At 43.5% G+C, this 249772-nt stretch overlaps 2 protein-coding genes, 2 long non-coding RNA genes and 1 other non-coding gene across 8 annotated transcripts; 3 read left to right on the forward strand and 2 right to left on the reverse strand.

The window, feature by feature from the left end:
• Nucleotides 1-27973: 27973 nt before the first annotated feature.
• On the reverse strand, nt 27974-187215 carry LOC122441835. Of its 4 annotated transcripts, none has more exons than XR_006269454.1 (3): nt 187135-187215; nt 50003-50208; nt 27974-29096 (listed from the first exon to the last, which is right to left on the reverse strand). It is a non-coding gene; the product is annotated as an uncharacterized LOC122441835 (long non-coding RNA). The 4 variants fall into 4 exon arrangements; XR_006269451.1 differs by lacking the exon at nt 187135-187215 and adding an exon at nt 186678-186772; XR_006269450.1 differs by lacking the exon at nt 187135-187215 and adding an exon at nt 53133-53313.
• LOC122441834 (60S acidic ribosomal protein P1-like) lies at nt 37421-37972 on the forward strand. Its single transcript, XM_043468890.1, has one exon. The coding sequence runs from the start codon at nt 37575-37577 to the stop codon at nt 37917-37919; it is 345 nt and encodes a 114-aa protein (XP_043324825.1). The 5' UTR covers nt 37421-37574; the 3' UTR covers nt 37920-37972.
• On the forward strand, nt 182227-182333 carry LOC122442830. The gene has a single exon (XR_006269804.1). It is a non-coding gene; the product is annotated as a U6 spliceosomal RNA (small nuclear RNA).
• LGALSL (galectin like) lies at nt 186090-194471 on the forward strand. The gene is made up of 5 exons (XM_043468889.1): nt 186090-186567; nt 187310-187381; nt 187527-187615; nt 188840-189017; nt 191352-194471. The coding sequence occupies exons 1-5, from the start codon at nt 186532-186534 to the stop codon at nt 191493-191495; spliced, it is 519 nt and encodes a 172-aa protein (XP_043324824.1). The 5' UTR covers nt 186090-186531; the 3' UTR covers nt 191496-194471.
• A 16605-nt stretch (nt 194472-211076) lies between these two features.
• LOC122441837 lies at nt 211077-216190 on the reverse strand. The gene is made up of 3 exons (XR_006269455.1): nt 216060-216190; nt 213977-214102; nt 211077-213824 (listed from the first exon to the last, which is right to left on the reverse strand). It is a non-coding gene; the product is annotated as an uncharacterized LOC122441837 (long non-coding RNA).
• Between the last annotated feature and the right edge of the window lie 33582 nt (nt 216191-249772).

Consider the following 249772-nt stretch of genomic DNA (forward strand, 5'->3'; position numbering starts at 1 on the left):
GTTAATGATCAGGACAGTAGAATCACAGACTTAGTGTCTGTTGCACATTCCTGAGTTGCTTTTGTTGTTGTTCAGTCCCTCCGTCGTGTTCGACTCTGCAACCCCATGGGCTACAGCACGCCAGGCTTCCCTGTCCTACACCACTTCCTGGAGTTTACTTAAACTCATGTCCATTGAGTCAGTGATGCCATCCAACCATCTCATCCTCTGTCGTCCCCTTCTCCTCCTGCCTTCAATCTTTCCCAGCATCAGGGTCTTTTCAAATGAGCTGCCTTACAGATACTATAAACTGCCACCAGAAAACAAAAAAGAAGGAAAAAAAACCTAACTGCATGATGACCAGACTGAAGCCATGATGTAAGCTGTTCCAACTTAAGCAGTATTGAACCCATGGCTAGTACAAATCCAACAACTGACCTTAAGAGAATGGGGCTAACATTATTGCTCATAATAATATGTATCTCTATGGGCAACAAAAATAACTGCAACTTGCTCTGCTTCTCTATGTAAATGGGCAACTAAAATTGTCAGCAGAGAGATGCTACAGATCCATGTTGACATCTTCCACTCTGAGAGTATGGCACCCTGTATAAGCATGAAGAAGTTACAGAAGATGGACCTTAGCCCCTAACCTCATACAAATGACATTTGCCAGTCAGGAACTGAAAGCTGCTCTTCTGCCCCTTTCCTGTTTGCCCATTTCTGTTCCCCTCTATCTTTAAAAGAACCTGATTATAGCAATGGGACCACTAGGCAATTTAATCTAACTCCTGATATAGTCTCTCCTGTATGCACACCATGTCTTGCCTAATCTGTTGATTCTTTCCCCAGATTAAAAAGAAGCAAGCATGAAGAATTAAACAGTTTAAAAAAAAATGACTAGCTTTCTACTCCCAACAGCTCTCCCTAAGCAATCTTGCAGGTAGTCATGCAGGAAAGATAACATCTAAAGAGAGAGCTGGCCAATCTGCATGAAATCCAGGAAGGTACAGAACCAAACCTCCTGCCTCAATGATTCACAGAGATTCTTCACCACTCCCTCCCCCACCACCCCATCTTTCCCTTTAAAAATGGTCATGGCTGAGCAGAATCTTTGGAGCTGGCCTCTGGACAGTATGCCACCATCTCCCTAGATTGCCAGCTTTTCTAATTAAAGCATCTTTCTTTTCTATTGCCTCTTGCCTCTTGAATTAGTGGCTTATGAGCAGTGAGCAGCCGAACTTGAGTTCAGTGGTAACAAGTGTGGTTAATTTCCTATGCCCCAACTAGACCTAAGAATGAATATATTTTACAAGTTTACTGAAAAGTTACTAGCCTATGACATAGCCTGACACCCATACAACTGTCAATAGGTCATTGTTGTTTTAGTTGCTAAGCCTAGTTGGACTCTTTTCCTCCCTATGGACTGTACTGCGCCAGGCTCTTCTTTCTATGGTATTCCCCAGGCAAGGATACTGGAGTGGGTTGCAATTTCCTTCTCCAGGACATCTTCCTGACACAGGGATTGAAGCCACATCTGCTTGGCAGGCAGATTCTTTACCCCTGAGCTACTTGGGAAGCCCAACAGATCATTAGCCCTGCAAACTGACAGACCTGCCAGGACCCTATGTGAGAGGGGTCTGTGGTTAACACAGAGGTTTTACCTGGATAAAAGTTAGGCAGCAAAGCACTGAATACACAGTTAAAAGCTTACCTTTGGTTGCCTCCAAGCTTCCCAGTGTTACAAAAGAGCGCTTGTGTGTGAAACACTAGTAGCTGCACGTTGCTGGTGTGAAGGGACATTGAAAGACTTGATAAACTACAAGGGTCAGCGAGCTCCCTTTATGCATTTCACCTCACCTAGTTTAGCAACTTTCCATGTGCTCTCTCTTCTTTGTAGTCTCCAAAGCAAGCCCTGACCAAGCCCAGCTCCCTCCTTTCTTCTAACCTCCCTATTTGGTGCCCCTACGGTCTTTCTAATCCCCTTAGAGGCTTTGAAATCCGGGTCTCTGAGCACAGCCAGTCATGAATATTCATTTAGGGGCGTGGCCCGCCGGGTGCGCGACTCTCGGCAGCTGGGACCGGCTGAAAGGGTGCACCAGCTGCGTGCAAAGAAAACAGTTCTTATTTTGTGTGCTGGGTTGACAAGATGTCCAGCCCCAAGCCGGCTCCAGGCCGCACATTGTGCGTGCGTGGGAGGGGCTTTGCCAAGACGAATGGACTTTTCTGAGGCAGGGCCTGGGACCTGTCATTTGAGGGACTCAAATCTCCCTGCCACCCACCTGCCAGGGTCTGTGAAATTCCATTGATAAAAATTCAAGCATTATTCTCTCCAGGAGTTTGCCCGCTTTTAAGAAAATAAATACCTCTTGTGTTAATAATTGGAGACTTTTTTTATCCTCTGGTGGCCCCTCCTCCTTTGTAGTTCTCTCTCATGGAGAGACTCTTCTGCCTTTACAGGGCTGGTCACTGCTCCTCACATTTTTCTTTCTTTCTTTTTTTTTTTTTTTTAAGATTATCAAGCCATCTTGTCTCTGTCTCACATCCTCTCCATTCATCTTTTATTTAGCAGTAGTATGAGAGTAACGGTTAAAAAACAGATATCCTAAATTAAAGTTCCAGTTTGACCACTTTGAATCTGTATGAACGTGGCAAGTTAACTGCTTTTGCTTCAGTTTCTTCATCTGTATAATAATAGGAGGTAATAATACCACCTACCTCATGGAGGTCTGAGAATGAAATTTTATTTATTTATACACACACATAAAATATGATATTGTAATATAATTGAATATTAATCATGTATACTATATACTAATATTTTTTACTAATACTAATACTAATAATTTTTTTACTAATACTAATAATTAATTAATGTGTGGTGGTTGCATATATTATCCACTGTATCTGATCCTAAGCATAATATGCTTATACAATGAAAAGCATGTATTAAACACTCAATATTTATTGTTACTGTTATTTTGTCTTATGACTGGACAAGATTGGCAGAAGACAGCTGAGTGTAAAACAGAGTGGCAGTCAGCTGAAATACATGCTTCTGGAGGTAGAGTTCCATCAGAAGTGAAGGAGGCAAGAAACCACATTCATCTAAGGCAAGAAGAAAGTCGGACTGAGGCCAGATAGAACGGGGAGGTCAGCCTGCAGTAGGAGCTGGGATGCAGCACAGAAGGGAGGTGTTAGTGGGGAAGTCTGGGAATCAAACCTAGGCCCCTTCTATCAGGAGCTCAGAGTGTTAACCACTGGACCATCAGGAAAGTTCTTCCACTGACTCTTAAAGCAATTGGAACCTCAGGCAGGCCCTGTGAGCAGCAGCTGGCCCTTTCCTTGGGGTGTCTCAAGTTGAGAAATTTTAGCTCTAGGATTTTCCATTGATCCCCATCTCTGTGTCTTTGCATGAGTCCCACCTTTAAAATCCCATTATCCACAGCATAGAACTCAGGCTCTGAACCCCACCCAGTCCTTCTAGTTATGTTGACTCTGACTTTACCTACTTTCCTATCTCTTCTGGCATTGTCTACCTACCCTTTCCCCACAAGACTTATTACCAACACCATTGATTTCCACATATGACAGTCTTCCTATGGTTTGGTAAGCACGTGGTTTTGGAAACAATGCTGTGTTCACTACCTTATTTCATTTTCCTGGGCAGCTGAGAAGCTATTTCTCAGTTAGGTTGGGACAATGACCAAATTCTTGACCACAGACAAGTGAGCATAAGGGATATGGTACTTCTGGTTCAAGGAAGCTAAGACAAAGTCATTCTCTCTTGTCTATCATTCAGAAGTGCTGAATAGTGGTTTGCAAGATGGCAACAGACTGCATCCTGAGTTTCTGTTTCAGAAAACCTAACCAACTGGAATTGTACCTTTTCTTTTTTTTTTTTTTCTTTCTTTTTTTTTTTTATTTTTTATTTTTTTGTTAGTTGGAGGCTAATTACTTCACAACATTTCAGTGGGTTTTGTCATACATTGATATGAATCAGCCATAGATTTACACGTATTCCCCATCCCGATCCCCCCTCCCACCTCCCTCTCCACCCGACTCCTCTGGGTCTTCCCAGTGCACCAGGCCCGAGCACTTGTCTCATGCATCCCACCTGGGCTGGTGATCTGTTTCACCATAGATAGTATACATGCTGTTCTTTTGTACCTTTTCTTTTAATGAGAAGACAAGCCATTGAGATTATGGGGTTTATTTATTATCTCAGCAAGAGCCCATCCTATCCTGACTAATAATACACATGAGATGCTCTTTCTCATTTTGGTGACTCTATAATAACATTATGCCACTTGGAATGCCTCTTGGATTTCCTACCCTGCAATAAAGTGCTACTGTCTTTGGAGTAGCCTCTGAATTTTTTTTACCCCCTTCCTTTCTTTTTGTATTCTTATATTATGCTCAGATTTCTGGGCTGAGTGATTGGATAAATCTTGAGACCAATAAAAGAAAATGAAAAGGAGTATATTTGGTAGAGAATAAAAGCTCACTAATGTGCATGATGACTTTGAGAACAGGATATCCATGCAGAGATGTCTGGTAGGTATTTGGATATATGAGAAGTAAGGTAAGAAGAGGGTAGAAGATGGGAAGATGGAGCTGAGTGAAACACCAACGTTTTGGGGAAGGAAGAGAAGACAGAGCCCTTACAAACTTCCCTAACTTCACAGTATCCTCCCAGGCCTTTCAGGATCCAGCATGAATCTGGGAAACTAGCACTAGTTTGTTGATCAAAATTAATAAATGTGAAATTTAATCCTGAAGAAAACAGGGTACTGTGCATTCAAAACTGTTGAACAGACATGAAAATGTCTTTGAAGGTGGAATGGCTTGCCTTTATTACTGAGAAAACTTCCCTGTGAAAGTTTAGCTTTGATCATGTTAAAGGAAACCATAAATTGGTAAATTTAATTTAAAGCCTACCCTGGCTTTTATATTCCTGGCTTTTCTCAATCCAAAGTCTTCTGGCTTAGATCAACCCAAAAGACTGAGAACGTTGCAAAGATTTTAAACTTGCTATAGAAGTGGATTGTTTTCACTGTCTTTGGTTTTGTTTTGCTTTTCTTCATGTGATTACTCTCTGCAGGTAATTCTTAAACTATTCTAAGTGGTCACTCTATAACTGCAGGCCTTTAAATGGCACCTGGACTACCTTCAAGGGTATGAGAGAGATGTCACTGGTGCATATTTCAAGGCTATCAGCAGACCTCTGAGGTTCTTTCAACCCAGATACTATTCAACATCTGCAGTTTCGAAGGTTCCCAGGTCCAGATTACTGGAGTATATCTCCCTCAATAGTGTAACTCCCTTTGAAATCAGTTCCATGTGAAAAGGGGATGCTTTCTCTTTGACACAGAGCTATAAATAATATCAACCATTATACTGTCAGATAAAATTGCAATTGCCATCTCACCATGCTGGTTCAATGGAATTTGGGTTTGGAAGGTGAGAACCCCCAAATGCATTTTCAGTTGCCAGTTCTGTCACAAATCCTAACATTATTAGATGCAACAGTAAGTAATTTAACACCAACCCCCCCACCTTTTTTAAAGTCTTTGGGCAAATTTAGGCACCTATTACCTCTGCCCTTAATCTTGGGAATCTGTAGTAAAAGTGCAGTCTGTATGGTTTGTGAATACACCACCATGCAGTATGTGGTGTGTTTAATGCACATCATATATAGAAAGCCATAACAGAGAGAGTGAGAGGGAGGGGAACAGACAATGAAAGGCAGCCTGCCCTGTGTCAAGGGAAGCACTCCAGGATGACATCTGCTCTTAAGCTGCTGGACAGCATTTCTCTCACACTGAAAAAATTATCCTTGTGATCTGCAGATTGAATGCCCTGCCCATGTGTTTACTAGTGATTTTATACTTCCTTTCAACAAGTCGGTGGAAACCTTTCCAGGTCCTCTAAATGTATGAACCTCTGCTGTTCTTTGTGGAAGCATGGCTGTAACCATTTTGTTCGCTGGTTTGTCCCTGAGTGCCTATTATGGACTAGTCTCCACGTTCATGCTTGGTCTCTTCAGTCGTGTTCAATTCTTTGTGACCCCATGGACTGTAGCCTGCCAGGCTCCTCTGTCCATGGGATTCTCCAGGCAAGAATACTGGAGTGGGTTGCCATGCCTTCCTCCAGGGGATCTTCCCAACCCAGGAGTCAAACCTGAGTCTCTTACATCTCTTGCATTGCAGGTGGAGTCTTTACCACTGAGCCACCGGGAGAGCCTGGATTAGTCTCCATATTAGGGGCTTATATAAAATCTTTAGTATCCGTATCAACTCTGCAAGATGGCCATTACAGTTTTCCTTGTCCAAATGAGGACACTGTGTCTTGGAGAGGTTAGTACATTGCTTTTTGTTCCAGCTTGTGTGTGGTCCTATTGGATTCAGAGCCTCCAGAGCTCATGCCCTTCCTGTGGGACCTGGCCACTCCTCAGTCAGTCTTCCTTGTGCCATCTTAGTGCTTTTCCTCCATAACTTATCACTTGACCTTGGAAGTTCCAGTTTCCTGAGCCAGCCCCTTGGAGTGTCTGATGAGTTGATCTCAAGTTTCTTCATCTGTTGAGGGAACTGGAAATTCTCTGAGTCTCCACCTCAAATTCCATTTATCTTGAATTCCTGCCTCCTCAGCAAGTGGCCTCCTCAGTGGCTGACCAGTTGAGTGGTGGCTAGTGGGTGTTTGTGCATCTGGTTCTCGTCTCGGCTCTGTCTCGGCTCTGTCTCTAACTCGCAGGGTGACCTGAGGATGTCATTTAACCTTTTCGTGTCTCTGGTTCCCCAAATATAAAATGAAGGTGTTACGAATGATCTTCTTTCTGAGGGCTTGCATGGACTAGCTGATTAGGCCCTGGACTACATTGTAGAACTAAGAAGCATATTAATTCAAGTCAATAAACATTTACTGAGTTGCAGAACAGGTGGAGGCATGATGTACCTGGCCTATGGATGCCCTATTGTAAACATTTCCTTCATCTGCACCCCTCTGAGATTCTACCCCACATCTAGGAATGCCTTTATCTTCACCTACCTGTTTCTTTAATTTCTCTGTGTGCCAAGACTCACTCTTGAATGCTTTTTCATCCTTCCTCAGTCTACTTTATTTGCAGGGAAACAGAGCATATTTCCTTATTGTCCTTTAGGAAATTCTGTTAGAATTCAACCAGTTTGGAAAATGAGCTCTTCCTACTCTGCTAAACCGGTCATAGTTCTCTGGGTTGGGGCATAGCATGGTCCAAAGAAGTCTACACAGCTAGCTTAGAGGAACATACTTTTTATTTTTTATTTCGAACATAGCACCTGGCCTAACATTGAGTCTTCCCATAGTGAGATCATGATAGTAACAATAGAACCTTCATGAATTTTGGGCTCTCTGCCGAATGCATCCATGAGTCTGAGATATAGCATTCCTGAGATTCCCAGGTCAGATCTTCCTTGGCCTTTGTGCCAACCCATGAGATAACAGCATGCTCTGAACAATTCCAGTATTGTGTTCACCTCTCTGGAGCTGGCTCTCCAACGGTTGAAACTTTACCCTATTTTTTTTTTTTTTGAACCTGTTTTCTTATATTTTCCACTTGGGATCTTTTAGTAACAAGACAGCCCCCTGGGACTCTGTTGTGAGCCATTCTGGAACTGATGGGTATTTTTACATGTGTGTACATTTGCTCCTATTCTTTTTTGTGTGTGTGTGACCTAGCAGAGGGAAAAGTCTCTCTTTGGCTGGAAGTCTGGGATGATTCAGTCTCTACTGTTTTGGTTGCATTAATTAATGGAGCAAATGTCTCAGAAACTTAGTTATCATAGGGATACCAGGGGAGGGTCTTCAAAGAATCTCTACCATAGTCAATGATGCATAAAGAGAGTATTCTAAGAGTGAATAGCCCTGTGGACCAGGAGCAAAACTGCTGAAAAGCACTGGTGGAGGGTCATTTGCTCCCTAGTGTCTCTATGCTCCATTTCATCAAGTTTGTGAAAGTTGCTCAGCTGTGTCTGACTCTTTGCGACCCCATGGACTATACAGTCCATGGAATTCTCCAGGCCAGAATACTGGAGTGGGTAGCCCATCCCTTCTCTAGCAGATCTTCCCAACCCAGGAATCAAACCAGGGTTTCATGCATTGCAGGTGAACTCTTTACCATCTGAGCAGACAGAGAATGCTCCATTTCATCAAGTTTGAGCTATGTCCATTTCTTAAAGCTTTTGGTCTGTGATAGGTGTTGTTCAAAACATGATGTCCAGTGACTTGAAGCAGAAAATTAGAGGAAAAACTACTATTTTGGAAGAATAACAACAATTAAGCATCTGAACTTGCAGAACAAAACAGAACAAAACAAAACACCCCAAACTTGAAGCAATACCAACAAACAAACAGACTCCAAACCCACAAGAATACTGTTAAACCCTCCTCTCTACTTCTGGTATCATCTCTGGAAACAAAATTTTATTAGAAATACGAAAATGGGATAAAATTTTTGAGACCATTTCTTGTCTGTTGGGCTTCCCCCCCACCGCCCAGGTCCCTTAATTATCAGGTATCTATTGTAAGGGATCCAAATACATCTTGAAGACTTTGTCTTATCCACTGAGTTTATTCATCTGACAGCATGTAGGTTTGCAAGATGAAAGATGTCAGGGAGGGTTTTACAGATTGAGGATCTGTTAGGGTTTTCTGAGATTGGGATCCACTTTTTTAAAAAAGCTTTCCAAGGTAATGACTGATGTGTCAGAAGGCCTGATGTCACAAATAGCTATCTGAGACAAAGTTGTTCAATGAGGTTCAATAGCTGTACTGTTTTTTGCTGTGTCCTGTAGCATTTCAGTATCTAGATGTGTTGTCCTTTAAGGACCACCACTGCTGAAACGCATCCTCTGCAACAGAGGCCCCCAGTCCCAGCAATGTGACCTTTTAGGAACCGGACCACAAAACAGGAGGTGAGCGGCGGGTGAGTGAGGGAAACTTCATCTGTATTTACAGCCATTCCCCATCGCTGACATCCTCTTGGTTCATGGAAAAACTGTCTTCCATGAAACTGGTCCCCATACCAAAAAGGGGATCACTGCTATACACTAAGGTTTCTTCTAGGTGGGAACATCGTGGTCCCTTAAATTTTATTTCTACCATTAATTTTGGAGAAACTTTCATTCTTGTAGGAATGTCAGCAAAGCTGACTTTCCCACAGACCCTGAGTCCTATTATTTATGAAATCAGTGATTCTATTCATTGTTACGCACAGTAGGACTGGCTTCATACTAATTTTAGAAACTCTTTTCTCTTGGAACCACACAAACCATGAAATGACCTGGTTTGCCTTTTAGGAGATAAGAAATCAAAAGCATTCAGTCTTGACCTTTTAAAATTCCTACTAGTCTAGTTAAAATTCTTACTAGTCTTACTAGAAAATTAGAGATTTTTCATGGAAACATAGTGGAGTGGTTCATGATTGCTTTGTAAATTTATCAGTTGCATACATTTAAAAACTGTCCAGAATTAGAAGAAATATCATGACAAGTATTTTAAATATTCACTGTCAGAAATGTACCACAGACCAAGGTCCTACCATTCCCAGATGGCACGTTTAGAATTTCTTTTAACTTTGCTAACATTCTGCTGCTTTGATTGAGGCAAGATGAAGAAATAATAAAACAACTCAATGAAAGTAAATTAAAATGCTAAATGTTTTTAATGCTGTTAAATGTTTTGAATTTGTTAGCCCTGTTCTCTGTGAATTAAAGGAAGGATATGATCTTTGGCTTGGGTAAAATACATCTGAATCCATGTTCTTCTCAAATACAATTGGAAATATTGGTTCCTATAATCTGATCCCATCGATATAGTGAATTTACTCCAAGCAAATAATTAAGAAGTGCCCAAAGGTTTAACTACATGTTGATAATAGCAAAAAATTGGAGGTAACCTAACATTTAGGTTGCCCAATCTTAGAGGAAGAGTTAAACAATGGCACACACATGCAGTGGACTTCTTGTAGCCACTTGTAAAGATGTTGCAGAGGAACATTTGATGATGTAATAAGATGATCAATGTACACTGAGTGAAAAATGCAGTTCACAAAATAGTATACAGCATTTGTTTTTAACCCTTTGGGGTTCCACATACATATTTGAAAATCTGAGTGAAATGTACATTATCCTGGACAGTCTGTTCCAAGCTTTGCTTTTGGCAGTTTACCCATAAAACTCAAGTTTCTTCTTGGCTTGTAAGTTAGGTAAATCATGTAGTACTGACTTTGAGACTTTCCCCTAAATTTTAAGCTTCATACATAACTTAAGAGGAGATCTACTATTCATGAAGATGATTTTAATGTTCTTGGTGCTCATTTTTGAAGGTCTCTCATTCCTTCCATCTAATGTGAAATATTCAGCAGAGAGCTTGACATGTAGTAACAAATATAGAAATGATACTGCTATTTTCACTCACATGCGTTGATTTATCCATTCAAAACTTTATTGAACAATTACCTTGAAATGGCTAGCCAGTGGTGAAAAAGACTGGTATCATTCTGTTCCCCTATAGCTTCTTACTGTTTATGGGGGCATGCAGACATCAATCAACCACTGAAGGAAAAGGGGGAGAGCACTACAAGGTGGAGATAGAGAGTACCATGTGACCATAGATGGGGCCTCAGCCTCTTCTGAGATGTCAGGGAAGCTAAGATCCTAAGGGGGAAGTGAGATTAGATTGGAAGTTGGGGTACAGTGGATGGGAAGGAAACAGCATTCCAAGAAGAGGAAACAGCATGGGCAAAGGGCTCTGAGTTGACACCTGACCTAGATTCCAGTAGATTTCATAATTTAGAAAAGGGGTACTCTTAGTCATTGGCAGTCAAGAGAAATGTAATTACTACTCTTTCCTTTAAAATGGACTTCTTTCTGTTTTTAAAGTTTGTCTTCCGTAACTCTATTTAGATTGGACGTCCATTGCAATTATGGTGATCTTCCCAATAGCTCCAAGTATATGTAGAATGTATCATGGAAAGTAAGCCTGCAAGACTGTTCAACAACAAAGATTGACCAAAGAGAGCATTTGATCACCATTATTTTTATGGGGGGAGAAAAAGGTTCTACTTGCCCCATAATGTGTACAGATGGATCTGACTTTCTTCCTTTGAAGTCTGTTTGAATATATAAATAGATGCAAGGTCACTAGAAATTAAAAATATGGTAGATCATTTTGCAGGCATATCTGACTAGACTGGACCCATTTATCGAGTTGCAGTCATATCAAATTTTGCAGCAGGCTTGAGTCCATGAAACCAGATTTTGTGGAAGAGAAAGTTCAGTGTAAGTTCACAAACAAAGGATGTGACAGAACCACTTTGCGAATATCAAAGACTGAAAAAAATGTTACTTCCCTATATTTAAGCATTACTAGCCTCCCTCTTCCTACATAACATCATGTAAGACAATATTGCAAACAAATGCCCAGACAGATGCTGAATTATTTATAAGAAACAGACTACTGCCATGGATTAGAGAGAAGAAATAACAAAGCAAGAAATAATACTGTTATAGAGACTGACAGAGTAAAAGCAGGCTTCCCTGATGGCTCAGTTGGTAAAGAATCCACCTTCAATGCAGGAGACCCCAGTTCAATTCCTGGGTCAGGAAGATCCGCTGGAGAAGGGATAGGCTACCCACTCCAGTATTCTAGGGCTTCACTTGTGGCTCAGAGAAGATGCCCTGGAGAACAGAAAAGCTACCCACTCCAGTATTCTGGCCTGGAGAATGCCATGGACCATGTAGTCCATGGGGTCACGAAGAGTCAGACATGACCAGGCGACTTTCACTTTCAGAGTAAAAGCACTTCTATCCTTGGGTTGGGAAGATCCCCTGGAGGAAGACATGGCAACCAACTCCAGTATCCTTGCCTGGAGAATCCCTTGGACAGAGGAGCTTGGTGGTCTATAGTCCATAGGGTTGCAAAGGGTCAGACAGGACTGAAGAGATTTAGCATGGGCAGAGTAAAAGCAACAGAGTAAAATCACATAAGCAAATGTGTGTGTGTGAACAGTATCTGGAGATTTACACCCACAGGAAAGCTGTATGCTGTCACTTGCTTCATGTAGATCCTTACTTGAGAAGAGAAACAACACCTGGGAAATTAACTGTACTGTATTACTTAACATTTATTTATAACTTTTCAACAATTTCCATAACCAGCATTATTTAGTCACAGATGTCTTGGTAATCAGGATCACAAGCTCTGACAGCCATATTTTTAAAAAGAGATGATTTGTCGTATCTCAAGGACGTTTGACAACTTTGAACTTTCCGGTCCTTGCCTATTCACTATTGTGTTTTTACAACAGACTACGTCAGTGATGGCAATTAGAAGATTTTGAAGCTCTATTCTAGTGCTTTTTTCAAAAGAAATATCTAAAGACTGTCTGTTTCTAAGGGTTTTATTGTTCTGTTTTTTTTTTCAGACATAAGTGGCCAAGATAGAATTTATATTTTGGCCAAGAGAAAAATCTCAATGGTTATCACTGGAGTAGGGATACAGAAGAGCTAAGAATCTTGAGGGCCCTTTCTCTTCAGAAAGTTATTCTAGGGTGAAGGTGTGCTCCCAAAGCTTCCTGATGTGCCACATCTACTAAATCCTCCTAATTTTAAATTTAAGTCTGAATCAGATTTCCTTATAACAAAATCATATTTAAATTAAATCATAGCTTTAAAAATTAAAATATCGATAATCCTTTCTACTCCTGATTAGGATTTAGAAAGTACGTAATGTACATTGAAATATATTTTTCCCTCTTGTGGGTAGGGACTTTTTCATGAAGTCAGATTTGCCTCTTCTTTTAACTCTTTCATCCCTAATGCTTAGAACAGTGCCTGGCCCAGAGTTGGTGCTCCATAAACATGAACAAATGAAATAAGGTATTTAAGTGATTAAAGTAAACCAGAACAGAAACACTCATATAACCTATATGTATAGACCTTAAGTCATCTTGAACCACAAAACTAGTCACATTTGATACCCACTTTATGATGCCTTTGAACCTCTGCCTGGCTGTATGGGAAGCTAACTCCCATCAAATAGCCCCAGGTATTTCTTAGAGGTCCTGAATGTGAGGGATCCCATGTGTTTAGAAATGGAACCAATAGGTTCTTTTCCAGCCATGTGGCTGAGCCACTATACCCAGCCAGACTCCATCTATAGCACTGGGAGAGAGGTTACTGTTTTCCTCTTTGCTACTCTGTCCCAAGCCTGACACAGACTCTTTCCTTAGTTGCTCATAGCACAGCTGAAATGGGGCTGCAATTTGGGGTAAAACTTGTATAGGGTGTTAGAGTTAAGAGTTTTGTATAGGGTGTTAAAAACAAAATTCAATTGGGTAAATTTTAAGATCTAGTTACTCAACAATTCATGGATCAGGCGGTGTCCCACTGAGCAGTCAGAAAGGTGCTCCAAGGGGTCACACGAAATAGGAGAGTTTTATAGGTAGAAGTGGGCAGAGACAAGGAAAGAGCAGCTTACCTCATCTTTTTTTGGAGAACAGAAGGAGTTTATCAGGTGGATTACCTCACTAGTGCTGACCTGGAAATTCCAGATTGACCAGTTTAAGATTATGTTCCTGGGAGGAGTTGAGACAGCAATTAGGTTAGGTATTAAATCTTGATTTGCTGATGTGGATCTTAGCACAAGTGACTCCATTTTGGACCTGTTGTTTCTTTTTAACCTGGTGAACATCTCAGTGATTACTGCTGTATTAGGTGGTGCATAGAACCCATGAGTTCCAAATCTAGACACATGAGTTTGGAGGCACTCAACCTGTCTCAGTGTGGCAAGGGTCAGTTCCTTCCCACTGGTGGGAGTTCCTTCTCTTAGATCACAATGTCTTTAAAAACATTTGCAAGTACATGAGGTCTTAATGCTTGGTCCAAACAACAAATGCTAAGGCCATCCAGGTATAGGTGGTCAAGGGTACTTTCACCACAAAGGTGAGAGCTGCTGCTGCTTGAAAAATATAGACAGGAACTAAAAGGTGATCCTGGTAGTAGGTAATGAAGCTACAACTACCTTTGAACAGAGGAACATCTACTTCTCAGGCTAGATAGCCAGAAAGTTTAATCCAGGTAGAAACTGCCCTGGGCTGTGTCAGAATGCCAGATCTTACAGTATGTTGACTTCACATTCAGCCATAAAGTTAGGCTAGATTTTAAAAAATAGGAATCCAAGGCAAGTTTTTATTTTTGTCTCTTAAGGTTTAGATTTGCTTTTGAGGCAAAAATACCAGGAAGGATGTGATGCAGAAGTAGTGGTCAATTTAACACAAGTCCACTCCTTGCTCCCCATCAGTTTCACATTCCATTTACTTTTGGGGCCCATCCTTGGTTCCCCCAATATGTGGAGAGGGCTGACCACACTGGGCACTCAATGTAATGAAATGTTTTATTTGTGAGTTTTATATCAACTCACAAGTAATTGCAGAACAACCTGTGTTCTACAACTTTCATCAATCTAAACTTTTGTGAGCAAGGCATTGGAGCTTCCTTGTCTATCCTTATTGAGCTAACTTCATGGCATTAAATGGAGGAGATGATGGCGTTGCCATTAAGATGTGAAGTAGGACTATGGGCATGACTCTTCCAAAGCTTCCATGTACTTGCCAAACTCTCCCTATATGGGTGATTTAAATGAACCAGTAATTTTGCTGAGGTTTTTTTTTTTTTTTTAATATTTCCTTATGTCACTCCGAGTTTTACATTCCTTCCTTGTTTATTTATATCACATGAATTCCTCTTACTGAAGAGAGGAGATGTGATGTAAGCTAAGAAAGAACAAAGACTCTGGAGGGAAGTGGGTCAGCTCTGAAATGTTCTAGTCACATGACCTTGGACAAGTCATTTCCTTTCCTTTGAGCTGCTTTGCAAAATAGGGAGATAATTCCTTCCATCAGGGCTGCTGAGAGGCTTAAAACTGTATGAAGGTAACTTTGCAAAATGCCTGTCACATTGTCAATGCTCAAAATGGGTAGCTACTATTATTCTTGATTTTGTCTTTAATGTTTCTAGTTTCTTGGTGGAAGAGTCATAACTATTTTTTTTTTCAACAGGTACACAACAGGATCGTTGATGGTGTTTGTGTCTGTATCAGCATTAATTGCTCATCAGCCTAAGCCATGGAAGCAAATGTTCTTGCGTCTTCTCCATGCCCTACTTGTGGGAGGTCTCTGCCCTCTACCCACTTTTCTCATTCTCCACCTCTTTATCACCCACTGTCACCCCTTTATCAAGGTAGAAAATGTGGGCACACCACTACGTTTTCAGCATAGTTTTAATAAAAAAACATCCCATATAATCCCATAACACTAGGTGGTTTCTGTTTAAAAATCAAACCCCAAGACTATTATGTAGACCAAAAAACATATTTGGCGACTGGCTTTTTAAATTTTTTTCTACCATTTTTCATACAGTGTACACTTAATACAACTCTGAGACTCTTTGAGAACAAGCTAGCAGGAATTGGTGAAACATTTTTATAGATTAAAAATTCCACTTACATCCTTGGTTTTGACCCTAGGGAATAAAGGAATAAGAATGCTGAATGGTCTCCTCCCAAGAAGGGGGCCTGGAGTGGGGGAGATCACCACCACTGTGGTGTCATTAGCAATTGACCTGCCTCAGCCATGCTTCTTGACTCACCTGCCAGCGTCTCTCAGACATCACTCAGGCTCTGGGCCAGTTCACCTCCACCCCACACTCCTGCCCTGGCCATGCCCTCAGCCCAGAAATACTCCTACTCTTCTGGGGGAATTAATGCATTCATGGTACTTATTGGAAGAGATAGTAGATCTGGAAAAGAAAACCAAAATATGGTAGAGTGGACAGAACGCATCTTGGGAAGTCATTGGCAGATGTAGCTTCAAGTCTGGACTCTGTGAACCTCTGAGTAAATCATTTAGCTTCTTGAGCTCATTTACTTTATCTGTAAAACAGTGTTTCCTTTATTCACAATTGGATATTTATTGAGTTCTTAGTAATTGCCAGGCATTGCTCTAGGTAGCCCCTATGCCAGAGAAGAGGGTTAGAGGAAATAGGTAAAGGGTGTATGAGTCCAGTTTTAAAATAGGTCAGACAAGGCTTCACTGAGGTGACATATAAGTGAGCATTTGAAGGAAGTAAGGGAGTAAGTGTTGAGGGTATCTGGGGAGAGAATGTTCCAAACAGGAAGTAGCTTGTGCAAAGGCCCTGAGGTAGGAGGGAGCCTGACATGCTGGAAGAATAGTGGGCAGACCAGTGCAGCTGCAGCCCATGAGGAAAGCAGACAGTAGTGCAGATGGGGTCAGAGGGAAACAAGAGGGAGCTAAGTTGTGTGCAGTCTTGTAAGCTATGGTGAGGTCTTGGGTTTTCACTGTAAGAGAAGATGGGAAGTCCTTGGAGTGTCATGAGCCAAGGACTTAAGTTTTGGAAGGGTCACTCTGGCTGCTGTGTGGAGAATAGACTGTAGGTGGGCAGGGGTGTGAAGTGGGGCACAGATTAGGAGGCTGTTACTCTTAAGGCAAGAGGATGGTGGTTTGGACCAAGGAGTAGCTGTGGAGGTGGTTGGATTCTGAATGTATCTTGAAACAGAACAGTTTGCTGATGGATTGGACTGAGCGTGAGAGAAAAAAATAGTTAAGGCGCTCTCAAGGGTTTGGGTCTGAACAATTGGAAGAATTGTGTTGACATTAATGAAGATGGAAAAGCTGGGGGAAGAACAGATTTGGAGTTGGAGGGAGATGTGGAATTTAGTGATGATAATCATATCTGCCCTGCCTCCCTCATGGGATTAAATGTGATGATTCATGTGTAATTTACCCTCCCAATATTCCTTACAGTTCCTAGTATTCAGAGACTCTATCCCTTTCCATTCAGATGCCGTCTGTACTGTGGAGAGTTGCCTCTCGTTTGCTCTCAGCTGATTGCAGGTGGTAGTGGGTGAAGGGTTCCTAGCACATGGACTCTTGGATCTGACAGGTATTATCTGAGCTATATTTAGGTGGATATTTTAGGATGGGTTTTCACAATCATGACTCAAGTATGACTTAACAGTTGATACCTTCATTTCTCCCCAGCAGAATATTGTTTCTAATTTTTCTTTTATATAGCAACTGATGTTGCCATGCAGATCCTTTGGTTGCTATGAGATGATAACATTACTCTGCCCCACGATTGGCCGGGTCCTCCTAAGCGGTGTAGTTTTCACTTGGGTGACTGGCACTGAGCTGTTACTATGGTGAACTTTACAATTTCCTTTGATTGTTGGATTTCAGAAATAGGTCATCAGTGGAACTCATTATATTTCATAAGTAGAACTGAAAAATAAGTATCATAACTTTTCCCCATCACCAACATGAAGGAAATGTGACACTTAATGACATAATGAATCACTGTTTGATGACTTAGGAACATGTTGAGAACTGAAAAGTAATGATAATCTTGTACTAAATTTTGGTGGGGATATTTTCCTTCTTTCTTTGAGTTGACTATTCAGAGTTAGGGACATCAGGCTGACCAGAGCTGGGGTGTGGCTGGGGAGATGTACTTAGATTGAAAGGTAAACTCTCTTCTCTCTGTAGGATTCAAGGTGATGCTGGGGGCCTGGGTGTGGAGGTTAGGAGGGATGTGGGCTCCAGGCAGTGCTGATTCATGCTGCTTCTCAGGGAAGTGCTCTCATGGTCTCAGAAGGGGCTAAACCTTTGGTCATCAGGTTTGCCTCTAGAGTGGAAAGCTATTGAATGTTCCTGGCTGGACATGGCTTGATGCAGGGGTTCAAGAGTCCAAGCAGGGCTTGTACTAGCTGAATCCTTCTGTCTCCCACCCCTTCCCCAGTTTTACTCTGGTGGGTAGGCAGATCTTGAACAGTCAGGCTTCTACTGACCTTTGCTCTCAACAAATGGGAAAAGAGGGTAGAGGAATGCATTTTAACCTCTCTGATTTTATAACATGCTTCTCTATAAGAAAAAGTAAGAGAAAGCTGGAAGAACCTCAGAAGGATGAATTATTTTAAGTACATCTGGTCTACCTTTGTCCAACACTTGACTAACAGGTCTTGTTTGGAGTGATAGGTTGGGGGATAGGGGCAGGGATGGCAATGAAACTGTGTGGGAGAGCCAGGGAGCCCCCAAGTGGAATAGGTAACAGATTAGGGTGCTAGGGCTAATATTTGACACCTAGAGGGGATCATTGCTAATGCCTCTTTCCTATATGACAAACTTATCTTTGGTAGTAATCACACAATGAAATCAAAAATAAGAAAAAAGAAATTTTCTTTTATGAAACTTTGTATCATATTAATTTAAAAAATTAAAAATATATATATCACAATCTAAAAAAGGAAAAGAGTTACAAGGTAATATTTTTAATTTCACCAATGTATTTTTGAAGAAAGAGATGAAAACATAGACCGACCTATTGGTTTTATACAGTAATGAATAGCAACTTTATAGTTTCTGTTTTTGCAATTACCTTCTGCAAATTTGTCAGTGAATTTGTCAAACTTGTTTTTCTTCCCATAATCATGATTTTGATCCACCTTTGATCAAAGAACACTTTTCATTCATTTTAATTTTAGAAGGTTTCTCTCATATGAAGCAACAGTTTAAATAAATAGAAAGTCTTCAACTTAAGGATACTTTTGGCAGAGATGCATAAAAATCCCATTACACAATAAATCCCAGAAACTTTAAACACAATAAAAACTCCAAGTGATCACATAGCATGACAGAATTGAAGTAACTCTTCTATTTGTCCTTACAATCACTGTGCAGTCATTTATTTTGAATCAATTGTTTGAACACAGGAATTTGAAGGACCAAAGAGATTGGACACATGTGCCCAAAGCAAGCTTCCTTATGCACTTACTCTTAAAATAAAGGCACAGAGTTAATTCTCTGAGTCAGCTTCCACATAGAATATATTTACTAAAGGAGAAGCAATAAAAATATGCTAAATTGAAGCTTACATTTATGTTGTTAAACCTCAATATCAATTGTAGTAATTGTTTGGAACCTAGACCAACGAAAGATATTTTTTTGGTGAGGGCAGAGCAGTTTATCATTGACATTGTTTAGAACTGCTTGCCATCCTGGTAATAGAAAGCAAACTTGCTTTTTAGCTGATTTTATCACTGTTTTTTTTCTTTTTTTTTGTTATTTTATCACTGTTTTTAAGTCTCCTTCAGGCCATGTACCCCTGGATGGCCCGCCTCTGGGAGGGACCACTCCTCTTGCCCCCAGCGCTGCACCGGAGTAGAATCACTGACTATATCTTGTTGGAGACACAGCATAGCAAAACGTGATGACGCAGGGGACTGACGGAATGACAGGCGCTGAGAGGCTGTTAGTCAGCAAATATCTGGTAAGTTCTCTGACCCTGATACAACCAAGTGGATTTTTTTTCCCTCAAACATTATTAGCTTAAGCATCCTTCTTTCTCGTAAAAACACTGGTGATTCCTGCAGCTTTGCATGCTTTCTATATAGCTCTTCTGTGGCCTGACATTTTCTCCTAAACTTCTTGTTATTTTATTTTCTGTTCAGGGGCATTGTTTTTAAGCCCTAATTTAATTCTGCACTAAAATCAACCCCAAGCTTATCTTTACTAGTAAAACATGTGACATGCTTTGCTGAGTCTTCAGAACTGGTTGAGTCATGGAGCAAAGGCATTGGATGTCTGAAGCGGCAGGGACCATTATGAGGGCTAGAACGATTTGTAAGGGAAGGAGGAAAAAATAAATAGCAGAAGTCACGACTTACCCTTCAAGGTTTGCTGTATATGACACTCCTTTTTTTTTCCTTTCACCGCATCAGACAGATAAATTTAGATCCACCCTTGTATTAATAGATAGTTTCCTGAGTAGGGTGATTAAAAAGCACTGGTGCCTGAACTTCTTCCATTAGCTCTCTATATTCCTTTAGCTTAAATATTTGCTCTCCACAGGCCTCTGGAAAGCAGCTACCTCTGGAGTATAGGTACCCCTGGGAAAATTAACATGTTGCTGCTGCTGCCAAGTCGCTTCAGTCATGTCCGACTTTGTGCAACCCCATAGACGGCAGCCCCCAGGCTCCCCCGTCCCTGGGATTCTCCAGGCAAGAGCACTGGAGTGGGTTGCCATTTCCTTCTCAGTGCATGAAAGGGAAAAGTGAAAGCGAAGTCGCTCAGTTGTGTCCAACTCTCAGCGACCCCATGGACTGCAGCCTACCAGGCTCTTCTGTCCGCGGGATTTTCCAGGCAAGAGTACTGGAGTGGGTTGCCATTTCCTTCTTCAGAGAAGTAACATATCCAGTCTCTAACACTTTAGTATAAATGAATGTATTTGATTGCTTCTTCTGTCACCTGATCAGCAGGATGTGGGCCCTGGGTAATTAGAAAGCCATGGAGACACTTCTCAACTCAGCCCAGCTCAGCCTTGAATGTGTACATTTGCTTTAAGGTCTTCCAATTCCCTCTCTGAGGATAAGCAATAGAAAAAGGCCCACCCTGTTGATAAGTCTGAAAAAATTTCATGTGTAAGGAATAATATGTTTTAATTCTATTTCTCTCCCAAGAGCCAGAACGTCCTCCTATCCCACAGCACAGCCCCCGACTTTGTCCCAAGAGCTGTGGAGGCCTCGTGCCATCACTTGTGTCTCATTTTTATTCTACTTTGCATATGTCTGGGGAGAGGGCCCTTTGAGATTTCCTCTTGGCTGTGCTTTAGGCTCCATAATAGCAATGGATCCACGCTTCTTAATCCAGTGAGGGCAGGTGGCAGCCAGCCAAAGTGGCCTCCGTGGAGTGAGTTGGTAGGAGTGGCACTTTCAGAATGCATTAAAATATCAGGAGCCAGCCAGGACAAAAGCCCAGACTGACAGCACGCCTCTAATAAGGGTGCCTGCACCAAGGTTTAAAAAAATAATAATAATAATAAAGGAAGGAAAGTATTTCTATTGAACCAAATTATTGTTCTGTGCCAGCTTTTGTTCCTAGAAGTATTGTGTGTGTGTGTGTGTGTGTGTGTGTGTGTGCACACGCATCTGTGAACATGCAGATGACCGGTTATTCATAGAGGCACCTACCTGAAAACTCACACAGGCAAGTTGTAGAGAGGATGTCAGAAAGTGTTAAGAAGGCAGCTGAGAGGATGCCCACCAAGGTTATCAACAGCAAGTGAAGTGACCTTGATTTTGTTAATACTTTGTCTTCCTCTCAGGGTTTAAAAATGTGTGTGTGTGTGTGTGTGTGTGTGTGTGTGTGTTTTAGTCACTCAGTCGTGCCTGACTCTATACAACCCCATGGACTGTAGACCGACAGACTCCTCTGTCCATGGGTTTCTCCAGGCAAGAATCCTGTAATGGGTAGCCGTTCGTTCTCCAGGGGATCTTCCCAACCCAGGGATCGAAAACAGGTCTCCAGCATTGCAGGCGAATTTTTTATTTTTTTAATTGTCTGAGCCACCAGGGAAGCCCTTAAAAATATATTCATGTCAATATATAATCCAAGAATGTTCATTAACTGCCTACTTGGGTGGTTGTGTTCATAATATGTATCTATTCCAAACACAAGTTGTTAGTAGGAAGTATGAAAACTGCTCTGGCTGTGGAATAGTGTCTGCTGTCCTAAGGTTTAGAACAGCGTGTATAAACGTGGTACCACACAAATTCACCCTCCCTTCCATGAGCCATTGTTCTTCACTATACACAGGTATTTTCCCATGAATATGTGTACAAGATAAATATTTTCAAATAAAATCATATTTTGATTGCTCTACAAAAAAGAAAGTGCATGTGGCAAAACTTTCCTTTCTGAAAAGTATGAGTAAGGAATGAGAAGCTCTTGGGCCTGGTCATTTTCCCTCTGTGGGCTTGGTTTTCTCATCGACAGAATCAGAGAGTGCAATGAACAGTTTCTAATACTTCGTCCCAGTTTTATCCTTCTGAGTTCCAAAGCTGTTTTAACAAAATCACCTCATAATTTGTCCATCATCTTTTTAAATCCAGAATTTTGACTCTGGGCTGTCTTACTTAAGAAGGGTTCACCTGAACTGGTACTAACAGGTTGTCTTTTTTTTTTTTTTTTTAACAGGTTGTCTTAATGTGTTATTCCTTTCCACTGTTCTTAAGGGATGAAGTAGAATGAGTCATAAGTGAGGAGGTTATAGAGGCACAAACGCATCAACAGGAAGACAGAGACAGGAAGAGGGGTAGCGAGACATCAGCATTTTCCCCCAGACAGCTTGAAAGCAAAAGCAGAGGCCCCTTGTTTTTGCTCACTGCTTCTGTAACACTGACCTGTCAGCCTGGGACACCTGGCCACAGAGCACCGTCAGGAGCATTTCCTGGAAGCCCGCAGGCCTCGAATGCAAACAGCTGCCCTGCAGGTGTCTACAGGAGAGAAAAGTCTGGGAACTGCATGAATTACAGGAAGTGAGTCTTAGGCAGGACTTCTCCAACCTTTGCCCTGTTTGACAATTTCTTGAAATTCTCCCCATACCAAAAGTACCTTGAAAGAGGGTTTTTTTCTTAGTGTTTCCACTGTGGGAAATTAAAAGGCTCTTACTTGGTGATGGTAAAAATTTAGTACTTTTGCACCCTTGGTGCCTTTTTCATGATTTATATTCTTTCTGCTGGAAATAGCCTACTGACCAAGAATATTTATTAACATACTTTGAAGGAAAGTGACAGCAAAATATGATCTGCCTCTTGTTGTTGTGTCTGTCTCTTTGCGACCCCATGGACTACAGCATGCCAGGCTTCCCTGTCCTTCACTATCTTCAGCAGTTTGCTCAAACTCATGTCCATTGAGTCAGTGATGCCATCCAACCATCTCATCCTCTGTCATCCCCTTCTCTTCCTGCCTTCAATCTTTCCCAGCATCAGGGTCTTTTCCAATGAGTCAGTTTTTCACATCAGGTGGCCAAAGGATTGGAGTTTCAGCTTTAGCATCAATCCTTCCAGTGAATATTCAGGGTTGATTTCCTTTAGGACTGACTGGTTTGAACTTCTTGCTGTCCAAGGGACTCTCAAGAGTCTTCTCTAGTATCACAATTCAAAAGCATCAGTTCTTCGGCACTCAGCCTTTTTATGGTCTCTCACATCCGTACATGCTGCTGGAAACACCATAGCTTTGACTAGATGGATCTTTGTCGGCAAAGTAATGTCTCTGCATTTTAATATGCTGTCTAGGTTTGTCATAGTTTTTCTTCAAAGGAGCAAGCACCTTTTAATTTCATGACTGCAGTTACTCTCCTCAGAGTGATTTTGGAGCTCAAGAAATAAAATCTGCCACTGTTTCTACTTTTCCCCCATCTATTTGTGGTGAAGTGATCGGACCAGATGCCATGATCATAGGTTTTGAATGTTGAGTTCTAAGTCAGCTTTCACTCTCCTCTTTCACTCTCATCAAGAGGTTCTTTATTTCCTCTTCACTTTCTGCCATTGGAGTGGTATTATCTACACATCTGAAACTGAAACTGAAATCTGCATATCTGAGGTTATTGATTTTTCTCCTGGCAATCTTGATTCCAGCTTGTGATTCATCCTCTAAGTCACACAAATTACTCAATTTGTAGATGAGTAACCACACCATTTACAGAAAAGAGTAACTTGGTTTACCTTAACAGCCATTCTCTGAGCATCTATTCTTTGTCCAGTAGTGTGTTAGGGATGAAGTGATCAGGCCTTTCTTGCTGTATTTTAATATTCCTGAATCCTCTCCACCTATGGACTGAGTGTTTATATCCCCATTGTTCTGATGTTGAAACCCTACCCCCACAATATGATAGTATTAGAAGGTGAGGCTTTGGGGGAATAATTAGGATTAAATGAGGTCATATGGATGGAGCCCTCATGAATGGGATTAGTATCTTTATATAAGTCATGAAAGAACTTGCCTCCCCTCTCTACTCAAGACCATGTGAAGTTACAGGGAAAAGCCGAGAGTCTGCAACCCAGAAGAGGACCCTCACCAGGATCCGACCATGCTAGCACCCTGATCTCAGACTTTCAGGCTTCAGAACTGAGAGAAATAAATTTCTACTGCTTATAAGCACTTCAGTCTATGTACTTTATTATAGAAGTCTGACACTAATACACCCTCTGTTAGTATTTTCCAGAACCACATATTTATCTATTGTCCTACCTAAGATTTTGTGACGTGCAACAGTACACATCAACAAATTCTAGTTTAACTTTGGTTGGTTATAAAGCAGCAACCTTGCCAAAATTCTCTGTTCTGCATTTTGACTTCATGCCAGTTAGCAGCTTTCTAGTAATGCTTGTTTTCTAATACTGTCTTCAATTTAGTGTGTGCTGCTAGATTAGTTGAACACTACTAGCTCATCTATCTTATAGTTTTAGCACAATTATTGTGGCAGCTTCTATTACCACAGGAAGGGGATTAGACTTTAGTCTCCCATTGGTGACTGTACTCTGTTTATGTGTGTGAGTGCTAAGTTGCTTCGGTCATGTCTGACTCTTTGTGAGACTATGGACTGTAGCCTGCCAGGATCCTCTGTTCATGGGATTCTCCAGGCAAGAATACCGGAGTAGGTTTCGTGCCCTCCGCCAGGGGATCTTTCCATCCCAGTAATCAAATCTGTATCTCATGAGGCTCCTGAATTGCAGGCAGATTCTTTACCCCTGAGCCACCAGGGAAGCCCCACTCTGTTTATACATGATATTAAGAGGGTTATTTTTTTGTAAAATCATTTTCAAAAACCATAACCCTCTTATTAATTGTTTAAGAAAACTTCTATATAATCTTGACTGAATTGATGCAGGTAAATATCGCAAAGATAATCCAACCTGGAGTGGGATATACTCTTGTTATACTGTAAAAGTAGAATGTCAAAATTCTCTAGATATCTCAGTGCTTGTCAAAAGTGGATGCTAAGGGATCCAGGGCCACTGTTTGCACCATACAATATTAAGTTATAAAAATGGTAACTATACTTCAAACCCTATAACAAAATCTGAATATGAAATAAAATAGAGCTTTAAAGGAAGGGGTGTAGAAAGGTAATAGAAAGTTGCTGAAACATATTCACTTGCTCAACCATTTTTTGCGGACCGTAGTGGTAGTATTAATAGTTATCAGAACTAGACTGGAAATGATTTCAGTGTCCCTTTTGGCACACAGTATAAATGCAAGCCTGAGCACCTTTAAATGGAATGTGCTCATGTGGTACATATATATGATGGAATATTAATCAGCCATAAAATAGGAATGAAATAGCACCATTTGCAGAGATGTGGATGAACCTACTGACTGTCAAACAGAGTGAAATCAGAAAGAGAAAAACAAATATCGCTTACATGTGGAATCTAGAAAAGTGGTAAAGATGAAGCTACTTGCAAAAAAGAAATAGAGTCATAGATGTAGAGAATGGTTACCACGGAGGTAAGTGGGGGTGTGATGAATTGGGAGATTGGGACTAATATATGTATAAAACAGCACAGGGAACTGTACTCAGCACTCAGTGATGACCTACATGGGAAGGAAATCGAGAAACGAGTGGATGTATGCAAAAATATGCCTGATTCACTTTGCTGTACAGAAGAAACCAATACAACATTGCAAAGCAACTATACTCCAATAAAAATTAACTAAAAAAATTGAATACACTCAGTGTAAATTGAACTTTTTAGTCTGAGGATCCATTTCTTTGTGAAGAGGAGCAACTCCCACTTCACTCTCCTCCTGTTTTCTTGGTAACTGCACCCTGAGCTGGCCTTACTGGTCCTTCCCAGGGTTAGCTGGGGTTGCCTTTTGGCTCTTGGATCCATTCTCCTTTCAAATCCTATGAAAACACAATTCAAAAGAGGATTGTGAGCTCTTGCTGCCTTTGATCCCTGAGTAGGAAAGGTGACTGTAATATGATTAATGAGCTCAACTGGACTTTGCCCAGGGGCCTAGAGGATGATATGGGCTCCCAAGAACACTTAGAGGAAGAACAGGAAGAGACCCAGCATGTTCTGAGGGCAGTTGGTCTCTTGGAAATGTGTAGTCTTGGAAGAGATGTCTCAGTCCAGCAGGGTTGCCTGTCATGGAGTGACAGAGACAAGCTGAAGCGGGTGGTCACCCATCCACTCACAAAGAATAAACCCACCCTTCTGCTAGCTATGTGTTCCCTCCAGTTCAAGGAAGTTTCCACTCAGTGTGGTAGCACTTGAATTAATGGGAGAAATGGATTTGAATGGGATACAGAGAGGGGCTTAGCTAAGAGGGAGGGCCAGGTAAAAGGGAGACAAGCTGGACTGTGACCAGCTTTAGTTCTCCAGCTAAGAAAGACTGTGATCACTACCCAAAGCATACTAAGTCTATACTGTACCTGTCACCTTCTTGGTAAGTTGTGCTGTGTTTATGGTCCTGTATGGATTCAGTTCTTCTCAGTAAGCTTATCTTTCTTTTGAGAAACATCCCCTCTTCCCGAAGGGAGCTCCCTGAACAGGATGGTTCAGTTGTACAAGCTGACAATGGTGTCTTTTCTGGGTGAGGGATGCGAGGAGGGGCTGGATCTAGCCACTCAACTTGCTGAGCTTCTGGCCCATGGTGGAGTCAGCTGAGGGAAGGAACACCTTTGTATAATTGGCCTGCATTTTTCTAGTTTGCACAAGCCCCCCTAAAATGCTAGTACTATATGGGCACCATCCCAGGAGGGTCCAGGCGCCATGTGTGATGACATCCTGGTACTCACCCTGGGTAGCTCATAGACACACCTGCATGAAGCCTATACCTCTTCAGGTTGCCACTTACCACTCTTGTACCTGAACAGTGACAAAACCTTGATCTTCAAGACTTCCACAAATGGCTGCATTGGTCTAACTGCTCTTATGAAGCCCCAAGTTCCTTCTAACATGAGGATAAACCCCTATCCTGAGAGGACTCTGAAGACATGAACTTTTCATCTGAATCTACCTCCAACAGCTGTTTGATCTAAAAGGAGTCATTTAACTCTTCAGATCCTCTGTTTCCTTGCCTGTAAAAAAGGAAATGACAATTTTCACATCAAAGGATTCTTCTGAGGATTAAACAAGATAATGTTTTGGAGAACATTTTGGGATGTAATATCCTGAACAAAGGAAAGTCAGGAGTGACCATCATTCTCCTGTATCATCTTGAGATGGAAACCAGATGTTCTGTTTCCAGTCTGTACAGCATCCACTTCAAACTCTTGTGTAGTCTGCTGCATGATGCTGGTGAGAACCGAGCCCCTGTGCCCTGGAAGCAAGGCTGCAGAGCTTTCTGTCACTGCTTACTTGGAGAAGACTTCTCTAGAGATAAATAACACTGCTCAAGGGAATTTCAGAGAGAAAATCTTCCATGAGCCATAAAAAAGATTTGTCTCTGGGAACTTAGCTATCTGTGAAAAGTAAAAAGGCAAAGGATTAGGGGACAACCAAAGTCAGGAATCTGACTCTCTTTAATGGACTTCCGAATGTTTTTGTTAGTTTATAAGTGATAAGAATAAATACTTGAGTCAGACGGAGACAAATTACAGTCTCCAGGTTGTGTGTTTTCCGCTCCAAAATGCCAACTGTGGCAGTCTCAAGCTGCTTTCAGACTGACCTCTCTTTCAAGTCTTTCACCAAACCATTGTATCTATCAAAACCCTCCATTTTTGGCCCCACAACTGGGTTGATGGACAGGTGTAATAGGTATTCATTGAACTTAAGATATTCCTCCACCTCAAAATACCTCCTGAGTATCTCATTGCCAGTAACTGAAATCCTGCTCTTAGCCATCACTCACTCTAAATGAAAGATGTTGCCTCTTATTAAAATCTAAGTAATGGATTTTTTTTTTTCTCCTGGAGAAGTGACATATTGAAACTGTAATGCCTTAGTGTGAAGGACTTGATTCAAGGGCCAGTAGACAACTTTTTCTGTAAAGGATCAGACAGTAAATATTTTAAGCTTTGTGAGTCATCAGATCTCTGTTGGAGCTGCTCAGCTCTGACATAGTAGGATGGAAGCAGCCATCGAATAAGCATGGCCGAGTTTCTGTAAAATTTCATTTACAAAAACAGGAGGTGGGCTCTAATTGGCCTGTGAGCTGATGTTTCCAACCCCTAACTTAACTGAATCCTTTCGAAAGGAGCAACCAGCTGAGAGCAGGGGAAGGAGCACCTGACACCTGGTTTAGGGGAAGGGAGGTGACCAGCAGAGTATGAAAATGTGGAACAAAGAGCCACAGAGAGAGATGGGACCCACAGGCCAAACTTTGTAAGAGTTAGTACTGTTTAGCCTTTCAGACTTTTTTTTCTAGTTGAAATAATTTGACTCAATCAGTTTGCTTACTACATGAATTTCTACAATGTTTTATTTGGTGGAAGGGTGACACTCATTTTAATTGTGTTTAGTATATCATTCTTATTTGAAAGTGATAGTGAAAGTTGCTCGGACTTGTCTGACTGTTTGCGACCCCATGGACTTTAACCTGCCAGGCTCCTCTGTTCATAGAATTCTCTAGGCCAGAATACTGGAGTGGGTAGCCATTCCCTTCTTCAAGGGATCTTCCCAACGCAGGGATCGAACCCAGGCCTCCCACATTCCAGGCAGATTCTTTATCATCTGAGCAGTCACAGGAAAAGGCAGCTCCCATTCTACCACTGAACAGCTCATGATACTATTCACATCATGAAAATTGATAAACATTAAAAGGGAAACATTTTTGCATACAAAAAAAATTCAGATTGTATTATGCTCTCTCTCCCCTTCCTCTGTTTGCATTGAACATTTTTTGATGCTTGAATTATGTTATAGATGGTCTGATTCAAGAAAATCAAACTGGCGTTCTGATTTTCTTGAAGCTGTGCATAAAAGAAGTTTTTTCCAAACAGGGTTTTATTTCAGGATCAATGAAAGCTGATGCATGGCTCTTAGTCTTAGCTATGACATATTCTTGAAGGAAAAAGAGAATTATCTGTAAGCTTTTTCAAGCCTCATTCAGGTGTTCATGGGCACGTGGGGGAAAGTGCATGATATCCACAGAACTGGCATGGCTGACCCGCACCATGGAGGGTGTGAGCTTGAGTGGTCTTGAGTGGCTTCAGTGGTCTTCCAGGAGCGGGGTGTGGTATGACTAAGATGTGACTCCTTGTTGCCAGTTCCTCCTGAGTCAGACAGTGCAAACATGGAAGAAGACAAATTTAAAATTAGCAATGGAGCCTGCAGCTATGAACCAGGCAAGCTAGAATCATCATCTCAGCCTCTTAAGAAGACTACTGCTGACCACTGGACTGGGGAAAGGAAGGACAGTGGGTTGTTAAATTGGTGCCTTCATGTCATTTTGAGACATGCTGGCTTCTCTCCACTTGGGAGTAGGCCCGATGCCTTGGATACAGTCTAATTATCTTTTTATACATTCATAAAGAAGTTTATTTTTGGTAAAGTCACTAAAACTGGAATAGACTTGATTGGTTTATATTGGAAAAGTAATTTGGGGCTCATCATCCAAATTACATTAAAAATGCTGAAATGCATTCCAGTTATTACCTAATCTAGCCTACTTCTTTTTTATCAGGGAGATGGAATAACATTCAAATTATAGGGCTTGTGTATATTTTGTGTCCCTACATATGAGCTATTAAGAGAAAAACTGTTTTTAAAAGGGGACTGTTAATATTCACTGGAGGGTTTATAGATGGACCCCCTTCTTCCTTCTGCAGGATATTGTTGGAGATCTGAATGCAGAAAGGACAAAAGATCCTCATCATCTGTGCTATACACAGCCAGCCCTGGAGGAAAGGGTGGTACCTGCATGAGTCAGGGTGCCTCCAGAGAAACAGAACCAGCAAGGCACACGCACATGCATGCCAACACACACACACAGAGTCAGTTCTCACTATTCATGGTAGTTATGTTTCATAAAGTCTACAAACATTGAATTAGGAAGTACAGAGTCATCGTTCCTAGGGGAAATACAGTGTGGTTCCTATGAGCCTCTGGTCACATTCCCATCAACTGATCAAAATATAATCTTGTTTTATCTGTATTTCTGTTTAAAGACACCTTACTTAATAAACACTCTTGATTCATTAATATTGAACTCATGGCCAGCAGCTCTGTAACCGATGCCTAAAGGAAGTCTGTTTCCTCACGGGGCACAGTCACAGCCTTCTGGCATTAGGAACACTAGACAAACACTTCAGCATGATGCTTAGGAGCCTTTGCAAACAGTAAAATCACCAACAAAAAGGTAAAAATATGAAAATCATGGTGCTACATACACCGTGTAAAGAACACTTGTTTACAGTCTGAGAGCTGAACAAGAAGGCAGAGGGTTGTCTCGTTCAACCTCAGATAGAAACGAATGGACTAGGTGACAAATTCTTTACCACTCTACACGTATCCAGGAATGACTGTGGAAGCACCACAAATGTTAATTTTGGGGTAGTAATAAATTTTAGCAAGTAGGCAAATCCAGAAATACAAAATCTGTGAATAATGAGGATCAAATGTATACCGAACAAGATTTATTTAAAGCAATCAGCCTTCACGATTGTGGGGACTTGCAAGGCTGGAAACTCTCTGGCAAGAGCTGAAGCTGCCCATTTTAACAGGTGGAATTTCTACATCAAGGAAACCTCAGTTTTGCTCTTAAGGCCTTTCAAGTGAGTGGATGAAGCCCTCAGACTATGAAGATCTTTACTTAATACTAGCTGATTGTATATGTCAACAGCATCTACAAAATAACTTCACAGCAACATCTTAACTAGTGTTTAATCGAACAATTGGGTGCTATCATCTAGCCAAGTTCACACATTAAATTAACCATCACAGCACGCAATTTAGAGTCCAGGATAGTGGCCCTGGAGATCTTCCCTTTGCATTTTCCTAGCAGGCTCGTATGAGGAAGCAACAACCCATAAACCCCACCCTCTTCCTGGGTCAGGGTTTGTTCCATGTACTTTGACAACTTCCAGTCTGCAAAGGAACCTCACTCTGTCAGAGCACTGAGCACAGTAGGTGGAAGTGATGAGGATCTTTTATCTGAAGTGTTAAAAAGGGACAGAGGTATAAACAGCCAGTGGGGATTTGTTGTGTGACTCAGGGAACTCAAACTGGGGCTCTGTAACAACATAGAGGGGTGGGCTGGAGAAGGAAATGGCAACCCACTCCAGTATTCTTGCCTGGAGGATCCCAAGGACAGAGGAGCCTGGGGGGCAGCCGTCTATGGGGTCGTACAGAGTTGGACATGACTGAAGCAACTTAGCAGCAGCAGCAGAGGGGTGGGTTGGGGAGGGAGGCTGGAGGGAGGTTCAAGAAGGGGGAGACATAGGTATACCTATGGCTGATTCATGCTGATGTTTGGCAGAAACCAACACAAAATTGTAGAACAATTAGCCTTCAATTAAAAATAAATTTAATTATAAAAAAAGGGACAGAGGTTGTCAAACTTTCCCTTTGATTCATCAAATACAACCCATCTTTGTTTGAAATTTGATAATTTTCTTATGCCTGAAAGATTCAGGCTTTTTCTGCTCTGAGCCTCATTCAGCAGCCAGTTGTTCAGCCCCTGCCCTGGAATTAATGACAGGGCTCAGACTTCTCCCAGCCTCTGGGCTGCCACATCCTGTCAACAGTGTAGATGAACAAGAGCGGTATTATTGCCCAATCTCCAGGCTTCCTCATTCCTCTCGGGCCCATGATGGAGGAGGAAAGGCAGGAGGGACCTTTCCTTGTGCTGTAGCCCCTTTATTCCTAGTGTGATGCACAAACCAGAAGCACTGGCATCATCTGAGAGCTCATTAGAGATGCAGAGCACCAGACCTACTGAATCAGAATCTGCATTTTTTTGTCAGGTTCCAGGAGACTCATACATACAGTAAAGATTTGCAAGCATGCTCTGGGGAGTTCTGTGGAGCCACGATCCTTCAAACCTCATTGTTTAGGTCTTGAATCCTGACCCATCTTTCCACCTGTTTTGAATCAGATATTCCAGAACAACACTACTTTACCTGGCACTCGTGAATGGACACTTCCATCTTACTTCCCACAATAGGAAGCCTTTGAATAATCCCAGCTGCAGAGCTGGCCTGCAGTTTTTCTTCCCCTGGTTGCGGGTGACTTTATTCTCAGTGCCTGCCCAGGAGCACTACTTCTGCCCATCCTGCCCTGTTATCCTGCCTGCTCACTGCCCCTTGAACTCCTGCCCCCCGAACCACTCCTGTGGTTCTACACACAAACATGTGGGAGGAGGAGAGACTGGAACTTCGTCTTCAGAACTGACTTGGACAGATTCAAACATGGATGAGTACAGTTGAAAGGAAGTAGAATCAGCTGAGAGATGCAGGGAACAGGGAGTCAGTTTCTAGATGTCTCATTTCCAGAGCAATCTGAGGTCAACATATGAGCTCTACTAAAGCTTCCGTTGCCTAATTCTAAATTGACAAGGCATCGACCTCTGAAACCCTTCTGTGAAACCCGTTAAACCAGTTCAGAACCTCAAAGTTTCTCTGTACGTTTGCTTTTGAGGCCAGTTTAACAGGGATGTGGCCAGCAATGAGCTACAGTATTGACTTCACTAGAAGTCTAATGGTCTCATTTTTATTAAGCATGGCATACATTAACCTGTCTTTATGGGATACCCCCATGCCACGAAGTCAAATGATTAATTTGCCATGCATTTAATAGATTAGTCTGTAATTATCAAGGCTATTTTCCAAACTTCACATTTGATCATTCTTAAAGAGAGAGGATTTCTCATCATGAAAACCAGCTTTAGGCTTGGATGGCAATTACTCATCTTTTTTTTCCCCTGGCATTAGAACTATAGGGGAAGACAATAGGTTGGCTCCCAAAATGACCTCAAGCTTTTTCCACTTGCTTTGTTGTTCAGTTGCTAAGTTATGTCTGATTCTTTGTGACCCCATGGATTGTAGAATACCAGGCTCCTCTGTCCTCCACTATCTCCTGAGTTTGCTCAAATTCATGTCCCTTTTGTCAGTGATGTTTTATAACTGTCTCATCCTCTGCCATCCCCTTCTCCTTTTGCCTTCACTCTTTCCCAGCATCAGGGTCTTTTTCAATGAGTCAGCTCTTTGCATCAAGTGGCCAAAGTATTGGACTTTCAGCTTTAGCAACAGTCCTTCCAATGAATATTTAGGACTGACTTCCTTTAGGATTGACTGGTTTGATCTCTTTGCTGTCCAAGTGACTCTCAAGAGTCTTCTCCAGCACCACATTTCTAAAGCATCAATTCTTCAGTGTTTACCCTTCCTCATGGACCAACTTTCACATTGGCATAAGACTTGGTCCCTAAAGAAGGCTAACATCGCCAAAGAACTGATGCTTTTTCCATATAAACTGTGTCAATTTCTAGGCTCATCTCCCATGTCTCCAGAAGGGGAGAACATAAACTGATCAATCAACACCAGCCTGCAATTTGCTGAGGGTCGTTTTCTTGACTCGTCTGAACCAACACATGGTTAATTTGATTGCCATTGTGTTTAGATGGACTAAGTGCCTGTCAGTAGATGTGCAAGTCAACCTGAGCGAAGGAAATTGACTAGACAAATGAATTGACTTACATGTGCCTGGAACACTCTGAGCTGTTGTACTGCACAACTCTAAGGGGAGCTCCCGTTGTCTGTGTAAACAGAATTCATGGGCAGTGCACAACCTGTAAAACTGCATGTGGTGGCCCTGGGAACATTCTTTCCCTGGCTCTACCTTTGTCATCCACCTGCTATTGCCTAAATACCATCTCAGAAAAGTTTTCTTGACCATTTAATCATAAGGAGCTGCACCCTTACACCCCACTCTATTTCCTTCATTGTACTTACCACAGTCTGAAAGGAATCTGGTTTAGTCTCTGCTTTTCTATACTAAACTGGAAGTTTCTGGAGGGCAGGGGTGTTATCTGTTTGATACACAGGAGGTGCTTAATATGTATTTGTGGAATGAGTGAATGAGATACTCAATATATGCATTTAAAGCAATGCCTGAAGGAAGGGAGATTACTTCAGAAATCTCTTACCCTATCACCAACATGCTTAACTGAAATTTTTTCCATGGTTATTCTTTCTGGAATTTTTTGTTTTGTATAACTTCTTCTGTACTATTTTACTTTGCCTTGTCTCTTATCCTCTGCTATCTTAAGGTAAAAATAACAACTTTAAACATCTCTAAAATGAGAGAACCACCTGGTATGAGTGCCCACTGAATACCAGGCATGGTTACAAATACAAAGTAGTGAAAACCATGGTCCTTACATCAATGATAAAGCAAGACACAAACATGAAACGTTGATGCTTTTTAACAATTCAAGCTATGCCTATGTTCTTAAGGATTGATAGAGAAGGGGACTATCTTTCTCTGCTCAATATCCTCAGAACCAGAAAGATAATCCATTAAATATATTTTTTTCTAGTTCAATAAAAATAATTAACACCAATTTGAGGAAAGAACAGAAGAGTTGTCACAAACAAAAACATGATTAATTACCAAATTAACTGTGCAATCATGATTGCTTCAGAGGCCTATATGTTTAGCCTGAGACAATCAGAGACTTGATAAAGGTTGGTGTTAAGTCTGAGACTCTTAAAGGGAATTTAGTGGGACTCCTGATTTAAACCTAAACTCTTTCCACTAGCAAGACTAGAATGTATCCAAGTTCCCCTGAGTACAGCCAGGCAAACAACTCTCAGATGTGGGCTTGCATGAGTAAATTGTCAAGAGTGCCTCTGTGGGGGGTCAGGGACAGAAGACCAGGAAGGACTCTTGTCTGAGCCTGTGGAAAGAGGGCAGATGCCCAGGGAGCTGCCATCAGGAAGGGTCTGAGTCACAGAGCTATGGGTAGGGTCCCCTGGTGTCTAGGGGGTGGAGGCTGGCCTAATACCTATGTCTTAAGGACTCCACGAGACTCAGTGCTGGCACCCTGAGGGTCAACTCTTGGGCTCATCAGGAGAAAAGCTATTACAGCATTCATGGAGGATATATACAGGAGTGGCAGCCTTGGCTGGAAGCATACACGTGGGGGCATAAGGGTAGCTGGCATGGGAAAGGAAGAACGTGGCAGAGGCCATATGTTTGTGGCACATAGTGAGTATACATCAAACAATGCATGGGGTGAAATTTCTGGGTGTGACTCTGAGGGGCCTCAGAGATCTCGCATCACTCAAATGGGGTGATGTAGGGAGGTTCTATTGCTGTGACTCATAGGCCAATAAAGCTAGATGGACTCAGCTTATAGAGTTTGCAAATATTTGAAGAGTTGAGTGCATTATGTAGCAGAAAGATGTGAGCAAAAGATCGGGAGTAGGACCGTGCACATCACATTCTAGAAACAGGGTCTTGTAAGGGGTTGATGGGAAACCAGGGTGCAAAGATAGAGTGTGGCCAGCAGCAGCAGCCCTGAATGACCAAGCTAAAGATATTGCCATTGGAGGCTAATCAGGAGGAAAGTGATGCAAGGAAATTGGGATTCGGGGAGACTTACCTGGTCCTGGTGTTTAGCAGTAGTTTTTAAACTTGCTTTAATATTGGAAACATTTTTGTGAAATAAAATCTAATGGGGATGATTTGTAGGTATGAAGTAGATCAGACCAGAATGGTATTAATAGAAAGAGAGGGTAGAAAAAGATGGAACCTGGGCTACACTGTGATGCCCAACAGATACTTCTTGGTGGTACAGTAGTTGGGAGTTTAAACTTGTTTTTCTCACCTATATTTCCTAATATAAACAACTATTAGTTTCATAATCAAAAATTCCAAAATTATTTTAAAAACTAAAACATTTCTTGCTTTGTATTTAGAATCAGTTCATGGCTCACATCCTCAAAAAACTTTCCTTCTTTCTCTGAACCTCATGTATTTTCTTCTAATATATCATCTGGCATGCTCTTTGAAACCTGTGGATGGATTCACAGAGGTGCTGTTTTGGTCAGTTCAGGCCACTGTAACACTATACCATAGACTGGGTAGCTTATAAGCAACAGAAACTTATTTCTCACTGTTTGGAGGCTTAAAAGTCCAAGAGCAAGGCACCAGCACATTTGACTTCTGGCAAGAACCCACTTCTTACATGTATGAGTGTGTGTATGTATGTGTGTGTGAATATGCATATATGTGAATGAAGAAACGATGAGGTAAAAGGAACACTGCTCAGATGCCAAATTCATTAGCCAAATCTGAGATTGATTAAAAGTCCTGCTGTTCTCTCCTGGGTATGCCCTGTCCCAATAGATGACTCACTCAAATTCACACTGGGCCCAACCACAGAGGAGCAGCAGTGACTAAAAGTGACTAAGCACTTTAGGAAATCAGCATTCTGGTTTCTCAAATGTTGAGTCTGATTATAGTTTCACGTCTTGGGACCCGCCTCACTCTGGCACAGCTTCATTCAAAATCTCCCCAGAGAGGGTGTGGGGCAGACACAGGAGCCCCCAGGGCTTGAAAAGAACTTTGAGAGGCTAATTGTCTATGGAGATGAATGGTTACAGTCAGTGGGCACTCAAAACTGGAATGTAGCTTATGAAATAGAACATTATTATTCCAAAACCCACCCTCTGCAGAGGAAGTGGAACTTCTCCAGCCAGTTGGTGAGCCTCTCAGTTGTTTATCTCTGGGCTTCACGTCCAAGGAGAGCTTATTTCCTAAGGCCTCACCAGCCACAGGGAGAGAAATCAAGGATCTGAGTTACAAAGAGGTACTTGATTGCAGGCACCACCTGGTTTCCCAGGATGTCAACGTTTGCCAGAGCTCAAAGAAGCTGCTTGGGCTGTTCCTGCCCCAGGTTTGAACTTAATGACCCTGTAGAGAGGAGGCCTCCCACAGGCCTCAGAAAACACAGGCTGTCTAGTACCAGATGTCTGTCTGGTGGACTGGAGGCCAGTTGGAAAGGGGCCAGGACTGATCCTCACCCTTTTTTTGCTACCCTGAGCCCAACCTCTCCCATTCAGGGAAAGTTCTCCATCTCATAAAGGAGTTGGGTGGCAGGGAGCATCTCTTTTTTCTTCTTCTCCTTTACATGAGTGTCTAATCCCAAATTTAGAGAAAGGTCTTCCTTTTCCTTCAGATCCTCTTTAGAGCAAAATCCTGGTGGTCACTTGGATGTTCCAGGTCCCTGAACCAGGCAGGCAGGCTAGTTTTGGCTGCTGCCCTCCCTGTAAACAGGTATTTAGATGCCCTTTTTGTGACAATGTGTGTGTGCTCAGTTGTTCAGTCAGGTCCAACTCTTTGCAACTCCCCGGACTGTAGTCCACCAGGCTCTTCTGTCCATGGGGTTCTCCAGGGAAGAATACTGGAGTGGGCTGCCATTTCCTTCTCCAGGGGGTCTTCCTGATCCAGGAATCGAACCTGTGTCTCCTTCATCTCCCGCATTGGCAGGTGGATTCTTTACCACCGAGCCATTGGGAAGCCCTTTTGTGACAATACTTGTGGTTAAATATAGGCATCTTAGTCAAACAGGAAATTCACATTTTTCACATTCTTTAGCCAGAGTTGAAGAAGATGCTACATCTTTCCTCCGCTGCCGCTAAGGTGCTCGGTTCTTCCGAGGAAGCTAAGGCCGTTTTGGGGTGAGGCCCTCACTTCATCCGGCGACTAGCACCGCGCCCGGCAGCCCCCACCTAGCACTCGCCCGCACCATGGCCTCCGTCTCGGAGCTCGCTTGCATCTACTCTGCCCTCATTCTGCACAACAATGAGGTGACGGTCACGGAGGATAAGGTCAATGCCCTCATTAAAGCAGCCGGTGTAAATGTTGAGCCTTTCTGGCCAGGTTTGTTTGCAAAGGCTTTGGCCAATGTCAACATCGGGAGCCTCATCTGCAATGTGGGGGCTGGTGGACCTGCCCCGGCAGCTGGGGCTGCACCAGCAGGAGGTCCTGCCCCAGCCACCACTACTGCCCCAGCTGAGGAGAAGAAAGTAGAAGCAAAGAAAGAAGAATCTGAAGAGTCTGATGATGACGTGGGCTTTGGTCTTTTTGACTAAACCTCTTTAGTAACACATTCAATAAAAAGCTGAGCTGTTAAAAAAAAAAAAAAAAAAAGAAGATGCTACAGAAGCAGCAGCGCAGGTCAAGAATTTGTGGAATGTGACTGTTCTTCATGTATCATTCTTTGTTGGAAACCATGGTACCTTCTCCATCCTCTTTGTCCTCTGATATGACCATGCTCACTCTTTACCTGGTGACAGCTCAGAAGGGATCAGAGCATGGCATGGCGCTTACAGAATCAGCCTTGCATGTTAGAACAGACCAACTTTCAAACCTCCAGGCCGCTCAGTCACTTAAAGGACAGGGCTCGAGGAGACTCACTCAAGGAAAAGAGGAGAACCAGGAAGGTCTGGTATCTGGGAAGCCAAGAAAAGTGACAGAACCTACTTCAAGGTAAGACAGGTATGTGGCCAGGGTCATGAAAGAATGGACTTTTCCAGAACTTGGCTTTGGGGGAGAGGGACAGTGGCAGGCAAGCTAGGGAGAGAGGTTTTAAGAAGCGAGAGACCTGACCATGTTTCTAGGTTGGGGAGAAAAAGTAAAAAGGAGAGAGCAAAGGCCTAGAAGAGACTGGATCCAGAGCCCCAGAGGAGTCTCTGGGCAGGAGAGGATCCACCTTTTCCTTTGTGAAAGCTGGAAGGTGACTGCAGAAGTGGCTGAAGTTCTAAGGGTGTGAGCTGAAGTAGTTCATGAAATAGAAGCTGTAATCCCCTAGAGGAGGAAATGGCAACCCACTCCAGTATTCTTGCCTGAGAAATCCCAGACAGAGGATCCTGGTGGGCTACAGTCCATGGGGTCGAAAAGGAATCCGATGTGACTTAGTAACTCAACAACAACAATGGACTAAATGTTTATGTCCCTCCAATTTGTATATTGAAGTCCTAATCCCCAGTGTGGTGACATTTGGAGGCAGGATTTTGGGGGGGATAATTTGGTTTAGATGAGGTCATGTGCGTGGAGCCCCTATGATGGGATTAATGTCCTTATAAGAAGAGGAAGAGACCAGAGCCTTTCTTACCCTGCCATGTGCGGAAATAGCAAGAAGGCAACCCTTTGCAAACTAGGAAAGGGGATCACTAGACACAGCATCTGTGAACATCTTGATCTTGAAATCACCAGCCTCCATAACCATGAGAAGTAAATGTCTGGTTTTAAGCCACCCATAAGTATATGATATTTTGTTATGGCAGCCCAAACTGCCTAAAAAAGAAGACTTGGTCGTCTGCTGAGAGAAAGGTGGCTATGGCTGGATGTAGTGGTGAAGGTTTAAATAGCAACTGGGAGCATCATGGGAAGAAAGGAAGCTTGATCAATGAACTGGAAAGGATAGCTGTGCTGAGAACCCAGCTGAGGCCAGAGGACATGGCTTGTCAAGCCCAAACCATAAGACTATGAATTCCTATGCTACACTCAGTGGCCCTCACATAGGTAGTAAGTAGGAAAATGGTTGGGGTGATCCGCAGAAAAGGATTTGTGGGACTGACAGCAAAAGGAAGGGGGCAAGGAGTTTGAGGTTTGTTGCAAGAATGACAGAAGAGTTATGTCTTGGGGTCCAGCTGTGTTGTCAGTGATGGGCTAGGAGAAAAGAGTAGAGATGAGCAGCAGATGACCTAGGAGAAAGGGGGTGATGGAGCAGAAAGAATAAGGGGTGGGTGTGATGAAAGAGGGGGCTTCCCAGGTGATTCAGTGGGTAAAGAATCCACCTTCAATGCATTAGACCCAGGCTCAACCCCTGGGTTGGGAAAATCCCCTGGAGGAGGGCATGGCAACCCACTCCACTATTCTTGCCTGGAGAATCCTGATGGACAGAGGAGCCTGGCGGACTACAATGGAGTCACAGAGTTGGATGCGACTGAAGAGGCTTAGCACACATGCACAGCCATCATCAAGTAGTTGGAATTGGCCTATGAGATGAAAACTGCTTTTGGTTCTGTTCCAGATGAAAAGTGACAAGCCTGGGCCAGGTTTTTAGCAACATGGATAAAGCAATAGTAATGTGTAAATTAAGGTCAGCTTGTCATAATCCCTGTATCCTTCCTATTCATCCTTAGGTGCTCAATTAATGCTTATTGGCTAAGGAAATATCCTTCTGCTAATCTGGGAGGGGGCAGGACCCGAAGCTCACCTGTAGCCATTTAAGCTGTGTTTGGAGTGTGGCCTACAGCTGTAGGAACTTTTGCATATATCTTGAATATTGACTTGCTTTTAATTACTGGATTTGTACTACTCCCTGTAATGTTATATATTTGGTTCTAGCCTAAAGAGACTGCACCTGAAGAGATTCTACCACTTACTCAGAAGATCTTAATCTTTTACTAGTTAGGTTAGGAGAGGACACAGAAAAGAAATATGGGAAGCTAGAAGCTACTACTACGGAGAAGGCAATGGCAACCCACTCCAGTACTCTTGCCTGGAAAATCCCATGGACGGAGGAGCCCGGTAGGCTGCAGTCCATGGAGTCGCTAGGAGTCAAGACATGACTGAGCGACTTCACTTTCACTTTTCACTTTCATGCATTGGAGAAGGAAGTGGCAACCCACTCCAGTATTTTTGCCTGGAGAATCCCAGGGATGGGGGAGCCTGGTGGGCTACCGTCTATGGGGTCGCACAGAGTCAGACACGACTGAAGCGACTTAGCAGCAGCAGCAGAAGCTACTATAGCTCACCCTTGAGTAAATACCATGAGATGGGTGACAGGGAGCATGTGTATTACTCTCAAGCTTCAAATCTACCAAGTGTGTGTCTGGTCACAGATATTTCATGTCACACCTCTATTTGCCACACAAGGCTCTCTCATCTTCTTTCCTTCTGCCCTTACACATCACAGATGCACACACACATACACACAATCTCAAGTGTTGTGCTTTCCTTTGTAAATCAATAAGGCTTTGGTTCTATAGGTCAGGGTTTTTCTCTCTTCAGTTCTTGGCTCTTCTGGTAAGTACCAAAGAGGTAACAAACACGAACGATGAGATGAACAGCAAAACCCAGTCCCGGAAGTCCTCACATTGAAGCCATCTCATTATGTAACAACAATTTAAAAAGTCCTAGATAAGTGAAGACCTGGATGACATATAGATGACTTTTTAAAATATTAATAACAGTCTAAAGGAAGTTATGGAGACAAGTCAGGGATTACTTCTTTACATGGTATCTGATCTATTGCCACCACTGTGCTTAATAGGATTCAATAGTCTCAGTCATACTGTGCAATCAGAGATCCATTTGGCAATGGCTTAAGAAGACAAAGGCCTAAAATCAAAGAGTTCTAGCAGAGAGGAAAGAAATGAGGCATTTTGCCAGCTGAAACCACGTACCCAAAGGGAAAAGGATTGTAAGGTGAAAGGTGTTTCTCCGAGATGGGCCCAACGCTGCTTCTGTTTTCTTGTAGCCTCAGGCTGGGTCTATCACCCAGAGTGACTAACTGCATTTTCCCACCAGCTCCTACCAAGCCAGGGACAGAAATGCTCATCTATGGCCGATGTGGATGATCACTGAGTCATGAGATCTGTGTTTTCCCTCATTCTTCAGCTCTGGAAGGCAGCCACGGCTCACCAACCTGGGATTGCCATCTGGGACAGAAAGAAGCAGTCCAGGTGAGTTCTGGGGCTTCAGTAAACTGGCCTTAGGGTGTCCCCAGGGCAATTCTGAGTTCTGGGGTCATCCCTAGAGCCACCCCTCTCAGGGTTCTGAAAACCAGTGAGGCTGAGCTGTGAGATGTCCTTTCCCCCTGAAAGAACCATTAATTGAGCATCTATTGATGAATAGGAAGGACACATGGATTATGAGAAGCTGACCTTAATAATTTTACAGAATGGTTAGGAAGGAACATTAACACACCTTGGGTATTAGGTGCCTGCCTGTCATATATGGACTGTTTGTGTCCCTGTAAAGTTCATGTGTTGGAACCAAATCCTCAACATGATGATATTTGGAAGTGATGGCCTTTGGGAGGTGATTAGGTCTTGAGAGTGGAGCCCTCAGGAATGCAGTTATACTCTTATAAAAAGAGACCCCAAAGAGTCCTCTTGCCCTTTCTGCCATGTGAGGACACAGTGAGTAGGTGGCATACCCACACACACACACACACACATACGTTCATTCATATATGTATATATCATTCACATATACATAAAATATATGAGAAATAGCCTTGGGAAATAGCACTTGAACTGTTTTGCTAGAAGATCAGTAGTAGTAGCTCACCTCGTAGTTTCCTCAGCCCGAATACTGAGGGTTTTCCCAATTTGGTGGTACAAACTATTCCAGGGTTTATCCTGTGGGTGGAACCCCCACTCTCCCTCACTTTCCGTCACTTTCCAGCTCCCAGTGGAGTTACGGAATGCAGAAGGAGATGGCAGGAAAGCATTTGAGAGAGCTGCCCACCAAAAACCCAACCCAATTCCAGATGACTTGGCTCCATTTTGAATGGGGCTTTCTTATTGTTCTTTTTCTCTTTGAAATTGGTTTTCATTATCCACTGTTTCCCTAAGTGGATAAGAACTGAAAACTGTGGCCATTACATTTTAATTGGGGTTGGGATTATTGAACGATTAGGAATTTAACTGATGTTTTTCTAGAAAACTCAACTTGCTGGCATGAAAAAATATTCTTTTGCCCTAATTTTTCATATGTTGATGCAGGAGTGTAGGAAAAGTCATCCAATGTCCAAAATAAAATATTTTCAAGTAGTAAACTGTAACTCAATTTTACATTTCTTTTATTGTGTAACAGATTACAGGGACCCTTGCAGTTGTCACCACTAAATGGTTACCTATCACAACAAATTTCATCCTACAACTCTCTTACTTTGCTCATTAACTTCTGTTAAGTGGTTTGAGACAGTAAACAATTCTTTCTAACTCTAGAACTTCCAAACAGAATGGTTTTAAAGAATTAATCATACCCATTATTGAAAGTAGTCCCAGAAAATATGTGATGTGATACATTATCATATATTCTCCATTTATGAATATAAAGATATCAAATAGGAATTAACCTGTTTGTCACCAACTTAGGGAGACAAATGGAAAACCCCATTCTATATTAAAGATCTAATTAATTTATCAGCTATTTGCCTCATCACTTGAACAAAATAAAATGCCATTTATAGAAATCATATAATTTTGTCATATTTTATTTTCTAGACTAGTTTTATAATTATCTTAGCCAATAGATTTCAGCTAGTTATGTCATTTCTTATTTATTATTGTTGTTCTTGTAACTTGGAACATACTATTGGTGATTAAAATGACTTTATAGATTGACTATTGAATGATTCAGTAGATCAGTATCTAACCTACACCCAGGAAATAAAACTTAACTTACTTTTTAATCTCAATATTAGAGCTACACTATTTCATAGAACCTAGATTTAGTCTTCAGAATTTTGGAAGGAGAAAGTGGCAGGCGAAAAATGACTGACTTAGTTTTTAGTGAGACAGAACACAAATATACTTGCTGCCCTTAAATGGTCAAATGTGAAACCACATTGATCCACCAACCTGTGAATGTTTAAAATCTGTCTAGTTCAGCTCTTTTCAATGCCTGGAACATTTAGGAATGTAAAATTAATTTAAAAATGCACTTTAAAAATTGGCTTCAACTCAGTTCCTCAGAGGAGGAGTAAGAGCATTGATAATCATCTGAACCGATCTTCAGTTTCCCTAAGAACTCACAGAATACTTACAATCTTTCCATTCCTATCATACTTGTGTTTTAGACATCAGGGTGTAAGACTAGTTTTGTCTGTACATTTATTTCATTGTCAGTTGAGCAGGGTAAGGGAGACCTGGATTGATGTCTGAAACCAGAATTGCCTGATTCTTGTTATTTGGTTACATGAAGTATAACATAAACAGAATGAGTGTTGCCTTGTAGAATAGAAGTTAAAGAACTCAAAGCAGAGTGGATCTTGAAGAGAGTCTGCTGCTGCTGCTAAATCACTTCAGTCGTGTCGGGCGCTGTGCGACCCCATAGACGGAGAGTCATATGGTTGTAAACGGATCTCAGAAGCTATTGCCTTTGCTCTTATTAACTACTTCAATTACCATTTTTGCTTTCAGAGATTATTAAATAACTGGCCCCCAGCTCCTACTTCAACCTTTTGACTGCCACACAAGCAGCACATAGTTAGAAGATGCAGACTGTATTGCTGTGCAGTGGAGCATCGGGGTCTGGGAGGTTCAGGAACATGGTTGGCACTTGGCAGCTGACTAAGCCAGGACCTCCACAGCTCTGATAGCTGCCATAATCAGGTGGGCAACAGGTCTGCCTGATTTTCCATTAACTCCACACCACCATGGAGTGAGGCAAATAGGATCACCCCCAAAGCAGAATAAGCCTATGCTTCAGCCACCAGCAAAGCAAAGGCCAATCCCTCCTTCTCTCTGCCCATCTATCTAATCAGTTGAAGGCCTTAAAAGATTGAGATCCCCTAAGAGGCAAGAAATCTGCCTTTGGACTCTGACAGTAGCATCAGCTCTTCCCTGGGTCTCTAGTCTGCCATACAGACTTTGGACTTGCTAGCCCCATGACTGTGTGAGCTGATTCCGGAAACTCTTTCTGTCTCTCTCATTCCATCTATCATCTACTACCCATCCATTCACTACTGGTGCTGTTTGTCTGGAGAGCCCTAACAAATACAGTGGCATTTCTTCAGAGGTGGGCACTGAAGAAATGGGATGGAATAATATCCCTAAAATTTTCCTGGTGTTTTATGTTCCTATTACTTCTCCCCTTTGCCTGTCCCTCAAGCTAAGGTACTCATGGCTTCACAGCAGATGTAACAGAAACAAGTCTTTCTTGCTTTGGTTTCCAAAAGCACTATGGCCCTCAGGGGACTGTACTGACTCCATCTAGAGCCAAAATACATGGGAGACATGGGGTTTCAGAAGAGCAGTGTTTCCTCTGGACTAAACAAGTTACCCTAGACCTTGGAAGGGGAAGTGAAAGGGACATAAGAGGCCAGAGATGTTGTTAATCCTGAAGTTCCAGTGGAGGTGAGGTGGGTAGGTCAAGAGGAAGGAAGACCCTAGCTAAGGAATGACTGAGCAGCAAGTCTGGACTAACAGTTCTTACATAGCCAGGCAGAGTCCTGGTTTCCAAATGAGACATGAAAGCCACAAGGAAAGCCTAGACCACTTGCGAAGAGGCAAAGTGACCAGGAACCCATCCCAGTGATGACTAACATGTTTCCATGGCCTGTAATTAGGAGAACAAAGGATGCCTCCGTGGACACTTGTGGTTGGATGACGTAGGACCAATGGACCTTCATCAACCCAGTGACCTGATACAACTTCAACTTCCAGGAAGTTAGACACCACCAGAGAAACTCCAACTTGGCTTAGATAAGTTTCTACCACTCTGGAGAATGGGAATTCAATGGTTTAGAGAAAAAGATATGTCTAGTCACCTGGATTGTGACAAGCAGCATATAAGAGTGGGATGGCTTTGGGGAACTGAAAGGTGGCCATGAGTGTGCAGTGCAGTGAGCGAGCAGAAGGTAGTCCAAGCTGGGAGGATGGGCAGGGGCCAGATCACACACACCTACAGTGAGCAACTATTGTGAGTGACAGGGGAAGCTGTTGAAAGATTTCAAGAATGCCGCAACTTTTAAAGGTGACATTGGCTATTGCATGGAGAATGGAAGGGGTGTGGCCTGAGTGTAGGTTAGGAGAGCAGCCTGAGAGGCTATAGCAGTCATCCAGACAAAAGACAGTGACAAAAGATGGAAGTTTAAACCAGGTTGGTGGTAGTAAAGTAAGGGGATGGATTATTGAAATGTTTTAGTGGTAGAAATAACAGGTCTTGTCATTGGGGTGTACTTGTGGAGTGAGGGAAAGTAAAGGTTCAGTAAGGACTCTCAGGTTTCTGTTTAAGAAACAAGTAGAAAATGAAGCCATTAACTAAAGGAGGAAAAGTCTGAAAGAAAACGAGTACATGTGGGGAAACACAAATTTCTGTTGTGATTGTAGTAAGTCTGAGATGCCTGAGTGGCAATCCTGTGGAAATGTCCAGAAGGTATAAACAGAGCACAGAGAAGAAGTCTGGGTTGTGGGTACAAATGTGGATGTCATCAGAATTAGCCTTTGCTGTTTTTTGTATTGTTTTGTTTTGCACCTGCCCAATTTCCGTTCATCTTTCAGGTGTCAGCTTAAATGTTGCTTTCTCGTGAGGTCTCCCCTCCCCCTCCCCCAATAAACATCAGTATAAATGAGGGGCTCTACTAGGATCTCTCTCTATTTAACTTTTTTCAAAGTCCTTATCGGTTAGAAATTAAGGTTCATGATCGCTCGCTCCTTAAGGATGAATCTCAGCCTGCATTGAGATGCTCTAGGAAAAAAATGACTATTTTTCTATAATGAAATCTTCTAGATCCTACATTTTAGAAAAAAGAAAAGGCAGGAAGAAAAGAAAGAAGGGCCCAGAGCTGAGTGAAGATAGACGGACACATTCATAGGTGGAATAGAAGAGGAAGCTGACAAAAGCATCTGCCAAGAAGGAACTAGAAAGAATACAAAGTCTGGGATGTGAGGGGAGACAGGTACTGAGGGAGTGTCACTGTGTCCAATTCTGCTGAGAAGTCAAACCCAATGGAGAGACTGAAGTGCCTGTTGGATTTACACCATGGTGAGCATGGGGGGCTTTGTAAGAGCTGTTTGGATGGAACTGTGTGAATAGAAGGCAAGTTGCAGTGAGTAAAGGAATGAATGGAAAGGAGGAATGATAGATAATACATGAAGACCACTGTTACAAGAAGTTTTACTGTTGGGGGAGAGAAAACTAGAACAGTGGCTAGAAGGATATGTGGAGTTAAAGGAGGGTAGCTTTGGGCAATACTGAAGTGTATTCCTGTGCAGATGAGGACAATGGGTTGAAGGGGAGTGGGGAGAAATAACAGCAGAAGGAATTAGAGATGAATGAAGAAAGAAGAGGAAGGGACAGAGCAGGTAGGAAAGTGGTGACACAGAGGATGGAGCCAAGAAGCCTTTGAAGGCCACGGCCAGAGCTGCCCCAGCTGTGCCCATCGCCTGAGGCAGTGCCAGCTGCTGCTAGGAGGGGGACGCCATCGCTGGCTAAGAGGTTAGTCAGACTGTCGGCAGCCAGACCCTGGCCCCCGGCCAGCCACATGTTGGGAGCAGAGTCATGAGTTTTCTGGCAGGCATCATCAAAGAGGAAGGGCGGTGTGGGTGAGCTCTGAGCAGCAGGAGGGCAGTAAGACAGGCTTCAGAGGGAGCCTGCAGCTGAGATGCCACCCCCGCGCCCCCTTTGTTCCTCTCGCCCACACAGCCTGCAGCCAAAGGAGAGGGGGTACAATTTCACTCCTTTCTCTTACCACCTCTCAGTTCTGCCGCTCCAGGGGATCGGACCCTGCAGCCCCAGGGGCAGATGGGCACTGCGCTGGCTGCCCCATGCAGACCTCACCTTCTTGGTGGGGAGTCTGAAGCTCACAGATGGGAGAGGCTGGCCGCCCACTGGGAGGCCCAGGCTGGCTGAGCCCCAGATGCATACAGAGGAGCAGGCCTGGGCTCTTGGCACTACAAGAGCCTGGGGAGGGTGTCTGCTGCAATACACAAAACCATTCCAAGTCCCCGAGTGCCTTAGATCAGTGCTTTTCAGATTTTAATGTGCAAGAGAATGGCCAGGGGGTTGTGTCAAAGGCAAATTCTGAGGCCACAGAACTGGGGTGGGGCCTGAGAGTAGGCATTCCTTTTTTTTTTTTCTTTCAAATATGTCCTTATTTATTTGGTTGCTTCCGGTCTTAATGTGGCACAGGGGGGGTCTTCCCTTGGTCACGTGGAATCTTCCTTTGGGGCCCACAGATTCTCGAGCTGTGGCCCACCGGCTTTGGACCATCCAGGCTTAGTTGCTCCATGGCATGTGGAATCTTAGTTCCCCGACCAGGGATTGAACTCATGTCCCTGCATTGCAGGGCGGATTCTTAACCGCTGGACCACCAGGGAAGTCCTGAGAGTAGGCATTTCTAACAAGTTCTAGGGTGATGCTGACGCTGATGCTGCTCTGTCAGGGCCTTGAATTCATAGCAAGGCTTGAGAGCCCTGGTGGGCCTCTTCCACAGAAACACATATCAGCTCATATGCACAGACCTTTCACACCAGCTGAGAGTCACACAGACACTGGAGGCTGTTCTTTGGGCTTCAGCCCCAAAGGATAGTGACCCCCGCACCACATAGGATTACTGTCAAGTGGTTGCCCTTCCCCTAACTCTGCCCCAGATGGTCTCAGAACTGAGAGGACCAAGTCACCTGGGATACCTGTTAAAAACACAGACACTCTGCCACTTTCCTCATTCCCAGAAGACCAGATTCAATAGGTCTGGGGCAGGGTGCAGGAATACACAATTTTGATCAAGTTCCCCAGGGGATTCTGATCCAACTATTTTCATTGAACACACCTGAAAACACTAATTACAAACAGTTAGGTTTATGGTTTCCCAGAAATACGTGTACTCAAGTCTGAAGACTTGAAGTAATAAATATTCGACTGAGGAAGTTTAGATGCTGAGGCTGGTATTCCTGCTCATGGGACCCTCCTGAGCATTCTCTCAAGTCAGCCTAGAACGATCACTGTGACGGTATACTTGGTGGATCCTACCTTCTAGCAGACCAGCAGCTGGCCCCCAGAAAGGTGAGTGCTATTTTTCAAGCATTGGTGATGGCTTGAAGTGGCTGATCGGGTTCTTCCAGGAACTGGGGACACCTCCTTACTAGCTACTCTGTTAGCCCCTTTATGGGAGGGTCCTGGGGTCTTTCAGACACGTTTAAGTCATAGGACAAATTTTTCTCCTGCTAATGGAGCAGGCAGGAATTTTATTCCATTATCCAGGGACCTGAGAAATGTCACATTAACTTGCTTTATTTGCATCTGATTTTAAGTCTCTGGTCCACTGGGCTAGCAGAAAATTTGAGTTCAGTCATTACTACGGAGCTTAAAACCTCGTTAGGGTGGTGCGAAGATCCCCAGAGACCCTCAGATATTTAGCTCATGCTAGTCCCCTTTCAAGGCCCCTGTTACCCAGTGACTTTAGTCAGAACTGTTGCTCTGTACTTGGATCTTTGTGGAGGCTGGGAACACCATGCTTCGGCTCAACCTCCTAGGTGCCCTGTTCAGCATTTCCTTCCAGAAATCCTTCTGCTTTTCTGGAGAGTGGGCCAGGGGTCAACATAATCTTTAGGGCCTGTGGGCCCATCACCTTCTCAGCCTTGGGGATTCTCCCTCCTCTGTCACCCTGCTTCTGCCTTCTTTTCCTTCCCACTTTTCATAAACTCAGAAGAAACTCAGGTTTTTGAAAAACAAAAGCTAGAAAGAGAGATTGTCTGTAATATAAATTGTTTTTGAAGGAGTGTAAAATTTTTGCTAAAAAAATAGCAAGAACCACAAAATAATATCTCAATGATCCCATCACAGAAGCACATGACTCTCATTGATATGACCTTATTATTTTTTTTAACACTTTTTTTTTTTTTTCTTTTCACGGCACTGCATGGCATGTGGGATCCAGGGATCAAAGCTCAGACTCTTAACCATTGGACGGCTAGGAAAGTCCCATTCTTACGCTAGCAAAGTATCTTTGTCTTGACTTTGTCTCACCAAAGGAGCCCCCCACTTCCTACAAAGGGAGGAGGATGAATAGGATATAAACCTCTTTCTATACCAAATCATACTGGAGAGTTTAATAAACCTCTTTTTATACCAAGTTAAACTCTCCAGTGGAGATTCAGCCCTCCCTTGTGTCCCTGAAGCACATTTACAGATCCTTCTGAATATTGCTTGAAAATCCACAAAAACAGAGAACAGAGGGAAAGCTCACCCTGGATCTCATGAGTGCGAAATGTTAGCCCACCTGTCCCATTATCAAAACCTGCGCTCTAACTACAGCTTGCTGCCTGCCCGAGGCCTGGCTAAGTCACAAGAAAAGAGTTGGACATATTGTGACAAATCACGCCTGTGGCTGCAGGGTTACACAGAGGAGGGCAGCCCGAGAACTGCACCTGTGGGGAGCATTCTCCTTCCTGAAGTTGACTGCAATGGTCCCTCTCATTTCCCCACGTCTCACCTTGTGCACTGGGTCACAAAGGAGACCCTCTTCCTGTGAGCAGACAAGCGTTTGCTTCTTTGGTTTGTAGAGCTGGGCCTTCGAGTCTCCATGGCTGTGCTGTTTCCCTTTCCCGTTCACGCTGCCCCTTCTTCCCTTTGTTTCATATGAAACTCATCAGCAAGTCAGCCTCGGGGCAGGAGTCACTGGAGCCTCTGGCAGGGATCCTGAACGGGAGATCAGAGAGACCGTGAGAAAAATGTCAAGCTCTGCTCTGACCGGATGTGTCCCAAGATGGGAGGAAGGTGGGTCTCACAGAAGAGAAACTGTTATTCATCTCAGTCTTTTGGATTTAGAACCTAAACTTACACATAGAGTTTACGGAAGTGAGCTAACCCCTAAGCCTCTCAAATATTCAGATGGCCAGTTTCCCTAGTGGCTTTTCAGTCTGAAATATTGCCTTGTCCTTCTAGATTTATGGTTCATGAACTGTTAGCGGGTGCCGGAATCACCTGGATGGCTTGTGAAAACAGAATCCCGCAACCTGCTTCTCAGAGTTTCTCATTCAATGGCCCATGAATTTGTATATTTAACAAATTCCCAAATGTTGCCACTGCTGCTCCAGGGAACACACTTTGAGAATCACTTTTTTAGATTAATGCTTCTTAAACTTTAATATATATAAGAATCCCCTGGAGACTCTCCTTCAAAGGCAGATTCTGGGTCAGTAGGTCTGGGATGAGAGTCTGCATTTCTAGCAAGTTCTCAGATAATGTCTATACTGCTGGTTTTCAGACCACAGTTTGAGTCACAAATCTCTAAAGCAGTGATTCTCAACCCTGGCTACATATTAGAAACATCTGGTGGGGTCTTGAAAACTCCCCATGCACAGGCCACACTCATCCAGTGAAATCAGAATTTCTGGGAGGGAGGTCCAGACATCAACAGTTTTAAAAACTCCCCAGATGAATGTAATTGTGCAGCCAAGATTAAAGACTATTGTTTTAGAACAGTGGTTCCCAAACCTACTGCATATTTTAAATGTATGAGATGCTTTTGCAAAATACCTATTCTTTTTTTTCCTCTTATGCTTTATTTTTTAAATTTTGTTTTTAAAATAAGTTTTTTATTTTAGGGTAGTTTTCGATTTACAGAAAAGTTGCAAAGATAGTCCAGAAAGTTCCCCTGTACACAGCACTCAGTTTCCTCTGTTGTTAAGATCTTATATGAGTGTGGTACATTTGTCACAACAGATGTCACAACTAATTCCTGTTGTTAATTCGCTCAGTCATGTCCAGGCCTTTGGGACCCCAGGGACTGTAGCCCACCAGGCTCCTCTGTCCATAGGGATTCCCAGGCAAGAATACTGAAGTGGGTTGCCGTTTCTTCTCCAGGGGATCTTCCCAACCAGGAATGGAACCCACATCCCCTGCATTGGCAAGTGGATTCTTTACCACTGAACTGCCTGGGAAGCCTGTCATAACTAATACTGATATGTTATTACTAACTGAAATCCATGCATTTTTTAGATTTATTTAGTTTTAACATAATATCATTTTTCTATTCTAGAATCCCATCTGGGAAACCACATTATATTTGTGTTGTTTTGGGTTTTTTTTAAAAATGCCTATTCTTGAGTCACATGCCTAATAACTTTCTAGCTGGTCTGCCCAATAAACAAACATGATCACATGTTTTCCAAATAAACATAAATACACACACACGTTCACAGACCTTTAAAATTTTCAATAGCTTCTATTTCCTTTAGATAAAAACAAAAGTCAGAATTTCTGGACATGGGACCTGGGTCTTTATCTTAGAAAATACCCTCAGAGATTCAAGTGTACAGCCAGGATTGAGAACTGCTCTAGATAGTCTCTAATTACATTCTATCTGCTCTATAACATTTGCCCATTAAATGCGGTCTGCCCACCCAGGTGTGCAGAAACCTACCCTGGGCAGCAGCCTCTGGTGGCTGACCTCTCCCACTTGCCTGCTTAACCTGCTCTTCCCCACTTTGATCATTGTCGGTTTGATCCGACAATGTTTGTTTGTTTGTTCTTTGCCTCCCCAGAGCTGCCTTGGGACTCCTCCATATTTAACTAAACAAAAGCCCCTCATCTCTGGGTTCTGACCCTGCTCCACAGTCTCCCACACTCTGACTTGGATTTTGGCTCTGTACACTCACTCCCCTCTTGTGCTTCCCTGGAAGTTCAGAAGGTAAAGAATCTGCCTTCAGTGCAGGAGACCCAGGTACAGTCTCTCGGTTGGGAAGATCCCCTGGAGAAGGAAATGGCAACCCACACCAGTATTCTTGCCTGGAGAATTCCATGGACAGAGGAACCTGGCAGGCTACAGTCCACGGGTTCGCAGAGTTGGACGCTACTGAATGACAAACAGTTCTTTCACTCCCCTCTTGGCATCAGCTTCACCACCATCCAGTACTGGCTGCCTGCTTAGCCTCCCAGCCACCAGGTCAAGTATGTAGACTCTCTGCAAATATTTACTATGGGTCTCTGGGGTGCCCGGCACTGTGCTGGACAGGAACTGCCTTGTGAACCAAAACAGACCTGTCACTGCCCTTGGAGAACTTCACTTTCTGGTGTGGGAAACAGTGATGAAACAAATGTAAAATGTGTAAAGCATTATGTGCTGGGGAGGAGAGGGCACAGTACTGTGGATGTCTATCAGAGGGGAGCCTTGCCCAAGGAGCAATATTTAAGCTAAAATCTAAGATAGCAGTGGGTGTTATCTAGGTAAAGAGGAGAGGGAGATGGAGGAGGAAAGGGTGTCATGTGCAAAGTCTGAGCTGTGGGACGGAACGTGTCATATCGGGGGACGGAAGTCCTGGGTGGCTGCTGCAGAAGGAGAGAGAGGTGTGAAGTGGCTTTTGACCTTCTATAACCTATATGGCACCCACTCTCTGGCCAAGGTTCAGCACACAACAGCCACCCACCCTGATGTAGCAGTCATTTGGTAACTGACTCTAGTGGGCCGCACTTTGTGCAGCGGTTGTCAGCCCTGACTATGTGAATAGCAAAACTGAATGTTTCTCTTCCCTCTTCCTATCCCCTATCCCTGGGGCTTTCACCCTTTTTCTAGGGAAATAGGACAAATCTGACTACAGACTATAACAGAAAGAGATGGGTACCACGGTGTATTTTAGTTGGCCAGGCACAGGATGTTCAAAGCAATCCTTTATTTTAAATTCAAGTTGTGCATCTTCCAATTCATATGCTGTCCATAGGGGTTGGAAGTCTGGGAGGAACTCCTCTATCCCATTCAGTTGTCCCCCACATCCTCAGCAATTGAAGTGTTCCCACACATCTTAGCTTCTGGAGGCCAGCCCCATCTCCTCCAGCCCCTGGAGAACAACAACAACAGACTTCCCTGTGAATCCTCATTTACAATAGAGTGTTCTAGGAAGAGGTGACTAATCACAGGGAAGAAGGGACTGTCCCAGAGGACTCCATGATTCAGCAGGAAACTCCAGAACTTCTTATCTATGGAGTGTACTCCCCAAGAATGTACTCGGGTCTTTAAATGCCAAAAATAGGGATGAACCAGCCCTTGCACTAGACCCGGTGAGAATACCTGAAGCCAAGGGGAGGAAGATGCTAACATAAATAACTATAATTAAAGGTAGAAAAAAAATGGTGTGTTAAAAAGGCTGTAACTTCCTCAACTTGATAAATACTATCTATTAATACAAAAACTCTACAGTTAACCTCATGCTTAAATGATGAGAAATAGATGCCTTCCACCAAGATCAGATACAAGGCAAGGATGTCCTCTCATACTACAACTTTAACATCATACCAGAAGTCCTTGCAAATACAATAATGCAAGAAAAGGAAATAAAAGGTATAATGATTAGGAAAGAAGATATAAAACTATCTCTGTTCACAGATAACATAAGCATTTATGTAGAAAATCTAAAAAATTCCTGGAACTAATAAGTGATTATAGCAAGCTGGCAGGATACAAAGTTGATATGCACAAGTCAATTGTTTTCCTGTATATTAGCAATGATCAAGTAGAATTTGAAATTAAAAACCATTTACATTTGTGTTAGCACCCTCAAAAGATATACTTAAGTGTGTGTGCATGTACATGCTTAGTCACTCAGTCGTGTCTGACTTTGCAACCCCGCCAGCTCCTCTGTCCATGGGATTCTCTGGGCAAGGATACTGGAGTGGGTTGCCATTCCCTTCTCCAGGGGATCTTCCAGATTTGGGGAACTGAACCTGGGTCTCCTTCATTGCAAGCAGATTCTCTACCATCTGAGCCATCAGGGAAGCCCATACTTAAGTATAAACCTCACAAAAAACATACAAAATCTATACATAAAAACTCTGATGAATGATATCAAAGAAGAACTAAATAAATAGATATTCTATGTTCATGAATAGTTATAGCTAGTTGGTAAGTAATCCACCTGCAATGCGAGAGACTCTGGTTTGATTCCTGGGCCAGGAAGGTCCTCTGGAGAAGGGATAGGATACCCGCTCCAGTATTCTTGGGCTTCCGTTGTGGCTCAGCTAGTAAAGAATCTGCCTGAAATTTGGGAGACCTGGGTTTGATCCCTGGGTTGAGAAGATCCCCTGGAGAAGAGAAAAGTTACCCACTCCAGTATTCTGGCTGGAGAATTCCATGGACTGCCATGAACAGTATAATCCATGGGGTCACAAAGAGTCCAACATGACTAAGCAACTTTCACTTTCATGTTCATGAATAGGAAGACTCAATATTGTCACTATGTCAGTGCTTCCCAATTTGATCTATAGATTCAATGTAATACTAACAAGAGCCTTGTAGAGAAAGGTAGCCTACAGAGAGAATGGAAAAGCAGCAGGTTTTGCCTACAGCAAATTTTGCCTGTCCTTACAGAAGGACTATATAAATTATTTAGTTTCCAGAATTGTGCATTTAGTAAAAGAATTTCAGAGAGTAACAAACAAGGTCTGGTGAGGTCTGTGTGCCTAGGACTCTGTGTACCATTCTAATTGACAGCTAACCTGCAGAGAGATTTGATCATCTCAGACTACAATGAAAGTTTAATTACCAAGGTAAGAAAATTGCCCTGTAGTAATGGCTCTCACTCCTCACAACCTGTTATTAACGCTGTACTTTTTCATGATTCTTAGTGTCAGACTTTATTTTTTTGGGCTCCAAAATCACCGCAGGTGGTGCTTACAGCCATGACATTAAAAGATGCTTACTCCTTGGAAGGAAAGTTATGACCAACCTAGATAGTATATTAAAAAGCAGAGACACTACTTTGTCAACAAAGGTCCATCTGGTCAAGGCTATGGTTTTTCCAGAGGTCATGTATGGATGTGAGAGTTGGACTGTGAAGAAAGCTGAGTGCCGAAAAATTGATGCTTTTGAGCTGTGGTGTTGGAGAAGACTCTTGAGAGTCCCTTGGACTGCAAGGAGATCCAACCAGTCCATCCTAAAGGAGATCAGTCCTGGGTGTTCATTGGAAGGACTGATGCTGAAGCTGAAATTCCAATACTTTGGCCACCTGATGCAAAGAGTTGACTCATTGGAAAAGACCCTGATGCTGGGAGGGATTGGGGGCAGGAGGAGAAGGGGACGACAGAGGATGAGATGGCTGGATGGCATCACCGACTCTATGGACATGGGTTTGGGTGGACTCTGGGAGTTGGTGATGGACAGGGAGGCCTGGCATGCTGCGATTCATGGGGTCGCAAAGAGTTGGACACGACTGAGCGACTGAATTGAACTGAACTGATGCTATGTAATCATTCTTTCTTTCCTATAGTCACCCATCCATCCATTGATTCTATAACTATTCATTTAGCACTTACTAAGTAACAGGCTTTGGAAATACCAAGACAAATAAGACATACTCTCTGTTCTCAAGGGCAGTGAGTACTGTTCATTCATAGACCTTTTAGAGCTTATAATGATGTGTATTTGTAGGATTCTTTGCTTAATCTCTCTCTTCCCCCATTATGTCAGTTTTATAAGGGCAGGAATCATGTCATCTTGTTCACTGTTGTAACCTAGCACCTGGCAGAGTTCCTGGCACACAATGGGCACTTGATACATATTTGGTGAACAAAGGGCTTTCAGTCTATTCAAGACTTAGAATTGTCTTTCCTTAGTTTTTATTTAGCCCTTATTACATCCTACTACATAAAAGGAGATTTTATAGGAGAATCGGGCAATAATATATTTTGAAAGCTAGGTGACTAATGTCCCACAGTGTTTGAAAATTACAAAGTCTGTGACAGGTGCCTGAGCTAACAACTTGGTAACAAAAATCCTGCCTTGTAATGTGGATCCTTGGCAGTTAGGGACTCTTCCTTTCTTGGTAGCTCTCAGATTAAAACTGGTCAGAAGAGTGGGTTCACAGAATGCAGCTGATTCTTTGACCTTGAGGAAATGGACTGTGGAAAGCAGAAGTGGATGTGGGAAATGCCCATCCCTAGACTGATAAGAGGGGATGGGCAGAGAGGACTAGGGATGCCTCAGAGAGTTGGGCAGGTTGCGCACTCCATAAGGCACCCAGACAAGGGGTAAGGAGGGGCTGAAACCAAGGCAAGCTCTTCTTCCTGACAATGAACATTGGTGAGAGGCTGTGTCAAAGGAGTCTCAAGGAGGTGGTAGCCCACGGAGGAGTCCTCATTTTCTTAGGAAGAATGAGAGTAATGAAGGAGGGCGTGGAAGGAACCTGCATTTATTTTCCATCAGAAAGCAGAGAGTAGAGCCTTGCCCACTCTGATGGCCTCACTCTGAACCACTGATTCCCTCCCCACCACCCCCTATCCCCACTCCAGCACACCCAATCCTCACGGTGATAAGGGTTGTCTCCTAGTAAGAGCAGGAAGATTTGTGACAGGACGTCTTAAAACCAAAGATGTCAGCAAGAGGAGATGAGCCACCTGATTCCCTGAAGGGAGATGCAGGGGGCTGGGAGGGCCGACAGAGGGGCTGCTAAGTTGCTGACCCAGGTCTGGCTGGCAGCATAAGGCATCCTTTCTCCAAATGTGGATAGACTCTATGACACTGCAGAGAACTCATGTATACAGCTTAAAAGAAAAGCAGTTTGGTACCAAATAGCTTTAAACAAAAAATAAAAAAGATTACCCACACCCACCCTTATTCTGCTCTTTATGGTAGATGGAAACTCCAGGGCTATTTCTAGCTTGAGATGAAGGGGATGCTGGTGAACAGTGAGGTTTCTGCAGCTGATTACTCATAGGCCCGAGCTGTTGCCACCCTGCAGAGGTGCTAGGGCCAGGCAGAATGACTGCACATGGCCGGCACATGGCAGGTGGGCGGGAGGACGTCTGGCTGGTTCTTGGGGGAGGAGGGGGGATGGAAGCAGCTCTGAAATTGCATTTTGGGAGCAGAAAGCGAAAGACAGTGCAGTTCTGTGTGCCTCCAACACCACCTTCCTTCCAGAAAGAAAGAATGAAAACTGGGGATATCAGTGCTGCTTCTGTGATTGTTTCTCTTGCTTCCAGTCTGGAATGTCGCTGCAGGGGGCCAAGATGCAGTTCTTTTTCCTGATGGAGAATGAATAATCTTAAAGAAAGTGGTCAAATCTCTCTCTTTCTCTCTCTCTCTTTTTTTTTTTTTTTTTTTGGCTACAAGGCATGTGGGATCTTAGTTCCCTGACCAGGGGTTGAACCCACGCCTGCTGCATTGGAAGCACAGAGTCTTAACCAGTGGACCACCAGGGAAGCCCCTAAAGTGGTCAGATCTTAAGGAAGGTTATCAAAACATCATGGAGAGGTCAGGAAAGGGAAGGGTTGACTTCAACTATAAAATTTCAGAGACTTTGAAATCAGATGAATTTGAGTTCAGTTCCTATCTCTTTCATTATCAGCAGTGTGACTTTCAGCAGCTATTTAACCTCTCTGCAACTCATTTCCTTCATCTGTTAAGTGGGGAGAATCCAGGACAGAACTGTTTTATTTTGGTGGGGAGTGGGAATTGGCCGCCAGTGCATGGTCATGGGTCTAAACACTCATTTTCTGAGCAGGTCAGTCATTCCAAAACCCAGGATTCTGACTCTTGTTCATCCTCTCCTAAGAGAATACTCATTGATTTTCTTCATTTTTATATTTTATCTTAATGGAAAGCTGGCAGTTTTTGCACAAAGACCAGGTAGAAATGTGATTTATATTACCTATGGTATGTTACTTACAGAACAAAATCCACACACTGCCTTGTTTTCAAATTTAAATGTTTTTGTCCTCTAGGATGTGGGGTGTCAGATATTGCTCCTCTTCAAAGCCATGTCTAAATTGACAGTAATATGTAAATTGAAATGATTTTTGTAAGAGTTAGGCATGTGAGTATTTCTCTCCATGCCTGGCATCTAAGCGCAAAGGAAAAAAAGTGGCTTTGGTGGGAGGTATGTGTTTTCAAACACCACACGTAGGCACAGAATTATTTGATTACTTTCTAAATCAAATTGCACCTTATCCTGAGCCTCCACTTTCTACATCCTATTCATTATTGGGGCTGGAATATTCTCCTCAAGTCATGAGAAGTCTGAGAAAACTCACATGGAGCAGAAGTGTCCAGAAGGCTTTCTGGCCTTCAACCCCCATTGGTCACTCACTGCTGTGCTCACGGTCGGAGCGCTCAGAGGGGGCCTTGCTGCTGTCTCCATCCTGTGCTTGGGTTCACGGTGTTTGCAGGCACTAAAAGCCCCAGACCCTATTACCTGGGTCCCCCCACCTCCCCAGCCCTCCAGTTTACCTCCTAGCTATTCTCCACTCAGACATCTCTCTGAGCGACTGCAAGAAGCAGGGGGTCTATTACCTGGATGCTCCTAAGACTCCTGGAGCCTAAACCACCCTTCTCTTCTCAGGCTCAGAGATTATCTTCTTTCCCAGAAGGGAGGGGGTACCAGACAGGGCTGCTTCAGCATCTACTTTTCTAAACACTGGGTAATCTCCGTCTAAAGAGGCCATTTCGCTCTTAATTCACATTTTTACTCCATTATCTTCACTATTTTTGAACAGGATTTGTCATCTTATCACGGGGATTTAGGACTCTTTGGGGAAATCCCTGGTGATTAAGATGGTAAAGAATCTGCCTGCAAGGCAACAGACCTGAGTTCAATCCCTGGATCAGGAAGATCCCCTGGAGAAGGGAATGGCTACCCACTTCAGTTTTTTTGCCTGGAGAATTACATGGAGAGGGGAGCCTGGCAGGCTACAGTCCATGAGGTTGCAAAGAGTCAGACACGACTGAGTGACTAACACTTAGCACTTAGGACTCTTTTGCCATATTTTTTATTCTAAGAGCTACGAACACTCTCAAAATCCCATTCATTCTGATACCAAATGAAGATCTAGACCCATAGAGCAGAAATTAGCTCAGGTCCATTGAAAAACAGAGATCTCTTTCAATTCTTTGTTTCCTGTTCCTTTCAAGACAGCACAGTGCTTTAAATTCTTTGTGAAATATCCTCTGCTTACCTTTCTCTGTTACAGAACTTCCCCAACTCTATCAGCTATTTCACTTGACTGTACTGGGAAGACAGTGTGTGTCTGTAGAGTGTGATCATCTCAGAGGAGGAAGTATGTTTGTCTGGGATTTTTCTGCAGAAGGCAGCCAGCAACACAAGCCCATAGCCTATAAATAGAACATCTGACTTTCTTACCAATGTGGTTGAATCTTCTGTTTTCTTACTCAGCAAGAGTTTGTTGAAAACTGACATTGTAGTTGCTGGCTGGGGTCATAATGCTGCAAATTATTTCTAATGGTATGCAATGTTTCTAACAGGAGTCAAGCAAGGTCAGCTCTGTGGGTATTTGTCTGATAGCTTCTGGGGTTAATGAGCATTTTTGTTTACTTTGAGAAGGGGAAAGATAGGAGAGGATGAAGACCTGTGATCTGCAGTCCAGAAAAGTTCTGCTATTGGCTATTACCATAGATGTTTCTGAATTTTTCCATCCATGAAGGAAATGACCAATAAAATATGTGCACACTTAGCTCTTAATAAATCTATTTCTACTATTATTAAGTGCTTTTTAAAGTCATCAGAATGTTGAAGAAGTAGATGTGCCCTTGTTGATAATTCATGCAAATGAGGAGGCCCCAAAGGAGAAGGATGAGAATTAGTCCAGACAGACATGGCCAATGATAGAAAGTCATAAAATCTTATCACAGACTTTCCAAAGCTCTGCTTCATTTGTGAAATTGGGAAACAGTGAGGGGGGACTTTAGCTAAAGATGATAAACACACAAAGGGAAGCTCTTGACTCAATCCAAACACTTGAGAACTTCTGGATACAATATAATCAAAGTGCTTGTAATATATGAGTAGACATGAAGTCAGAAAGGAAAATCACCAAGTTGCAGAAGGAAAAAGAGAACTCAAGGTCAGAAGTGAATGGGAGTTGTACTGTGTATAAAGTGAGATCTAATCTCATATTATCTACAGAATGTGGAAACCCAAACTTTGATACTAACATTAAAAACTTGTCTTGACCTTGATGTAAAAATATGAGCTCATGAAAAGTTAGATTTAAAAGGTTTCAAGATGAAAAATAAATCAGGTTCAAGGATAAGAAGATTCACTATCAAGAAGATTATTTGGCCAGATTTATCTATAAACTTGGGACTATTTTGTGGATATTCTGCAGAAAAACCCCAGCTGCTTATAAAATGTACATGGAAGGGCAAAGGGCCAGAAAGAGGAGAGGAAATTCTGAAGAGGGAGAAATAGAAGGAGGAAGAGGGCTTGCCCCATCAGGTGGCAAAAACTGACTGTAAAACTCTAGCAATGAAGACTTGGGGGAGGGGAGAATTGATGGGGTTGGGATAAACAAAGAAACCATTTCTAGAATGGAAAAGAGCTTAGAAATAAACTCACTACATGAGAACAACTTGATTCATAACAGAGCAAGTATTACAGGTAAGTAAAGAGGGAAAAGATGTCCATCAGCAGATGAATGGATAAGAAAGCTGTGGTACATATACACAATGGAATATTACTCAGCCATTAAAAAGAATACATTTGAATCTGTTTTAATGAGGTGGATGAAATTGGAGCCTATTATACAGAGTGAAGTAAGCCAGAAAGAAAAGCACCAATACAGTATACTAATGCATATATATGGAATTTAGAAAGATGATAATGATAACCCTGTGTGCGAGACAGCAAAAGAGACACAGATGTATTGAACAGTCTTTTGGACTCTGTGGGAGAGGGCGAGGGTGGGATGATATGGGAGAATGGCATTGAAACATGTAAATTATCATCTATGAAATGAATTGCCAGTCCAGGTTTGATGCATGAGACAAGTGCTTGGGGCTGGTGCACTGGGATGACCCAGAGTGATGGGATGGGGAGAGAGCAGGGAGGGGGGTTCAGGATGGGGAACACATGTACACACATGGCGGATTCAAGTCAATGTATGGCAAAACCAATACTATGTTGTAAAGTAAAATAAATTAATTAATTAAAAAATAAAAGAAAATTAAAAAAGAAAGGAATGGGATGATCAAAAAGAAGTCAGGACACATAAATTCAAAATAGATTATAAAGACTTATATGTAAGACCTGAAACCATAAAACTTCCAGAAGAAAACATAGGTATGCTCTTTGACATTGGTCTTAGCAATGCTCTTTTTGGATCTATTTCCTCAGGCAAGGAAAACAAAAGCAAAAAGAAACAAATGTGACTACATCAAATTAAAAAGCTTTTTACACAGTGAAGGAAACTATCAACAAAATGAAAAGACACTCTACTGAATAGGAGAGAATATTTACAAACAATGTATCTGACAAAGGGCAAATATAGAAAATATACAAAGAAATTATGCAATTTGACAAGAGTTGAAAGTTAGTCACTCAGTTGTGTCTGACTCTTTGTGACCTCATGGACTTCTCTGTCCATGGGATTTCCCAGGCAAGAATACTGGAGTGGGTTGCCATTTCCTTCTCCAGCAGATCTTCCTGACGCAGGGATCGAACCCAGATCTCCTGCATTGCAGGCAGACTCTTTATCAACTGAGCCACCTAAACAACCCAATTAAAAAATGAGCAGAGGACCTGAATAGACATTTTCTAAAGAAGACACTCAGATGGCCAGAAGATACATGAGAAGATGCTCAATAACACTAATCATAAGGAAAACACAAATCAAAACCACAATGAGATATCATCTAGCACCCATCAAAATGGTTATTGTCAAAAAGACAACAAATCACAAGTATTGGTGAGAATGTGGAGAAAAGAGAACCCTCAGGCACTGTTGGTAGGAATGTAATTTGGTGCAGGCATTATGGAAAACAATACAGAGATTCCTCAAAAAATTAAAAATATGATCCAACAAGTCCACTCCTGGATATTTATCCAAAGAGAATAAAAACACGAACTAGAAAAGATGTATGCACCCCTATGTGCATTATTTACAGTAGCCAACATATGGAAGCAACCTAAAGGGCCGTCAATGGATGAATGGATAAATGGTGCAAGAGAACTAAACCTTTATTTTCCGTAGTGGGATCACACTATGATTCTGACCACCAAAACAAATAAGCAGACAAGAAACAATAACACAAACGTGTTACTTAGAGATGGAGCAGTAAACCCCAAACAATCAACTGAAAGAGCTGAAAATGACTTCTCTGGGGAAGAGAACAGAGGGTCCCTATTTGCCTCTTTTAACAATGAGCACATATATCTTTATAATAATAAAAACTGACTCCACTGATAAATAATCACAAAGAACCAAGTTGAAAGTCTAAGAATTAAATAATTAAACTACAGAAATGAAAAGCTCAAAAGATGGATTGAACTGAGGAATAGACACAGCTCCCTCTGGAGTTTCTTGGTCCAACCAATAAAAGCAGAGAGATTAGGAAGAGAGTGTGTCTTCACCAGGAAACAGACTTGCTGAGCAGGGCAGGGTGATTTCTAAGTCATTTAGCACTCTGCCCAGCCCTCTCTCTCTGCTCTACAGTTTGGCTTAAGTTCCAGGATGAAAGACCTAGATTTTTGGCATCACCTCCCTACCTGCCTCACATTAAATAACCATTAACATTAACTGAGCACCTGTTCTAAGCACTTTACATATACTAATTATTACCTCTTTACCCTCATAATCACATTATAAGGTAAATATTTTGACTCTCATAATTAAAAGTGAGGGGTACAGAGTGAAGGAACTTGCTTAAAGTCATTCATCTGGTAAGTGGTAGATTCGGGATTTGAACCCTGGAGGGGTTCCCTATCTTCCCAGGAGGCTCAGTGGCAAAGAATTTGCAGGCCAATGCTGGAGCCACAGGAGACATGGGTTCGATCCCTGGGTCAGGAAGATCCTCTGGAGAAGGAGATGGCAACCCATTCCAGTATTCTTGCCGGTAAAATCCCATAGACAGAGGAGCCTGGCATACTATATAGTCCATGGCACTGCAAAGAGTCGGACTCTACCAAGCGACTGAGTAGGCAGCACCTGGTCTGTCTTCAAGGCTCACATTCTCAATGATTATGCCATGCTGTGTCTTGTTATACACACACACACACCTGCCTGAATGTCTGAAGTCTTCAGTGAAATAGCAAGTTTATCTCTGATCACAGGTTAACTTTGTTGTTGAGCTGCTAAGTTATGTCTGACTCTTTGTGACCCCATGGGCTGCATTATGCCAGGCTCCTCTGTCCTCCACAGCTCCCCGAGTTTGCTCAAATTCATGTCTATTGAGTCAGTTATGCTAACCATCTCATCCTCTGTCACCCCCTTCTGCTTTTGCCGTCAATCTTCCCCAACATCAGGGTCTTTTCCAATGAGCCAGCTCTTCACATCAGGTGGCCAAAGTATTGGTACTGTAGCTTCAGCATCAGTCCTTCCAAATAGATGGGAAAATAATGGAAACAGTGACAGATTTTCTTTTCTTCGGCTCCAAAATCACTGCAGATGGTGACTGCAGCCATGAAATTTCTCCTTAGAAGAAAAGCTATGACGAACCTAGACAGCCTATTAAAAAACAGAGACCTTTGCCAACAAAGGTCTGTCTAGTCAAAGCCATGGTTTTTCTAGTAGTCATGTATGGATGTGAGAGTTGGACCATAAAGCATGCTGAGGGCAGAAGAATAGATGCTTTTGAACTGTGGTGTTGGAGAAGACTCTTGAGAGTCCCTTGGATTGCAAAGAGATCAAACCAGTCAATCCTAAAGGAAATCAGTCCTGAATATTCATTGGAAGGACTGATGATAAAGCTGAGGTTCCAATACTTTGGCCACCCGATGCGAAGAACTGACTCAATAGAAAAGACCCTGATGCTGGGAAAGGTTGAAGGCAGAAGGAGAAGGGTACAACAGAGGATGGGATGGTTGGATGGTATCACTGACTCGATGGACATGAGTTTGAGCAAACTCCAGGAATTGGTGATGGACAGGGAAGCCTGGCATGCTGCAGTCCATGGAGTTGAAAAGAGTCAGACACGACTAAGTGACTGAACTGAGAAACTAAATAAAATATGAGCAAAGTAAAAAGAGCCTAAGCAAGTGGTTAAGTGAATATGCCAACCAAAAAAGTCAAGAAATTTGCTGTATCTGAAAATAAAACCAAAATATGATCCTCCTGGCAGCCAAGACAAAGAAAGGAATACAAGTAACTGCAAAAATCTCATTGTAAACTAGGAGAGAGTTGATCGAATGTTGTTATGATATACAAGTTAAGTGCAAGATAGAAAAAGAAGGGTAGGTGAAATATCATGTCCTTACATATGGAGTCACTGTGATTTTGGAGAAAGTTACCATCTTTCTTTCATAAGTTGGGAAAGTAAATTTGGAAAAGCTCCACATGGCCCCACTGGCTCCTTTCTTAAGGTCACAACATTAAAACCACAATTTAGGCGGCTTTCCTGTCGACAGAGCCATCATGAAGATGAATCAAGCTAATTCAGGGTAAATGGAGAAAGCAACCAGTGCAGAGCCAGGTGAGACTTGAACTCAGGTTGCAAAAGTGCAATAACATTTCCTGTGCTCATGGGCCTTGTTGGCAGCCCTCTTCCTCTGCTGGGTGGAGGAGCTGATTGTGCAGATTTTGGAAGGCTGGGATGCAGGCCACCTGTAGATTGGTAGCCAAGCGCACCCGATGCTGGCATTGAGAACGAAGTCCTTAGGTGCTCCTGGGATCCTGGGTACTTGAGGACAATACTAGCTACACCCACTGTGATATTTCAGAGACGAGAAGACAGCCAACCAGCCAGCAGCTTACGTGCCAGCGCCCTTCCTTGTCTCCTTGACCTGATAGCCCTGGCATCCTGGGACCCTCTCTTTTCCGGGAAATTTGCATTGACCCTAAATATAAGAAGACTTAGAACTCAACAGAAATTCAAATAATCATTTAAGGGACCAAGATGGTCTTCCCTGTTGGGGATGAGTCCACTCAAAATGCAGCCATCACAGCCTCCTCCAGCAGCCACCCTACTTCTTTCTGCCACAGCCAAACTTCTTGAAGGAATTGTCTCCACATGCTCTTTCTACTTCTTTACCTCCCATCCAATCTTCCAATGAAACTGCTAATGACCTTTTTACCTTCTTGTTGCTTTGTGGACACATCTCTTGTCTTCTTGATCTCTTTGCAGCAGAGCTACTCTTTCTTTGGAAACTCACATCCCTTGGTTTCCATAACTCCATTGTCTCCTGACTTTTATTCTCAGGTTCTTGCCTTGGGCCCTGAGTTTTTATTGCCCCTCCCCCTGCATGCAAACCTGGTGCCCTGTGAGCTCTGAGGGAAGAGAAGATCTGTTTGCTCACCATTGTTTCTCTCTCTACAGTTTGGCTCAAGTCCCAAGGGGAGAGAGGACAGCTGGTAGTACCAGCTCCTCTCCACCTCTGGGGAGAGACTTGCAAAATTCTGGGCATGTAGAAGGTGATCAATAAATATTTTTGAAGGGATGAACAAATGAAAGTCTTGTTCATATTTATTTAGGATTTGTATCCTGATGACTTCAAGGAAAGGAATGAAGGTGGCTTATAATATTAAAATATATAAAAGATACAAGTAAACATTTAAAGAGAGAAAGAAATGGTGAAAACCAAATAAAAGTAGAATGAGATGGACATATCAGCTTCCTGGAATGAATTAGTTACTGCAATGGAACATTCAATTTAGTTCTGAGCTTCCTGGTAAGCAAAGCAAAATGAAAAACACCAAGTTATACAGTTCCTCGTTAGCAAATAAAACGAAGCTTACAAGTTTGAGTATGGATAGAAATATTTTCGGATACTGAATTTTAGTAGGTATTCTAATATAGTTACCTTGATGAGGAAGGCACGTTACTAATATCCTGGGTACTGTCTTTGACCATCATTTTTATGTCTAGATGCTTCTCCAAGTTGTTCTTTTTAAACATCTAGATGATACCACCAGAAGGATTAGGTATTTCAAGACATACCAGAGTTATCTTAATGAAAGAAGTGAATTGAGATTGAATGGGATAAACTCTTTGTGAATATCAGGCATTCACAAGATGCATTTGTAATATGTACTCAAACACTATGGCTCTCTTCCCCTTGTTGAAAAGCCTAAGTACATTTTGGTGAAGGCCAAGGGGACCAGCACACTGATTTTCACAAGGAAACACACACAGAAACCCTAGCTCCATTTCCCCTCAGAGATTTAACTCCTTGGGTTCATAAAAGCTCCAACATGGAAATGGGGGAAATCTGTGTTCAAATAAAACCTGCACTCTGGGAGCATGTGATGTTAAAATCCCCAAGAGAGGCTAGGTAGGATTTCTGCTGGTGCATCCCTCTCCTTCCAGATTTGGGCTACATCCAAAAACACCACAATTCAAAAGGAGGTACAAGGTTCAAAATTAGGTACAAAGGCCTATCAAAAAAAAAAAAAATCCAGTGAGATAATTCTTAATGCCCTCTCAACATCCAACTTAAAAGTAGAGTTGAGAATGGAACTTTAGAGACAAGACTTTCAGTGAGAATTTTGGAGAAAACCAGTGGTATGCTGAGGGCTTCCTTCATCCCTGCACACAAATGAAAGCGATGCATGCCCTTCCTCTCACCATAGCGGGGCTTACGGAGAACTTAAAATGTGTCGCTTTTAGTTTAGGAGATGCAGAAGGTTGGAACTGCCTGGAAAACCTACACGGACTGGCTAGTGGCCTTGATGGCCGAGGGAGGAGGGAGGGCTGGGCGAGTGAGTTAGGACAAAGAATGCAGGGAGCAGACCCTGCTGAGGTTACCAGCATGGAGACTTTGCTGCTGCCCCTAGAGTCATCTCAGGATGGGGTAAAGGGATCTCGGCTGGGAGAAGCAGAGATATCACTGGATTTCCAGGAACAGAGGGGGAGTAAGCACACTCTGGAATCTAGATGTGTTGACCTTTATTGTCCTGCAGCTCACAGGTGCTGGCCCGGGGAATGCTGAGGTGGAGGATGGGGGGTGGTGTCTCTGAAAGAGTAAACTGTAATCATGACCAAGTCTTAAGAAAGCTAGAAATTTCCAGCTCCCTCTTCAGATCTCCCTTTTCCTCCAACTGCCAGGTATGTGTGTGTGCGTGCATGCCTGCATGTTTGGGAGGGTGGCGGGGTCAGAAACTGCAGTCAGCAGTTACAGGAGGAGAAGGAGGGAAGGAAAGTGACCCACGGCTGCCCTCCCTCCCATGGCTGGCCTGAGCTGGAAGCCAGGAGAGGCCTCAGCTTTAAAGCTGGTTCATTGTTTTTATTAGTACATAGGAATAGACATTTTTATTTCTGGATTGAGACTCTTATTTTTTTTACTTCAATGACTACAGGCCTCTTTTTCAGCTAAGATGGACCTGAGAAGTTGGAGGGTCTGCCTAGGTTTCCTTTCAGAGCCAGGGGGAAGAGCCCATAATACAAGGTTGAAGGGATCCTGGAAGATGCAACCAAGCTTCTGGGTGATGCCTGCCCCCAGTGGCAAGGCACAAAAGTAGCGGGGACACAAGCAGGCCCATCCCTGCCCTGAAGCAGGGACAGCAGGAGAATACAGAGTCCACCGCGCTCAGGCTTGGGATTCCAGCCTGTTCAGAGAGCTCTACCCCTGGGGCAAAGCAGGATGCCGAGCTCACTCTGGCACCAAAGAGTCTGGGAAGTGTGGGTGCTGGTGGAGAGGCTCCCAGATCCTGGTGGGGAGGGATGGGGCAGAGCCGCTGGAAGGCTTCTGAACCACCCTAGGGTCAGGTCCAGCCCCCGGAGGCCCTGCCCAGATGAAAAGCTCCTCCATCTGATAACACCCGGGAAAGTGAGCCCAGGTGATGCACTCTTCCGCCCCAGGCTCTGGTAAAGAAAATGAGTTTAGAGCCCCAATCCAAAGAACATGTAATTAGAATCTGCATGTAGACACAGACAGACAGGTCACACCTGCCCTCACACAACTGAGAGTACTTCAGGCACTTTGGAAGAAAGGCACAGGGAAAATACAAAGGAATATTATTATCGCTTTATTATAATTAGAACCTACAAGTCAAGTCTTGAAAGACATTTATAGCTCATCTTTACTTGTTTAGGTAAGCTTCCCAGAAAAAGCAGGGAAAATAGACTTGGACTTCTAAAATTTAGGCAAGCAACAGATAGGTCTGTGGGTCAGGGCCACTATCTAGAGCTCCTCTACGTTAAGGGTACCCTTTGGGGCTCAGGTAGAGTAACTCTTAGAGCCTAAAAGTTTAAAATGGTAAATAATAATAATAATAAGCTTGTTTTTTAGCCTTGGAGGGCTCCAAGCCAACTGGAAGCTTCTACCCGCTGTGAAGTAATGCGACCAGTAAAATAGCTGGTAAATTATCCATGACTCAGCATCTGATGAGTGATGTGTCTGCAAAGCAGAGCATGAAGGGAGGATGCTCAACAAGTATCTAGGGGAACCCCAATGTTTCCTGATTATTACAGGGCTTATTGTCTTGTTTGAGGATAATTCAGACTCATTGGCCTTTTGCCTCTCACCTCCTGCCTCTATTAGAGGCCAAGAGGCAGCGGAGTGGGGCCAGAGGGGGAAATGCTCCTGCTTATTTAGGTATGAAGGGCAACTCTGGTAGGAAAATCCATGTGAGCAGGTGAGGGCCGATGGTTGCCATGAGTCTCTGTCTCTGTGGATTTCAGGCCCCTATTCTCAGAGCACTTTGGAAGAAAAAAAATCCAGAAATGCCCGTGATTGGCAGAGATAGTGAAACCAGAGATGCATAGACATGACGCAAAGAGTCACACCATGTGTGTTGCAGCAAGGTCTGAGGCTTTGTGACTGATGAAGACAAGTGTTGCATAACAACAGCCTGTGAAAAACTGGTTTTACAGGGCCTGTGTACCTGTTCAGAGTCAATAAGGATGTAGTGGAGCTGCAGTCAGGGATGACCTGCTTCTGTTCACCTCATATTTCCAAAACATAGGCTCCTAGGCTTCCTGGGCTATCCAGGGCCCTGCTTCATGCCTGGCACCGCCTGTCTCATCCTCTGAATCCATTTCTGAGTCCTGTTTCCCTTCTCTACTCAGTTGTTGTTGAGTCGCTAAGTCGTGTCTGACTCTTTGCAACCCCATGGACGGCAGCGTGCCAGGTTTCCCTATCCTTCACTATCTCCCAGGGTTTGCTCACACTCATGTCCATTGAGTTGGTGATGTCATCCAATCATCTCATCCTCTGTCGCCCCCTTCTCTGCCTGCCTTTAGTCTTTCCCAGCATTAGAATCTTTTCCAATGAGTCGGCTCTTCTCATCATGTGGGTGAAGTATTGGAGCTTAAGCTTCAACATCAGTCCTTTCAATGAATATTCAGGGTTGATTTCCTTTAATATTGACCACTCAGTCCTTATATTCCAAACTTACCCATCCTTAGTCTCTCCCTTAAGGACTCTGAGAGTTTGAAAATTAACAATGTTGAATTAACATATCCCTTCTTCCAGATAGCATGTTATTGTGCTTGACTGTGGAGCTGTGCCTTCCAGAAGGAGACTGGTATCAGCCTCTGAGGCATCGGGTAGCACAAGGGGTGGGTAAATGGATGTAGAATATTCCAACAGCACCAGATACACGTCTGAAAAGATCTTTTATTCAATGTTGTTCTGAGTTTCTTGGCTGCTATCTTCACTCAGATAAGTTTTCCTCTTCCTAAATTTCTAATCCCTCGGTTTGTCACAGCTCACCATGAAAACAAACAAATTTTACCTCCCCCCACCTCCCAACCACAAGTGTTGTAGCAATTTTTCCCTGGGTGGGAACAAACTGAAGAGTCCACATCAGAAACTTGAGAAAAGGAAATTTCACTTCTTCAGTGATCACTATGTATTTTTCACTGGCAGGGGGTTTCACTAAAGTAAGGAGTATTTTGTATGCCTTCTGGGTGATTTGGTGCAAAAATCCAGTGTCGAGAGAACATGGTTATTAGCAGCAAACGGTACAACCCCTTATCTGTTTCTTCACAGGCTCTATCCATGGGGGTTAGAGCCAAGTGCCAGCTCTTCGTGCTAAAAATGTTCACAATTTGGTCTATGCCAGCAGTGAAGACTGCAGTGTGAATATGCGAATTCTTGCTCCAAACTGGCTAGACACACACTCTGTAAATGTCATTTCTTGGGCGCCTGTTTTATCTGAGGAACCAGATTTCAGCAGGGACACTGACACTAGCTGATGATGTCGCACAAGTTCTGAACCTTGCAGGGAGAAGATCTTTTAAGGCCCCTTTCAATACAACATGTGTGCTTCTCACTTTCAAACCTTTTTAGGATGAGGTTAAGTCCGCAAATCACTCTACAAATCTGACAAGGTGAAAATCAAACGCATTACTTTTACAAACCGCTCAAGTCCACTTTCTCCTTTACAACATCTGATGTAACCGCCAATGTAATAGAAAATATTAAAACCTTCTCCTTGCTTTCTACCAATGAAGTAAAATGGGTTCGATATACACCAAAATGGGGCTTCCCTGGTAGCTCAGCTGGTAAAGAATCGGCCTGCAATGCAGGAAACCCCAGTTCGATTCCTGGGTCAGGAAGATCCCCTGGAGAAGGGATAGGCTACCCACTCCAGTATTCTTGGGCTTCCCTGGCAGCTCAGATGGAAAGAATCTGCCTACAATGTAGGAGACCTGGGTTTGATCCCTGGGTTGGGAAGATTCCCCCGGAGGGAGGGCATGGCAGCCCATTCCAGTATTCTTGCCTGGAGAATCCCCATGGACAGTGGAACCTGGTGGGCTAAAATCCGTGGGATTGCAAAGAGTCAGACATGACTGAGCAACAAAGCACAAGAACATACACCAAAGTGAAGAACTGAAAATGCATTACAAATTTAAAATACAGATTTTTATATAACAAGATGACCATCCTGGACCTCCTTCTTTAAAAATTAATGTCATCATCTCCAAAGTATTTTTTGACCATGCAAAGTCAGTATCAGGTAAACCTTGAATTCTAATTCTAGGGTAAGAGATGCTGTCTCAAAATGGAACAAACTGTCTTCTTCCAGAATCATTAGATGCTTGTATAGATATGCAATAAAAGCATTAAACTGATAGAAAAGCTGGTCTCTAGGTATTTATTAACCTGAGAAGACAAAGAAAAATATACCATGTAGACAATCTCCAATCAGATACTCTGCTTTGCTTCAACATGAGCTTCATTAAGGTTTGTACTCAATAGAACTACTATCTATGTATATTTAAATGAAATATAATTTTCCCACTAAATGAAAAATTTAGTGAAAATGTGTGTCGTTATTTTGGCACGCAATGAATAACAAGATGAGGGAGCTACATGTTCAGTAAATTTAAAGTTGAAAATGAGCATTTGTTGTTCAAATTACAATAAATTCTTATTTGCCCAGAATCCAAATTGCTTGAGATGTCAAAAAAAATGCTTTGGAAATATTCTGCTTTTATGGTTTTTATGATGTGACTAGTAACTAAGCTTTCACCCCAGGATATCTGCCATCTGAGGTTCTAGTCCTCTGCTCTAGGTTCTGTGCCCATTGGAGGGCCCTGAATGGTTCTGAAGGGTTGTGTGTGCCCAAGGCCCAAGGACAACACCCACAGAGCAAAGAGGCAGGAAATTGCTGTGACTGAGTGCGTTGATGGCAGCTGGCAGCTGGCCTGGGTTCAAAGCCCTGCCAGACCATTTAACTGCTGTGTGACTTTGTGCCAGTTATTATTCTGATTTAGTCTCAGTTCCCGTATCTGTTAATGTGCACCACAGACTTGTGAAGAATATATAGAATATAGAGTGTTTAGCATAATATTGGCACATAGAACAACAAACATAGGCCATCAACATCAGTGATTATTATTCCCAAATGTTTTTCTCCCAATGGATCCCAACCTTCAGTCTATGCTTTGACCTGACTAAATATATTTGATAGGACCATATTCAGGAGGGTTACCATAGAAACACCTATCACCTTTCTATTGCCCCAGGTACAGCTCCTAAAATTTCCATCATTTGAGCAAGTGTCAACAGAGTATATTTGGACGTTGAACACAAGTGTTACTATTAGCAGTAACAACTGCAAACACTTTTCTGCAAGTGTTACATCCTCAGCCTCTGAAGTCAGTTAAGATACAGGGCTCTGCCCCATCTCAAACCCAGAATCCCCAAGCTCCTGCTCCCTGTGTCTCCAAACACCAGGCTCACCATTCATCTTGGCCTTCTGACCAATTACAGATTTTCTCACTCCTCCCAATGGTTGCGTGCTCTAGATTTAGGAGGAGCAGATCTCCTTTCCTCTAGGCCAGTGCAGAGCAAGCATGAAGGAGACACTTGTTTCTCTTCCTTGCCTGACTGTCAGGTATTTGGGAGCTGGCCAAGGACAGAGGATGGCACCTTGGGGAACCACAAAACCAGGGTCAGCTGCCTGGCTATCACAGGCTATAAAGACTCCTGGGGTTTTCACTTTTCTCTGGCACTCAAGCAGCATGACAAGGACCCCCACCCCACATGTGGTGAAAGCCAGCGTGCCCCTCCCTACAATATCTCAGGGATATTATAGGGAGCTTGCTTGCTCCCTTGTCAGGGATATCTCAAGGAGTTTACTTGCCTCCCAGTCACCTCTTTTCCAGATTTCTTGCTTCCATTGCACTCTTGAGCTACTGCATGTCTTGCTTCCTAGAAGTCCTCCATTCTCCCCACTGTTCAGTCCCATTCTGGCCCTAATTCCTACATTTTCGCCAAAGCACCACCAACAGGAGGTTGTGGTATGTAGTAGCATTTCGAGCAATGGAGAGGTGACAAGAACAACAGGAACAACAAACCTCACGATGTAAAAGCCCATCAATTATTGTCACCTGGGGGAATTTCCTGCTGGCCTTAGACCCCTCGTTTTTTTTTTTTAAGTTATTGGAGGATAGTTGCTTTAGAGTGTTGTGTTAGTTTCTGCTGCCTAGCAAAGTAAATCAGCTGTATGTTTACATATATCCCCTCTTTTTAGACTTCCTTCCCATTTAAGTCACCACAGAGCACTGAGTAGAATTCCCTGTACTACCTAGGTGCCATTTCCCAGGTCCTCCCTTCTCTCTGCAGGCCTTTCCTCCCTTTGTAGGGGCCAGTCTTCTCCAGATTAAAATTTCTTTCGCATGCTCAGCACCTAGCTCTCCATCGCTTGCTCCCTACTAAACTCATATCTACCTTTGCATGTCTGCCAGCTCCCCCAAGGTGTTTTGCTAAGCGGGTCCTCTACCTTTGGGGTTCTGCCCTTAAGCTGCATAATGATCTGAGAGAAGCTTTGCAAACACAAGATCAAAATTATATAACTTGGACATCAGTTCCCCACAATCTCTGTAAGAGAGAGGAGGACAGTATAGTGGATAGGATAGGGTACCAGTGTGGCTTGATGTCAGAGATCCACAACAACAGTGGCTGAAAGAAACAGAATTTTAGCTTCTCCACACAGAGATGTCTGATCTGGACCTGGGGCACTGCTGAGTCCTTGCATCTGATTGCTCTTCTATCCCTAAGGTGTTGTCTTCATCGCCCAGTTCCAGATGGCGCACAGCTACGTTCCAGTCAATTTAGCAAAAAGGAGCAGAGAGCCAGGGAAGGGCTGCTTCCCTCAGGCATAACCTGAAAGTCACCTATATTATGTTCCTTCATATCTATTGGCCAAAATGTAATCCCATGCCTGCAAGAGAGGCTAAGAAGCAAAGTCTTCATTTTAGGTGACCATGTGCCCAGCTAAAAATCAGGGCTACTCCAGAACTTTGCCCTTAGTACTGGCAGCCACTGATTCCTAGTGGCTGCAGAAACAACCTAAGTGTCTGACACCAGGGGAACGGATAAAGAAGATGTGGTACATACATACAATGGAGCATTACTCAGTCATAAAAAAGGAATGAAATTGGGTCATTTGTAGAGACGTGGATGGACCTAGAGAATGTCATAGAGAATGAAGTAAGTCAGAAAGAAAAAAAATTCTGTATACTAACACATATATGTGGAATCTGAAAAAACTGGCATAGATAATCTTATTTACAAAACAGAAATAGAGACACAGACATAGAGCAAATATAGGGATACCCAAGGGATAATGGCAGGGTCAGATGAATTGGGAGATTGGGATTGACATATATACACTATTGACACTGTGTATAAAATGGATAACTAATGAGAACCTACTCTATAGCACAGGGAACTGTACTCAGTGCCCTTTGGTGACCTAAATGGGGAGGAAATCCAAAAAAGAGGGGACATATGTATACGTATAGCTGGTTCACTTTACTGTATAATACAAGCACAACATTGTAAAGCAACTATACCCCAATAAATATTTTTAAGAAAATTAATGAAAATAAAACTAAATTAGTTAAAAATTCAAATTCAGTTCTTCAGTCAGCCTAGCCGCATTTCAAGTGCCCAGCAACCATGAGTCAAGTGCCGTGGCTCATGGCAACAGCATTGCATGGTGTGGATACAGAACATTTTCATCATCACAGCAGGTTCTACTGGACAGTGCTGCGGGAGCAGAAAGAGTGGGACACTGGGGCAGGGCTCGTAGTCTCTGTCACCAGCAATATAAAGGTTTACTTTGCCCCTCTCACGAGGAGGTGCCTCCGGGCTGAGGACTTCGTCCAGTGCCGCTCTGTGCTCTGGTTGCTCACCCATTTGAGCGTGCCCTGCAGCTGTTCACCAAACCGTATCACGGGTCGAGGATCTCGCACAGGCCTGGCACATAGCAGGCAGTCACCAGATGTCAGTTCCCTATGTGTCCCCTACCCACCAAGCCCTCATCCATACTCATGGTGCCCCTCCCCCATACAGAACTTATTTCCAGAGCCCTACACTGCCTCCCTGAGGGACAGGCATCATTAATCACTCCCCCATCACAGAACCCCATCCCTATCACAGAACGTGATTTTTTCTTGGGCTCCAAAATCACTGCGGACGGTGACTACAGTCATGAAATTAAAAGATGCTTGCTCCTTGGAAGAAAAGCTATGACAAACCTAGACAATGGATTAAAAAGCAGAGATATCACTTTGCTGACAAAGGTCCATATAGTTAAAGCTATGGTTTTTCCATCAGTCATGTATGGATGTGAGAGTTGGACCATAAAGAAGGCTGAGTGCTGAAGAACTGATGCTTTCTAGTTGTTGTGCTGGAGAAGACTGTTGAGAGTCCCTTGGACAGTAAGAAGATTAAACTAGTCGATCATAAAGGAAATCGGTCCTAAATATTCATTGGAAGGACTGATGCTGAAGCGCCAGTACTTTGGCCACCTGATGCGAACAGCTGACTGTTTGGAAAAGACCCTGATGCTGGCAAAGACTGAGGGCAGGAGGAGAAGGGGGCAACAGAGGATGAGATGGCATCACTGACTCAATGGACATGAGTTTGAGCAAACTCCAGGAAGTGGTGAAGGACAGGGAAGCCTGGTGTGCTGCAGTCCATGGGGTGGCAAAGAGTTGGACAAGACTTAGCAACTGAACAATATCACAAAAGAGGATTTGAGACTTGGCCAAGGTAAGGGAGCAAAGTGTCTACCAGGGTAGGGGCTCCAGCTCTCTCTTGCTCGGCTCATTAATGTCCCCTTCGACGCAAGGGAAAGCCTGACAGTGACAGATGACCACATTCTCAAGCTTTTTAAAGAATTCATGGGAAAAAATAATCACATATACTTGCAAAAGAGAGGGAGGTTATTCTCTCTAACTAACCCAGGCCTCAGCAGGCACATTTGTCTCGGACAATACTTGCTGGAACATTCTGGGCCACCTGAGAACCCGTGCCAGTTCTTTATTCAGAAGGACTGCTGGAACCTTAGAGCTGGGTCACTTTGTCCCCTTGACCTTTTGCTTCTGGGAGGTCTGTGACCTTAGATTTCCTTTCTTAAGATCAGGAATTCACATGCTGAGACATACTGTCCAGAGCTGCTGGAGGCTAACAGAGTGAGGGAGGAAGCCAAGGGTGTGGAAAACTTTCAGCATTGATCCCTCAAGTCAACATCTGCATTTGGGTTCTTTGGAAAGAGGGAGGAAGCATGAAATCGCTAATTCTTAAATTTCGTGGGGTCACTTGCCTGTCTGAGAGTTTGAGATTGTCTCCTCAGAAAAATGCATGTACACACCAAAATCTGCAAACATCTTAGAAAGTTTATGCACCTATTTAATTAAATTGTGTTACCATTTGACTTGGAGTCCCAGATGATTGCCGTGGCTTCTAAAAGTTTTATGAGAGAGCATTATCAGGCTTGAAGAAGTCCCCCGGGATCCCAAGCTCATTAAGGGCCAGGCTTCATAGAGGCCAGTTGTAGACTGATGTCACAGTTTGTAGGCTCCATTTTCCTTCTTTCCCCCGCCCCCCTTTTTTGGATTTCTTTGTTTCTGGGAATATGAGGAACTCCTTCTCTAGAATGACACCCCAGGGATAAAGTCAGCCACATCCACCAGGCTGAGAAAATACCCGAAGGTTCAGCCAGGAGCACAAATTACCCAGATTGGAAGATAGGGAAATGAAAATGCATGAGAAATGAAAATGCATGAGGCTCAACTGCACAACCTTCAAACAAGAAAATAAAATTCCTGATTTGAAGTCTCCTTGGGGAGGTTCTTCTTTGCTCTGTGATGGGAACAAAAGGTTATTGCCTTGGTGGATGGCGGATGTTTTCTCATTAGCGTGTGGGCGGCTTGATGAGAGGCTTCCTGAGGCCTCTTGGCTCAAGTGCAGGGATTGAAGTGTGAGTGGAGGGTGGGGTGAAGCGAGGAGGGGCCACACAGGCAGAGACTGGATCGTTACAACCTGTGCTGTCCGCTGAGGCTGCCGTCTATGACACTTGGAGCTCTTCCTGCTCTGCCCAGGGTTGCATTTCCTGAGGCAGCTGGTGTTCATAGCTTTGGAAGCTCTGCCCATTCAGTCAGTGGTTCTCAGCCCTGGCTGTACATGAGGCCCCCCAGAGAACATTAAAATCACTGCTGCCCAGACACTGCTCTTTGACTGGTCTGGAGTGGATTCCAAGATCCCTGGAAATAAACACTCCCTGGGTGATTCCAGTGCCCACCTAGGGTAGAGAATCATCACTCTCAGTGTTGTTGAAACTATCGTAGGTTTTCTGAGGAGCTGTAGAGAATTTAGAAAGTTAATAATCAGAGAGAAGCTAAAAGGACTGTTCCTTTAACAAACATGACTGCCTTAGAGAGAGAAAAATCGTGTTGCCCAAGAAGGTTGACCAGGAAAATGGGCTGTGGGTACATTTGTCCTCCTTTCAGTGCTTAAACAACAGATTTTGATCAGCTTTGGTAACAAAACTGAAGATCTGTTAAATACTTAATGAGAGTTTCCAGAGAGAATTAATCAAGAATGAGTTTAATACTATTCCAATTAGGTGTGGGTTAAATAATGCACAGCATAAAAATTTAAACCAAACAGAGATCAAGTGGGCGGTGGGAGTCCCTCTGGTCAGGGAGGGAGTGGCTGTGCTCAAAGGCGGGGAAGGTTGGCTGTGCAGGTTACTTGGCAATAAAATCTGGTGATTTTGCACTTCATTACGACTTAATATTATTCCAATGAGGTTAAATGTCACTTTTCTTCCAACTAGATTATTCTTGTTTTTAGGAAGCAGACAGAAGGTTAAGGGTGACCCCTGGAGACTGGTCAGTCATATATCAGAGCAACCAGTAAATTGGAGGTCTTAATTCAGGTTCCCACAGAAGCATGCTCTAAATAGGGCAAGTAGTTCATTTGGAAGGTGATGCTAGTAAACATTGGAAAGACAATGGAGAAGGAAGAAGGGAAGAAAAGAAGGGGTACGGAGGATCTGTTATCAAGCAGTTACCACTGAGGGCAACGGGGTTGCCATGCAACCATGCAGACATGCTTCGGTCACCCTGAGATGCAAGGAAGCTGGGCTGTTTATCCACCAAGTTCCCATCCATCAGTCTGTGGTGGACTTCTAGGATATTATTAACTCTCCTCTTCTGGCTACTAGGCCTAATGTGCTCCCCTGGCCAGATAAAAGCTCTCAGAGACAGAGAGGCAGGTATGGGAAATAAGCACCCTTTGGCATACAGAGTTCATATGTGCAAGGCACTAACAGTGTCTGCTGCAGCGGATGAATACTGAGAGTAAAGCAGTCATCCATCCATCCATCCATCCATCCATCCACCCATCCAATAGAATCATGAGCAAGTGATGTGTGTGCTCAGTCGCTAAGTCCTATCTGACTCTCTGCGACCCCATGGAGTACAGCCCTCCAGACTTCTCTGTCCATGGGATTTTCCAGGCAAGAATACTAGAATACAAAAGTGGGGTGCCATTTCCCCCTCCAAGGGATCTTCCCCACTCAGTGATCAAACCTGCGTCTCCTTCATCTCCTGCATTGGCAGGTAGATTCTTTATCACCGAGCCACCTGGGAAGCCCTCGATCAAGTGGCAGACATATACAATTCAGATTAAGGGCTGGCTACATAAACACTTACAGATTTCTGTACAGTGGCTTTGCAGAGAAGAACCAGGAGGGTACACCTGTCCACCATATTTCTCTTTATCTGCCGGCTAGTCTCCTAGCCCACTTGCTCATTAAATCTAGGAAATATTGTTTACTCTGATTCTCCAAAAAAAATCTGTGGTGCTTAAAACTTTCTTCCACCCCCAACTCCCACTCCAACACTCAAAACTCAATGACAGGTTGGCAGATGGAGTCCCCTTGGATCTGACCTATAAGAGATAAAGGGAGAAAAGTCACTTGGTAAGAGTCATTGACACTAAAAGAGATGAAAATGACCTACCCAAGTTGGGCTGGATCTCCTGACCGTTTTGCCACTGTTAACTGCTCTGCTTCTATCAAAGGAGCCTTTGCCGTGACCTCTAGACCCAACCCGAAGCACGGATTCTTTAACGGTTTTCTGATATTTCTTTATACTAATCAAGTAATCAAAGAAATTCTTACCAGTAAGAAGCCAGGAGTGAGCCAGAACCCAGGGTCACTGCAGGGATAGGGGAGGAATCATTTCTGGTGAGTAAAATTCAAATGCAGTCATTTCATCCTAAAGGATGTTTCAAACAGAAACACCTACTAAATCTTAAGGCCTCAAAAAGTAACTAGGGATTTGCAGAATCAAATAATCTTACTCAATCCCTGGCCTCCCTTTCTGCGGAGCAGGGTTTGGGGTAAGGCAAAGGACAGGAAAGGATGATGTGGAGGGACCCCCCCGGAAGGAGGGGCTTGTGGGGTGAAGGGCTGGTACCGCCTGGCACAGAGATCCAGGTTCCTGTTTTTGCTCCATGTGCTCATCTCAGGAGGTGCCATCAGTCAGACAGACAGCAATTGCCCTTTTCTGAGAGTTTGCTCATAATTTACTAGTCTGCCTCTCACATTCTCTGCTCCATCCCTTAAAATTAACAACAAGTTGTTGTGTGGGGTTCACTGAGGACATTTGAACCATAACATAATCTCTTTTTCTTACTTCAACATGCCCAGAAAAACCATCAATTAAATTTCTAGGGCTTCTCTAAATACTTTCGATTAAAGACATACATTAAATGCATCACGGTGCCTCCCAAATTATGATTTTTTTTTTAGAGACAAAACTAATGTAGCCCTAAAGTCTTCTCCAGTTCTGACAGACTTAAAAATTCTCTTTATGGCCTTTTCTGATTATAAAAATAATTCACCTCATAAAAATTCAAACCAAACAGAGATGAAGTAGACTACAGGAGTCCCTCAGGGTCAGGGTCGGGGTTAGGAGCAACACAAAGCCGGGAGTGTCTGCTATGCATGTTACTTGGCAATAAAACCTCATGACCTTGCACTTGGACAGGGCACTAATGACAAGACAGCTCCATCGTCACAGTCACAAGGGCCTCTTTCAGATGTCCCGCCTCCTGGGGATGGAGAGGTGGAGGCTTCAGGCTCCTGGCCTGTTCTATTCTGTGTATCATGCAACACAATTCCACACAATTCCACAATTCCATATGTGCTCACTGAGTGCCAAGCTCTAATACATTGATGAGCAGGGCAGACAAAAGAGATAGATCGCTTCTTTCCACGGCTGGTCTGAAGGGAGACAGACCTAAAGAAAATTGGCCACACTCCTCATGCACAATTATAATCAGTGATAAGAACTCCTGAGAAAAGGAAACTGGTCCTAAGAGAATGGGAAACAGAGGACTCTGCCCTAGATGGGATTGAGGACAACTTCCCTGAGGAGATGATGATGAGATCAGAAGGGATGGGGCAGTGAGGTGGGAGCCCTGGGCGTTGCAGATGGTGGGGACAACATGTGCAAAAGCCCTGTGGTAGGAGGGGATCTCTGCAGTTCTAGGAAGGCTTGCAGGGAACAGAGAACGGTGGATAATGCAGTGGAATCAGGCAATGTTTGTCAGTCAGTCTAGGGGTCTGGAAAAACTCAGGAGGGTTTAAGCTGGATTTGAGCATGTGGATCAGTAGGGGGTGCCTGGTCGGGGGGAGGCATGCTGATGCTGGTCACAGCTGGAGTGTGGGTAGGGCAGGGCAAGAGTAGTAGCTGCATTATTGATGGGTATAAGCCCAGCTTGTAGTCTACTGCGATTGTCCTGGCCAAAGCAGCTGGACATGCCTGGGGCTGGCATGTGCCTCCAAAGCCTCTTACAGCCACAAACACAGCATTACTGTTTCTGAGATGGGCTTCCAGACCCTAGTCCACCCTGCCAGCCCAACTGCATCAGTTTCCCTGAGGAAGCTTCCTTGAAAGTGTTAGTTGCTCAGTCATGTCCGACTCTTTGTGACTCCATGGATTCTAGCCGGCCAGGTTCCCTTGTCCATGGAATTCTCTAGGCAAGGATACTGGAGTGGGTAGCCATTTCATCCTCCAGGGCATCTTCCCAACACAGGAATTGAACCTGGGTCTCCTGCATTGCAGGCGGTCTCTTTACCAACTGAGCCACCAGGGAAGTCCACTCCTATACATATCAATTCTTATTTGGAAGGTCTCAGGAGGGCCCAGGAATCCAGTTTTAAAGCTTCTCCGGGAGACTCAGATGTGTGTCCACATTTTTTTCCATTTTCTCCACAAAGATTTGCTTGGGAAGATGGTGTTGAACCTTGGACTGAGCACTGGGTGTTAGTTCAGTTCCACTACTCCTAACAGTGTGCCTCAAACAAATGGCTTCATGTCATGAACCTCGACTACACCATCTGTAAAATGGGCATCATATTTATTTTCTTCCTGTGTGCCTGTGGGGGTGGGGGGGCAGTCATGGAGGGTGTTTTGAGGATCTAATGAGATGCTGAATTTGAAAGTTTAACACAAGTACCTGATATTCTTTACCTGCAAACAAACTATAGTTTTCAGTGCGGATAAGGCATTCAGATTTTATTGCTTAGTTGGTGCTTTGGCCCTTTCTTCTCTGGTTACCTTTTGTAAGTGAAAGCTGTCTAAAGGCATTGATGCTTGGTTCCAAAGGCACCCTCCCTATTCTCTCAGGAAGGGGTGGTCTCCCTCCCCCTTTCCTAGGGGTCTGTCCTGCCTCCAGGCAATGGCCACAGAGTCCCCTTTCCCAGGCTCATACACTCGTCCCCACTGCGGCCAGCATTGCTGTTCCCCCTGCCTGTTTGCTATGTGCCAGGCATTGAACTTAACTCTTTACACTTATTATTAAAAGTTACCTCATCACCCTCATTAAAAACAAGGAAACTGAGCCATGAAGAGGTCAAGTAATTTACTGAGGGTCATGTGGTCAGGAAAGCAAGGAGCTATTTGAACTGATTAACCACTCTGTTATACCATTACATGTAGGAGGCGTCTGACCATTAGTCTTAAATTTTACCTTTGCCTTTCTTCCAGAGGAACAGGGGTGTCATAAGGCAATGGTGACTCTGGAGTATAGATACAACCTTGAGTCTCATTAAGCAGTGGAGATACTCATAAGATTGTGAGCCTCCTGAGGGCAAGGACATACTCATTCATCACTGTGTGAATGGCCCAGAGCAGGTGTTTTGCAAAGTTTGTTGATGAATGAAGCATTTACACAGTTTACACAATGGCACAACATAATATTTATCCCATGAGATGATTTTTATACCTATTACAAGGAAGACAAAGGTGAGGCTCAATGACTTGCAAGGCTACAGAGTGATTTGCTACAGAGAACACCAGCATGGAAGTCAGATGGATGGATTACAGCTTTGTTCACAATACTTATCATGTGATTATGTGGCACTGAACTGGGAACTCATCCCCTGGAATCTCCACATTGTGTGTTTGTGTGTTCAATCACACTCAGTTGTGTCCAACTCTTTGCGACCTTATGGTTGTGAACTTGTAGCCCATCAGACTCCTCTGTCCATGGGTTTTCAATCCTCACATTACTCATAGGTAAAATGGATGTGTTTATAGCACCATTTACATAGTATTTTCTTGAAGTTAAATGAGATGATGCATAAAAGCATCAGGCACATATTAAGTGCTCAGTAAATACTTGCTCTTGCTAGTGGAAGGAGAACTAGTGGCTCTTGCTAGTGGAAATAGAACTGATGAATTCTGGTCATTTGGCTTCTTTGCCCTAAATTTGAAGTATGTGACCAGTATGTTTATACTAAACAAATACATAGCAGAATATTAGAGAATTTATGAAAATACTTACCCAAAGAGTTGGTATTTGCATTGATGGAAACCAAAGTAGTAGGACCCTCGGGACTGAACAGGAGTGTGTGTCTTTGACAAACTTGGGTCCTTGAAACTAAGAAAGATGGTCCCCTCTGCTTATAACTACAGTGGCCAGCACATTGACCCTGGCTCATTGTCACCAACTAATTTCAATCGTTACCTGAGGCATCACTTGAGAATGGAATTCATCTATTCAACAATCATTTATTGGGCACCTATTGTACCAGCCACTGTGATAGGAGTCGAGATGTGATGGCAAGCCTAAGAGGCTGTGTCTGAAACTGCATGAAGTTGTGAACTAGTAGGAACACTGGAGAGGCTATTCTTAGCCCTAGAGAATCTTGGCACCTGAAGAGCCACACCCCTGGTGGAACATAGGATCACTTGGGCAGATGGTGACCAGTGTCTATTATTTTTAATCTTTTTTTAAATTTACTTTTTAATGGAGGAAAATTGCTTTACAATGTTGTGTTGGTTTCTGCCATACAACAACTCAAATCAGCCAAATTATACATACATCACCTCCCTCTTCCCTGGTGGTTCAGATGGTAAAGCGTCTGCCTACAATGCAGGGTTCAATCCCTAGGTTGGGAAGGTCTCCTGGAGAAGGAAATGACAACCCACTCCAGTATTCTTGCCTGGAGAATCCCATGGACAGAGGAGCCTGGTAGGCTATAGTCCAAGGGGTCTCAAAGAGTCAGACACAACCGAGCAACTTCACTTTCACCTCCCTCTTGAGCCTCCCCCCATCCCATCCCTCTAGGTCATCACACAGTGCCAAGCTGGGTTCCCTGTGTTATATAGCAACTTCTCACCAGCAACCTATTTTACACATGGTACTGTACATAGGTCAATGTTACTCAGGGTCTGTTATAGTCCATTTTCTCTTAGTGGTAAAGTTTTGAACAAGTCTCAAAGCCCATTTCTGCTTGGAGGAAATACAGGTAAGAAATGGTCATGGAAACAAAACAGAGAGGAGTAGAGTCCAAGGATCCATGAAAACATCTCCTGATGGTAGACACCCTCTGCCTGCAGAGAGAACCCCATGCCTCATCCCGATGTAATCTGACCATCCTTTACAATGCTGTCCCCAGGGATGTGTGTTCTCGGCTGGATGGAACTAGGAAGGGAGTCCCTTTGATCTTCCATGATGAGACTTACCTCCCTTCAGTGTAGATTCACAGAGATGGTAGCTTAGTAGAGAAATTTAAATTATCCAAAATTAACTACTGGAAACATAAAACAACATTTACAAGAGACTAAACAACAGTTATGGTCTTGGCCTCTTAGCTGCTGATACAGAGATAACCAGAGTTGAAAACATTGGTTTACATGTCCTCTTACTAAGAGAAGTGTTTATTTCCAAAGAAACTGTGTTCTCATTTCCAGATCATATTTTCTGAGTGTCCCAAACCCAGCACTGGAGCTGGCAGAAAGGACACAGTTACAAATTGTGTTGTGACTTTTCATTTGTATGAAAGGCAAATGTCTTACACAGGAATCTTGTAGAATCAGCTTAGTAATCAAATGAGATCACGTATGTAAAACAGCACCATGCCTGGCATGTTATAAGCTACAACTATTTGTAGTGGATGTCTGGTGTTGGTCTGCCTGGCACCCATCTCTCCCTTGGGGAACAGTCCTCCCATTTCACATGGCTTGGTAGGTTATGGAACCTAGATTGGGCTGATCATGGTACCCTGTCCCTTATCTGCGGCAGACAAGAGTTAGGTCAACATGCAAAAATGTGCAGAAATGAAAGTCGGGTGGACAGAGAGACAATCCTGGCACACTTGGGGCCAACTTTGGTCCCTAAATCCAGATTCCTATTTAATAGCTCCTTATGCAGTTCTGTCAGCTGCTCTGAGCTGAGTCACAAAGGTGAGCCATAAGTTCCTCTTTTGCTTAAGTGACTTGAGTTGGGTTTCTATAACATACTGATGAGATTATGAGGACGTGAGAACGTGAAGCTGGAAGCCCGTACGACAGGAGGATGGGATGAGGCAGTGCCCTTTCAGGAGCCCACAACTGAGAGGTGAGAATGTTCTTGGTCCATTCCCCAGGTCTTAGTCACTGATGTTTCAACCGGCAGCAGAACATCTCCTTTCATCTTCCTCTCACCTGTCCTGGATGAGTTACATCACGTGGCTCACCCCCAAATGTCCCCTTCCCTTCCGAGTCTCAGAGACAAAAAGTAGGCTGAGAAATGGAACCGGGTCTTAGTGACGGGGACCTCTCACTTGTTTAGATGAGGAAGGACACCCAGTGGTCAGTCCAGGGGCTGGAAGGAAAGCAAGGTGGGCGTAATGAGCAGTGAAATTTAAACTGGAAAACAGGCACTAATCCCAGGGCACTTTCTGTGTTTCATTCACCTTTGGATTCCCCGGGGGGAGTGCAGTATCAGGTGCTTCACTGAGGTCTCTGTGAAGGTCTCAGCGAGTGGAAGGAATCTGAGTAGGCAAGTTCACTCGGGTTATAAGGCCACGTGGGATGAGGCCCTTACAGGGGGAGTTGAAAAGGCTTGAGACCTGCCTCCTACCTTCAGGGAGCTCCACCAGAGAGAAGGAGGTGATGAAATCACTGTACTGGGGGAATTCAGTATATCATGGAGCTATGATTCCACATCCACGGGGGGGAGCTCTCTCTTGAGAGGTTGGAAAGGCCGGGGAGTGGGGTTTCCATTGGCCTCCGGTGGGGAAGGAGGGGGAAGTGGTGACTAGGATTCTGAGTCTGAAGAGTGAAGTGGAAGATCAGGCAGCTGTGGGTTAAGGGAAGCAGGAGCTTTAGACCTGCAAGGGGTCAGGAAGATATAGCTGAACAGATAAAATGAGAACTGTCCTGGTGGGCATGGGGGTTTGTAGTAGATAGGACGTGTGGGAGGGTGGTGGACAGATTTCTGCTCACACATTCAAATCTGTTGATTGGGTAGCACTTGACCTTGGCTGACTGGTGGGATGCTGGGGGACAGCTGCCTTCGGTGGCAATGCAGAGGTGTGGGCAGAGTGTTGTTCTTGAAAGCAGCATCCAGGAGCTTGTGAGTAAAGGCAAATCCTCCACCTTACCCGAGACCTGCTAATTCAGAAACTTTAGGGGTGCTGGTTGTGTTTAACAAGACTTCCAGATGATTCTGAAGTCTGGCCTCATGCAGTCCACGTTCAGAGAATGTCTATGGGGGCTAGGCAGGCAAGGTGGGCTGGCATCTGATTGCAGGATCCTAAAGGCCAGATTCTACACTTAGGGTTTCCCTGGTAGCTCAGCTGATAAAGAATCCACCTGCAAAGCGGGAGGCCCTGGTCCAATTCCTAAGTTGGGAAGATCCCCTGGATGAGGGCATGGCAACCCACTCTAACATTCTTGCCTGGAGAATCCCCATGGACAGAGGAGCCTGGTGGACTACAGTCCATGGGGTCGCAAAGAGTCAGACAAGACTGAGCAACTAAGCAGAGCACATAGCACAGACACAGGGCATTTTCCCTGTCCCACTGAGAGCTACGAAAAGTTTCTGAACATGAGTCACATTTTCACTCGTTCACTCAGCTAATGTTTATTGTGCACCTACCATGTGCCAGGCCCCACACTGGGCATGGGAGAAAATACACCAGTGTGAATTCAGGCCAGCATTTTAAGAACAAACTTATCTGGAGACAAGATTGCCATTGTCTGTCTTTTTAAAAAAAAAATCTGATTTGCAAATGGAAAAGAACACCTCTTATGCTCTCCAGAAACAACTCTGCTGCTTGCCAGTGCCAACAGAAGTTATTCAGCTAAACGTTTACTAAAGTTTCAAACACTAGGGATGGGAACTGATAAAGGGAAAATAGGGGCACGCACACACGTGTACACACACACACACATGTACACACACACACACACACAATGGAAAGGGGTGATGGGAGGGTCAAAGGAACAAACTTCCAGATGTAAAATAAATGAGTCCTGGGAATGTCATGTACCATGCAGTGACCATAGTTAGTAATGCTGTGTTAGATACCTGAAAGTTGCCAAGAGGATAGATCTTAAAAGTTCTCATCACAAGAAAAAAAAAAAATCTGTAACCATGTGAGATGAAGGAAAATACCTAGGCTTCTTGTGACCATTTTACAGGGTGTACAGGTATCAAATCACTATGTTGCACACCTAAAACGAATACACTGTTATGTATCAATCATATCACAGTTTAAAAAAAAAATTAAACAAAGGGGTGGGAAGGAAGCATTTTTCTCTTGTCCATGCTGCCTGTCAGAGAGCTACCTTTTACAGAGTTCTCAGAGGGACCTGCAGCCTTGGACTTTGGAAGGTGAGGGCCAATTAGCTCCAAGTGTTTCTATGTTTATCTAACAGTTTTGGAGGGTGGGAGGGGAGAGAAGGGGAGGAGAAGGAAGGAGTCAAGTGTGGGAGGCTCGCTCCTGTTCTCAGACATCAGTCCTGCCCTGCTGCTCAAAGAAACTGGAGCTTGATTTCAAAGGTGAACACTTCTTTTCATCTGAGTCCAATGAAACAACCAAGGTGCTCGTCTGGAAGGTCACATGTCCTTAGGACAACTTTCAAGCCTTTTTACTGTTTATGCTGGCACGCACGCTAAATCACTTCAGTGGTGTCCAACTTTTTGTGACCCTATGGATTGTAGCCCGCCAGGCTCCTCTGTGCATTGGATTCTCCAGGCAAGAATACTGGAGAAGGTGGCCATTCCCTTCTCCAGGGGATCTTCCCAACCAAGGGTTCAAACCTGGGTCTCCTGCACAGCAGGCAGATTCCTTACCATCTGAGCCACCAGGGAAGCCTTTACTGTCTGGCCAAACTGGGGCTGAGGATGGGGAGGCTGGAGCACCTCCGGGGGTCCCTGTCTGCGGCCACGAGGCTCCTCCATGTTCCCATCTGGCAGGCTGAGGTTGGTGGGCCTGGCCCTCCCCTGGGGAGAAACCTACTAAGGCTAGTGGTGGTTGCACCAACTGGCGGAGGACAGGATTCAGAGGTGTCCTGCAGCTGTTCCAGGCTGAGTTTCTCTCTGGCCTGTAAGAAAAGAGACAGGTTTCTGATCTCATCTAAACCCTCTGTCTCCCGAGTCTACACCCTCTGCTACTCCAACAAAGCAATTATCGTCCACTCCTTCCTCTGAGCCATCCTCAGCTGGCTCCAAATCAGAGGAAAGGGCCAGGAGAGAGAAACTGAGAAATCTCTGTGTTCAGCGTCACTAGTGCCACCAGCCCCATGTGCAGTTTCTGAGTCTGTGTGTGATAATGCAACAGCAGCCTGACTGATGCATGACCGCCTCCTCATTTGGCTGATGCATGACCCCTCTCCTCATTTGCTTCCTGGGGATTGTTTATTAGAGACCAGCATTTCAGAGAGCAAGGGCCAGCTTGAACAGCAATAGGCAGCAATAGGCATGGTGGAGCTTATTTTTAACTAATTACATTACAGAGGGGTGGGTGGCGCATTATAATTGGATGAATTAAAAAAAAAAAAGATACCCAGTTTAAAAAAATCTCAGGCTTAATTTAGTAAATTTCAATTACAAGGGGAGTTACTAAACTGCAGATTATTTGCATTATATCCTTAATCACCACTTCATTTGTACCGGGGATCATCATAGAGATTCTCGGGAATGCGTGGTCAGAATGTGATGGGTCCTAATGAGGTCTTTGTTCTTCCTCAGTCACTCTTCTGAAGCTCTTTCCTCCCTCTGTAGAGAGGCACAGAGTTTTAAACGGGGTGGAGACGCCTTAAATTAGAAATGGAGCGTGTGAAGAAATCAAGAGTTTTTCAAGCTGGTTTCACCACGGGAGAGAGGACGCCACACCCCTCCTCCAGCTCTCTTAACTGCTCCTCACTGGGGTTTTTAAATTCCCCTTGCATGCATTAGCTCTGCTGGGCTGCTATGGACACGTCTGCTCCCGTGCCAGCCACAGACGTCCGCTTTTATTAGCTGGCAACAGAGAAAATGGCCTTTCTGTACCTTCCTCTTGAGAATAATGGATATGCTGCCATAGACCTTCCTGCTTCTGTTTTTTCTGCTTCCTCTAAAGAAAGTGCGTCCAGTGGGCCCTGGCCACTGGGTCTTTATTGGAAAAGCTGTTTTCCAAGATCATTTAGCTCTAAAAAAGTGATGAACCCACAGGGACTTTGAGACTTTGTGTGTGTGTGTGTGTGTGTGTGTTAAGATCCATTTTGTAAGAGAAGGTCTCTTTTTGGGGGCGGGGTGAGAGGAGTAAGGAAAGGATAAAGTGAATAAAAATCTCTTATCTAAATCCTAATACCTGCAGTTCTTTCCTTCATATGCCACCTCCTACTCTGCAGGGCTTTATAAAGCACTTGTTTATTATCTTATAGCTTTAAAAAAAAAATTGCCCTCATTCTGCAAATGAGGAAACGGAGACTCAGAGAGGTTAAGCGACTTGCCCAAAGCCACTCAGCTTAGGGGGTGACAGACTGAGGATTTCAGTCCATGTCTCTGAATCCTGTGCTCCTTCCAATACCCCAAACCCCTTCTCACGGGCTGCTGGCAGCCCGCACATTTACCCGATTTGTGGAGGTCAGCATTTGTATCTTACTGCAGTGTGTTATCCATTTAAACTTCATTTCTGAATCTGTGTATTTCAGCAACAGTTTTGTTTCAGAGGACTCCAGAGAGTAGCCTTACTTAACCTTCCTCTGGAGGTATGTCTCTTTGGTGGGGAGTAGAGAAGAGGGTGGAGGGGAGAGCGGAAGGGAGCAGCCAGCAGCAAATTTTCCCAGTTTTCCACTGGAGGAAGCCAAGGCCCGGGGAATCAGACAAATCCACGATTCTCCTGGCATTCTGAATGTTTGCCAGGTCCCTGCTCTTTGCTCTCACTCTTCCTCTGGGCTGGTTCCAAGTGTGGAGGAGTGTAGTCTGCTGGAGTGTTTGTGTTGGGGTTGTGTGGGGGGGGTGGGGGGGAGGTTGCAGGGCGATTGATGCTGGCAGGAAGGAGGGTGTTTACACCAAGAGTCCAGCCAAGCCTTGGGGTCACAGGGGCTGGTCCAAAGTAGGAAGTGTCCTCCAGAACCTCCTGTATTCTGTAGCTTCCTCTGCTCTAGCTGGCTACCCCCTCATGGTGCAGATAGAATGTGTGTGTGTGTGTGTGTGTCTGTGTGTGTGAAGTCGCTTCAGTTGTGTCAGACAAAATACTTTGGTGAAATGTTTTTAAGCTAAATACCTGGGTTCAAATCCCACGTCCACTTGTTAGCTGACAGATCTGGGTAAGTCACTTAACTTCCCCAAGGATGAGTTTTCTCATATATTGAATGAGAATATTAACATCCACTCTCTGGGCTGTTCTGAGGTTTAAATGAATGATGTAAAGCAAAGAGCAAAAGGTGGCTTTGATTAGTAGAGGGTTTGAGGCAGCCAGGAAGTGGGAGGATAATAAAAAGAGACTGCTTGTCCCACAAAGACATTAGCAAGAGGGCAGGAGTGGGTTCAGTGATGAGACAGCTTGCAAGGTCTTTTGCAAATAGGCCATATGCTGGCTCTGGGGGAACACTGAGAAACTAGTTTGAAAAGCACAAAAGTCATAAAATAGCACTGGTATTATTGGTTTTTTCCCCTTAGTGTGAGCAAAAATATTCAAGCTGACAAAGCCAAGCCAATCTTCTGGGAACAAGACTAAATTTACTTGTGAATCACCTCAGCTTCCTTCCAAGAGAAAGACACCCCCGTCCCTTCACCCAACACCCCCATCTATGACGCATTAGGATCATAACGTCTCAGTTTCTCCCACCAAAATCATAGTCCCTCGTCGTGGGCTTGAGGACCGCCCCGAGGTCTGGTCCTGTTTCCTTGTCTCAGCCCCTCTGGCGGTGGGAGTCAGTTTCCTAAACGCCCCCTCAAGGGAGCAGGATGCGCGCCAAGCCCTACAGTGGACACTAGGTGGCGCCGGACCCCACGTTATTCAGGCAACTTGACACCGCTTCCCTTTCTGGAAAATCGTGGCTGCAGCGACGTCCTCTTCTCCGAGAAGGGGGCTATTTCAGTTTATGCCACAAGCATAAAGGGCCACTAGAAGACTGCCCCCGGCCTTTCTGCTAACTGGGACAATTGTCCGGGTGTGGCTGCGGAAGGCCGTTCCCAGACCTGAGGCTGGAGACCCAGCAGTCAGTTGCTGAGCTATATATAACTTGTTAGGAACAAGTAGCTCTTTTCAATTACTGCTCTGCCCAAAGGGGCAGGAAGGAAAAGAACTTTCTCCCTTAAGAAGAGGTGGGGGGCGGGGAAAGAGGCAGATGCCCAGGCTCCTCCCTGAACTGCCCGGCATCTGCCCTGCCCGGAAGGAAGGGAGCCGAGGACTTCCAACCCTGACCCCAGGCCATTTCATTCCAGGCCCCACCCCCTGTCTGGCGGGGACCGGCCATCCTTAGTGCCCCTGAGGAGCTGAGTTGTGGGTTTATTTTCCGTCGAGGGATCTGAGCTGAGGTCGCCATTAAGTATCCGCTTAATTTCATTGCACTCTTCCCTGGTGGCTCAGAGGTTAAAGCGTCTGCCTGCAATGCGGGAGACCTGGGTTCGATCCCTGGGCTGGGAAGATCCCCTGGAGAAGGAAATGGCAACCCACTCCAGGATTCTTGCCTGGAGAATCCCATGGACGGAGGAGCCTGGTGGGCTACAGTCCACGAGGTCGCAAAGAGTCGGAAACGATTGAGTGACTTCACTAAGAGTACACCCTCACATGGATTGGTGGCATATTGGGATCCTGAGGGCTGTGATCACAAAGGTCAGCAGCAGTAAGTGGCAGTTATAAAGTCATTTCCAGTTTTCTAAGTGTTTATGAGCACTCTACCTACAGAGGCAGGTGAATTTCATTTTCTGATTGCAGATAAAGTGACTGACACGCCAGAGTCTCACTGGAGCTGCTGGCACTGATGTCTCTTTGGAACAGTGATGATCCTTGTTGCTTACTATCATTTTCACTATTTGTTCCCTTTTGTGTAGGAGGCCAAACAGAAAACTTGCCTAAAGACAGCTTTTGGCTACTGAGTTTCTGTTTGGTTGATAACATCTAGGCAAAGGGGCTTCCCAGCTGGTCTTAGTGGTTAAAAAGAACCTCCTGCCTGCCAATGCAGGAGACATAAGAGAGAAGGGTTCGATCCCTGGGTCAGGAAGAGCCCCTGGAGGAGGGCATGGCAACCCACTTCAATATTCTTGCCTGGAGAATCCCAGTGGACAGAGGAACCTGGCAGGCTACAGTCCATTGGGTTGCAAAGAGGGAGACATGACTGAAGTGACTTAGCACACTCGTATCTAGGCAAAGGAGAGCTGAACGTGGAGAGCCAATGAAGTGGGGTGAACACTGAGCAGACCCTCGACTTCTTAGCCAGGCAAGAGTTTCCTTCATGGGGGGTGGGCTCTGCAGAGTTGGAGGGGGGATGTGTTGGGAGGCAGGTGTGTTGGCAGTGCTGTTGAGAAGACAACAGGGGGAGTCCCCATCAACCAGCCAGTCAGCACATTCATGGGTACCTATCGTACAGAAAAGAAATACTGTGGCTCGTGAGGTCTCAGAGCCTTTAAGTCTGCCTCCAAAGAGCTGGTGGTGCACTGTCAATGGGGCAAGTATAGCATGTGCAGATAAAAAGAAAGTTAATGACTCAGAGGAGTCCTAGAGAATATCCTGGCTTGGCTCTGTGGTGCTTCCCTTTGAAGCAAGGAGGAGGGAAGGGGTTGGCAGTGCTAGAAGGAGATGGGAGGAAGGGGCCAGTTGGGATTGCTGGTGGCCTGGGCTGGACCTTAGAGTCTGCATAACGTGGGGCTTGTGCCCAGGTCATGTCCAGGCTGTAGACGTCCTGCTTGGGTCAGAGTGGAATCAAAGGTGCAGAGGGCCTGGGTGGTATACTGTACCTAGAGGATACCTGTGCTGTGGCCTAGGAAGTCAGAGGAAGTCACCTGGGGCAGGTGAACTTTCTACTCTTGAACTTTATATTCTCCTGCCCTCCTCCCTACAAGGTTCTGTTCCCCAGGTCCTTGGAGGTATGGGCACAGTTCCAGGCCCATCACCCCCACTTCTGGTCAGTCCTGGCAACTCTGCTCTGGACTTTCTCTTTCCTCCCCACCCCCACCCACCACCACTGACACATTTCAGGCCTCATCTTACCTGGTCTGAAGGGCTTTTAAAAATAAAATGATTTCTATAGGAAATAAATGCACATGGAAATGAGTATGCATGCATAAGTCTGACAAAAGCATTTATAGTAAAAGTAAGCCACCCTTTCACTCTAGGGCCACAGCCTCCCAGGTCCTCCCCACAAAGCAGTCCACCCCTTTTTCTCCCTTGGGACCAGCCCAAGCCTTGTTCAACCACCCTTCTCTACTCTCTAGAATCTCGTTCTTTAAAGCACAAATTGATCCTGTTTGCCCTTGATCTTGGATGGGTGAAAATGCTAACTCCTTGGCCCAGCCATCAGTCCCTGTAGACTTCTCCAACCTTCCCTGAACCCCGTATACCGCCCCCAGCCCCTCACAAGCTGTGCTCCGGCCAGGCACGCATATTTGCAGTGGCCTAAATCCACGTTCTTCTCTGTCAGAGTGTATATTTAAAAATAATAATAATTCTTAATTTACTTTTTTGAATAGATAATACCAATACACACATACATAATAATCTATGCTCCTAACCACCATTTATTAATTTCTTGCATTTTCTTCCAGATCATTTTTATGCATAGCCTTCTCCCTTTTTTACTCAAATGATAACATGTAAGTCACACTTTCTATATCTGCATTTTAAACATTTAGTCATAATATCCTAGAAACTTCTCCGCAGCAATTCATAAAGAGCTTTCTCATTGTTTTCCGTAGCTCTGTGGTATCCAATTGCTTGGATACACTCTAATCTGGCAAACTTTTTTTGTAAAGGACCAGATAGTCAATATCTGAGGTTTTTTTGGGCCATCCGGTCTCCATGAAACCACTCCCCTCTCTGCTGTGGTGCAAATGGAGCCCTTGGTGTTGTGCAGACAAAGAGGCCTGGCTGTGTTCCGTATACTTCTACTTATGGACACCGATGTTAGAATTTTATATGATGTTCACGCATCATGAAATTGAATTATTCTTTTGATTTTTTTCAACCATTAAAAAATTTTTAAATGATTCATAGCTTCAGGCCCTACAATAGCTGGCAGAGGGCCAGTTTAATGAGAGTTCGCTGACCCCTAACCTAGTCAATCCGTTCTCAATTAATGAGCATTTATATCATTTCTATTTTTTTCCTGCAATTTATAATCATGTACACATGTCACTTTATATGCAACAAATAGATTTCTCTGTAGGGTCAGCTCTAAGAAGGAGGGTTGCTGGGTCAGAAGGTGTATGCATTTATTTTGACGTATGTGTGTGTATGTTAAGTCACTTCAATTGTGTCCAACTTTGTGAGACCCTTTAGACTATAGCCCACCAGGCTTCTCTGTCCATGGGATTCTCCAGGCAAGAATACTGGAATGGGTTGCCATGCCCTCCTCCAGGGGATCTTCCCAACCAGGGATCAAACCTGCGTCTCTTGTCTCTCCTGAATTGGCAGGCGGGTTCTTTACCACTAGCGACACTTGGAAAGCCCAGGTTTATTGCGATAAAGATTGTTAAATTGCCCTTTGGGTCTGTCCTAGTGGACATGCTCACCAGAAATGGATGGAAATGTCTGAGTCCTCACAGACAACCGTGTATTTTCAAACTTGTGTTTTTGTCAAGCTAATAGGTTAAAAAACACAAGAGGCATCTCAGCACATAGCCATTTGGATTTATTTTTGTTTCTGTGAGTTGTCTTTTCATTACCTTTGCTTGTATTTTTATGAATCTTTTCTGTAGAGATTTGTTTATATTTTCATAATTTAAGGCGATTAGAACTCTGTCTGCCAAGCTGCATATATTCTTTGCAGGTTTTCATTTGTTTGTTACTTTGCTTATATAAGTTTCTTGTTTGGCGTGCACAAGCTCTAAATTTTTTTTTAAACTTTTATTAGGTGAATTTATCAACTTGTTACTTTATTAGCTTATGGTTTTTGAGTCATAATGAGGAATAATTTTCGCACTCTAAGATTATAAAAGAATTCTCCCATGTTTTCTCTTGGTACTTGTGTGGTTTTATTATCAAATTTTAAATGTTGAATCCATTTGGAATTTATTCTGGTATATAGTATGGTGGGGCTTCCCAGGTGGCTCAGTGGTAAAGCATCCACCTAACAGTGAAGGCGATGTGGGTTCCATCTCTGCGTTGGAAAGATCCCCTGGAGAAAGAAATGGCAACTCACTCTAGTATTCTCGCCTGGAGAATCCCCATGGACAGAGAAGCCTGGTGGACCACAGTCCATGAAGTTGCAAAGAATCAGACACGACTGAGCGATTAAGTACAAACGCACCCATGGCTTCCACTTAATCTTTTTCTAGACGGTTACCCAGGAATCTCAACACCATTTATTGAATGAGTCACTGGATTTGGAATGTCACCTTTATCGTATGCTAAACGTATTTATATTCTTCCAAACGTGTGTGTGTGTGTGTGTGTGTGTGTGTGTGTGTGTGTAGTCTATCTAGTCCAGGATTTCTCAACCTCAACACTATTGACATCTTGGGCCAGATGTCATTCTTTGTTGTGGAGGGCTGTCCTGTGCAATGTAAGATATTGAACAGTATCCCTGGCCTTTCTTTACCCATTAGATGTCAATAGCAGGAACATGCGTGCATGCACACGTACACACACACACACACACACACTTGTAATATACAAAAAAGAAAAGAAAAGAAGAAAAGTTTCCAGATTTGCCATACATCCTCTGGGTGACAAAATCACCCCTCTTGAGAACAGCTGATCTAGTCATTCCATGTTGCTCTTTTTTTTTTTCATAACTTCTTGTTTCTTCTTATTTATTTCATCACTGTGTGTTTATACATGCTGATCCATCTCTGGGAAGGTCCTCCAATTACTTTCCCATCAGGATTTGGCTCAGGGACTCAGGGAGCCTTCTTGAACCACCCTGCTCTGTCTCCAATCAACAGGTGCGACCCCCATGAGAATTTCCGTGAAATTTGCTCATCTTTCACCCCTGAGCAGGCTGTCAGCTCCAAGAAGAGAGGGCTTTGTTCCTGTCTTTATCTCCAGCCTCTGGCACTGAGCCTGGCTCTATCACTATTGGTGGATGAAAGGATGAGTGGATACTTCTTTACCCACCTCCCACCAAGAGCCACGAGTTCAGTCAAAGCAGACAAAGGATGCGATTGGTTACTGGGAGCACAGCCCTGGTGCTGAGAAACAGCCGGGGTGGGGAGAGCTTGTGTGTGCCTGGGCACACTAGTGATGAGGTGTGTGCAGTCTCCTGTTTAGTACCCTGCAGTCCCCAGCTATGAAGACACACTCAGCTGCTTAAAAACAGGAAATGGAGAGCTGGGGACAGCTGGCCATGTGGTTTCTTGGAAAAGCAGGATAAACAGTGTTGACAGCATGAGCCCTGGATTCTGATGGCTTATGTCAGATTCCTACTCTGTTCACTTACCAGGTACTTAACCTCTTTAAGTCTGTTTATTCATTAGTCAAATGGAGGTAATAACAGTACTCTCCTCAGAGGTGAGCAATGCCCTCTCTGGCTGGTTGTTTATAGTCCCTCAATTTCTCCCAGTTTTCCTGCCTTAAACACCTTGGAGAGAAGAGAGAGAGAGAGACCAACCTGTCCTCCAAGGTACAAGCCAGACGGTGGTGTGTCCAAGGTACAAGCCAGACGGTATGGGAGAGAATGATGGTTTGGGGAGCCTCTGTCTGACTTCTCTAAGGCAAGGGGAGCCTAGCATTGATGTGAAAAGAACCAGCTACTAGGTAAGAAGTGACCGCTTTGTCCCTGCCCTCCACAAAGCTGACACCTGAAGCATTTACCCAATATCTTAAATGAAGCAGAATGATTCAGTTCTATGTATAGGAGAAGACAATGATAATCATAAGTAGCATCTATTAAATGCCAGACGCTGCACCCACTGTTTACGTTCAGTTACATAACCAACCCCCCACACACCTCCCTCTCTCAGAGCAGGTTTTCATCTGGTGATGGGATGGGGTGGAATTGCTGTATGCAGCCCCCCTCCCCCATTATCAATTTCCTCATTAATTCTAGCCCTGTTTATCTCCAACCTGTAATCTCTCTCCTGGCTGCCACACCCTGCTCTGTGTAGGTTGGGCTGGAGTTTGAAGCAAACTAAATGAATCAGATGTGAGCACAGGCACTAGTCTTGATTTTAGAGGCTTTTAACTCACAGCCACTCATGGCTAGAGGAGGAGGAAGGGTTGTGCACCTGGCCTGCACCCTCATGCCTGCTGCCTACAGCACCATGAAGAGCATGCCTGTTCCTGGTGAGACGCTCTGAGAGAGAAAACAGAAGAGCCAAAGAACACATGCTTCTCTTTTGCATTTTCTCTGATGCCTGCTCAGAACCATGGCTGCTGAGAAGTTGTTGCTGATGGGTTTGCTCTGGCCTGAGATGCATTTCTATGGATGTGGCTGGCAGAGGCAGTGGGGTACGGAAACAATGTGCCCCACTTATTGATTTTTTTTTCTTTTTAAAAAATTATTTAGTTGGCTGCGAGGGGTCTTGGTTGCAGCACAGGGGATCTGTAGTTGCAGCATGCAGGATCTTTAGTTGTGGCATGTGGGGTCTAGTTTCCTGACCAGGGGTAAAATCTGGGCCTTAGGCCAGAGTCTTAGCCACTGGACCACCAGGGAAGTCCCGTGTTTTCACCATAATCCTTACCCAGGCCACCTGTCACCTTTCCCCCCAGAATCTCCAGCCTTTTCAAGGATGTCTCTGACCCTAGCCTTTACCTGCCTGAGATATTATGATTTATAATAAGAAATATATGTTTCATCTTTGGCCTCCCATCTTTATTTAGTGAAACTCTACCTGGTGAGTGCATCAAGTAGCATGTAAATGTCACTTCCTCAAGAAGACCTGCTCCCAGGTAGTCATTACCAGCTCTTGGCTCAAGTACTCATCACAGTTGCAATTTTATATTGTTTGTGCAATTATTAATTAATGTTTTCTCTCCCAGTCCATGAGTTCAAGTGGTATCTTTTGTTTTCTTACCACTTATCCTCAGAGCTTAGCATAATGGCTGAAGCATAATAGATACTCAATATTTATTGAGTGAATGGTGAATGATGGGTTAAGTATAACCTGGTAGATAATGCTAATATTTATGTTCCAGGAAAGTTCTGAGCATGTTAGAAATATTATGATCTTCCCAACAATCTATGGGGTGGGTAGTATTAACCCTACTTTACACATGAGAAAATTCACCCATGAGCCCATAAATAGTAAGAGGCAGGATTTGAACCCAGGGTGCTGGCTCCAGAGTCTGAACCTTTAACCACTATGTTATTCTAACCTATGTTGTTCTCCCCTGTTTCAGTAAATTCACAAATTTCATTTTGCTCTAAATTATTATATCATGCCTCATGCCTCTTACATGCAATGAATTGTACTCCACTTGATGTGACATTAGAAAATTTCTTTGACAAAGTGTTTTATCTGCCAAATAGCGCTGTAGTAATATTCATCCTGTGTTTTAGCAAAAATAAGTTATATGTATTAACAAACATTTGATGGCAAAACTATGAATGGACGTTACAGTATATGTTGAGAACCACTGGTCTACTGGCTGATAACAAATCTTTAGTATACTTTTTATTCCATTCTCTCTTATGGATTATAGTTAAAATTCTGCTCACCATTCCCCTAAGAAAAATATGTCTTCCTGGACTTGGTGGCCTGCTTCATCTTTCTGCTTGGTAAAACTTTGATCTTAAAGAGAAGCAAGGTCTCCTTCTATCCCTAAGCCCCAAATACCCACCTCTCTGATACTTGCAGTGGTCCACCTCAAAGGGTGAAGCCAAACTTGTATTCAGAGGTTTTGATATCTTTCTGTTTTCTTTGTTCCTTGGTACTTTGGAAAAACCAGCCTCACCCCTTTGCAGGAAAGAACCAGGGACATTAATTCAGGGCTTTCTTGAGTAAACTACATGTTTCACTTTTCTAGATGAAACTGGAAGTGATTTACCATTCCTGGTAAAATACTTTTTTTAAATGTACTTTTTAAAAGTTGTATAAATATGTGTATATATGTGTGTGTATACATAGTATACTGTACATAGATAGTATATGTATTTTGCAGTCCATGAGTTTGCAGAGTCAGACACGACTTATCGAATGAACAACAAAAACAAATTAATAGAATAGATGTGGGAAGAATCTCTGCCAAAAGTGATTACCTCCAGGGACTTCCCTGGCAGTCCAGTGGTTAGGACTAATGCAGGAGGCATGGGTTTGATCCCTGGTTGGGGAACTAAGATCCCACATGCTGTGTGGCCAAAAGATTTTTTTTTTTAAGTGGTTACCTCCAGAAGCAGAGGTAAGAATGAAAGATATATGAAGGGGAACATCTTCAAATCTGGGGAGGTGGTATGCTTCTAAACATTTGGATCTTTACAAAGTAAGACTGTATTCACATATCAGATAATTAACTCCTTCCCCCCGAAAGAAGAGAGCCAAAGAAAGAACTATTATTAATGCTGAGAAAGGAGGGGAGAGAAGGGGGGGTAGTTGATGAAAGGACTCTTTCATTTTTGACTGTATACTTCTGTATTATTTTAATTTAGGCAACAGGGACAAACTCATGTATTTCTCATATAGCTGTTTTTTTATATCATGCGAAGACTCATTTATGCATTCAACAGCTATTATTTTTACTCCTCACTCTATGCTGAACACTGTGCTCTGTACTTGATCTGCTATAATCCTCACACTATTCCATGAGTCACATACTATCATCCCATTCTATAAGAGAGAAATTTGGGCCCCAAAGACTGGTTAGGTCATCCGCCCAATGGTGCATCTAGCTAGCAAACAGCAGGCTGACATCCAGCCAACTCTCCCTGATTGGATATGGGCCACAGTGGTGGGTACCAGAAGGAATGAGGCCACCCTGCCTTTATATAAGTGGAACCTAGTTGAGACGGGAAACATGAGAGAAAGGCTAAAGGAGTGAACAGACTGAGAAAAATAAACAGACATTTAGCATAAAGAAACACTCAGAGAAATAACCCTAGTAAAGTTGAATGACTTCAGAAAGACAGTCAGAGATGGTCTGGTGCCCCCCAACACCCGTAAACATTTTCATTTGGTTCTACACACTCCAGAAGCCTCCTGTCACACTGAAGCTCTGTCCAGATGATTCTAATAATAGCCCGATGGAGTCCTGTGGTTGGAAGAGACTATGAGAGGTCAGTGAGCCCGCCCCCCGCCTGCAGAAGGGCGTCAGTGTTCTCCTTATGGGAAAACCGAGGCAAGGAGTGACTTAAACTACTAGATCAAAGTCACTCCTCCACCCCCAACCCCAAGTCAGCCAAGGAGCTGGACCCGTGTACTGGGGTCAAGGGCACCAAGAGCTTTGTGAGTCAGCATGTGGAAAATATATTGCAGCTCTTTACAAAGGAAGCTACTGCTCACCCTCTTTTCCAGCTGTAAAACATTTGGCTGGCCGTGGGGGAGGGTGTCAGCTGGGGAAATGAAGAGGAGTCACTACAATGCCCCTTCTCCCGAAGCAGCAGCAGGCGGAGGAATGAGGACAGTGTCAGGGGCTTGGGGCTGGGAAGGAGCTGGGTGTCAGTTGCTCTTGTATTGCTGGGTTAACCCTTCTTCCTATTATCTACTTCGTCAGGATGCGGCTCCATTAGCACACTGGATCAGGCCAAGTGTGTTAGGAATGATTAAGGGCCTTGCAGGAGATTAAGGGAATTACATTTGTATACTCCTTCTAGCCAAAGGCTGCTGGACAACAGCAGGCAAGCCTCTGAATAGCTTTACACGCAAACAGTAAGAATAACTGCAGCTGGTTCCAGGCTTAATGCTTTGAATCATGAGGATGTGATGTGATGCAGACACAAGTTCTCTGAGGGCAAGTGGCTCCTCAGTCATGGGCACTGAGAAGACTGTGGGTGGTTGGTGGGGGATGTGTGCATGAAGGTACAAGTCTGACAACAGCGATCTAGGAGGCGATCCGCAGGGCCGCCCTTGGGCCACTGGGGTTCACCAGGCCAGGACTAGAGTGAAGCTCTCACCTCCTTTGGGGAGGGGTCAACTTGAGTCCAAGGGCACACAGCACATCCTTGATAGAGAACCTATGACTAGTACTTCTACACAGCAAGCAACTTTAAGAAACACCATTAGGAAGTTTCTTGGCTAGAAGAAACTTTCTGAGATAATGAGGGTTTTTCCCTTATTTTCTTTTGAAATATATAATATGCTCCCAAGGTTCAATTACAAAAAGATGTGAAAAGGTAAGCATTGAGACGCCGTCCTGCCAACCTTGTTCCACACTCCTCTCCTCACGTACAAATAGGCTATAACTTATAGTCATTTCTTGGCAATTGCGGCTTCTTGAAAAACAGTATTTAAATAGGTTTTACGAGTTAGGCTGGGACCCACCCAGCTCCTCCGGGATGAGACTAGCTAGCCGGCACGGAGTACTGAGCAGAGTGGTCACATTTTGTGTATGTGGCTGAGCCCGGCAGCACGGAGCCAGCGGCGTGCCTGGGGCCACAGGAGTCCACAGGCATGTGGGCCCCAGACTGGCACACAGTCTAATGTCGGTGCTATCGGATACCCCAGAGTCAGGCCAACAGGGAATGGGTCTGAGGCCACTGGCATGGCTGGCATCTTGGTCTAATAATAATCAGGTATCAGCGTTTCCTAGAAACACATGACGGGGTTTGTGATCCATCCCTCCTGAGCCACGAGCAAGCTTCTGCATACTCAGGATGACACGCATCCTCGCAATCGGAATGACATTCCAAACCACAAACACAACTCTTTGTTTTTGTGGTCACCATGTCCCCTCAAGTTATCAGTTGCTCTCAAGGTGACCGATTTCCTCTGCTCTCTTGGTCATGGTTGGGAGGTCACTGGAAAAGTAGAAGGGAGGAATACCCTTATAGCCAGGGTCCCACAGGGCCCAGAGCTGGAGGCTGGGCTGGTTGAGATCTCAGTACCAACTGGGGAGAAATGCTGATTGAACCACCAAGCCACATTAGCTTTACAACGTGTGAAAGGCGTCCTCTCCTCACGCCTCTTTTGACCACATCCTACTCACCACTCTTCTCTATAAAGTTGTTTCCCACTGAGTCACCCTCTAGGGCTTGCTGGCAAACTTTCAACTCCCCTGGTTTTCAGCCAAGGGGCCGCTCCCAGACTTCACTCACTCCGACCCTTCACAAGGCCTTGGAGGCTTTGTTGAAAACTTGAGTGGTGTGTGAACTCCCAGGTAGTTCGTAAGCAGAGTGAACCCTCTTTGCTTACTCTGGGCCCTCGGTCTAATTGGAATTTAGGAGGACATGGAGACTACAGGGTCAAGAAAAAGAGAACAGAGTTTGTGGTTCCACCCTAGGGCAGCATTCCCTAGCCTAGAGCAGACACATTTTTGGTTCAGTTCAACTAGTGTTAATTAACGCATTCAAGAAAGTGATGATGGCTTTGGAGGCAACTTTGAGTGTAGGAATCCTCTGTTGAGGAGGAGGGGCTAGAAGTGGTAGCCTATATTCAGAGATCAGGAAATGTCTAGACAGCTCTGGAAAGACAGGCTATGAAATTGGGACAAGTGTCAAATGCCTAAGTGCTGAAGGAAATCCACGTGAAGAAAAGAGAAGCTGCAGGGTGGGGTTCTGAAGGGAGGTTTCTAGGTGAAGCAAGATCCCAGAGCACCGTCCCTATTTTCCTCAAACCCATGCAAGCCTCTCCCTTCTTCCATTTGTGCAATGCTGTTTGTGCCTACTTCACTATGGGCACTCAACGATCAACTCAAATAATGTATTTCTCTGTGTATTTTTTCCTGTCTCCTTGGATAGGTCTTCCTCCATTTTTGAGAAGAAACATCAAAGAAACAACTTTTTCTCTGGAAGACAGGTTTCATCAGCAGTAGTCCATTTCCAGAAATATACCGTAGCCTGGGGCTTCCTTTGTGGCTCAGCTGGTAAAGAATCTGCCTGCAGTGCAGGAGACCTGGGTTCAATCCCTGGGTTGGGAAGATCCCCTGGAGAAGGGAAAGGTTACCCACTCCAGTATTCTGGCCTGGAGCAGGAAATGGCACCCCACTCCAAGATTGTTGCCTGGGAAATCCCGTGGACAGAGGAGCCTGGCGGCTGACAGTCCATGGGGTCGCAACGAGTCAGACACGACTGAGCATCTGAGCATAGGACTTATCTTGTGTGCTATGTCTCAGGAACACTTTAACATATTTTCATAAGTAATTGTCACATGTGTTCCCAAGGGTCATTGGTTATCCTTCTGTCAGTGAGTGGGGTAAAGAGTAGATCATTATCTCACAGTTAGACCAAAACAGAGGGTCTGAATGTTGCTTTGATTTTCTTGACTGTTTGACTCTGACACTTGCATACTTTTTCTCAAACTCTGTGATTTTGAGGTCACGCTGATGGAATGCTCCTTTGTACTCCTGCTGCTGTCTGGAAATGTCTGTTGTCATCTTATGGATTAAAGAGATCTCAGATTTCTATAGTTTAATAAGTTCGACCTACATAGTGGTGAACAGCTCACACTTCACCCATACCGTTCTGATGTGATATAGGACATCTAAGCATGCCTTTGAAATTCGGATTAGCTCAGGGCAGGGGAGTTTGAATTGCTTGCTTTACTTCCCACTTGCTGTTAGGAGATCTCTCCCAGGTTCATCCCATAAACTCTAACCACCTGCAGGGTGGGAAAGAATCAAGAAATATGTTCTCTCACTGCGAAGTTGAATAAACTTCAACTTCCTTCCTTCACAGGTGAACTGCTAGATAGTTCTCATCTTACCAAATGCCAGCTCCTCCCTCCTATAGGATGATTCCTCTGATCTACCCAATAACTTCACTCCTTGGAGTGGCCTCTCTTACTCTGTTGCCTTGATACCTCTCTCTCTCTTTCCTGAGTCAGTCCCATTCGCAAAGAAAACACACATGAAAACATGCCCTTCTCTCACACCCCCCAGCCACAGCCCCACCTCCCTGTTCCCATCATACCCAAATGACTTCTCTGCCCACTGCTGAAAACTCTGTCTTCATGCTACCACTGAAATGACCTCTCTCAGGCCCCCCAGTGACTGCCCAGCTACCCAAGTCCAAGACTCATGCTTTTGTCCTAACCTTTTTTGATCTGACCATTCCCTCCTCTTGGACTTGGCTTCTGGATCAACCCATCTGCTGGCTTCCTTCTTCCCTCCCTGCCCCCATCTGCTTAGCCCCTTCTATCCAACTTCAAAAGTTGGGGCAGGGCTTCCCTGGTGGCTCAATGGTAAGGAGGCTGCCTGCCAATGCAGGAGACACAGGTTCAATCCCCGATCCAGGAAGAGCCCACATGTCATGGAGTAACTAAGCCCGTGTGCCTCAACTACTGGACCCACATGCAGCAACTACTGAAGCCCGCGCACTCTGGAGCCTGCACTCCACAACAAGAGAAATCACCGCAATGAGAGGCCTGTGCACTGCAACTAGAGAGTAGCCCCTACTGGCTACAGCTAAAGTCCGCACAGCAATGAAGATCCAGCACAGCCCCAAATAAATAAATAAATAACAAATGGAAAATTTTTAAAAACTTGGGGCCGCTGGAGGGTTTCATCTTAGCCTCTTTCCTCCTCCATCTACACTCTCCCTGGGTCATCTCACCAGTGCCCAGGGATTGAACTTTCCCCTTTATGCTGTTGACTCCCAAATTTCTCTCACCAACCCAGACCCAGCCAACACAAGGCTGACTCACCAAACTACCTGCTGATATGGCTTCTCTCTGGTCTTTCTATTTCATGGATGTCCCACAGCCAACCAATTCCAAACAAGTGCTCATCTGCATTTCTGAGCATCTGAGAATTAAAGAAATTTATTCTTGTCTTCATCCTGGGTGATGATGCGTGATGCTAAAATCTCTGAGTGTGTGTGTGAAGTGTGATTTGGGTGTATGTGAGTGGGTGTGACCTAGAATTCTACCCTCACTCTCCGTGTGTACACTACCCTGATAGGCAGCTATATGTCATTTTCCCTGAGTTTACTTCTACTGGACTATTTGGACTTTTCCTGCTACTCTCATGATATTTTGAATCATGGCCTCCCACACCCCAAAACCAATGAAAGTCCACACCCCACATATTTCCTGAAATGTTGAGAAATGTTTTGTAAACTATGGTGACTGCCTTGCTGGGACCACAGAGCCAGGCCATACCCTTTCAGGTAAGACAGGAGGAGGGTTTCCCCTGAAGGAAAAAGATGTTCTCACTGCTGTTCAGTCACAGAAGGGTTGGTTCTGAGCCTTAGATGTAAGTGAAGGAAACCATAATCACTCTGGATTCAAGGCCTGGGGGCACTGAAAATGCCAGTAGTGGGCAGGTTCCTTACATTGACATAAAACATTTGAAAGCTTTTTTCGTGTCAGCTTACTCACTAGTCCATCCCCTGTCCTAGGTGTCCCCTAAGGTCCTAACTCATCAGTCATGAAGCTTTCAACAAGAGAGATTCTCATATGAGCAAGACCACACGAGAGGGGCCGTGAAGCTCTGGTCCGTGGCCTCCCATCCTGCTACTCTGGAATTACTGTGCTGTGCTTAGTCACTCGGTCGTGTCTGACTCTTTTTGACCCCATGGACTGCAGCCCACCACGCTCCTCTGTCCATGGCAGTTCTCCAGGCAGGAATACTGGAGTGGGTTGCTGTGCTCTCCTCCAGTGGATCTTCCCAACCCAGAGATCAAACCCAGATCTCCTGCATTGCAGGCAGATTTTTTTTTTACCATTTGAGCCACAGGGGAGCTTTAAAAAGTGCTGAGGGCTGGAACCTTCCCCAGAGATGCTGATTTATATGGTCTGGGTGTGGCTGGGTTTTCAAAGTTTCCCAGGTGTATCAGATGCACAGCCAAGGTTGAGAGCGCAACTCTGGGCCATTCTGACACCAGCTTCACGTTTCTCTTCCCCACAGATGATTTCCAGCGGTAGGACTTCTGCTCCAGTGAACCTCAGGCTTGCATCTATCACATCACACCGTCCTGTAATGTTCAGCGTAGATTTCTCTTTCCCAATAGACTGTGAGTTCTTTGAGGACTGGGGCTGTGTCATGGCATCTGCTTCTTTCTGTCCAGTACACCTTGGAGCTCAATAAATGTTAGCTCAATGCATAGGTGCCTCTCCCAGACAAGGTGAAGTGGATGGTTGCCCCCACATCCCATGCTCTGCCATTCAAATTCACCTTCAGAGACCCTGCACCATCTGGTGCACACTGGATGTGTACTTTGCATCACAATACATTTCAAACTCAGGTCCCCAGGCTCCCATGTCTGCAGGTACTCTGTGTGGAATTGTTATGCTGCTGCCTCCTCCACAGGGGGGAAAACTCACCACAATAGGTTAGTTCCCTATTTGCTGCAGCTGAGGACTGTCAGCCCAGATTGTTTCATCACCTACTCTCCTACTGGCCCGGGAATGCAGTTTCCTGAACGCTGGAAGGTCTGGAACCGAATGGGTGGTTCTGAGAAAGGTCCTTGCGGCCGTGGAAGTAAGTGTTCCATAAGGAATGGTTTCTCTCTGGGGTGTGTCACTGATCTGACATTGTCACTTGTCTTTCTCTGAGTCTCAGAATGACTTCATACAGCTCAAGACTCCGGGTGTGGTGGGTGGTGGTGCTGGTAATCTTTGTGTTTGGTTTTAGGGAGCTGTGTTCCCTGGGACTGAGTGCTTCACAGTAGGGTGTCTTAACCCAGGGCTGACAGATGGGTCTTGGGGAGGAGGGGCCGTGACTCCCTGAGATTGCACGTGGGGTGTTGCATGTGTGTGCTTGAGCACATTTCTCTAAAGAGCTGTGCTGTGCTAAGTTGCTCGATCATGTCCCAACTCTTTGTGAACGCACGGACCGTAGCCCACCAGGCTCCTCTGTCCATGGAATTCTCCAGGCAAGAATACTGGAGTGGGCTGTCATTTCCTACTCCAGGGGATCTTCTCAACCCAGGGATCGAACTCAGGTCTCCTGCATTGCAGACAGATTCTTTACTGACTGAGCCACCAGGGAAGCCCTTCTCTAAAGAGAGAGCCCCCTAATTTTCTTCAGATAGTTAAAGCTGTTCGTGAAACTGCAAAGGTTTTGGCCCTTTGACTGCCATTGTCTTCCTTACAATTTTAACTTTCTGCTGTTTCTAGAAGGTCCTGAGAGGGTGAGTTCTACATCCTTCTGGCACAAGATGTGGAATGAGGTTGTCCAGGTTAGGTCAGCCTCTGTGGATATAGAAAGAGACCAGGGATTACTTGGTTTTCTGAGACCTTGGAAGGTAGAGGAGCATATTAGTGGCCATCTGTCATCCTCCATCTTGAACACTGACATGTGTGTGTATGTGAGTGAGAGAGTGTGAGTGTGTGAGAATATGTGTGTATGACTGCACGTGAGAGAGTATGTGAAAGTGTGTGAGTGTGTATGAGAGTGTACGTGAGAGAGTGGGTGAAAGTGTGCATGTGAGTGTATGGGTATGTGAGGGAATATGTGAGTCAGTGTATGAGTGTGTGAGAAAATAGGTGTCTGAGAATGTGTGTTCGAATGTATGAGAATATGTGTGTGAGACTGTATGGGTGTGTGGGTGTGTGAGGGAGTGTGAGTAAGTGTGTGTGAGAGAGAATGTATGTGAGAGTGTTGTGTATGAGAATTGTGTGAGTATGGGAAAGGGTTAGTGTGTATGTGATAGTGTGTGAGTGTGTGGATGTGTGAGAATGTATGTGAAAGAATTATGTGAGTGTGTAAAAATGTGTAAATGTGCATGTGACAGTGTATGGGTGTGAGAGTGTGTGGGTGTGTGAGAGTGTGAGTGTGAGAATGTATGGGAGAGTGTTGAGTGTGTGTGAGAGTGTGTGTGTATGTGAGACAACTGCAGCCCTCCTCACACTGAGTGTGCGTGTCACTCGCGACAGCGACTGTGTCTCATGTCCCTGCCTTTCCCTGTTGACAGCCTTAGTACTCTCTGGCTCTGTGAGGCCTACTCAGAATGACTGGAAATTCCTCCGAGATGACCCTCCTGCCTCCAACACCCCCACCTCTGCCCACCTTGAACTCCTCACACCCACCCAACATCGCCCCATTCCCCAGGCCTGGTTGGGTTTATTTACAGCAAGATGTGCGCCTGCTCCCCCTCCACAGGCAGAGGCTGCTCCTAAAAGGAAGCCTTGTTCCCACATGAGAGCTGCACCCGCACCACCAGCCCAGCCCTCGCTCCATCTCCTTGGCAGTGGAAACCGTGACAAGCGAGGACTGAGGCAGGGAGGGCAGCACCTGACTTGGAGGTGCTGGGTGACAGCACCCTAGGCTGGAAATGCCAGGCCTGCTCACTTTCTGTGCTGGGCTCAGCTGCCCTGGAGAGAGCCCAATGCCCGAGGCCTCCCTCACCACCCTCCAGGGGCAGGGCAGGAGAGGGGGTCGCCAGACTTTTCCAGGTCCTCTTTCCACACAGCCTTGTATTCCAGAGGGCTGGCAGCAGCCTCAGGCCGCTGGTGCTAGGGTAGTGAAAAGGTGGCATGGCGCCAGAAGACATTTTACTTGGCAGATGCTGGGCCCTGAATTTAGGAAAGCAGGTCTCATGTTAGGAATGTGGAAATCCTGGGCTTTGTTATGAAACTAACTGTGGGCCTGAACCCATAGTCTTCTCTCACTGCCCAGAATTTTCTGTGTTTAAACCGTTCGCATATATGAGCACCTACTTTGGTACAGAAGCTACTGTAGCTGGCACCTGCCCTCAAGGAGACTGCAGGGTAGTGTTGAACCTGTTATGTGCACACAAGAATAACGACTATTGTTTCAAAACAGTAGCTGGCATTTATGAAGTATGGGCCACAGCAGATACACTGCTAAGCACGTCATGTGGATGACCCCTTTTAATCCCCATAGTACACCTGAAGCAGGTACCGCTGTTATGAGAGTTTAGAGGAAACTAAAGCTCAGAGAAGTTAAGTAACTTGCCCTAGGTCTCAAAGTAGATAGCACTGGGAGTGGTGCAAACAGTAGGTGATATGGCAATTCAGAAGAATGAAAAAGCCAGATGATAAAAGGAAAGAGAAGGAGTGGAGAGGGAATGAGAAATAAAACTCTGGAAAAGAGAGCCTTGCCTCTGCCATGGAAATCCATTAGTTCCACTCCAAGCTTGATATTGAAAGGATGCCTGTGGTAATCTTGAAAGCTGTGTCTAATCTTTCTGCTCTGACGGACCATCTGGCCACCAGTGTGGGAGCCCCTTGTCTGCTCCCAGACCCCTCTCATTTCGGTTGATTCTGGGGACTCAGTGTTCTGTTGACGCTCTAGTGCTCCACCTTGTCGTCCCAGATCCCTCCTCCCCTGTGTGGGCTTGGCTTTGAACAACCTGCACCTGTGGCTTCCTTAAAGGCCTGCCCATGGGCTAATGGAACCACTTTCTCCTTGAGAAGTAGGAAGCCCTGGGAATATGTAAGCCCTCCAGAGTCACCTGTAACCAAGGCTGACTGGAGGATGAAAGCTCAGCAACCTTCTCTCCAGGTGGTACCGACACTGAGATGTGATTTCCACTCCAGAGCTCTTTGGGCGGGCTGGGGCCGGGCTTCCCCCGAGGTCACATCCACTGCCCGCCACCCTGCCTACTTCCCCACTCCCTGCGATTTCTCGTGGGAGCACCGCCTTCCCAATCACGTATGCAGGAACCTCATCTCAGGGCCGCTCCCAGGAACCAGACTTAAGACAATATGGCTGTGAAGTTCCAGCAACACCCCTGGGGAGACCGAGTTAACCTGAGCTGACTGGATACCATGCCAAGTCTGAGACTCTGGGAACCTTTGTGGGTTAAAGAACCCCTAAAGGAAGAGTGAGGGCTTTCAGAGAGCGGGGCAAGGACACAGGCTGGCATTCACCCCTCCCAAAGGATAGGTAGGAGGGTGAGGGAAAACATTCTTGGGGGAGAAACAAGATGAACACTGAGGAGGAAGTTGTCTTGGGTCTCCCACTCTTTAGTGGAGCTAGACCTGGGGCCACAGCCCTGCAGCTAGCTCACTGAAGGTCAGACCCCTCTAGGCCACCTGTAGAGTCCTCAGCCCCTGCTTGGGAGAGCCACTGAATATGAGCCTTTTCTTCCTTCAGTAACTCCTACTCCTCCAAGTCATAGTGCACTAAGGTGAGAGTGGGTGGTGATTTCCACAGGAGTTACCTCATCTGAGGAGCCATGTTTCCTGAGTTTCAGATGCAAATATTCTGATGGGAAGACACCCAGTGATTAGGACTCCCTCTGTGGAGACTCCACATTACCTCCTGCACATACACACCCATGAGCACACACATACACACACACCACTTGTAATCTCTCATCCACCCATTGACCTCAGTCAAGGCCAGCTGGGTCGATGCAGGTGACCCGGCCTTGAGGCCTGCAGTAAAGCCAGACTCTGGGGTGCCTGCATTTTCATGCTTAAGTAAGCCCTAGCTGGCAGCCTGACCCAGATAACCACCAGCTCAGGTCACAGAAAAGGTGGTGGCGTTAGAAGAAAGAAAGTGAAGCACTGTAAGGCCTTGAGACCTAGCTGACAGTGACGGGCCCCTCCCCTGCTTAAGTCATCTTGACTCTCTCCCTCCACACCTGCTCAGAGAGTGTGACCTGCTGCTTGCGGAATGCAGGTGCCTCCCTCCACAGCCTCGCAAAAGAGGACAGCTGTTCCACCTCTGGGGAGAAGGAGTCTCTTCCTTGGCCCCAAAGGGATGCTGAGTCCCGCCCTCTTCCTCATTTCTGAAGTTGTGGCAGTTCTTCCTTCTTGGGTGATGCTAGGTGTGGTCTTCATTGGAGTTTATCCTCCACTCGTGGGTGTTTATCCATCATGAACCAGGAATGCGCTTCCTCCCCTCTGGGAAGGTCCTAAGGTAGTACACCATTCCTCCTTCTCTGTCAGAACTTCTGCTGATCCTTCCCACAGCCAAACTCAAACCTTGAAGTAGGCTGAGAAAATCTTCAGCAGGAAATGTAGAGTTCCCAGTGGTATATTTCCCTCCATTCAGGAAAAGCAGCAACTTCAGATTCTCTCAGAAACAACTCAACTGACCCTTAGGACCACTGTGGACAGTTGTGTAGGTTGCATACTGCACAAATTTGCCCTGCTGAAGGCATGAGTGGAGGCTGAAACTCAGCCAGAGTTTTATTTGCCAAGTCATGTACTCTGGTATGGGACTGCATCCATTTTTGCTCACTGGGCTGTGTACCTAGAAGGGGCACCCAAATGGCAACCCTCTCCAGTATTCTTGCCTGGAAAATCCCATGGATGGAGGAGCCTGGTAGGCTACTCCATACTACTAGCATAGGGTCGCAAAGAGTCGGACACGACTGAGCGACTTCACTTCACTTCTTAATTCACACAAAGGCTCCCGATTATCTAGCTTCTGACCTGCGAACCTTGCTTCCCTCATGTTCTGCCTAGAAATATTCTCAGCTCTGCAGTTTCAAAAGACAACATCTTTTCCCTTTTCATCTCTTCCCCTTCTGTCTTCAGTTCAGTTCAGTTCAGTCGCTCAGTCGTGTCCGACTATTTGCGACCCCATGAATCGCAGCACGCCAGGCCTCCCTGTCCATCACCAACTCCCAGAGTTTAATCAAACTTATGTCCATCGAGTCAGTGATGCCATCCAGCCATCTCATCCTCTGTCATCCCCTTCTCCTCCTGCCTCCAATCCCTGCCAGCATCAGGGTCTTTTCTAATGAGTCAACTCTTCTCATGAGGTGGCCAAAGTATTGGAGTTTCAGCTTCAGCATTAGTCCTTCCAATGAACACCCAGGACTGATCTCCTTTAGGATGGACTGGTTGGATCTCCTTGCAGTCCAATGGACTCTCAAGAGAGTCTTCTCCAACACCACAGTTCAAAAGCATCAATTCTTCAGTGCTCAGCTTTCTTTATGGTCCAACTCTCACATCCATACATGACTACTGGAAAAACTATAGCCTTGACTAGACGGACCTTTGTTGGCAAAGTAATGTCTCTGCTTTTTAACATGCTATCTAGGTTAGTCATAACTTTCCTTCCAAGGAGTAAGTGTCTTTTAATTTCATGGCTGCAATCACTGCCTGCGGTGATTTTGGAGCCTAAAAAAATAAAGTCTGACACTGTTTCCACTGTTTCCCCATCTATTTGCCATGAAGTGATGGGACCAGATGCCATGATCTTAGTTTTCTGAATGTTGAGCTTTAAGCCAACTTTTTCACTCTCCTCTTTCATTTTCAAGAGGCTTTTTAGTTCCTCTTCACTTTCTGCCATAAGGGTGGTGTCATCTGCATATCTGAGGTTATTGATATTTCTCCCGGCAATCTTGATTCCAGGTTGTGCTTCTTCCAGCCCAGTGTTTCTCATGATGTACTCTACATATAAGTTAAATAAGTAGGGTGACAATATACAGCCTTGATGTACTCCTTTTCCTATTTGGAACCAGTCTGTTGTTCCATGTCCAGTTCTAACTGTAGCTTCCTGTCTTAGGAAGGTCTAATAGAATCAGGGGCTAACAGTCTGTGCCTATCATTGAGAAAGTATGCCCACATGCCTTCTCAGAGTCTTCATCCTCAATGAACAGCAGCTCCAGCCTCTCTGGACAGAACTGTCAGTACCAGCTTGCCCATCCACTCGGCTTGGTCTTCCATCTCTTCCTTCCACATTTCCAGCAAGATCATTTCTTACAAGGCTTTCTCCTGGGGAGGTGAACAAAGATGACCCTGAAAAAAGCCCGCTGCCCCTGCTGCAGCCTTAACACATAGTAAGTGGAGCTCGTGACCAGCCTGGCTCCAGTCCCTCTTTGATCTCCTATGAATATTTACATCCCCTTGTCAGGTCTTCCCCTGCTAGGCTGTGAGCTGGAACTAAACATTGCATCTGAGGGCAGTGCCCAGCAATGGAGAGGCGCTCAAACAAAATTATGGAAAGTGTCTGCCACATACACCGCCCTCATCAGCTTCTGTCTGTCTGATGTGCCGGAGGCACACTTCTATTTCAGGTTCAGTTAGAACCCAGGGTCAGGAAGAAGCGGGCTGATTCCTCACTGCCTTGTCACCACTTCGTTTTCAATAGCATCTTAGTGAAAGAGAGCATCGTGGTTCTGAAGAAGTCAGAGCACTTACTATGTGGCTCTGTGCATGTCCTCAGTCCTATCTGACTCTTCGTGTCTCCGTGGACTTTAGCCCACCAGGCTCCTCTGTCCATGGGATTTCGCAGGCAAAAATACTGGAGTGGGTTGCCATTTCCTCCTCCAGGGTATCTTCTTGACCCAGGGATAGAATGTGAGTCTCATGCATCTCCTGCCTTGAAAGGCGAATTCTTCACCACTGAGCCATCAGGGAATCTCTGTAGTCATATCCTACTAAACCTCCTCTCTACTGAGGGCTTCAGGGACGTTTTATCTATGTGTCTTCTTGACCTTGGAGTACATGCAAAGAAAGAACAGTTTCTCCTAAGAAATGAATACAAGAACTTTATGCTGGGCAGAGGGTAGAGCAGAAAGAGTGGCATTTTGACACCAGGGCTCAAGTCTTCCTTGGGGATGAAGATAATACATGACCTTTAGTAAGCCCCCAAGTGCTGAACTAATGCAAGTCATTATTGCTGTAGTCTAATCCTTCTGCCTTCCAACCTGACCCTTCACAGAGAGAATATTGAACCTGGGGAACCTCTATATTGGTAGAAAAATCTATCTCCCAGGACATAATTGTTTTCTCCTCTTTAGACCTTTATTAGCAGTTGTGGGAATGTTTTACAGCTCCGGACCTTCTAAATTAGCAGTGGCTTTTCCACTTCTGTCTCAGGAGGCTTCAGCAAAAATGATAAGTCTGGATTTGTTCTCCCTCTGCCTTTGTAACTACAGCCCTGATCCTGCAACCCAGCACGTGCTGTAAAACGTGGACTCGTGGAACCCAGAGGATGTAAAACACCTTTGGGAAAGTGTGTTTCTTACAATCCAAATAGGCAAACTTCACCTGCTGAGAAACAATTTAAGTTGCTGTTGCTAAAGAGAAGACTCTTGAGAGTCCCTTGGACTGCAAGATCAAACCAATCAATCCTAAAGGAAATCAGTCCTTAATATTTGTTGGAAGGACTAATTCTAAAGCTGAAGATCCAATACTTTGGCCACCTAATGTGAAGAACTGACTCACTGGAAAATACCCTGATGCTGGGAAAGATTGAGGGCAGGAGGAGAAGGGAGTGACAGAGGATAAGATGGTTGGATGACATCACCGACTCAATGGACATGAGTTTGAGCAAACTCCAGGAGATGGTGAAGGACAGGGAAGCCTGGCGTGCTGCAGTCCATGGGGTCACGAAGAGTCAGACACGACTGAGTGACTGAACAAAAAGAGAAGAAAGATTAGAGGACTGAGGTTAATCGCACATTTAGCTTTCTATGCCAGTCACTGTACTAGGTAGTTCAAGGTTAAATTTAATTCTCAAACCAAAATAAAGAGAAGTGTCCTTTATGACATAGAAGAAAAGTGAAGCTTCAGTGAAGTAGTGTTCCTGAGGTTACATACCTGCAAGACTGGTGATTAGTTTTGAGACAAATGCTATTGACTTCAAAGCTTGTTGAAAACACACTTATCATACTTAGAACGGTAAGGCTGAGGCACGACCTTAAAATTTTTTTAAACTGGAATGATGGGAATGGAAGCAGGGTGGGGTTCATGATAGGGCTAAGAGCCTGGAAAATGACTGTTCCCTTAAAGGTGCCAGGGGTTTTTTAGTCTCTGGAGGTGGGTACTTCTTTTCAACATTAGTGAAGAGTAAGGCATGGCAACCCACTCCAGTATTCTTGCCTTGAGAATCCCATGGACAGAGGAGACTGGTGGGCCATACAGTCCATGGGGTTGCAAAGAGTTGGACACAACTGATAACAAAGTGCACACACACAGTCCTTGGTTTGGGGACTATCACCACCAGAATGGGCTTTCTGGTGCTGAGAAGCACTTGCAAGAATTGAGGAGAATGGTTTCCTGAGAGACTTGGGGACTTGGCTGAGGGCAGCTGCTTCTTGAACCAAGGAAACCAGCTCGGCACGGATAAGAGGAGGCACCAGGGCCACCCTTCACAGTCTCTGTCTATAGAAAACATGTGGCTTAAACATGTATCACTGCATTAACAGGTCTGTATTTCATACACCCATTTATCCAAGAAGATTTAGAATAATGGGTAGGAAAAAAGTACTTCTGTTTCTGTTTATTCTTCAATCAGTAAAGTTGTGCACCTGAAGATTCTTTGTCAAGTCCGAGCACCCAAAAAGGTGGCCACACAGCCCCATGGCACTTTAGAACCCTTTGCAATTAAACAGTGTAGGTTTCTTGCCTCTGCAGTTCCCTGAAACTGTTAATACTGGTTATATCTTTATTCATGATGCTGCATCATCCATCATGTCACCATCTGCCAGTCACTCTCTCGAAGGCCGTTCTGTGCTTCCTTGATGATGACCAAAAATGGGAGTGTTACTCAGAGTATGCAGATAAATATAAACAGTTATTTGTCTTTTTGTTGTTGTTTAGTCACTCAGTCGTGTCTGACTCTTTTGTGGCCCCATGGACTATAGCCCGCCTGACTCCTCTGTCCATGGCATTTCCCAGGCAAGAATACTGGAGTGGGTTGCCATTTCCTTCTCCAGAGGATCTTCCTGACTCAGGGATCTAACCCATGTCTCCTGCATGGGCAGGCATATTCTTTACTACTGAGCCTTTTCTAGTCATGTTGAATTATTAACATTTATAAGAATTTTATAGTGAAAGCATAGAAACATATTTTCTGATCTTGTCTTCTCTTAAACTCATTAGTTGAAGTCACTGCATTCCTAGAATGTAATCTCTTTCAAGAGAAGGCATCCCTAACGACAGTCTCTTCAGCAAGGGGTGTTGGGAAAGTTTACAGCCACATGTAAATCAATGAAGTTAGAAGATGCCCTCAAATACACCATGGAATATTACTCAGCCATTAAAAAGAATTCATTTGAATCAGTTCTAATGAGATGGATAAAACTGGAGCCCATTATACAGAGTGAAGTAAGCCAGAAAGATAAAGACCATTACAGTATACTAACACATATATATATGGAATTTAGAAAGATGGTAATGATAACCCTATATGCAAAACAGAAAAAGAGACACAGGTGTACAGAACAGACTTTTGGACTCTGTGGGAGAAGGCGAGGGTGGGATGTTTCGAGAGAATAGCATCGAAACATGTATATTATCTATGGTGAAACAGATCACCAGCCCAGGTTGGATGCATGAGACAAGTGCTCGGGCCTGGTGCACTGGGAAGACCCAGAGGGATCGCGCAGAGAGGGAAGTGGGAGGGGGGATCGGGATGGGGAATACTTGTAACTCCATGGCTGATTCATGTCAATGTATGACAAAACCCACTACAATATTGTAAAGTAATTAGCCTCCAACTAATAAAAATAAATGAAAAAAAAGAACATAATAATAAAAAAAAAAGAAGACACCCTCACACTATACACAAAAGTAAACTCAAAATGGCCTACATATGTTAAGTATAAAGCATGACATCATAAAACTCCTAGAAGTTTTATGAAGAACTCCATAAAATATAGGCAAAACATTCCCTGACATAAATCGTACCAACATTTTTTTGGATCAGTCTACAAGGGCAATAGAAATAAAAGCAAAAATAAACAAATGAGACCTAATCAAACTAAAACCTTAACAGCAAAGGAAACCATAAGCAAAATGAAAAGACAACCTACAGACTGGGAAAAAGTATTTGCAAATATATAACTGACAGAGCTTAATTTTCAAAATATACAAACAGCTCATACTATTCAGTAACAAAAAACCAAACAACCCAATAAAAAAATGGGCAGAAGACCTAAACAGACATTTCTCCAAAGAAAACATACAGATGGCCAATAGGTACATGAAAAGATGCTTAACATTATTAATTATTAGAGAAATTCAAGTAAGAATTACAATGAGGTACCACTTCACACCAGTCAGAATGGCCATCATTAAAAAGTCTACAAATAACAAATGCTGCAGAGGGTGTGGGGAAAAGGGATCCCTACTATACTGTGTATATACACACACATACACACACACACAGTTGGTAAGAATGTGAATTGGTGCAGCCATTTTGGAAAACAGTATGGAGATTTCTCAAAAAACTAAAAATAGAGTTGCCATATGATGCAGCAATCCCACTCCTGAGCATATACCCAGACAAAATTATAATTTGAAAAGATACATGCACCCTATGTTCATAGCAGCACTATTCACAATAGCCAAGACACGGAAGCAACCTTAATGTTCACTGACAGATAAATGGATAAAGATGTACGGAAATGGAATACTACTCAAAACAAGAATGAAATAATGTTGTTTGCAGCAACATGGATGGACCTAGAGATTATCACACTAAGTGAAGTAAGTCAGAAAGAGGAAAACAAATACCATATGATATCACTTATATGTGGAATCTCAAACATGACACAAACGAACTTATCTACCAAACAGAAACAGACTCACAGACATAGAGAACAGATTCGTGGTTGCCAAAAGGGAGGGGGCCTTGGAAGAGATGAACTGGGAGTTTGGGACTAGCAGATGCAAACTATTATAAATAGAATGGATACACAACAAGGTCTTCTCATATAGCACAGGGAACTATATTCAATATCCTATAATAAAACATAATGGAAAAGAAAAAGAAATTTTTAAATTTAAAAATAATTAATTAATTAATTAATTAATTTTTAAAAAAAAAAGAAAGCATCCCTGACTACTAAACACTCCCCTAGTAGAGATGATAATTGAGGGACCAGTGATGGAGCCAGAAGATCCAACCCATTTGCACAAAGCGGTCAGTCCTGGTCCTGGTCCGGCAAGGCTGAAGACCAACTGGGCGAGTTTGAAATCAGTCAGAAAGGCTCATTAGCACTGCAGAGCAATTGTTCCTAAACCCCTGGAGGAGACAGGCAAGGCCACCCCTGGGGACGGTCTGACACATGGCCTGGAGCCTGTGGTAGAGGTGGGATAACAGTGATGAGGGGAGGAAGGTGTACAGGACTTCCCTCTGACACCCCGGCCGCCCTTGGGTGTTTACACTGGGAGTGACTCCACAGTGGGAACACATGTGGGTGAGAGTCAGAGCGTAGCTCAAGCCCAAGTCTGGTCACAGGTACCCCCAAACAGCAACTTGTCCTTAGTCCTACAAGAGTGAGAATCTCCCCAAACCAGTGTGTTCACCCCATTCTGGTGGCCCAATCTTTTGTGATCCCTGAAAGCAATATTGCACTGACCCAGCAAAAGCAAGTCATTCACCAGGCCTCCTTCCCAGGGCTCCACAGGTCCCAGGAACCATCCCAACTTTAGAAAAACAGATTCCGAAGCAGGGGAGCAGGGGTATGGAGGATCAGAGCCTCACTTGTCTGGGTCTAAGCGTGGTAGGAAAACACTGTCTCCCTGTGTCGAGAGCATCTGCAGCGGTCCTGGCATCTGCTCTGGTCCTGGCAGTGGGATGATTGAATAGAGGGAGGGACCACAGCCGGGGTTAGCTAGAAGGAGAGGGAAAGCCCACAGGTTCTGCTGGAGAGGCACTTCTAGTTCCCTTTGAGAGCTTTTCCTTTGCATTCACAACCTGGCTAACTGTTTGGTGCAAGAGGCCTAGATTTTGGCCTATCTCAACTTTTGACATGCCTTCTTCTCTGTGTTTAATCACTCGTACTTTTTGATTTAAAGTGAGACATGTGTGACTCTTCCTTTCACTTGAACACTTAGAGGCCATGGTAGGGTTATTAACTGACCTAGTTTCAATATTGTTGTGTCTCAGGGAATAGGGAGGCTGAGGAGAGTGAACAAAATGGGGGAGACAGCTGGCTGGTGGAGCAGTCAGAACACACACAGTATTTATTAAGTTTTCTCTTACATAGGTGTAGTTTTCAGCACCCCAAAACTGTTATAGTAACATCAAACTGATCACAGATAATAATAACCAAAGGCATAATAATAATGAGTTTGAAATATGACAAGAATTATCAAAATGTGGCACAGAGAAAATAAGCAATCACTCTTGTAAAAATGGTGCTTGTAGACTTGCTCAATACAGAGTTGCTGCAAATTTTCAGTCTGTGGAAAACATAATATCTGCAAAGTACAATGAAGTGAGGTATGCCTGTATTTAAGCAGTTCTTTTTTTTTTTTATTGCTGAGATGATTCTGTTTATTCTTTTGTATTCTGTTGTAGGGACAAGCACAGCTTATTTTCCTACTGATGGACTTGGGGCTGTTTCCATCACCTGTGATTTAGAACCATGTTCTAAGGCACCTCGGAGGTATGCAGGGTCCACTCAGGATTAGCCGCTAGAGTGGAAATCAAAGCCTCCATGTTACAGCTCCCTGGGAAAGAGTTGATTAGCTTTCTAAGAGCTGAGAGTCCCTTGGCTTCTTTGCCTTGGTGCAGCATCAGTGCTAAGGGAGAGACAACTGAGATTAAGTCAGAGACCAGTAAACCAGGGGCAGTCACAGCTGCCTGATGACTGACTGCCAAGTAGACCTGTCCAGATACGCCATTCAGCTCACTCTGGTGAGTAACTCTGCTCTTGGAACAATGACTCTTGCGTAATGAACAAAATTCACAAAAGGAAGTAGACTCCTACTGTTTGCCAAATTCCAAAGCAATGAACCAACTGAAGGCCAATGGGAGCCTCAGCTTCTGCTGGAGTTTAGGTCAGACATATCAATACAGACATATAAATCAATACAATAGGATACAGCATAACCATCTAGAGTGTCTCCACCTTATCATTCATCCAGAAAGTGGAATATGGATGATGTGTCTTTCGCAGGAGGACAGTGAGGTGGTTGAGAAGGCCTGGGTTCTCAAAGAGGGTCCCTCAACTGGACTTGCTGAGGCCCAACTTGGAGAATTGGACAAAACAGGAGGTGTGGCCAAGCACAGAGCTAGATTTTCAAAATGACTCCTGCCTCCCAGTCCCCTTCTCCTCCCCACCCCACAAAATACTGCAGCAAGAGGAAATGTAACGCTGGCTCCACTAACACAGCTCCTCTAAAGGAACCCACAGTGAACCACTGACACTCTCCCACCAGCCACAGCCAACTTCCCTTTCTGTGTCCTTACCCAGTTTCATGGGAAGTTTTGTGCTTTCTTCTTTCGGCCACCAGCAAACTCAGAGATACTTTTGCCACCCAAATATCTCAGGTGTATAACACTTTCTCATCTAGACAACCTATTCTTTTTCTTTAAAAATTTTTATTTATTTATTATTTTTTTGGCTGCGCTGGCTCTTAGTTGCTGCATATGGGATTTAGTTCCCTGACTAGGGATTGAACCCAGGCCCCCTGCATTGTGAGTGTGCTTAGCCACTGGACTGCCAGGGAAATCCGTCAACCTATTCTGATTGGTCCTTTCCCTCACGCTAATTTCATTTTGCATTTACATTTCACTAACACACTGTGCATTCCCTATAAGCCATGTTGAATCCTTTGTGGAATGAGGTGGGGTATGAATAAATAAGTCAGAAAGCCTGACCTCAGAGCTTAGTTGAATCCATCTACATTTCTTCTCTACTCCTACCCAGCAGGGTGGCTGACACAGTGACTCCTTCCAGTGAGTACAGCTGCCTCTGGAGGTGATGCTTTCCAACCTTCTTACCAGTACTTTGAACTTCTACTTATTTATTCATTCAATAAGTATCTACTGAACACCTAATATATGCCAGTGGCCAGGTGAAATAAGTAGGTCCCTGGTCCTGTGGAATCTCCCCCTGTGTGTGTGTGGCGGGGGGGGGTGGTTGGCAGAGATAAATAACTGAGCCAAAAAAAGGAAAAAAAATCACACAATTTCAGATAAGTTCTATAAAGAAACTGTGTTTTAGCTAGGACAGTCAGAGGAGGCCTCTGGGAGGGGGCGATATTTGAACAAAGACATGAATAACGGGATGGAGGTGAGCCAGAGGATGTTCTGGGGGAAGAATTTTCCAGGCTTCAGGAACAGCCATGCGAAGGTCATGTGATGGCCCAGAGAGCTTGACCCATTCTGGGTGAAATTTGACTGCCGTCACCATCTCCCCTCACTAGCATTCGGGTCTGAGCCACCTCACACCCCTGCAGGGGCCTCCTGACTAAGCCCCCTGCTTCTGCTCTTGGTCCTCTTCAGTCTGTTCAGCACACAGCAGCCAGAGAGAGCATTTGAAATGATAAATCTGTTTATTCCACTCTCTTGCTCAAAAGGCTTCATCAGTTTCCAATTATACTCAGAATAACATATGAGTTACTTACCACAACATACGAGGACCTATACGACCTGATTCCTTCTCTCCTACCACTGCTATAACTATCGTCACCACCACCATCACCAGTATGATCATCAGCGCTACCACACTCCACCATCATCACCTCATCATCACTACCATCAACATCACCGTCACTACCACTTCATGCACACATGAAAAAAAAACCCTCTGTAATAATTATGCTAGTTAATATACACACATTAATACACATATAGTTAATATATACATATATATCTATGTATAAGCTCCTATTGTATGGCAGACATTGCTCTTAGCACTTCCCAGGCGATGCTAGTGGTTAAGAACCTGTCTGCCAATTCAGGAAACAAGACAGACGAGAGTTTGATCCCTGGTTCAAGAAGATCCCTTGGAGAAGGAAATGGCAACCCACTCCAGTATTCTTACCTGGAGAATCCCATGGACAGAAGAGCCTGGTGGGCTACAGTCCATGGGGTCTCAAAGAGTCTGATGTGACTGAAGTGACTTAGCACACAGCACATTCTTAGCACTTTCCACATAACAGCTCATTTAAGCATCACATTTAATATGTAAATTCATATATAATTTATATAAATTTAAGTCACATATAAACATAAAGCCTCAAATTTTCACATAATAGCCCACTTAAGCTTCAACAATGCTGAGGAGAAAGTACTATTATCATCATCATCACCACTATCACTTCATAGATAAGGAAACCGAAATTTAACAAAGTAACAAGATAGAAGAACCTTAGGTCCCTGACAGGATGGAGCCCTTTTATCCATCCTGGATTGCTTAAGGGAGAAAGAAATCAACGTCTGCCTGGTTTAAGCCTCTGTTATATCAGGTCTTCATGACAATCGCTGAATTAGTATCTGTAATGACAAGTGGGCAAAGTCAACCTGGAAAACAGAGGTTTGCCAGTGGCATGGCCACCGCCCTCATCTCAGAAACTGACATGCCAAGGCGTCATGTTCGTCTCTGTGTGAGGCTAGAGATTTCTGAAGGCATCTACACCAGGCTACACAAGCCAGACTCACACAACAGAGGTGGGAGGAGCCCATCTCTGCAGCAAGGCGCTGATGCTCTTATTTAGGTAGAACCATAAATGTCCCAGCAGTTTTTACGAGTCTAAAGCAGAAAATTATCAAACCAGAGCAATGCTTCCTAAGCCAAGAGTTGACACTCCAAAAAAGAGGCCTCATCTCACAAAAACAGGGTGTGTGTATATTTGGAGGATGTAAGATCATAGGAGAAACTAGATAGGCAATCTAATCTGATCTGAAGGCTGGGAGAGAGAAAAGGAGAGTGAGGTGAAACAGGCTGAGCTGAGTCACAAGGGGCTGGTTTGGGAGGTGCACAGAAGGATTCAACGTGTTTTTTCAAATCTCTTTTTTCACTGAAAAATCACTGTAATAGTGAAAGAATGTTTTAAGCTTCTGTGATTTCACTAGTTTTTAACAGAACTTTAAAAGGAATCTTTGATATAAACATCTCTTCTAGTTTTTGTACTGGTTATTATCAATCTTATCTACAAGTTAATTCAACTTTAAAATTTCTAATTATACTTCCCCATATTTCTACACACCCATTGCTGTTGTTGGGAAAGTCACTTCACTCACAGAGCCTCAATTTTCTTGTCTTTAAAATGGGGTTAATAACACCTATAATAATGCTCCATAAAAATGGGATTGTTATTAAGGATTAACTGAAGTAAGAGGGTCAAACACTTAGCAGAGGGCCTGCCACAGAGTCAGTGTAACCCAGAGGCATAGTTCTTCCTAAAGAGTTAAAGTTTCCCCCAGAATCCAGTTCAAGGGCCCTGAGAGTTCAAAACATCCCCTTCAATTTTGTAAATTTCTGACAGTGAACTTCCTCAAGCTTCTATCTCCATGCTTATAAGCTATTTCTTATCTGTTTGCATCAAACAGCAAAGGAGTAGCATATAAAAGCTTGGGTACATAAATCAACAGTTGGTTGATAGAATGATAGACAGCAATAAAAAAGAACAGATAGATCATTGTTACAGGCAGCACTGTTACAGGCAGCAATACTCATGGTTGTAATGTTGGCTGGAAGACATTAGATACAAAATGACACAGACTCTGTGGTCCCCTCATACAAATTTCCAAGACAGGCAAAACTGAGCTATGATGACAGATATCACAGTAGTAGTTACTTTAGGGGGAAGATGATGGAGGGGGGGAACAAGGCAGGGGTTTAAGTAATGTCCAATATCTTGATCTGCAAGATAGTTACACAAACGTGTTTACTTTGTAAAAATACATCACCCAGTTCATTCTTGATTTGTGTGGTTTATTTATGTTCTACTTCAATTAAAAAGTTAATTTGTGGGGCAGGGGGAAGGATAAATTGAGAGTATTGAATTAACAGGTGTACACTACCATATATAAAATAATCAACAGGATTTACTGTATAGCACAGGGAACCATATTCAATATCTCATAATAAATAATCGTGGAAAAGAAGTGAGAAAGAATACAGATATATACATACATCTGTATAATTGAGTCACTTTGCTGTACCCCTGAAACTAATACAATATTGTAAATCAATTATATTTCAACAAAAGAAAAAAGTTAATTTACAAAGTTGGGGGTCTGAGCTGCCACAGGAGCAGATTCCAATGCAGGAAGCCTGGCTTGCCCTGAATGTGCCAACCCCACTCCCTCTCTGCCATCTCTTCTCTAGTGTCCAAACACATTTTCCCCCCTTCCTCAGGCAGAACAATTTTTCCAACTCTAAGGGTCCCAGGAGAAGTTTGAAGTCTGCTCTTATGTGTCATGGTGATGAATTTCTTCCCTCCAAATTCTTTTCTCATTCACATCATTGTGATAAACTCCTTTATGTGTGTGTGTATCTTTTTCTCTTAAATGAACTTCTAAGAGTGAGATCACATCTTTATGACGTTTTATTCGTATGCCCACTGCGTTTTCTTAAGCTGGGGGTACCCAGTCACAGCATCCAAGGGATTTTCATACACAATTAGTTCTTGCTAGTTTGTAGACCAGGAAAAAAGACCACTCTTGAGGACGCCAGCCTGGCTACTCTTAAGCCATTTCCCTAAAAATGATGTTACTTCCCCTGAACTCAAGGTGATTATTCATCTCAAATGCGTCATCATTCACATTCATGCATTCCATGAACATTACATGTCTACCCAGGCCTGGTACTGTGCTGTGTGCTAGGATGAGCGTTACAATGGTGTGCAGCCAGCATGGCGATCTCTGCTTTCTGGCAATGTCTGCTTTCTTCCTAATAGTTCTTGGGAAGGAGGATAAGAAGGACAGTCATCCCCAGTGGAGGAGAGCATTTCTCCTGGTGGGAAAGGAGGTGTTGAACAGACCAAACAAGACATGATCTTTATGACACAGTGAGCTCACATGTGTGCATGCATGTACACATGTGAAGGCAGATGCTGTCCTAGCTTCAATTCTTCCCCCAAAAGACCCTGACACAAAGATTTGAGCACAGTTTTTGTGGGGAGGCGATCCTAGTCAACACAACAAGACTAGAAGTGAGGGAGGGAAAACATCCATGAAGGGCACATTTTTTACAATATTTATTGATTTATTTAGGGCTTCCCTGGTAGCTCAGCTGGTAAAGAATCTGCCTGCAATGCAGGAGACCTGGGTTCGATCCCTGGGTTGGAAAGATTCCCTGAAGGAGGGCATGGCAATCCACTTCAGTATTCTTGCCTGGAGAATTCCATGGACAGAGGAGCCTGATGGTCTACAGTCCATGGACTCGAAAAGAGTCGGACATGACTGAGCGACTAAGCACAGCACACTGATTTATTTAGAGGCTTCCCAAGAGGCTCAGTGGTAAGTAATCCACCTGCCAATGCAGGAGACATAGGTTCTATCTCTGGGTCGGCATTGCAAAGAGTCAACAGACTTAGTGACTAAACAACAAATTGATTTATTTACCCACTGGACCACCAGGGAAGTCCCATGAAGGGGACATTTTAAAGCCAAATAGCAACAAAGCTAACTGGAGCTTAAGCCCACTGGAAATTCTGGAGTCCACACAGCAAAGTCACCTCAGAGTTATCCCACCTGAGTAGCTGCTTCTACACCAATTTGCATCATCCATTGGTGGAGGGCTGCTCTGGAGCTTGGGGGAAGTCCCAGTTCTCTGAAACTTCTGGCCTGTCATCAGCCACATGGCCTCCTGTCTAACAGGCTCTGGGTGCCAGAGAAAGCCCAGTGCATTGGGAGGTCTGGCCAGCATTCACACAGTGGTAGAGGCCCTGGGAAATATTGTTGGGGTGTTGACAGTGTCTGCTTCACACATGCTTACATTTCAGGGGCAGAGACAACTCTGGGAGGCCCTATATCTTTATATATAATGTCAGAAGAACAAGAAACTTGTGTCCCCTCTCAGCACACATGAAAGTGAGGCTCAGGTCAGAATAGCTCTTAGGAAATGGATAAATACAGAGCTTTACCTGAAAATCTGTTCGTTTCCCAGCACCTGGAATGCTGGGCCGTGCTTCCGGGGGCAATGACCCTAGACAGGGTGTTCCTGTATGGGCGTATTTGTTGGTTTCTTTCCATGCAGTATGGCGGATCAGTGTATTTCATGGCCCGAGTCCTAGCAACCGGTTCAGGGATGAACTTAAGACCCACATTAGTAAAATTCAGAATTAATTCTAGAATGTTTGCTGGAATAACAAGGAAAATATTCTCTCTTTCTGCAAGACATGAAACTGCGAATCTGTAAGCCTGGAGCTATGGCGGCCACTGTATAAAAGGAAACTGCCTGAAGAAAAGCAACAGAAAAAAGAAAAGAGCCAAAGGCTGTGAAGCAACCAAGGGCTGATGACATCACATGAACTACTGGGTCTAGCAATGCCTGAGTACCAACCAAATACACTCCTGACTTTTCAGTTATGTGTATTAAGATGAATATAATTTGCTAAAGCAATTTTTTTTCTGTCACTTATATCTGGAAGAGTTTTTGCAAATATAAGATATGAACTTGCAAACAGTAAGATTTCCAGGCAAGCCCTGGTTGAAAGAACCAAGAAAAATGTCAACTGCTCTTTTTTTAAAAAAAAACAAAAATTATTTTTAAAATTGGAGATAGCTGCTTTACAATATTGTGTTGGTTTCTGCCATATATTAACATGAATCAGCCATAACTATACATATGTCCCCTCCCTCTTAAACCTCTCTCCAATATCCCACCCCATTCCACCCCTCTAGTCAACTGCTCTTAATGCTTCTCAGAACTAATTTTCTGAAACCTTGGTGAATGGCATCTTAAGGGTTACCAAAGCAATACAATCAGTCCTTAGAAGTGAGTTTAAGCCTCTCCTTTATCTCTGGAAGATAATTGATGGGACACTTGCTAGAGAAAAATCTACATTATCTGGTTAAAGAAATAAGTGACTTCTAGAACCTTCCAATGAGTTATTGGCTCATTAGAGCCTCAGCCTGACTTTTCTCGGCATCTTTCAAGGCCAACCAGGCTAAGAGATCAGAATAGGATCTCACAGTAATAGCTAACATTTTTAAGCACTTATTATGTGTCTGGTAGAGTTCTAAAATGTTTCATATATGTAAACTCATTTAATCTTCACAAAAATCCTATGAAATAGGCACTATTTTTATCCCTGCTGTACAGATGAGGAGTTGAAGAAGAGAGGTTAAGTAACTTACTAAAAGTCACACAGCTGGGGCATAGTGGGACCAGGATTCAATACAGGAATCTAGAACCTACACTCTTTTCTAACTACCCCATGTATTGGGGTGCAAACCTGCTTTCCACTAATGTCATAGCACCAGCCAAGCATGTCTCCAACCTATTCCTACAAGTGAGATGTGAACTATTCCTCTCAGGATGAGATGGGCCAAGAGTAGTCAGGCATTTGGGGACAGAGGCTGTTTTGTGGAATTAGTTGTATGTGCGTAATACACATAAAGTCTTGGAGAACATTCCTGGGGGAAGGTGGGGTCTAGTTCCTTTCCATGTCCCTTTCCTTCTCCTTTTCCGTAGTCACCATACCTCATCCTCAATCCTCATCCTCAATGTCCTATTTCCCTCACTATCCGCTGACGGCCTCACCACCTGTTCCACCAAGAAGAGAGCATCTGAGCCCCTCAGGTTCCTGCTCCCATAAATATACCAGCATCTCCAAACATAGGAACCTAGGTTCCTATGCTCAGCCTAAGAGGATGTGTCCCATCTCCTCCAGGCTTTGCCTTCACTCCGGATCCCATTCCTGTTACCTCTGCAGACTTCCCAGACCCGATTATTTTCTCTCCACCCTGGCTCCTTCTCCTCAACCAGTAAGACTGCCCAACTCCCTCCCAACCTAAAAAAAATTTAAAAAGTCAACCACCTCATGAAAGAGGTCCACAGTGGTGTTTCTACTTCTTCACACCCAGTCTCTCTGCAACCTGCTGCTGTCTGGTTTCTGCCCACCACACCACTCCCTTTACAAATTGTTCCTGTGCCAAGCTTGGATGACCTAATCTTATTTGACATCCCTACTGCATTGGCAACCCCCTTCTCCTTTTTTGAGTGTGAATAATAGTGTGACAGTAAAGAGTGCTGTCTCAGGAGACAGACTATCTGAATTCAAAGTCCAGCTTCTACTTGTGTGACCTTGAGCAAGTGACTTAATCTCTCTGAGCTGCATTTTTCTCTTTCTTAGAGGTACTTAAAAAAAACTCATTCATTTATTTGGTTGCATCAGGTCTTAGTTGCACCATGCAGGATCTCTCGCTGTGGCGCCCAGACTCTCTCGTTGTGGCATGAGGGTTCAGCAGCGAGAGGCTCGGCTGCCTCGTGGCATGTGGAATGTGGGATCTTAGTTCCCTGACCACATCCCCTGCATTGCAAGGCAGATTCTTAACCACTAACCCAACCAGGGAAGTCCCTCTTAGAGGTACTTATAATAATGGTGGTTTACACAATCAGGTACCTTAGACTGGATGAAATATGGTACCTTGCTACGCTTGTTTCTCCCTATTAAAAGCCTTAGTGACTCTCTTTTGCCTGGAGTATAACATCCAATTCCTTAACCACAAATACAGGGCCCATTCCCATCTCCCCCAACTCTACCAACACCAGATCACAGAAATGCCTCCACAAACTACTCTCATCTCTTCAGGCGACCAGTTCAGAGGGAAATATGGGGTGGGAGATTGCTGTCTTGGAGCCTCTTTTATGGAAATCAGCAGGCTGGACCTGCATTCAGTTTCCCCTCTCTGAGTCATGGCTAGAAAATTATTTTTCAACAAGAAATTAAATATTAAAATTTCAGATTTTATTTTATAAAGATAGAACACTTGAAACTAAAAGGCATTTAAAAACTAGGATTAGATGTGGGAAATAACGAAAAAGAACATGTTTTGGGAAAACAATTCTATTTCATACATGTGTAAGTATTGTTCAGTATGTATGTTTCAAATCCATATTTAAATGGTTTCTAAATTTTGGAATAGAGTTGACTTCACAAGAAATGTGATACTTCATTCAAGTACAGTTTCGCAATAAAGATTTGTTATGGTGTTCTTGAACTTGATTGTTCTTGAACTTATTTTTCAATAGTTTGGTGTTTTACTCTGAGCTATCAGAGAAGCCCTCTTAAATAACTATAGATTAGAAATTATAAAAATAGTAAATGAGGCTTTATGTACTCCTGTGATTTATTCTTAACAGATGATAGAAACCAATATAATGAAATATATCCATAACATTTAAAAGTTCAAATAATACTTACAAAAGAGGGGTTTTGTGCATTTTATATATATTTTGGGGATAAATTCCACTCGGTCACAACACATTATTATTTTTATGCATTGCTGAACTTCATTTGCTTATATTTGTTGAGGATTTCTGTGTCTATATTCACAGGTATATTGGCCTGTCACTTCATTTCCTTAGATGTCTTGTCAGGCCTTAATATCAGGGTTATGCAGATCTCCTAAAATGAATTTTAAAACTTTCCCTTCTTCTCTCTTTTTGAAACAGTTTGTGCATGATTTATACTATTTTTCTCCTTAAATGAATCTAATTCACAAGGGAAATCATCTAGACATAGGGAACTTCCCTGGCAGCTCAGACAGTAAAAGCATCTGCTTGCAGTGCGGGAGACCCGGGTTCTGTCCCTGGGTGGGGAAGATCCCCTGGAGAAGGAAATGGCAACCCACTCCAGTACTCTTGCCTGGAAAATTCCATGGATGGAGGAGCCTCGTAGGCTACAGTCCATGGGGTCTCAAAGAGTCAGACACGACTGAGCAACTTCACATTTCTTTGTGGCAAGCTTCTGATAATGAATTAAATTTCTTTATAAAATATAGATTATTTAGATCTTCTGTTCCTTCTGGGTCAATTTTGGTAAGTTGTATTTTTCAAAGAAAGTTCATTTCACTTAGTTATCAACCTTACTAGCATAAAGTTGTTCATAGTATTCCCCTATTACCATTATAATGCCTATAGGATTGGTAATGTCAGTCTGTCTTCCATCCCATATATTGGTAACTTGAATTTTCTCTCTCTTTTTTTAACTGATCAGTCTTACTATGGGTTTATAAATTTTATGAAACTTTTCAAAGAACGAGTTTTCAAGTTTGTTAAAAATCCCTACAGTTTGTTTTCTGATATACTGATTTCTATTTTATACTTATTGTTTTTTCTTTCCTTGGATTTAATTTCCTTATTTTTCTTTTTAAAGTGGAAATTTGGATAGTCAATTTTAAACCTTTTTTCTTTTCTAATATGATCAGTTCAGTTCAGTTCAGTCGCTCAGTCGTGTCTGACTCTTTGCGACCCCATGAATCGCAGCACGCCAGGCCTCCCTGTCCATCACCAGCTCCCAGAGCCTACCCAAACCCATGCCCATCGAGTTGGTGATGCCATGCAGCCATCTCATCCTCTGTTGTCCACTTCTCCTCCTGCCCCCAATCCCTCCCAGCATCAGGGTCTTTTCCAATGAGTCAACTCTTCGCATGAGGTGGTATGATCAGGTTGGTGCTATTGATTTCTCTCTAAGTGCTATACCCTATAAATTTTATAAATGGAAATGTAATATTGACTTTTTATCATTCCATTTAAATATTTTCTAATTTCTCTTAAAATTCTTCTTTAATCCATAGCTATTTAGAAGTATTACCTATTGTTTAATATTCAAATATTTATAATTACCTAGGTATTTTATTCAATTTTAATTTCATTCCATTGTGGTCAAAGAACATACTCTGTAAGATTTCAGTCTTTTGAAATGTGTGAATATAAACAAGTATGTAACTTGCTTTATAGAAAATGGAAAGTAGTCATCAGAGAGGTGAGGATAAAGTACCGTGAGAATGGAGGGAAAAGGAAATTCCAACTGAGCTCAATCATGGAAGGCTTATGGAGGGAGGTGGCATTTGAGCTGGGTTTTGAAGGATGGATAGGATTAAGAAATAAGGAGTAGAGGAAGGAAAAACTCCAATTAGACTCAATTTTCCTTAAGAGGAGAAATTATGATTATCTTTTATGAAACCCAAGACCTCAGAACACTGCTGAGTGCTCAGAGCGCAGCTGAGTGCACTTCAAATAGGTTTCATTAAAGTGACCAGCAACCTATGGCCCCAATTCCTTCCTCTAAGCTTCCTTAAAACACCTGCTCCCAAACCACCACTTAAATACTTTGAATTTTGAATCTGGTCACCTCCTGTTTTAGAAACTCAAGCAGCACAATATATTCTGAACTAGTAATAACAACAACCAGATTTCATAACTTGAAAAGCATTTTCCTTTTCAGTTCCCTGGTATTCATCATTCTAAGCTTTCTTTTTATGCCCACAGATACAGGAGTTTAAGAAGTGAGATACACTGGGAAGTCTGTATTTGTAGTCACCCCTCTTCCTTTCAGAGAAGTTTGGAATTCTCAGTGACATCACTGGAGAAAAGTTCTATTTGTCACTACAGTCATGTGGCAAGAGTCACTCTTGAAAGTGTCAGAGGCAGCAGGCAAGTGCCTCGTGGGGATCTATGTCATCTGAAAATAACTCCTGATCAGAGCCCTCTGGGTGAGTGATGCAGTTAAACCTGGGCCTGAATCCATTATCCTTCAGCCAAGCAACACAGAGGATGAGATGGTTGGGTGGACATGAGTTTGAGCAAACTCCGGAGATGGTGAAGGACGAGGAAGCCCGTGCTGCAGTCCATGAGGTTGCAAAGAGTCAGACACGAAATAGTGACTGAACAACAAGCAACACGCAGCTCACCTTTCAGCTCTGCAGAATCTTGAGGGCTCACAGCCACCATCCCAGAGCTCAGGGCAGGCATGGTGTTCTTACCTGTTTCGCTCTGAAAGTCCCTCAAGGGTCTGAGCAGGGCCCAGTTGAGCCTCTTCTTCCCTGAGCCCAGCACACGGCAGGTGTGGCCTTTACCCTGCTCTGCCCTCTTAGAGGCGAGATGGTCGCCCTTATCTTGACTCTTTCTTAGGGACTGAGCTCCCTATGTGGAAGGGTTGGCTTGGAATGTTTGCTCAGATCTTCTCTGACATGCTAACACCTACCTTCCTGCCTAAAGTTAATAGTCTTGCTAGATGTCATGGGCTTGCCTGTGTCACAGGTGCCCTGGGGACCTGTGGATGATCTGAATGGCTGAGTCCTGACAGCTGACTCTCAAAAGACTCCAAAGCCACACCAAAGTCTATCAAGGCCTTCAGTTCCAGATAGAATCATTTAATATAATTCCTGGCAAGAAGACTGTAATCCAAAGTCAGGGTGAGGTTTAGTCCTCTGTGGGTCTAATGAAGCCTATTTGAAAAAAATCAGCTTGCTGTTCCATTTGGTCTTGCTGAAAGTCTGTGTCCTCTGGCTGGTGGCTGATGTTGGACACACCAGCATGCCTGCCCACTGAAACCTGCAGCAAGGTCCCCACCTCTAGTGAGCAGTACCTCCTTGGTTTTTGTAACCCCTAGGCTGAAGGGCTCCCGTATTAGGATGGTGGTGAAGATGAAACTCTCCCCAGAATGCTTCTCTTCAGAGGCACCTGATGCCTTTGTGTTAGAGACACAGACGAAATGTGAGGGCAGAAAATGCCTCTTCCTCTGCAAGCACACCATCTCCAGCAATGACATCTGATTGTTTCTCAGGCTGAGCTATCTTGGCAAAGCCTGCCAGCTCAGTTCTTAACACCAGGCAGAAAATGGGCACCTAGTACCTTGCTCTCCAAGTGCGGACTGAAGAATGTTCAGGGAACCTCTGGGTTAGAGGCCCCCTTGGGGTTGTGAGGCCTGGATGAGTGCTTTTCTTTAAAAATTATTTATTTTTAATTGGAGGATAATTGCTTTACAATGTTGTGTTAGTTTCTGCCTTACAACAATGTGAATCAGATGTCAGTATACATATGTCCCCTGTCTTGAACCTCCCTCCCAACTCCCACCCCATCCCAGCCCTGTAGGTTGCCACAGAGCGCTGGGTTGAGGTCCCTGGGTTTACAGCAACTTCCCACCAGCTAACCGTTTTACATATTGTAATGTATATGTTTTCAGTGCTACTCTCGCAATTCATCCCACCCTCTCCTTCCCCCACTGTGTCCAGGAGACTGTTCTCTATGTCCATTCTCTATTTCCTGCCTTACAAACAGGTTCTTCAGTACCATATATCTAGATTCCATATATATGCATTAATATTACAAAATTTGTTTTTCTTTCTGATTCACTTCACTCTGTATAACAGGATCTAGGTTCAGCCACTTCACTTCAACTGACTCAAATTTGTTCCTTTTTATGGCAAGTAACATCCCATTGTATGTATGTACCACATCCGTCAACGGATATCTAGGTTGCTTCCATGTCCTGGCTCTTGTAAACGGTGCTACAGTGAACAAAGGGGTGTGCTGGTGCTGTCACTTCAGTCATGTCTGACTCTTGGGGACCCCATGCACTATACCGTGTCAGGCTCTTCTGCCCATGGGATTTTCCCAGCAAGAATACTGGAGTGAGTTGCCATGCCCTTTTCCAGTGGATCTTCCCAACCCAGGGATTGAACCCACGTCTCCTGCATCTCCTGCACTGGCAGGCAGGTTCTTTACCACTGAGCCACTGGGGAAGCCTGAACATTGGGGGTACATGTGTCTTTTTGAATTATGGTTTTTGCAGGGTGTATGCCCAGTAAGGGGATTGCTGGGTCATATGGTGGTTTTATTCCTAGTTTTTTTAAAGGAATTTCCATACTGTTCTCCATAGTGGCTGTATCAGTTTATATTCCCACCTTAGAGCATTTAGGGGCAAACACTTCAATCTCGAGTCTGGCATCTTCTTCCTGATGGGTTGGTTTATGTCACTAGTCCGTCCCATCAACTCCTCAATTACTTCCTTACTTACTCCTCCCTATTTTCCTCTCTCTTTGCAGAGGAGGCTAATTGAGGACTGCAGGGTTTGGAGGCTTGTGGACTGACACTGGAAACTAGAAAGAGGCCCAAGTGAAAAAATGAAATGCCTAACAGAGCCCCATGGCATATATTTGTCAAGAGAGGAAGGAATGCTGATGACCAGAAAGGCCAAGGGAAGGCTGCTGGTAACACCTCTTACAGATTTTGAAAATGCATTTATAAGCTAAGCCAAATGCTACAGAAAGATATGTTCCAAATGTAATGGGTTTGACAAGCTGGGGTAATGTCAATGTCATATTTGTTTGAGACATTTCCAGCATCCTCCCAGAACGTGCCCAGAGCAATAACTATTACAACAACCTCATCGAAACAGGAGTGCCCTGGAGTGCTCCACCCTCCACTTTAGGGGTTAGGCTTCGTGTATTAGCATACATTCCTGACACACAACAGAACTCCCTCCTTGTGTATAAGAAGCTCGGGCTCAAAATAATTGGTTTGCACTTAAATGCCCAAATATGATTATATAACTTTGATCCAATTAACAGGTCTGACTTGATTTAAACCTTGCCCAGGAATGAGCCAAACAGTCATCTAAATAATAATTAGAACAAGACAAACCAGCCTGGCTGGTCTCCAGTGTGGAAGATTAAAGGAACTTCCGAGTCATCAGATGGACCTGAGGATCCAGAGGCCCCAGGACTGTGCTCACTTACCTTTGAGACCCGGGGCTAATGGTCTGGGGTTCACTCACAGTGGTCAGTGAGGGCTCTGACCATTGCTCCCTCTATCCAACTCAGCAATGATAAAATGGAGCCCAGGAAAGGTGATGTTGCCAGGCCAGTTTTGTTCCATCAGCTGAAAGCAGAGTGAAGACTCAAGTCCAGCACAAAGGGCTGTAGAGTTTATCTCACTCAACCTCCCTCCCAGTATAAGACCCTCTGACTGTCATCATGCCTCTGCTTGGCCTCTGTCAACAAACACCCACTACCTCCACCAGTCTTGGATGGCTCCAACTATGATAAATTTTTCCTTGTTTTGAGCTCAAACTCATATTCCTATAACTTTCATCCAAAGATCCTTTTATGCTTATCATTGTCATTTCTTGTTGTTTAATCACTAAGTCGTGTCTGACTTTTTGCAACCCCATGGACTGCAGCACGCCAGGCTTCCCTGTCTTTCACTGTCTCTGGAGTTTGCTCAAGTTCATGTCCATTGAGTCAATGATGCCATCCATCCAACCATCTCATCCTCTGTCAACCCCTTCTCCTTCTGCCCTCAACCTTTCCCAGCACCGGGTCTTTCACACTAAGTCAGCTCTTCCTGTCAGGTGGCCAAAGTATTGGAGCTTCAGCTTCAGCATCAGTCCCTCCAATGAATATTCAGGGTTGATTTCCTTTAGTATTAACTAGTTTGATCTCCTTGCTGTCCAAAGGACTCTCAAGAGTCATTTCTTAACTTCCTCAGTTCCACTCCTTCAAAATAGATCTTTAAAAAAGATCTTCCTGGATCTTTAAAAAATCTGCTCTGCAAAGGTATGTTAACCAGCAACTTAAACTCATGGTTTATTACAAAAACCAATCGTGGGCCCTGCCTTGAATTCTGAATGTTTCAGTTGCCCCATCGTTGAACACCAAAACAGCCCCAGACCTGGCAGGGTTCAGAGGAATTAAGGAATCCAGAACTTTGCTGTACAAAGTCATTGGAAGACTAGAACAAAATTGGAGAGGAAAATAAAATAATTAATTAGAGCCTTTGCCATAGAATGACATATGTTGATGAGAGAATCTGAATTGTTTTTCTAAATAGATTTTTATATCAATTTCATGGTATCATTTATGATTAGCAAATGATGACATAGTATGTCTTTCATAATATTAGAAATGGATCCCACTGAGGGCAAGTTTGCAGAAGGAGAGGCCAGATTACCCAGCATCTTAATTAGATGTTTCATTTGAAGAGATTAGATAGAATTCATCACAGTTTACACAATGCATGGCACCTAAGATGCTGGGAACTGTGTACCTTCCTGCCTTTGCCACCAGACTGTGAAGTCCTTGAAGGCAGGAAGTATGTCCCCTTCATCACTGTACCCTCAAGGTTGGCACAGGTGGGTTCTCAGTAAAGCCTCACTGGCCCACAGCCTCCATGAGAGAAGGGCTTTGGCTTCTTGGGCGGGGCAGCTGCCACCTTCAGGGTTTGATCTCTCACCACGGGTTCACAGTTAACCCAGAATCCCTTGGCTTTTCCACTTCTAATTATAAATTACTTAGAAAAACATGTCATGTCTGGGAATCCCATCCTGATGTAAAGGGGTGGGGAAGTATGAGTGTGGGGCTGGTGAGTACCTGCTGTGATGGTGAACTGGGTTCTGACACTGTTCTCTCTTCTCTCCACCACCTTCTTTCCCTTCTCTCTCCACCTCCTTCACACTCAGCCATGGGACAGGAGAGAAGCCACAGTGTTCCTGGCACCCCCAGGCTTCAATCCTGTCTTTGCAGGTAATGGATAGAGACCCTGGCTTTGAGATAACCAACTTGGGATTCAGCTTAATCCTCCCCTATAAGCCAACTAGGGAGGAAGAAAACCTATCATGAGTCCCTCTTCACCTACAGGCCAAGGGGGAGGGGTCATTTTGGGAGTACTGATGTCCTCAGGCAGTCTCTTTTCTGGCCTTTGCCCAGAATGACCCAGTTACGTGGCATATGGGATGACCACAGGATGACTGGGGTGGGCCTGCCCTGTGGGAATGAATGGGACTGGAATAAAACAGGTGATTGGTTCCATTTCCCATTGTTCATCCTAGCCAGAGGAAGCCATGTATCAGATGGCTCTGGTTGCATTTGTCCCCAGTTAATAATCTCCTTGCCTCATCTGTAGAATGATGGCCCTTTACCCCTGGCTCCACCCAATCTCCTCAAGTCTTCCCCCACCCTGTCTCGACTCATGCTTTCCCCTCACAGGGCCTCCTCTTTATCCTCAAACACACCATATTCTTTGACACCATTGAGTCCCTTCTATCTAAAATAGCTCTCCCCAATCCTCTCTCCGTTGTCTACACCCAACTCTGATGTCACCTCCTTGCTGTAACTTGCCATAACAAAGCAAAATTAATGACTCCCTCTTCCAAATTTCCATAGCACTTGTCATACGATATGAGAGCATTCATTCCCATGTCTGTCTCACTGGTCGGACAATGCACTCTTTGGAGGGGAGGGGCCATTTCTTATTCCTGCGTACATCCCCAGGGCCTGGAACACAGAAGTGGCTTCATGAATGTTGTTGCTGCCATGAGAGAAGCAGCATCAGAAGATATTTTGTTTTTTTGCTCCAAGGGTCCTGGGAAGCTCCTAGAGACCAGGAGCACAGGACAGGTTCCAGAGTGAGAGGATCTCGCCTCCCTTTCTTACCACGTTCTCCAGGGGGGCTCAGCTTGGGTGCTAGAGGAGAGAGTCTGTCATTTCTAGAGTAAGGAGGGTGTTCTGGGGACAGAGTTTGGTTTGGGGGCTCAAAGTGTCCTTTGAAGGACATCAAGGTTATTTCTCAAATCCATGAGGATGGCTCCCTAAGCAAGAGGTACAGATAGACAGATGGAGTCACAATTTACTACCTGGCTTGTGCATGGGGTTGCAAAATGTTGGACACAACTGAGCGACTAAGCACACACAACTTTGAACAAATCTCAATACGTTCACTTATACACAAGGGGAAGATGATAAAACCTGGTGTTGCTGTGAAGATTAATAATTACTACTTATTGGATTTATGGTAGCAGAATGAGCTCTACAAACATCAGCTGGTGAGAAAACAATAGAGACAGAATCAGAACAATGACACCATATGAAAAGGACATGGAAAAATGCAAAAGACTACACAAATGTTACTACAGCTTTTGCTGAAAGTGCACTGAGACTTCAAAACCTTCATCCAATTAGGAACTGAAGCTGGGGGCAGGTGGGGGGAGACATTGTTCCTGAACCACAGTAAATGGTGGTTCTAGGAAGTACAAAGGTGAGGGGATGGCAGGGACAGCTAATTGTCCACCAACAAATCGTGCCTCATCTTCCTGGCTGAATTATTTCTGGAAGCGGCTGCCCAGCCAGGGATTACATTTCCCAGCTTCCTATGCATGTAGGTGGGGCCATATAATAGGTTCTCCTAAGGAATGGGATCAAATGACAGATGTCACTTGCATGTCAAGATGGTTAAGAAGAGGGTGTGAAGAGCCAAGAGGTTAAAACAACCCAAGTGTCCATTAACGGATGAATAAATGAAATGTGGTGTACACATACCATGGAATATTATTCAGCCTTCAAAGGGAAGGAAATTCTAACAGGTGCTACAACATGGGTGAAACTTGAAGACATGGTGCTAAACAAAATAATCCAGTCACAAAAGGACAAATATCACAAGAGGCCACTTATGTGAGGTATTTAAAGTAACCAAATTCACAGAGACAGACAATAGAATGATAGTTGCCAGGAGCTAGGGGGTAGCAGGAAATGGGGAGTTAGTGTTTAACGGGAAAAGAGTTTCAGTTTAGGAAGATGAAAAAGTTCTAGGGAGTTCCCTGGCAGTCCAATGTTTAAGACTCTGCATGGTCAATGCAAGGGGCATGGGTTTGATCCCTGGTCAGGGAACTAAGATCTCACATGCCAGCAGTGTAGCCAAAAAAAGAGAAAAAGTTCTGAAGATGGACAGCAGTGATGGCTACAAAGCAATGTGCATGTACTTACCACTGAATTACATAATTTTAAAAGATTAAATGGTAAATTTAATGTACTGCAATAAAAAAAGAAGAGGATGTGACTTCTCTACATCTGTCAGTTAGATGTAGAGGACTTCCAGGTCCCTGAATGGAAAAAGCCACACAATGGCAACAGCCTCATGACAAAAAGCCACTTGCTGACTAGGAACCAGGCACTAGACTCTTATGTGAGTGGTAAGTAGACTTCTAATGTGTTAAATCACTGAACTTGGGGCTTGTTACAGCAGCTAGTGGCACCCTAACACAGCCTGCAGCCAATAGTCATGGCTGATGTCACAGCATGACACCACTGCAACATGGTCCTCTGAAAACAAGCGAGAAGATGCCGTCAGAGCTTGGCTTGGTTTGGAGATGAGCAGACCTTTGTGCTGAGGGCACATCTCCAAGTTCAGCAGTTCTCAAAGACTGAATCACAACCCCCTGGCTGCAAGATGGATTCCAAGGACTTTATGACTGAGGAGTCTGTCTCCTTGAAACACACGTAACTCATTCAGTGATAGGAACTGGGTGTGGGCTTAGGCTCTAGCAATGCAGAGAAGGGAGCTGTGGTCCTCAGTCTGCCACAGGCAGACAGGGGAACCTGTTCCCACATGCTGTCCTGGCCCAGGCTGCCCAGGGGCAGTAGCTCCTCATGGCTTCAGTCGGGGAGCAGCCTTAGCTGAGCGTGGTGAGAGGGGCCAGGGACCATCCTGTCTTGGGCTCAAAGGACAATTGCCAGTGGGACCTGTACCAGGGCTTCTGGCTGTACCATAGACTCCAGGATCAGCAGCAAGAGAAGTCCAAGACTCAGGGTTAAAGCAAGTGGGAGCAACCAGGACAGGCTTTGGGGCTCAGACAAGGTCATGGAATTACAAACTGGCAGCAACTGCAGCAACCATACAAGCTGCTGTGGGCTCTGGCCCCTTGGGCTTTGGCGCTTTGGCGACCAACCAAGAACTCTGGGTTTGGCGGTGACTGAGGAGCTCCCAGGCTGAAGGCATGCATCTGAAGTGGCTCCAGTGGTCCAAGGGACCAGGAGTCACTGTTGCATTTCAGATAATCATCCTGGGAACCTGGACTTCCTGGGTCCATCACAGAACAAGTGACCTGGGGAAAGATAGAAGGCCATCCTCACTGTAGAGCGGATGAAGCTGGAGCCAAAGTAATGGAACTGACAAAAGAGATACAACATCATTTCATTCTCAGTTTTGCAAAGAATTTACTGTTTTAATGACTTAGAGTAATTCAAGGTTACCCTATAATGGCTATACTCTTAACATGCATTCTTCCTGAGCTGCTAAGCTGGAGAAAAAGAGATGAAATGAGGGCCCAGGAATTGCACACGTTTGACAGTTGTGTCAAAATCTGGCACTGTCTACAGAGGTGAATCATGCAGGTAAATGTCATGTGAGTCGCATTAAAATAAAGGCTGAGGACGATTGGGTTTTCTAGATTTTTTTCAAGGAGCCAATGTTAGTGGCCATCAACACTGCTGTTGGCTATTAGTTCTCTTTAGCTTGTCGCAGGCAAGATGTGGGTTTGATCCCTATGGCAGGAAGATCCCCTGGAGGAGGACATGGCAATCCACTCCAGTATTCTTGCCTGGAGAATCCCATGGACAGAGGAGACTGGTGGGCTACAGTCCACTGGGTGGCAAAAAGTCAGATACAACTGAAGCAACTTAGCACGCATGCACGCAGGCATTCACCGTGTGATATGACATCAAGCTCTGAGGCATTCCGAGATGACAAGTGGCATGACAGTCAAAGAAAAAAAGGTGCAGACCCAGGCTTTCCTTGACACCCCATGTCTCTTGGAGTCATTCCCCCATCTTCCTACAGGAAGGTGTCTGTTTTGTTCTCCACCTCTGGATGTTCGCTTTTTCCTTCACTAAGGTCCAAGAGGTATGGAAGAACCTGCCTATGATCTGAGCCTTATTTTTAAAAAGCTGTTCTGACTTCCCTGGCATCTTCTATGTTCTTATGCAGCCTCAGCCTGGGCCTGGTACAAAAGCCCACTGATAAAGCATCTTGAAGCCAGCCTTTGAAATGGTGCCAAGGCCACCTGGATCCCTTGCAGCTTCCTAGGAGCTGGTCCCAAGGTCAGTGCTGAGCACCAGGCCTCCCGCCTGCCTAACCTGGGCAGGGCCCAGCCGAGAGTGGAAGCCCTTGCGAAAGGGAGGCCTGACCTTTGCCAATCGGAGGCTGAGTCAGAGCTGCTGATCCGGAATCCCAGGTCCCACAACGTGAAGACACTCTCCTGCCACTCACTTGCCAGGATACCCAGCCCTGCCCACCCCCACCTCCACCCCTCTGGCTGGCAGCGCTCCCCTGTGTGGGAAGCACTCACTGGGTCACGGGAATATTTTCCCATCCCCTAGAGCACCGGGGTGGGTTGGTGGTGGTGGTGACTTGGGGTCATTCAGTGCCCGGCCTCTCGGTCTCCTCTGGGCCTCCTGTCTTCTTGCTGCCACTGGGAATGGGCTGAACCATTCCTGACACCTGGAGTTGAGCGACACTGCAGGGAGGCCATGGGTGAATGAGGATAACCACGCTGGGTTCAGCATGCCGTGCAACACACAAAGCACATGAATCCCAAACCCCGGCCCACGTCCACGGGGAGGCTAGGGCCTCGAGGGGTGGGGGAGAGCAGACTTATGTTCTGAGGGTCACCTCTGCCTCCTAGATTCTGCTTCCTCTTGATTTTTTTCAGTTCGAGTCACTTTGGGACCTGTGTGCACTGTCCTAGGTCTGCACCTAACTCAGGTCCTTGCCTCAGTTTCCACCAAAACCAAACCAAACACTCACGAAAGACCTGTGTGTGGTCCGTCGAGGGCTGCTCAGGCCAAGCAGGTTTAGGGTGCAGAAATACAAACAACTTTGAAACGAACTTTTGATCCTTAAGAATCTTCTTTGAGGCTGTCCCACCTCTGAAGAGTTCTAACTGATCAGATTACCCCAAGTTGCTAACCAAGTGTGGTTCATTAGCCGGCTGCACCGTAATTGCCAGTGTGGAACTGGGGGTCTGTTGGGGGTCTATTGTGTGTACACGTGTGTGCATTAGAGACAGGCAACTTTGTATTTTTGGCTCATTTGTTTGGATTTTAGGGTTTTTTTAAGGACACCTGTTTTTAAGGGAAGTTTTACATTTGGGGCTGTCATTACACACTCCTCTCAAACATTTTTACATTGGTGTCTAAGATTTTTCATCTTAAGTTTAAATAGCTGCAAAAAATTAAAAGTCCACTGTAAATCTGAAATATTTTAACAGTTTAAACATTTAAAAATCATTGTTATCCCTCATTTAAATGTATCCAAATAGAATTGAAATATTAAAGGAATTGATATCCTCCATCATCCTTTTAAAAATATCACAAATGTGCACTTCCTTAACAGTAAGAAATTTTACATTATTCCTTCTTCTCTTTGAATTTGTATTTCCATTTCTCTTTCCCTATAAAACTTTATCATAATATAATATACACTTATTATTAAAATACTTTATTAATCACTTTATCATAGTTCTCTTAAAAATGTACATAAATTCAAATTTAGTAGTTTCCTTTTCTGTGGCCATAAAGTTCTAAAGCTGTGCTGTCTAACACTATAGCCACTAGCCACCTGTGACTATTAAAACTTTTTTAAATAAATAAAATTTGAAATTCATCTCCTCATTCACACTAGCCACACAGGTATTTAATAGCAGCACATGGCATATGGGGCTGTATTGGATGGAGCAAATCCAATCATCACAGAAAGTTCTGTTAGACAGGGCTGGTCTACAGCATGAAGATTTTCTTACAGAATGAGTTATCATTACAATTAGTAGTAACACACAATTCATCAAAATAACATAAATATATCACAGGTTTATTTAACATTCTAATAAAATATTATTATCCCAAAGAATATTTTGGAAATGCTTTTCTTAATGAGACAGTTGGTGCTTTCCCCTCCACATATCCATGGATAAATATTACTCTTTCCAGAATGAGAGTGGGTTCAGCATCAATTCTAGCTTTAATTTTTCACTTTTAAAAATGTAAGTGCTAAGAAAACATGTTCAGGATGGAGGAAATTTATTGTAGTTATTATTTGATTCTCTGAACTCTTTTGGAATTCATGCATAATAACAAGATCATTATTAATCATTTATCATGTGATATTACTAAATGTTCATTGGTTTCTCCTTCACCTTTGTTAAAATGATGGGGTAATATCTGATTTGCAAACAGATCTGTAGTCCTATCTTTGGAGTAATTCACTTTCTCAGCTAGAACCAACACTTTGAATTCTCTTTGATTCCCGTCTTTTTTTTACCAAGATTTTTACCAAGGACAAAATGACAAGAAGGAGCACATCTTTCTTTTGAAAAATATGTGAAAAGCCCACTTAGAAAAGAGGAAAGGGGAAAGGAGAACAGCTCAAACACAGCAGTATTCTCAGGAAGACCAATGTTAGTCAAGAGGTCGTCTAGAAATGAGCATCTAGAAACTGATTCTTTAATAGAATATGTATTACAACCTTTTAGAATGTCTTCATGGACCCTGGGAATATGTTTACCCCAGTTAAAGACCACTGTTCCAGGACTTCCAAGTGTTTCTCATTTTAGCTCTCACCTCCTCTCTCAGCCTCCACTTTTTAAAAATCCAAATATACAAATTGTGTATTTGGATAAAAAATATTAAATTAAAGATTTATTCTTTTCTCTCCCTTTTTTTTTTTGTTTCTTCCTTTCCAATATTTTATACCTAATATACATATATACATAAGTGAAAGTGAAGTCGCTCAGTCATGTTCGACGCTTTGCGACCCCATGGACTGTAGCCCACCAGGCTCCTCTGTCCATGGGATTCTCCAGGCAAGAATATTGGAGTGGGTTGCCATTTCCTTCTCCAGGGAATCTTCCCAACCCAGGGATCGAACCCAAGTATCCCGCATTGCAGACAAGCGCTTTAACCTCTGAGCCACCAGGGAAGGCACTACATATATACATATATATACTTAAATAAGACATATATATATATATATATATATATAGTTGCTGTTGTCATAGTTTAGTTGCTAAGTTGTGTCTGATTCTTTGTAATCTTATGGACTATAGCCCGCCAGGGTCCCCTGTCCATGGAATTTTCCCAGCAAAAATACTGGGGTGGGTTGCCATGCCCTCCTCCAGTGGATATTCCCGACCCATGTCTCCTGGTTAGTAGGTGGATTTTTTTTACCACTGAGCCACCTGGGAAGCCCATATACGTAAATAGCATATGATAAGCATAAATGTATTTATAAATTTATATGTATAAATTAATAATTAAGCAAGTACTCTATGAATCTACCACTCAACTTAAAGCCAAATGATCCTAATGAAGTAGAACAATACCAAATGACCCGAATGTCTCAATTTCCCTCCTGGGCACATGATCAGATGGCATTTCCCCACTTCCTTGTACATATACATGGCCATGTGACTTGCTCTGGCCAATAGAATGTAAGCAGAAGTAACAAGTGCCTCTTCTGGATGACCTCTAAGACCCAGTGCATGTCTTATCATGGTCCCTCTCCTCACCACACTTATTCAAGACATACCAACTGGTGGAGGCCATATTAGCTGGCCTGTAATGAATCTTTAATGTATTTAAGCCGTTGAGATTTCAGGGGCAGTTTGTTCCCAAAGCATAATTAGCCCATCATAACTGAAACAGAAGTATCTCTGAAATTCCACGTATATCCCTTGGCAGTGGTATTCTTTCCCTCTTCCCCAGTGATAACCATCATCCTTGCTTTTCTTTAAGGTTTTGCCACATATTTATATCAATAAATAATATACTTTATGTTTTTGAACTCTATGAACATGAAATCATACTTTATTGTTTTTTGTAAAGTATTGTTTGTGAGATTCAGCAATACTATGAATATATCACAATTTATCACTTCTACTATTTATAAACATTTAAGTCAGATTTCTTTTTGTTGTTACAAATAAGACCACTCTGAGCATGCTTGTACTTTTCTCCTGGGATCGAAGTAAGAAATGTTTTCTGGGCAACCCTGAGATGATCTTGGCTGGGGTGGAGGAGGGGATCTGAGAAGTCAAAACTGTTTTCATAATAATATAAAGATTTTTTGGCTTTTTTGCTTTCATACTCTCATAAGTAAATGGTGAAGTTTTCCACCAACTACATGAGATAACGCAGAGATGCAGAAGCAGATATGAGAATTCCAGCTGTCTTCTATTAATTCAGATTTGCAAGATTATAAAACAATGGCACTCTTCGCACTAAATTGTTTTGTTTTAGAAAATAGTTATTTTTCATAAACGTTTTGTTGGTTATGTAATGCATTTTTATTGTTACTTGTAAATGCATTAAGTTATCAAATTCTTAGGTTTAATTTCTAGTGTGGTAAATATTAGTCAATATAACTCACCTAAGCAAAAGTTATTTGGCACCCTAAACAATATTTCATAGTAAAAAGGGGTCCTGAAACCAAAAGCCTTGAGAGCTGTGGTCCTAGGACACGTAACAAAGAATGGAATTGCTGGGTTAGTTTTGCACATCTTGGACTCTCCTATGTAATGTGACAAGTTCTCCCAAGTGGTTGTACCAAGTCACCCTCCCACCAGCAACACCTCAGAGTTCCCATAGCAATACAGATGACCCACCTTCTCAGAAAGCCATGTGAAAGGGGTGGCTTTAAATGCATTCACTTCTCCCCTCTGGCTTCCCAAGTGGTGCTAGTGGTAAAGAACCTGCCTGCTAATACAGGAGACAGAAGAGACACATGTTGGATCTCTGAATTGGGAAGATCCCCTGGAGGAGGGCATGACAACCCATTCCAGTATTCTTGTTTGGAGAATCCCCATGGACAGAGGAGCCTGGGGGAGCGGGGGTGGGCTACAGCTCATAGGGTCACAAAGAGTCAGACATGACAAGTGACTTAGCATGCACACACACACACTCGTCCCCTCTTCCATCCCCTGCCCCACGTGGGCTCTCCAGGGGGGCTTCCCAGATTAATCAGAGTCACAGTCCACTCCCTGAGAAAAAAAGGGGCTCTTTTGGCTCTGGGGACAGCTTCACAGTGAGGCTCTGAAGTCAAAGAAATTATGAAATGCCCCCACCCCATCAGAGACAGCTGTGGGCTGGGGTTCTGGACAGGAGAATGAGTTATTGCAGACTGAGGGTCTGCTTATCCACTTTGGATCTCTTGGGAACCATGCTGATTTTAGACCTCTCTGCAATTATAAATGTGTAACTCCTTTCCCCTCTTCATTCACGCCTCCCGCTCCCTGTTCAGAGCTTTCCTTCCCCAAGTGCCCCTTGCTGGAGCAGCCAAGGCAGGTTGTCTGCATATCTGTGTCCCTCACCCTCCCCAGCCAGAAAAGCCCTGAAGAGGCCAAAACTGGGCCTCTGGCTCTCACAGGCTGGAAAGGAGCTTCCCAGGAGAATTCCCAGCCTTGTCCTGGAAGATGACATCTAGAAGGCATGATCCTGCCTCAGAAACACAAAGAGGTGGGGCTTATTTATTATTATTTTTTAAAATTTTCTTAACACCAAACATATTTTGTATTGGGGTATAGCCTATAACAATGTTGTGATATTTTGAGGTGAACAGTGAAGGGATTCAGTCATACATATACATGTATCCATTCTGATGTGGGCCTGAGTTTTGCACTCCATGATTCCAAAGCCTTCTCAGGCTGGGACCACAAGTAGTTTATCATATCCCTTCTTTGAACACAAACACGCACACCTGGGAATAACTGCATTCACAGGAAGTAGGCCAGTCTGGAAGAATAAAAACCATCTTCATTTTCAGAAACATGTTTAACCCCAGACAGGCTTTTTAACCAGGGAGAACGCTGCTGGGTTGTGTCCGTTCCCTTCAGGGCCCTCTTCCCACCACCCTTCCCACAAAACCTCCACTTCCGTCACAAGTTGGCAGGAACTTGCTGTTCCTCAGGCCTGGGATGCCTGCCAGAGCCCTCCCATTTTCCGGAGAGATTTTCTTCTATTTCTAAGTAGAGTTGTTTAAAATCCAGATGCCATGTGGAGCCCGGGCTCCTTGCCCTTCAAGTCCCACCCCTTTCCCTAACCCCTGGGCCCATAGAGCAGGCCACTCCCCACTTCACTGTTCTTGACTTTGGAGCCAGACAGTGTGACCACAGCCAAGCTGCTTCTGTGGAGCAGGCAGGCTCTGGCTCCAGGTCAGCGATGGAGGAAGCTGCCAGAAGAAATCTCACTGGGCAGTGAGGCTCCTGAAAGACCTACCAGCTGCCTCTTCTCTCAGGCCCCTCACTTTCTTCTCCCCCACCTCGCTGTCCTAGAGTTCTCAGACCAGAGGAATCAGACCAGTTCATCTAGCCCTCAGACTGAGCCAGACTTAAGCCAGCACAGATGACAGGGAGATAGTCTAGCTGAAAAAACAACCAAAGGAGTGTCTACAGCCTTCATTCATTTTGTTCCAATACACAGCCATTCATTCATTCATTTTCGGTCCAACAAGGTATCTACAGGTACCAGCTGCTGCCTTCAGTATTGTGCCATTGTGGATCTTATGTACAACTGATGGATATTGATGGATATTAGAGATTTAATACAGGAAGGAAAGGGGCTTCCCTGGTGGCTTGGTGGTAAAGAATCCGCCTGCCAGTGCAGGAGATTCGGGTTCGATTCCTGGTCTGGGAAGATCCCACATGCCTCAGAGCAACTAAGCCTCTATGCCATAACTACTGAGCCCATGCTCTAGAGCCTGGGAGCCAAAACTACCAAGCCCATGTGCTGCAACTGCTGAAGCCCACGTTCCATGACAAAAGAAGCCTGCACACCACAACTAGAGAGTAGCCCCTGCTCGCTGCAACTAGTAGCCCCTGCCGAAGTAGCGACGAAGACCCAGCTTAGCCAACAAATAAAAATTTTAAATATATATATAAAAATTTATATATAGGAAGGAAGGAATAGGAAATCGTTGGAAAAATGATAATAAAGAGAATAATTAGAGCTGCTCAGCCCCAGATCGGAAACTATCCTTTGACCCTATTGCAAACTTATCGGTGCATCTAGGATTCATCTGGCCTGAAGTCTAGATCTAGCAATTAGGAAGGCTGAAAATCCCACCAAGAATGTAATGGCTAATGGGAGTGGGAAATTGAAAATGTAGCTTTGAATTTCCCCCAACACATACACGGAAGGAAGTGAGCCATCATCGGAAGCTTAGAGGGGAGGGCCCTGGCCCGCAGCAGCCGCAGAACCCTTTGCTCAAGTCTGCAGAGCAGCTGGCAATTAGAGGATCCCCCCCAAGCTGGGGGAGGGGCCCCTGGCCTCCTTCCCTGGTGCTGCTTTTCTGGTTGCTGCAGGAGCTGTGGTTGTGCCTAGTCGCTCAGTCGTGTCCGACTCTTTGCAACCCCATGGACTGCAGCCCATCAGGCTCCTCTGTCCATGGGATTCTCCAGACAAGAACACTGAAGTGGGTTGCCATTCCGTTCTCCAGGGGATCTTCCCACCCCAGGGGTCAAACCCAGGTCTCCCACATTGCAGGCAGATTCATTACTGCCTGAGCCACCAGGAACGAATCTGTTATACCCACAGGTCACCCATGGTGACAGGGATTGGGCAGGGGACCCAATAAGAAACAATCGCTGCTGTTCTCCAGAGCTGTAGTGAGGTCCAAGTCTTTCCAAATCAAATTCAGTTTTCCACAGTGAACTCGTCTGTGTGGGAGACTTTATCTCTGTTCCTGATGATTGTTTCTTGAGCAAGGCCTCCAACATTTGGCTTTCAGTTTCTCTGTGTCCAGCTTATCTGTCACATGGACAGTAGTGGTCTATAAATACACATTCATTCATTCAAGGAACATGCACTGGGTGGCAACTACGGGCCAGGCCCTGTGCAGGATGTGGAGAATACTATTTTGGAGAAGTATGGGTCCTGCCCTGAGGGTTGTGATGGGAGAGGCAGGCACCTGAGAAATGCTTTCATGGAGACATTAGTGAGCTGAGTGTCCGGGGCAGACAGAAGGGCACTCCTGACTCCCTGGGGGTGCATCTGAGCCTTCAGCCAGCATCAATTGCACTGTGCTAGGCATTGGGATCTCAAGCGGGCTTAGCTTAGGATGGATGGTGAGCTCATTCAAGATGAATGAAGAGAACTTTGAAGGCAGGCTGCTGACGGGGAAGGAGCCAGGAGCTGGCACAGTGAATGATTTGTGCAAAGGCCGAGAAGGGGAAAAGGGCAAGGTTCACAGCGTGCTAAAGAGTAGTTCCCACGTCGGAGCCTGAGTGTGGGGGTGGGGAGGTGGCCTGACAAGAAGAACTTGGGAGTGGAGAGGCCAGAGGGTGTGTATGGAGGACTCGCCAAGGAGAGTTTGGACTTCACTCTATAATAAGAAGGAACTATGGAAGGTTTTGAAAGCATGACATGATCAGATCGAGAGACAATGCTCGCATATACATACATATATATATAATACATATATTATACAAACAGGTACACACATATAGATATCTATAAGATACACTAAAATATCTAAATATTCTAAACATATTTATATTTGAAATACATATATTTCACTCCTATAAATCTAGATAAATCATTTTTATGTTTTTCTTTCTCTGTTCACTCTCCCTCAGGCAGTCAGAGGCCTGAACATTGCCCAGGAGAATTATGATGCTCTTAGCAGAAACATAAAGAGAAAAACACAATTAATATTCAGTTGGGGTTTTTTTTCCCCTTTCTCCCAAATGATGCTCTTGAGAATCAATAAGCAAGGCTCTAGGGAAGTGAATTGAAAAAGGAGGGGAGAGAGGAGGGGCAGATGACACCCCTCCCAAGGGGGCCTTCTTCCCCCGCCACCGGGGTGGGAGGTGGCACAGAGGAAGGCTGCAGACACAGCCTAGGGAGGAGGAGTCCCCTTGAGAGACTGCCGTGATGCCCACACCCACACCCCTTCAGCTTCTTCGCATTGACTCATCTCCACCCCTGGGCAGAAGGGGAGGAAGTTCTACATCAACAGCTGGCTGAGCACTGTGGGGGTCACACCCGAAACTGCCGAGCCCCATCGTCTGAACTGGCTGAGGTGAGGGTTTAGTTCAGCCCTCCAGCTCTCCCACTCCAAAAATACCCCAGAAGGGTAGTCCCGAGAGGCCACACAAGAGAGGAAGGAATGGTGGGGAGCTATAAACATATATATACCACATATCATTAGAATATTTTTGAGGCCACTTACAAAATCTACCCACTATAAAGTCTTTTAAAATTTGATAAAGAAATTAGGTATAAGGAGAAAATGGAACAGAGGTATAAGAAAGGAGATTCATGTAGAAAGGCAGTACTCAGTGATTTGCATTGATCTTATAAAATTTTCAAAAGTAGGCTATCAATTAGGTTGTGAAATTCCTATAAACAAAGCAAAAATGAAAATGTGAGTTATAAAATTGTTGTTGTTTAGTCACTTAAGACTCTTTTACGACCCTGTGAACTGTAATAAAAGACCTGAGAAAACCAGTTCCCCAGGACTAGCTCTACTTGACCTTGTTCTGAGACCTGAGTGAACATTTTCCTCCAAGTCCTCATGCAGGGCAGTCTCCCAGTGCCCCCATCAGCTCTCCACCAACACTAAGTTTTCTATGGCATTTTCCATAGGGTCACTGTGGGTGATACTCCAAAGCTCAATTTAGGACAGCAATTCTTTGAGGTGACAGAGGAGGAAGGCCAAACATATCAACCCACAGTATTAGACTTAATCCAATGTGGATCCAAAAATAATATCTACATTCTCTAAAGAGTGGACTGCATATCCTTCAAGCATTCTTCCATAAACATTTCTTAAAAGTTGAGTTGTACATAAAAGTTACACTATCTGAAAAGACTCAGCTAGAATCATTTTCTAATAGAATAGTATTTCTATTAATCAAAATACTGATTAAAAGCAAATCAGTAATCTTAAAAATCAATCTAACACATTCCAAAGAAACACTAGAAAGTCATTAACCATTATTTTCTATATCATCATTTTCACAATCTACAAATATCTATAATATAACAGTTAAACAAAAAATCAGTAACAAAATATAATGTGTAGCATGAAGCACTGGGGGAAGAAAAGGAAAGATATAAAATATTAATTGGTCGATTCTAAGTGGAAAAATGTGTGTGTGTGTGTGTACTTATATACAGGGAGAGAGAAAGAGCGAAAGAAAGGATATAAATGTTAACTGTCTCTAGGAGGTAGAATCCTACCACTTTGCTCTTGACATGGGCTTCCCTGGTAGCTCAGTGGCGAAGCATCCGCCAGCCAATGTAGGAGATGCAGGTTCCATCTGTGGGTCGGGAAGATCCCCTGGAGGAGGAAACGACAACCCACTCCAGCATTCTTGCCTAGGAAATCCCATGGACAGAGGAACCTGGCAAAGCTACAGCCTGTGGGGTCACAAACAGTCGGACACAGCTGAGCAACTAACACTTTCACTTTCACTTCCTCTTGACATAGTGTAGGTTCTCCTTACTCCTAAGACAAGGATTTGGGTATGTTTGGAGATAATCCAGGAGGCACTAGAAGGGGAGTGGGCAAGTGAACAGAGCAAGGAAGAAAGCCAATCAGGAGTGCCTTGGTGAGGGGCACTTGATGTGGGCAAGCGGGCAACTGGAGTGAAATCCCCCAGGGACCCTCTGAGAGGCAGGTGTGACATATCTCAGGCCTGTGGCGCAGAAGGCCAGATAGCCGGGGTTTTACCCAGCCACTCTCCCCCCAACTGTTTAGGGCTGCCCTTGGGGTCTTAACTCCCCAGTACTTTCGACCTGCCCTGTGTGGAGGCCAAACAAGCCCCTGTGGCCTCAAGAAGATAAAGTCTTTACAAAGAGGGCAGAGATGCTGAAAAAAGGACACCACCGACAGATAAGGTCCCCTGCTGACAGCCAGAACAGATTGAGGAATATGGACAGACAACATAGTTTTCAAATTTTCTATGTATACTACTTTTGCTATTGGGAAAATACTTTAAAAAACTGAATTGTCAGAAGCTGTCTGTTGGCACCTGTTATGAGAATTGAAGAGCTGACCATGACTCTCCTAAACAATGACAATTGCCTCTCTGTCCAAAGGTGGGCTGGGGCCAGTACAATAGAAAAAATGAAGTTTGTCTCATCAAATATGCTGGAACCAACCCAGAACATAGCTTTCCTGGTGGCTTACTTGGTAAAAGATGCTGCCTGCCATGCAGGAGACGAGGATTCAATCCCTGGGTTGGGAAGATCCCCTGGAGAAGGAAATGGCAACCCACTCCAGTATTCTTGCCTGGAAAATTCCATGGACAGAGGAGCCTGGCAGGCTACAGTCCATGGGGTCACAAAGAATCAGTCACGACTGAGTATACACACACACACACACACACACACACACACACACACACCCCAGAACACAAGCCAATGAGAAGTCAAAATCTCAAACCTTCACCCATGGAATACTAGCCACACTGATGCTGGCCTAAAATCTGTTCACATTGGGAGTTACCAACTGTCCACTAGACCATAGCACTCAGTCATGCATTCATGAAGCATTTAAATTTGGGCATTACGGTTTCCAAGGAAAGATGACTTTCACTTTAAATTTATCAACTCAGACTTCAAATGGGTGCCCATCCCTTCCTGAGCATGATCACATCCATTCTAGTAAGTTTGTCTTCCCCATGGTGGCAGTTGAGAACGCATCATAGGGAGCATAATTAGCCTAAGGACCCAGCGGCTGCGCTCTGAAATCCATCCAGGTCTGTGTTGATGCTAAGACCACCTTCCCAGCTGCTGCTCCCCAATGACTGGGCTCAGCAGGAACAACAAGGAAACAGAGGGCTCCTCTGACAGCCAGCTTCAGCTCCCCATTGGCCTCACTCAAACGTCTCTAGATTTCATGGCAGTCTAGTACACTTCCACCCGCCCTTCCTTTCCTCTCTCCTTCACTTGCAGTCAGACCTGCATCACTGTCTGACAGCTTTCCCAGCCTCTTCTGGCTCCCTCCCCATTTTTTTCTTACGCATGATTCTACTAATAAAATCCTTGCATGTTTACTCCCATCTTGGCATCTGCTTCTTCCAAGACCTGGGCCAATACACCACTCTTGAAACTGGCTCTTTCCTCCTTGTCCTCTCTTCTCAAGAACTCCCTTCTCTTCCTCCCCTGCACAGCTGATGTCCTGAAGCCTGACAACGGAAATCATCAGATGGAGCCTAAATCCACGAGCATCTTTTTTCATCACAATATGGGGGAGATGAAGTGTCCCTCCTCCTGCCGAAGCCCAATCTTTCCAGAGGCACCCAGGGTCTCACCCACTTCTCCCCAAGAAGATCTTCACCCCTTCAGTTCTGTTCTCCTCTCCTGCAGCAGCAGTCTCTTCCTCATTCTCTGCTGTCCAACCCCTCTGGCTACTGCCTCATCCTTTACTCCTCTCCAAAACCAACTTTTTAGGAGGCGATATTTACACGTCTTATCACCGCTTAGTCACTTGCCATTCACCCCTAATCCACTTCATTTTAGCCTCAGAAACCACTGCTCTAGTGCTCTTGCCAAGGGCAACACTACTTCCACTCAGGCAAATCCATGGAACACTCGCCTATCTTCGTCCCACTCAGCTGTTCACAGCATTTGGCACAGCTGACCATTTCCTCATTCTTTAAACCTTCTTCTCTTTTGACTGACACCATAGACTCCTGGTTTTCCTCCTACACTGCTGGCTATTCCTTCCCAGTCTCTTTTTCTGACTCTTCCTCTTTTGTCTGATATCCAAATGTGGTGTTTTCCAAGGTTCTCAACTCTCTTCTCTGCCTTTCTCCCTCTGTGAGCTCATTCACGACCTGGTTTTCAATACCACTGATATGCAAGAGTGTCAAGTTTATATCTCCAGCTCTTACTTTCCTCTAATATTTAGACTTGTTATAACCACCTACCCACTCCACATTTCCACTCAGATGTCTAATAAGCATTTCAAATTTAATAGATCAGAGTTGTTTTGTTTTGTTTTTTCTCTCCCCAGATATGCTCCTCCTTGGCCCTCTTCTTCTCAGAAAACAGCACCACCATTCACCCTGATTGTATTAGAGATGTAGGAGTGACCTTAATTCTTCCCTCTTCAACTCCAAACTATAAGGAAAGGTAGATGTGTTTCTCTTTTTCTGTATTTCTAAGGTTCACTCATTACCTGGACTTTACTACATGACTGAATCTTCCCATTTCCCTTGCACTGCAGAGGGTAAGGCTCCTCAGAGAGTATTGGCAGTCCTCCCACAGTTACAGAGTTAGACTCCAGCCCCTTGGAGGGAGCCGCATGCTTCTGTGGCATTCCTCTGTTGTCCAGGACTCTCGGGCTGAAACCACGCACAGAGCAAAGTGGTAAATATTGGAAAAGTGTATCCCACTGAAACCAGATTAGCATTCACAGTGCAGTCTCAAGGTTAGGGTGGCTGGTTGCTGTTTTATGTTTCACTGGTTGCTGAAAGAAAAGGTGGTGGGGAGAGGAATCATCAGGAAAGCTTTCATAAAATAGGGATCAAATCACCACTACCCTTAGCAAGGCGGAAGGAGGTGAATCATGATTTTCATGTCGAAAGTCAACCCCTTTCTAATCCTCCAGCCTGATCTCAAGTCATGATGTTTAAAACTGCAACAAAAGGAGCCAAGGGTAAAGAACTGTTGAATTAATTAAATTACAGGGGGGAAAAAGCTAAACATGCTTAAATGTAATCCCAGAGAAACGAATGCATATGGTCCTCTAGAGACATATATAAGAATATTTACAACAGCTATATTCATAATAACAAAAAAGTAGAAACATCCCAAACATCCTTCAGTAGTGAAATAAAGAATAGTGGTCTGTTCATACATATGAATACTACACGGTGGGAAAGAATGAACAAAGTATGCACTCATCAATATGGACAAATCTCATAGACATTAGGCTGAACCAAAGAAGTCAAACGCAAAACAGAATGTGGCAGACACACTCTGTGCTGACTCCCCCCAACACATCATATCCTTATCCAATCCTCTCCTTCTGATTGCAGGGGGAGTCTGTGACTTGTTTCTAAGAATAGAATAAAGCAAACGTAATGGGACAGTGCTTCTTTGGTTAGATCATGATATATGTCACAAGTAATGGAACACCATTTCTTCCCTGGTAATATCACTTTATACAAGACGCTATCATTGTAAACTAGAGAGAGAGATTCTCCCTTACTTTCCATGAAGTAGCTGTCATATTGTGAGAGAGCCGGTGATAAGAGGTCCACGTGGCAAGGAACTATAAGTATTTCCTAAGAATTAAGAGTGGGCTTTGGCCAACAGTCATGCAACCACAAGGGAGTGAATTCTGCCAAGAACCTGAATGAACTTGCAAGCAGTTTCTTCCCCATCAAGCCATCAGAGGAGAACACAGCCCAGCCAAAACCTTGATTACAGCCTCAGAAAATCCTGAGCTGAGGATACAGCTAAGCTCTGCCCCAGAAAATGTGAGATGATAAATATCTGTTGTTTTAAAGCACTGTTTATGGTAATCTTTTATACCATAGTAGAAAACTAATACAGAAAATACATTGAATGACTCCTTTTATGAAGTTCAAGAAAAGGAAAAGCTAATCAATGGTAAGAGAAGTCAGAATACTGGTTACCTCTAGAGTAAGGAAGGATAATAAAGTATGAAGGAGCAAGGATTACTTTCTGGGATGCTGAAAATGTCTATATATGCGAGTAGTGGTGACATGGATTTACATGTATGCAAAAATTTTTTGAGCTGTACACATAAGATTAATACACTTTAAACACTTAACTATATATACTGTATTCTTTGATTTGAAATTTTTTTAAATAAGAAGAAAACCAAAGGAGAGCAGGACTTCAGAAGAAGGATCCTTTCTGAAGAAAGGATCTGTTCACCAGTCTTGCATTCAGCTGAGCCTCCAGCAAAGAGAGGTTCCCAGAATTTGGATGCTAGTACATTTCCTTAGCCTTCCCTCAGCTGAGGTCCACTTCCCCGACCTACACTTTTTCTCTACTTACAAAAAGAAGCCACTTGCAGAATTTTGGGCAGAATTTTAAAGCAGGGTCATGGCATTAATTTAACAATGACGGTTTGATTGTTGTTGTTCAGTTGCTAAGTCGTGTCCATATCTTTGTGAACCCATGAACTGCAGCACACCAGAATTCCTTGTCCTTCACTATCACCCAGAGTTTGCGCAAATGCATGTCCATTGAGTTGGTGATGCTATCTAACCATCTCATCCTCCGCTGCCCCGTTCTCTTTTTGCCTTCAATATTTCCCAGCATCAGGGTCTTTTCCAATGAGTCAGCTTTTCACATCAGATGGCCAAAGTATTGGAGCTTCAGCATCAGTCCTTCAGGTTAATATTCAGGGATTGACTTTAGGATTGACTCATTTGATCACCTTGCAATCCAAGGGATTCTCAAGAGTCTTCTCCAGCACCACAATTTAAAAGCATCAATTCTTTGACTCTCAGCCTTCTTTATGGTCCAACTCTGACATCTGTACGTGACTACTGGAAAAACCATAGCTCTGACTATCCAGACCTTTTTTTGACAAAGTGACAGACCTGCTTTTTAATACACTGTCTGGGTTTGTCATAGCTTTCCTTCCAAAGGAGCAAGCGTCTTTTAATTTTGTGGCTGCAGTCACCATCCATAGTGATTTTGGCACCCAAGAAAATAAAATCTGCCACTCTTCCATGTTTTCCCTTTCTTTGCCAGGAAGTGATGGGAGGGTCTGACTAGTCCTTCATAACCCAGAATCCCTGTGATGGAGGTGTCTTTGGATGAGGCTCACTTGTGTCTATCTCTCTCTGGAAGCTTGGGTGATCCAGAATGTCACTTAGCTAGTGTGAGTGAAGCTGGCCAACAGAGCAGCAACCATATCACAAGGGGATTTTATCATTCTCTACTGTCTTTGTGTCCACATTCTACTGGGTAGAGTCTATACTCTTGGATGCTCACGTATTGAGGGTTCTGGGAAGTCTCCAGTTATCTCCTGCCTCTTGAAGTCAATCACACAGACAGGCACCTTCACTGCCCCGTCCCACCCCTCCACCCCCGAGCAGAGTTCCCTCATATCTTTGCTAACGCCTCCTGCCTGCTCAGCTTCCAACACGACTCAGTCAGTCATACTCTCTGCTGGATTCTCTGCTGACAATCCAGTTTTGTCTGTGCTCTCTTTAGATGGGCTCCAAGGAAGAGCTTCTGTTTCTCAGTGCTTTCTCAAGATATGTACTCATCTTAGAACTTTTCTCCCCACTTCTTGAAAGATTAACCCTGTTTCAGGGGATAGGAGACAATGAGGATAACTGGGGATAGGAGACAATGAGGATAACTAACTGGGAAATATCAGCTCAGGTCCTGCACAGGTCCTTTCAAAACACTCAGCACTCTCAGGGGAAAAATCTCAGCCTTGTGATTCCCACAATCAACCCTGGCCTCTGTCTCAGCATCAAAGCAGAGGTGGATCTACTGTAAAGCCAATGAAGCTCTGAGATCCACTGACTCCTCTTGCACTCACTCCTCCAGGCTTTCGAAGGACCCTAGCAATGGGATCATATAGCCATATATTTTTGTAAAATTGGAAATATATATATGTGTGTGTATATCAATTTATATGGTACATGTATACAGTAGAATATTTACTATTATAAATGTATAATACATAGCATATAATAGACTGTATATTTATTATATATATCATTGACATATACAGTATGCTGCTGCTGCTCAGTCGCTTCAGCTGTGCCCGACTCTGTGCAACTCCATGGATTGTAGTCCACCAATTGTAGTCCTCTGTCCATGGGATTCTCCAGGCAAGAATACTGGAGTGGGTTGCCATTTCCTTCTCCAGAATATATAGTATATATATATACATATATACATATAATATACAAGTTACAGGGTCCACTTGAAATATGTATCATACTATCTGCAGTATAAATAATAAAATATACATGTGTAAATATATGTATTTCTATCAGCAACAATTTGAAATCACAGCCTCTTTTCACTCTCCCTCCTCCTCCATCATGCATTCATCCCAAGTCAGTCAGTCCTGGACTGCTCATGGGCATCTGGGGGATCTGGCTGAGGAGAATTCAAATTAGAGACACACCTGTGCATGCATTTAGGGAATGTCTGTGGTGTTTTCCACGTGCAGATCAGTGACACTGAGCCATCCCACTGCAGGAATGGCCTTGACAGACCACTTTGCAAGCTCACCCAGTGTCCTGACATGTCTTCTCTAAGTGAAGCTAAGACAGAGATGGATGCACCTAGTTCATTTATCCCAACATTCTTATTTCTTAAATCCTCCACCTTCTCCTTCCTCTTAGTTCCCCACCTCCCAATATAGCCAGGAAGGGAGAAGCAGTGGCCTGGTCTCTTCATAGTTACTTACTGTCCCACCTCCCTCCAGATAAACACATACAGACACACACACACACATGGTACTGTGATCTGTTCCCCTAACACATTTAGCATATAAGCCATTTATAAGGATAAATACCCAGTGAGGTCCAAGGACTGTCTAGAGTCTAAACAGCAAATAGACCACAGATCCCATACCAGGAGTTTTGGAAAATAATTCCTGGTAGATTTCACAAATGCTTATCTGTTCTCTATATGAAATGTAAAAGCTGGACCTGTCACATCCAGTTTCATTATTGACTATGGGGATAACCATAGGGTGAACCAGAAAATAGCTGGTGTAATTAATTTCTGACTCAGGCCTTTATCACCATCTTGACACTAACTAGTAGTGATCTGATCTGCTCCCTCCAGACATCTGGGGCCTCGTGAGACTGGCAACCAGAACAGGACACACACTTTCAATTTCTAAACAAACTGGATGCCATTTGAGGCCTTAGCAGTCATAGTCCCTGAACTTTGCCTGCCCCTGGTAGACCAAGTTAGGAGAAGCCAGCTTTTGCCTCGTGGAATAATGTATGTAAACTCTGCCAATTATCAGAAGCAATATAAATGCAGTGTTTCTACTCACTATTTTTAAAAGCCCTGATCTGGAAGTCTTTGGAAGGTGTTCCCGAGCCCAGAGTACTCAGCTGGCGTTCCCCTAAAACGCATAAGTGTGGACCTGACTAATAATTTGGCCCAAAAAGAAACCCTCATGGTAATACAATTCTACTTTTATAAGAGCTACAAAGAAGACTATTAATGGCAATGCTTTCTGTTGTTAATAATCAAGCTTGCCAAAAACAGTACCTTTGGTGTTAAGGTCCTCACACCCCTGAGACGTGAGAGACTGCCAGAGCTCAAACCAACCTGTCCCTAGGAGATGCTGGCTTCTTTTGCTATGAAAATTTTGCCTATGAAAAGCATGACTGTGTTTTAAATGTCCTTTGGCCTCTCTGCTTCCTCTGCGTTAGTGTCCCAAAGCTAAATCCAAGGTCTATCTGTTTCTCTAAATAGACTTGTATTATTAGTTAGTGTTCTATGAATAAATGTCATCCCTACCTTCATGAATATGGTGGTCCTGATTCTAAGGGTCATAGCTAAATAGTACCTCATCTCAGTGATATAGGAAGTCCTTTCCTCTGTTTTCAGGATTAAAAATAAAGATTACTCACATAGATCTGTGATTCTATCTTGGCAGAGAGTTTCAGAGTCTGAAAACCAGAGTCTATTAGATGAACATTCAGAGGCTTAATTTCAGAATCTCAAATGACAGAAACATTGTCACTGACTGCAAATGAGGGCCAGAATACTAGGTGAGTTTTTATATTTTAAGCAGCCTTAAAACAACAGGGACTACCATCTCTTGAATTTCCATATTTCAAAATGTATTCTTGAACTGTCGCAACAAAAAAAAAAAGTTGAAGTTCAGTCATTGAGAAAATTACCTGGTAAATTATCAAGAACATTTGTTGATACACAAAGAACTATGCTAAGTACCTTGGTGCCCAAAAAAACAGGACACAGTTTCCATCGGGAGGACCTTACAGTCCAGTTGAGGAATCAAAACATGTGCCCTGGTGAACACAAATAGAATGTGAGAAGTGCCACAAAAGAGGGACAAACAAGCTATAGGATTTCAGATGCAAGATATTACTTCTAGCTGAAGAGACTCCATGAAGATCTTAAAGGAGGTGACATCTGAGCTGAGTTTTAGAAGGTGTGCACAGTCTTGCTACTAGATCTGCCTAGTGTTTCTCCAATTACCCACTCGATGTTTTCTTGCCAGTGGATCTCATAGTTTTGACTTGGGTGAGTTTTCTATTGTTGCGTAACACATACCACAAATTGGATGACTAAAAACAACACACATTTGTCATTTCATAGTTTCTGTTGGTCCGAGACATGGAGTAGCTAAGTTCTCTGCTCTGAGTCTGGAGATATTAGCTGGACTGTATTATCACCTGGAGTTCTTCCGATTTCACTCAGTTGTTGGCAGAATTTTCTTATAGGACTGAGGTTCCTTTTTTCTTACTGGCTGTTGCTTGGTGTTGCTTTCAGCTCTTAGAGGCCACTCTTATAGTGTAGCCTCATGGCCTTCTCACAACAAGGCAGTTTACTTTTCAAAGCCAGGAGGAGAATACCTAATTTAGGGAAAATCTGACAGGGGGGCCCCACTTCCAGGATCTAATGCCTGATGAGCTGAGGTGGAACTGATTTAATAATAATAAAAATAGAGTGAACAATAAATGTAATGCACTTGAACCACTCCAAAGCCATCCCTACCTCACCCTGTGTCCACAGAAAAATCATTTTCCAAGAAACCAGTCCCTGGTGCCAAAAAGGTCGCAGACTGTTGCTTTAAAGGACTCATCAGATTATGTCAGGCCACCAGTGTAATCTCCCTTTTATTAACTCAAAGTAACTGATTAGGGACCTTAGTTACATCTGCAAAATCCCTCTACCTTTGGCATCTCATGTAACTTAATCATCCCAGGAAATCCCCATCATAGGCACAGGTCCCCCCAACTCAAGGGGAGGGGATTATACAGGACATGCAGACCAGGAGGTGGAAATCTTGGGGTCCATCTTGAGGTCATTCTTCCTACCACATGGTTCAAGCAAAAGTGTAAGTTTAACACCCATACATTACACAAACCTTACTATAAATTCCATCTCTGTCTATATGTGTAAACCACTAGGATATAAGAGGCAAAGAAAGGGATGGTGAATGTGAAAAGAGAGGTAGTAGACTGAACTTTCTTCTAAACACAGCTGCCACAACATCGTGCGTGTTCACTATACTTAATACGTATACACGACATTTCTACAATAGAGTACATAGAGCATTCCATGTACACATACACACCACACAGGCTGTTTTTACCATGCGACACTGAACCCTCCTCCCATTCTGCAGTGTGTTCTATGCTACACCCCTCTCTTGAATCTGGACAGAATTTTGTGACTGCCTCAACAATTATAATACTGGTATTATTATATTACCAAAATATTACCATGGCTAACACCATTAAACAGGTATTTTCTATACACAAAATGCTTTCCAGTCCGTCATTATTAAATAAGCAGTTTTACATTTTTTTTCACTGCTATGCGCTACAACCTCTCTACGAAATAAGTTCAATATTTAGCAAATGAGAAAATTAAAGAAATGCTAAAAAAAAATGTTATCTAGATTCCTAAAACTGATTTGTAGTGAGAGAGCCTAGAAGGATCCTAACTCCAAGTTCATTCTCCTTTCCAGTTCCTTCTTCAGGGAGAATGAGATGAAACATTAAAGCATTGCATATTGTCAGTAAACACTAGGTTTTCCAAGGATTTCTAGTTTCTTAAAGGTTCAGTATTATTTGTTCACTATGACAATTAGTTCAAATCTTTTTTCCCTCTCACTCTATGACTGTTCTCATACATGTTTGCATACTTTAAAGTGTTTGATTTAGTTTTTGTTAATAATAGAATGGGCGTCCCAGATGGTGCTCGTGGTAAAGAACCTGCCTGCCAGTGCAGGAGGTGTAAAGAGACCTGAGTTTGATCCCTAGTTGGGGAAGATCCCCTGGAGAAGGAAATGGCAACCTACTCCAGTATTCTTGCCTGGAGAATCCCATGGACAGAAGAGCCTGGCGGGCTACAGTCCATGGGGTCACAAAGAGTCGGACATGACTAAAGCAATTTAGCACACACAGCCAGCAGAGTATAACAGGGTGATGCTAAATTACTTTCGAGACTAAGTCATAAAAATAATAACCTCTTCCACCTTGTCTCTTGATACACTCTCTCTTGGAACCCAGCCACCAGGCTGTGAGAACACAGGTTTTTCAGAAAAGCCACATGAAGGTGTTCCAGCGGACCGTCCCAGTTAAGGTCCCAGCCAACAACCAGCAATAAATAGCAGACTCGAGAGTGAATGAGTTTCGGATGACTCCAAGCCCCAGCCGTGGCGTCACCCCTCACCTTTGAGCCACCCTCGCAAGTGCCATGCTGAAATCACAGATCAATGAGCAAAACTGATGATGGTTGTTTGAAGCCACTGAGTTTGAGGTGACTTGTTAAGGAGCAATATAGGACTGGAACAGATGTGGAATGGCAAGCTGGACCCTGGCAGCTCTGAACAACCCCGGAATCAAGAGGAAACTCTCCTGTAGCGAGGAAGGTACAAGTGCTAAAGATTCTGACATCCAGCATCCTAGCAATCACACGGCATTCTAATCGTTCCTGCTTGAATGTGGGGCCCCCTCCACACAGCAGATTAAGAACACTGAGCTGCTGTCACTGGGAGCTTGACACGCTGTTCCCAGGAAAAACAGGAAGCAGGGGCGGGGGAGCTGGGGGCTGGGGCTAGACAGATGAATGAAGAACAATAGACCAGAGAAAGAGATGCAAAGGGAAGAAGAGGCGGACTTTTAAATTGGAGCTTGAAATGCAAATGCACATGTAAATGGGGGAACACTAGAAAAGACAGAGATTTTAATGACAGATGCCCCCGACACACACACACACACACACACACACACACATGACAGATGCCCCCGACACACACACACACACACACACACACACACACACACACACAGATTTTAATGACAGATGCCCCCGACACACACACACACACACACACACACACACACACACCCTTAGAGAGGGCAGCCCAGCCCTCCCTTGCCCTCTCAGGTTTAGGAAAAGGAATTTGATTTCCAAATACAAACTGAACTTTTTTTTTTTTACTGCCATGCCACGTCCCTGGTTCTCTACAAAGCATATAATTCCAGCTGTTTGGCTGCATCTCAAGAGGCACTGGAATAAGGCTTTTCACATGTGTTCTTGCTTATTTGGCTGGGTGTGGGAGACAGGGTTTCTGAAGGATCCGGAAATCCAGCACTGATGGGGCCATGTGGGTGGTCGCTCTGGATAGCAGGAATAAATAGTGCATGACATGCCAAACACACACCACACACACAACATATACACATTGCACACATGTGCCGCATACACTCAACACACATACACGATGTACATATACACTACACACGCAGCACATACACACCACACACACACACACACACGCACACACACACTGCCATTTAACCTGCAGGAAGAAAATCATTGTGATAGGTAGGGTTTGACTTCAACACTTTTAAGAACCTGAGTGAAATGACAAATCCTAGAATTGGAACATTTAATTTCAACCTATTTTGTAGGCAGAGAAGCTGGGGTTTAGCCAGAAGTGGAAGCCTGCATTCCCATCTCCAGGCTGGAGCTTTTCCCTCCCGTCTCAGTGCTAGGGAAGTCCTCACTGTGCCTCTCCTTGAGTTTTAGAAAGAGCCACGCTAACTGAGACAGCTTCAGCAGCAGTCACACACACTCATCTGTGCGGCTGTTGTTTTGACTTAAGTTTAAAAAAAAAAAAGAAAGGAAGGAATGTGTTGCTTCCTTTCATTACCCATGCAGAAAACCATGGACTTCCTCTAGCTCCCAACACATGCAATCTTGTCATTCATTTTTCAATCTGAACACCAAATCCAAATCCGAAAACTCCAAGGATAAAGTTGCTGTGGTATCTGAGGCTCAGAGCAAAGCGACAGAATGGGGGCCACGAGGATACGTCTCTTGTTACCCAGAAGTCCTCCTTTCCTCACACTCAGAGGTCACCCTTCACTTTGGGGCCCATGAGACAGCATCTGAGACCCTGAACCTATACCCAGGGCACCAACCTCTCACTGGATCCTTGTTAGTTAGTTAGTTGTTAGTCGCTTAGTCGTGTCTGACTCTTTGCAATCCTGTGGACTGCAGCCCACAGGCTCTTCTGTCCATGGGGATTCTCTAGGCAAGAATACTGGAGTGGGTAGCCATTCCCTTCTCCCGACCCAGAGATCAAACCCAGGTCTCATGCATTGCAGGCAGATTCTTTACCATCACACTGGATCCTTAACGGTCTCTTAACCGCATCCAGGGATGCCTCAGGAAGGTAAAACCACAAGTCTCTCTGTGGATGGTGCCACTCAGGAGCCCTGCTGGTCACGGGCCATTTCATTACCAGTGCCTCCCGGCCTCCCTGAGTCTGCTTAGACATATCAAGTCAACTTTTGAATCCTGGGCCCCATGAGAGACGAACACCTATTTCCTCTCAGTCTTGTTTCCCAGGAGCTCAGGGGACTTCACAGTCAGGTTAATCATTTTCTGCTGAGACGCAGTTCTGCCCACCAAGAGGATCTTCTGCGCTGCAACCAGGAGGGCTCACCCTGGTCCAGCCCCACCTGAGTTCCTCTGCTGCGTCTTCCCTTCCACATCATCCTCACCCCTCTTGGGGCCAAGGACACTCTGCTGTGGAGGGGCTTACAGGTGCCCCAGGCTGTTGTTGAAGGAGTCTGCCCAGCTGCGGAGAGAGCTCAGCAAGGTCCTGGCCACAAGAGGTCAACTTTTCCATAGTTGATAACCTTTCTGCTATGCTTCTTTCTATATAGTTTACATTTTACTTTTAAATCCATGATCATTTTAAGTTAATTTTGTATAAGATGTGCAATTTAAGTCAAGGTTCTTTTTTTTTTTTTTTTTTTGGCCTATAGATGTCCAATTGCTACAGCACCATTTATTGAAAAGCCTGTCTTTCCATCACTGAACTGCTTTTGCACCATTGTCCAAAATAAGTTGGACCTGTTTATGTGAACTTATTTTTGGGTTCTCTGTTCTGTTCCATGGGTCTTTGTATGTGTCCCTTCACCATTATCACTTAGTCTTGATTACTGCAGCCGTATAATAAATCTTGAACTAAGGTAAACTGAGTTCTCCTACTTAATTGTTTTAAAAAATCATTTTAGCCATTCTAGTTCCTTTATCTTCTGGTGTAAAATTTAGAATGCTCTTACTCTATCTTTAAAAGCTCTTTCTGAGATTTGATAGGGATTCTGTCAAGCCTGTATATCATTTTGGGGAGAATTTATATCTCTGTTGCATCTTCTTGTCCATGAAAGGTGGTATGTTTCCATTAATTTAGATATTTCTGTCTTTTATCAGTGCTATGTAGTTTTCACTGTAAAGTCCTAAATGCATCATATTAGGCTTATACTTAAGCAGTTCTCTCTTTTGAGCAATTATAAATGATCTTGCATCTTTAATTTCAGTGACTATGGTTCTATATTTTATATAGAAATATAATCTATTTTTGCACATTATTTGGCATATATTTTGCATCTTGCATCCTGTGCCTCTTGTACTCTTTGACCTTGCTGAACTTATTGCTTCTGGGAGGGGTTTCTTGTGTGGATTTCTTGGGACGTTCTACATAGTCAATCATGTTATCTGCAAACAGGAATTGTTTTATTTCTTCTGGACCACCAGGAAAGTCCCTGGAATGCTTTTTTCATACTTGTTTCTGAAAATCAGGCTTAATAAAACTTCCTTCAAGTAAGGAGTAAATTCGCCTATCCAGATTCCTTTAAAAAATCAAGTAATGGCATTAACATTCTGTTTTGTTTCTATTTGAAGGCTTAATTATGTAAATTAAATAGTTTTTAATAACATTCAAAAATTGAATTAAATGGGACCTCAGATCTATCATCTTGATCTATTTGTGAAGGTTCATATTACCAACCACTCTTAATATCTTAATGCCAGAATATCTGTGCTGAATATTTTCCATTTGTCCTTCCAGATCCACTCAGCTCTCTTTTTCATCCTGCTGAGGGCTTTAGGAGACTAACCTTTTGGACTGCACTAACTACCCCCTGGCAGTTGTGTTGGGTCAGTGAGAAACACCCCAGAAAATCAGAGGGTAAGTAGAAATCATCAAGGTCAGGATATTTATTTCCTGTTCACCTTCTGCTGTATCACCATGGATTGATTGTGTCTCCCTTTCGAAGGTCACACAGCTCTACAAATGTCAGGCAGCCATTTCTTATAGTTGTCTCTCTGAGTTCCATGATCTGCCCCCCCGCCCCAGAAATGGTATTATTGTTGCTAGCCCTATAGTACTATACCAGCCCCTGTTAGCTTTCCTTAACACATCACACTTCTATAAATATCCCCTTCATTAAGCACTCTTCACCATGCTGAAGACTAAGACCTTGATTAACAGAATATCCTACCCAATTCTTTGTTTTCTTTCATCATTCCAAGGGTGACCTCCATAAGCCTTTCATTTTAAAAAGTGAACAAATGTGTGATCAACAAGTTTGCCTTTATATAAGTATCATTAAGACTTCTCTACAAGAGGAGATACAATTAGTAAAACAAGCCTGTGGGAAAATATTCACTATTTAGGCCCAACTGTTTATCAAAACACAAATTAAACAACAATGAACTTTGTTTTCTGCCAGTCAGTTCCCATTATGCTGGCAAAAATATAAAAAAACAGTGAGATTACTAGTTCTGGTAAGGATACAATGACAGGTACACTCAAACTTGGTTAACAGGTATTACCCCTGGAAACAATGTTATTGATACAATTCTGATAAAGCCACTGAGCAATCTATTTTGAAAATCATTCACTGTTCATCCCCTTTGGCACAATAGTTCTGATGCTGAAAGTTCATCTAAGAGGAGATACTTTATAAAAATTAAAGGGGCTATATTAATGTTTGCATTAATTAGATAAGTATTTAAAATAAAGCAGAAAACAAGATTGGAAATGATTTAGATGTCTACTGATTGGTAAACTGTTGAGTAAAGAAAATGATAATTAAAAAAATTAATAGAACCTCCCTGAAGATCCGATGGCTAAGACTCCATGCACCCAATACAGGGGGCTTGGGTTTGATCCCTGGTTGGGGAACTATGGCAAAGAATCTGCCTGCAATACTGGAGACCTGGGTTCGATCCCTGGGTTGGGAAGATTCCCTGGAGAATGGAACAGTTACCCACTCCAGTATTCTGGCCTGGAGAATTCCGTGGACTGTATGGTCCATGGGGTCGCAAAGATCAACACAACTGAGCAACTTTCACTTCACTCCCAGGGGAACTAGAATCCTACATTTTGCAACTAAAGATCCCACATGCAGCAAGTAAAGATCAAAGATCCTGCATGCCGCAATTAAGATGTGGCACAGCCAAATAAATAAATAGTAATAAATTTTTAAAAAAGAAAATTAACAATGAGATGAAATTCTTAGCATATATGCTAAGTTCAAAAGCACACCTTGAAATTATAGTGATGCTATGATTATCTAAAATAATAAATGGATGTGAACAAGGACTAAAATGGAATCATTAAAATCAAAAGAATTTATTTTTAAGACAACAGAATTATGGTTGAGTATTTTTTCTTTTACCAGTTTTGTAATATAGCTGATTTTAAAGGGTCAAAGGATACCTCACTAAGATAATAATATATATACAATATAGTATGTATTGTAGTAATATAATATGCTCTATTGTACACCATTATATTTCATACTACATGGTATTGCATTTGGCCCTTACCTATAGCATGGAGGTAGTGTAATCCTCATTTCACCCATGAGGAAATTGAGGCTCTGAGAGGTTAAGTAAACTTGCTCAAGAACTCCATGTAATCAAGAAGTGGAGCAGAGAGTCAGGCACAAAGCTTGCAGTAGCACTATCTGCTGTAAGATCTGACCCCTGACCCAGTGCACTCTTCTAGAGGCTTTCCTCCTCCACTTTCATAATATAGTTGTTGACTGTTCTGCTCCTCTGACCATCCTTGCTGAATCCCAAGAGTATGAGCCTGGAATGAAGGAATTTTCACAGTTCTACTCTTGGCTTTCCCCTCTTTAGACATCATCTTTTAGATCACCGAGCTATCCCCAGGGTTATAACTGGTTCTTTCTGTAGATCCAGACCCCTCTGTTCTCCTGCCTTTGAAACCTGCATTTCCAACTGTCTGGCAGGCCTTCACATAGGTTGGCATCTCGACCTAATCATGTCCAAAACCAGAGCTCTTCTTCCTTCGAAGTACTTTCTTGCCCCTAAACTTCAAAGAGCCTGATGCTGGGAAAGATTGAAGGCAAGAGGAGAAGGGGACGACAGAGGATAAAATGGTTGAATGGCATCACCGACTCAATGGACATGAGTTTGAGCAAACTCAGGGAGATAGTGAAGGACAGAGAAGCCTGGTGTGCTGCAGTTCATGGGGTCACAAACAGCTGGACACACTTAGCTACTGAACAACAACCTTCATCCCCTGTTATGATACCATCATTCTCCCCCAGTGACTCAGGCATAAAACCTCTCTGAATCCCCTTTGGTTCTATACCATCCCTACATTCCTTCACTTGTCAAGGCATGTAAGTTCTTGACTCACTTTGTTTATTACATCCTTCCCCACCTTTTCTGCTCCCACTGCCTCTCTCCAAGTACTGGTCTCATACGCTCTCAACTGCACTGTCAATAGTCTTCACAATCAGTTTGGGCTCATAAATTCTCACCACCAGTTTCTGCATCAGAAGTACACACACACACACACACACACACATTCCCAAGCCCAAAGGCATACCTACTAAATCAGAACCTTTAGAAGTGCAATATAGAGTTGGCACCTTTTTAAAAATCTCCAAGGGATCTGACAGGTAGCCAGGTTGAAAAGAGCCTCACTTACTGATTCTTTGCCCCTAGTCTTCACTGAGGCACCCTCTTTCCAAAATATTGATGATACAGGTTCTACATTGCTTTCAGAAATGTTTCTAAAGCATCTGCTTACATCATTCTTTTCAAAGAATTCCAGTGGCTCCCCACTGTCCCTCCAGCACCTTTCTTTTGTCAGGTATTAAGGCGGGAGAATGGTGAGGGGAATCCTGGATTAAGTTTGACCAGTTCCTTTAAAACAGAACTTCTCAGCCTTTTGTCATCAATTATACATCGTGAATTTTCAAGACGGAGGGATGGATGTATGGTTCCGAAATTTATATGACCATGTGCTAAGTTGCTTTAGTTGTGTCCGACTCTGTGCAACGCTATGGACTATAGCCTGCCAGGCTCCTCTATCCATGGGATTCTCCAGGCAAGAATACTGGAGTGGGTTGCCAGGCCCTTCTCCAGGGTATCTTCCCAACCCAGGGATCAAATCCACGTCTCTTAATTCTGCTGCGTTGGCAGATGGGTTCTTTACCACTGGCTCCACCTGGGAAGACTTTCTGACCATAGGACCTCTCTTTTCTGAAATATCTCATTACCCTAGGGTTCTAAGAAAGTCTTTGGCAAAGTATGGGATGAATTCCAAATTTCTGTATCTGGCCAGTCAGTCCATAGACAAACCCCAGTCTGCCTTTCCAGCTTTATCATGCACAGCTTCCAAACAACCATCCCAGACTGAACTGGTCACTTTTCTCTCAACACACCTTTCTCTTTTTTCAATGTTATCTTATTTTATATTGGAGTATAGTTGATTAACAATGTTGTGTTAGTTTCAGGTGTATAGCAAAGTTATTCAGTTACAAATATATATGTATCTATTATTTTCTCAAGTTATTTTCTGATTTAGGTTGTTCCATAATATCGAACAGAATTCCCTGTGCTATTAAGTAGGTCCATGTTGGTTATCCATTTTAAAAATCTCAGTGTCAATACATCTTTTTCTTTCTCTCTTGAGCTAGAAAGTGTTTTATCATGATAGTCAAATAGGAGTCTACCACTCGGCATTCTTGCCCTCTAAATCCACAGGCCCATTTCTATTTACCAAACTAAAATGTATAGTTGTGCATTTTAACTAAACTTTTAATAGGGAAAAAAAGCCCAGATTTCCCTCCTATATCAAAGAATGATATCCACGATGCATGTATACACACTAAGGAAGTCTTGATTGTTTGGTACCGCAGGCTATGAAACTGACTTTTGTTCTTTACAGATTTGTTTACTAGAAAAAATTTAGAAAGGAAGTGGCAACCTACTTCAGTATTCTTGCCTGGAGAATCCCACGGACTGAGAAGCCTGGTGAGCTACAGTCCATGGGGTCACAAAGAGTCGGACACAACTGAATCGACTTAGCACGCAAGCACACACAGAGAAACTTATTGGCTTGTTGGGAAATAATGACATAAATATGACCAGGAGTTAGTCAAACAGACTCTATGAAGTTATCTTCTTTCATTCGATCTCTGCAAAGTTGAGAACATCAGACAAATAAACTCCTTGACTTTTGGGTCACAGTGACCACTGAAAGCACCACAAGGATTAAAAGAGGAATTTCAGAGTTGTCTTTCTTTTCTGCGGTTAATCAAATCCTCAGGATATCTGAAACTGATCATCCTCAAACCCCAAGTACAGTGACTTTTTGGGATAGTTGACCTACTCTTGTTTAGAACCAAGTCCCAAGATAAGCACCCATGATACAGAAATTAGGTAATGTGTATCAGTGCTTCCATTGCATGAAACAAAAACCAAATTACAGTGCCTAAAACAAGCAGATTATTTCCCTTGCCTAAGAATTGTGTGGATAGCACTCCAGATTAGACACCTAAGGGTCCTTGATACCATCAAGGACCAGGTTCTGCCTAACTTTCTGCTCCACCATGATTAGCGTGCAGCTTCTGCCCTCATTATGTCCGTGTTCCAGTAAGAAAGAAAGAGGAAGAACAAAGAACTAATGGCACGGGCTAGTTATGGGTAAAACAGTGGCTTTTCAGAAAGCCCCTTCAATTAAACTTCTATTAAAATCATGCTGACATTACATGACTACCTTGACAGCAAGGAAGTCTGGGGAACAGAGCTTTCTAGCTGGCAAGTAACTACTCACCTTGAATAGGTTCTTTTTGTAAGGAAAGGATAACATTGGGGTGGGGGGACTGGATATTGGGGAATCATCGGGAAGTATCTAATATAAAGGAAGTACCAAGCTAACTGCCCTGGCAGGCAGAGTCCTTGTAATTTCTATATGGATGTAACCCCCAGACTCAGGCATCTAAAAAGCATCTAAATAAATGTTTGGCTCTGACTACCTGCCTGTATTGCAATGTGCACATGCACCCAGCATACCTTCAAGAGTTCCTTCTCTCTGTACATGTTGTTATTTAGTCGCTAAATATGTGGCTAACTCTTTGTGACCCCATGAACTTAGCCTGCCAGGTTCCTCTGTCCATGAGATTTCCCAGGCAAAAATACTGGAGAGAGTTTCTATTTCCTTCTCCAGGGGATCTTCTTGGCCCAGGGATCGAACTGTTGTCCCCTGCGTTGGCAGGCAGATTCTTTACCGCTAAGCCAACAGGGAAGTCCACTCTCTATATAACATTTAGCAAATTACCTACACAAGGATGACTGAGCATTCCTTAGATCTTCTAGTCGCTAAGCATTTAAAATGAACTTTCAGCAAATGAGACATAAAGCATAGTGTGCTCTGAAAATTGAAATTGCTATCAAAGCTGCTCTGGAAGAACTCCTTTTGCCCAGGGACCAAAAGACTGATAGATATTTAGTGACCAATTTTTCAGTGAATTCCACTAATTCATGCATTTTCACCCAGCATGCAGAGAGGAAGAACTGTCTTCCTTATCTTGCTGATACTGAAACTGCTATAGTTTTTTTTAAATAGAAAATGCTTCAAAGAGTCCAGTGTGAGCTGATGATATATTAAATGCCTTGGATTTAAGAATTTGGGCAAGCTTCAGACATAACCTTCCCAACAAAGTAGACAAAAGAAATACTAACAACAACTAACGGGGCCAGTGAATAGGAACAACTCATTCCTTCTGTAATGATCCAAAGAAATAATCATTAAAAATACAATCATTTTCCAGATTGCTTTATTGCAGTTTCATGCAAGGCTTTCAGGAGCTTTGCACTTGTGTCATGTGACAGCAAAGCCAAGAGAATTGAGCTGGCATCCTTCTCCCTCAGTGACTCAGGCCAGGTAGCTCTTTTCAACAGCGCTTGTTAATCTTGTTAAATCGTAAGTGCCTCTTGGTTTTATGAACCACGCTCACTCTCCCTTCCAGCCCTCACTGACCTTGCTTTTTGTGGCTTGAATGTCATCTTATGAAAAAGGTGTACAGTTAATTCTAGAACCACAGCAGGCTGAAAAGTGTGTGTGTGGCTTGCATCACAGGGGGGAGGCACAGAGCCAACGGTCGATATCAGATCCCCATAGAATTTATTTTAGACCTATCTGTGACCAAATATCTTGTAGAGATTGAATTTTGGTGACCTGGATGTTGCATGTTTGTCCTTGTTTTTCAGAAGAAAATAGCTTTGTCTTAGGGTTGGTTCAAGAGAGTGATGATATATCACATATGAGAGAAGATAATGTGTTTAGTTGGTCCAGCTGCCTCTATGAAACTACTAGACGTGTACCCTATAATCAAGCGATTTCACTTCTAAGTAGTCAAATGCTTTGATTTTTCACAAGAATGTATCCTGATTTATCTGGTGAGTGGAGCATTCTATGAAACAGACCACTTTTTGATACTGAATTCAGCTCTTGGAAGGGACAAACGTCCTAGAAAAGATGGATTCCAAACGCAGTGTCCAAAGATTGAATACAGGCACCTCAGTGTTCTAAAGCAGCCCACCTTTTCAGTGCTCCCTAAAACAAGGCTTATTTGCAGTGGGCCCCATGCACAATGCCACAGAAAGGCAAGTCAGAATTGTCAACGGCTCAATAGAGAACATGAAGAACTCCAAAATATCTCTTCCTTCTGTCACCCCAATCCTTACCGCTCAACAGTGATCTTCCATGTTTATTCCTGCTTCTGTCTTCATAAAGCCTGTCGTGTTTGGAAAAAATATTCTTCAATAAAACCCTGGAGTTCAAAAATAAGTTACTTGTCTCCCGGCCCAAATACAAATCATGTACTCCAGGAAACAGCTATTTTCCTCTGAACACATGCTCATTTTTAAGATGATGGCATTTGAAATATACTATGCTCCAGACACACATCCTCGCAATTTGGTTTAGTGTAATAGATGAGTTTGAGTATCTACTCTAAATAAGATCCGTACTGGGCATCATGAGTTCTCCTTTGGTTGTAAATTATTTAACATCTATGTATGTGCTTTGCTTTGTGAATTATTTAGAGCAGTGTTATTCTGCGGGCTGAAAAGTAAGTTTCTAAGATGGCTTTATGTGTTATAAAAATGGGCAAATTGTGCTGATATACCCATAAGGGAATGTGCTAGAATATGTGACATGGGAAAGAACCTGTTAACATTAAGGATCAATAATAACAATGTAATCAGTTCAGCAGCAAGAATGACCTTTATTCAAATCCCACGTAGATCCTTTAATCCCTCAGAGGACACATTTGGTCTGCTGGGAAGTTTACATGACCTGTTGTGAATCATATCCCCACTGACTATTTTTGCAAAGAGCCCTTACTTATCAAGACACTGTTACAGCCACTGGGGGTGTGTTTTTATATATAAATAAAGATAGCAAGGAGTTAAAACAGAATTTCTCTACTGTTTTTAAAGAGGGGATTTCCCCAAACTTCAGAAAAAGAATGTGAAACAAGTGAATTCCACTGGAGTGAAAAGTCTTAAGGATAATGACTTCTATTGCTTGAGCTCTTACAGACAAAAAGAGAATGATAAATAGGGAGAAACGTGTATTCTACATCATCCAAAATAAAACAGTCAGCCTTGGATTCCTTCCTTACCCTAAGCCAGTCTGTAGCATTAAGAAATCATAATTCTGTAATGTGGGAAATGATTTCTAAATATCTTTAAAAGATTATTTGTTGTCGTTGTCATTCAGTCGCTAAGTCATGTCTCACTCTTTTTGATCCAATGAACTCTAGCACTCCAGGCTCCTCTGTCTTCCACTATCTCTCAGAGTTGACTCAAATTTACATCCATTGAGTCAGTGATGCTATTTAATCATTTCATCCTCTGTCACCCCCTTCTCATCCTGCCTTCAATATTTCCCAGAATCAGGGTCTTTTCCAATGAGTCAGTTTGTAACATCAGGCGGTCAAGGTACTGGAGTTTTAGCTTCAGCTGAACTGCGGTCCCCCAAGCTCCTCTGTCCATGGGATTCTCCAGGCAAGAATACTGGAGTGGGTTGCCATGTCCTCCTCCAGGGGATCTTCCCCACCTAAGGATTGAACCCGCATCTCTTACATCTCCTGCATTGGCAGGCAGGTTCTTTACCATTAGCACCACCTGGGAACATTCTGTAAGCACTAATTAAGTAATAGGGAAAAGCAGCACCTTCATTGCTCATTCCTCTTAGAGAAGATGTTATAATTAATGTTCAATATCAGGTTACTTTAAAGAGCCTGAGAGCCTATCTCATCAGGATGAGAAAACAATAATACTGCTAATAAAGCTACTGACATTGTTATGCTTGTGCTTTGGAATTTTTTTTCACTATTATGTTTTCTGCCCTTGAGCTCACCAATCCAACTTTTCATTGCTTACAAGTGTACTTTCTGACAATTTTTACTTAGGTTCAACAACCTAATGTTTAGGTTGCTTCATGTTTAGGTTAAGTTTATGTGTAACCCATGGCTTCCAGAATCAAGACTTCTCAGGGATGGGAAGGATCTCTCAGGGCACGTCCTTATATGTCAGTCCAAAGAGGATTGTTCTCAGGCTGTGCAACAGAGGGAAACGAGTAGACTCTGGCCTTGGGACCCTGGAAGGGTCCCTATAATGCGAGGTTTATTTTTTTAATTATTTATTTATTTATTTTTGGTTGCACGGGATACTTGTTGCTGTTTCTAGTTGTGGTGAGTGGGGGCCAGTCATTGCAGTGGCTTCCCTGGAGGAGCACAGGCTTTGGGTGCACAGGCTTCAGTACGTTGTGGCAGAGGGGCTCATGAGCCCTAGAGTACACAGGCTCAGTAGTGGTGGCACATGGGCTTTAACTGCCCAAGGCCTGTGGAGTCTTCCCAGGTCAGGGATTGAAGTGATGTCCTCTGCATTGGCAGGCGGATTATTATCCACTGCACCACCAGCAAAGTCCGCTTCTGAGATTTTATTTCATCTGCAGATCTGCAGCTGTGCATTATTCAGTAATTCATTCATTTACTCATACATTCAATCAATAAATCTTTGCTCCCAGTTTCACTTCACTTCAGGAAGAAGAAAGACAAGAATCTGCTCTCAAGGCTCATATCCTCTGATGTGGAAAAGCCACACCAGGTAATAAACAAGACAATTAAAGATGGAGGGACAACGTGGATGCAGCGCAAGAGCCCCGGCTGGAGCCTTTATTAGGAACTGTCTCTCATGGAAAGTGACATTTGAGTGAAGAATTTAAAAATAAGAAACCCAAAGAAGTGCCTGGGGAAGCACTCTCCCTCAAGAGCAAATGAAAAGACCCTAAGGAATGAATGTGCTCTACTGTTGGGAAAACTTCGGGAAGGCCAGTTTGGGCTGAAAAGCAGTGAGCAGGGGGTGGAATACGGCCCCCAGGTAAAGGTGGAGAGAGAGGGCCAGCTCCCACAGGGCCTCAAAAGCCATGGAAAGGAATTAGGGTTTCATCCTAAATACCATGAGAACTCACCACGTGATTTTAAGGAGAGTCAATGGTACATGATTTATGTTTTTTAAAAGACCATACTGATAACGTGAACTCGGCGTTGAAGACAGACCTGAATTGCAGTTTACAGAAGATGTGGCTACTCTCACATTCTTGGATGATGCTCTATTTTAGCACAGTGCCGTAATTTCTAAGGGCTCTGGGGTGAACTGTGACTGTTTTATGAGCTGCTATCAGGGCACTGAGAATAAAACCACACTGGAGATTAAAACCAACACTAGACCCGAGGAAACACGCATCCTGCCCATACTCAGAAAGTCTACCCATCCTCTCTTCTCACTGAGCTCATTCCTCGTTATTTCTAACTATAGAGTATCACCTGTCATTGGATACTTTGTATAAATCATCTAAAGCAACCCTTAGTTATAGCTTCTCTAGACTAACTGTCAGCTGTATCACTTTATGAAATGGGATGACATTTCTTCTGCCCGGTCCTGGCTACAGCATCAGTCTGTCAACAGTGACTAAAAGAGAAGCCTTCTGAAAGACAAGACCTGCCTTCCAGAGAAGGGCATTTTGCAAACGCAACGTGCTTGTCGTTTTTGATTTTCTCTTTCAGGCTGAGTGAGAGTCTACTCAGCGAAGACAGGCTGTGGAGGAGGGGCCTGCCCAGGAGGAGAGCCCAGATCCAATGGGAAGAGAGGGGTGGAGCCTGGGAACAGCAATGACGTGGAGGAGCCTGGCGGGCGGAGCTGGGATTACTGGGGAAAGTGCCCATGAGACTGATGTGCAAAGTGGGCATCACTGGCCCGGAATAGAGTCTTGTGAAGGAAGATTCCAAACCAGTATCAAGGAGGACATCTGTTAGCAGAGAAAATATCAAAGGATAGAAATGTAATATGTGTATCTCTGCCTCAGTCATCTGAAAAAAAAGTATGAGGTTCTCGTCTGTTGATGGGGTTTTTACTTAAAAAAAATCAATGTACTCAAAAACAACCAGTCACCTAGTTTGCTTCCTCTCCTGAAGTTACTTCTATCTATTCCTGGTATTAAAATGAGGACTGGCTTTTAAGAAAGGCTGAAATTTTCCCTCCTTCCCCACTCCACCTGGCCTTACACACACACACACTCACACACACACCTCACATACCAAGTAAGTAAGTAAGTGTTAGTCACTCAGTTCTGTCCGACTCTTTGAGACCCCATGGACTATAAGCTTCCAGGATATTCTGTCCATGGAATTCTCCAGGCAAGATACTGGAGTGAGTTGCCATTCCTTTCTCCAGGGATCTTCCTGACCTAAGGATCAAACCCAGGTCTCCTGCATTGCAGGCAGATTCTTTACATCTAAGCCACCAGGGAAGCCCCATTTGTTACACACACACACACACACACACACACCCCACATACCAAGCAACTGTGAAAATTCACACCTAACTCCAAAGTCTCCTGAATTTATGTGATGTGTGATGTGCTCAGTTGCTCAGTCGTGTCCTACTCTTTGCAACCCTATGGACTGCAGCCCACCAGGCTCCTTTCCGTGGGATTTTTCAGGCAAGAATAGTGGAGTGGGTTGCCATTTCCTTCTCCAGTGGATCTTCCCAACACAGGGATTGAACACGTGTCTCCTGCATCTCCAAGCATTAGCAGGCAGATTCTTTACTCCTGAATCACCTGGGAAGACCCTTAAATTTACAAGTTCCAATTAATTCTTATGTTCAAGAGCAACACTGAGCCAGCCATGGCCAAGGTTGTGAATGAATGAAATGTGATGAGTTTAAATACTGTAGATTACCAATTTGAACTCCTGCAATTTAAAACATTTTCTTCGACTCTTCGATTAATCTTTCTCTATGGGATAAATTAATCATTTGAACAATTTCAGGCCTAAAAATCAACATGTTACCAGCTAAACTAAATTTAGATAGAAAATGTGTTATCTGATTGGAAGTGGAATGAAACCAGACTCTGAATTCAAAACACTTTATTTTTATTTTCTGGGCTATGCTGCCATGTTGGCAAGGGAGCTCTTAGATCCATCCTGGATACTGTCAGATGGAATAGGCAGTATGCAGGGAGGGGCCTACAGTATGAGGAAGGAGAGATGCCCTAAAGAGACTCATATGGAAAAGGACGGCAAATATTTTCAGTATGAGTATGTGTATGGTCGTTTGGGGCTTTTTTAAGGAAGTAAAAAGTGATCCTAATTACAACTAAAACAGAGCCCAGCTCAATAAAGGATTATTGAACAAATAAACGAAGTCTGTTTCCTCTGAATCTCTTTGGTTAGTCAAATTTGGATGCCAAGTTTAAATTCTCATGTCCCTCCTGACTGGCGGTTTGTTCAGAAGCTGCCTGTGTTAATCCCTCCTCTGTGCAGTTCACCTTTTAAGAAGTCTAGAAATCTGTGTCACCCAAACATGTTTCCTCTAAAAATCAAATGACCACCTGGCAGCCTGCCTCCGGAGTTTTCCTGTGCCCATTAGTCAGGATTTCCAGCGGACTGCTAAATCTGAACCTTCATCTGCTTCCACGCAGCCAAGCCAAGCAAGTTTCCATGAAACTACCAGAGCAAGAAACTCTTTATGCCACTTGATGACTAGAAAATAAAATCACAGAGGCAATAAAAAGGAGGACTATAAACCAACAGATGGAAACAGAAACCTCATGCATAAGGAGACGAACGAAATGCGGCCTGGGGCTCCGTCACGTAGTCCGGTCACATTCCTTATTGCTACAAGGTTGGCTGCGCACAGATCTGACTCTTGGAATTACTCAGAGGGAAGGCTGGAGAGGGGGGCACACAAACACAGCCTTGGCTCTCAATACCCACACAAAGCCTGTGTCTTAAAATACCTTTCATTCATGCTGCCAGATCCACAGGCTGGACGTAGCGTTCTTTTCTGTTTCACAGCAGAATGCTTTTTGCTTCCCCATCAGCAAAGACTCCTGTTACCTTTCACAGGAGTGAGCCCACTTGGAAGCTGTGTACTCCCAAGGTGTCTCAGACATGATAAAGGGCCCACAGTGTCATCCCTGGAGTAGGAAGCAGTGCACAGCTTTGAAGCCCTGAATTCCTCCTGGGAAATGGGCTCATTATTACCCTCTTCAGCCTGAAGGTTTTCTGAAATCAATCCTTCCTGCGCTAAATAATTAAAATGCAAGCAGGAGTCTGGTTCTAGTTTCCTCATAAATAAACTGAAAATAATGAAATGTTGGAAACTGGCACTGATTGCCAAATTTTATGGTTGTCCCCTAATTACACTGGTACAACACAAATTTGTGTGTGTGTCCAAAATAATTATTTGATAACCATGACCAGAGTTCCTAGAATAATTAAGAACTTTAATCATGTATTGAAATACAGAAAAAGAGCTGATAAATGTTTGCCCTCCTACCTAACTAGGTAAACAAAAGAATGCTGAGTTTGTATATTTTCTGCCTAAGTGATTATTTATCCCGAGCAGAGACTGGCCTGACTAAAACAATTATGGAGCGTTGAAAGCCTGACCAGCCTGTAAAACGGTGCATTATCTTATTCCTCAAAATGGGCTGCAACCACCCTTTGGGGTCTGGGACAGGCAGGGAATCCGGCCACAAGATGAATGGGTAAACATTTAGATGCCTCAATTTTGCTGTATTTATGGGTGTGGGGAGCACATCATGTTTATATCAAAAATAAACATGGTGATATTGTGGAACAGAATGCAAAAGTCACACAAATTTCTCAATATTACAGACATTTTGAGCTGGCAGCTACATTCATAGGGGTCCTCACAGGTCCTCTTCATTGTAGAGGTTCTTTGTGGAACCATTTAAAGTACTCCCACAATATCAGGAAGCAATGACTTGTCAAATAAAAAGGCAAATGTTTCTGATGTACAAGTTTCTACTCTAGATCAGATTGGATAGATTATATATATATGTACTGCTTAGTAGTCTCAGTTGTGTCCAACTGTGAGACCCTGTGGACTGTAGCCCGCCAGGCTTCTCTGTCCATGGGATTTTCCAGACAAGAGCACTGGAGACGGTTGCCATGTCCTTCTCCAGGGGATCTTCTCAACCCAGGGATCAAACCCAGGTTTCCCACATTGCAGGCAGATTCTTTACCACTGAACCACCAGGGAAGCCCACACACACACACACACACACACACACACACACACACACACAGATACTGGAGAAGGAAATGGCAACCCACTTCAGTCAGACACGACTGAAGTGACTTACTACACACACATATATGAGTAAAAGGAATCTTAAAGGAAAAACATCTATTTCTGCTTTATTGACTATGCCAAAGCCTTTGACTGTGTGGATCACCACAAACTGTGGAAAATTCTAAAAGAGATGGGAATACTAGGCCACCTGACCTGCCTCTTGAGAAACCTGTATGCAGGTCAGGAAGCAACAGTTAGAACTGGACATGGAATAAGAGACTGTTTCCAGATAGGAAAAGGAGTACATCAAGGCTGTATATTGCCACCCTGCTTATTTAACTTATATGCAGAGTACACCATGAGAAACGCTGGCCTGGAGGAAGCACAAGCTGGAATCAGGATTGCTGGGAGAAGTATCAATAACCTCAGATATGCAGATGACACCACCCTTATGGCAGAAAGTGAAGAAGAATTAAAGAGCCTCTTGATGAAAGTGAAAGCTGCTGCTGCTGCTAAGTCGCTTCAGTCGTGTCCGATTCTGTGTGACCCCATAGACGGCAGCCCACTAGGCTCCCCTGTCCCTGGGATTCTCCAGGCAAGAACACTGGAGTGAGTTGCCATTGCCTTCTCCAGAAAGTGAAAGAGAAGAGTGAAAAAGTTGGCTTAAAGCTCAACATTCAGAAAACTAAGATCATGGCATCCGGTCCTATCACTTCATGGCAAATAGATGGGGAAACAGTGGAAACAGTGGCTGACTTTATATTTTTAGGCTTCTAAATCACTGCAGATGGTGATTGCAGGCATGAAATTAAAAGATGCTTACTCCTTGGAAGGAAAGTTATGACCAACCTAGATAGCATATTAAAAAGCAGAGACATTACTTTGTTAACAAAGGTCCATCTAGTCAAAGCTATGGTTTTTACAGTGGTCATGTATGGATGTGAGAGTTGGACTATAAAGAAAGCTGAGCGCCAAAGAATTGGTGCTTTTGAACTGTGGTTTTGGAGAAGACTCTTGAGAGTCCCTTGGGCTGCAAGGAGATCCAACCAGTCCATCCTAAAGGAGATCAGTCCTGGGTGTTCATTGGAAGGAATGACGTTGAAGCTGAAACTCCAATACTTTGGCCACCGGATGCAAAGGGCTGACTCACTGAAAAGACCCTGATGCTGGGAAAGATTGAGGGCAGGAGGAGAAGGGGATGACAGAAGATGGGATGGCTGGATGGCATCACCGACTCAATGGACATGGGTTTGGGTGGACTCCAGGAGTTGGTGATGGACAGGGAGGCCTGGCATTCTGCGGTTCATGGGGTCACAAAGAGTCGGACACGACTGAGCGACTGAACTGAACTGAACTGAAAGTATCTTTTAGATAACTGGTTCTCAACTGGAGGCAAGTTTGCCCCATCCCACTCAGGGATATTTTACATTTGTCAGCGCTGGAGGAATTTCTGGTTGTCACCATTTGGTGGTGGTGCGGGTAGCACTACTGGCATCTACCCCCCACCGGAAAGAATTTCTCAGCCTAAAATGTCAATAGGGTCGAGGATGAGAAACCCTGCTGCTGCTGATGCATATACATACACACAGATAGGAAGGCACGCATCTATCTGGACCACAGCAGGAGACAAAATCAGCCTCTGAGAACAGGGGTTCAGCTGGTTTAGAATTTGAACCATGACTAGACTAGACAGAGACTAGCGCAGTCTCTGCAGACTCGCTTTGGGGGGACAGTGGAAGGAGCTGCTGTACCTGTGGTCAGAGATATGCCAGCCCCTCCAGAAAGCTGCAGTAATCCTCTCAGTGGAGGGACTCTCCCAACTTGTTGCTCGCGCTGTAGATCTGAGACCTTTATTATCTCATCCCCTGCATTCTACATAGGTTCCCAGAATGACCTGTGAGCTCCTGCAGGACAACATCCATGGATTTCCAAATAGCTCTTCTTGGTGCACACTATCACAGCACCTAGCCTTGCTCATAATATGGTTGCTGAACTGAAGTCAATGCTATATTTTCCCCTCAGTATTAGAAATTCTACATGCCTGCATTTGAGGGAAAAAAAAACATATTAAACAGGAAGGAAAGAAAGACACTTTCCTTCTACTATTTCCATCTGGGAAGATCATTTAGCAAAGTCTGTCTTCAAAGAGCTGTGCATACTTCTTTTTTGATGCTAATCATGTTTGACTGCCTCCCCCACCTACCTTAGCCTTTTTAGTAGTTTCCAGCAGTAATGCAGTTCACTCTTGCATTTCATAAAAGGGTCACAGTCTTGGTTAATGTTTTATAGACACAAATGCCCATAATCAAAGCCCAGACCAAAGTTTGCCTGTCTTTCTCTGTACAACTCTTTAAAAACTCAAGCTCTATCTTTCATTTATTTGCTAATGAATTTCCCTGTAAGGGATAGTTTGACTCTGCTCAGCTTTAATTATAACAACAAAAAAATTCATTTAGGCTTTCTGCCTGCTCTCCATGTTCAAAACTATTCTATAGAATGATTGAGAAGGAACAAAGCATTTTTGGAATAAAAGCAATTTTCCAGAATAAAATGTTCTGGGCAGGCTCAGTATCTTCCTGTTCTTCACATTCCTAAAACATAAGAAATGTAAGACCTCATCTCAAGCAATCCAAGTATCTTCAACTCCACTAACAATGTAAATCAAAGCGTTATTCTTCACCCTACAAACTACTTATTGAAAGATTCAACCCAAGATTATTTTCATTCAAAAGCACCTACTCTCAAACCATTTACATTTAGATGGTATTTACACAGCTTTTCAGGAACCAGAAGAACTTTTTAAGAGTTAAGGAGGTGCTCGCTTCGGCAGCACATATACTAAAATTGGAACGATACAGAGAAGATTAGCATGGCCCCTGCGCAAGGATGACACGCAAATTCGTGAAGCGTTCCATATTTTTTTCCAGAAAAATAAATGACCCAATCAAAAAATGGGCCAAAGAACTAAACAGACATTTCTCCAAAGAAGACATACAGATGGCTAACAAACACATGAAAAGATGCTCAACATCACTCATTATTAGAGAAATGCAAATCAAAACCACAATGAGGTACCATTACACGCCAGTCAGGATGGCTGCTATCCAAAAGTCTACAAGCAATAAATGCTGGAGAGGGTGTGGAGAAAAGGGAACCCTCTTACACTGTTGGTGGGAATGCAAACTAGTACAGCCGCTATGGAGAACAGTGTGGAGATTTCTTAAAAAACTGGAAAATAGAACTGCCATATGACCCAGCAATCCCACTTCTGGGCATACACACTGAGGAAACCAGATCTGAAAGAGACACGTGCACCCCAATGTTCATCGCAGCACTGTTTATAATAGCCAGGACATGGAAGCAACCTAGATGCCCATCAGCAGATGAATGGATAAGGAAGCTGTGGTACATATACACCATGGAATATTACTCATCCATTAAAAAGAATTCATTTGAACCAGTCCTAATGAGATGGATGAAGCTGGAGCCCATTATACAGAGTGAAGTAAGCCAGAAAGATAAAGAACATTACAGCATACTAACACATATATATGGAATTTAGAAAGGTGATAACGATAACCCTATATGCAAAACAGAAAAAGAGACACAGAAGTACAGAACAGACTTTTGAACTTCTGTGGGAGAATGTGAGGGTGGGATATTTCAAAAGAACAGCATGTATACTATCTATGGTGAAACAGATCACCAGCCCAGGTGGGATGCATGAGACAAGTGCTCCGGCCTGGTGCACTGGGAAGACCCAGAGGAATCGGGTGGAGAGGGAGGTGGGAGGGGGGATCGGGATTGGGAATACATGTAAATCCATGGCTGATTCATATCAATGTATGACAAAACCCACTGGAAAAAAAAATAATAATAAAAAAAATAAAATAAAATAAAATAGAAAAAAAAAAAAGAGTTAAGGAGGAATGGTGAATGAGCCCAACCTCTTAATTTTGCAGTGAGGTAATTGAGGTTCAGAAGTCGATTTGAACTCTCTGAACTACGTAATAACAACGGCTAGGACTTATCAAGGGCCCACAGCTTGTCATATCTTCAGCACTTCTACCGTGTCTGAGCCACCACGATATCTTGCTGGGATTGGTGCAGGAGCCTACTAAGTCCTGCTTATACTCTACTTAGGTCAACAAAAAAGTCCTCACTGAGGTTCCTTAAAAAACTAAAAGTAGAGTTACCATATGATCCAGCAATCCCACTCTTGGACAAGTACCTGGAAAAGATGAAAACTATATTCCAAAAAGATATGTGTACCCCAATGTTCATAGCAGCACTATTTACAATGGCCAAGACACGGAAGCAACCTAAATATCCATTGACAAATGAATGAATAAAGAAGATGCATTATGTATATACAATGGAATATTTCTCAGTCACTCAGTCGTGTCTGACTCTTTTCAACCCCATGAACAGTAGCCCGCCAGGCTCCTCTGTCCCATGGAACTGCCCAGGTAAGAATACTGGAGTGGGTTGCTTTCCTCCTCCAGGGGATTGTCCCGACCCAGGGATTGAACTTGTGTCTCCTGCATCTCCTGCATTGGCAGGTGAATTCTTTACCACTGAACCACCTGGGAAGCCCACAATGGAATATTACTCGGCCATAAAAAGAATGAAATAATGCCATTTGCAGCAACATGGATGGACCTAGAGATTATCATAGTAAGTGTAGTCAGACAGAGACAAACATCATGTGATATCACTTATCAATTATATGTGGAATCTAACAAAAGATACGAACGAACATCTGTATTTACAAAACAGAAACAGACATAGAAAATGAACTTATGGGTACCAAAGGAAGAAGGGGTGGAGAAGGATAAATCAGTAGTTTGACTTAACAGATACACAGTACTATATATAAAATAGATAAACATCAAGGTCCTACTTAAGGCACAGGTAACTATATTCAATAATGTGTAATAACCTAAAAGAGAAAAGAATCTGAAAAAGAATAGATAGCTGAATCACTTTGCCATACACTTGAAACTAACACAATGTAATATAATCAATTATACTTCCATTCTTAAAATGATTTAAAAATAATAATAAAATAGAGCTACAAAAAGAATCCTGACAAATTCCCCAGTGCCTGATACACTGCGGGCCTTCAGGATGTTTGTGGATTTGTAAAGTGTTTACTATATGCCAGGTACTAATCTAACGAAGGTATGGGAACCAATTACCTAATCTTTCCAATAACACAAGATGAGTGCTATCGTCATCACTGCTGTCATCTTGGATTCACAGATGAAGAAACTGGGGCACAGAGAAGTTTAGTAACTTGTCCAAGATCACCCAGCTAGTTAATCATAGAGCCAGGACTTGAACCTAGGGAACAGGCTCTTTAACTACCACAATGTACTGTGTCCCTCTTAGCTTAGCTAATGACGAAAAAAAACTTCAATGAGTCTTCCCTTACCAAACTCTCAGAAGTTGAAATGTATCAAAGTGCACTTTAAAAACATTAATTGTTTATTATGACTGCCTAACATTTTAAAATCATCAATAAGGTGTGATTTTGAGCTAAGACTGGTACACAAGAGCAAAAGTGTGAGTCACAACTGTGTTGCACTTCAGTCTCGAGTTCAGAGCACAAAGGGTATGACTGCGGTTTACAGTCGTGTGCAGGTAATTCTCCCTACTCAACTGAGATTACCATGATTAGCTCTGGTCCATAAAGGGAAAGCTAAGACACAAAAGCCTCAGTGATGTTCCAGGCCACACAGTCAGCAACCATGGCAGGAAAGGAGTCTCTCAGGGCCCCTCTGAGGTCACACTTGTTCTCTGATTATTAAGTATAAAACACCAGGGTGATTCACACAATGGAATGTTTAAGCCAAGATGTCACCGAATACAGGCTATGTTGATACACCTTTATCTGAGAAGTTACATAATCTTCCTAATGTGGAAACACCATAAAGGAATTTGTGACTTGGAATGAAGAGAGGTGCACTCCCTGGGAATCACTTCTCAAGGGGTATCAGGAGATGTTCAGTGAGAAACCCACTCCCCTAGATTGAGCAGGTGACTTGTAAAAAACAAACAAACAAAACAGCCCAATGAAGGCTTTCTGAGGGCAGGCACTGTGTCCAGTTCAATTTGATGAGACTTAACCAGACCCCTGGCTTGAAAACAGTCTCTGGGGACCCCATCTTTTCGCAGGGCCGGGAGGTCTATTCTATATTCAGTCTCCTGTTATATAAAAGTCCTTACTCCGAGTCCTCTCTGCCTCTTGCTTTTAGGTCAAAATATTTACTTATGCAAGCCCAGAGGCCTTTCATTATCTTTGTACCCTGGAAGGCTCGAAATGAATCTCTTCTAGCACTTTGTTGAAATTCTTTGAAAGAAATCTCGAGCTCTGGAATCCATCTCCACCTCCAATCTTCCCTGGATCTCGGCCTCCACTGTCCCACCTGCCCCCAGGCGCAGCCAGAAAAGGAAGGGGGTGACCGGAGGGGAGGGGCGGGGATGTCACAAGCACCTGTCACCTGGCAGGCCCCGGCCTCACTTCCTCACCCCCGGCCCCACCCACCCTGCCGCAGGAGAGGACCGACCAGGCGCTCGCCCCCTCGCACGCCCCGACACTGGCTGGCCAGCCCCTCCCGCCCCAGCCTCCAGCCGCCGTCCAATGGCCGAGGGGCAGGGCAAGCTGAGCAAGCCGCGGCAGCCCAGCCGGGTCTCCGCCCTGTTCCCGGTTCCCGAGCCGGGCCCCGGCGGCCTTTAAATGCCGCCCTAGGCCGACACGGCGCGGCCCTCGCCACCTTTTTCCTCGGGCGGCGGCAGCGGCACCCCGAGGAAGAAATCAGCTTAGACGCTGCAGCGCCGTCCCGGCCGCGGCTGCCACCTCCGACCTTGGGGCCGGCGCCGCCTCCCCCGCCTCCGCCTACTCCTCCCCCTCCCCCGGGCCCCGCCGGCCAGGTCGGCGCCGGGCCCCCGGGCGTGCGCGCGCGCGTCCCCGCGCGTGTGTGCGCGCCCCAGCCAGCCTCGGACCCGCGCCCCCGCCCGGCGCAGGACCGCCCCGGGATCCCCGCCCGCGCGCCGCGTCCCACGTCCCCCGCCGCCCGGCCGCCAGCCGCGCACCCCGCCGCGCTGCACGAGAAGATGGCGGGGTCGGTGGCCGACAGCGATGCAGTGGTGGTGAGTGCGGGCGAGGCGCCCCCTTCCCGCGGCCCGCACGGCCCCGCCGCTGGCTCCCGCCTGGCGGAGGCCCAGCCCCGCGCCCCCGGCGGGAGAAGGCGCCCCAGTACCTGGTTAGAGGGAGCCGGCTGTGCGCGACCGGAGTAGGGGGAGGGCTGGAGGGGTGCCCCGCGGCAGGACCACTGGCTGAGTGGCGGTGTTGGGGGCGGCCTGCGGGTGGGGGTGAGCTACAGCCCACCCCGCGCCGTGTAGCCACCAGCCAGGTGTGTGTGCGCGGGTGTGTGTCCGGCGCGCGCGCCCCGTGTCCGCTCCCCCTCCCCCCCACGACATCCCGGGGATTCCCCCTTGGAAATGGGTCCTAGCCGGGGGCTAGCGGGAGAAGTTGAGCGCGGCTGCTGCACTCCAGCCACGTCCTGGAGGACAGGCCTGGGCGACAGGTTCTAGGGGCGTTTGCAACTGGAGAGGAGCCTGCCCTCCTCCGGAGCGGGGCTCTGGTTCCCCAGTGGGCCTCGACCTTCATTTTGATCTAGATCTGAAGGGTCTGGGGAGCATCAGACGCTTAGCTACCTGATGGAAAGGACGGGTTTGGTTCCGGGGTTTTCAGCGGGTATTCGGTGGACTGAGCCTATGTTGTGGGGAGGGCTGCTGGATTCCTCCAAATTTGTATAGGTTTTTCCCCGCTCCCGCTAACACCCACCTCCGAAAGCCTTTGGAAAGCCAATCTGTGTGCTTCTATTTTTAGAAACTAGATGATGGGCATTTAAACAACTCCTTGGGCTCTCCAGTTCAAGCCGACGTGTACTTCCCACGACTGGTAAATGATTTTGTTCCCCCTTCGGTGTCTGCCTGTACCCTCTTGTTTATAATTGCATTTTCAAATGGGTCAAGTCCTAAGGATCTGAGGGCTTGGCTCTTCCCTAACAGACTGTAAACTTTGTTTCTGCTCTCATCCTCTATAGATCGTGCCGTTTTGTGGGCATATTAAAGGTGGCATGAGACCAGGCAAGAAGGTGTTAGTGATGGGCATTGTAGACCTCAACCCAGAAAGGTAAGGCAGATTCCTTGTCTCCTATGATGCTGTCAAAAATCTTGGCTTTCTCTGCCCACCCAAGCCAAATGAAAAATAGGGAGACAGAGTTTGGAGGAAATAAAAGGGTGGCTTTAATCCTCAGCCAGAGGAGTGGAGACACAGCAGGCTAGAGCCTCAAGAACTGTGCGCCCCTTCCATGAGGAATCAGGGGTAGGGGGGTGGGGGTAATTATATAGATGAGGGGGTCGGTGTTGAGGAACAAAGGTGTGAAGGTCTTGTATTCTTCCTTTTGGATCATTTCAAAAACAAAGACTGGCCATCAGGTAGCCCAGTAGTTGGGTCCATTGTCTTGCATGAATTGTACTGTGGCCACCTTTCTGTAATGCAAAAAGAAAGGAAAAGAGCTGTGAGGGGTCGTCTGCAAAGACAGTGCTGTAAAGGTGAGCCCCAGACAGAATGTGATCAGCATATCAGGTTAGTCTTGATTACCTACTACAGATCAGGAACAGTTAAAGTGAAAAAAAGAGCTCAGAAAAGGGCAAGAGAAAAAAACAAAACAACTTTTTCCTCTTTTTTTTTCACTGCAACACTTACACCTATCCAGCAGTTACGAGGCGCTGCTCACTCTTGTTGTGGCTTTCTGCTGCTCTTCCAACCCCTGTGGCCAGTGTTACTGGTTGCAAGTGCCAAGAAAGTACTATGTTCCCATGAAAAGAATGTGTATGAATCTCAGCGGTCATTTCTCTAGACAGCTATTTATATCAGAGATTATAAATATAGACCCACATCATTTTCTCTTTGACCCTTAGGGAGGCCAGAGGACTTTTTTTTTTTTTAATGTTTTTCAAACAGTGCTTGGAGTAAGAACTATCAATATAAATGAGAACCAAACTACAAGATATTGTTTCCCTTGGTCAATTTCCCCTGGCTGTTTTCGAGTCCTCAGAAATGGATTAAAACACAGATGTGTGGGTAGTTTGGGATATCTGAAATGTCTACAGTTAGTTATTTTCATCTCTGTCAAAGTTTTCTCCAGGGCCACCTCCTGTGGGTAACAAAATAAACTAGTTTGATTGTAATCCTTCTTCTCCATAGTCAATCACACCCCCACCCCTGCCCTGTGGAGAGTGGTGGCCCATTAAAAACTGACAAATCCGGAAAGGAAGAAGGAAATGAGAGCTTGGGTCTTTGTTAAATGTTATTTTGCTCAACCATGAATAAATGAGATGATTTTCTGTTCAGTTTTGCAATCAGCTTGACCTGTGGTGATTCAGAAGATCCTCCCGCCGACGTGGCAATTGAACTCAAAGCAGTGTTCACAGACCGGCAGCTACTCAGAAATTCTTGTATATCTGGGGAAAGGGGTGAAGAACAGTCAGCGATCCCTTACTTCCCATTCATCCCAGACCAGCCATTCAGGGTGAGTACCTCGAGTGCTTCAGTTCCGGCCATTGGCAGGATGGTGATATTCTCATCTAAGATGTGCCAAGAGTGCTTTAAGCAGCCAGAATTTTTGCATGTCCAGGAAATTTGTCACCTGATGGTGAAAAAAAGAAAAACGATCAAAAGAGCTCTGTTTGCCGATACGAATTAACAGTCAGTAGTAGCTCTTGGTTCTGTTTAGCCAATACATGTAAATAAACCCATATTTACATGTCTAGATTGTTAATAAATGCTTCTCTGTGTAGTATTCAATATAGTACTAGGCATTTAATAGATAATTGTCCTAAGATAGCTATTTAATAAATATTAATAAATACCTAGAATTTCTTTATTTTTTCTCAACCATTAAGTAGTACCAGACCATATCAGTTATACCTTTTTAAAGAATAGAGTGATTATTATTTTATTTTCTCTTGTTCCCTTTGCTAATGAGGACTAGCCATGCCGTTGCTCCCCGGGGCTTCCCTAGTGGCTCAGATGGTAAAGACTCTGCCTGCAAGGCAGAAGACCCAGGTTCCCTAGGTGGGGAAGATCCTCTGGAGGAGGGCATGGCAACCCACTCCAGTATTCTTGCCTGGAGAATTCCATGGACAGAGGAACCTGGCAGGCTACAGTCCATGGGGTCATAAAGAGTCAGACATGACTGAGTGACTAATGCTGGGTTAAGCAGCCTCAGTCTACTTCATTGTCATAGGCTGTGTGGCTGATAGATTCCTTCCCTTGGGACGGAATGAGTATAGATTTGCTCCCCACTATCTGTCAGGCAGTAAGCACAGCCCAAACTTCGATTCCCATCATATAGCACAAGCCGCACCTTCCTCTGTGAAGGACAATGTCAAGTAAAAGATGCAAGTCAGTAATGTGTTAGAAAAGAATTTACTGACATGTCAGACCTGGTGATGAAGTGTCTGCATTATACTTTGTTGTGCAGTCACTTCAGTTGTATTCGATTCTTTGCAACCCTACAGACCGTAGCCCGCCAGGCTCCTCTGTCCTATGGATTCTCCAGACAAGAATACTGAAGTGGATTGCCATGCCTTCCTCCGGGGATCTTCCCCACCCAGGGATCGAATCCATGTGTCTTGCATCGCCTGCATGGGCAGATGAGTTCTGTACTGCTAAGCTACCAGGGAAACCCTACACTTTGTTAGCATACATCATAATAATGACAATTTGGTTAAAAACTCCCTGTTTCATATATACCTAACAAGCCAGAACTACCCTTAACCTGTTGCTCCTCATCTAGAAATGTACAAGGGCCTTATGAATAAGTCATAATTTTTCTTCCCATCTTGCAGTCTTGGGGGGGGAAGAAGAATCTATGACATTCACATCAGTGATAGAATAGAGACTGATTGCCCTTCTAGCATAGCCTGGGGAAGGCACCCCTACCCTTCTCTAGAATGATGATGACCCTGAGGCTCCCCTGAACTTTGACAGTTTCTTAATGGTGACTCTTAATGCAGAGCTCATGAGTGAGTAACCAAAGCTTCTGCCCAGTGGAATAATGCTCCCCAACAGCAAAATTGAGATGGAATCAGCCCTTCTCGTTGACATAATCTTAGTAATAATATGCATTAAATGTGACTAATATCACATATGGAGTCTCTCCTTATATGATGAATACAAATGCTTTTAATAAATACATAGCGCAAACCCAGTGATTAAACTCTATGGTGAATTCCTTAAGTTAGAAAAAAGAGGAAGAAAAAGCTTTTACCATATGGAATCAGTATTTTTGTTTGGCTTAACAAAGCCTTGTTAATTACACATCCTTGGTCCAATGGTAATTACTGTGTATCCTTCTCTGCTTAGTGTTTATCTTGTTTGAGTGTCCAGACTGTTATTACATGCTCCTAATGGGTACCTGCTCTGCCTTGTGAGGGGCTTCTCTGAAGTTGGGATAGAATTGTTCAGGGGATGAGGATGGAGGCATTAAGTGCCATATAGATAAATCTGTACCACTTATATCACTTTCTGGCATGCAATGAGAAGGGAGAAATAGTAAGGCAATTTTAAATCCTTCAAGGACATTGAATAGTGTAGAGCAGTGCCTTCCAAAGTGTGTCCCGCATTCCAGCAACACCAGCATCATCTTGGAACTTGGTGGAAAAGCACATTCTTAGACCTTACCCTTGACCTACTAAATGGAAAATTTGGGGGGACGGAGCCCAACAGTCTGTTCTATAGCCTTCTGTCTGATTCCAGTGTACTCTGTAGAGTTTGAGAACTACTGAAGATGTTGCCTTTCATTTTTCCTAGCAGCGTTCATTGAAATTATGAACTGAGGGATTTATTTTGTTTCTTCCAGGTGGAAATCCTTTGTGAGCACCCACGTTTTAGAGTGTTTGTGGATGGACACCAACTTTTTGATTTTTACCACCGCATTCAAACATTATCTGCAATCGACACCATAAAGATCAACGGAGACCTCCAGATCACTAAGCTTGGCTGATGTTTAAACCACGTCTGTTTCAAAGAGCATCAGGTGCCACAACTGCCTGACTGTTGATCTGGAAGAAGTGTCCTAGCAAGGTCTAAAGACTTGAAAACAAAAAGGCAGACTTCACTGTCTCTTCTTTCTGTGCAGTTTAAACCCAAAATGACTTCAACGGTGGTTTGCTCTTAGGAAGCTATCGGAACTAAGACACCGAGCCATTATTCCCAGAACAAAGTAATACATTCATGCTGGATTTTATTCAGACTAAACTGAGATGGATTTGTGACGATTTGTGATTCAGTAGTAAGTTATTCATCTTTTCAAAGCAAGGTGATATTTAGAACAAAAGTGCTAAAGACTTAAAACAACAACAACAAAGACGGTACACAGAAATCAACTCATTTCTGCACTGAAGTGGAATTGTGTAGCACAACCAACATTTTAGTCAGGGTATTTAACATAGAATGTAGGTTGTTCAAGGTTTTTTTTTTTTTCTTTTTGCACAGCATAATGTTAACTCAGATTTTTTAAGCTTTCTTGTAGTTATTTATTTCTACTCAGTGTATGTGTTAGAGATGATTAATGTTTCAAGAACAGCTTGTTATGAACTTTTGAATGTACAATTAATTATCTTAGGTCTGAGTGGGGAAATTACCTATTACAGTCATGAGAAAGGTGAGTTTCTACCTTAAAGAGTTGAGTCTTATCCTCCTACCCCTAAACTTAGGATCTCTTGATATAAATTGCTGTAAGTGCTTTTGGGAAAACTTTGCAACAGTTCAGCAAGACTGCTTTTCAAGTTATTGATGATTATGTAAAATTCTACTTACATTGCTTTTTCTCCATACTGTGAAATTGGCACAGTATTGACTTCCTTAAGACTAATTAACTACTTTTCACTGGATCTACATAGTAGCTCATCAAGTTGTTAAGCTAATTGAAAACACATTAAGAGGTGATTGCATTGATAGTTTTAAAAATGGACTATTATATACATTTTTAAAGGTATAGTGTGAAAATGATTTGGGAATGCAATGGAAAGCAGAAGCAAATGGCCCCAAATAACTTACTTGGAAATAATTTATATCAACTTAAGCTGTTAGCTCATTGTATCACTTTTATTATGTGACCCTCACCAATCCCTAAGCAATGCCTTTGGAGCTTCAGAGTAGAAGATGCTTCCTACTGTGTGGGCTCTGCTGAGATAGTACGATAAGACAAGATCCAACCTAGCAAATGATCCAGTTAGTTTATCTGAAAAGTTAACTCCCCAGGACTCTAGGTCTTTGAGTCCAGCCAATAGTGTGAATGCTGCAGTGAAGCTCTGGGAGTTTCCCTGTACTTGTGGAACTGATTAGACAGCAGGGAGTCTCCAGGAAAAGCCTGCAGTGATGCACACGTCACTGCAAGGCCAGGGATGGTTGGAGTCCTGGGTGCTGGATTTCATAAACTGCATTGGCCTTGGAGAGAAGGACCCTTGGCATTGCTCTGGTCAGCTAGTTGGTGGGGTAAGGGGGTCCTGGGGAGGGGGTGTATTTATATATAATTTAGGTTTTATTTGTACAGCATACTGCGTCTTGTTATGACACATCCTTGTCCTGCTTTGCTTTTGAGTTTTTTTACACAACATGCAGAGGCACTGAAGTGGCCACGTCATTTTCACGTGTCAAGAATGTAGACAAGTGTTTCAGTACCAAAGTTTAAGAAAAAGCAAACTAAAATCTTGAATTTTTTTTATAGGTGATATATTTGGATTCTCCTCAGCTTTGAAACTGTTTAGCACAGTTCCGTTGTGTTATGTAAGAAGATGCTTTATCCAACAAGACTGGCTGAACATTGAAAAGCTTTATGTCCCAGCTGACTTAACCAGCCATATTCAGCCAGGAGGGCTGTGCCCTGGCTCCGGGTATTTTGGAGCCCGAGACTAACCTTGTGCAGCCACTAGATTTTGTCAAGTGTTTGTAGAGAGACCTAGAGGGCACCCTGAAATATGTTGGTAGGGGTTTTGATTCTCCTTGTGGTAGAAGACCCCCCACACACAGGAGGTTTTCTTTGAGTGGGCATCCATTCCCACCCACTGCATAATTCAGCAGACTGGAGGAGTTGGGGGTGTAACTGTTGGAACTAACAGTGTTCTCTCTACCTATCAGCTAACTGGTTAGCAGCCAAGCCCTTAGGCAGCTTAGTGTAAAGATACACTGTTAACCCTTCATTGTTCTGTGAGGTCAGTGAGAACCTCTTGGTTAAACTTACTGAAATTTATCTGAATGATGTGATGGTTTGATTCAGGTATAATTAAGTTAGCGGGAGGCTAGTCCAGCTGTATTAATTATTAGCTGGAAACTGTTCACATCCTCTCATCAGCATGTGAGGTCTAAGGTGGGAATTCAGGATGAAAAGTGCAATTTTAAGCTTCACAGGAAAGCATTTGGGTGTGTAAGTGTTATTTCTGACCAGAGCCCTAATTCTGCAATATGACCAAAACGAAGGAACATAAATAACAATCAGGCTCTGGGGGAATAATAGGCAGGCTTTAGACAATCTGTTCATTTCTGCATCACAATTGGAGTGAATGTATGTATCTTCTTAAAAGTTAATAGAAGTGACTTCTACTTTCTGGGCTATCCCAGAATTGTCTTAATTTTTTAAAAAGTTTGAAACCCCATTTCAAACCATGCCAGTCTTAGTTCAAAACCTCCAAAGGGATCATTCTTAGCATTGTTGATGATTTATTAAAATGGCAACTCCTTTCATTTGTATTAAAAAGAAAATATCTAAAAAGAGGGAAGGAGCCCTTTTGCCTTGAGAGAAACACCCTTGGCATTTTCCAGCTACATTATTAATGTAGAAATAATGTTCCTATGATGACATATTTTCAAAGAAACACTTTCTTATTTACTGCGTGGTGTAAAATGTTGCTAAATGTGTTTTAGCGTTACGATGTCACTGCTGAAAGTTATTTGCACTATAATAAAGGAATTTTCTACAAAATGGTTTCCCATTTATAAGGTGCTAAGTTTGGTACCAGGTGCAATGTACTTGGGCTTCCCGGGTGGCTCAGTGGTAAAGCGTCCCCCTGCCAGTGCAGGAGACACAGGAGACTCAGATTCAATCCCTGGGTCAGGAAGATCCCCTGGAAAAGGAATTGGCAACCTACTCCAGTATTCTTGCTTGAAAAGTCGCATGGGCAGTGGAGCCTGGCAGGCTACAGTCCATGGGGCTGCGAAGAGTCGGACGGGACTAAGCGCACAGGCACGTGAGGTGCTTAGCATGGACCATCTGGTAGCGCAACCCTCCCTCACTTTCACACACTCACTCCAAGACCACTTGTTTATGTGTTCCTCATTAATAAACTGATCAAGGGAAGGAAAGTGTCTGAGGGGGCCGCCTCAGAGACCTAATGAGTTGTGTGTGCAATGGGTTATATTTAAATACAATTTGCATATGGTAAATTCACATTTCTTGATGTGCAGTTTTGTGAATTTTAGTACATGAATGGATTCACATAACAATCACCTCAAACAGGATACAGAATTGTCCCATCACTCCCCAAACCCCCCTTGTGTTGTCACTTTATGGTTAAATATGACCTCCACTCCCAGGCCTAATCAGACAACAACTGACCCATTCCACCTGCCTATAGTTTTGCCTTTTCCTGAATGTCATATAAAGAGAATCATATAATCCTTTGGGATTGGTTTCTGGCATAATGCATTTGAGGTTCATATTGTGTGTATTAAGTTTTTCCTTTTTATTGCTGAGTAGTATTCCACTGTATGGATGAACCAGGTTCTTGATTAATTCACCTGTTAAGGATGTAGTGGGTTATTAATAAATTATTAATATAATCTTACTAGCACATGTATATACAAAAGCAAGATTGTGTATACAATATTTCCTGTGGTTTGAATGATTAAGAAGGAAAATTGATCTCTTAACTATTATGACTACAAATAAAACTGTCTTATAGAAGTTTGCCTAGCTTTAGTTATGGGTGGTTTAGGAAAGAAAATTTACTCAATATGCTGGATTTAGGGTACCTACTTATTTCTTCAACTGAATGACTTCACTTTCTGTGGCTCAGACGGTAAAGTGTCTGCCTATAATGTGGGAGACCCGGGTTCAATCCCTGGGTTGGGAAGATCTCCTGAAGAAGGAAATGGCAACCCACTCCAGTATTCTTGCCTGGAAAATCCCATGGACAGAGGAGCCTGGTAGACTACAGTGCATGGGGTTGGAAAGAGTCGGACACGACAGTGACTTCACTTATTCCTTAGTTGGTTTTACTAATTCCTTCCTTTATTATTATTATTTTTTTAATTTTTATTTTTTAAGGAAGCAAAGCTGTGAGGCTGGTCTTTGTCACAGTCTTTGCCGTGAAGTATAGGCAGGGAAGGGCTTCCCAGTTGTCACTAGTGGTAAAGAACGGGCCTGCCTATGCAGGAGATATAAAGAGACTTTGAGTTTGATCCCTAGGTTGGGAAGATCCCTTGGAGGAGGGCATGGCAACCCACTCCAGTATCCTTGCCAGGAAAATTCCATGGACAGAGGAGCCTGGCAGGCTACAGTCCATGAGGTCACAAAAAGTCGGACACGACTGAAGCGACTTGGCATGCACATACATAGGCAGGGAAAGCCCTGTCAAAGTGGGAATAATTTGCTGAGGCTGCTGGGCAGAGATGGGAGAGCTTCCTCTGCCCCCGTGGGATACAACAGTATCCCTGCTCTATGACAGCATTTTGAATTAGACAGTCTAGACGATATTTATAACTGGAGTCTCTGAGTGCCACAGACACTTAAGAACCTTTATTCATTCAGCAGGTATTTGAATTGCTGTTCTAGATGCTTGAACACATCAATGAATAAAACAGACCCTGGTGCTTTTAAACTTCCGTATGCCGAGGAATCACCCAAGAAGCCTCCTTAGAGGGTAAAAGTCCATTCTCACCCTGTGAAATTATGTTTCAATGGGTCTGGAGTAGGTCTCAGGAGTTTGTATTTTTAAAAAACATCCTTGATGGTGTCAGTGGTCCCAGGTCCCAAACTAAGCAGCTCCATAAACATTCACTGAATCAAGCTGTTGAGTTGTGCCAGGCTGTGGGATTCTGATCTGTGGGTATCTTTCTGTGAAAATGAACACTGGGGCATCCTTCTTTGCCAAAAAAACCACTGCGCAACTTTCATTGTAACTTTACAACTATGTCTTTCCCCACCACCCCCCACCATGCCCCCCGCCCCCGGTTTAACCTTCCTCACTCCCACCCCTCCCTCACTATAAACACTGTAGGAAAATGAAGTGTCTTTCAACAGAGTTGTGTAAGAACCCTCCTTACTGGGGTGGCTTTAGGACCTCACTAGAACCCTCTGTGTGTGTTAGTCACTCAGTCGTGTCCAGCTCTTTGTGACTCCATGGAGCCCTCCAGGCTCCTCTGTCCATGGAATTTTCCAGGCAAGAATAGTGGAGTGGTTAGCCATTCCCTTCTGCAGGGAATCTTCCAGACCCAGGGATCAAACCTGGGTCTCCTGCATTGCAGGCAGACTTTAACGTCTGAGCCACCAAAGGACCCTGACACCTGTTTTAAGTAGCAGGTGCTCTGAGAAAGATTAAGGTTCTAGGAGAAGCTTACCTCATTTCTTGGTAAACATTTCAATTAATTATTCATTTGCAGAATTGCCAGGGTGGGGCCCAATTTTTCTATAACGTAAATATACAAGGTGGCTTGTAACTTGTAAAAAGGGTAGAGGGCAAGTGGTAATGCCCCAGCTGAGCTGTTCACAGCATTTTGGAAATAAATTTCAAGTCTCCCTTTCACAAAGAGCAGCTGAGTTTGTACCCAGTAATGCATGCCTAACTTGTTTCCTGATCACTGTGTTAATTTCACAATGATTTTTTTTTTTAAGTCTCTTGCAAAAGGCAAAGAACTGCTTTGGAAAGCATATATTTCATCATGAATTTACATAGGTATATACAAGGTGCCGAAACAATACTCAACCTAGAGAAAGAAGGGGAAGAAATAGCCACTGACGCTTTCTCTTGCTTTGATACACCCTTCCATCTCCCAGGGAAAGACGGTGATGAGGTGAGCAAACACAGAGGGGAAGCAGGCTTTGTTGTTTGAGAGGACAACACAGACAGTTCTAAATAATAGGCTCTGGCAGTGGCAAGCCAGCCACAGACCTTGGGGATGATGGATCTTCCAAGCTTTCATGAGTAAGAACAATAAGAAACATTTGACATTAACTCCAGCACCTCCCTTTCTGTCAGTATTCTGTCATTAATTCTGAAAAGACAGATGCACATGATCAAAGCTTACCTGAACAGTTAGTCTGGGAACGGGAAGAGAAGCAGTGAGGCTGTGATGAGGGTGAGAAGGAAGAACCATCTTGACCTCGGGGATATATTGTGTATATTGTGTGTGTTCAGACGGGCACTTTGAATCTCCAGTCTTAATCTGCCTCCCATGGGAAATGGAAATAATGACACTTGTGACAGTGTGTTTTGAGAGCCAGCAGTGATAGTGGTGTAAGCATTTCTTACAGCTGATAAGGCCAGAGTTAAAATAATCATGATACCAATTTCTGTAATAATCCTGCATGATTTTGTAAGAAGCAGTACTAAAAGTGTTAATCCTTGAAACTGTGTCTAATCCATTGGAACATACTTTTCATATCATTTCATTGAAGCCTGTTTTATTTAAAATCTAGCCAAAATTAGCAGTGTATTAGACAATGTGTAGAATGATATTTGTAAAATGTACTCAGGGATGTTTTTTACTTTGAATTATCACAGCTGTTCCAACATTAGAAAGCCTGGGTTTCTCCTAATGCAATAAAAATCACCTTAAGTTCAGCATAAAATTATTTTTAATGCTGTGAAAGGTGAACAAGGAAGAAATATACAACATAATGAGATATGACTTAAAAGAAAATTTTTTAAATGAGAGTCTTCCTAGCATCCTGTGGTCTGTTATTCTAAGATTCTAACTAACCATTCATTTAATCCCTCATTTTTTAAAAAAAAACACACACCTGTACGGACACAAGATCATAGTCTCTTTGTTCGAGGAAGTTATAAATAGATGCTGTTTTTTTGGTAAGGCTTTGGTTAACATCAAATATTGGGATTACCTTATAGTTTGAGGTTTTTAAGGCAACTAACATTATCTTTGCTTTTACAAATGTAAATTCCTGACTTGGGAATCCCCTTGCAATCCTCAACTTCAAAATTAAGTAAATGATTTTAAAAATTCAGCTTGCTAAATTGAAAGGGCAGATCCTGGCCTTTTCATATAGTTGGTGCTCTAACAGCACGTGTGTAGAATTAGTTCACATCCTGAGAGAATCACTCATAACTGATGAAGCTGCATAAAAACAGAGCACTTTTATATGAAGGCACCATGTTAGACAGTGTGGGTTATTAAAAGATAAAAGACCTATGCCATCTGCCCTTGAAGAATTTATGATCTTACTGAAAGACAGGTCAGGTACCTATGAAATAAAACATAAGGATGACTGTCGATATACTGAGCCAGACTGAATGGGCAGAGAAGTACATGTGACAGGAGTTCCCAGGAACACAACCTGTCCACTGGGGTGACCCAGGAGGGCATCTGGGTCTAAGGGGCCTTAGCTGGGCTTCCAACGGCCTGAATGCCCCTTGCTCTCTGGGCAACACCCAAACACCCCGGTACATAGACCAACTTCAGGTCCAATCTGAGGGGCTAGTGTTGTGTTTTCCGGGACTCAGTGTTGTCATTGAGATTCTGGCCTCCCAAAGGAGGAGTTCAAGGAGAAACCTGGTATTCTTTAATTACAAAACACATGAGTCTCTGGTGGAGAGCAGACCCTTTCTCTAATGATGCCCCCGGCAAAGAAAGGATGGCCTGGACTTCCCTGGTGGCCCAGGGGTTCAAACTTCACACTCCCATTGCAGAGGGCATGGGTTCCATCCCTGGTTGGGAAACTAAGATCCCATATGCCCCACAACAATACCAAAAAAAAAAAAGAAAATGACGTCTTCATGGAATGTGTGTGGGGAAATTGTATTGTAAATGCATTTCATGTATTCAACTTCACCTCCACACATTTGGTACCAAAACACAACACAAAACAAAAAACACCATATAGACAAAAAGAAGCCTTAACCACTTTGGGCAATTCCACCTGCCCTCCCGTCGAAGGAGCAGAGGGCCCAAGGATGCACATGTGATTCAGGTGCTTCTGTCTCCTGCGTCTCTCACAGTTGGGCTCTCTGGCTCCCTGCAGTGTCACACCAATGTGCAGAGAGATCTTTGACCTTCCTCGTGCTTGCTCCTAACTGCAAATCACATCTTTCTGGTGCTCAGCCAAAGAAACAAAGATCTGCTCTATCACTGGATGAAAAATTGTGGTCTTGAATTCACTGAGAGTTCATCTCCCAAGTGACCCCTTCCTTAGGGACTTTTCAAGGGAAAATTTGACATGAAGCTATTTTTGCCTTATATGCTGACTTTTGCGCCTATCCCATGTATGAGACAGACTTCTGTTTATCTTGAATGAATAGTTTTCTTGTGTATACATAATGGCCAGCTCTTTGATAGCAGAATCCATTTTTTGAGTTCTGGCTCTAGACACACGGCTGTTCAATAAAACTGTGGTGTTGGGGAGGCTTTATCTACTGATATAATTTACACAGTCCAATATGGTTGCCACTAGCCACAAGGTCTATTAAGCACTTCACATGTGGCTAATGCCACTGAGGAACTAAATTTTAAATTTTGTTGAATTTTCATTAACTTAACTTTTTGTATGTGTCCTTGTGTATGTATGTGTGACACATGGGCTTAGTTGCTCCACTGCATGTGGGATCTTAGTTCCCCAGACCAGCGATTGAACCCACATCCCCTGCATTGGAAGGCAGATTCTTAATCACTGGACCACCAAGGAAGTCCCTCATTAACGTAACTTTAAATAGCCAAATGTAGCTCATGGCTACCATATTGGACATTGCAGGTCTAGAACATCAGACCCTGATGGGCTTATGTTTGGTCTCAATCCTCCTATGCATATGACAGGTAGTAGAAATTCCTATTTGAACCTAAGCCATGTTCACTCTCAAATTCAGGAAAGTCTAGACACATCCTGAAGGCTAGTGGAGAAGTGGAGGCCTTTTCATAGAAGAGATCAAGACACCCACCGGAAAGAACTTACCCCAGGGGAAATAGAAAAAGAGTCCACAAGGGGGTTTGTTTCAGGAAGACAGGCAAGCTTCAGAAGAAAGTGGCAACTATGTGGTCAGATCTGTGTTGTCACTCACACTGTCCCAGGCCCAGCGCAATGGAGCCATTCCTGAATCTAGGAACAAGGGGCTGCAACCCACACCCTGCTCCCTGTAAGCCCCACTCCCCTGTAAGCCCGGCTCCCCAGAGCATTGAAGGACAAGGAAGTGGCGGTGCAGGAAGCATGCAGCCAACATTTCTGAGCTGCTCCTGAGTGCCAAGCATGGTGCCAGGTGCCGCCAGGGCTGACAGCTACTGCAGCACCTGCCTGGGCCCTGCCTTCAGCAACCTCTGCCCAGTTGTCAGCAGGGCACCGATGCCTCTGATGAGCATCAAGAGCGCAGGCCCCACAGCACTGGGAATTGCCATGAAGATCTGAAGCTTTCTTTTTTTTATGGTTAACACCACTGTGTTTATATATTTATTCAACGTTACTGTAAGTGGCTGGTCTCATGTGAACAGTCTGGGGTTCACCTGAAGACATTCTGGAAAGCAGGCATATTCTCCTCTGTCCTTCTTGTCACATCCTCAAAGATTAAGAGATTATACTGGCCAAGAATGGCCAGTGGGAGAGAGAGCGTTTTACCACACTTTACATGAGAAACAAAGGGATAAAAATCCTCACTAGATTTTTTTTTCTCCCCAAGTCCCTCTTTAGCTTCTAGCCCTCTCCAACCCTCTCCATGGTTGCTTCTTAAATCTCCCTAATTCCTTTCCTAATGCAGAGCTATTTGACCTGTACCAGCTTTCCCAGGGGGCATTTTAAAGCACTCACCTAGCAAAAGGTCACTTTCTCCATAGGGGAGATTCATTCCCTAAGAAAAATAAGAATTCTCCATCATTTTGATTTCTAGTTTCTTTAGTACCCTGTGTCATTTTCCAGAAGAACTCAAGGCAGCCAAAAATGAGGCCATTAAGAGGAAAATGCCAGAACTTTCTGGTTCTAGCTTCCTCAGGTTTAATATCTCCTCTTCAACTTTCCCAACAACTTAATTTTAAAGAAGGTGCCTCCTCTCTCTCAGTGTTCTTTGACCTGTTTGTCTGCTTGCTTAATGTTCATCTCTCCTGCTAAACGATCATTTCCATCAGGGCAAGTACCATACTGACCATGTTCACTACCGCACCCTAAGCATGTGGCATGGGGCGTGTCACAATAAATAATAAATGGATGTCTGTCAGATGAATGAATGGTCAACAAATGCAGTATTGGTTATCTATTGCTGGGCAACAAATTATCCCAAAATGTACAAGCTTACAGCAACAATGATCATTTATTATCTCACACAGGAATCTAGGAACAGCTTTGCTGGGTAATTCTAACTCAGGGTCTCTCATGACATGACAGTTACAGTATCTTCCAGTGCTGCAGTCATCTGAAGGTTTGACTGGTCCTCCATAAAGTGTGCCTTCTTTGTATTTGGCAACAGTTTTTTTAGGGGACCAGCTTCTCTCCACTCAGAGGTACCGTGCAAAGGATAAAAGCATTAGGAAAGAGATTGGCATTCAAATCCTGCTGCTTACCAGCTCCATGATCTCTTTGTGTAAGTCTTGACAAGTCTGAACTCTTTTTTTTTTATCATTCCTCACTTTTCTCTTCTGTAATAGGGGCTTGCACGACTCTTCTTTGCAAGACGACTGTAAGGCTTAAGCAAAAGGAGGTCCATAAGGCACTGAGCATGGCGCCTGGTGTGTAATAAGAGCTTGATAAGTGGTGGCTGTTAAGAGTAACGACTCCCTCACCTGATCCTTTATATTCTGGACCCAGCTTAGCAGTCCTGGTACCTCCTGGGTGGTAGAGTTGGCGAGGTTCTCACGTTGCCAATGAGAAAAACAAATCCAGGGTGCTTAAGTGCTTGTCCACAGTGTGGCTTTGCTCCTCACTGCTTGTCGGGATCCTGGGCAGGGCTCTCTGAGGAGACTCAGTGATCACCAGTTCAGGAAGGGTGACGAGTGGCCCGAGAAAGCGGTGTTCCATCTCAGCTCCCCCAGGCCATTCTTGAGGGGGAGCTGGGACTCTGGTTAACGTCTCAGCTGAGTCTTCAGGGGAGGTTCCTGTGCCTGACCCTCCTCCCGGCGCTGGGTCACAGGGATTGATTAGCGGCTGGTAAAACAGCAATGACAGAGCATCCTTATCCCAACGAGCCACCCGAGTGCCTCCAACAGCTACAGGCAGATGGAAAACGACCACTTAGGCCTTAATGAGCTTGCTCAGCGGTAATTCTGGGGAGTCCTAAGAGGCTTAGCAGTCATCCAATCTTGTAGTTACTGTTGTTGTTTGGGTTTTCTAGGTTTATTTTGGTTTTTGTTTGTTAAGGGGTTTGGAGGTGGGGGGTGTTTGTTAGTTTGTTTAAGATTTTCCTCACTGAGCAGACTGCTGCTTTGATTACTCAGCCAGGTTGTCACATCCTACTTTGTGGGTAGATTCTCAGTCATTTGCAGATGTGAGATTATGAGACTGTGTTTGCATTTGCCTGCTTTCTAACTGCCTTCAGTTCTCCTGAATGGCTTTCATCTTTAACCCAAAGAGCACACACTTCTTTTCTGAATCCAATCTAGAACCTGTGACAGCCCACTCAGGGCGCTAGAGGAGAAAAGGGCAAGACTTTCTCTTTTCCAAAAAAAGTAACTCCCTAGTTGAGCAAAGAAAAAACATCAGACTCTTTTTAGGTCAGCAGGGTCAGATGGAGTGCCCTACACAGGTTTTGATGAACACCTCTATATGTGAGACACCACCATGAAATTTAAAGTTAGTTTGTGTTCACAGTGCAATAGGCTCAAAGTCCACTTCACCTCACCCATGACTTAACAGAGGGAAAATTCCTACTTATGCATGAATTTGTATAAGCAGAGTGTCTGGGCCAGGAGAGTACCACTGAGACAAGCAAGTTCTGGGTGGCTGCTTGTTTGCAGTGAGTGGTGGCCACCACAAAATCAGGCTCCAGAGCATCACTCACCCCCAATCCAGGGTGTGCTGTTCCCCACAGGAGAGTTATACTCTGGAGGTGCGACCCTGCCTCTAGAAGACACTTGGGAAGAATTCAAAGAAAAGGTCTGGAAGGACAGCATATTGATCCTGCAGGAGTGGGACCTGGAAGGCTAGGTCTAAGGTGAGAGGGGGAACTGACAGGGGGCATAGATCATTCAGTGATCTGATATTGTCATTTTTTTAGAACTAAGTTCCAGGGAGATGAAGTCAACTGCTTAAAATCACAGTTTGCCATAGACCTGCCTCCTAGGCTAGGACATACGGCAGGAGAAAATCCTGGAGCAGGAGGAGGCAACATTAGAAGTGGAGGTGAGATGGGAGTTTCCGAGGCTGCTTGAGTGGCACTGAAATGCAGGGAGCCGGGTACTCCGTGTACTTCACGTGTTTTCCAGGGATTATCCCAGCTTAGTGAGTAATGAAGGCAACTCTCCGAGAAATTGAATTTTGCTTCAAGGGTAAGGGGAAAAAGATGTGGAAACAGAGAAGGGCCTATTCAATGTAGTTGGAGGCCCAAAAAGAGAAGGACTGAGATGAAGCCCTGTCAAGTGAATTTGGGACGCTGCATGCAGATACAGTAGTCTGCCGGAAGCATGGCCTTCAGTTCAGGTCCACGGAGATGCTTCCAGCAGAAAGTCTGTTGAAAGAGAACAGGGGTAAACTGATCATCATGGGGTCGCAAGAATCAGACACGACTTAGCGACTAAAACCACCGCCACCTTGGTACCTAAAGTGACAGTGAAAGTGTTAGTCATGTCCGACTCTTTGCGACCCCATGGACTGTAGCCCACCAGGCTCCTCTGTCCATGGGCTTCTCCAGGCAAGAATACTGGAGTCGGTAGCCATTCCCTTCTCCAGGGGATCTTCCTGACCCCGGGGTCAAATCCGTGTCTCTTGCATTGCAGGCGGATTCTTTACCATCTGAGCCATCAGGGAAGCCCAATGGTACCTAAGAATGACATAATTACCCAAAGACAAGTGCCAAAGGCCAACTCTGCCAGGTGTGCCTGCCACCCACATTCCTATCAGTCACTGGCTCTCAGGGATGAGCTTGCCCATGGGACTCTCCCCCTTGTGGAGGGCTGTTCATCCCTATAAAATGAGGAAGGGCAAGGGTCCCTAAGGACCCTCCATGTTAGGCTGGCAAATGGGAATATAGACCCAGAGAAGGATGGGCGGGGACAGTGAGAAAGATGGGGATGCTGGGCCTCAAGTTCCCCTAACTATTGGAGCCGCTCCATACCCTGAAGCGGGACCCTGAGCAGTCCATGTCGGGGAGGGACAGTGTGTGTTTGACCCCTTGGTGGGCTGAACTAAGGCTGCACTGCAGAGTCAAGCCTGTAACATCTGGAGCCTCACTCGGGACAAGGAGAACAGAGAGGAGGCACACTCTCTGTTTCTACACTTCTCTTCACCACTACATGCCCCAAATGATGAGCTTTTAATAGATCTCCTTCCAATAATGGGCTTCCTGGTGGTTCAGACAGTAAAGAATTCGCCTGCAATGCAGGAGACCTGGGTTTGATCCCTAGATTAGGAAGATCCCCTAGAGGAGGGCATGGCAACCCACTCCAGTATTCTTGCCTGGAGAATCCCCATAGACAGAGGAGCCAGGCAAGCTATAGTCCATGGGGTCACAAAGAGTTGGACATGACTGAGCGTCTAAACACACTTCCAATAACGACCAATAATATAATGTGGTTCTCAGGTCATTGGTGATGAGCCTGGCCATCTAGGGCTTGGCCCAATCAAGACTTGGGCTCACCTCTATTCCCAGGTGGGAAGGAGCCAAGTGACAGCCTTGTGTGGTCCTTGGACTTGGGCTACACTCACTTGGTCAATGTCATGTTCCTATAATCATCATATCCTGTGGCCTCTGGCCTCCAAAGGGTTCGATTTCTGCTGAAAACACTGTAAAAAGAAATCTCTCTGCTTGTCAAACAATAGTTTGCGCGCTTCAGAGGGTGTGAACGCTGAGACTTCCTATTTTCTGTTCCTTTTCTGAAGTGCAAAGGGCAGCTGATGGGCCAAGAGGCTGTTCCAGATTAAAGCCCTCCTGACAGGCTTCCCACGGACCTCCCAGCACACAGCCTCCTGAAGTACCAAGATGCCCAGGCCAGCCTTTCCTGTCAGGAGTCTCACCTGGACAAGAAAAAGAGACAGGCTTCCTAAAGGCATTTTATAAAGCAGAAGAGAACACTTTTTAAAATTCAGGCCTTTGGAAACAGACACTCTCAAACAGTGCTGGGAGAAGTATGCTTTGAAGAGCTTTGTTGGCAAGTCATTTGGCAAAAAGCATCACAAGTGCATCTGCCATTCGAAATTCCCATCGAAAGTGCAGTTGGGAATTCCACTTCTAGGAACTTACCCAAGGAAACAGTCTAAGATATGCCTAAAGACTGAGATGCCAGGGAATTCTTTACAGCCTATTTAAAACAGGGGAAAAGCTGGAAACAACCTAAATGGAGAATAGCTTCAATAAATAAGTGTGATCATAAGATGAATCCTACCTAGACTGTTACTACTAAAATACTGTAAAGTGAAAGAAAGGAGGAAAAAACAGTAGGGAGAGGGAGAGGAAGGAAGGAAACAAACAAGACAGTAGGTACAATAAAATCTTATTTTTGTAAAAATGCATGAGGGACACATTTCAAGGGGTAATACAGGATTATGTGTAAATTTTATTGTCTTCCTTTTGCTGTTCAATACATTCTGATTTTTCTGCAGCAAACACACATTCATTTAGTCTTTAAACAAACATGTATTGAGTAACTACGAGGTATCAAGAGCTATGCTAGGCCAGTACTGACAGAGAAGATTTCTGTACACCAGAACTTCCTGATCTATTGCTACCTGTACAATTTTTTTTAAATTAATTGTATTATTTAGTACTGTAGAAGACTCTTGAGAGTCACTTGGAGATCAAACCAGTCAGCCCTAAAGGAAACCAACCCTGAATATTCATTGACAGGATTGGTGCTGAAGCTTAAAGCTGCAATACTTTGGCCACATGATGTGAAGAGCCGACTCATTGGAAAAGACCCTGATGCTGGGAAAGATTGAGGGCAAGAAGAGAAGGGGACGACAGAGGATGGGATGGTTGGATGGCATCACTGACTCAGTGGACATGAGTTTGAGCAAATTCCGGGAGATAGTGAAGGACAGGGAAGCCTGGCATGCTGTGATGAATGTAATCGCAGAGTTGGACATGACTTAGCGACTGAACAACAACAATAGTAGTAATCATACTGCTTAGGTAATTTTCAGCCTAGAGTCTAGGAGTGATTTATACCAGAAGATCTCCAAATGATTCCCTGGTAGCTCAGCTATTAAAGAATCTGCCTGCAATGCATGAGACCCTGGTTCAATTCCAGGGTCAGGAAGATCTGCTAAAGGAGGGATAGGCTACCCATTCCAGTATTCTTGGGTTTCCCTTAGTGGCTCAGCTGGTAAAGAATCTGCCTGCAATGCGAGAGACCTGGGTTCAATCCTAGGTTGGGAAGATCCTCTGGAGAAGAGAACGGCTACCCACTCCAGTATTCTGGCCTGGAGAATTTCATGGACTATATAGTCTGTGGAGTCACAAAGAGTCAGACATAACTAAGTGATTTTCACTTTCACTTTCACTTTACAAACCACCCTGCTTTGCGGAAATCCATGGCCCTCCTGTTTCTCCCACAACTTACTCCTGCTTGTCATGGCAAAGCAAGCATAAGCTTTGGAAGGGCAGTAGGGAAATCCAGAGCTGCCTTTGGAGAAGGCTGCATTTTTGGTAAATATCTGAAGACTAATTTGTGTGGGAAGCTGGATACCTGTGGTGAGAGATGGGGCAATGGGATAAACAGCAAGGATGGCTGTGACACCAGCCTTGCTGAGGCATCTAGGTGGCTTTCACAAAGTCAGTAATGTCTGTGCCACACTTTTCTTGTGGGAATGTTTGCCCTGCCTGTAGGTCTAATCGGATTAAAAGAAGGAAAACATATCTGTCCTGTCTACCTGCATGGGGAGTTGCCCCAGGATGGCCCAACCTGTGGCCACAGCAGGTTGAACCAGGAGTGGACACCACCCTCACATAGGTCTAACCAGACTTCCTGTCCTGGGATTATATTTTATTTTTAAAAACATTTTATTTTATCAAACATTTTATTTTATCTTGGAGTAGAGTTGATTAGTAATGTTGTGTTAGCTTCAGGTGTACAACAAAGGGATTCAGTTATACGTATACATGGATCTATTCTTTTTTAAATTCTTCTCCTAATTAGATTGTTACAGAATATTGAGCCCAGTTCCCTGTGCTACGCAGTAGGTCCTTGTAGGTTATCTATTTTAAATATAGCAGTGTGCACATGTCGATCCTGAGCCTCTCCTGGGATTTTAGAATAAGTACCAGGGGGTTCAGGCTCAGTCTGAATTGATTTTTTGAAAGGAAGAAATGAAAAGCCTCAGTCTCTGGGCTTGGCCCTCTTTGAGAGAAGAAGTTGGGCTATAGAAGAACAGAGCAGCTCGTGGGAGAGGCAGAGCTGAGAGATGGTCTTGACTGATTTCCAGTTGCCGAACCCTGGCCTGGCCTGAGACCGAGCTTTCCTTCTATCTTCAGGTCTGAGGAAATGCCCTCATCTTTTAACATAAGTTCCCCAGTTTTGCTCACAGTTAGCTTAAATGGTCTCAGCTTCTCAAAACTAAAGGGTTCTAACTAATACCCTTGCTCACAAAGCTGGTATGAAAATCAAATAGACTCATTTTACACAAAACATCTGAAAACTCCTTTAAAAAAAAACAGACTTAAATTTGCAGTTAGGGCAGGATCACAGGCTGTGACTGTTTTTTTAGCCCCAAATTAAAAAAAAAAAACTCTGCTGATTTCAACCCTATCCTTGCCACAAGTTTAAAAGTACATGTTGCATCCAATTTCTGGGTTTTGGGAAAGGGAAGGCAGCGGGGAAGGTGTCTGTGACTGAAGGCAACATGACCCTTGGATTCTGTATTACAATCAGTAACCCTGACTGCTCTACCAACAAACTCCCAACTTCAGCAATTTGCAAAATAAAAAGATAACGCCCACCTCCTGTCCAAGCCCAAGGGTGTTGGCAAGGAAGCGCTGCTTAAACCCGTTATCTAGGAACCTAGGTTTCTTCTACTTCTCTGCTTTTGCCACTTGGCATACCTTCCTTCCAGGGCCACGGAGTTCCCCACGGGTCCTCTGTACCCAGCCAGCAGATAAGGGAAGACCAAGTGAGAATGCAGAGATCTCCTGGGACGTTTTTAAGGAGCCAGGCCTGAAGATGGAAGACTTTATTTCTGCTCATATTCCATTATTCAGAGTTCAGTCACATGGCCACGCTTAACTATGAGAGAGGTTGGGAAAATGTAGGCCACCTACAAGTCCACAAGGAAAAGGAAATGCTGTGAGCGTCGCAGTCCCTGACTCCATCCTTTAGCCCTTCTTCCCTGACTCCTGTTTGTAGATGTCTCTGGCCTGCTGTCCCGCAGCCAGTAACACAGGGACTGGCAGACAACCGGCCTGTGTTTTAGAGCCCACCTACAGCCTGCTTTTGTAAATAAGCTGTTTTATTGGAACACAGTCATGCCCATTTGTTCATTTCTTGTCTTTGGCTGTATTCCTGTGATAATGGCAGTGCTGAATAATTTTGATGAAGACCACAAAGACCACAAAGGCTGAAACATTTACTCTCTGGACCTTTACAGAAAAATTTGACAACTTCTACAAAAAATACATAAGCATTCCAAATTCCAAAAGTATGTTGATCTCTCTGAACTGTGTCTTTTCTTTTTCTGTTTCCTTGCCCTTGTGGGTCAGTTTGCTGCCCTGGGCAAACCAGTGAATGAGACCACATGTGGTGAAGGGTTCCATTGTGTTGGGAAGAACTCGGGTGCTCACTTTTTCTGGGGTCACTGGGGCATTTTGGTCATTTTCATAACATTGCTGCAGTTTACCCTATTTTTAGGCTTAAGGAAACTCTTTCTGAATTTAATTCTTTGCAGTTATTCAATTTCTAAATAAAGTTCCCATATCATCTGGAAGTTTTTATATGTTTTCAATTAATGGAAGAGAAAGCCGATAATGTAAGTGTGGCCAACTCAAGAACAACAACAACAAAAAAAACTGGATTATAGGAAGAGCAAAAACTGGAAAGAGAGTTGAGCAATGTTATGATAAGCCTCACAAACTGCAACCCTAACTCTACTCCTGTAAAATTATCTTATTGTTGCTACTGAAAAAATGCCTAACTGCAAAATATGATTTACTGCATAAGTTGTGCTATCTTTATAAATTATTATATGTCACTTAGGTCATTTTAAATTAACAATAACTAGACGTTGCTTCATTTTCCCTCATTATGTATGATGTTATGATACTTTGCTGTATGATTGAGACCTTTTGGATCCTTTATTTAATGAAGATTTTGAGACTTCAAAACAGCCTGCTTCCCCTCTCAAATGGCCTTTTCTTGCCTGGAGTTTCTGTGATTCACTGCAATACCATCAACTCCCAGTCACTCTGCCAAGCCCTTCTGCAGTGTTTCTAAGGACACAGGTTTGGTTTCTAAGAGCATTGACACGTCTCGCCTCTCCCAGTGCTCAGAGTTTCCACCTTCTGGTTTGGGGCTTTGGCCAGAGCCCACGCCCTGTTCGCAGATGTGCCAGAAGGAGCCCAGACCCTCTGGCAGAAGCACTGTCTTTTCTGCCTGTGGAGTGGCTGGTGGGGCGGTGATGTGGTGGTTGTTCCCCTCCCCCAAGTCACAGGGAGACTCGGGTTGGGGCTGGAAGATTTGCAGTCTCTTCCTCTGGGCCCCACCTGAAAGAGAAGTTCTAGGCTATGAAGCTTGCAAGGAATTTTTGTTTTCTGCTTTGTGAGTCTTGTTCATGAATCCCCCTTTTTCATTGATCACTGGGGCATTTGAAAACAGAAATTCCAGCGGCTCCAGCTGAAACCAGGAGGAACCTCTCTCTCCTCTGCCCACTAAAGGATCTTGCTAGAATGTAAGCTCCATGAAGACAGGTAGTTTTGTCTCTTCACTGATGGATTCTCAGTTCAGTTCAGTTCAGTCACTCAGTCGTGTCCGACTCTTTGTGACCCCATGAATCACGGCACACCAGGCCTCCCTGTCCATCACCAACTCCCGGAGTTTACACAAACTTATGTCCATCGAGTCGGTGATGCCATCCAGCCATCTCATCCTCTGTCGTCCCCTTCTTCTCCTGCCCCCAATCCCTCCCAGCATCAGGGTCTTTTCCAGTGAGTCAACTCTTTGCATGAGGTGGCCAGAGTATTGGAGTTTCAGCTTCAGCATCAGTCTTTCCAATGAACACCCAGGACTGATCTCATTTAGGATGGACTGGTTGGATCTCCTTGATGGATTCTAGAACAGTCCTAATACATATTAGCTTCTCAAGAAATATTTGGTGAATGAATGACAGATGACTGACCAAATGGCATTTGGGAATGACTCTATGCCTGCTTACTGATACTTCTTTTCTCATTTCTTCAACAACAATAACAACAACAAAAACAGGTTTTATTTAGGTAATATTTACACACAAAGAAATGTATAGGTCTTCAGTGCACAATCTGATGAACTCTGAGAATAGATAATCCCTTTGCATCCAAGGGCTTCCCAGGTGGCACTAGTGGTAAAGAATCCATCTGCCAATGCAGGGGACATAAGAGACGTGGTTTTGATCCCTGAGTCCGGAAAATCCCCTGGAGAAGTGCATGGCAACCCACTCCAGTATTTTTGCCTGGAGAATCCCAAGGATAGAAGAGCCTGGAAGGCTACAGTCCACAGTGTTGCAGGGAGTAAGACACAAGTGAAGCAACTGAGCTCGCACATACCCATGCAACCAATGTTCCAATCCAGTTTTATAATATTTTCATCACCACAGAAAAGAACAATGCTTTGTATTAATCAGCTTGGGTTCCAGCCTCACTTTATATAGTTCCCTTTAGAGTTCTCATTTCATTTTATCCTATTACAAGAACTCATGTGAGCCTACACCTACCAAAATATAAGCTCGGTGAGGTTGGAGATACCATGACCTGTCATGGCATGTCTGGAGCCAGGTAACTAAATAAATGTCGAAGTAGGCACTCCTGGATAATCCGAAGATAAGTCTTACATCAAAGATGCACTGGGGTGCATGTGACCTATTTCTGAGTGCAGTGCTGGGTGCAGAGCACAGAGAGAAGATACAGGGCGGAGGAGAAGGAGAAGCCAGCTAAGCCAAAGAAAGAACAGAAAAGGTTCAAGAAGGGCCAGATAGTGGGACACACAGGGACTTCACAATGTTGTCTCAGGTCAGATCTACTATTCTCGCCAGCAAAAGGATTTCCTTCCCAATCATTACACGAAAAACTAGTGTGCTTCATCTCCATACCAAATCTCACATCCCAGGTTTGCAAATTAGCAGTGCTTCACACTCAGAGGACGTTCAACACAAGATTCTTCAACAGAATTTATTGAATACCTGTCTTTTCTCATGATACTGCTGTACCTGACCCAAACAACTAGGACCCAATGGACTCTGCAGGAAATGGGCTAAGATCTAGAATCAGTCACTAGCATCATGGTGCAGAATACAAGTTTTAGAGCCCTTTGACTGCATTCAACTTCCAGCACCACTACAAGATGGGCAACCCCGTGCATGTTATTTAAGCTCTCTGCTCCACACTGTCCGCATTTGTAAGGGAGCATGACAAGAGGGACAAGCTTCTTGCGGGGATTAATGAAAACAAAGCACATAAAGAGCTTAGCATGAGCCCAGCATATACTAAGCACTCAACCAGTGTTCTCATTACTAGCAACTCTTAGAGAGTGAGCCTGACAAGAATACCCTCAGCTGCAGGAACTGAGCAAAAGGTATCTCATCTGTTCTGGGGTCAGCTACAGTACTGAGAAGATGTGGCCTCAGCAGGTCACAGTCTCAGCAGACAGAGGGCCTTGGAGAATCTCATTGGAGGTGGTGGAATAGCCCACAAAGCAGGGACAGAAAAAAATAGGGCAGTGGGGACGGAAGAGGAGTCTGGGAGAACTCCTTAGAGAAAGGACAGAAACCAGAAATGAGTGACTTGTTCAGAAATATGGAGGCAATTCTGCCTTAGGACCCAATACTTCTAACTCCTTCCCCCAGTTTTGTTCTAATTAAGCTATGGGTACACACCAGGTATGTGCTTGATATTGGCACATGCACAAATACACTGTGTGTTTGTCCTGATGAAAAGATTTTGTTAATTAATACATAATACTGAAAATACAAATGGAGGAAAAGGAATTTGTGATACATTTCCGCTCATGTAGTGGTATCCTGAAAATGTGATTCTCAGCTCTATAAATCAGATTGATAATGAAATGCAACTGTAGGTTGGTAAGGACTGTGAGAACTGGAGTCTGGAAACTTGAGCTAAGCATCACTTCTTCCCTAGATCAGAGCGAAGCCGGGGCGGGGAAGAGACATATCTTGGATAAGAGGCTGGTTCCGTGTAAACTTTTTCCTTTTTCAGGTCACTTTCAGAGTATCACAATTATTAATTATCCACTTCTACACCCCCTCCAGGGAAAAAGCAGTTGACCTTCTAAAAAATGCAGTCCTTTAAAGGCTTGGGCCTATGACTGTCCCCTCTGTGATGTTCTAAAAATGCTTCCCTTGGTGGTTCAGCTATGACTCACATGGCCCAGAACAGCATTTCAGGAAAATTGTTTGTCTCTGTCTCTAGTCTCTGTTCTTGGCTTCTCTTGTTCAGCTGATAAGACTTTACAGTGCCATCCAGGTGAAGGAATCAGAGTTATATCTGCAAATAGAACACTCCACTCCATCACACGTCCCATTAGGTGTGGCAGAAGCTGAGACTAAGGGCTCCTCTTCATAGTGAGGAAGCTTAGGACATCCTCTCTGGGCCCCCAAATTCCTGGCTGGCCCCCACTGAGGTGGGCCATTGCAGGTGCCCATGAGAGCAGGAGGCACTGCATCTTCCCTGGCATGCTCAGCTTTGCTTTAACACAGAAGCAATTTGACTTGGAGAGTGATGAAGGGATTCCCTCCCCAAGGGATCTGTTTAGCTGGCAGTAGTTCTGGTTAGAAATTTACCTGTTGGCACAGAAAGAAAAGAACAGAGTAATTCTGTCAAAACTGTACAATCAAACTGGTCAGCCTTCTCTGAACGAAGGCCTGATGGTGGAGTCAGCCCCGTGCCCCCATCAGCATGAACAAAGGGCCTATTATTGTATGAAAACAATTACCTGCATGCCAGCAGGCAGCATGCTGCAGCAGGACCAACATGCTTCGTTTGTGTCCCATCACAGCCACTTCCCTGATAAGTGATCTTGAGGAAGTTTTGTCAACTCTCCATGCTTCAGTTTTCTTACCTGTGGAACAGATCTAATAAAACTAGCCTCCTAGGGTTTGGGGAAATGATTCAATGAGACTAATCATGGAAAGTGGGCTGCAAAGTGCTTGACACATAGTAGGCTCTCATTACTGCTAGTTTCTCAACATATGTCTCTTCTTTGTTCTTTTGCTTTCCTGCTGGTTTTCTTAAAAGCAAGGAGAATGGGAAGAAATAAAAGTTATGAAGAAGATGGGGATATTAAAGGCAGCAAGGAAGACAGAACTGGCAGGAAGTCTGATGAGGAAAGCTCAGGACATTCGGAAACCAGAACAATGGTGGTATTTTGGGTACTAGTAGGTTCTGCAGCAGATAACTGTGTATTTTTTCTGTCTGTGCAATGTCCTTCCTTCTTGTATTAACTTTCTTTTGTTGTATAACAAGTTACTCCAAAATTTAGCAGCTTAAAGCCATGTGCACTGCTGACATCACAGTTCCTATGGGTCAGGAATGTAAGTACAGCTTAGCTGGATCATCCAGCTCAGGGTCTCTCACAGGCTATAGTCAAGGAGTCGGCCAGGTCTGCCCTCACTCAAGGCTCATATGGGGAGGCATCTACTCCTAAGGTCACTCAGTGAGTGGTTAATGACAGGACTCAGCTCCTTGTGGGCTATTGGATTGAGAGTCTCAGTTCCTTGCTGTCTATTGGCCAGAGCTGATCCTCAACTTCTTGCCACATGAGCCTTTCCATAGGGTAGCTTATAATATGGGAGTTGGCTTCATCAGAGTAAGCAAGGGAAAGAGGGGATCATAGACTTTGGTAAAATACTGTTAGAAGGACTATTCCATCACCTTCACTGTATTCTATACATTAGAAGTGAATCACTAGATCAAACTCACACTTAAAGGGAAGGAATTATGTAAAGGTCATTATCATCGGACATGATGATCACTGAGGTCTTAGAAGACTGATAACCTCACTGCCCTTCTGGTGAGAGCAACCCTCCATAATTTCTGCCATCTCTCCTGGACCCCTCAATGGGATAACATGAGACCCAGGTCATCTTTGATCATGGCACATCCAGTTAGCCACAGTGATTGGTTCAAGAAGTAGCCATGTGACCCATACTGGGCCAATCAGAGTCTTTCCCTGGGATTTATATATACTAAAACAAGGAGACAGAAGTTCTCTGTTTCATCTGAAATCACTAATATGAAATGATGTAGCCTGGGGTTTCCCATGGCCATATCCTCTACTAATCATAAAAAAGAATTCCAACTCTACAAAGAACAATTTAAGACATCACATTTTGAAGTAAAGACAAAAGATCTAAGATTAAAAAGAGAGCACTAACAAACCAATGGCATTTGTTTTTAACCCCTGAAGCTAGTTTCCCTTGAAAATGAATATATCTCCCCTTTTCACTTGAGATAATTTAAGTTGGGTTACATCTCTTGAAACAAAAACAATCTTGGTTAAGTTGGCCTTGGTTTTTGCATCTGTAAAATCAAGGAGCTAAACCAAATGATTCCATGTTTCAAGTTCTAAGATTTTGACTTGAATGGTCTGATCCTTTATCAAGAAATAGATTTTTCAGAAGTGGGGAAAGAATAGAAGAGCAGCCTGAAGGGAGAGGAACACACAAGGGGCACAGACGCCCTGCTGTGACCTGTGGGAGCCAAAGACCAAGTCTGCCTTCCCCAGAATTTACCAAGGCTCCAAGTTTCAACTCAGAACATTAGAATGCCACCAAAAAGGATTCATGCTTCTAGTGACCCACGGTAAGAATCAGACATCTTATTTCATAGACTGCTGGAGCCATGATAACACAGTCTCAGGGACATGGACTTTATAGAGGCAGTAGCCCTGTGCTTAATGATGATAATAATAAAATAATAGTATATAATGTTTACTGAGTGAATACTACATAGCTGGCAATATCTCACATCCCAAGTTCTTGACTTACTAGGTATGTTACCTTAGACAGGTGACTTACCCTCCATAAGCTCAGCCTCTGCAGAGCTGAAGTCGCTCAGTCGTATCCGACTCTTTGCGACCCCATGGACTGTAGCGCCCCAGGCTCCTCGGTCCATGGGGTTTTCCGGGCATGAATACTGGAGTGGGTTGCCATTTCCTTCTCCAGGGTCCTCATCTGTAAATGGGATAATAACAGTTCCCTTCTCACTGGGCTGTTGTGAGCGCCACATATGAGTCCATGCGGGTAAAGCACCAAGCACAGTAACTAGCATGTGCTGTTCTTCAAAGGCTCCTCCTTGCCGTCCTCATTAGTATAGTGGTGAGTATCCCCACCTGTCAAAGGCTCCTCCTTGCCTTTTATACCCAGCTCAAGTATCGACCATTCCACACACCACCCCCTCTTGTCCATCCACCTCCTCTGTGCCCCCAACAGCACTTCATTCCTGCCTGCTTTTCTAGTCCTACGAACTTGCATTTACATTTACCTATTCCCCTAGTTATCACTCTTGGCCAACCATACCTTACTTATCTGTGGGTTCCTAAGGTCTAGATCCATGCCAAACACACAATTTGGATCTCAACAAATCCAAACAGGTGGATAAGCACAATATACATCAGCCTCTAAAGCAGAGGAACAGATGATCTGCCTGGGAGGAGGACACATCTCTGGGTTTCATGACCTGGTTGGGTATTCAGGATTTTCGTCAAGCGAAACTCTGATGTGTGTTTGTAAAGCTTCTCCTCCAATGAAACCATCAGTTGCTCAAGTGAAAAGTAATAATTCCTCACAACTGGCAGTCCAACCCATCAGTAACCAGCGTGGAGCCCAGTGTTAATGGGTGCGGTGCTGCTGGTTTGGAAGCTGACCAGAGACAGTAAGTAAACATGACGGTTGCCTGGGTGTACAAACACCAAACCAGCTTCTCATGGCCTCATCCCTGGGACAGTCCAGTCACCGCATCCGTGACACCCACATGTGGTTACTTGTCAGCTCCTGTCAAGTGCAGCAGCAAGAGCCGATCACCCTCAAAATGCAGATATTAAGGACAAAAACACAATAACAGCAGCTTTTATAAGAAGCCAATGTGTTTGTGTGGGTGTGTTCAGAAAAAGTGGTCATTTTCTAAGCGGGGTATATGATAAGGGCCTGTGTTAAAAGAGGGAATATTTCTCTCCTTCTAAGACCACATTATTTTTTCCAGCTAGAGGCCAGGCAGGACTAGAAGGTTAGAAATGTGCACCCACCCAACTGACGACAGAAAGATGACCTGGGGGATGGTCTATACAGCACTTCATTTCTCATTTGTCTGGATGTCAGAGAAGCAGTGCAAAGTGTTTTTGGAATCTATAAGTAGTGTGGAAACGGAAATGGGAAGCATGCCTGGCTCCTGTGGCATGAATAATGGAAAAAATTTTAAATACAATGTTTACTCCCTTGTACTCATTGGAATTCAACTCCAGGGCATAGTAGGGCTTACAGGATTACAGTGGGTGGTCTCCCTCATGACAGGAATTCAATAAAACTCTCTTACGAATTCCTCTTCCCCATCTGTTAGTTTCTCTTCATTCACTCACTCATTTATCTATACCCTGTCTGGTTCCTGGTTCTGGAAAGGAATGCAGCCACATATTCTATAGGCTTGGGGAGCTATGCATGGTTTTTAAGCAGGGGAACTCTGTGATCAAATAAGACTTTTAGAGCATCTAGCATCTAGAATCAGTGCTGAGGAGGAGAATAGAGGCCAGTAGCCATCCAGATGAGTCCTAACTAGTGGCTATGGAGGAGAGAGGATAATCAGAATTTCTTGGCTATGGTGGAGAAATAGCAAAAACTAACTAGAAAGTTTTTTGTTTAGGTGATTTTATGAATGATGACACTACCAAAGAAGACTGACAATACAGAGGAGGAGAATTTTGGAGAAGAGGAGATGAAAAGCATGAGGAACCATCTTAGTGAAAAGTGCCGTGTAATGATGTGTCCCATTACCAGTGAAGGGGACAGATAATGTTGCTAAGGAGGGTCATGTGTTGTTCCAGTGGTCAATTGTGGGTTGACCTACAGCTGCACCACGTTGGGTCACTCTGCCTCACATCCACAGCTGGTCTTACATGCTGATTGTGCTCCATGGCATGACCACTATGGCCACTAAAGGAACTGTGAGAGTGTGGGAATGGGGCAGTACAAGCCTAGGACCACCCTTAGAGACCCCCAAAAGGCCTCTATCTTTACTGATAGTGAGCCTGGTGTGTACTACTTTCACACCTAAATATCTTGAGTTTGGACAGAAATCCACAGGTAGGGGAAAACTGAGTACACCAGAGTAGATAATCAGACTGTTAAGATCGTCCTCAGGCTCTGCCTTGAATCTCTGCCCAAATTTGACCTCCTAACCTGAGGGATGAAGTATATCGCTCAGTCAGTTCTGACTCTTTTCAACCCCGTGGACAGTAGCTTGCCAGGCTCCTCTGTCCAAGAGATTTCCCAGGCAAGAATACTGGAGTGGGGAGCCATTGCCTGTGCCAGTGGATCTTTCTGACCCAGGGATGGAAGGCGGATTCTTTACTGTCTGAGCTACCAGGGAAGCCTGGAGGGGAAAGAGGAATTCTTTCCAAGAAGCCTAGTCTTCTGTCTTGACTCCCAAAGCACCTTCTCCTCATCTGAGAGGCTCTGCTGCTCCTCACACGTCCCCATAAAGCCTTTCTTTTCCATACTGGGCAATTCTGTGAGCCGAGCAGCTTCCTAGGTGGGAGAGCTGTTCTCTATTGGAGCAATTCGGACTTTGTAGGCTGTCTCTGCTGCACATCTAGAAGGCAGCTTGGAGGTTTTCTTTGTTGTTTTTTTTTGTTTGTTTGTTTTTTGTCTTGTATTGCTTATTTATTCTCACTTTGTTTTAAATAAAAGTTTTAGGCTTCTCAGTATAACGGGCTTTAAAATTTTTAAGAACAAGCCTTGCGCAAGGCTGAGACTGCCCCCCACCCAAGGAGCAAATGTGGAGGTGACCCCTGCTGGCTAGTTTTGCTCCTGCAGCCCTCTGCCCATCTGAACACGCTAGCCTTTGGGAAGGCCTGTGCAGTTAGTTTCACAGGGGAGAATCACCTAGCGCCAGAAGATACTCTTGCTTTCCGAAACAATGGTCAGTGCCCCGGTAGACAGACCATTTGTAAAACTCATTCCGTCACTCTCTGCCCTTCTCTTTCATCAGCTCTTGCACAAATATTCAGGGTCTTAATTTGCTCGTCCATTGAACATTTCCGGGGCCCTGAGGCTAAGCCCGCACTTCGCCAGCAGTGGGAGCCTTCAGGCGAAAGAACACGCTTCCTACCCGGGAGTCCAGCATTAGCAGAGTTGGTCTCTTTCAGTAGTAAAACCCCAGCCATCCAGGCTGAGAACACTCGGTCTACAGGTGTTCCTCAGACCCGAGAGGTAGGTTTACATTTACCTAGAATTTTTCAGGAAGCCAGAGTATTTATTTTATCATGAGATAACTTAACCCGGTGCTTCCTCTAGGCTGAGGCAGAACCAGGCTGCCCCCTGCAGGTGGGAGGGAGAGGCACGCATCCTGAGGGCTGCTGCCCAGGCGGCCTTTGCTCAACCCACGTGACCTTCTTCTCAGCGGTTCCCCTAAGCCTTGGGCGTTGCTCCATGTGACGCTCAACTCTCGATCCCCAGACCAGCGGCAGGGGCGCACCTGGGAACTTGTTAGAAGTGTAAATTCTCAGGCCCCACCCCAGTCCTACTGAAAGGCAACTCTGGGGGTGGGGCCAGCAGCCCGCTTCTGCAAACCCTCCAGGGGATCCTAATGCACCTGAAGTTTAAGAACCACTGGTCTGGAAAGAGCAGTGTAGCCGCCTCTGGGGGCCCTACTAGACAGCCCCGCTACATGAGACGCGGCCCCTCCTGACTCATGTCAGCCTCAGAACCACAGGGTCTCAGAAGTGCCTATTGCAGAGCCCTTCTGTTTACAAACGAGAACAGTGAGGTGCAAGGGTGTGAGAGAATTCTCCCCCAAACCTCGCAAGTTACACGAGAGGAAAAGGAAGGCCAGGAAAAGTAACCTTCCCGGGGTTCCTCAGACCTACCTGGGTTTGGGGGCTCTGCCCATTCCTCTCTGCGGGTCTGGCTTTCTCACGCTTGTGCCAGGGCGGCTCAGAGCTCTGGGCTTTGAGACAGAGCCCCTGGCCTTGCCTTCCTCTCTTCAGAGCGGTGTTCCTTCCGACTTCTGCTTTTTGATTACACTAAGTCTTGCCTGCCACTCAGAGATGGAACAGAAAGGGCCCAGCTGTGAAAGGATCACAGCAGGATTTGGTTTTGTTTTTCATCAGTCTTCAGCATCTTAAAACGATTTGTCAATCACAGAGAGATAGGAAGTCACTAGAAAGACAGGAAACACTGGAGGATGGAAACACATCCCGTTCAGCCGCAGCTGTCTTTGCAGATGAGCGCCTGGGTCTTTCCGGCAGGCTGAGATGAAGGGGGTGCACCGCCTCCCTCTCCTCCCAGTGTTCAGATGCAGGCTGATTTTCTAGAAGGGCGGGGGAGCCTGGGGTGGGTGGGATGGGGGTGGAGAGAAGAGAATAGCATCTAATAAAGAGCTGTGTGTAAAAAGAATTTAAAAATGGCATCTAATATGAGTATACTTGTTAACAAAATCAGAGGGGTTCGGTCCCCCAGGGGAGATTATACCTTGAACACGCAGCTTTCTCTCAAAGACTGGAGAAGCAATCAGCCCCTTTTCTAAGCTCTGCACACAGCCACAGAGGATCCCCCAACACTCCCCACTTGCATGGCCTTGGTGACAGGTCCAGCGCTCCTTTGTTTCAGAACATCACCACATACACTTTTCCACCCAGTACCCACTGGGCAGGGTGAGCAGTGGAGGAGACTTTAAACAAAGGAAAAGCTGTCCTTCTCCCCAGATTTGGAGGAGTCATCTTTACAAGAGGCTTTAACTGAATGCTGCGGCTGAAACTACTGAGGAAGCACTGAGGGAAATCATCCAGTAACAGGAGGACAATCCTTTTTCACATTTTGGTGGGAGCTCTACTCCCTTCAGCCGTCCTGGGAGGTGGGCTTTTACAAGGCTGTTCCATTCAGAGGGACTTCAGCAGGTATTTGTAGCCTGGCTGGACTTTGGGACTGCAATTAAAAGAGGCGGAGAGGATCTTGCAGTGGTGTAGGAAAGGGAGCTCAGGGTATAAAAGGCATGTTCATTACCAACACACTTGCATTACACACACACTCATACTGACACTCAAAGCTAATTCTGCTTTGTTTTCTGGACATCCTGTCTCTGCATTCCAAGAAAATGTTAAGCTAATACTTATATTTCTTAACTTCAAGAGCACTTGCTAAGTGGAAAGTTGGTGTTTTCAGAAGATAAGCTCTTTCCTGGGCCTAAATGAAAGTTTTAATCTCATTGAGGATTTTCTATTCTTCTGGAAGTGGGCTGTGTTTAGGGGAGGGATGGGGCAGGAGCTGAAGCAAGAGGAAGATTCACACACTAGGGTCCTGGCATGAAAGATCTAAGAATGTCTAAATACTGTGGCACAAGCGATCATGACTTTTTAGCGAGACATGGAACAAGAGAGGAAAAGGCAAATAGTAGTTGGAGTGAGGAAGAAAGAAAATGTGTCCACAAAGATCATATTGGAGGACATATCTGGAGATACCAGAAAGGAAATACAGGTAGCTCTTCCAACAGGAGCACGTGTTCAGAACACGTGATCAGAACAACCAACCCCCAAAAAGAGGTGGAAGCAATAGACACTGTCATGTTGGAGGGGAGGTGGTGATCAGGCCAAGAGAGGCATGTGGCTCCAGGGAACCAAGTTTGCCCACAGTTCAAAAATGTTTGGGCTCCATAGATTGGTGGCCTTACATGTACTAGAATTCTGAAATGTTAAAATCCTAGAAGGGGCTTTGCTGCTTATCTAATCTGACCCCCTCCCTTTTTATAAGAGAGGAGGCTGAGACTCAGAAACATGAAACAGCTTGCCCCAAATCGTATTAAACTTGTCAGGACTCTTTCATTCACAGTGACAGAAACCCAGCTCAAACCAATTCAATATATAAAAGGGAATGTATTGGCTGGTGTAACTATGGGGACCACAACTGGTCCCACAGCAGGACTGAGACAGAAATTTGGATGTGAACAATTCTAGAATTTACAGCAGAGATAGTATGAGAAATAGACTTCTGTCACAGTCTTCTGTGAAGAGGCAGGCAGGCAGGCAGGCGTGGGACTCCCTGGAATTTATAAAACTTTTCTTAAAAATTCTTTGTGGTCTATTTCCCAGAACAAAATAAATCAAACATCTACTTTGTGGGAGACAGGAAATTGCTTGCAACTCTAAATGGCACTTTCCTCCAAGGACTTCTCAGTAAGGGTCTAAAACAGAAGTTGTAAACTCATGACCCATGCACTAAATCCGATCTCCAGCTGTGCATTGTCTGACCCACATGTTAGGATGTTTTTTAAAGTTCATTTACTTAACAAATAAATGTTGAGCTCTGTAAGTGCCACATACTATTCTAGGCACTTGGCACACAAAAGTGAACAAAACAAGGCAAAAAAAAAAAAAAAAAAAGAATCCTTGCTTTCATATACTTTGATTATAATGGTAGGAAATGGACATATCAATCACTAGGTTTTTAAATTATTATTTATTTGTGTGTGTTAGTCGCTCAATCGTGTCCGACTCTTTGCAACCCCATGGATTGGGGCCCACCAGGCTCCTCCATCCTTGGGATTCTCCAGGCAAGAATACTGGAGTGGGTTGCCATTCCCTCTCCAATTATTTATTTAGAAGGCAATAAATAATATGGAGAAGAAAAGAACAGGAAAGGGAGAGAAAATATAAGGCAGAAGGAAGAGGGTGTTGTGGTTTAAAGAGGGTGGTTGGGAAAGGCTGAGAAGGTGACATTTGAGCAAAGACATGAGGAGAAGGAGAAACAAGCCTTACAGATGTCTAGAGGAAGGACATTCCAGGAAGAAGTGCAAAAACTTTGAGGCAGAAACATACCTATGATGTTTAGGAAATAACAAAAATGTTTTTTGGTTTTCTAATCTATATGAGCTGCCAACATTTGAAAAATTGGAAGATTTCACATCAACATCCAGATTCCCAGTTTTTCTTGGAAAAAAAAAAAAAATCCAGTTAGGATCTGGCAATGTTGGCCCCAAATTATCCCATAAGAGAATGAGCCAGATCTAAACAGCAGCTCTTCCCCTGTAATGGAACAAAGCATCTCCAACTCAGCGCAATCCCCTCCCCACCCCAGTACCTCTCTTGGCTCTCCACCTCTCCATTCATTTCAGTTGGTCAAGTCCCTGCGGGCATTTAAGCTCTCGTAGCTACATAGGCCAGGTTATGGTCTTAGGTAAAGCCCAGCAACTCAGTGGCTTAATACATCAGAAGATTTATTTCCTGTGAACACAAAATCCAGGAGGAGTGGGGTGATTCTTTCAAGCATCTGCTCTCTGTGAAATGACTCCAGGATCCAGGTTATTTCCATCTTGTGGCTCTACCTTTTCAATTTTGGAAACCTCAAGTGCTCTGACTTTTATAGCAGGTGCAACAAATGAGCCAGTGGAAGAGAAAGGTGAGAGGGAGGAAGAGCATGGTGTTACGGAAACCGTGGTAAGTTTCTGAAGAAAGAGAGAACAGCCAAGTTATCTTTCACTCCTGGATATAGTCATGCATTTAGAGTAATTGGGTTCCATAGATTAGATAAAGCTCACTTGGGGTGAGCTTTAGCAATATGCCTAAGTCCATCAAGTAAGAGGAAAACTCCCTATGGGTTCTGGGGTGTCTGTTCAAATCCCCCAAACAAAAGCCATACAGTCATTCCTCTGCCTAAGCAGTGCTGCACCCAAGCCCACCAGGATGGACAGGACCTGCTGTTCTGGTTCTGACAATGTCTGCTGTGTGTTCAGCTGTGTCTGACTTGTGGCGACCCCATGGACTGTAGCACACCAGGCTCTTCTGTCCATAGAATTCTCCTGGCAAGAATACTGGAGTAGGTTGCTCTTCCCTTCTCCGGGGGATCTTCCCAACTCAGGGATCGAACCTGAGTCTCTTGTGTCTCCTGCGTTGGCAGGTGAATTCTTTACCACTGGCGCCATATGGGAAATTGTAGTTCCACATAAACTGACTAGAGCCTGAATTCTGATAGAGAAGCATAGTCATGCTCCAGGTTTTTGCAGTCAAGGCATTAGAGACTGTTTTCAAGTAGCTGGAGGAGAACAGGATCTTGAAGATGCCAGAAAGAGAGAGAACTGTCAACAGAGGAGGAGTTGGGGAATTATTAATAAAATCAAGAACTCCAGGAAAGATTAGTTTGGGAAACAAAAATAGGCTTCTCTGGAATTAGGTAGAAAAACTGAAGGAAAAAAAGCAAAGGATGGATGACAATGCAGATCAAGTTGAGACAGAAGGGAGGAGAGCTGAGGCTTTGACCCCCTCAGTAAACTAGGAGTGGAGACCATCTGTGGGGAAGGGGAAGGTCAGAAGCTCTTCGAGAAAAGGATTTGGAACAGCTGTCTTGAAGAATTTAATAGAAAGTCAAGAGGAATAAAAAGGCTACTCCTTCAACAAAATGACATATGAATCTGAAAATCAAACATGCCTGGATAATGCATTGGATACAGATTGATTTCCTCCAGGAAAAAAGTCTTTACAGGTCTCTGCTGATTGTACTGCTTGTTGGAACATCCATCTGAATGTCTAAGTCTGATACAAATCTTTGGCAGACTAGCTAATGGCTGGGATAGCTATTAGCATGCACGTCTCAATACTTAGAGAAATGAAATGTTCCACTCACAGTAAGCTGTTAAAATCCTAATTATCTCCTTGGAGCCCAGCCCTTTCAATTTCAGAAACTAGCTCCTTTACAAAAGGAATGAAATCACACACACACACACACACACACACACACACACACACACACACACACACACCCATTCATAGACACTATGAATAAAATAAATGGATCTTCATTTCCTCATCCAGTAAGATACTCTAAGTCACTGCTTGACACACCGACTTTTTGGTAATCCCATCATTGATCATTCCAAACAAAGTAAGCTTTCTACCAGTTCCAGTGACAGCAGCAGCTGGATTTTGTTGGGAGATGCATTTATGTCAACTCTGGAGAACATTTACTCCCACACCACACTGTGGCCAATTATGAATGAAAGGCCTTTCCTCCTGGGCTTTTGTGGAGAGACTGAGAAAATCATTTCCTGGGGAAATGAAAGCTGAAAGCCCTGTCAGGAAAGGAGACAGTTCTCCAGAGAGCGGTAGTAAAAGGTTGGCAGGGGGAGAAATATAAGGGACTGATGCCAGAAGCAAGGTACCTAAATGATTATGGCACCTTCTTCTCAACCCTAAATGGCTTCTCCATGGGCTCAGGCTTTCAGCAAATGGCAGTGTGAAGCAGCAAAAAAGAGCTATTTTTACGTGGTCCTGAGCAACACAGCCTGGGACGTCCCAAGTCACCCAGAAGCCCCGTGGCAGTTTGCCCAAAGGGGAACCCAAAACAGAAGGGAGGTTGGAGGAGGTTTGGGAAGCAGAGCCATGCTTTGACCAAAAGGTGAACAACAATAAAAGGAAAGGGAATGAAAGCCTTCCTGTGTGGTCATCCCTGCACAGAAAATTGAATTAATTAAATTAAGAGGCTCTAATAATACTCTACATGGAGAAGGAAATGGCAACCCACTCCAGTGTTCTTGCCTGGAGGATCCCATGGACGGAGGAGCCTGGTGGGCCATAGTCCATGGGGTCGCAGAGAGTCAGACACGACTGAAGTGACTGAGCACAATAATACTCTACAAAATTTAGAATTTGCAGTATTTTTTCTTTGGGAGCTGTTAGATTGCAATGAGACCTGTAGTTTAGTATAAACAAATCATATCTGTTATAATTATTATGAATCCACCAACGGTAAAAAGAAAAAAAAAGAAACCAGCAGGGCTATGAGGAGGGGGTGGTGCTATGGGTACATAGTTATGGGCAGTTAAAGAGTACAAAGGACTTCCCTGGTGGCCCAATGGGTAAGAATCTGCCTTCCAATTCAGGGGATGCAGATTCAATCCCTGGTCGGGGAACAAAGATCCCACATGCCCAGGGGAAACTAAACCCAAGCACCTCAACTACTGAGCCCAAATGCCCTGGAGCCCACACTCAGCAACTAGAGAAGCCCCTAGGCCACAAAGAAGACCCAGCACAGCCAACAACAACAAAAAAGAGAGTGCAAAGAATATGGAGTTAAATGAATAGAGTGGGGCTACCCCCTGGGAGATGAAGGTTAGTAATTGAGTTGAAGCATAACCAGACAGGTGATATATTGTGTTCTTTTCCAAGGTTGGCTGTTCTTTAATTGTGCTGTTTATCTCTTAAGAACACTTGAGTATTTGCAAAGTTAACTTCTGAGCTGAAACTGAAGAACTATAGGTCCACACACATCCCTATTGCTGTAGACCCCTTGGTGCAGAAGTAAAGACCCTCCACAGATTGGTCTCAGCCTGCCTTTCCAAAATAAGGCATAGAAGAGCCAGCGGGTAATGCATTAGGTTGGGAAAAGATGAATTAACATTGGACCTAACACCACGTTGGAAATTGATAGAAATGACAGGTTGTCTATAAAGGAGTGAGAAGGTGGAGGAACAAGGTTTTCCCATGGGTCCAGGCACTGTCCCACCTCCTCTGCTGCCCTCTTCTTCCCTTCTTCCCTCTCAGCCCCTTTCCAGGACATCCAGTTACACTCTGGCGGTGTTTTCTGACTAGCTGAAGTTACTATCACACCCCAAACTAGGCTGGCAGCTCTTTCACATGCTTCAGATTACTTACACCCCTTTCCTTCCACTTTCTGCCCCGCTTGTTAGACAAATCCGTAAAGAAACCACGGAATTATTTGTCACAGCGAAATACAATAGAGACAGCTTTATGCCAAGCATCTTGGGAATTGGTTAAAAATTATAGCCAGCATATTGTGGAGTGCTATGCAACCATAAAAAGGGAAACACACTGTGTAAATTGATAGGAGAAAATGTCCATAATATATTGCTGAGATTTTTCAAAAAGTAGTTTGTCTGAATCTATGTCAGAAGTCGGATGATTCCATCTTTGTAAAATGAATAAAACCAAAGAATATACAGATGCCTTGAGACCCCAGGAGTAAGCTTGGAGAACAGCAGGTAGTCTGCATGGCAAGAGCCTGAGACTCACCTTGATGGTGAAAGGTTGTTGCTGAACCACAAAAGACGCTGGGATTCTTGGCCTCCACAGGAGATGAATTCAATCCGGGGCCAGAGATGAGGCTTGATTGCTCAGAACTTTTGTGTAATAAAGTTTTACTAAAGTATAAAAGAGATAGAGAAAGCTTCTGACATAGACATCAGAAGGGGGCAGAAAGAGTGCCCTTCTGCTAGTCTTTAGCTGGATGTTAAATAGCTACTAGCAGGCTGTTAATTATAGAAAGGAGATGTCTCAAAACTCAGAATGGCACCAGGCCGCTCACCCACAACATGCATTTTGAGATAACATTGGCACCAGGTGAGTCACCCCGGGAGGGAGAAAAGAAAGGACTGGAGAGGCGCCTTGCCACAGGGAGAGAAACTACACAGGGGATGTTCTGACAGTTACTCTGCAAGTCATCTAGGCCTGCGGTGTGATTGCCACTTACTAGAGCCAGTTTCTCAGTTCAGAACATCTTTCTGCACACTGTGGAAAAACAAAACTCCTCACTGAGTTTTAAGTTTATAAATTAGCAGAACTTTTATTTATTCATTTTTAAGCAGGACTGGTGTTTGCTGCTTCAACTGTGTGGTCTTGAAGAAAAACCTGGAGAACAGTGAGAAAGGAGGAGTATACGGACCTTTGTTGGCAAAGTCTCTGCAAAAAAAAAAAAAGCTTTTGATTTTTTTGTCTCTGCTTTTTTAATATGCTGTGTAGGTTTGTCATAACTAACCTTTAAAAATTGTGAAACACTATGTTGTACATCTAAAACATATAACATTGTACATCAACTAAATACCTCAGTTAAAAAAAGAAACTTAGACTGTTTATACATGTAACTCCATGTCATTCATTCATTTTATTTTTTATTTTTTTCATTCATTCATTTTAGATGTTCTATACTGTATAAACACATCATAATGTATTTATACAGTCCTTTCAATGGTGACAAGTGGTTTTCACATTTTTGCTATTACAACCAATGTTGCCATAAACATTCATACTCTCACCTTATTATGCTGGCTTGCCAAGTTTTCTCTGAGATGTACTTCTGAGGCAGAGTTGCTGGGGTGAGAATCCCTTGGACTGCAAGGAGATCCAACCAGTCAATCCTAAAGGAAATCAGTCCTGAATAATCATTGGAAGGACTGATGCTAAAGCTGAAGCTCCAATACTTTGGTCACCTGATGTGAAGAACTGACTAAATGGAAAAGACCCTGATGCTGGGAAAGACTTACAGCAGGAGAAGGGGACAACAGGGGATAATATGGTTGGATAGCATCATTGACTTGATGGACATGAATTTGTACAAGTTCTGGGAGTTGGTGATGGACAGGGAAGCCTGGTGTGCTACAGTCTGTGGGGTCACAGATAGTCAGACAATACTGAGCAACTGAACTGACTGACTGATGGGGAGGGGTGGTGTGTGCCATTTGTTTTATTGAACATTGGCAAATTGGTCTCCAGAACAGAGGTACCAATTTATATTCCTATAGACATTTAATGTATCGTTTTTTTTAATTTGGCAAACTAATAGCTGTTAAATTGTGTCTTACTATGTGATTTTAATATTTTTTTTCCTGATGACTAGCAAAGTTGGAAATCATTTTATGTTTATTGGACATTTGAGTTTTCTTCTTCTGTGAATTACCTGTTAATATTCTTGTTCATTCTATATTGGGATATTTAACTTTCCCTTGTTTACTTAAACGAATCATTTTTATATTCTGGATGTTAATACTTGTTGAATGTATTACAATTATCCTCTCTTGGTTTTTGGTGTAACTTTATACTTTTAAAATATGACATCTTTTGATTTATTTCAATTTTAATGTAGTCACATTTATCAGTCTTTTCACTTGTCGTTTGTATTTTTTTAATTTTATTTTAGGACCTATTAAAAGTTCTTAAAATAGTTATTTTAAGAACTATTTCCTTATCATGAGGTCATAAAGTATTCTTGTATATTTTCCTGAAAATTTTTAAATTTTGTTTTTCTTTTTCAGGCTTTTAATCTATCTAGAATTTATTTTTCATTTGTTCTGAAGCATGGTTCTAATTTTACATCCAAATGGAAACTTCAGGTTAAGACTCTGCATTCCAATGCAGGCAGTCCAGATTCGATCCCTGGTCAGGGAACTAAGATCCTGCATGCCACAGGCAAGGCCACAAATAAATTAACAAAGAAAATTCAAATGAAGTATTTTGCCAGCCCTTTTTATCCCATTATGCCTTTTTCATCTCCTGTCTGTAGTGACAGTTCTGTCATGTATCAAGCTGCATTTGTGTAGATCTATTTCTGGGCTCTCTAATTTATTCCATTGGTTTACCTGTTTATCTCTAAGCTAACACAAACTTTTTTCAAAACTGTAGCTTTACATTATGGCTTGATAAGGCAATCACCCCCATCGTGTTCTTCAAATTTTTACTTTTCTTGGCCCTTTGCTCTTCCAAATGTTTAAATCAACTTATTAAATTTTATGCAAAAAGACATGTTTGAATTTGTGTTGGAAATTGATGAAATTTGTAAATTTATTCATGAAAAATTGACCTCTCTACCATATTGCAGCTTTCTTTCTATGAACACAGTGTACCTCTTTACTTAGGTGGTTTTAGTACATTTTTAAAAAGATTTATAATCTTCCTCTATAGAATCTTGCCCATCTTTTGTTAAATTTTCTTTTTTGTTGTTGGTATTATGAATGACATACATATTTAAGTTACACTTTTCTCACTGTTTCTTATGTATAGCTTTGCAGTTGATTCTTTCAAATTAATCTTATATCCAGCAAACTTTAGCTCCAACAATTTGTCTATAAAGTATTTTAAATTTTCTATGTTGTTTTTTCTTCCCTTATATATAATATAATAATATTTATATGTTATTTACTTGCATACGATCTTACCATGTTGTCTAAGACCTCCAATATAATGCAGAATAAAGCAGTGGCAGCAGGCATTTTATTTCTGATTTTAAAGACAATGCTTCTAAATTGTTATCACTGCATAAAATAATTGTGGCAGATCTGGTAGATACTTTAGTTTCATGTTCTTTTTCTTCAAAGGGGAGGTGGTTTACATTCTTACTTTTTTCCATGGGCATGTAAGGATGGTCAGGTGCCAATAACTTGAAGCCTGCTGACCACACTTACAAAAGACTGACTGGAGCATCAGTTAATTACTTTATAATAATAGGAATAAATACCAGGTGGACCAGATACTGGTACATAGATACTCTGTCTGGGGCCAAACCTTTCTGAGAAACCAAATTATCTTCCGAAGGTCATTTAGTGTGTGGGAAAAGTTTGCAAAAGTGTTATCAAACTCTGACACTTCATTGCTGTATGCTCTACGGCAGGATAAACCCAATTGAATCAGCACATGGTCAAAAGTCAAGGCTTCTCTGTCCTGGACAAAGTAATGCTGCATTTGTTTCTCCTCTACTTCCCATGTGTCTATTGCTGGCCAACCTTTTTCTGAATGACATCCTGTAGTATGCTTGTGCCTTCAATCATATTAATACATATGATGACAATTTAAGAAGAACTTCTAAAAAAAAAAAAAAGAACTTCTTATGTTCCTACTGAGATCCACAGTGTGTTTGACACTCTACAGCGACTGAATTTATAGTTTTGACACTCAAACAGCAACTGTGTGATAGTGTGACACTCAGAGTTTGACACTCATACAATTATATTTCACCTAATTTTAAGAATGTAGATCATCCCAAAATGTGTTCACCCTTAGATCTTACCGTTCTAATTCTGAGAAATGGTAGGATAAGTCTTCAAATGTGCATAGGTAGAAATGGTTCAGTGCTATTTTAATATTTAAAAAATTGAGTGGAGACTACAATCCTAGTTTCCTAACTCAAAAAAAAAAAAAATTGAAACATAAATATACCTCAACAGGGGACTGGTTAAATTAATTGAGTATATCCACTCAATGAAATATACCACAGCTGCTAAAGAGACTAGGATAGGTTTTTGTATACTTGCATGGAAATAGGTAGGCTTCCCTGATTGCTCAGTGGGTAAAGCATCCACCTGCAATAAAGGAGATGTGGGTTAGATCCCTGGGTAGGGAAGATCCCCTGGAGGAGGAAATGGCAACCCACTCCAATATTTTTGCCTCAAAATCACATGGACAGAGGAACCTGAGGGGCGATAGTCCAAAGGGTTGCAAAGAATTGGACACAACTGAGTGGATACCACAATGATAATGGAAATAGGTACCTAACATGATTCCACAGAGAAAAAAAGTCATAAAGTAAGTATTTATAATATTATTTTCAGTTCAGTTCAGTTGCTCAGTCATGTCCGACTCTTTGTGACTCCATGGACTGCAGCATGCCAGGCCTCCCTGTCTATCACCAACTCCCAGAGTTCACTCAAACTCATGTCCATTGAGTCAGTGATGCCATCCAGTCATCTCATCCTCTATCGTCCCCTTCTCCTCCTGCCTTTCCCAGCATCAGGGTCTTTTCAAATGAGTCAGTTCGTAACATCAGGTGGTCAGGTATTGGAGTTTCAGCTTCAGCATCAGTCCTTCCAATGAATATTCAGGACTAATTTCCTTTAGGATGGACTGGTTGGACCTCCTTGCAGTCCAGGGGACTCTCAAGAGTCTTCTCCAACACCACAGTTCAAAAGCATCTTTTCTCGGCACTCAGCTTTCTTTTTAGTCCAATTCTCACATCCATACATGACTACTGGAAAAACCATAGCTTTGACTAGACGTACCTTTGTTGGCAAAGTAATGTCTCTGCTTTTTAATATGCTGTCTAGGTTGGTCATAACTTTTCTTCCAAGGAGCAAGCATCTTTTAATTTCATGGCTGCAATCACCATCTGCAGTGATTTTGGAGCCCGAAAAAATAAGGCCTCTCACTGTTTCCATTGCTTCCCCATCTATTTTCCATGACGTGATGGGACCAGATGCCATGATCTTAGTTTTCTAAATGTTAAGTTTTAAGCCAACTTTTTCACTCTCCTCTTTCACTTTCATTAAGAGGGGCTCTTTAGTTCTTTGCTTTCTGCCATAAGGGTGGTGTCATCTGCATATCTGAGGTTATTGATATTTCTCCCGGCAATCTTGATTCCAGCTTGTGCTTCTTCCAGCCCAGCATTTCTCATGATGTACTCTGCATATTAGTTAAATAAGCAGGGTGACAATATACAGCCTTGATGTACTCCTTTTCCTATTTGGAACCAGTCTGTTGTTCCATGTCCAGTTCTAACTCTTGCTTCCTGACCTGTATACAGATTTCTCAGGAGGCAGGTCATGTGGTCTGGTATTCCCATCTCTTTCAGAATTTTCCACATTTCGTTGTGATCCACGTAGTCAAAGACTTTGGCATAGTCAATAAAGCAGAAATAGATATTTTTCTGGAACTCTCTTGCTTTTTTGATGATCCAATGGATGTTGGCAATTTGATCTCTGGTTCCTCTGCCTTTTCTAAATCCAATTTGAACATGTGGAAGTTCATGGTTCACGTACTGTTGAAGCCTGGCTTGGAGAATTTTGAGCGCTACTTTGCTAGCGTGTGAGATGAGTGCACTTGTGCAGTAGTTTGAACATTCTTTGGCATTGTCCTTCTTTGGGACTGGAATGAAAACTAACCTTTTCCAGTCTTGTGGCTACTGCTGAGTTTTTAATATTTGCTGGCATATTGAGTGCAGCACTTTCACAGCATCATTTTTTAGGATCTGAAATAGCTCATCTGGGATTCCATCACCTCCACTAGCTTTGTTCATAGTGATGCTTCCTAAGGCCCACTTGACTTCATATTCCAGGATGTCTGGCTCTAGGTGAGTGATCATAGCATCGTGATTATCTGGGTTGTGAAGATCTTTTCTGTATAGTTCTTCTGTGTATTCTTGCCACCTCTTCTTAATATCTTCTGCTTCTGTTAGGTCCCTACCATTTCTGTCCTTTATTGAGCCCATCTTTTCATGAAATGTTCCCTTGGTATCTCTAATTTTCTTGAAGAGAACTCTAGTCTTTCCCATTCTATTGTTTTCCTCTATTTTTTGCATTGATCACTGAGGAAGGCTTTCTTATCTCTCCTTGCTATTCTTTGGAACTCTGCATTCAAGTGGGTATATCTTTCCTTTTCTCCTTTGCCTGTTGCTTCTTTTCTTTTCACAGCTATTTGTAAGACCTCCCCAGACAACCATTTTGGTTTTTTGCATTTCTTTTTCTTAGGGATGGTCTTGATCACTGCCTCCGTACAATGTCATGAACCTCCATCCATAGTTCTTCAGGCACTCTGTCAGATCCAATCCCTTGAATGTATTTGTCACTTCCACTGTATAATCATAAGGGATTTGATTTAGGTCATACCTGAATGGTCTAGTAATTTTCCCTACTTTCTTCAATTTAAGTCTGAATTTGGCAATAAGGAGTTCATGATCTGAGCCACAGTTAGCTCCCAGTCTTGTTTTTGGTGACTGTATAGAACTTCTCCATCTTTTGCTGCAAAGAATATAATCAACCTGATTTTGGTATTGACCCTCTGGTGATGTCCCTGTGTGGTTTTCTCTTGTGTTGTTGGAAGAGGGTGTTTGCTATTACCAGTGCATTCTCTTGGCAAAACTCAGTTAGCCTTTGCCCTGCTTCATTCTGTACTCCAAGGCCAAATTTTCCTGTTACTCCAGGTGTTTCTTGACTTCCTACTTTTGTATTCCAGTCCCCTATAATGAAAAGGACATCTTTTTGGGTGTTAGTTCTAGAGAGTCTTGTAGATCTTCACAGAACCATTCAACTTCAGCTTCTTCAGCATTACTGGTCAGGGCATAGACTTGGATTACTGTGATATTGAATGGTTTGTCTTGGAAACGAACAGAGATCATTCTGTCGTTTTTGAGATCGCATCCAAGTACTGCATTTCGGACTCTTTTGTTGGCCATGATGGCTACTCCATTTCTTCTAAGGGATTCTTGCCCACAGTAGTAGATATTACGGCCATCTGAATTAAATTCACCCATTCTAGTCCATTTTAGTTTGCTGATTTCTAAAATGTTGATGTTCACACTTGCCATCTCCTGTTTGACCATTTCCAATTTGCCTTGATTCATGGACCTAACATTCCAGGTTCCTATGCAATATTGCTCTTTACAGCATTGGACTTTACTTCCATCACCACTTTACTTCACATCCACAACTGGGTGGTGTTGTTGCTTTTGTTCCATCTCTTCACTTATTCATATTATCTTACCTTTATCTTTTTAATGTTTATGTGTGTTTATATAGGTCAAAAAACCCTATAACTACATATCCCCCACCCACAGATATGTATATATTAGCAAGATGCTAACATTAGCTATCACTGAGGAGAGGAAATTGTAGAGTTACAGTAGCAGACATTTCCCCTTTTTCTCTCTTTCCATTATACTGTATTATCTGACAAAAAATATTTGTGGATTTTTTTTGCATTTTTATAATTTTTTAAAATTATGTAACATAAAGGTACAAAAATTATAAATATATTGTAGGGGTAAAAAACTTGACATATCCAATTTTTTTTAAGATTACTTGGATAGAGAAGGAAGGAGAGGAAATTTGTCAGCAATAAGAAAGCAGAAGACAGAAAAAGATTTTTGATGTATTGAGATACTATTTTGTTTTTTCAATCATGCTGTACAGCATGTGGGATCTTAGTTCCCTGGTCAGGGATTGAACCCAGGCCTCCAGCATTGGAAACAGAGAGTCTTAGTCACTGGACCACCAGGGAAGTCCTAACAGACCCGTTTAAAAAAAAAAAAAAGCCTTTGCAGGACTTCCCTTGTGGTTAAGACTTTGTGCTGCCAATGCAGGAGACAAGAGTTCCATCCTTGGTTGGAGAACTAAGACCGTGCATTCCACTTGGTATGGTCAAAAAGTAAAAATTAAACAATCAAAAAAACCCCACCTTTGCTATTTATAAGAACTGCATTGCCAAAAGGAAGGAGGAGAGGACTCCTAGCTAGGGGCTGGGAACCACCAACCCCCGTTTCTTAGTTCCCCAGTTCCTTGATTTTGTAGGGTCTCTTTTACACCCAAGTACAACCCAAGATTCAATGTGTCCCCATGCTACTCTAGGAACTGTTTTGTGAACCACAAGAGAGGAAAGGCCTTGTGACACATGGAATATGGGTCCAAAGCACCTGCTGGGAAAATGCAGACTATCCATCTCTAGCAAATGTCCAACCTGAAGGATCGAAGTAGGATGACAGATACTCCTCCACCCAAAGCTCTGCTCTGCATTGGTAGACAGCATGTCATCTATGACTTTCATCTTAACAAGCTTCAAACATTTATTTGAAAGGAAAAACTGAAAACATACATTTGAAAATGAAAGGAGTTCCAGCATTTGTTTGAAGAATAAGACTCAGTAGCACATTAAGGAACTCAATTTTAACTTTTAGAATGTGTGACATGAAGGTCTTTGATTATGGAAGGACTGATTCCTCATTACAGGTTCCTACTCATTTTGAGATTATGCAAATGTTAATATTTTGCCTTAATTGCCGCTGACATTTCTCTTTTTTAACAATAAAATATGGCAAGAACAACAAAGCCCTCCCTCCCAAACTTCCCCTCATTTTCCTTCCCAGAGATCAGCCCAAACTCCCGCCTCCTATCTCCCTTTCCGAGCTCTTTTTCCATTATCCTGTAGTTTGTATGTTGTATTTCCCATGCATGTTTTAATATGGTAAAAGAGCACGCATACTATTCTATGTTTAAATATACACTGCTGCTAAGTCACTTCAGTCATGTCCGACTCTTCCAATCAACCTTGTTTTCGAAATTTATACACATAGATCCAGTTCATTCACATTAAGTGTGAATAACCACGGTAGGCTTACCATCCCTGTGCAGACGGACAGATGGCTTCCACTATACCACTGTTACAAACGGAGCTATAATGCATTTTCTTATACTTACTCCTTGGACACAGATGCTGGAATGGTTCATGAGAGTTACATGGCACACATATTTTCTGAATTCCTTCAGAATGAACTCTAAAGCATTTAAGTGAATATTTTGTTTATTAAAAATAAAATTATTATTCATAGAACATATCTATCATTCTGTGAATATGTGCGGTCTCAAATGGTTCTGGATATATATGGTTTGAACCCTTAGGTCAGTGGTCTCCAACCTTTTTGGCACCAGACATCCGTTTTGTGGAAGTCAATTTTTCTGTGGACCAGGTTGGGGGTGGATAGTTTCAGGATGATCAAGTGCATTATGTTTATTGGGCACTTTATTTCTATTATTATCACCTCAGACCCCTCGTGGCTCAGACAGTAAAGCGTCTGCCTATAATGCGGAAAACCCAGGTTTGATCCCTGGGTCGGGAAGATCCCCTGGAGAAGGAAATGGCAACCCACTCCAGTACTCTTGCCTGGAAAATCCCATGACGGAGGATCCTGGTAGGCTACAGTCTGTGGGGTCACAAAGAGTTGGACAGGACTGAGGGACTTTACTCACTCACTCTGCCTCAAGATCATCAGGCACTAGGAGGTTGGGGACTCCTACCTTGGGGCATGTTAACCTTCTAGTAAGATGAAAGTGACAGTAAAGTGAGTGATAACGATTCTTTGCACCTCAAAAGGAGAAACTGAATTTTATGGTATATCACCCTTGTTAGTCTTTTTACATATATATCCTAGCTCTTCAACTAGTTCATGAACCACTTGTCAGGAGGTACCTCAGAATTCCCAGCCATCAGGAGGGTGCCCTTTACATAGTATAACCTCCTTGCTACTCAAATATATAACTCAAACTAGCACCATAGGGATCACCTGTACCTGTTAGAAATGCAGAATTACATGTCTCAAGCCAGACAAACTGAATCTGGTTCTGCAGGTTAATAAGATCTTCCTCCCATTAAAGTCTGAGCAACACTGGTGTAAGTAGACAGAATGTTCCCTGGGCCTTCCCAGCAGGTGCGGTTAATTTTGATTGTGTTAACCCCAATAACTCAGATTCCCTAATCCTATGTTTATTCGCTTTCAAGAACCTTAACTATTTCTGTGCCTATGTTGCACCACCAGTGTGTTATGGGGGTATTAGAAATAGGGCATTCTCAGATGAGTGGGTCAGAACACGGTCCCAAAGAAGTTGATGTCTGAGCAAGTCTTAAAGGACTCTTGGTCAGTAACCAAGTAACCAAGAAAGGCAGAGGGAATCAAGTGAGAAGAGGCTCCAGAGCTGTTTTAACAAACTATATTTCATATCATCAATTTCATATCTCTCAATTATTCACCCATCCAACAGATGTTAGATGAACCCTACAGTAGATGCTAGAGATACAGAGATGAAAGTACGGTCCATTCCTTTAAAGTTGTGTGTTTAATGGAGCAGACAATTAGGGAAGTTGAAGTTACAGTTTATATAAGAGCAACATTATGGATACACCAAAAAGCACTGCAGAGACTTAGAAGAGGGGCAAAATATTTATATGGGGGGGGGGCAAGTACAGAGAAGATATCAGTGAAGTTATCCAGAAGAAGTAATTCTTGACCTCTGAATTTTATCTTAAGGAAAAAAAGAGAAGTCAACTTGTTTAAAGGAGTATTGTTTAGAGATCCTAGTCACAAGCAACAGAACTTGAGATTGTCTGATTAAGGAGAAAAGAAATTTACTTAAATGATAGCAGAGAGCTCACAGAATTTCATGAATGACCCAACAACTATGCTCAGAGTCCACACAGCCAGAAACATTTCCCCAAATTATGCCAGAGATCTAGTCCAGTAAGGATGCAGCTGAAGTTGGTCTTGTCAGTGCCACTGGCCCTGGACACTCAATAGCAACTAGCCCCTGCTGCCTTGAAGTTCAGTCTTGCTGCAGCTGCTACCATCACCATCAGCAAAAATTCTCTGAACTCCTGCCTCTGTGTATGATTAGCTCATAACTGAAAGTCTGGTCAGCAAAGCCTGGGTCACATGCTATCTCTAGCTGCAAAGAAAGCAAGGAAAGCCAACAGCTGCCTGTTTTCTTTACCCACTGCTGCATAACACTGGAGAGGGAAATGGTAACCCACTCCAGTATTCTTGCCTGGAGAATCCCATGGACAGAGGAGCCTGGAGGGCTACAGTCCATGGGGTTGCAAAGAATCAGACACTACTGAAGCAACTTAGCATGCATAACGAACCGCCCCAAAACTTGATGGCTTCAAACATCAACAACCATTATTATATCTCAAGATTTTGTAGGTTGACTGGGCTCAGCTGGACAGCTGTGCTCCAAGTGGTGTCTTCTGGGTCTAAAGTCATCTGAAAGCTCATCCAAGATGGCTCACATGGCTGGCTGTTGGCTGGGAACTCAGCCAGTCACCTAATATTATTTTAATAAAGTTATTTTCTACTTAATCAGCCAATTTGATTGGTTGAACATTACTTAATTGAGGAAAAAACAAGACTGAGGAAGAGGTAGAACTGTAGCAGGTCAAATTCTCCTCAATGGGTCTCTTCACGTAGACTGGGCTTCCCCACAGCTTGGTGCTCTTGGAAAAATTGTACATTTCACGTGATATCTTTCTTCCAAGTGGGGACATTCCAAGCAGCAAAGTCAGAAGCTTCAGATCTCCTAATGTTCAGCCTGAAAAGTTACACAGCACCACCTCCACCAATTCTGTTAGTCGAATCAAGCCTCCGGTTAGCACACACTCAAGTAATAGATCTCAAAATACAAAGAGGGGCAAAACCCTTGCAGCTGTCTTAAAGTCCCCACACAGGCACTTTCAGCTCTTATATTAATACGTGGAGGAAGGCTTTGCCTTCCGCCTAGGCTAAGTTAGAGATTTTCTCAAAGGTATAAAAAAGGGTTCAGATGCTGAACTCTCAAAAAAAAAAAGACTATTGTCCACTGTAAGAAGCAGGAAGAAGGGCATTCCATGCAGAGTGAACAGTATTGGAAAGTCAGACAGGGCTTCAGTGGATCCTGCCACTTAAATAGTGTACTACTCATGACAGCTTAATTCTTGCTAACACTGCATTAGAACTGCTCTTTGTTGAGCAGAGTGTAATTCTACTGCATTTGTACGTATTAGAGAGTTTAACCTAATTACAATTGATTTGGGAGTTGCAATCCTTGCTTGTTTTCTCCTTTCTACATCTTTAAAACACTTTATAAGATCACTGTTTACAAGATCTTCTCCTGAATCAGAAATGTGTGTTTGACAATGATCGCCTAAGGTGCGCAGTAATTTGGAAATAAATGTAAGGGAAATTCAAACCTCATTATATGCTCGGGTATTTTGAATAGTTTTTTATTTTAATTATGAAAATATTCAAAATGGGAAAAGTGGAAAGAAAAGTACAATTAACACCAAGATATTCACCATCTTGATTCAATTCAGTAACTGCTAGCATTCTGCCACATTTTCTTTATCTCTATGTACACAGTCTTTTTTTTGGAGCCATTTTAAAATAAGTTACATGTAACATGATATTTTAGTCACCTCCAAAAAGTAAGGACATTCTCCTACATGTCCATAATTTCATTATTATATCTAAAAAAGTTAATAGTAATTACTCAAGGGGATTTCACACCAGCGCACATTCAGATTTCCTCAGTTATCCCCAAAACGTCTTCTATAACTGATTCATTCAAATAAAGGTCCACACACTACATTTGGTTGTTATTTCCCTTAAGTCTCTTTTAATCTAGAATTTCCCTTTTGAAGAGACCAAGTTATTTGTTTTGTCCAGTAATCTGGGTCCTGGATTGGTATGACTGTTTCTTTGTAGCCCTGTTCAACTGGTTCTTCCAGTATTTCCTGTAAAACGAAATGTATATTTACAGGCTTATTTAGATTCAGGTTAAATATATTTGGCAAGAATATCCTGTACTTCTGATCTGTATATTTCATCTGTGATGAAAATATACAATTGAATGAATTGTATACATTGATTACAATTCAATACATTGAATACATTGAAATATACATTGAATTATATCAGGAGGCTCACGGTGGTCAGTTGTCTTTGTCTTTTAGTTTGGGGAGGAGACAGCAAAAATAATGCACATCAGGGTTATGAGGCAAAACAGTCTAAGACAGGGTCATAGCAGGACTAAAGGTGTGGAGAGAAGAGGTAACCAGCCCATGACCGGGGTGTTGTTGGCTTCTAAGCACTAAGCTTCAGGCTGACTTGCTCACCTGAGACAAGAGACACTCATCTTTTTTTTTTTTTTCTTTTAAGTCTTTATCGAATTTGTAACAATACTGCTTCCGTTTTATGTTTTGGTTTTTTGACCAAGAGGTATGGGGACCTTAGCTTTCCAGTCAGGGATCAAACCCACACCCCCTGCACTGGAAGGCAAAATCCTAACCGCTGGACCACCAGGGAAGTTCCAAGAGACACTCATCTTGACAGTATTAATGAAGGAGGGCAAAGATGCTGGCTGCAGTCTGAAGATGGGTCCTCCTCTCTAGCTCAGAGGAGAGGAAGATCTCAGCCTAGCCCCTGAACAAGTCTTTCTCGCCCTGTCCTGGGAGAAGACTAGCCTGATTTTCTAACAAGGAAAGCAGTACATCAACATTTATTTCTTGGGAGCTACAGAGCTGTGAGAATTTAGGGTCTGGTGTACTTACATGGGCCCAGAGGCCAAACACCGGAATTAGTGTCACTGTCAGCTCTAACACACCAGCAGAAGCCCAAAAATGGCATTAAGAAATCCTCTAGAAAGCTGGTGAGGAAGTGTGGCTCCTGGAGTGCTTTCAAGTTTGTAGGTGCAATAACAGACACTTAAGGACCCAGGATTAGCGGCCCCAGTGGACAGAATTAGCCAAGGCAATATAGTAACAACTGGCACCCTCAGGGTGGTCTAGAGCAGGATTTCTCAACCTAGCCACTACTGACAGTTGGGGCTGAATAATTCTTTATTGTGGAGGCCATCCTCTGCATGGCAGGATGTTTCGTGACAGCCCTGGCCTCTACCCACTAGATGCCAACTGCACCCCAACCCTAGCTGTGACAATGAAAAGTTTCTCTAGACATTGCCAAATGGCCTAATTCAGGGGCAGAGAGGTAAAACTGTCCCTGGTTTTGAATCACTGGTCCAAAGGAAGGGTCAGTTAGGTAGCAGTAGGGTTTTCCACCAAGAGACTAACACCAGGCTCTATACTGAAACCTCTTACATACACTCAGTTCAGTTCAGTTCAGTTTAGTCGCTCAGTCGTGTCCGATGCTTTGCGACCCCATGAATCACAGCATGCCAAGCCTCCCTGTCCATCACCAACTCCCAGAGTCCACCCAAACCCATGTCCATTGAGTCGATGATGCCATCCAACCATCTTACCCTCTGTCGTCCCCTTCTCCTCCTGCCCTCAATCTTTCCCAGCATCAGGGTCTTTTCAAATGAATCAGTTCTTCACATCAGGTGGCCAAAGTATTGGAGCTTCAGCTTCAACATCAGTCCTTCCAATGAACAACCAGGACTGATCTCCTTTAGGATGGACTGGTTGGATCTCCTTGCAGTCCAAGGGACTCTCAAGAGTCTGCTCCAACACCACAGTTCAAAAGCATCAATTTTTCGGTGCTCAGCTTTCTTTATAGTCCAACTCTCACATTCATACATGACCACTGGAAAAACTATAGCCTTGACCAGAAGGACCTTTGTTGGCAAAGTAATGTCCCTGCTTTTTAATATGCTATCTAGGTTGGTCATAACTTGCCTTCCAAGGAGTTACATACATTAGTGCATCTCAATTAGACAGCAGCTCTGTGAGTTAGGGGTATGGTCTCAAATTTTAAGCTGAGAAAAGTTCTCAGCAATGTTCTATGATGTAGCTAAGGTTCTGTCCAGGGTCTATCCCACTTTAAATCTAATTATTGGTCTTCCCTGGTGGTTCAGTGCTAAAGAACCCACCTGCCAATGCAGGAGACATGGGTCCTATCCCTGATCCAGGAGGATCCCACAGGCCGTGAGGAAACTAAGCCCGTGAGCCACAGCTATTGAGGCTGTGCCCTAGAGCCTGGGAGCCACAGCTACTGAGGCCCAAGGGCCCTTGAGCCCGTACTCCACAACGGGAGAGGCCACTGCAGTGAGAAGCTCATGCACCAAAACTAGGGAGTAGTCTCACCACAACTAAAGAAAAGCCCTCACAGCAGTGAAGACCCAGCACAGCCAAAAATAAATAAATAAATAGAATTATAAATCTAATTGTGTGTCTATATGCCCAGCTGCCTCTCTCTCTGGCAGCAGGGAGCCGCTGCCATAACACCAGCATCTAGCCCGGTTTCTGGCACTGAACTTCAAAGCAGGTGAGGAGTATGAGGGACAGTCTTGAAGGAGCTTTTTTAGCTCAGGGCGGGGAGTAGCTTCCAGCTCAGCATCAGTAATTTGGTTGTTCAAAGGCACAGGGAAGTTTCCACTGGTGGTCTTCATGGGGCTGCTGCTACTTGGCCTGCCAAAGACATGAGGAAGGGACAGCCAAGAGGGTCGCAGAGACCTGGTTTGAGGGTTGGGAGAACATGGAACGTGTTAAAAACACGGAAGGGAAATGTGGTGGGTCCCTGAGAAATAATGAGAAGATTATCCTTAAGTTCTTTAAGTAATGTATAAGATCCTGGCTCCAGAGAAGCCTGAGATAATTCAGGAGTTGCAGCACGAGAACAGTACCTGGACAGACTGCACCTCCACGGAAACAGTGGAGTTGAAAGCAATTCAGCAGATACCCTAGTAAGGAAGGCGGGGCAGGGCTTGATGCACTGAGTCCAAAGGAGTCTGGAGAAGTACCCAGCCCCCAGGAGAACCTATGGGATACACTGAGGCAAGCACATACCTGAAATGAAGCCTTTTCCAACCACTCTAGCAGATCTTTCTCTTCTCTGAATTCCAGTTATTTTTGTCAGTATTTTGCAGTCCTCAGAGTTTTATTGTTCTCCGCTTTAGAGTCAGTTTTCAGGTGGCACTTGTTTCAAGTGTATTGGTTTTGTCTTCCTAACTGGACTGTAAATTCTTTTGTTTATGGTCAAGAACCAAGATCTGTTTCTTGATAGTCCCTCAGCAAATTCTGAGTGCATAAAGGTGTTCAGTAAATTGTTAATTGATTTTGAAAGACAAATAATCAAGGATAGGGTAACTATAAAATCACTGAAGAATGTGGTAAACAGCAAAGGTTTGAAAAAGAAAGCTAGTAACAAGTATTTTTCAATTTTTTTTTCTGGAAACATTTCACTGCTTCAAGAGAATGTCATTTGTTCAACAAGTATATATTGTCATCGATGTTCTTGAAGTTGGAAATATAGAAGTGAGTAAGACAGAAATCTCTGCCCTCGTGCAAGTATAAGCCACATGAAATTATCTCTGTCATATTTCCCTGGATCCTACTACCACACAAAGTTAAAGACACACATGAGCTTTTCACAAAGGTAAAACTTTAGTTCAGCATTATCTAATGGAAATATAATTTTAACTACATATGTAATGTAAAAAATTCCAGTAGCTACACTTTTTAAAAAGTAAAATAGGTGAAATTAATTTCAAAAGATTTTGTTTAATCAAGTGTATCTAACATATTATTTCCACATATAATCAATATCTTTACTGATGAAATCATTTACATTATTTTTTGTACTAGGTCTTCAAAATCCTGTGTGTATATCATATAACAGCACATCTCAATACAGAGTACACACATGTGGCTAGTGGCTACCATATTGGATAATGTAGATCTAGTCATTTTTAAGTAGCTTATTTAATTAGCCTATCACGTCTATGATAGTTATGTGAGCTAAGTCACTTCAGTTGTGCCTGACTCTGTGAGACCCCATGGACTGTAGCTCACCAGGCTCCTCTGTCCATGGGATTCTCCAGGCAAGACTACTGAAGTCGGTTGCCATTCTCTTCTCCAGGGGATCTTTCCAATCTAGGGATCAAACCTGCATCTCCTGTGTCTCTTGCATTGGCAGGAGGGTTCTTTACCACTAGCGCCACCTTGGAAGCCCCTTATGATGGTTATATCAATGTGTTAATAAAGTTAACTAAACAGGAGTTAAGTTTAGGCATTATCCCCTACACCCTGGAAATGTCTTTGGAGTCCTTAATTTAAATGTGATGTATTAATGTGAATTCCTACTCCCAGGAGCCTATCTTTCAAAACTTCATCCTTAGAAAGGTCTATATTGCCCAGACATACTGAATATTTTTCCAGAATGGTCTAGTTATCCAGTAGTCCAGAAAGTACCACAGCATTAAATTATAATTCTCATTATTTTTGCAATAAACTTGATAAGCAAGTTCAAGAAGGACCAGTGGGAATAAGAAACAATATCTCTGATACTCATCACATTTTTACAAAGTATAAAATGGTAAAATCCTCATCAAACCAGCAACAAAAAAATTTAGTTGTATTCCCACTATGAAACAAGTTTCTTTTTATGCTTTTATTCCACATGATTAATGCAATTTGTATCTAACATGAATATTTATCTTCAGTGCATATTATGACCATAGCCAGCTAAGCACATAGAAAATAAGCTCATGAAGGTCCCAAATACTTTTGGTTTCTCATGTATTTTGATAAAAGAGAAAATAATAACAAACAAGAAATAATGTGGAGAATAAATGGAGGTTACCGGATTAGGAATCTGGCTTTTAGTTTCTAATACCTAGTTCTCTACAAATCAGTGGGATGACTGAGGACATTGCTGTCATTTAATCTCTTAGGACATTATTGATCTAACCTATAAAACTGGAAGGGTAGGTGGGAATGAGACTACTTTTGGACTAGATGATCTCTCAAATTCCTGAAACTTTTTCAGGAGAGTTTTCAATGGCCCAAATTCTATATACACAATATTTTAGATTATAATTAAGTCATGTTCCATTTACTAACCGACACTTTTTGTGAGAAGAAAAACTCCATTTGAAAGCAATTCAAACATGAGGAAAATGGGGACAAGGCTTCAAATGATGAAAATGTCTTTGCTATGAGGAAACTGAGGAAGTAGTCTTCTATAAAGTGAAAAAGCCAGAGGGTTTCGGGGGAAAGAATTGTGAATCAGGAAATCACGGTTCTAGTCCTAAATCCAGCCCTAACTTTTTAAATTTTGTAAAATCCTTAAATCTGGCATCACATCTTCTATACAATGACATTAATTGGCTCTAAGAGTGTCTATGTGAGAGTCAGAAGAGCTAATATATTTAAAAGCACTTTGAAAAGTTGTACAAATTTAAGATATTAGCATTAGCAAAGTACATTAGGAACTATCTCTAGGATACTGTTCACAATTCATGGTTTTAAACTAACTGGTTCCGGAAGAGTTATTTTTAACCATAAAAAAATGAATGTAAAATATATCAGAGAATTATGTAACAAACACTCATGTAACCCCTACCTGGAATTTAATGTAAATAGTTTGATTAAAACATCAGGTTGCACACCTTAAATCTATATAATTTTTTGTAATTATATCTCAATAAAACTGGAAACAAAAATGTACATGGTTTTTCACATTTGCTTCAAAATTTTTTAAGATATAAAACTTTGAAATAACATATAAAATCCCCTTTAGTGCTTTCTGACCTGCTCTATGTAAAAAAAAAGAAAGTGTTAGTCACTCAGTTGTGTCTGACTCTTTGACACCCCCACGGACTGTAGTCCTCCAGGCTTCTCTGTCTATGGGATTCTCCAGGCAAGAATACTGGAGTGAGTTGCCATTCCCTTCTCCAGGGGATCTTCCCAACCCAGGTATCAAAGCCGGGTCCCTGTATTGCACGCAGTTTCTTTACCATCTGAGCCATTCCATCCTAACCCCTAATAAATGTTGTGTATATCATCCCAGTCCATATTTTTATACTTTATTATGAAAATGTTTATTGTGTCATTTGTAGAGATGGACCTGGAGCCTGTCATACAGAGTAAAGTGAGTCAGAAAAAGAAAAAAAATATTGTGTTATATAGTAATGTATATATGTGAAATCCAGAAAAATGGTACATGTGAACCTATTTGCAGGGCAGAAATGAGAGACGCAGACATAGAGAACAGATGTGTGGACACAGGGTAGGGAAGGGGAAGGTGGGACAAATTGGGAGATTAGGATTGACAAATACACATTACCATGTGTAAAACAGCTAGCTAGCAAAAACCTGAGCTCTATAGCACAGGGAGCTTACTTTTTATAGCACAGGGAAATTCACTTTGTTGTACAGAAGAAACTAACACAACACTTAAACCAATTATGGAAGCCTGAGTAGTTGCTTCAGTCATGACTGACACTTTGTAGCCTGGCTGGCTCCTCTGTCCATGGAATTTTCCAAGCAAGGATACTGGAAGGGGCTTCCATGCCTCCTCCAGGGAATCTTCCTAACCCAGGGATCGAACCAACGTCTCATGTCACCTGCATTGCAGGTGGGTTCTTTACCACTAGTGCCACGTGGGAAGCCTGTAATGCAATTATATTCCAATTTAAAATATGTAAAGTAGAAAAACAGTACATCTGTAAATAATAAGGTATTGGTTTAAGTCACATATATTGTAAAATTCATATATATACTCAGTTTGAACTTCATTCACTTTTTTTTTTTTCATAATCTGATCACACTGATAGTTCTAGTTTGAGTGCTGGTAATGGTAATCCATTTATGAATATATCACAATCTGTTTATCTACTAAAAGTATTTTTTAGACAGCATTCACTGGATTATGAAATGAAATCACAGGACCTGTGTAGGTGTGGAAAGGACCTTGGAGATCATCTTGTACAGGGTTTCTTAAGCTGAGTTCATAGAATCTCTTCTATAAATGAGATTTACAAGATCTAAGAAATTTTGAGCATTCGTGGAATGAGCATTTTCTGCAGAAAGAACCAAAGCTTTCACCATATTCTCAAAGGGATAAATGTGCTAAATAGTCATGTCTTAGTAATGTCCTAAGAGAGTTGAGAACATGTGGTCTAGTTCCATTCTCTCATTTGATATACAAGACTGAGCTCCAGAGAGGTTAAGCAATTCACACAAAATCAAAGTGACAATAGAGCCTGTTGGCAGACTCAGGTCTACCTATTGCTTTTTCAATACATCACATGGGTGGGGTTTTGTGCTTGCTTGTTTCTTGATTTCTCACACAATATGAGTTAAATTCCTTTCAACTGTTAGTCTACAAAGTAAAATTCAATCTTTTTTCTCTTTTAATTATTACTATTAGTAATTATTATTCACTGCTGGTGAGAAGGTGGTAAAATTGGTATACTCCTGTATTACTGGTGGTGTTGTAAATCAACAGTCTTTTGGTAAATAATATAAGATGATGAAGTGCCAATAAAACATTGAGCCTTTTGGCTTAATTGTTTTCATATTGAGAAAAAAATTTCTAAAACTGGACAAAGCCACAAGCACAAGATCAATACAGTATCATTTGTAATACTGGAAAATATCCACAAACAGGATAATGGATAAGTCATGGTATGTCCACTCCACTGAATACTATGTAGGTAATTAAAATCATAGTTTTATAAAATGTTAAGTAACAGGATGAAATACTTACAACATAATGTTAAGTGAGAAAAGGGATACAAAATTGGTTTACATGATGATGACAATTTTGTAAAGAGCACAAGAGAAAAAATTAGAAGTAACTACAACAAATGGTAACTAGCCATTCAATGTTTCTTGATGCAAAATCTTAAGTAATTATGGCCATAACTTTTAAAAAGTAAATAAAAACGATCACTGGATCCAAATGCAATGGTTTTTAATAATTCTTCCTCCCCCATTCAGCTTAAAAAATTGAGATTTTTTTTTTGTAATACAATTTCATAAGCATTGGAATGCTGCCTCCAAAATTATGTGTAACATTACCAATTACAAGTTGGTTGATTGCTCTCAAGTCAACTGGCCAAACAGGGACTCAACAGCTCTACACAATGTTGGACACTGATTTCTCTATTGTTGTCCTTAACTGAATAGAACTGGCTTCTGCAGTTACCTCACAAAAATCATTTTATAATATTTTATGTATGAACTTAGGAAGATTTTTCTGAAAGCAGAGTTTTCTTTTTAAAGTTTTGATGTTTAAATTTATTATTTCGTTTTAAACATTTTCTTGATGATGGGTCTGCTTTTTGTCCTATGTTCTTCTGCTATTTCTGTTTGGTTGAGCTATCAAATTGGAACAGCCATGAATACATCTAAAATCAATTCATTTCCAGTCTCTAAACACATACACACAAATGCAAATATTTTCGTTTCTTTCCTTCCCGGTCAATAAACATTTATAGTGAAATACATATACATATATACATCCACGGCTTCCCTGGAGGCTCAGTGGTAAAGAACCCGCCTGCCAATGCAGGAGACACGGGTTCAATCCCTGGATAGGGAGGATCCCCTGGAGAAGCAAATGTCAACCTGCTTCAGTATTCTTGCCTGGGAAATCCCATGGACAGAGGAGGCGGGCGGGCTATATAGTACTTGGGGTCGCAAAGAGTCGGACTCTGCTGAGAGATTGAGCACGAACAAGCTCCCATACCAGCAGGGGGCGAAATACAATAGGGATAAATTTGACAAGCTGTATAGATTTTTCTTGCTTTAGCGACTTAGCAATAGCAAAAATCCAGCACCACCGCCGCAAAACAATTGATACTCCAATTTAAAGTGATGCAGTCTCGTACATCTTACAGCCGTTGAGTTGTAAAGAGATGCGGGTCTATTTTAGCGCTCCAAGTTAAGTCGTCTTAACTGAACATTGCAGAGGCGGGATAAACCGTGATGAACTGCTTTTGTCCTTATCTTTCCCCTGATTTGTGTAATTCCTCCACTCAAAAGGGTGGACACTTCTCTGTGGCTGGTGGGGGGGTGGTGTTTTCCATCCTTGTTTCTTTGCGTAGCTGCTGAGCTTTGCTGTTTTGGAACTATTTTAAATTATTCAAATTGCCTGTGCAAGTAAGAAGGAGCAGCCGGTAGCGCTCACGATTACCGGATAGGATCCCAGGCTCATCATCCCAGAGGATAACAATAATCCCCGCAGTCTTGCAGTCTGGTTCTTACAGTAGCTGGCGTTCTAACAGATATTCATTACAAAGGAAGGGGAAAGGTTATAAGAACACAAACGGTCAAGGCTGACGATAGAAAAATGTTATGACTGCTATTATAGAAACGCGGAAGTTAATTTTATTTCTTTACTTTAATCGAATAGTCTTACGCAGCGTATGTGAATAAACGACCACCGTCTCAATCTGTTAGCAAAATCCCCCCAATTTTTGTTGTTGTTGGTCTCAAAGACGGTTTTCAGTTCGGCGGGTGCTTTCCCTCTTGCTTCCCATTTTAAATTTGATTTAACTCTTCTTACATATCAACTTCCTCTTCTGTCAGCGTAAATTAAAAAGAGGAAGGGACTTAGACTGTGAACGAAAAAGTCGTTTCTAGTGGAGAAAAGGGCAAGCTAATAAATGTTCTCCAGTAGGCTTCTGGTGAAGATACAGTTCCGTACCTCAAAACCTTTGCAAATTTTACTTGGAGAGCAAAAGAGTTAAGACGGTCTCGAGCTGAACGTTAATC

The sequence above is a fragment of the Cervus canadensis genome, chromosome 5 (assembly GCF_019320065.1).
Source record: "Cervus canadensis isolate Bull #8, Minnesota chromosome 5, ASM1932006v1, whole genome shotgun sequence".
Classification (NCBI taxonomy): Eukaryota; Metazoa; Chordata; class Mammalia; order Artiodactyla; family Cervidae; genus Cervus; species Cervus canadensis.

Coding starts and splice junctions, on each gene's coding strand:
- LGALSL (XM_043468889.1), top strand. CDS start 186,532: ATGGCGGGGTCGGTGGCCGACAGCGATGCAGTGGTG. Junction 187,616..188,839: donor GTAGACCTCAACCCAGAAAG/GTAAGGCAGATT, acceptor TTTTCTGTTCAG/TTTTGCAATCAGCTTGACCT. Junction 189,018..191,351: donor TCCCAGACCAGCCATTCAGG/GTGAGTACCTCG, acceptor TGTTTCTTCCAG/GTGGAAATCCTTTGTGAGCA.
- LOC122441834 (XM_043468890.1), top strand. CDS start 37,575: ATGGCCTCCGTCTCGGAGCTCGCTTGCATCTACTCTGCCCTCATTCTG.